General features: G+C 38.5%; 2 protein-coding genes and 1 long non-coding RNA gene across 4 annotated transcripts; 2 read left to right on the top strand and 1 right to left on the bottom strand.

Annotated features, from left to right (window-relative positions):
- Nucleotides 1-101,314: 101,314 nt before the first annotated feature.
- On the top strand, nt 101,315-151,409 carry MINDY3 (MINDY lysine 48 deubiquitinase 3). Of its 2 annotated transcripts, XM_063412993.1 has the most exons (16): nt 101,357-101,493; nt 106,378-106,499; nt 108,101-108,180; nt 110,193-110,250; nt 110,681-110,854; nt 114,369-114,420; nt 116,318-116,432; nt 116,867-116,940; nt 117,398-117,477; nt 122,112-122,182; nt 124,420-124,500; nt 140,302-140,374; nt 141,167-141,239; nt 146,172-146,259; nt 149,407-149,478; nt 150,340-151,409. In XM_063412993.1, the coding sequence occupies exons 5-16, from the start codon at nt 110,731-110,733 to the stop codon at nt 150,487-150,489; spliced, it is 1,053 nt and encodes a 350-aa protein (XP_063269063.1). In that variant the 5' UTR covers nt 101,357-101,493; nt 106,378-106,499; nt 108,101-108,180; nt 110,193-110,250; nt 110,681-110,730; the 3' UTR covers nt 150,490-151,409. The 2 variants fall into 2 exon arrangements, with proteins under 2 accessions (XP_063269053.1, XP_063269063.1); XM_063412983.1 differs by lacking the exon at nt 106,378-106,499 and having other exon boundaries at nt 101,315-101,493.
- Nucleotides 150,579-156,258, bottom strand: LOC134558780 (uncharacterized). Its single transcript, XR_010082407.1, has 2 exons — nt 154,781-156,258; nt 150,579-154,189 (listed from the first exon to the last, which is right to left on the bottom strand). It is a non-coding gene; the product is annotated as an uncharacterized LOC134558780 (long non-coding RNA).
- A 290-nt stretch (nt 156,259-156,548) lies between these two features.
- ITGA8 (integrin subunit alpha 8) lies at nt 156,549-271,162 on the top strand. Its single transcript, XM_063412969.1, has 30 exons — nt 156,549-157,847; nt 158,008-158,132; nt 169,781-169,881; nt 172,393-172,516; nt 174,012-174,073; nt 175,021-175,066; nt 176,030-176,155; nt 177,299-177,343; nt 178,777-178,820; nt 179,796-179,852; nt 180,041-180,093; nt 185,549-185,754; nt 187,896-188,087; nt 200,446-200,491; nt 202,363-202,470; nt 209,288-209,343; nt 209,866-210,020; nt 211,169-211,306; nt 211,780-211,847; nt 212,797-212,944; nt 219,323-219,415; nt 224,719-224,798; nt 227,786-227,866; nt 233,080-233,185; nt 234,976-235,134; nt 240,794-240,919; nt 243,709-243,822; nt 256,362-256,463; nt 265,731-265,853; nt 267,096-271,162. The coding sequence occupies exons 1-30, from the start codon at nt 156,688-156,690 to the stop codon at nt 267,180-267,182; spliced, it is 4,131 nt and encodes a 1,376-aa protein (XP_063269039.1). The 5' UTR covers nt 156,549-156,687; the 3' UTR covers nt 267,183-271,162.
- The last annotated feature ends 17,196 nt before the right edge of the window (nt 271,163-288,358 follow it).

Here is a 288,358-nt window from a genome sequence, read left to right as displayed (position 1 = left end):
CTACCAGCATTGCCTGCCTTCATTAACTTCAGAGGTCTGCAAGGCATGCAATCCCCTATTTCTTCACTTAGAAGGTTTTCATAAGAAATCTATGGTGAATCCAAGGTAAAACCCTCTTTTGCTGTTGTGACATTCTCCTTTGCAACCTGTCCACACAGGACTTTTCCTCTGCACGTTCTGCAAAGCATTGTTCAGGGGTTAATTAAAGCAGTCTGTTTCTACAGCACGTTGTGTCTGTTTCTTCTTTTCATTATTAGATGTGATGACACATTTGCCTGTGAGGCTTCCCGCAGATGGCACGGAAATTTTGTGATCAAATGTTAAGAGTAAACCAACTGTCAGATCTGATCACAGCTTCCTGCATTGCTCTGCTGGTGTAGGAATACCATTCTCATAAAGGGCTCCTTCTTTTTAAAGTGATAGGGTTTGCAGCAAGGATGAAGTCTGAGAGTAAGATGTCTAGTTCAATATTAACAGATTCAGGGCTCTATTGAGAAGCTTTATGTTCCAACTATAGATTTTATTTGCAAACACTTTTTAAAAATCAATAATACAAAGCGAACATTTTTAGTGATTGTGGTTTAATTCACAGGCCATTTTCATGGTAAAAAAACATGGTAAAAAAATACACAATAATGTGGGTGGTGAATAATGCAAATGCTTTGAAAATCCTCACTTCACAATAATCAAGTGTAATGCAATGCACACATGCACACATACACAAAGAAGAAAAATCAGACATTACATAGTTTAGTTTGGTTTAAAACAGAAAACTAAATCATAGGGAAGAGTTTTCTCCTAGAGATGCCCATTGTAGTGCTAATAGAAGGCATATACAAGTGTAGCACTGATCAGCTCACCTCAGCCTCCTCTGAACAGATCAGACTTGTTTTGGGGACAGTAAATTTGGATCTGACATTGAAGAATCTGAGCATGTGTTCTGGTTGATAATTCAGATGTTGACAGAACAGCATAAACTATGCAGATCAAACATTTATTTTGCTGTTTTAGCTTTTTCTGCTATTCACAAATCATCTAGGAACAGAATTTGATTTTGACAGATTTGTTCAATATTCAAAGTACTCAGAACCTGTTCTAGGTTATATCTTGTTTGCAAATGGTTTATTTTCAGTTTGGGTGTATATTCAATGGCTTGCTGAGAATCATCCTCTGCTTCTGGTTGGAGAAGTAAAAGATTTTACAAGAGGAAGGAGAAATCTAACTTCCTCACACCAACAGGCACCTGCATGAGCAGCAGGCTCTGCCTGAATGGTCAAGTTGTGATTTTCTTGCAGAGAACTGATGAAAGTGCCTGGTATCTGTGGGCTTCTTCCCTATTTTACCCAGAACTTGGGCCACCTGGACACCTTTTCCAACTTTGATTCTTTCCCTAAATATCCCATAGGACATTTCACATTAAATCTCTTTAAAATGTCCTGTAAGTTTTGCACAGTTCTTCCCCCATACAATCCAAAATAAGTCCCAGTCAGCCCATGGTTTGCAGGAGCTGGCTGGGGAGGGAAGGATCTCTCCTTGACCCATCTCAGTGGGTTTCACCCCAGGGACAGTGGTCTGCTTGGTCTCCTTGGATGGCTTTGGAGTGACTGATTTGGGTGCTTTGGTTTTGTTCCCTTCACTGTCTGTGACCTGTTGTGTCATTTGCTGAGTCTTTGGTCAGGAAATCTAACCAAAAGGTTTGGGCATCCTCTGGTTTTTTCCATTGGTATTGTACAGAGAGGGGAACCCTGCTTCAGTGGGGCAAGTGGTAAATCCAGCCAGCAGTCCCAGTTTGTGAGTGGAGAGGGGAAAGCCCTCAATATAAAAGCCAGGTGCCTAAAGATAATCCCAGGCTGACACTTGTACACTAATCAGATACTCTTCCACCTTCCTGGTGGTCTCAAGAGACTGATTAAATAGAGGGATCAATGGATGGCTTCACAGTAATTTCACACTCAGAGAAGATTCCTTTCACCTCCTGTTGTAATTAAAATAACTGACATTTTTCTGTGTTAATAAGCTACTTTATTTCTTGGTGGGGTTTGCTGGGGCATAACGAACTCCATCATGGACTGTTTTGCTAATGTATATTGTCTTTTTTAGTTCTACAGATACAGATGGTTTTGCAATGCCACGTGAAAGACCAATTTGACTAAGATACGATATTTAGTATTAGAATTTCTCATGCACATATTAAATAGCATATTTAAAGGTCATAGCAATTTAAATAGTGATCTGATGAACCTTGTGGTTTAGTGCATTATGCATTAGATTTTAAAATCAAAGACATTAAAAATAATTTTTTTATAATTTTATTCTGAATTTGTTGTTTTCTCTGCTAGTGACCTTTAGTATTTTTACCTTGAGCAGAAGCCATAAGATATACTTTAACACCAACTCCTAAAATCCTCTTGCCAGGGGGGATGCCCAGCACAGAGAAGAACAAGATCACAAAAAATATTTGTAAAATAATCCAGACTTGAAAATATGGTACACCAGTCTTGTGTTTCAGCGACACAGAAATAAAGTATCTGGTTTTCAGAAAAATCAGATCAGCTTCCTAAGGGTCTGGTTAAACTGCTGAGTGTAAATTGCTATTGGAATTGACTGTTAAAGATCTTGGTTGAGCAGGTTAAACATCTGCTGAATCTATTACAGTTTTATTTGTACTTCTTCTGTATCTGGTACAATTAAGCCAATCAAAGCAAGTGAATCAAATCTAATTTAGTCTCTAATGGACCAAAAAAGAATGAATAAACACAGCACTATTAGAGCCAAATGATTAAACATGTCTCTGAGGTATTTTTTTTCTATTTCAGCATAGAAGAATCATGGTCTTTATGCTGTAATTAATCACTAAGGAGTGATGTAACATAGTTTGAGCATTCATTCATTTTTTCATTTGGTTTCATAAAAATGCTAAACAAAACATGTGAATGTAATGAAACAAATTCCATTGGAATCAGGTACATTTATTCATATAACCATTTATGTTCTATCTAAAATCATGGTAGTTTTGACACAGAGAGGCGTATTTATCAAATTGGGTAAAAATTTGTTGTACCAATGTTTTTCACATTACTAGGCCTTTTAAAGACAAAACTCAGCCCATGTATAAATAGCGTCGAAGGTGCCTGTATCATGTTCAGGTTCATTAGGCAAGCATAAAAGTTAAAGTTACATAATCAGGATTCATTTGAAATTTTAAAATTACGCAAAATGGAACTGCATCTACTCTGCATTAGCTAGAAGTTGCCCACTGTAAGTCTGGAGTCCTTCCTACATCCCAGCATCAGGAAGTAAACCTCAGCTTACAGCTGTTTACTTACACTGCCACCTGGAAGCAGGATTTAATCTGAAACAAGTAACAAAAATAAGAAAACTATTTTGAGCGTTAACAAACAGTGCACATCATGATTTAAACATATCACATGAAAACCACCTTTTCCTTTAGAATGATTTGCTTTTTTGTGCCAGTATGATGCTTTTAGATTTTAATGCTCCAGGAGGGCCCATTCATGGAATAATTTCCTTTGGTGTCTCTGGAGACATTTTGTCACAGCAGGAGGCAGCTGCAGCCCCCATGGGGTTGCTCTGCACCCCTTGTTTCTCATTGCACTGTTTCTGTCATCCTTGGCTTACATGATCTCACATGAGGTTATCTTTTGGCTCTTCCACTACAGGAGAGAAAGCACAGTGTAATGTATGAATAGGGTGGAAATAACAACCATTTTGTAAATGTGAATGTGTTTTATTCCATGTGAAACATCTTTGCAAATATCAATATTCGGCAGTGACTAAGGGTTTCTAGAACACCCTGAAGTTCTTTTTTGTCAGGACTTTGTTAGGGTACCTCTAGGGCAGAGTTAAAAGGGAAGTCAGAAAATACTCAAAATATTTTGTGAGAAAGCATGTTGCTCTGAAACGTGAAAGTTTACTTGGACGTTTAGCAAACAACAGAAGATAAAAATAGCAGGATTTGTACTTTGAAACCAGTACTGAGGCTATCATCATTCATCAAATCACTTACTTTAAAAAGCAAATTCACAGTGACAGTTTTCAGTCTGGGCTTGTACAGCATCTAGTGTGAAGGAGTCCTGGCCCACAGCTGAGGCTTCAGAATAACATCCCCATCAGACATACTATGTTGCTATAGCAAATTTACCACTGCCTTGGCATAGACTACAGTGCATATTTTTATCAGTCAGTACCAGTCCCAAAAATATTTTTGCAAGTGGGGCCACCAAGCTGAGGGAATCATTCCCACAACCTGTGGCAACGTGTGATTCCTGCCACAAGTGGGATGTGAGCTGCACTGGTGGCCCGGGGAGCTCCTGGCTGCCTTGGGGAGTGGTTCAGCCCCCAGAGGCATTGTGCCCTGGCAGGGGTAGGCAGGCTGTGGTGGAAAGCACACCAGCACTAAGCCTCAACCCCTATCCTGGCCTTTGGAATGCTAACAGAGACAACAGGCCAGGTGTTGGAGTTGTGAAGCAATTTCAGCAGACCCTCTGTGCTGCATCCAAAGAGCTGGGCAGGCATCCACATCATCCATGTGCCTCCAGACCCTCCCAAGCCAAACAACTGGGCTCCAGCATCACACAGCCTGGGAGCCCTGCTTAGCTGTGCAGAGATGACAGGTTCTAAAGTCATCTTGTGGCCATCCCTAACTGTATGAGTTTTCCAGAGCACAATCAGCTTTAAATCATGACTGACCTGTACAATTTTGCCCTGAAATGGCATGGGAAAGCCTGGATAGTCAGTGAGAACTGAGATAGCTGGAAAAACAAAAGCAGTGTAAATATACAGAAAGATTTAGCCTGTACTAAATGTCAAATGTAGATGAAAGGTTTGATTTTTAGCAGGCAAAAAGTGAGTGAACTCATCACTTATGGTCAGTCACCTATCCATGTAAACATGATATTCACACACATCCTTCCTTTTCTTGGCTTGCTGCGCTTGTGTGGCACAACCCTGATGACAAGCAGCAGACTCCCAGGGCATTTGTACCATGCATATTTTATATCAGGAGGGACATGCACACCAGAAACCTGCTGAATAATCTGCAGATCTGTTGTGATAGTCTTTTCTTCATAATGTTTTATTTAAGGAATTGAATCAATAAGCCTATTCCTGTAATACTGTCTAACCACCTGTTGCCCTCAGCGGCTGTTGGGATCAATGATCCGTGGAGTCAGTTCAAAGGATGCTGCACTCCCCCTTCCTGCCCTGATGTGATTGCTGATGCCAAGGCAAGGGTAGGAACTGGATCACCTCGAGGAAAGTGAAATCTGCACACAAGATTTTCTGAGCTGAGTGTGAGAATGGATGTTGAAGTGCAACATCTGCCTACAGATTTCTGTTTCTGTGATTTTTTTACTCAGGCTTACAGCTGGGTGTTAAGTAATGCAGTTCTAAAACATATGTAATAGCAAAACAAGCTGTTTGTTTTCAAAGTGGCAGACAAATTCAAAATTACAATGAATAATTTAACTAGCATGATTAATAATTACTTCCTCTTAAAAATATAAAGAGAATGATTTTGATAGGAGAATTTAATGCACTGTACCTAGCAAACATAATTTTTGAAAACCACTTAAAAATACTCAAACTAATCACCTGGAAAATAACTATGCCAAATGAAAGGGTCAGGAATCTCCTGGGACCGTGGATCAGAACCTTCAGCAGGTTAGCTTTAATTACCAGCAAGACAGTGAAAAAATGTTTTTCCAGAGTTATCATGCCAAAGCTAAAATTCAAAGTAACTACCTCTGAGAACATGGTGCAGATATGGAAAGGAGCTTAATCACCCAGAAATGAACAAAAGGGAAGGTTGAAAGACAGAGAAAGCCTAGAGCTCTACCTGGAGAGGGGCTAGAAATGGGCTGCAAAGGGAAAACTGCAAACATAGCTTTGATGTGAGGCATGATCAGAAGTAAGAGAGGGAGTAGCAAACAAAATAAAAGAAGCTTCAGTGAGAGGTCTTCTGCTCAGAAACAGGGATGTAGAGGTACTAGATGTTTACAGTATTTGCTATTCATGAAGATAGCTGGGGTTTAGTTCTTGATCACCATATAATTTCTTTTATGCTCTGTGATTGTATGGCAACTGTTTAATACTATTTAATGCATGTTTTTACTAATGTGTTCGGGCAAGGCTTGAAGTAAGGCCCTCTGTCTTAGCTGAATGCTATCTTTTCAGATTTACAACATCATGCTTTCTCCTACTGTCACTCCTTCTGACCCTAAAATTGTTCCCACTGTTTTTGCACAGTAGGGAATGCGTAGCAGGCAGGAGGCTCATCCCAGTGTGCCACACAGATCTGTCTGCTGGGAAATGAGCTTGATCCGCCTCATGCTGGAAAAGACTCGGATCTGAACACCAGACTAGCTGATAAAATTATATTGCCACTGACTATGTTTTTTAAAGAAACAAAGGGAGCTGGTCGTCTGTGCCCAAAGGAATGATTTAAGTGACAGAGTGTTGGTCTGTGAATCTCACATATGTTTTTCGAGTCTGGGGCCAGAGAAGGAACAGATGTCTAAGTCTGGAAGAAACACTCCTCCCTTTTTAGCACTTCCTATTGACTATTATAAGGTGTCCCCTCATTCAGTAGTGATTGCCATTCCTCCATATCTAGTTCTCCCTGTGACTAATGTAGATACCTAAGCTGGCACTGGGTTCAATGGAGGCGTGGTGCTCCTGAAGTAGTGCTCTCTGGTGAGCACCTCCACAAGGCTGCAAACCTACAGTCATAGTGAGCACAGGGTGCAGGAGCTGCCAGGTTCAACTCCAGTCTTTTCATCTCAGCTCTATATAAGTGTGCTTCAGAGAGCAAGGTTGGTATGGAAACTGCCACTCACAGAGGAAAAGCACTTTGTTCTGCAAGATCCGCAGGAAGAAGATGTGCCAGGAAGTGAATGATTTTTTTTTGTTTGTGGTAATGGCATCTCCAGAGTTGGTCTTACTCTGTCAGTAGATATTGCTATACAAATTAGCCTTTGTGTAAAATAAAGAGCTGTTGGAACCACTCAGCTAGGTCAAGAGTGCATAGATTTTGAAGTGCTTAGTATCTGTGTTTCACCTTCATGAAAGCTTTGCAATTTTTAAAACTGTTCTTCTTTACAAGCAGCTGTATGTACTGCTAGCTCCTTTAGCAGAAACAGTGCAATCAGGAGGACATGCTGGCCAAATTGGCAATATCAATGGTCACTCTCTTGGTGAGGCATCATAGTATCTGCTACGACTGAAGGAGACTTTCAAAACTGGGAAGGGCATATTTTCTTTAGGCTACACAGGATTTACGGTCATTTTGAAGCTACTTTGGGTTCTGTTTTGATCTGTCTTAAACCACAAAATACTAGTCATCTATTCTCATTCTATAGAACCTAAAACACTCATCAAAACCCACTTCAGGTTTAAGTGCATGGCACTGTCTTTGCTATGCAACCTGTGGGCTGGTTTCCCAGCTGGCTGCAGAGAACTGCCCACAGGATTTTGCTTCCCCAGCAGAACCAAAGCGTGAAGTTGGGACTGTGCTCCTCATCCCAACTCCACCTTGGAAACCTGCATAAACAGTTGAGGAGGTCACACATAGCATGACTGCAGATGGTTACTTGAACACAGAGGCTGCATAGAAGCCCCTTTTCCCCAGAGATGGCACTGCCAGCCCCTGTTGCCAGCACAGAGCCCCCTGAGCTGCAGGCTGTGCCAGCCCTACTCCCCCTATCCCCCAAACCCCCGGCACCCTCCGATTGTCCCGACTAACCCAGGGCTCATATGGACACCATACCTTACCCAACCCACACAGCTGGCACTTTGAATGTCTGCTCCCAGAGCAGATCCCTCTGTGGGACCCTGTCCTCCCACATCATTCCTGCATTCAGCCACTGTCCCTCATATCATCTTTCAGGTCTCTATCCTGTGCATTGATGCTTCAAAGATGGGTTTTTGTAATTAGTTTTGGTTTTGAATAAGATCCATTCTTGTGATGTCGTTTGTTTGTGACTTTATCATAGGAATACAACATTTTATTTTAAAGAGAGGTAATCGTATGATGAAGTGCAGAGTGCTGCCAGTTTTCTCCTCTGTGGCTCATCTACAAAAGTATTTGGGTGGATATAAGAGAAGGTAGATCAGAAACTTCTTCACACTGTGCTAGAGAATATAAAACTGCAAGGCAGCTGACAAAAGGTGGTAATGAGACAGGAAGAGAACCATGTTGTTGTAGAGGTATAAAAACCTAATGCCATAAAGAGAACATTGCTGAAAATTTTAAGTTATGAGCACATATTCAAAGAGTGCTTTAGAAAGGCAGAAAAATTATATTCATGTAAAAGAGGCAAATCCTGTGGTTGCAGAATTTCAAGAAGCTTCCAGACAACAGGACTTCTCATTTGCCTCAGCATGTGGTCAGACTGGGTTAGCACATCACTTATCACAGCCAGGTTAGCCCATCACTTTTCACAGAAACTCCTAGCTACCAATCCATTATATTTTTTCTATGCATCTAAGATTCAAGCTGCCTCTTAATGTCTAAAACTACTGATTGCAAATACCTTAGTGAGTAATTGCAGTCTGAATATTAGTGTTATAGACAGCATGATTTAAAATACCCTTTTTGATGGTACGGGGTGGATAAATTTGGATTACATATGTCTCCTTATGTAAAAGAGATTTTCTTCTTTCGGTAACACATTGTCTGCTGCATTTGCCTAGCACCCCCTACCATATGCTCTTTAAAACAAGCTGTTGCATTTCAAGAATTGTCCCTAGTAATTAACAGGAAAAATATTGTATTTTTTTTTTCTGAATTTTCTGAATAAACTAGAAGACCTTACATCAATTAAGACTTATTTTCCCCTCTGGCTACTTGCTCCTGTAAGCCATACAATCACTTCTTCTGTTCAGTTCCTCGCCTCCTGCTGTCAGTTCAGTTTTTGGCAACACTGCTCCAAGTAAATATAAAGCAAGCTTTTCCCAATCATAATTTTGTATCCCTTTTCCAATTTCTCTCTGAGGTTCTTGAAATCCTTAAAATTAATTTGCTCTGAGATCTTTTCATCTCTGTTTTGCTCTCTTCATTCTCATGTGTAGGTTTTTCCTCTCTTGCTTCCAGAAACCTATGTCTGAACTAGTCTCAGAGCTGCTATTTGCATCCCCTTGAACCTCTTTCTTTTTTCTGGACCAAAAATTAGCTTTCTTGTTTAATTCCAGAAAGACTATGCCTCTGTGGCTTTCTGTTCTTCCAATTAATCTCCCTAGCACTTGATCAATCAATATCCTGGGCTGTATGGGCTTCCTGTTCCCCGTTTCCCTCTCAGTCACTATAAGACAAAATCTCAAATCTTTTTCCTTTCTTTCCAGTGCATCAATTCTGGCCCATGAAATTTGCTTTTGATTCCTATCGCTATATTATATAATACACATTTGTGTATTATTTGTGTATTGTCTATTACAGTAAATCTTAGAGCACCTCAACTCTGATTTGCCTTCTTCCAGTTTCTCTCCTTTATGGTCTGTCTAATATCCCCTATATTCTGTAAAGCTTTCTTAAATCCACAGTGGTGGCAGCTGAGAGAGTTCTTCATCACTGTCTAGTTCTCTCCTTCGTGTGACAATTGCAGACTTGCTTGACATTTAGCCATCCAAAACTGAGAAAACAAGATAATTGTCCTAAGAGAACAATATCTGTAATCTCTTGATGCCTAGAGTCCCCTTCTTTAAAGTTACCCACTGACGTTGTATTTCATTGGTTTTAAATAATTTTCCATCACTGTCATAGAAACAGATTTCATATAAATTTATGGCAAAGTTCCCAATAAGATGAGGACCATCTGCAACCAGAATTTTGCCTAGGTTTTGTTAATTTGTGGGTTGGGGTTTTTTTGTTTGTTTTTGTTTTGGGGTTTTTGTTTGTTTGTTTGTTTGTTTGTTTTTGGGGGTTTTTTTGGTTTTTGTTTTTTGTGGGGTTTTTTTGGGGTTTGTTTGTTTGTCTGGTTGGTTGGTTGATTTGTTTGTTTGTTTTTCTGAATGGGGCATGGAAGTGAAAAGGTCTCTTGAATGGAAATCTTCTTTGGCAAAGAAGACTTTTTCAGGAATATTAAAGAATCAAGAGCTCCAAAATTAGGTCCTCTTGACTGTGTGTGTAAAAGAAATCTTGAGCTAATTGCTGTCTTAGGCAATAAAGCTGTTGAGATGTATTACAATCTGCTCTTAATTCCAGTATTAGGAATTTTAATTTTTTATAAAGGTGTATTGATTACTTTGGATTGGTCTTCAATTAGGAAAATGATCAAGGTTTCCTAGAAAGTGAATGGGAAAAAAGGTGTTCTGAGAACTGGTTGCCTATCTGGGTTTCACAGGGTGTGACCATAGTCTGAGGATGTCCACTGACCAGTGCAGAAGGCTGAATGCTGTGGAAAACAGAAACAGTATCTGAGGAATACTTTGAAGAGATTGCTGGGGTTTTGACTAGAATGTGTCTTGCATACCTTAAGCAAAACTGGGCCAGAGGTAATCTTCTATAGGTATTTTGATATTTTAGAAATAGTAGTGGTTTCCTCTGTTGACAGTGAGAGTATTGTGCTCTTATTTCAAAAAAAGCTTTCTTTTAAGCTGGACAGCTAGTTGGCTTCTCCCTCATACCTAAACAATTATCTTTCAAGGTATTTCAAGTGTATTTCCCTTGAAAGATTTCTACCTTTCACAAAGCCTCCTTTGAGAAGGTTGGAAAATCCCGATTTTCTTTAGATCGAATCACCATTTAATTTTGGAGTGCAGGGACTTTGTTCAATTTACAAAGACCATCAAGTATCTGGATCAAATACAGCAGCAGTAAACTCTGCTTCACAGGGAAAAGTTAATCCAACACTTTGATGTATCAAGTGATGATTTAACTCCTCTTGGGAATCCTAGGTGATGGATTTGCTCCTTCTGAAACAGCAGCTGTTTCAGTTATGTGTTACCAATTAGGAAATCATTTTCCCGTATTTTGAGCCCATAGAACATATGGTATGTTGAGGTCCCCATAATCACATTCATATGCACCCTCCCCATTGATTACTCCCTAGGGAACCTAAAGCTCTGCTACATCAGTGTGTAGTCCCTGAAATAGACCCATACATATTCCAGTCATCACTACTATAGGAGTAAATCCCCAGTGGCACAGCCCCCAGCTACCTCTCCAAAATTTCCTTCCTCTGGTGAGATGGCCATAGACATACAGAAGCTTAAAAAATTCAATGATATTTAATTTTATAATGAACACTTATTTCACAGCCTGTGCATGGTTTTTTATTCTCTGTGTTTTCCTATCCTTAATTGCAAATAAGAGGATTTTTCCTTGAACTTTGTTGCTAGGGAATACCTCTAGTGTATATCACATTGCACATTGAGGGTGTGGTGAAGGAGGTGTTTGCATTTCCAAGCCACATCTCTGGTGTGAAGTGGAAATGTGTTATGGTTGTCTTGTACAGCAGCATCCTGAGCGGCTTGGAGGGCCAGACAAACTGCCAGACAACAGTGGCATGACACCACAATATTGTAAAACCAGAGTAGCAGGAAGAGCTGAGCCAAACACTGTGGAGAAGCGGGAGAGTCTTGGAGAGACTTTCTCTGTCTAAGCCAGGAGAAGAGGTTTCTGCTGCTCTGTGGGGAAAAGCAGTAGGTACACTCTTGTTACTCATTCCCCATAAAATGAAAGCTGCTGGTTGGAGAGGAGGAGCTTGTCTCCTCCACGGGCTCGGGAGAGCCTTGAGACCAGCTGGTGGAGAATCTGCAACCTGCCAGCACCTGAGTGAGCTCTGCCCACAGACGCCTCACAAACCCGTCTTGCTCACAGACAGATATTTTGCCACCTGACTCAAAACAAATCTCTGCTCAGAGCACGCTTTTTAACAGCCAGCTTTCATCACTGCTTCCTTCTCCCTTTCTTGCAGCCTGGAGAAGGATGGTGGTCTGGGCGATTTCCAGAGGAGTAAATGTTAGCAGTGCTGGGAGCAGCTTTCCTGCATTTGGATGTGATGGTAATGAAACAAAACCAGTGCTGCCAACTATCATATCTTTTTCATGTCTCCTGTAACACACAGTGTTCTCTAAAGCTTTGGTTCAAAATATCATCACAAGAAAAATCTATCTTATCTTTAATTCTATTGCATATAACTGCTTAGAATTACATGGGGAATGTAGGTTTCAAACAAAATTTGAAACATCTAAAAAGCTTGGTGTATGTTGACGTTCATTTGGTTTGTGTCCCTTGATATAGTAATGAAATTAATGGCATTTATAGGTAATCATAGCAACTATCAATGGAGCAAAATATATAAGAAGTAAAGACTAATGCAGTTTTTGTGAATAATGTTGCTGAGTATGGCTCCTTACTCTGTCATTTAAACTCTAGGTAAATCAAGTTTTAGTCTTTTAAACTATTTTAAATAGTATTTTTAAACTCAGTTTTAAATAAAGTGAGTTTTCAACATTCTTTTAAATTATGTTCAAGCCTTGGTCCTTTATAAAGCACTGATACATGCATATACCCTGCAGAGTACTGGGATGCCAAAGAGAGCCAGTGATAAAAACAAGTAACATCACACTCTGAGAGAGGAGCTGTAACAAAAATCAGGCATTGTCTGTCTCATGTAACATCAGCTTGGAAGTGAGACATTATCACTATTCTCAGCTAGTTACAGGGAATTTACTTCTTCCAAATTCAGCTACAAAATACATAATTCTAATTCTGCCTGTGAATATGTGGTTACAAGAAGAATATACACAGAAGAATATATCAATCATTCAACATAGGAAAGATCAGCAGGAAAGATGCATTAGCAATAGCTTTTTACTGTGGAATTAAGATACAGGACTCTCACGGAGTCTGTGGTACAATAAATACATAGGTGAAGCAGGGAGACCTTCCTATTGTGTTTTGTTCTCTTTTTTCCCCCCCATGTTGAAAGGAAAAGTTCTAAAAAGTGAAATATTTGCCAAAAGAAACCATATGCACTATCAGTTCACGGCAGTGTGAACCACTGGGCTGTACCAGATGAAAACTCCTGTCTCTGTGTATCTATTGAAGGATGACTTAATGAATTTCTTGCCTGTTCTGCATTGTCTAAACATTTATAAATTACTTTCAAACCTGGGATGTAATAGGAACCTGTGGGAGCTCGTCTTTGACAGAAGCATGTTTAAAAGACTACTGGCCATATCCTGGTGTACAAAGTGTCACACATACAAACTTTGATGCTGCTCCTGCCACACATCATTTGTACCTTAAACACACTGTATTTTAAAGGTGCAACTAACAACACATGGTTACAGTATCCTAGCTCTGTCTGGCACGACCTCTCTCTTTCCTTAATCTTGGAATAAAATTCTGAAACCTAGCAATATCTTTACTATATGTACATTTCATTGGGGCACCAACTGATTGCTGCATTACAAATTACTATTAATAAATCATTGCAAAAATTCAGAGATCTTAATTGCATCAGAATAATGGATCTACTCTAGAGAGAATGCACAAGGGGTAAAATCATCCTGCAGGATTTGCAACTGTTTGTCTTTAATATTAATAGATTAATTAGCAAGTGCATTTGAGACATGATTGCCTGGAAAAATTTTCTTCCCAAACTGATGTAATGAACCCAACAGGATGCAACTTTGGTTGTCAATGGTTACTCTGTAACCAGATCTCTGAAGAAATTTATTTTTATAATAACTTACAAAATATTGGCATCATCATTACATGTTCAAACGTGATTAAGAGTTCAGTGAGTGTGATATTTTAAAATGCTTAAAATTTATAATAATGAGAATGCTCTTGAAATAAATCTTATCATTTCCTAAGGTAAAGATTTCCTTTGGTCTTTCAAGACCCACATATTGTCTCACAAGACATACAAGCCCTGTGGATTGTTTTTAAAATGTTTTTTGTTAGTGGTTCGAATAGCCACAATCTGAGTAGAAATTTAACTGCAACAACTGGTCTATGGAGAATGACTGGATGAAAAAGAACACCACAAAGGCAACAGCAAAAATCATGGCTCTGAAATGCACAGTGGTACAGCACTGAATCAGTGCAGCTGGGAGTGTGAGCTTCTGTTCCGACTAATTGGTGATGCATTATCAATGTTGGAGTGATGCGTTTGAAAATAGCTGCCCGTGATTGCAAAACACAGCACTGGCACAGCACTGGCACAGTCTACCAGTGGTGACGCTGCTCCAAGAGCCATTGCAAACCTAGTGAAAGCAGCATCCTTGGCTAACCTGTGGCAGAATATGTAATCCCACTTTGGAGTTACAGGGAGGGCATCATGTGTCTGGACTGATAAGTTATGAGCCTAAAATCTTTGATTTCTGACAGTTTCTTCCTGCAGCAAGTGAAGTATAACACAGTAGTAAATTATTGTCTAGAGAACAGCAATGAGTTTAACTCATGGCAAAAGAATCCCAGGTGAAACAGTAGGTTAAATTCCATGATGACAATGACCCAATAGGACAGCAGGGCGCAGGGGAGGCAGGCAGAGCATCTCTGGAGATGCAGAGCTCTGAGCCCAGTTGCTGCAAAGGGCAAAGGCAGAGCTGATTCTGCAGTGATGGAGAAGGAAGAAAGCAGATCATATGTCTACACTGTTCCTAGTCTTATTTTTCCATATCCATTATTTTCTTGTTCTGTGCTCTGTGTTTCATTGCCATTTTGCATGTTCATCTCATGTATATGCTGCACTTAAACTTAAGCAGCGTCCTATGTCTATATTGTTATTTGGTCGAGTAAAATGGATTGGATTATACAACAGGGCTGCAGTGTTTGATCTTGAAAAATGAAACAGAAAGTACAAAAGCACAGCACTACACTGACATGAATGTCTTTGCAGATTGAAATTCTTAGCCTCTAGCCCCAAGGAACATACTCTCTTCCTTTTCAGAAACTGTCAGAGTGTTGCCATGAATTTTCCTGGTTTGCTAAGCGTTCATATTAAAGGAGAAACGTGCAGTTTCTCACGCTGGTGAATTGTAAACAGAGGACCATGTTTTGTAAATATTGGCAATGTTATGAATACTTTCTCCAAGACAAGGGGAGGTTGAATGACAGCCTCCTGGACCAATGTGACAGGAGAGGTGGCGATACCCTTCTCCAATCCATGGTCACCTTGCCACAGGTATATAATGGAAAAATAAACTAAGGGCAGGTCTTCTGCCCTGCTGCTCTGTTGCACCCAGATCTGTGTCCCCAGTCTGTGTTCCTGGTTGGGCCTCCACGGTGATAACTGGCGCCCACGTGGTCAAGTTGCAAGCTAGTGAGGAAAGAAAAAAGAAGAAAGAAAAAAAATCTGCCTTCTACAGCTGCAAAAAGAAGAAACCCACGATGTTCTCAGAGGAACGATTGATGATGGAACTGCTCCACTCCTTTTTGTTGTCCTGTGACGCTGACTTAACCAGGAAACACGTGAGAGAACTATTTAGCTGGGGAAAGAAACTTGGAATTTTTTATAGTGCTGAAAAAGCACTCTCAATCGACCCATGGAAAACCCTGGGGGAAAAACTTTTTTTATCCGTTCTGAACGGAAATATGAGAGCTAGCGCTCTCCTAGGGATCTGGGGAACAGTCTTCCCACTTCTAAAAGAGGCTGGAGAGGACTTTGAAGTTGATTCTGGGTTTTCGACACAGAGCAGAAGCTCCCCTGAGAGCTCCGTCGCTTCTGACGAGGATCGCTCTGATGCAGGGTTAGAGCCGATGCAGGAGACCCCCACCCCCATGTCGGGGGTTGGGCGCACCCAGCGGGGTTTTTGGAAGGACTGGAAAGCTTTTTTCGGTCCGCTCCCCGCGCGGTTTCCCGGGCGGGGAGCTGGGGTGCCGAGGGGGCGGAGCGCTCGGCATCGGGTCCCACGCCGAGCGCGGGGGATCGCCCGCGCCGCCCCGGGCCGCCGTGCCGCGGCGACCCCCCCGCTGCCCGCCACCGCTGCGGGGTCCGCCCTGCAGCTGCCGCGCGGAGCCGCGCCGCCTCGGGCCCCCTGCGGGGAGCCGGGGGGGCCGCCGTGCGCGCCGCCCCTGGCGCTGCCGGCGCCGCCCCCTGCCGCCGCCTCCCCGGCCCGCCCCGCCCTGCCGCGACCTGCTCCGCGCAGGATTCGGCAGGCGAGAGCGGCGGGGACGGCCCCTCCTTGCCCCGTCCCCCCGCCGCGCCAAATGCTGTGCGCGGGGTCGCCGCCGCCGGCGGTCTGTGCGGTGCCCGCAGCGGCGCCGCCGCCGCCGCCCACCGCGCCGCGCCCCGCCCCACGCGTCCGGTGCCGGTCCGGCGCCGCGGGGGGAGGGCTGGGCGCAACGCTGCCCGCTGCTGCGGGGCCCCCCACGCTGGACAGCCCCCCCGCGCCGCCGCGCAGCACCGCCGCATGCCCCCTCCGTTCAGAGGGGACGGGGCCGAGCGCTGGAGCCGCAGAGCTGCTGCCGGCTCTGGCCCCGGCCACCGACCCATCGGCTGATGGAACAGGAGCTGAAAGCTGTGGCCGATTGGCCACGCCTCCCTGCCCAGCGCGACAATCGCCCCCCCGCTCAGAGAGGAGTCTGAGCGAGCCACTGTCCCCCGCCCACCCCCCCTACGGGGCCGGGTCGGCTGTGGGAGATGATAACGGGGAAAAAGCGTTGTCTGATGTGCACGCTTTCCCTGTCGTGAAATCGGATGAGGCTTTTAGTTCTGCATCCCAGGTGAATCAGGCTGCTGACCTAAGAGAGCTGCTGCCTGAAGATGCAGCTTTGTCCAAGCCAGTTCAGGGAGCTGTGGACGTGGTTCCACAGCATCATATCCATGATGACCCATCATGGGCAGTCCCGCTTCCCTTATCAAGGGACGTGGCAGAAGATAATATAAGCTTCACTGAGGCAATTCAATGGATCAGTGCAGAATTTGAGGATCTGATCTTTCCTTATGTAATAAGAGGTCTTGCAACAATGATGCTTGAACCTCAACAGGTTTCTACCTTTGAAAGAAATTGGAAATTCCTAGCTGGACAAATGGCTGTCAAAAATAGCCACCTGCCTCGAGATGATCCCTTGTTTGGGGTCGGAGTTGACCTACTTATGGGGAGGAGTCAATATGCTTGCCCTGATGTGCAAGCTGGCCTTTCTCTCAGGGTTTTAGATTCGTGCAGATACATAGGGATATCTGCACTGATAAAAACCAAGTTATCCTTCTCCCCAAAGGAAGACTTCTTAGACATAGCACAGAAGCCAGAGGAAGCTTTTAATGAATTTATATCGCGTCTGATGCATTTTTTAAAGACGAGAGTCGAGGATGTAACTTTGACAATGATAATTTTGGAGCAATTAGCAAGAAGCCATGCTAATTCTGCTTGCCAGAGGCTCCTGGAAACCATTCCAGAGACTTCTAATATCCTGGAGATGGTCCAGACCTGTGCAGTTCTAAACACCTGTGATTCTATGGTGATGACCCCAACGGCTGCTTCACAGCCGGCAGAAAAGAGGCAGAATGATGGACATGAGACACAGGCAGATATTCAGCCTAGTGGAGAACAGGAAAAGGAGGCACAGAAAGTGACTCCCTTGTTTCTCTGCGCACAATGTGGGGGTTCAGACCATACTGCAGAAACTTGCAAAGCAGTGGGTCATGCCGAGCCCACGCCAAGCCCGAAAACTCGGAGGCGAAGAAAAAGACGAAGACGTCAGGGGGACGAAACAGTTTCCCAAGCTCTAGAACAAGAGAAAAATTCTCTGGCTGGTGTACAGCCATCATCTCAAGTGTAGGAAGTGTTGATGTTGCCACATAGCTATGGTCAGTTTTCCTTGGACCTTGCAGTGGGTTTCTACGTCCACATCCTATGTTGCATGCATTCTTTGAGAAAAAGTCAATTGCTCAATTTGTGTTTTTTAAGTTCTCTATCCTCAGGTTCTGGGATCTTTGCCATGGAGGTGGCCGCTGAAAGTCTGCTGAGCTGCCTCAGGTGCATTGGACTGATCCTGAAACCTTGTGCATCCTGTGCCACCCTAGTGCCACCCATCACAGAAGCCTCTTCGAGATCTGATTGACATGGACACGGACTGGCATCCTCTCTTTTCCTATATGGCCTCCATAGAGACTTTGGATCCTGTGGAGCTGCTGGACAAGGACTGACTGAAGCAGTGTGATGCTGAGAGCCAGCGGACTGTTAATCATGGACTCAGAGGAATTGTTTGCTATGGCTCAGTTTTATGTATGGTAGCCATTGTGACCTCTGTGGGGAAAGTGCACGTTGTTTGGGGGTTGTGGTTTTGGGACAGAACTTTTGGGGTTCAGAATTTTGAATTGAGTGATTAATTTTTCTTGGAATGCTCCTGCCTTTTGCACCGTATATTCCCTTGTATCTTATAAAAAAATTTTAAAATATGAGGGTGTTGGTTGAATTATGTTAGACTATGCTCGAGATATTTTGAGCAGGTTATTGCAAGGGGTTCAGGGTGAAACCCTGGGTAGCAAAGGCAGAATCAGACCAACATGTAGCCCTCACACCGTCACCTAAATGAAGGTCGGTGAACTTTATACAGGTTTTTTTTTTCTTTCTTTTTTCCTGTCATAGAATTGTTCATTTTTCTTTTTTTTGTTTTCTTTTTAATATACTTAAAAGGGTGAGATGTTGCCATGAATTTTCCTGGTTTGCTAAGCGTTCATATTAAAGGAGAAACGTGCAGTTTCTCACGCTGGTGAATTGTAAACAGAGGACCATGTTTTGTAAATATTGGCAATGTTATGAATACTTTCTCCAAGACAAGGGGAGGTTGAATGACAGCCTCCTGGACCAATGTGACAGGAGAGGTGGCGATACCCTTCTCCAATCCATGGTCACCTTGCCACAGGTATATAATGGAAAAATAAACTAAGGGCAGGTCTTCTGCCCTGCTGCTCTGTTGCACCCAGATCTGTGTCCCCAGTCTGTGTTCCTGGTTGGGCCTCCACGGTGATAGTCAGAGCTCTCACACCTTCTAGTTAATTAATAATATGGGGTTACATATAGTCAGAAAAAAGCTATCAGGACTTTAATCCAATATGATGCAAGCTTGTCTTCAAAATATTCCTAAAAGGCATAATGTGAAGTGATGATATTTGAATAGCAAAACACCTAGTCAGACTCTATAGCAACAGGCAGCTGATGGTCTGCCTTCCCCAGCTATTAAGCTGCTGTTTTGCTAACAAAGTGTCTGCTAACCTGCCTCTCCAGACAAGATTTTCTTAAAAATGAAACCAGCTTAAGTGAAAGTGGAAACGCCTACGCATATGTTTCCACAGCAATTAAAAGATTTTGCCTCTGATCTTCAAATCAAATTTTTAATTAACTTTAATTAACTTAAGGGCATCTAGAAAAGATGAGAGGGAATAAAGTAACAAGACAACCATAGCATCTGTGTTCTCAGAAAGAACAATCATATTGCCTTCATGATTTCAGGAACTACTTGCAGAAGTCTGCAAGTGGAGAGAAAGTAGCTCTTGATTTCAAGCCATTTACACTCAGCAATGGGTTGTCCTGCTCAAGTGCTTGGGCCTGGCATATTGAGTTCTTAAGCTCACTTGAAATAAATGGATCTAGAGTTGCTGCAGATCTTTGTACATCTCTGTGTAAATTTTGTGGCTTAAAATGGCCTCACAGCTACAGAAAATAGGAAATACTACTTCAATTACAGACACCCTCAGTGGCTTTAGACAGACATAACTAGCAAGATTCTGTGCCCTCTCTAGCTTAGAAACCCAGTACTTTTTCCTATGGCTTTCCTATGTGCTACGAAGATAAAATCTGATGGTACAGTTTTGACAGGCTAAGCAGCAGATAGATACTCTGGCTGCAAAAAAGACAATCTTTCATTACAGGACAAAACAAGAAACACTCCAAACACTGAAGAACAGTAAAATGACCCAGCCTGAAATGATCAATTACTAGCATTGAGGGTGCTAAACAAGAGAGTGGGAAATGAAGGCTGAAATACTCCATACACTTCAGGTAGAGCAGGGAAGAGAACGGTGGTTTCTATGCCTTGGATGGAAAATTCTGGGGAGAAAATATTCTTTTCCAGTTCAAAATTCTATCTAAAACCTGAAAGACCTTTTTCAGTGAAACTACGCTTTCCCTCTGAGTGCTTTTTTTTGACAAATGCAAGTTTTCAGACAAAACTGTGTGGCTGAAACATTCCAGTCAGCTCTAGCACTCAGCTGGTGTGCAACAGAGCCCACCTACACAGATCCCTGGAAAGGAGCCCAGGAGGGGAGTCCCACCACCAGCAGAGTTCACTCCAATTCCTCTGGAGCTTTGGGACCTCTTTGCTTTCTCACTTGTGTTATTTCATTGAAAGTAATGCCAAAACCAAAGCAAAAATATCTAACGCAGCAAAACAGGAGGAAATTCAGGATCAGAGATGCTGTGTCAAGTGTGTGCCTTGTCCTAACACAGCAAAATAGATAGTTCAAAGACACAAAATAGCTAGGCTATTTTATATAATCTACTGGATTTTTGATAGGTAACCAATAAAGGAGGATTAGGCAGTAATCTTCCACCTCTTTCTAAGGGATTCTGAGCCATGAATGTGTTATAGTCCCTCTAATATCACACTTGAGTGAGAGTTTATCACCATTTAAGAGGTACACTAATAGGATGCTGAAAATGAAATCTCAGCTTTTTCATTTGTAGCACTCCTCCACATATTTATCCAAAAGCTGGCTACTAAAGCTGTCATGAGCCTCCAACTCTCTTGGGCACAGCTATGACGAGTGCATAGCATAAGTGTCTGGATTGATGCAGTGAAAAGCTAACAAACTGCTCAGGTAAAATCCATCCTGAAATCATAGTATGGTAAGTCATGGCAATGGGCAAGTCAGTTTCTAATATACACTATAACAAAAACAATGCTTTTTCTTTACCTTGCCACCTACTGACCTTAGTCTCTAGACTGTAATTTCTGTTTGTCATGGATCCACTTTTTCTTTTTGTTTGTACAATGCCTAGGACAGGGATGTCTAAATTGTAATGTGCCCACCTAGTTAGGCAAGATTGCTACCACAAGATTGATAACAGTTATAAAGTCAGTCTTTCCAAGAAGGAGGATTACAAGAGTTAGCAAGCTGCATGAAGAGAATAAAGAAATTACACCTGCTGTCCCTAGATCATGTAAAATGTCTAAATGGTCATTATTTTCTTATTTAATATACATGTAATGTTACACATGTAATAATTTTCCAAATCATTCCAAAATCAGTGAGAGCCTATATTAATTTCAATTGTGATCATAGTGCTAGCAGCAGTGCTTCTTAATCATTTGAATATGCAATTAGGGAAATGGCATGCAATTACAAACTGGCAATGCGTGGGATAAAACACGTCTTTGCCCTGCAGGTACTGAGTTAAGCTTCCTTAAAGCAACATCTTTCAAGGCTGCCCAAGACTTTCTTTTTCCATTTCTCTCATTTTTTCTAGCTAATATAAATGCACACCAAGCCATACGGATAGCAGAAACCTTTTCAAATATCTGGTGTGTTCTTCCTGAACAGCTGAGAACAAGAAATTGGGAAAAGGCAAATTGTCATGCTACTCCTTTGCTTTCCAGGGATCCCAGCCCAGGCTTTGGCTCTGCAGTTAAAGCTCTCACAAAGCCAGGAGTAGAGCAAAGGGCTAGAGTTCATGTTTGGGTCTCACTCAACTCCACTACTATGCTTTCATTAACACCCAAATTTATACAAATATTTTAAAAATCCCTGAAGTCTCTGCCAACCAATAATAATGAACGTCAGTATTTTGATACATGAAGCATCTGGTATCTCCTACTAATATTTCAATTAGCAATATGAATGTTAGTTATAAATATTTCTGTGCACTTTGGAAATCTACAGTTGGAAGGCTTGGCTGGAGAAGAATTAGAATTGCTGGTATTTTATGACATAGTCTCAATACCTCTTGAAGCAGCAGGTGGACAGGATGCTATGTAGACACCACTTAGGCATGTGTTCATATTGCAAACAAGATCCCAGCATTGGCTGTAGATAAGATTTGGTATTGATTCCCATTTTAGCCTGTCTTTTGCTTGCTTATAACTTTGCAAAGCCTCAGGTGCTGTGTCTATGAATTCCTATTTGGAGAATAAATTTGTTTTTGGAGAATTCAGCCAAAAACAGTTTCAGGAAAAGCTGGCAGTCTCACACTAGTTAATGCATTTGAGGGACTGAAAACTTCTAGTGATCAAAGCAGGAGATGAGAGAGCCAGAAAGCTCTGTTCATGTGTGTCAAACTTGTGCCCAAATTAAAACTTGAAAATTCACTTGGTGTAGAATCAGCTGAGGCTGATCCAAATTTAGTTTTTAAATGACCTTACAATTTCCTAATATGCAAACTCTGCCATGTGTGAGTATACTGTGAGCCTGTAGGTAGCAGAAAACTGAGATGAAGGCAAGAGGTGAAGGAACAAAAATGGAACTGAACGGGAAAGAGAGCTGATGAGGTATGAACCAGATCCCAAATAGATCCACAGTCAGCAGGTGTAAGAGTGAACTCCAGGGCAGAAACCAGCCTGGGAGAGAGCCTGAAACTGAAGACTAGAGTTGTCTGGAGGAAGAGACCAAAGTGGTCACACTACCTGGGAAGCTTCACCTTTGTCTTTGCCATCATGCATGCCGTGAGTTAAATACACAGCATGTGGGTCTTTGGCCAGCCCAGGAAAGTAATAGCTTCTTACTAACATGGCTTTTTTGTTTGGATTTTCTTTTTTCTTTTAGCTAGAGAGCTGTGGAGCTATTTCACTTTTCTTAAAAACAGAGCTGGAAGAAGAAATCACTCTTGCTGTTACCTTGCTCTTCCCAGTAATTCCCATTTCTGATGGGGAATGCTGCTCCCTGTTCCTGAGCTCCCTGTTCCTGAGCTCCCTGTTCCTGTGCCTCCTTTCCCCTCTGCTAGATTTGCAGTCTGGCCATGTAAAGGAGCATGTGGCTTTTTATATCCTGAAAACTAATGCAGAGGTGTTAGAAATACTGTCATAATTGTTTGAAGAAAACTGCTAGCCTTTCCAGAAGCAGAGGGAAACAGCAGGAGGGTTCTTTTAATGTAAGTTTAATTATAATGGCCAAGTAGCTCAGCACCATCAGACCATAAGTTACAGCTTCTTGTTTATGATACACCTGCCAGGAGGAATTTCAGATTCTTTAAGATATGTGTCTAATAACTGGTGTCAGTCCCTAAAGGCACAGACCTTCTGCTCCATATCCATCTCCACTTTAACTTGATCATTTTTTATTGAACTATGAAAACACATAGCAAAAAATCCTCTAAAATTAACAACTCATACAATGAAGTAAGATTAATGAAATTCTTTATAAAACAGTTTAATCAGTGACAAGGCTAAATGCTGCAGTTCACAAGTTCTGAACTTGGAAATTCATAAAATAAATCATTTCTGTTTACTCATGCTGAGTTTATGCAACTCAGATGGTAAGAGTAACCTTCAATGGACGTGCAAAGATTCAAGGGAAGAAGAAAAAGACAACATATGGTATTGTATGTAATTCTTCAGCAGTGTTCACTAATTTTTTTTCCTTTTGTCATTAAATTATCTAATTTTGCATGGCCATTTGGAATGCATCAACAATACTCAATTTAGTATGTGACACAATGTTTTTTCATGCCCATGAGAAGCATGTCTAAAATTTTCAAGGCTGGTTTTAGCACAGCTATAATAGCTTGAATGGAGTTTCAAAATATTTTGTATCTGGATGCTGGTTTTGGGTTTTTTCCCACTCTGCTTTTTCACTGGCTATCAAGACTATTGTGGAAACACCTCCCAGGCATGTTATTGTAGAATGTCTGGTGGGTGTGCAATAGTCTTCAGCTGTGACTGTTGTTGTAGAAGTGCTGGGTAGCAGTTTTGGACTATATTATTGACTGTGTGCCAGCCTTCAAATCTGGTGCTAAACTGAGATGCTTGTTGTCAGTGGTATTACTCTCTTGAATATCACTTGCAGGATTAGGTATTACTTACACAAAGTTGCAGAAATGGTACAGTTGTGGAAAAGCTTAGAGTAAGTGCTCTGGAACTACACTGAGATCCTGTGGTGGGTTTTGCTTAGTTTTTAACACTACTCTACATCACAAGTAACGTTATCTACTAAGATGTCAGTGGTAAATCACAGCCAGAAACAGGATCAGGCAAAATTATCCAAAACAAATGAGTTTTATAGTATTTTAATTCCAGTTCTGAGAAAGAAAAAAAAGAAGTTGGAAGTGGATGATTCATCCCACAGACCTTTTCTGAAAAAAACCCTGGGTAGAGTTGTAAACTGGTTGCCTTTCCCCACTTTTCACCAGAATTTGCTAGGTTCTCTGATTCCGTTTCCTCAGATTCAAATGAAAGTGCGGTCTTCAAATATAGAAATAAAATTCCACCTATGGACAAGACATATCCTTCTTCAGTAGTCAGATGGAGCTATAAAGTCTCCTGAACTATGAGAAAATATTTACAAAACTTCAAGTCTTTTCTCTCCAGTTTTGTTCTGCCAAACAACTCTGATGTCCACATCCACATGTGCTCTCTTGAAATCTGCTTTTCTTGTCCAGATGTACATCCTTGAACACTTATATATAATAAGAAAAATAAAATACTCTGGGTTTTTATTCTCTTGCTGTTATTTAGGCACTGCAATAATAGAATTTTTTTAACCAAAGTGAGATATTCCTAGGATAATGTATTTAAACACAAATTAAACCACTAAATTCATTTTTAACACCTATCTAGGATACATAATTTCTAGGACAGCAAAGGTAAAATATAGCAGGTTTGACCCTTCCTGGATATAAAACCAGTACTTTATTCAGATGTCTAAAAACTTGAAAAGGATCCTAACTTCAGATGCATCCAGCTGGTAGTGCTGGCCCCACATTTTTCTCCTGAAGTTAGTGAGATGTGTAGGCTCAAATGGGGATACTCAGAGGATGGGAAAGAGAAATGCCCATTTTTCTGTCATTCTGGTGATGCTGTCATTGTCTTTTCCTGTCTGTTGATATCATGATTATATCACAAATACTTTTTGTGTCTGTTCCCCAGCAAATAGGACTCCTAATATCAGCAGGAAGCCCTGGGGCCACAAGGCCATAAGCTCAGCTGCCACTGGCCCTGTGGGAGGGAAGAAGCCCGAGGAAAATTACAGCATTTTTGGATAAATCAGCAGATCTACAGTTGCGAATCTGAAGAGCACTTTGTTACCTTCTTAGACCAAACAGTATTTAGGAACACTAAACCTGAGCTTACCGATGCAAACAGCCACTTGAGAGAAGAAACAGATGTTCATTTACTAAATGTCACAAAAATCCCAAAGTTGTTCTCTGATGAAGTTTAGTAATCAAAATCTAAGCAGCAGCATAAGTGTAAGGATCAAGATAAAAAACCCTGTCATTTTGCACAGGTAGTAAGTTAACCTGGACAACTGACACTGCCATGCAGTCTTCAAGGCTGGAGAGGATATGAAAACATGAGTAGTGGCAGTGCCAGGGATCCACAGGGAACACTGGAAATACTCAGTTGTGCCCTCACTCTCAGTACCTTATTCACTTGGAGAGTGGTAATGAAAAGACATTTACTAAAGGCTGATATTTAAAATAACAAGCAACAGTTTTACAAGCATTGACTTGTACCAGTTAATAACTGTGCTAGAAAAATAGAGGTATTTTTAACAGCCAGCTCCTCAATCTGAAAGCCTTGACATGTGAACAAGCTACTCCCAGAATAACAAGTTACCAGAAGGTGATGGCTAAATTCAAAATTGTACCACTGTGGCTTTAAATCAGCTCAAAATACATTTAATTAAATCAAGTAAAACCTCTATTTCTTCTAATTTATCCAGAGGTCCTATAGATTTAATCTGAACTATTTTGAAACCATATGAACCTTCTTTAAATACAATTAAGAAATGCTTGTGAGTTGGCTGGGTTTTGTGTCTGTCAGCAGCAGGAGCACATAAAAGAACCTATGAGATGCTCGTGACCAGAGTTAAGTTAGGTAAATGGGAATGCTTTTCCTTATTAACAAAAGTGCCTATCTGTGGGCTTATTCAGGCTAGGAAGATGGCCCTCAGGACCCTGAAAGTGAAGTGGCTTGGTACTGGTGCAGAGATCTGCACGTGTCTGATGCCTCCTTTTGTGTACTGATAGCTTTTAGCTGGTAGCCACACTAAAACAAGAGAGATCGTCTGAATAGCAAAAAAAAAAAGCAGTAACAGAGATCTGGAGAAAACTGTCTATCTTTTAAAATTTTGCTGTCTTTTTCACACATAGCATTTTCTTTGACTGTTTAAGACTATGAGCAAAACCAACTTCTCCTTATTAAAAATGTGTGTTTCTGAAGGGATACACATATCCAATATAACCTTCACTAAGAGGCTTCTAATTAACTAGTCTGCTTCACAATATAGTATCTAGCTGTCACCAAAATCAACACTGTTCAGTTATTAATAGATTAAGGAAAGAATGTTAATTCTTCAAGCTCCATTTCATTTGGTCTCATTACTTTGCAAGCCAGATGGTTGCAGGGCCAGACCTGTCAGCAGGCACTGGGAGGAAGAGTACACTTGCAGAGTGGCAAGATGCAACACACACAGCATCTGGAAACCTGCACCCAGGGGCAGCTGCTTACAGTTCCTGTAAATTATTCTGCAGGGAGCAGAAGAAATCATGAATTGATCTAATCTGGTATTATTTTTCTCACCTCTCTCTCTATGGTCCCCAACACCACTTTCAGCACAGTGGTGGAGTGTGCTTCCAGCTGTGAAGGAGGTACTCTCTGTTCATTTTAGCTAGCCAGGTAATTGCCTTTTTCCTTGTGGTGATGGGCTTTATGGTCTCTTCTGAACTGGCTGAGGTAATGCCAAGTTGGAAGAGATGTTGCTATCTACACCCAGTTTGCTAAAGACTTTCTTCCTGCAGCACAAGCCTTAAGACTGTGAGAAAAGCACTTGGTCTTACTGATCAGCCAATGTGTGGTGGATTCCCAGGCTCACATGGCAGCCAAACACAGAAAGAGAAGCTCACCCCCTCTTACAACCCAGGTAAAAAGTCTCTCACGCTGAATTATAAAGAGGTGGGTTTTTTCTCCTCTTGGAAATATATTAAAGAGAGATTTTGAAAAATAATCAGCATTAACACTTTGAGAAAAAAAGGTCCAATCTGTTTTCATACAAATCTCCAAGACTTTTACTTTTAATCAGAAATTCAAGAGAAATTTTTATTTGACCTGAAACTAAAGTTTGAGAAAGTTTTTCTTAGGTTGCTTTTATCTCCTTGAAACAATACAGGGAGGGGAGCTCAGAGCAATTCAAGGCTGGGTCAGGTTATCTTTCCATAATGAGGCAGAACCAAACATACTGAAGCCATTCTGGAAATATGTTCTTGAAACTTTCCATTGGGAATTCTGCCATCTCTCTGACTAGCCTCTAACAGTACTTTTCTATTGTTAGAATTAGCAAGGTTTCCTAAAGTCAAACCTAAGTATCCTTTGCTGCAAATTAAGCCAATGTCATCTTATCCTTCCCCACGCGGAACAATTGATTATTTACTCTTTTGCAATCCATATTCTGTAAAATTTTTAATGTTTCCCCACCTTAAACGTCATTTTATGTGTATTAAATTGGTGTCTTATAACAAGCTTAAATTTTTTAAGTTTCTTTCCATTCTTGTTCCTCTGTCTGTCCTCAGTGATGGTTTGTACTTTCCCCAGATGACCACGGTATCTATGACTGATTTTTTCATCTTATCCACAGCTGAAAAGCAAAAATAATTTAAAGCATACTGAAATGTTTGTCTTCAAAGAAAAAAATCGAAAATTATGAACCTTTTCTACAAAAAATAATTTTCCACTCTTTTATATAAAATGGCCTTAAATCAAAACATTATACTATCCCAAAAACACTATCTATCTCATCAACTCCCTAAGCACAAATGTAGAAATGGCAATTTTTTGTAAAACATTCCAGTGCAAAGGCTCTGAATGGGATCAGAGCACAATATACTTTAGCATGGGGAGACCTGTAAAGAAAATGTATCTGTTCTGGTCCACTTTTTTTACTGGGGGGAGGCCAAGCTGTAATTTCTTTGTCCTTTTAGGGTGGGATGAGCTGGATGACATGGGCAGGACCTCTCCAGCCTTATCCATAGCCTGCAGCCCAGAGAGGGAACAGCCACAGTGGCTGCTGCAGGTTGGTGAACTGGTAATGGTAAAATTAATGGCAGACAGAGATTAAAAACCATCTGATGGCTCTAATTATAGAGCCGGGTTATAGAGTTTAAATATAAAAGGCTTTCATACAAACTCCTGTGTATGATAGCCATATGTAATTAGATATTGTAGAAGACCTAGATTAATAGTAATGAAGACCATTTTAGAAGGGCCAGCTAAAATTACCCAGAAAATGAATTGACAGAGAAAGAATAGAGGCACTGGGGGGGAATTTATTAGGGAAAAAAAAGTCTTGTCTTTTGTCTGAAGAATAATGAGGGAGGGGAAGCAAGGAGCAATATCAAAATGTAACCTGCCAAGATAAAGATAGGAAGTCCAGTAGTTTTTAGGAAACAAAATTATCTTCAGCTGATATCACACATAGTGAAAAAGAACTATTTATGCCGCTATGTGCAACAAGGAGTTGCTCTTGCATCTTTATTTTTGCCTTCACTAAGCTGTGTTTTCTCATCAAAGCAAAAATATCAAGACCTCAACAGTTGCATTTGCTAAAGTTGAATTTATTTCACTTATGGACTTCCACAGCGAAGAGTCTATATCTAGAGAAGGGATGGATGAGTAAATACAAGAAAGATCAGACCTTCCTAGATTTCCCAGTTTTGCCAGGGGGTCATAGGTCTGGAAGTTTCTCTGGGGCTCATATAGTCTATCATTCTCAAGGCAAAATCAATGATAACCACAACTCTCCTGAGAAAAGCTATTTTAATCCATTTAATCTGCTTTTAGAGAACTCCAATAGTGGAGGTGTTGCAGATTTCCTTGCCAATCAATTCTTATCCATTTTTTAGTATACACGTATGAAAGATATATTTTAACGCCTTAAAACTTTCTTGGAGCAATTCAAGTCCATTATTTCTCTTCCTGTTTATTCCTGCATAGATTCTTCCCATCCTCACTACAGTTTTGCTAAGGACTGTTATCATTAATTCTCTCACTGTCTGGTTTAGACAATCTTTGTTCATTTGTTCTTGCCTCATACATCACTTTTACTGGAGCTTGATCATGCTTGACACTCAGCTTGTGATCCATGTCTAACATTAGCTTGAACCTGTTGTTCTCAGGGATGCATTTATCTGAAGTGCAAGGCATGGTGGTGAGGGTGGTTCAGTCAGGGCTTTTGTCTCCAAAAATCTGAGGTGTGTCTCACACCATGGTAAACCAAATCCCTTTTCTGCAGAAAATTGCTTGTCCTCTAAATGCCTCATTTCCTTAAAAATTAAGAACATTATTTGCCTTTGTTCCTACAGGGTAAACTAAGAAGAAAAGCATTAATAAACACAAAATGTCTGTTACTTTACCATTTTGGCGCTTCTTGTCTGAGGGAAAAGGGGAATTCAGGGATGAACAGTGGCAGACCTGAGTCAGGGAACTGCATTAGCCTCTGCTTTCCCTGGGGTTTGCAGCTAATTAGTATCACCTCCCAAACCAACATCATTTACTGCAATATCTCAAGTTCAGCACCCCAGTTTAGAAGTATCAAAGCACCCCAGTTTAGAAGTATCAATAATGAAAACCTTCTGTATTTAAGATTTGCAATTTCAAGAGGGATTATTTTAGCTGAGGGAACTAGCTAAAGATGACAGAACAACTGAAAGCATCAGACCTGGCATGTAAGATGTGGTTTAAATTTCCCTGTATCTCAGAGGCAGAAATGTTCAAAACATATATAGCAGCCTAGAGGCAAAAAACTTTGTAAAGATCTGCAGACTTGAAGAGAAATAGTAGGGCTAAGAAATAAGGCTATAGGCAAAGGAAGAAAGAAGTGATCAATACAGAAAACTAAGGTGTTGCAAAATATTGAAATAGAACAAGACTTTCCAAAAAATGAGTGTTGCATTAAAGGTATAGAAATTTAGCAGAAAATAAACCACTTTTGGTTGTAGCTGATCCTCAAAGATCAGAGGGGCTGGGTTTGACTGGGTTTAACTTCTGATCATAGTTAAGTCAGCATGGTATGTCTAGTTAAGTTCAATAAGAGCTTCCACAAGTACAGGTTCACAAATATCCCAGTTTATCAATTCAGGTCTGGTTGTGTTCAGTAAGGACTTGCATGACCTGGGCTCATGAATAGTACAGTTCATTGAAGCAACAGGAAAGAAGGTTCAGGATTGCTGGTGATAAATGAGCCAATTACATGTGTTAATACATGTCACTACAGAAAGTAAGGCAACAGACATTATCAGTGCTGTACATGTGTGTATACACACACACATACATACAAAATGAATATTCCTAGGTCTGGTCCAACAAAGTTTGAGGTGCACAGCTCACCTAAAGGCATCCTTGCAGGAGAGGAAGAGAGACACTGTCCACCAGTTGATCCTGAGGAGACAGAGGTGTTTTCCCTCCGTGACCTTTTCTGCTCTGAAGCCATCCCTTTATACCATACATTTTTCTCCCTTCCCAAAGGGATGGAACAGTGGTGTACTATAGGCAGCAGTGAAGACTGTCTGACCTTGGCCAGAGAGTCTTCGCACACAGACTTATTCCTTGATGGACAAGTTTTACATCAAGGCTCATTTCTCACGGTGAAGGGAGAATACAGATCTGTGGGTGCTCCTCTGTGCCTCTTCTCAGCTGTGAGACCTCCACCTCACTCCAGCCATCCTTCTGTTGCTAAGCCTTGATTAAGCCAGGGAATCAGGAGCCCAGCTCATGTTTTCCCCAGCAAACATCATCAATTCTTCAGTGACTTAAAGCAACACTGTACAGTTCTGACCATCTCCCACATTGAGTTAGACCTCTCAAAGAAAATAGAGAAAAAAAAATTCACATAACAAAAATTTAGAAGGAATTAGCTGCTATGCATGCAGAGTGGAGAGAATGATTAAAGACAGACTGAGTATGGCCTAAAGGACTGATGAATACAAGTCCTCCATTCTCTATAATAATATACTAAAAACCTTTCTAATATTAAAAAAAGAAAATAGTAGAAAAAGGTTTTTGGAAGCTCATAAAATCAAGGATTATATTAGAGGACTGCAGACCAGCAAATATGGTATCTGTTTCAAAAGGAGGACAGAAGAAATGTAATCGCAGTAACTACTCTATAGTTTGTGGTCATCCCAGAACAAGATGTCTGGGGTTTTGAGAACAAGTGTGAAATTGGTGTTGTCAAATACTCAAAGGTAATCAGATGAGAAATCATAGGGGCAGGAAAGAGAAATTAAGGGGCCCTGTGTCTCCCCTCCCTGCAGTGCTGGTTGGTGTTACATAGGTGGTGCAGTTGCTGGAAGGGTGGTGGGCAGTGGTGGAAGGGCTCTCACACAGCTGTGAAAAGATACAGTTCAGAGCACTGCTGTTTCCAGTCCTGTAGAAAGAAGAAAGGGTAAAACTCAGCATAAGATTCCAATGTTTTTTCTGATATCCTAGAAGATACTGTCAGAATAACTCTGTGGCTTCCCCAACAATTTGTTTTTCCATGCAAAAGACATGCAGGTAGCCTAATATTCCCTAAAGCACCACAGCTGCAATTATATACAGCAACGTTGCTTTCCACAGTATTTTGAGGGATGTAGGAAGTGGACCAAATGGGATCAAATGAAACAAATGGCAAAAGTTAATCTTGAAGGAAGAAGTATTATGCTTGAGGGATCTTAAGGATCACCTGCAGCACGATCTTGCTTAATATTTTCTTAATGACCCTGATATGAAAAACAAGGGTATTTTGATGACATTTTCCAATGATGTGGAACTAAAATGAATTATCAGGACAGAGTAGGTCATGATGATTCTGTGCAGGAGCAGTGACCAAACACATGGCAGATACGGAGAGGCGACTGGAGAGACAGCTAGGGAGTAAAAGCCTGAGAGTGGAAACGTGATTTGAAAAGTCTCTCAACATGTAGACTGGGATGATCACTCTCTCTGGATGCAATATGGAAGGAAGGATTCAGGGAAAAGAGATGCTTAAGTTAACGAGATATTATTAGTCTATGAAGAGTGCTGAGCTAAGCACAAACTTAAGCAGGACACCAGTGTGGTCTCTTGACATAAGAAAAATTATGTTCTTGAATTACCTTCCTGTAGGAAGACTGGGAACAGAAAAAACCTCTAAGTCATTCTAAGATGAAATGCGATAATTTTATGACAAGAATTTCATTACATGACTGACTGAGACAGTAGCAAGACCTTTATAGTTAAGGGAGACACTTCCAACCCTTTTTTCCCGTTTCTATGTGGATTCATTTTGCTTATTAACCATTTTAACTTGTAATTACAAATACGTTGAGAGCAATATAATGTCCAAATAATTTTGAGGGTTCTCAGAAATAGTCCAAGGCTCTTCCATGTAAAACTATGAAGAAATTTAATTTGAGTACCCTCCCAGCCTTTAGGCTACTGAACAGCCATGGAAGTTGCACCTTTGATACTTAATATACTTCTTTCAAATGCAGCCCATCTGTGACTTGCAAGTTAGTAATTTGTTGTGGTGCCTCTCAGGACAGTCCCAAGCCTTCTCAGGCTAGCTCAGACACTGCAGCAAGCTGTAGGTACGGCTGGTGAGACACTCAGGCTGAGCCAATCCTGTGGGTCTGGGCTCCTACGAGCTGCCACTGAAGGCAGGAATGACAGGTGCAGACAACAGCGGAGGAATGAAGGGAGGAGTCAGCAGAGTAAATCCATGAAGTTTATTACATGACTCAGAGAAGCCTCCTCACCACGCAAGGACTGCTCTGACTGAGCACCAAACTGGCTCTCAGACAGGCCCTTTTATAAGGGGGTGTACAGTGGGCCGTGGAAGGGAGCGACCAATTGGGTTCAGCCTGGGCGTGGTTAGACAGGTGACTGACACATGCAGGAACCAATCACAGCAGGGAGGGAGGAGCCTCCTCTGGGCCCAGCCTATCACTCGACACCACTCACAGAACTTTCTAGTGCTGAGGCGGGGCCCCGGGATGACAGACAGGCTTCAGAGAAGGAGGAGACAAGGGTTGACAACTGACTGTCACTGAGGGGGTTTCTAGGAGCAAACTGTCAAGGGAGTGAAGTAGGAGGGTACCCAGAAAAAAACATTTGAACAATAAACATACATAAAGGCAATTAAACAAAACATGCACCGCTACAGTAACTAACAGAAAGAGCCTGACATCTCTAAGGTGCAGTGTTAAGTCTCCGCATCTGTGCAAGTGTGCTCCAGCGTGTGGCCTGCATATGCAGCCCTCTGGCATCTAGAGTGCAGAGGTTTGTGGAGTGCAGAGTGACTCCTGTATCCATCCCCCTGGCATCCAGAGTGGAGAGGTTTGTGGAGTGCAGAGTGACTCCCTATATCCATCCCCCTGGCATCCAGAGTGGAGAGGTTTGTGGAGTGCAGAGTGACTCCTATATCCAGCCCCCTGGCATCCAGAGTGCAGAGGTTTGTGGAGTGCAGAGTGACTCCTATATCCAGCCCTCTGGCATCCAGAGTGGAGAGGCTTGTGGAGTGCAGTGTGACTCCCTCCCTTCCTGCTCATATTAGTTTCCTACTCCGTGTTTCCTACTGCCCGAGTATGGGCAGAGGGTGCATGCAGAGACACAGGTTAGGCAGTAGCTGTGTGTCCCAGTTTAAATTTATATGACAGTGGAAAGGAAGGACAATCTGAGTGGCAGCCTGGCTCTGGAGGGATTTTATGGATCTCCTGCATGGCATACCTTCTCTTTGACCAAGTTTCCTCAGCTGGAAACTCTGTAAAATGAGTGTGGAAATTGTGCCAGCTTACAGGATAAGTGCTCAAGGAGGTGGTGGTCATCTGTGATCATAGAAAGGGGGACTTTTTAATGCAAGAGGATAAGTACTACATCTTGAGTTTCAGGAAAACAAATGTCTCAGTAGTAGGCAGAAATGTTTACTTTGTCAAAAAGTGCCTATTAATTTAATTCACAATTGGAATTTAATGAGAATACGGTGAAGGATAAAATCTTAGCTCTAGAAAAGGTAGAAGGAGATTGGCTATTTACAGGAAAATATTTGAAAAATAGCTCTAAATTTAAAGAAAACTTTTTACAAAATCCAGACTTTTATGAAGACTAGATTACCTACATAAGGCCACTAAAGTTTAAATTACTCTGACTCTGCCCAGGCTGATCACAACTCTGTGTTATCCTTTGGTTCTTCCAGGAGTATTTGACCCAAATGTTCTCAGTAAAGGAATATCTCTCCAACTTTTCATGGAGAAAATCAAAGCAGGTTCCAAAACTTTAGAAATTCTGTGTTAAGTCCTTGGAAGTTACTTGTCCTTTCCTGTTGGTTTCACACGTTTATGAGCAGCTGCTGCAGTGTGAGCCCTGGTGGACTGGGAGCATTGGAAAGCTGCGGGGCATCACTGAAAATAGGTTTAGGCAGCTCTGTAGAGAACCCTGGAGCTGGAGAGTGAGAGCTGATTGCTTTACTGGCATAGTCTCCCTAAATAAACAGGTTTTTTTCTTTCCATCTCCTGGTCCTAAATTTGCTCCCCCAGAGTCCCTCAGGATGCTCATTGGTGACAGACAGGCACGTCCACCCAGAACGTGTTGCCTCCAGGGCACTGGCACAGCCCAGAGTCCTTTGGCAAACTCACTCTGCTGTTCACAATTGTTTTCTTTTCCTGCAAAGGTTTACTGTGAATCTTAATAACTTGCCTGAGACAGAAAAGGATTCTCAGTCTTTCTTCCCCAAGTTAATGTCAGCATGCCTGTTAATATTGGATAAGCTCAACTACAAATCAAGTGTTTTTTCCAAGCTAAAACAACCCAAAAGATTTCAAAGGCATTTCATGCAGTTTTATAGGAGAAAATCCTTTCTATACTTGCCTCTCTGTTTAAATCCTTCAACCATTCCCTAACCCATCCTCTTATTTTATGATCTGAAACAAAAGGCACTAGGCCAGCTCTTTCCTTATCTCTCATTTCACCTCCCTTTTCTTCAACCCACAGAAAAACAAGGATAGTGCAAAAAAGTGTTTTTCGATCGTTTTGTTATTCTGCTTTAAACACATGATGCACTTTCCTGAGAGCACAAGATATCTCTGACATGAATGGGTTAAGATTAGGGAAAGAAAGAAATCAAATGCTGAGTTAGCATGGGGGAAAGAGAGACATGAAGTGTAACTGAAAGAAGCTACCTGACAAAAGCATGTTACTTGTTAACCATCAGATTTGTCTTTCTGGTAGTTCCAAAAATCAGGTCAAGTTCTGTGTTCTTTAACGTGCCTCAATGACTCAGTCACCATCAGCTTCATACAGTACTGGTAGTGTCCTTATCAAGCCATACTGACTTATTCTGAGATTTAAAGTTTTCTTGTGCTGTTTTAGATGCAGATATTGCAGATGGGCCCACAAAGCCAAAAATGCAATAAACCCCTAAAATATTCATTTAAAAAGGTTAAACAGGCTCTCTAGTAGTAGAGCACATTTTAAATAGTTTTTAGGATTGATCTAGAATGCTTGGCCATGGGTTATTAGCTGTAGTGACTGGGTTGTGCTTCTACAAGAATTTTCTCATGGATCATTGCTTAGTTACTACTTAATGATTTCATTCATGATTAGACACAAAACCATTGCTGAAAACACTGACATTGACATAAGTCAAGCCTGTGGAATGGTAAATAGGAATGAAGCAGAACAGACAGATATTTTAATTCTTGAGAAAATATACAGAGCTTTGTGTGTGAAACAAAGCCAGCTGTTGAAGTGGATGTGGGAACATGAGACCTCCCGGTAAGGCAGTAACTTGCCGTGTTGCCCAGGCTGGCTCATCCAAGCCCTCCTCTGCATCTTCTAGTCTCTGGTTTTTGCAAGCCAGGGGCACAGCTTCAGAGGACCATCAATAGTAGTAGTATTGCTGTGAAATTTTCATGCCTGTTCTGCTCCACAAGCCTTTTCAGAGCAATACTATTAATTTCTTGTTTACCCTTTGTGTGGGTTTGAATTTGGTGGTTGAAGTTTTTCCACTCATAATTCAGGAAGGCCTTGTACTTGCATGAAGAGGCTGATGGTGTCCTATAACTTACTCTCGAGGATGTTTAATGGTAATCTGAGCTGATGTATATGTCCTACTTTCAGAGGTTTTCCTGATAAGTGCCACAGAAACACAGAGAACATTTTGTAGTTGCCAAAGTGTGGCCACTTTGCCTTAGACCAGCACTCTGATACCCCTAAATAACTCTCAGGAAGCCTTTTGTCTTTTCTTCTGACACCAGCATGCTGTTGTTTTTATCCACATTTTCTGCCAAATTGCTTTCAGGAAATATGAGTGTCTGTATCTTGTGACACCCTCTAGTTTCACACAAACTGAATCATACTGTGCAGTTCAGCTGAGTAATAAAATATAATCTGATTGGCAGGAGGTATTAAAGCAGGCCACACCATTACAGATCCTCTTTTAACCCAGTTTAACAAGTTGCTCCTGAGAAGTTATTTATTCTAGCTGTCAACATCTTGTTGTTGAGATGACAGCGATCAAATCTCTGTTAGATCCTAATCTTATTCTTCTTACTCCACTTCCAAGTATCTGAGAACCTCATATGAGCAATATCAGTTTTTGTCAGCAAAATGATTTGTTTGACTTTGATCATTTGCTAAAAGTTACAACAATGTATTTTTATAATACCTACAACAATTATTAGTATGAGATGGGGTTGGAATAAATAGCAGGCAATAGTGAATCGTGGAGCATAGAATGACTGAATTGTTGCTGTGTTGAGCACACTGATCCATATACAAAACAAGAAGGTATTTCACAATTACAGAAACTTAGCAATGCATTCCCAGGTGCTTAGATGTCACAGGAGCAAATTATTAGTCAGAGACTGATATTCTTCTAGTGTCCTAGGGACATCTCACTAGCTAGCAGAGTGCCAAACTCATCTCTGTTACGAAGTTATAAAAGTTCTTTTATTATGACTCTTATGATGCTAGGACTGGAAAGGAAAAGCTATGTATTATCTGTCAGGCAGGCTCCACCTCAGCTTGAACAGTCCTCTTGGGAAACTCTAGCCCCTAAATGATGCGTTCTACCCAGATTTTAACTTCTCCAGTCCCCTATTCCTAAAAACTCCTGCAAATCTATCATGCCATGCATTATACTGAAAAGTGAAATTCCTTGTAATTCCTTGTGTGTATTTACAGACTACTTTATAAGAATATTTTAAAACTAGAGTTTTGCTGAAAGTAAAGTTTAGAATGTTAATATGGAAATATTTTTTTAATTGTTGGAAGCTTAGTATTTTAGGCTTATGACACATTCGAAATTAAACCACCCAATGAGTTCAAAATTATTCATTTAATGTTCATAATGTTTATATGTTATCTATGTCTTGGGCCATTTGTGAATGCTAGAAGATCTCATTCTTTCAAAGGAGTCTGAAAGCAGGTTCACTTTCAAATGTGGTAATATTAAAGGTAATACTCTTGATTTTCATCTGAAATCATTAAGGCACATTCTTCTAGTGGAAGTTTTAAACTCAATGCACAGTATATTTGTGTCAGAATGGATCCAGCTGATATTTTTGAAGGTGTTCACAAAATTGTGAAAATATTGTACCTGATGGAAAGACAGCCTAATCAACCCTGCATTAATTGACTGGGCAGGAGTGTTGATCTGCTGGAGGTCAGGAAGGCTCTGCAGACAGGCTGGATTGATGGGCCAAGGCCAGTTGTATGAAATTCAACAAGTCCAAGTGCTGGGTCTTGCCTTGGGTCACAACTAACCTAGGCAGCACTATGGGCTGGGGAAAGTGTCTGGAAAGACACCCAGCAGGAAAGGACCTGGAGGTGCTCATCAACAGCAGCTGAACTTGAGCCAGCTCTGCCCACACGGCCAAGAAGGCCAACCCTGACCTGTATGAGAAATAGCGTGGCCAGCAGGAGCAGAGAATTGATCGTACCCCTGAACTGGGTACTGGTGAGGCCTCACCTCGAGTGCCATGTCCAGTTCTGCACTCAGAACTCACTCAAGAACTCACTGCACTCACCCGCACTGCAAGAAAGGCATTGAGGGTCTGGAGCGAGGCCAGAGAAGGGCAATGGAGCTGGTGAAGGGTCTGGAGCACAAGCCTTGTGAGGAGCAGCTGAGGGAGTGGGGGGGTGTTTAGTCTGGGAAAAATGAGTCTCAGTGGGGACCTTATCGCTCTCTACAACTTCAATCTTCTACAGTCCTGAAAGGACCTTGTAGCCATGTGAGGGTCAGTCTCTTCTCGTGGGTAACAAGTGACAGGACCAGAGGAAATGGCCTTAAGTTGCACCAGGGGAGGTTCACATTAGATATTACGAAAAATGTTTTCACAGAATGGGTTGTCAAGCACTGGAACAGGGTGCCCAGAGGCACATTTGAGTTCCCACCCCTGGAGGCATTCGAAAGACCTTAGAGGTGGCACTGAGGGACATGGTTTAGTGGGGGGCCTGACAGTGCTGGGTTAACAGGTGGAGTCAATGATTTTAAAGGTCTCTTGCAACCTAAACTGTTCTGTGATTCTATTTGTATTATGCTGATTCATTGCTTGTATTTTGGGATCTTATATTTTGGAGACTAGCATTTTTGTGCATAAAAGGAAGATATGTTCTTTTCTGACTCCCTTTGCATAGGTTGGCTTTCTGCAGTGATTTTAATGAAGTATGTATTTCATATATATGTATGAAAAAAATGTATCGTGCCTCATCATCCCTCATCTCCTCCTCAATACAGCAGAGTCTTATGTTTTTAACACTATTTTCCCCCCTCTCATCAATGAACCAGTTTGGCTTCATATTTTGCTATCATTATTTATTAAAGAAAATACCCTTGAAATTCCTATTTAAACATTGATTTCTACCTTTTGTTTGCTGACTTTCTTTTCAATTTCAGTGCAGCTTTTACATAATTTTAAAAAATAGTACTTCTACATAGGTTTGTACACAAAATAAGAGGAAATCCTTCCTTTTTCTCTCATGGGAATATTTTTGAGAAAAATATCGATTTCTCTCGTTGGAACTACAGATGTAAGCTATGTGGAGGTTTTCATGGTGTGTATCTATTTCTGGCATATCTGTGGAAATTTCTGCATTTCAGAGCAACACATTTCTGCATATATGGGTGAAGGAGACATTAAGATGGAAAGCTGGTTGTAAAATGTTGTAGAATTAAAAGCAAAATTACTAATAAAGGTTATTTCCCATGGATTTGTCTTACATTTGAATTCTGTAGTGTCCAGCAATGCTCAAATCTAGCTACACTACTTTGCAGAAGACTTCCCTGAAAGCAAGCAGGAATCAGGCACAGTGGGAACTGCCCAGTTGCTCCTACTGGGGTGAGTCACTGTGCTCCAGAAATGCATGTCCCAGGGAGGAAACTGGAAATTCTGGACCCCTCAGTGAGATAATGGGCTGCTTTGAGACCGGTTTGAAATGGGTGTTCAACATTATCCCCCCACAGCAAAGTGTTTGACTGATTGTGACAGGAGCTCTCCCGATGGGAATTTCAGGCAGTGATGGAGATTCTCCCCAGGCAATGATTTGTATGCTCAAATGTGTTGATTAGTGTCCTGATTGGAATGTCCCAGAGATGCCCAGGCTGTCTCTGCTGTAGAACTCATATGTGTGCATAGATAAGACACTTGTTAATAGTTGAAACTGCTACTGCAGCTACAGAAATGTTCCCATAACCAATTTTTAATATGTTAAGATATTTAAGAGTTGTTTTAAATGTTGTTAATTATGCTGGAGGTGTTCATGTAGGACCATGAGCCAACCAGATTAGAACTGAGCAGAGCAGCAGCTCTGGCAATCCCAACCCAGCCAAAGCACTGCTGCAAACACTCCTCCAGCAGAGATTCCACCAGACAGCCACTGGCAGTCATGTTTGAGGGATCTGATTCCCTAGGCAAGCATGTTGTATGCCAACAAACTTCCTGTTCATGCCTATGCAAAAGCTAGAAAGTCAGGATCTCTAAATGACCTTGAGAATTTTCCTTTTTTTTTCTTTACTGCCATTTGACTGTAACACATTGCAAAATACTCTGCTCTGCTAGGTTATATGGTAGTCATTCAAATACTTTCATGGTGAGTAGGGACTAGAGCTTTGAACCTGTCTTTCTTCCACCCTCTGAGTGAATGCTCTGGTGGATAGGTTCTTCTATAAGATGAGTACTTTCTTTTTCTCTGATCATGTTTCCAAGCAAAAGTAATCCTTTGTAAGTTGTGACCTCAGAAAATTTATTTTAACTCCCAAATACGAGAAGATGGAAATAGGTGCCAAGTGCTTAGGCAGAGCAAACTCCCTCATTGCATTAAGCATCATAAATTCTAAGCTGTGATTTATTGGTTGACTGTCTTTTACTTGGTATTATACTTCTAATCTAAGTAATTTCAGTTCCTTTTACTATAAATAAAAAGACGCAATTCAAGGATATTCCAATAAATAATCCCATTTCTCTCCATTGATTACAAAGACATCTTTGGGTAGCTGGGTTAGGTGCTAGTATTTGGTTTACAGATATTGAAAGTTAGGCAAAATTTGGTCACAGGTTCCAAGGCTGGTTCAGGAAAAGCAATGCAAGCAGGTGAAGGAAGATGCTCCTCCCTCTCTACTCAGCCCTGGTGAGACAGCTCTGCAGGGCTGTGCCTAGTCCCGGGCTCCCCAGGGCAAGAAAGGCATGAACACACTACAGAGAGTCCAGAGAAGGGCCACATGGATGTTGGAGAGGTTGAAGCATCTGACACATAAGGAGAGTTGTTACATCCCCCTGGGGAAATGGTTTCTTCTCCCTCAGGGACCCCTGGAACTCCTGTCATGTAGTCTGACCCTTCCTTCCCCTTCTGACCCCATTGGCTGTGTGCCAGCTTGCCCCTCCCTCAGAAATCCAGAGAAAAAGACCCCTGTCCCCCGTCCTCTCTCTCTCTCCTGGGACATCAACCTGGAATAAAGGACTGCAGCAAAAAGGGTGAGAGCCTCTTTTGAATCCTTTTCCTGTCTTTCTTGATATAATCCTCCTAGGCCTGAGAAGGGCTGAGCTAGCTGAGACCCTTTGAGGGAAATAGGTTTATATCAGAGAGTCTGAGAGAGCTGGGGACATGCAGCCTGGAGAAGACAAGGGTCTAGGGGGATATTATCCAAGTGTGTAAATAGCTGAAGAGAAGGAGTAAAGAAGTTAAGACTGAGCTATAGCCCTCCCAGTGGCCCTCAGTGACAGGACAAGGTGCAATAGGTACAAACAGAAGTATAAGAAATTCTGCTTAAACATAAAAAAAAAAAATTATTCTGCAGGTCATCAAACACTGGAACAGGCTGCTCAGATTGATATGCCATCTTCATCATTAGAGATACTCAAAATCTGCCTGAACATGGCCCTGAGCTACATTGACCCTACTCTGAACATTGACTCTACTCTGAGCAGGAGGTTGGACTAATCCATCTCCAGAGGTGCCTTCCCAAAATTCTGTGATTCTGTGGAAATTATTCCAATTCATTTCACATGTTCAGTCTAGTAAACTTTCATATATCGTGTTTTGTTTCTCTTTATAGCTTTTCCTTAATCTTGAGAAATGCGCCACATCTCTAGCATAACATTTCAAGAAAATTTTCTAAATTCAAAGATTTTGTGATATTCTTTAACTGACCTTACCGTAAAAATACTCATAAATAATGAACTTGAGAAAATTGATTAATATTTAGGAAATTTCCCTCATGTCACAAAAAAAAAAATCTAACAGAAGGTTAGACTTTTGTTTGCAAATCTGAATGTATCTAAATACAAGCGTCTTGTATCTAAATATACAAGTTAATCTTTTATGATCATTGTATAAGGCTTTATCTTGAAACCCTTGCTCAGGTAACAGAAATTTTCTCTAAAGATCAAGAGGAAAGTACTTTGAAGATATATTGCTACATTATGTAAATTTGAAAAATTTACTGTGCATTTGGCGCATGAATTTCATCCTGTGACCTATTTCTTGCCTACAAGTACACCATGAACATATTGAAAAAAATGTAAAGATTATTTTTTGATCTCCAACTCTATCTAATTAGGACAAAAAAGTGGTTTTCAATAATAAAAACAAAACATTCCATAAGATAAAACGGATGTTTGTTGTATTTTTTTATGTGAAGTTAAATCTCTAGAATACTCTTGCACAAAACTTAAAATCATGGAAGCATAGAATAATATGGGTTGGGAGGGACCATGTAGTACCAGCACCCTGTTGTGGGCAGGGACAACTTTCACTAGACCACATTGCTCAAATCCCCATCCAACCTGGCCCACAACACTTCCAGGGATGGGATAGCTATTTTCTAGACAACCTGTTCCAGTGTGTCACCACCCCCACAGTAAAGAATTTCTTCCTAATAATGGGGTGATTGAAGACCCCCATGAGGACCAAGACTTCTGAAAACAAGGCTGCTCCAATCTGTGTCCTCTGCTCAGTCTCATCTGCTCAGTCTTCCTGGTCAGGTGGCCTGTAGGAGACTCCCACTATAATGTCACCTATCCCTGCCCTCCCACTATAATGTCACCAGTCCCTGCCCTCCCTTTAATCCTGGCCCACTTCCCTCCATCCCCAGGCAGAGCTCCATGCAGTCCAGCTGGTCATTGACACAGAGGGTGACCTCCCCTCCTTGTCTCCCTGCCTGTCCTTCCTAAAGAGCCTGTATCCATCTATTCCAACACTGTGGTCACAGGAGCCATTACACCACACCTGCTCAATGCCAGTAAGACTGTGGCCCTGCAGGCATGTGCATGGCTCTGACTCCTCTTGGCTATTCCTCATGCTGTGTGCATTTGCATAGAGGCATTTAAGTTGCCCCTTGTGCTGTTTTTCAGGTGCTCTCCTGCTGATGTGTGATCCCTCTGCAGGCTCTGGGTATCTCCTGCAGGCACTGGCACCACACTCGTGCAAGTGGGATGGATTGAGGTTCCCTGGTTTAAAGCCCATGGCTGAAGATGCCCTTCCCCTTCTCTGACAGATGGACTCCATCAGCCTCCAGCAGACCAGGTTTCTCAATGACAGTCCCATGGCCTGAAGCAGTCAAACCCTTGGCTGTGGCACCAGTCCTGTAATCACTTGCTGATTTGTCATATTCAACTGACTCCTTCAGACCACTTCCCTTTGAACAGGAGGATTGATCAAAACCAACCTGCACTCCAGAGTCCCTTACCACTCCTCCCAGTGCTTTGCAATCCTTCACATTCCAGGCTGCTCCTGGCTGTGTCACTGGTGCCCACATATGTCTTGGGTTGAAAAATGTAACCAAAAATGTGTATTCTATTTTCATCTGTTAAAACCAGTTGGGAGATATTGTTCTTTATCTCTTGTAACTCTAGGGGGGGAAGAGAGCGGATGCCTTCTGTTAATGGGACAACTGGTAACACCAGATAAGGCAGTGCCTTCTTATCTCTTCCTCCACCCATCCTCCTCCGAGGGATATCACCTGTGAATGGGCCATTGAAGGCCTCTCACATGACTGATAACATCACCTCATTCCGTTGTGAGATGCTCCACCCAGGGGGAGGAGCCAAAGCCTTTCTATCGGGATAAAACCAGCAATCCCAAACACCAAAACTGCCTGTTTCCACTGGATTCCCAGAGGATGGCTGGACCCTTTTCCTGAGGATCATCTCTACTCCAATGGAGCCACCTCTGTCACTCCAGGAGGACTTATTTTGGACTGCTTCCAACACCCTGACCAACAGAGTGTCAAGTTTGCATTCTGACTCTGTCAGTAGTCCTTTGTACTATTGCATTTATTTTTATTTTATTTTATTTTTACCTTTTTTTTGTTGTTTGTTTCTTCTTTCTCTATTAAACTGTATTTCTGACTTGAAGTCTCACTGGTTTTGCTTTCAAACCAGTACAACATGAAACAACAGGTAACAGTAGCAAATAACAGTCAGTGACTGTAAGAGCCTTGGTAGTCTCTTGGTGGCATCCCTGATACAAACACCTGCATCACACCTCTCTGGAGCATGCATCAGGTCAGCAAATGGGTGCTCCATAACCCTCAGAAGAGAGTCACCTCCTGCTACCACTCTGCCCCTCTTTTGAGTTGTTCTGGTTGTTATACAGGGAGCAAATTGGGCAGCCTTACTCAGCTCCAGCATCTCTCCCAATATGTTGTAAATTAAAATTAGATTTGCTATGTCAAAAGGCTCTCAGAACAGCATCTTTGTTATATTATACTTAATGGAAGATGAAAAAGCAATATTCCTAGTTCTAGAAAAATAGGGCTTAGAGCTTCTTTGAACCACAGCAAAGTATTTGGCTGAGATTCCAGTGAAGCAAATAATGCATCAATAATGTTTGCAATACTTCCTTAGGTTACATATGCAAAACAAACAAGAGGTTTACTTAATGTCGGCATAACTATTCCCCCTATTAGTTTTGATCAATTGCTTTGTGCTCATGTTCATTAGACAGCCTAATCTCAACTGCAATTAGATTTTATCCTTTTAAAAGACAAAGCAGAATCCCAAGTCATTAATTAAAGGGTCTGACTACAGTTGGTTACAAGATGGATGTTGCATACCCTTTAGTGATGACTCAACTCAGCAAAACAGAACACTTTAGTTTCAAGTGGCAAATACACCAGCACTAATTGAATGCAAGCTTTTGCTCTGGTACAGCTGGAGAAAAGGAAATAATTTCATGTGCAGATTCTTGAAGACATGAAGTGCTAATGAGAACCATGTGAATAAGCTAGATTTACATAGGGCAAACTGTATGAGGAAGACATTTGAAATAGGGGAGAGAGATTAATATATAATCCTGCACCACTTATAAGTTTTTATTTCCCTCAGAAACTAAAAAACATTTAGTATTTGTTTTTCTGACCCTCTATATCTAAGGCTGCAGTATCCCAATGGCAAAAACCAATTTATGGTACCTAAGAAATCAAAAACCTCATTACTTTCTTACTGATTGCACTCCATGGGTGTTCCCCAGTCCTTGCTTTGGGCTAGGCTGCTCCCTCATGCTATCCAAAGTGTAGGATATTCCCTTTCCAGGTATGAGTAAGTCCATATTCTTGGTTTCTCTCTTTCTAAAACCAGAAAAAGCCTTACAAGAGGTGCTGATCATAAAGATATGAAGTCATCTGGCCAGACAATGAGCTGCACTCAGCCATTCACAAGACCATGTTACACCAAATGATCCAGATTTATGTCTCTGCTTCTCCAAAGATTTCCTGTATGACCACAAATAAATCAGAGACATTTAAACCAATTTTTAAGGCAGGTAATGCATGGTACTTTTAATGAGTGAGACTCAGGCTTTTGTGGATAAAATGACAATATTTCTCAAACTCCCAGGGGTCTTGCAAGGCTCTCAGTACCTGTGGTAATTGATGAGAAGCATAAAATGTGAGGTTGGAGGTAAATGTGAAATTTGGACACAGTAACTAAAGTTTTAAAGGAATTTTAAGGGATTTTTTTAATTGAAAAGAAAAAAGAATTTTTTGAAAGGCAGGATTAACTGAGGCTATCATTTGGTGTCTATTTGAATGTCTTTCCATGAGTTTGGAATAACAAAAGTATTACCTAGAAGCTTTAGAAGAGAAAGGAAAAGCTGCTCACTGCTAGTGATGGAAAAAATATAATGCAGACCTTGGCAGTAAGGGCCTGCAGCTCTACCAGTCATCTCAGCATGTAGCCAGAGCTGCTAACTCAGCTATAAGGGAGCCAAAGCACACAGAGAGGCTTTTCTTTAATTAGTTTATTGTCCATTATTAATAGAAAACCCACAGAAAATAAAAATACAAATTTTAGACAAACACAAAAGCCTATTTTTAGACTGAGATATGAGAAGAAGGCAAATTGCAGCCACAGGAGGTTGTCTTCCATTTCTCTGAAGTTTTCATCGTAAGTACCTCCACAGCTGACTGCTGCATACTATCTGCTAGAAATGCTCTCAGATACTACCAAGTGCCCTTGCACTAGGCTGAGGGGATGGCAAAGAGAAACCTGGCAGTTAGCTTGGGGAAGGTTGCTTGGCAAACATGTCCTCTAGCATGAGACTGAAAATTAAGGAAGAGCTAGGTTCTCTCACAATACCCAAACAGAGTGAAAAAACAGGAAAATAGTCAAACATCATCAAGAAAAGAAAAGAAAAGAAAAGAAAAAAAAAAAAAACCAAAAAAAAAAAAAAACAACCCAACCAACCAACCTAACAAAAACAAAAAAGAACCCCACCACAAATTCAAAATTGAAAGAGTAAAGACAGGCTTTACCTAAGAGCAGCATTACTACACACAGGGAATCAGAATTTAATAAATAATTATTTTTTTCTGTTTTTAATGATTTTCATGTAGGTATTCACAGCCTTTGGAAAAAAATCCTAGATATCAAATCTCTGGTTTGTCTCCTTCTGATAGTGAGCAAAATGCTGAGCTGAAAGCACAGAGGCAAACCATCATCTTCATCAGATTGTCTTCAGCAGAAAACCGGCAGAGTAAATTATGCCTGGATTTGTGTGTGACACATCGTTCCACATTGGAAACACTTTGAGTAAATTCATCCATGAACAGAAAGAAAAAGGGGAAAATGCTGCTAGTTTTCCTGGCTGTGGGGAATTTGCTACAGAAGAAGCAATTAATTTCTTGATAAAGACCTTTCTTGCTGAAAAATGTTTAAAATAAAAGATGGAAAAAGGTCTACATTTTAACCTACTAAAAGAAAAGAATATTTACATTAACAGCACAAAACTTCCAATGGTGCTATTCTAGGAAAAGAACATGTTGGATTTTTAGTTCAAAATTTCTCCTATACTGACATTTAAGTTACTTAAAACATAGAAGTTGGAAGCAAAATTAAATATTTGAAACTATAGAAATGACAATTTCATCCATGCTATTGCTTCATGAAAATTCTCAACATTTTGATTTCTTATATTTATATGGTTTAAAGTTTCAACATTGCTGAGCCTTTTTAATACAAAAATATAATTTCTCCTCTTAATGATTAACTCTTTTTGAATGGAATAGTGAAGACACTTAAATGGGTGCTTTGCTTTTGATTAAATATATTCCTTAGAGGAACTACATCCAACTTTAAAAGTAAGAAAATTATGCATTTGTTTGAATATTCATGGAATTAAATAAGCATTTCCCCATTGAATCAAGACTTATATTTCTAGTACAACATGAAGGGCTTCACTTTCAGAAATACAGATGTATTGTTGCATGTTTAAACACTCATAGGCAAGTAACTGCAAATTCTTCTACTGATCATAAGTAGAGATTGTCCTCCCAGTCTTGCAGACTTTTACACATACTGGAAGATGACATGCATATCTGTGAACCTTCCATACATCTATGTGGAAAATCATATAAAGTATTTAAATGTTTTTGGCTGCAGCCTCAGAATGAGCATGATTTTCTCCTAAAAGCAGCACCAAAAAACCTCCAGACATTGGTAGAAGCCTAGATTTGTTTGGGGTTTTTTGATATATTGCTGCCTACTTGCTCATTAGACAGCCTCCCTCTTTCTAATTTATCACTTTAAAATCAGATTCAGCACAAAGAACCAGCCTGCAAAAGGTAAAAAAAAATAATTATAAATTCTACTGACCAGTTCACATTAGTGTGAGTGCTGGCAACACTAAGGTGTTTCTATTTATCACCATTTGCTTTGATGGGACACCATTCATTTCATTTATCATTTGATTCTTTTCAATTATTTCTTCTTGGGAAGAAGTAGAATCAGCATTATGTAGTTAGGATTGTGTTTGCCCAACAGGTTTTTTAAAGTCCACTAAAAGAAAACAGTCACTAGGTACTTGTGCACTGGGTCTAGTGTTTTCCTTCATTATCTGCCTACTTGTGGTTTAAAAACATATTTGTGGTTTTTTAGTGTTACAGGAAGCCAACATAGATTTAGGCATTTAAGCTTGAAAGAATGTAGCAAAATTATATAACTAATTTTTTCCAACCTTAGGGTAACACACTTGCATCTGGAATAACAGGCAATTTGAAAATATACCAAGGAATATTGCTGTATACTTTACTGTTTGGGTTGAGGTTATGGGAGGCTGAGGATTGTGTTGTTTATAGGATTTTTTTCCCCAATTTTGGAATCACTGGGAATCCTCAGTAAATATATGGAACACATGATTCCAAAAATTAAATTAAAAAGCCAAAATTATCTCTAGTGTTGCACAACTTGCTTAGGTGCATCGAGTCATTATGGGTAATAAGTTTGAACCAACTCTCACACCTCTTCTCCTACTATCATCTTTCCCAAGAAAATACTGAGAAAGCTGCTTATATCCAATGGGAAACTTAGCTCAGGGAGGGCTCCTGAACTGTAAATCCCAAAGCAGTTCTCTCAGCATTTCTGCATAACTCCCTACCAACCAGCTGAATATGTGGGGCATCATGACTTTAATCCTAACCTCCAGTTTGCTCTGGGAATTGCACTTTTGGATCCTGATATGTTGGGCAATAGCAACCGTCTCTTGTATCAGCCACCCATCCCTCAGCCCCTTTGTGAATTTGAGCCTTACTCTTTAAGTACCAGATGTCATATGGTGAATAAATACAAAAGTGGTGTCCAGGAGAACGAGGTGACAGTCAAATATCAGATGTAAATTTACAAGTGTGAGTTAATGCATTGCTAAAAAGCTGCTCTTACTTTCAGTGAAAAAAATTCTCTCCTACTTCTGTGGGTTTTTTTGTGACTCTGGGCTTCTCTTGCCACAGCCCATAATATCTGAATGTTTAAGAACATTGAAAAGGAGGAGATCCTTTCCTGAGGGTTGGTGCAGACACCAAGGAAATAGGACGTGTGAGGGTCCAGAACAACTTTAGCTAAAGTAATAGGGACAGGACTTGTCTCACAGTGTCTGAATTATTTCACTTGGAGGAAGATGATTCTAACTTCTTTGAAACATTAACTACTCTTTCTAATTTTTCATTTTGCCCCTTACAGGAGGTGGCCAAGGCCTTTCTGGGACCCATCCTCAGATTGCCAGGTAATCTCCTGTCAATACCTGCAATTAAAGATTTCTCTGTATTTCATACATGAAAATAGTGTCAAGAACACTGAGAGGTTTAGTGGGGGCTTTGAGAGCCACAGAAGAGGAGCACAGTGTTTAACACTACCTTCTAAGACACATGCCACACTTTAAGATTCATAAACCTCTGGTTTTCCAGGGGTAGCAAAGGGAGACATAAAAAACCCACATTTAACTGTCAGAAACAAAAGCAATCTTCAACAACTTTTTAAAGATGGAATTGCACAAAGATATCCCTAAAGTAAGAAGCCCACAAATATTCACGCATCATCACAACAGTCACACAGTCCCATCAAAAATTTCTGTGCCAGAAATCGTCTGGAAGGTAAAGACAGTCCTGTTTGACCCTAGGACTCTTGTCTTTGACAAAACACCAACCAAACTCATGGACAATAGCATCACCTGCATCCTCAACCTCTCCTAATAGTAGAAAAGTGTTGTGATTAGAGGTCAGGAATGTATCTGCCTCTGTTTTGTTTGTTTGCAAAACAGGGACTCAGAGGGGCACAGCAGGGCAACTGGCCCTCCATCTGTTGTGCAGAGCTATGGGTTTTTTCTGCAAGGTATACAAGAAACAACCAACACTTCATTAGGAGATCACAATTTGACCTTCACTTTAAATATGCCTTAGTTTGCCTAAGAAGCTATAGCTTGAAGTTCCCAACTCACTAACCAGTAGTACTGAAAAAAAATAGTCACAAAAACCCCTAGATTGTGCACCACCAGAAACATCTTGAAAGATCACATGGAACCTACAGGCTCTGAGTTGGATTCCCATCTCTTCCATGATGTTTACCTAAGCTAAAGGAGGGATGTCATAGCCAGCGTTGCTGACATATTCTGAGTTTTGCAATGTGTGAAGAACAGAGGTGATTTCTATAAAAAATAGGATACAGCATCAAGTTCCCCTTTGAATATTGGTTTGAAGGTTTAGAAAGGCTACTTCAAGTGCTTTTATATTCAGAACATGTTAATATGTTCAATGACTTTTACAAAAGTCTCTAAATCAAGTTTAGGTGTTGCCCCCTTATACACTGCCCAGTCTTTATTCACAAAATCCTATCAGGATTTGCAGAATTTTGGGACAGCTTCCTTCCCAGGGAGATACCAGCTCTGCCCCAGTCAGGCCCTTACACTACCCCAAGACAGTCTCCAGGACACCACTGCTCACCAGCAGCTCACCCTCCCTGCCTCAAACCTTGGGTGTGATGTTTCCTCTCAGGGTTGTTGTTTCCCTGAGATTCTCCTTGGGGTTCCTGTTCCCCAAGGTGATAAGGGTTCCCCCAAGGTTGCTGTTCCCTGGGAGTTTCCCCTGGGTTGCTGTTCCCAGGGATAATAAGGTTTTCGGTCTTCTCTTCGCCCTGGGTGTTTCACACCGAAGCCAGAGACGACAAGTTGAGTCCAGCAGTTCGTGTTATCAAGCTGTTTATTCTTAATTATCTCTCAGTTCTTGTCCAGCTTTGCAAGGCGTCCCCAGCAAAGCAAGACACGCGGCTGGACTGGGCGGATCAGAAAGCCCCGCACCTTAAGTACGGTATCTTTGATCCGACCACCATCCGAAACGCATTTTTTATTTACAAAATTTTGCCAATGCCTATTACCTATACTAACATGTCAGTCCTACTCTAAGCCAATCTCTAAAACCCAACTCAGCACAAAATGGGGGAAGAGAGCAAGAACTAGGAGGACAAGGGCCACTCCCCAATTCCTCCATCTTGCCTCTTCAGCCCCATATACTAAGAATTCTAATTTCTATATTTATACTCTACAACAAACCATCCACTACTTATTCCAAATTCCCAGGATTCGTGACTCTTCCTGCATGCGAGTGCTCACTCCCATGGACAGGAATCAGAGTCAGTGTCCTCCTGGGATCCCCGTGGGTCCAACTGACCCCCCTGGACAGACCCCAGACCCCCCTGGACAGACCCCAAATCCTCCAGGGCGGCCAGAGGAATATCCTGGACTCCAACAGTTTCCAACACAAAAGAATATTACCCAATTGTTTAGTCAAAACTCCCATGCTCTTGGCAGTGAAGAGGAGGGTAATGAAAGGGGGGAGGAAGGAGCAAAAGGGTGTTGAGAAAAGGTATAGGGATTTTTGTTCATTACACCTGTTAGACTTTCTGAGGTACCTGGATAGAATTGATGTTCAAGTTGTGATTGTGTAAGACAGATTCTATACATTGAGTCTGTGAAAGGGCACAATCTGCCAGACATTCCCCATCACAAGAACTGAATCTGCTTCTGACTAAACTTTTCTTCATAAATACTTTCCTTCTCCAAAGGGCAGCATCTGGACTTTAGAGTGCTATCATAAAGCCTATCTTTTGGGGTACAAGATGTACAGCATAGGGGTAGTTTAGACAGTAAACCTGAAAGGCTATTAAACATCAGGAAAAATACCAAAGGAAAGAACAAGTGCAATTAATAAAACATAAAACATTTGCTCCATAAAAATCTAGAATATCATCATTACTGCTTCAAATTAGTTGAAGAGTAATTATCCCCAAGATGCTCCAGCACCTTCTACATCTTGTTTTCAAAAGTTTGACAAAACAGAAAGGAGCTGATAAAGATAAGGATATAAAACTCTGTTGAATTAATAAGGGAAAAGAATGAAAATAAATTATTTTAAGTGGAATGACAATACAAACAAAATTGGACAGCTCTAGCTATCTGTGTTGTGAGTGTGCACATGCAAGTATCTGAACTGCAGTGAAGGTGACCTTGCCTAGTCTCATCTCATAGAAAAGCAGATTAAAATTCCTATTTATCTCAACCATTGTCATTACTACTTTCAGTAAAAAACACAAACCCGGTAGAAGAATCCAGCTGATTGTTTACGTGAGTAAATGCTTGATTTGCTGAAATTGGGCTGCCTTTTTTGCTAAGGTGATTTAGAAAAATAATTTATTGAATACTTTTAGGGGCATAGGAATGCTTTGTGAACAGGGTCAAAAAAGTCTTTATGAAGCTTTACTTTAAAGAAAATCTTCTCACGAGACTTGTCACATGTGATTCAGTATCATAAATATTTCCACTGTTTATCTATGATAAGGAAAAAGGAACATCTCTATATTCCAGTGGTGTGAAGGCAGCAGAAAATTCAAGGTTAAGATTATCCTTGAGGCATATTCCTCCCCTGGCAAGACCAGGTGAGACTTACTGAGTCCACAGAGGGGCAAAGGGGGTGAGCTCCACAACCCCTCAGTGCACCAAACAAGTGCAGGTCAGGTATAGCAGAGGAGCAGACATCTCTTCCTTGCAAGAAAGAAAAGGAGCAGGGGAGAAGAATGTGCTGAGAGTGTATGAAGAAGGAGAAAGTGAAAGGAAAGGAAAGAAATATGGGCTGCTGGGTGCCCTTCCTTCCCACCAGATCCTGAGGAGAACAATACTGTGCTCTATACCGTGCTAAAACATGACATTTAGACTTAAGCATTTTAAACAGTCCCCTGGGCTATGTTGAGGGTGTGGAACAGCTGTATGTATAATTAAGAAAAGCTAATTACAATAAATTAAGTTAACTAGAAAATCAGTCGCAGCTTTCATTCCTAAAAGTTCTGTTGTTGTCAGGTTTGAAACTGCTGCAGGGCAAGATGCTGGGCCACTACCAATTGTCAGAGACCTAGTCACTTAGTTTTATTTTTAAGACTAAATTTGTAACTGGAAAATGTTGGAGTAAAGGGAAGGTTCTTCATGTACTCCAAATTTAGACAAGGCTGCTGATCTCTCTGGGGAATTGTAGCACTGAGGTACATGCCTTCTCTTTCTCTCAGATACAGAAGACTGCTGAAAGCTCAAATTGGCACCAGAATATGGTGTGAATGTTTCCTTTGCCCGTCTACCCAGCCATGCCTGCACAGCTCTACTCTAAAACTGTCACAAGTGCAAGAGGTTTTGTTCTACCTCAGCTTTTAAACACAACACAGAGTCCGCTGAAAATGTAGCCCAGTTCCAGGAAAGTCAGCAGAGTTATATAAATATGCTGTTGATGAGTCCTGTCAGAGAAAAGGGTTTGCCTACCCATTTACTGAGGTTCCTGCTCCAAGTTCTGCCAGGGAAAAAGAGGCAACATGCCAGGAGCAAGCCTTATTCTGTTGCAACTGGAGGAGAATGTAATGCAACAGATGAATTTGTTTGGATTTACGGTGGAATCAGTGTCTTGAGGATCAACTGCAGGGAGCAAAACATGCAGTATTGTTTACAAAAGTTTTCTGAAGAAAATGTTGGGCAGAATTTGGCTCTAGCTGAGAAAATGTGTGAAGCACAAAACTCTGGGATCAAGGCAAAGACACCATGAAAGTGTCACTGTACCTTGCCCTTTATCTTACTTGTTCCCAGAATATCTGCTGCTGTCCACTCTCAGAAACAGGACAGTGGGCTGGAAGGATCTTTAAACTCACCTTATATGAGAATGATGATTGCACAGACTGCTTCTTCAGCTGCAGGATGTATTCAGGAAGGAACAAATTGTGGTTCAGCTGGCACACAGCAAAGAGAAGCCAAAGGCTGTGAAAATTCCTCCTGTGCCTCAGTATTGGATGCTGGAGTTAAAGACCAGATTGTGAGAGGGAGAACGATCTTTCTTTGCAGTGTAATGACTTTAGTTTGTGCAGGGAGAAAGGAATTACATCAGCAGAAGCTTTGATTTTGCCTTCTCCCCACAACAAGGCAGCTCCCTGTGCTAGCAGATACAGACTGCTCCATGCATCACTGCCTCAAAGTGCTCCCTTTTCTCCAAGCCTCTCCTGGAAAAGTGCAAAAAAATCCCCTCCATTGCCCCAAACTGAGGCAAAACCTGGTGAGCCTCCTAGCCGCAAAAATACCATTGAAAACTACATTTAATTCATCTGCATTTACCTTATTGGATAAGAAGGGATGTCACCACAGCAAAGATTTTTAGAATAAAAATGAGTCAGTAACTATCTTTAAAGGACTCAGTTTAAGAGTAGGCGTAATGCAATCCACACAGGCTGTGGAGTTATTCTCATCAGGCTTAAAGGAATGTTTCTGGGAACCAAGGTGAATTAAAGTTTGACCTTCTTTATAAAATTGTCTTTCTCGACACTTTCTCTTATATATATACACTTGTTTTCAGGTTTCAGGAATGAACTGCATTGATCCTGTTTTTGGAGATCAGTCATAGTGGTAAACAGCAAGTCTCTGTGATTTATGACTGGGCTTGCTGATAGTACCTTAGAGATGTCTGAGCACCTGCAACTGAAGATCCAGCTTTAGGAACCACGAATTGACGCCTTTCAGGTATAGCTTTTCCAGCTGTGCTCATTTGTGAGATGAAAACAAATCAGATGAGACAACAGTGATTATTACCAGTGACACTGATCACTGTTCAGGCCATGAAAAACAGATTGTTCTGGTGTTATAATATTCTTCAACATCCCCTTCCCCTATGCAATCCTTGATCAGTCCTTTATTAAACACTAAACATGCAGAATTCCTTACAACAACAATAATAATGAAGAGACAGTATCAGGAACTATAATGCATGTCACAGATTTGACAGAATTTGAGAACTTTTTAGTTGGTATTCAGGCCAATCAAAAGTGGTTTTGATGTTGTATTGACTCACAGCATGATTTCACACCAGCTACCCCAAGAACACAGCTACTGTGTGCAAGTCCTAGTTAGTCATCATAAATGTCAGCAATACAAAATAAAACTGTATTTGAGACTAAGATTAATTAATGTGTTTGCTTGCCATTGTACTTAATGAAAACAAGGGCAGCATAGAACACACTCATGCTGTAGCCATGCTCACACCATTATCTTTCCTTTCTGTCTGACATTGATGGATATAAAGGCATCCTGCACTACAGATAAACCTGTCAGTGACAAGAAAGACTGAGTGGGGAAATACCCTCCTTAAACTGCCAGCTTTAAATTCAGCCATTTTCACTGCATACTAAATGATACAAGAATAAACTCAGCTACATGGGAGGGATGTTGCCATGATATCAGTAGACAAGGCTGTGGTACACTGCAGCTTCACTTCTGGCTGCACAGCATGGAGCCTAGTGGGAAGTCTACCACTCTCTGAGCTACTGCTAAATCTGCCCCTTGGTGTTGATAGGAAAATGTCAGAATGCCTGAGATTCATCAGCTGGTTTGTAACGTTACATCCTTTGACACCAACACAGCAACAGCAGCAAACAACTGTGGGGAAAACCCTGCAGGTAAATGGCACATCTGTATTGATCAAGACCCACTTAGAAAGGAATTGAAAATATGCGCCTCTTTATTATCAGTGATTGAAAGCACAGATTTTTAAGACTGGGAGGAAACATTATGATTTGATTATCTGATCTTCTGTACAACACGGGTCAGAGGAGTCCTCTGGCACAAGGCCAAAAGCCAGGTTTCTAGGCCATATTTTCTAGGAGAGAAATAGGGTTATTTTTTAAAAGTCTTTGAAAAAGAACCGTCTCAGTCCTTCATAATGTATTCCAATTGCTAATCACACTGAGCAGTACTGTACTCTACTACTCCTCCTAATCTCCACCAATCAGTTCACAGATATTAAGAATAAAACTTAACCAACTTTGAGTAACTTCAGTAGTGGTCTGCAACTGTGCCAGTCACACTAGGTGCCTTTCACAGGCAGTAGAACAAATAGAAACTTTAAGGGAGTGATTCATCTAACCTGTTTTAGACATCTCCTTTAGACTGAGATGAATTGTGCTTTACAATCTACTGAGAGTATTGCTCAGATCTGTATTGACATACAGAGCTTCGAGATGGACCAGCTCAGGCACAGTCATCTAAATTTAGCCAGATGGATCCTACCATCATGCATGACTTCTTTCTGTTGAAGAGTTTGGCCTTGCTCAGATATTTTTTGGACTATAAAGAAACTGTCCCTTAGCCCTGCCCTTGTTAAGAGGATTAAAGAGAGTCCCTTAGTATTTTAGTTGTTTTCTAATGCTGAAAAATATTCTTACATCTTTAAATTTTCAGTTTCATTGTTTGACTGTAAAGATCAGAACTAGAGATCTGATCATATATCAGGATGGTAAATATATCAGTAGTAGGAACAACAACATCTGACTGGCTGTGCTAGGTCAGTGCCAAGGTCCATCTAGATAAATGTCCTATCTTTGACAGAGGTGTGCAGTGGATGATTCAGGGAAAGTTTAAAAATGAAAAGAAGTGAGTGATATTTTCTAAACTCCTCTACCAGTCTCCAGCTTTATGAAAATAGAGACACCTCTGTGCTGAGCAGTGCTCCATGAAAGGTAACTAAAAGAATTTGTCTCATTAGCATAAACCTTTGGTCTTTGGTTCCATAATGGTGGAATCATAGAAAAGTTTGGGTTGGAAGGGACCTTAAACATCATCTAGTTCCAACACTCCTGTCCTGGGCAGGGACACCTTCCACAAGACCAGACTGCTCAGACCCCCACCCAACCTGACCTTGAACACTTGCACATATCCACAGCTTCTCTGGTCAACCTATTACAGTGTCTCACCAGCCCCACAGGTAAAGTATATCTTCCTAATACCTCATCCTAACCTATCCTCTTTAAAGTCAATACCCCTTGTCCTACCACCACATACCCTTGTAAAAAGTAATATTGCAGGCCATTGAGTTTAGCAATTTACATACAGAGCATTAAAAAAATAATCATTGTTTTGCTTTGCGTAGTTTGGTTTTGTTTTGTTTTGTTTTGTTTTGAATTTGCCATTCTCTTTTCCTACCCTTGCTTGAGATCATCCTGTTTATCTTCATTAGTGGTTTTGTGCTTCAGCACTGAGTATCAGATCATCTGCTCCAAACCCCAAGAATTTTACAGAATTTCTGTTTCTGGAGGAGTGGGGTTTTTTTCATGTAGTAGTCTTTGTCCCTGACATTTAGGCTCGTACTAAGTTGTTTAGCATTATCTACGAAAGCTGCAGCCTCAAGAGGAGGCACCAAGTGACAGGAGCTGCTCTCTTCACATTCACTTTGGTGGAGGAGGAAAACTCCTTAGTGCTGTTTACAGTTTTGTAAACAGAAGTATGGTGATATGCTCTGTTAAAAATTGTTGTGAATGAGTGAAAGCTTTCTAAGATATTCTTACCCGTTATTGTTTACCACATTCTTCTTTCTCAATTAAGACCCTGAGAACCCAACAAAACCAATTCAGAGGCTATTAGTAGACTATGAAATCAAGCATAGTCTACAGTTCACATCAGGCTCAAACAAATCTTTTTTACTGGTTTATGTGCCTATTTTTTTACCAGGAACACAGGGTGGCATGGTATAAGCCGAGACATCAGTGCAGCAGTGCTACTGAGCAGGGTGGGCTTGACTGGAGAGAACACGCAGGAGCAACTGTGAGTGGGAGGCTTATTTTGAAACCAGAGGTACCAGCCAGTAGAGACACAGTTACTTAAAAAACCCCACAAACAATGAAGTATCCGGAATTGGGAGTATGCAAAGATAAGAACAATGAACAGCCATAGCCCAAAATCACACGTCTGTGGTTTTGTCTTTTGTGTTCTTTCCTTGACTTGCCTTAGTCAGATCACACAAAACAAATTTCTGAAGGAGAAAATAGGACTTTCAGCCTATGCAACATAGCCAAAAATAGTTAACTCTAAAATGTTATTTACAATTTTTTATCTTCTTCCTCCTGGAGGTAGAAATGCTGCTGACATCCTCCATGGGAAAGATGCCTGCCAGAGGGTGGAATGCATGAAAAAGAATAATTTCCTGAATCATCCTATGAAGGCGGCCACGCTATGGAGGAGGAACGGAGCGACCTCTTTGCTTCTTCCCTGTTTTACTCCATCTGCAGATGGATGTTGAACGTAGGGAGTAGGAGGTAGAGGGGAGGCACACAAGGAGTTTTGTACCTCCCACTTATCACATTTGAAGACACCAGCCCACTCACCCAGGCTTGCCCTCTCTGCTTCAGGCTGCTCTTTCATAAATTAAAGAAGACCAGGGAGCCATACTGAAACAGACATTCTACATTCAAGTTAAAACAGTTATTTTATAGCTTTACATTTTCAAACACATTGTGGCTCACTCTATGTGCAAAACTTAAACACAAACCCTGAATCCTGCTCAAAGCTTCAGATGTGAGGGGTCAGTCTTTATATAGATCCCTCATAAAAGGCAATTTTTGTTGCCTGTGAAGATGAAAAGAAGGAAAGGTAAAGGTTTCAGGATATTTGAGGTATAAAGGGACATGCCTGGCTCTGTGGAAGCCGTCACTATGAGAAGGACATATCAGTCTTTCTGTTATATCTACTAAATTTTTTTTAATTGTGCATTAAAAAGATTCCACACAAAAAATATTTGAGTCACTCATGCTCAGGCAACAACTAGTATCTCTTACACTACCAGAAATAAGAAGGATTTATAGCAATGAAGAAGTCAGTTAAAGAACAGAACCTGCCACCACTAGACTTTCATTTTTACACCATGAACAAAAGGACTTTCTTGGGGTCATCAGATAACCATAAATTCTTATTGTAATATGTCTTGCACTAAAAAGTTATATTAAAGTGCCCTCTGATTATATAATATGCATACATCAAGTGACAAAAGAGCACCTGTTCTTGTATATATGCATAGGAATAAAAAGAAGAAAAGGAGAAGAAAAAGATAGAATGAATTCAAAAGTTTATCATTAAAAGTTGGTTTAGGATTTCAACAGAACAGATAAATGAAATTATATATGAAGTATGTCATTCAAGATTTAGTAAGGATTTTGCAATCCAACTGTGTAATTCATGTAAGAGATCAGTTTCTACTGACACCAATGTCCCTCAAAGATTGTATGATTGTGGCCAAGGATGACATTTTCCCTGGCTCTAGCTGTTCACATGCAGAAATACAACTTAATCCACTGCATTTGAATTACCACAGATATGTGAATCTATAAGATCCAAAGGATCTATACTTTTCTTAAAATATAGCAGCTCTGTGTCTGAGGAAAATTTCCTATTGGAACTGCAGCATCAAAAATCAAGACAAAAATTCCTGTGGAAGAGTAGGTCCATGGTGTAATTACTGCCCCCAAATCAGCTGGCTCCAGAGCAGTACAGAGTGAAATGCCTTGTGACAAAGAGCTCCTGAGCTGACCAATAACTCAACATCCACTTTGCTTGATCTTTGTATCACCACTGAGAAAGAATAAAGCTTCATGTCTGCCTACGCAGGATGAATATAAATTACCACAGTATTTGCTATCGATACAGTAGCACAAACATCAAGACAAAGCTGAGCAGATCTGCATCTCTAAGGAATATGAGGTCATACACACAACTGACACAACTGCTTCTGCAGGATTTGCAATAGTATAAATTTAAAAATTGACTTTGAATCAAAACGATCTTATTAAATAAGAATTCATGTCAATGGCATGGACAACACACTGTTTATTTTATCAGACATATCCACTTACTCCATCAGTTCAACAAAGCATTGTATATCGATTTGACAAAGATCCTGTCAAATCATGTTGAGTGACTGCTTGTGGTACCAGTACAAATCTTAATTTATATTCTGGAACTGTGCCCTCTCTGCCATCTTGGATCTCCCTATAAAATCTTATAAGATGCATGAAAAAAATCTATTCCGCATTTTTCAGATTTATGACTCTCAAATGAAAGAAGGAACAGAAATAATCTTTCCATTTGTCAGCCTGTCACCTACATGGAACAGACAGAGCTGCTGCTGATGCAAGAAGATTCTATTACAGGTGCAAAATGGACATTTTCTTCACATATTTTTTTATTAATTTAGCATAGAAATTTACGAAATCTTAAGGCAGTGGAATACTCATTTTACGAACAAAAAGACAAATCATAATTCACTTCAGGTTTTCATTTTATTATTTTTTGCAGCTGAAAAGCTAGCAAATTCTGTGTGGTGCTCAGAGGTGCATGTGCCTGGTTTGGGGAGAGGTAATACACAAAGCTGCTCTTTCTCTTCAGTCTTCCACCAAGCAGACAGCAGTGGGAGTCCCTCCTGGCTCCCTTGAAATTATGAGGGAATGAGGATCACCCACTCCAGCAACCCTGCTCGCTGATTTCCTCAATCAGCTGTGGATGAGGACTCTCTCCAGACTACAGATAACTAAGAACGAGTTAATATTTTTTTGAACAGAGGAACATGTTGCGTAGGAAAGACATGCAAGTGTGACATTTTATCAGGAAGCGTTACTTTCATGGTAATATGAAAAACTATATGAAATATGGAATAGGGAACAAAATTTAAATAAGAATTAAATCAATATAAACTAAAAACCTTAGGAAAAGGGGTAAAAGCCCTCACCTGACTCACCATATCGGAGTGCAATATCCCTGTATTCCATCCCAAAAGCTTCCACAGGAGACAGACAGGAACCTGGAGAGGGAAACATGACAGGGAATGTGCAAGGTGCAAAGAGTGCTTTGCTATGTGCTTCCCTTCCAACCATTCACTTCCTGGGAGAAAGCAGCCATCTCATGCCTATACAGCAGTTCATCCTGAACCCCATTTAACTAACAAAGGACTTGACCACTGCTTCTTGCCCTGATCTAGTGTAGCCAGACCCTACTCTACTCTCTGTTATTCCCCTGAGTCCAAAGAAACCATTTCTTTTCCTCAAATTTGCATGGATTCACATCCCATCTGTAACCCGAAGCCCCGTGTGACAGGGGGATGTGCTGCATTTTGCAAAGGGATGCATTGCTGCCCTCCACTTGTCTTGCTTCTCCTTCTCTTCTTCCTCTCCAAAGGGAATTGGAAGCTACTAAATACCAACAGGAAAGAGAATCAAAGGGCAAAATGAAACTAAGCTGGGAAAATAGGTTGTTTCCAATATCAGAAGTTAACGCCAAGTGTTTTTACTAATTTTTTAATGCAGCATCACATAACTTTAAAAATAATGAAACTAATATTTGCATGCTTTTTTCATTTAAGAAAAGAGGGAAGACTTGACATTACAAAATGAGCTTTATATCTCTCTGTGTGCAAGACTTCAGTGAGAATTTCAAATGAAAGAAAAATCAGATTTAAACTATAAATAAGTAGTGGGTTAAAATGCAAAGTGAGATTTCTGAACTAGACTAACCATATATTTTGAGAAGATTAACCAATTTTTAAACTGTAGAACTAGCCTGTCCGGATTTCAGCAAGGAATTTTGCATGATACTACCTCAATAACATTTCTGGTAGCTTGAAACCAAGTTCTGACAGCTAATCTCTGGAAAAAAAAAAAGTTTCCATTTTACTTCTTAGAGCAGACTGTGTTTCAAAAGCAGAGATCCCATAGAGCAAACAGATTGCAGCATGTCAACTTCATTTTTGCCTCATCTTGAAAAATTCTAGACTTTATACAGTTTTTTGCAATAATAGGATACTTAACACTGCTGGGATAGTATAAAATCTGCTGTGTCCAGAATTCAGAAATGCTCCGCAGCTCATATATATAATGATGTATTATAGACTGGAAAGAAAATTCTTTCATATTCTAATTCCTTACAAATAGAATATCTTTTTTTTTTTTTAGATTCAAAAGGATAAAAGCAACAGAAAAAAAAAAAAAGGAAAAAAAAACTCAGAGCCTGCACTTCTTTGCTTCTGCCATGATGACATAAGTAGACCTCTAATTTTCTGAGAAAAGTTATTTTAAAGTTCTGAGACCAGAGCACTAGATAATTCACCATTTTTATTCTGAGACTACTATGTTTATCCTTTGGTTTTAGTGGAGTTGGCATACTCATAAATCCCACCTTCCTCTGGCTCTTATTTCTGTCTGGTAAATTATTTTTTTATTCACAAGGCAATAAAAGGTCACTGGAAAGAGGAATATAATATTCACTCCCATAAAGTAAAGTTAAAGAGTATTTAGCATTTATATCTTTCCAGGGCGGTAAACAAAATATGGTTTATTTGACTCAATGAAGACCTATGATACTGAAAGAGATAAATCCAATTACTTGTTTTAACAAAATAGGATAAATCTTTCAAGACAAACCTTCAATAATGCCACGTTGTTCCTGTGAAGGTCCACTGCACAATTATATATGGGTGCACATAGAGCAGCACTTTGGCTCTTACCTGACAGAATTACTTATTAGATGCACAAGCATATTTCTTAGCCACTTCTGGAAGTAGAGCACACTTCTAAATTGTTACTATATTAAATTATAAAAGCAGAACATTGCTTAATAAAGTTTAGTACTAAATTTGATCATAAAATTACAGGAATAAAAGAGGTATTTCATTTTTCATGAAGCTCTGTTTTGACTGAGGCCTGGTTCCTACAGTGTGTTTTCAAGGAGTAAATTAATTCCTTTTGAAAGGAAAATTTTGTCCCATTTAGTAGGAAAAATTAATTCTTTAGCTTGGTTTAAAAAATACTTAACAGCTAACCAGTAAATGTACCTAAGTGTATACTACAGACAGGATAAGCCAGAATTTTTTACAACAAAATTGTATATGAAAATACAATGAAAAAATGGTGAATAAAATACATTTTGCATTTTGCAACTACAATATTCACTTCAATTTTCTTTTTTTTCTGTGATTTCTTCATTTTCACATTCTTTAAATGCAGCCTGCATGAATGGGAGTTCTGCCAGAGAACCATTCTGGCCCCAAACAGTTCTTTAGCAAGGAGCAGAATTTTATATTCACAGCCCAGATTTTTCCTGGTTGAACTCATGTATTAATTGTGATCTCTTACGTGGACATCTAACAGATTTTAAAAATCATGAGTTATTCTGCCAGTGGAGAGTTGAAACAAGGTTTTTTTCCTAAATGTGGACTCAGTTTGGGGGTTTAGAAAGGAAAGTGAAATAAAACATATTTAGCAGCTGCCCTATGGCTTCTGATCAGTCTCAGCCTGTCCAGCTCTTTGCAAACCGGAGCTCATGTCATTAATCTAAATTTAGCACAAGTAAAGCCCTCATTTCTCAAGAACTATTTATTCTTACATTTTCTGGTAAGCTGATGCCCCACCACGGGAGGGGACTATTGTAGGGGAAGTCCTTGGTGGCAACAGCAGCAGACAGTGCTGGGTCAGTCACCAGCGAGGAGTAGGGGGTGATGTGGGTGTGCATTTGCCCAGCATGCAGGACTTGTGCACCTACTGAGGATATTCCAATAAGGCAGAACTCAATAGAAAATGCTGTTGGTGGCCTAAAAAAATTATCTTGCAAATTTAAAATTTATCTGGGAAACTGAGATCGAAATAACTGGCCCATGCTAACACATGGTAGACTTTTACATTTCAAGTTTTTATAGAAGGATTAGGGTGAAAAAGCCCCATAACTAGTTTTTTTATATTTCTTTATTTCTATTATTGTTCTCTGAAGTAAGTGAAATATTTTATTGAAAAGGAAAGAAAGAAGGAAATAATGCAAATCTGCTGATGGGTGGAAGAAAAACATAGAGGGAAAGATATGAAGCAAAGAGAAAATGTTTGGAGGGAAATTATGGCACCTGCAATTTATGTCTGACAAAGAACTGGAGTTTTAGAGGAATTGAAACTGTGAGTACCTACTGAGGAGAAAGAACTTGAAATAGAGCTACTATCCATTGCTTTGCATAAATGATTCACATTTCCTGTCAAAGGGTCTCAGAGTATTTCAGTTCTGGGAGGTGGGAAAATGGAAAAAGGAAAAGAACAAGTCCTGTTACGTAAAGCTAGAAATCTAAACAGAACTGATTGTGTTCTCCCATGCTGAGTAATTTCCAGCATTCCCATTGGAGTCAAGGCACACAACATCTCCTACAACCCAGGTTCCTAAGCAGACTAACCTGTTGTTTCTTTCTGGTAAACAAGCCTGAATCCTTACACAGTTTTCCTCTCAATCAGTGATACACCAGATGTGTCTGTTTTGAAAGAGACACAGATTCAGCTGTACTTCCAGTGCTCTTCTAACCACTGAAACCAACATTTTCAGAGATCCTCCAGGCCATTCCCTGCCTCAAGGCATGAGCACTGACACCTAGATCATCTCCAACAGATGTTCTGCTTGCTACTTCATGCTACTAGTGTCTTAATAATGTGAAGAAAGTGGGTACATGGTACCAAAAAACCAAAAAGAAAATAAGAAAAGTGCTTACCTTTTGGACACTGTCATTTTGATAATCAAGTTACTTGCACTGACTATCATTTCTACACTATTCCATTAATTAGATACTAGAAATATTTTATTGTAATACAAGCAGGATTTGGTCAAATCTGAAGTGGTTCTCTAACAGGCCCATATACCCACACTCAAAATCTAAAAACTAATTCTTCCCTTGTTCAGCTGTCCAATTGTGCATTTGGAGAATCTGTTTCCTTTTATGTGAGGATGTAAACATCCCATTCCTGCAGAAGAAAATCTTCTCCTCGTTGCCTGCATGAAAATCCACAAAATCATTTGGGTTTTGGCTATTTCTCCTTTTTCAATGAAGGGCCACCCTGATGTGATGCTGGAAGCTGCCCAAATGCTGTTGTATCTGGTGGAGAGATATTTCCAGAACAAGATCTCAAAGAGTGATTGAGGCTTGCTGGAACTTTTTCTTCCTTTCTACCTCAGTATTGGAAATCAAGTATAATCACTATTTATCCTTCCACCTGAACAGCTCCCTGCCTTGGGCTTCTCAAGTGGGACCATGTAACTTCATAACTCCCATAAATCAGGTAATCTTGTGTATTCAGTCCTAGAGGTGCCAGGAACTCATTTTTTAACCCAACAAGATTTATCGGGTGGTGATTTTTCATGCCTTCTGGCACCTCAAGACAGTGGATATTTATATTTTTCCTCCCAACTTATTCTCTAACATTTCAAAGCAATGACTGTATATCACAGTTTGTGTTCTAAAAGTATCACCTCATGACGAACTCCCTACGCATTGATACGCACAAGATCTCAGAGTTCTGCCATTTTTTTCCATGTCTGACTGTGCTGCAGGTTTTTACAACCAGAGAACAGATATATCTGGTACAGTGTGTTTTGTACTGCTGTTTTGAAAGACCTTGTGATGTACCAGTATAATGGATCTTCCCACTTTGATGTTTGTGAAAACTTGCAAGCTACAGATTGTATATTATGCCCTGCATGATAATTTGTTACCAAATTTTGTCACCAGTTTTTCAAGAGACTATTAAGAAGACAAACTACCTGTAAATAGGATACTGCAGGGAGTTTCTCTCTTAATACTAAAGTGTCCTGATACTCCAATGATTGAAGATGGAATGATTATCATCTTTGTCAGGGAAACTGAGTATGTGGTAGGTGATGCTACAATGGTGGTAATACTACAATTATACAGATGTAGTACTGTCAGCTGAACTTTCCTATGCTCCTACTGAAACAGTGAGAGCTGAAGGTTTCCAAAGAGCTAAACATCCAAGGCAAAAGAAGCAGTAGGAAAACTGCACATTGAGTCAGGCTTAAAACAGTTATCTTGGAACAAAGCTCATGCCATAAAGCCTGGCAAGGAAATCAAACACACTGGAGAGATGAAGCACAAAATGGTCTAGATCAGTTTTTTCTACTTTGCTCTCAATAATGTGACTTTTCTTAAGATATCTAATGAAAGATTGCCTGTTCTGCCTTGTGCTGTATTTGTCTTTTTGGCTACAATACTAAGCAGTGCAGAGCTCACTGCAGCCATGCACATCCCACTGCAATCACATATCCACTAATTGTCAGCTCAATGGTTTGCAAAGACAGGTCTCTTCATTATAAACATGACACTGCAATACAAATATTACTGAGTGCCATCATTATGAATTTCATAATATTAGAATATTAATAATACATTGTATTTATTAATTTATGCTTTACCCTGTCAGTGTTTTGTTTCTAGGAGTTTCTAATTGTGAGACATTTCACAGTTTAGACATTCTCTGACTACATTTATCTGTAATTTTACTGTTGTTGCTAGGCAAGCTATTGCCTTACTACATGTAACATTACCTAAGATCACATGTGTGTGTTCCTTAATAATGTGAAGCAAAGCCCTACTAGGGTTTCCTATAATGCAGTATTTGGGAAGTAGGGCCTAAAAGTGAATAAAGCACAGAAAAAAACACACCTGAATTTTAAAAGAAGTATGACTAAAGCATGAGAGTTAGTGCCCAAGACTTTATTAAAGTTGCAGAGACTGCTTTGATCTGCATTGTACTTTAACAGCAAAGGTAAAATTGCCACAATTATTCTTGGGTTTGGGGGTGTGATTACAAAAGGAAAAGCTGAATTGCTCCTTCAAGATCCACAGAACTAGGGGAAACGCTGACACTTGGAGGAAAACAATCAGTTTTTACAGGAGGTATCCCAGACCATTTTTAAGTTCAGGGTTAGGACTGATTTGGGGTCATGGTCACAGAAACATGCTAATTTATTTAGCTTGCTGCTCAAATCAACTGCAGTTTGGGAACAATTTCTGTTCCCATTAACTATATCTTGATAATGGTTAGTGCTAGTAAGGATTCTGATTGGATCTAAAAAATGTAGATAAATTATTACTTTTCCTACATGATCTTGGAAGAAAGAGGACACAAAAACAGAACTGGGCCAGAGCAAGAAATGTTTTTTATCTCTTTCTTCTACTAGCTTTAAAGATGAAGTCTGATTAGTGTCATAGACACCATGAACAGAGTTTTATTCTTATTCCTACCGTATGAAATTTAGCACCTGAAAACCAGGCTGACAATTGATGTGAAATGGAAAACCAGTTATGTTTGATTCTGGCCAGGGGAAAAGTGTCTAAACTACTATTAAGGATTATTGTTAACAGTAGGACAAAGGCTGGCAAAAACATATTATAGAGAGCTGTGCCTGAAGTGCTTGGTTTATATCTCTACTTCGCCAAATCCATAGCCTAGTCAGTGAAGCCGTCCCAGCTTGCAGTTTTCAGTCATTTTCATAGTTGGAAAAGAGTGCTTATGATCCACAATGAGGACTCTTCAGGTACTGAGCAATCAAATCAACCTGTGCTGGTCTTCTGTTTGTCTGATCTAGCTCCACTTGCACTCTGCTACCTATGGCAGAATAGAATGGAATAAAAACTGTTTTGCAATTTTCTCGTAAGTCCTCAACTAGATCTGTGTGAAGTATCCATATCATTAACAGTATCAAGCCTCTTACCTAACACTTAACACTAAACTGAAGTGCTCTTTTGTGGAAAGATAGAATCCATACCGTGCCTCAGTCAGACTAGCCTTCATGTGGCCCAACACAGCCATGACGCATTTTCAGCATTGTGCCTAATCCTAAACTTGAGAGGGGATTCACGCCTGAGGCTCCTTTGCAGACCTTCCTGGAAGGGACCCTACAAAGTCATTTGTGGCATAGTCTCCCAGTGGGCTTGAATTGCAACCTGCTGACCCTTGGTACAGAATGAATTCATGATAAATCATAAAAAAATCTACAAGAATAAAGAAGACTGTCAGACATGCATAGGCAGCTAATGACAGAACAAAAGAGAACAGTTTTAAACCAGATTTAGATTAAATATTAGGAAGAAATCCTTTACTCAGAGGGTTGTAAAATGCTGGAAGAGGTTGTCCTGAGAAGCTGTGGGTGCCCCATCCCTAGAAGTATTCAAGGACACGTTGGATGGGGTTCTGAGCAACATGATCTAGTGGTTGGCATCCCTGCCCTTGGCAGGGGTGTTGGAACTAGATGATCTTTAAGGTTCCTTCCATCACAAACCATTCTGTGATTCTGTGACCCTGTGACTCTATGATTTGTGTACTCCACATGCTCAAACTAAATTCAGCTCCAACGATTTTCCATAACTAACCCACCACCAACCCTACCTTTAGCATTATGACACAACCCCACCCTCAATAGGCACATAAAGTGTAGGATCCTGTGTGTCCCAGCCCTCATTCTCACTGTAGAAGATAAGTAGAATCCAAACATTAAGTAAATCTAACAACCTTAGAACCCTATCCACAACCCTACAGGTACTGCTACACCAGCAACACTCACAAAGCTCTTAAACCAACATGGACAAGGTCTCAGAGGATTAAGCTGTGAAACTATCAACCCAAGCCTCAGTCCCACTCTCAACCCTAATTCAAACGATAACCTTGAGTCTAATCCCTCTTGCCCCTTGCTCATTCCAGTTTTGTCTTGAGCCTGTCCAATAAAGAAATTTGAACAGTACATCTATGACTTCAGCGTTTCCCACACACAACAATGGATCAAGAAGAAATTACTCATTAATCTTTTGCCATAAATCAATTTCAATTCAGTTGCTGCAGAAAGCCCCAATACTTGGCTTGGTTAAATTAATATCAATAAATCAATGTATTTCATATTGTGAATTTTGAAGACTAAAACTTAAAGCAAACTTTCATCCCTTGGGATTTTAATGAGGAGTAAACCAAGACACTAAGAAACATAAAGTGATCTGTTTCAAAAGTTTAAGATATTCTGTAAGCTGCATTTACTCTTCTGAATGCTCAGTTGTTTTGGAAACCTCTAGAAGAAATTTTTCCAATAAATACCAGATCTAAATAAAAAAGACTATTCTATTGCCTCTCAAAAACACGAACACACTTAAGTTAGGACCCTGAAAAGCAACAAAACTGACGCAACCTGCAAAACAGAAAGTTATTGCAGAGAAGACATGGAACACTTAGCAGGATTCAGTCCCCCTGAATCAGAGGACTGCAGAGAGAATTTATGATTTAAGAATTTACAATATTCAGTCTGAACAAGTTTTAACTGTGTAGCCAGCTGCCTCTGAAAGGAAGCCACAGAAACATCTCTCAAGAGAGGAGCAGCCCATATTTTAAGCCATAAATTCAAAATTTCCTTCCTAAAGTTTTTCAACCATACATGTAGGAAATGGGAAGAAGGATTATTGGGAAATATCTAAAGAAAAACAGTTAATATTTGGATGATTTGGATGCATACTAACGTAATGTGTCTTATGGATGCATAATTTAATAGATGATACCAGAGAATGTAATATAGATTATGTTAATAAGTTATGGATTATGCTAACAGAGTGAGTGCTTGTGGACTCTATATAATTGGATAGAAAATTCCTTCTTTTTTAAAAAAAATTTGTCTATAGCAAACACAGAACTGTTCGTTCAATTAAAGAATCAAAAAAGAATTTAGAAGATCTTGCTCTGTAGTTTCCAGTGTGAGTAACAAAATCTGAAAAGCATATTTAGGCTTGGCCTTGCCACCCTTCTTGATGAAGAACTAAACCATGTCACCTTATTGCCCTCAACACCAAAAGAGAAGGTGACATGTCAGCAGTGGTGACACTGCAGCTTAGCCTGCAGAGCTGGGGGAAGGGACTCCACTCTGCCCAGTCAGAGGTGCTGGAGCTGGAGCTGCCAGTGGGGTTGCCTGGGTTACCACAAGGATCTGAGTGTGGAGATTCAGGATTGTAATAGAGAAGCTCTGCTTCACTAAACAAAACAAAAACAAAACAAAAAAATAGAGAGATACGATTACCAAAGAATTGCTGCAGAAATAAAACTGAAGGAAACATTAACAATTATATACAGGCAAAATTCCAGAGCTGGCAAAATGATTGTCAAATCCTGAACTACATATTGATTTTAAAAAGTGTTTCGTAAACCTGAGGAAATTTTTTGCACAATTACATTAACATTCCTGTCTCTGCTACACCCTTTTCACTCACACAGTATGCTCACATTTATCCCAGCTATATCACCAGGAGACAGATGTGTCTTGGTCCTGGTGCTCAGTAAGATGAAGCCTCAGCTCCAGCCACCTATGCTGGTTCAGCACAGTTCCTCCTGTATTTGGCTGCAATGAGCCTCATCCAGGATTTTTTAACTGAGCTACAGGTTAATTCACTGTTCAATTGTAAGGCAGCAATTGATCCAGGATAGTTGCTGTGCATTATCCCATTTGGCACAGTGGGTCTGTGTGCGACAGGGTAACCAGGGCTGAAGACCAGAGCACAGGCATGAAGCCACGCTGCTGAGTGTGCCAGGGGCAAAAGGGCAGCCCTGGATAAGCACAGCAAGAGTCTGACTGATTTTATTACAAAATCCCTCATTAGTACAAAATTACTCAGCTTGTATCTGACTTACAGAACTGAGCTCTTGGTATAAACACAGCCTTAAAATATCACTTCAGAAACTACCAGTGGTTGCCATGAAATGCATTAATACTCCAAAAGCCTTCTAAAATTTTGAGCAAATTCCATCAGAGATTACAACTACTCTTTTTTGTTGGTGGTGGTGGTGGTTGGTTGGGTTTTTTCCCATATTTTTCTGCTTCTATATTTCTGCCATTGAGGAAATTGCCTTCCTTGACTTAATTCAATTTTGACACAGAAACATATTTTCATGATAATCATGCAAAATCTTTTGTTATCAGGATAAGATCAAGAAGAGGTGACACAGAAGACTTTGAGAGAAAACTTAAGAGTAATATCCCATCACTTACATAATTATTTGCAATACAATATCATACTGAGAAAATACTTTGAACAAAATTTACACTTTTTTGGTGGAATTGCATTCTGTATTTGGAGTTCAAACATCTACTAAAAAATAAAATGAAGAGGGCAAATATAAGAATCAAAAAAAAAAATTAGTAAATCCAAAAGGGCACTCTACCTAGGGGAAAAAAAACTTTCTGACCTTAGCTATTAGGCTTGTATATTTATTGTGCAGGTCGTCGAGCAGTACAATTTAACTTGAAAATGGTGGTCGTTATCTTCAAGTTAAGCCCACATTGTGAAGAATTCCACAAAGAGGCAAGAATGCTCATTTTGGCTATTTCTGCTTTTGTCAGTTTATATTGGTGCATATGCAGTGATTTTAGAAGATGAGGGAAAGTGACACAGGCCAGAGACCTAAGATATTTCTATTTGTAGGTCTTATATCCATGTAAATGAGTAATCTCTTTGTTATCTGCAGCATTGATTGGTTTGAACACAGGAATCCCTTGAAATGGAGTGATGAGTCTTGTTTCCCCTGGACAGTTACAGAGGGTTTGTCCTTTAATGGTTATTTAGGCGTGTCCATTTAGTGTCCATTTCTGTATTTCTTAATGCTTGGCTTTCTCATAGGAGGAACTGTGAAAGTCCTAGGCTTTTGGAGGTTGTACTTATATCAGAAAACTTTGCATTTCTGTATTTCCTTTGGACACATTCTTCAAGCTGCTGTGTGCAATGGGGAGTGCAGGACCGGACTCCTCCTTCACCCTAGGAAAGCTGTGATACCTCCACAGCCTCTGCTTGGCACAATCCAGGGGTACCCTCTTCTGCTGCTTTTCTCAGGAGATTTTAAGCTTCTTTTTACTCTTTCCATATCTCCAGCTGGAGGAGATTCAAACTGGAAGAGAGTGTAGACAGGAGACAAAATACTGCATATGGCATATCAAAATCCCATGGCAGCAGCCCTTTTATGTCACAGAATGGTTTGGGGCTTCATTGTGGTATGAAGCTTGAGAAGAAGCTGACAAAGAAAGAAATCTCCCAGAAAGTACAGAAAACGTAGGAAAAAAATGTAGCCAGATTAATTGTGCTAATGGTATGAAAGTCTGTTTTCAAAATACTCAATGTATGCGTGGATTTATTCACAGTTTTTCTGTCTTTCTATCCATCACCACATTCCTGCAACTTTGAATTTCTGGACCAGGTTACTGAATTAAAAAAAATGTTTAAATGTTTAGCAGTAACAAATGGATATAATATAATTTCAGTAATACAACTGTCACATGATTCTGGGAGTTTCGCAAAATTAAAGGGATTAAATGTCTCTCTAAAGGTTTATAGTTTGATGTGAATCTGTAACTCAAAAAGCCTGCCTGCAATTCAGCTGTCTAAGAAATATATATTTAAGATGCACACAGAGCTTTTGATCTAAATGAGAAATGTGAAGAAAGAAGTTGTCATGTTAAAAATTTGAGGGTGCATTGAGGCTGACTTTTTGGATTTTGTATTTTTAAGATAAGTTTAGGGGCAACTAAAAGGATTTTTCCACCTTATCTAAATTAAATGAGAGGACAAAGGGAGGACTGTCCAGAGAACAAACGATGACCTACGAGATTAAAAAGAAGTCTCTTTGTTGCAATTTTATCATCACTTGTAAGTGACAAAGTGCCAAAAGACAGGTTTGTGGCAGCAGCAATATATTTTCTTCAGGGCAGGAAAATCATCAACAAGGTGTCTGTATATGTGTAGCACTGCTTGAATATGAAAGCAATTTTCTGAAGCCCTGTGGCCTAATTCTATTGTTTTCATCAGGAATGAATATTTGGGATCACAATCTTCAGCAACTGATAATACTGGACACATTGTGAAAAATGTATGAGTAAGTTCCTCAGATGACTGCTGGACAAGGCTCCAGTACCATTTACAGCAATATTTGCATTTATCTAAAAAGAGATTAAATGCTAACAAGGTTTCAGTACATTTATCTGCCTGCCTTCTGTGTATGGTTCCCATTAAATAAAGGGGGAAAGAAAATATGTAAAGGGAATAAAATATAGAGAAAAAAGGGGAAAAAAGCTGCATGTACAGAACTATAATCTTCCATTTTCTAAAATGCATTTATTCTAGAAAAATATCAACTAGAGATGCAGAAATACAAGCAGTGATAAAACTGCCCAATCAAAGTATAGGTAATGTGGAATAATAGAAATTATTGAATGTTCTATTTCTAACGTATTAATATACCTTCAAGAAAACCAAATTATGCATCCAATATTCATTGTTAATATCTTCTGAAAAATGCCTCAGACATATGAGAGACTTTTTTTTGCAGCAGGATCATATCCTCCAGCAATTGATGGCAACATAATTTACAAGCTTCTTTAATTATTCATCACCATCTACCCTAGCTAGCACCTTCATTATCTTCCCATTCAGAGCATCCTCCAACTTGGAGCAAAGACTGTGCAAGGGAGCAAGTTCTATTGACAGGTTCAGGGGATTCTCTTTTCATTGCCAAATCAAGATAGTTGTTGACTTCTCCATCCACTCAAAATCCACACAAAACCCCACTGTGTTTGTTCCAGTTATGGAATTGAATTAATGCTTTTTGTAAAAATTTTCAACACTTCCTACATTTCTACAACTGCCTTGAAAATTGTTTCAAAGCAGTATCAAATATTTGCATTTGATTCTACACTTCCCAAAATCAAAGGTAAAAACATAGATAGGAACAAGATTGGAGACTAAAAGCATTTGACTTCATGTAAAACTTCTAGATTCTGATCCTGATCCTGATTCAGGCAAGAATATAATCTAGGTACAGGTTTTGCTTTACCTGCATGAGCAGTCTCATTTCAGAGACAGCAAGATTGAAGCAGAGGTAAACATAGGCAAAATTGTCTGTTCAGCTCTTTCCATGTTTAAACAAAGGCACATATTCCCAACATTTCAAAGCACATTTGGACACCTCAATATCTCTGAGAAGCTGAGCTGTACTTAGGATCTGTTAAACCATGTTTCTGCAATAAACAAAGCTGTAACAAAATGGTATTTTTAAAAACTTATGTGATTAACTTGATATGAAAAATATTAATATTTTGTATTTAAACTTACTGAATCTCGATATTGATCACTTGTAGTTTTTTTCATTAAAAATACCTTTATATGAATTTTAAACCAGACTGTCCAGTTAGTGCAAAAATTAAGACAGTAAAATAACATTGGGAAAATAGTTTTTTGGAAATATTGCTTATTAATTTCAAACAGAAAATTTCCCACTCTAATCACACAGAAGGGTTCATTAGCTCTCTGCTGAGTAACACAGTTCTGCTGAAGATGTGTAAGTAAGTTGTTATAAAGTTCATAAAGATGGTTCCCTAGGGCCAAAGCACTGCCCATCCACGAAATTCAATGGAAGCTTAGTCAAGGACAGCCTCTGCCTACAGCTTTATTTATTTCTGCATTTCTGGGGCAACAAAATTGTACAGTTACCACAGGACATGCTATCCAAACGCTAGTGTATGGGTATGCACATGCTGTTACCTACCTCTCCAGCTGACAGAGGAGTCCCCAAGCAGCAGTGAAGCACCAAGGGCTGTCTGGTTACTGCACCCACGGCTCACAAGGTGATGGCATCTCCTGCAGTGGGACTCTGTGTTATACTAGGAAGTAGCTTTTTTGCTTAACCTCCAGGAGAAATGTAAAGACAGCAATCTGTCTTTAACTCCCACTCTGATAAGCTGTGAATAATAAATGTCTGAACAGAACTATGACAAGTGAGGCTGCTATTTGGGATAAATATAATAGCAGGCACTGACTACATGGAGGGCCATAAGGACAAAGGAGAACTATTGGTGTTAAACACTACCTGCCTAACTAGAGAAAAGAATGTTTTTATGTCTCCAGTATGAAAAGAGAATCATGGATGCATTTCCATCTAATTCTTTTCCACAACAGTGATTTTTGACACTTTTTCCTACAACATTGGATTTTAGAACACATTTAAATAAGACATTTTGCATGTGTATTATTTCTGTACATATAAAACTGATATAAAACCAGTATTGTGAATGTCTGCAGCATCCGCTATTGTCTATTTGAAAACTGCATTGAATCCACCATTGAATGAGTTTATCTTGTAGCTGTAAATATAACTTTTGTTTCTTAAAGGAAAATCGTGAAAGTATGTACTAATAGATAATTCTTGTTTTTAAAGGAAAATTGTAAAAGTATACACTAGTCTAGTATAAGAAAATACAAAAAGTGTTTTGCCATGAATTTCAATCCAATATAACCAGTACCAGATCCTCCATTTTGATTTCTTAAATTTCTTTAATATTTCCTCTCTCCGTATAAAAATATAGCTGGTCACAACACAAGTCCATTACTGGATTGTGGAGACCAGTCTGATTAGGGCCTGAGACTCTGGGAGGGAGCTCCAGAAAGATCAGACTATCAGCAAGAAAAATAAGTCTATTATTTACCAAGATATTGATGTTCTGTCTCTTCATTCAACTACTTCTAACACCACACATGAGAACTACAGTACCGAAAATATACTGTATCAGGAATGGCATACAAGATCTATGAACAATTTGTCCCTCCTGTCATTGCCAGAACAAGCCTCACTGCAGATCAGAAATGAAGCAAAACAAAAGAATAACCTTTAAAAACTTCAGGCAGCAGATACTTCATTCAAACAACCCACATATCAAGGGCTAAATTTCAAAAGTTCAAATTTGGGTAAAAAAATTGTATAATTTGCAAAGTTCAAATTGTGTGACATAGTATTTCTATGAATATTGTGCAATGCATACAAATGTTAGTGAACTATTTCTGAGTGTGTACATCCAATTTCTCAGTTAAGGTACAGGTATCTGTAGTTCATCACCTACTTGAGACAGGTAGGCCCAGAAATCACATAGGCATTTTGTTCAATGTAAATATAATACATAATTTCAGAAATTAACATTATTTCAATCCTTACATATTAAAAGAGCAACTAAGAAATTATAATACTGGAATGCTTTGTATGAACAATATTTCTCCAGTATTTGGGATACATGAAGTAAATAGTCATGCAGTGATCTCTGGACAATCAGTCACATAATTTCCTACATTCATCAGGCTCCATCTGAAAATCTAGGTGTCTTGTGTCAGCCCACTGTGCTGGTTTTGGCTGAGGTAGAATTAATTTTCTTCACAGTGGCTGGTACAGGGCTGTGTTTTGGGTTTGTGCTGAACACGGGGTTGATAATATAGAGATGTTTTTGTTGTTGCTGGGCAGAGCTTACACAGAGCCAAGGCCTTTTCTGCTTCCGTGCTGCCACAAAGGCAATGGAGCTGGGAGTGCCTGGGAGGCTGGGAGGAGACACAGCCAGGACAGGTGACCCAAAGTGACCAAAGGGATATTCCAGACACTACGAAATCATGCTCAGTATATAAAGTTTGGGGAAGAGAGAGGAATGGGGGGACATCTGTAGTGATGGTGTTTTTCTTCCCAAGTCACCATTACACATGATGGGACCATGCTCTCCTGGGGATGGCTGAACACCTGCCTGCCCACAGGAAGCAGCAAATTAAATCCTTGTTTGGTTTTGCTTGTATGCCCAACTTTTGCTTTCTGTATTCAACTGTCTTTACCTCAACCCATGAGTTTTCTTGCTTTGACTCTTCTGATTCTCTCCCCAGCCTCACTGGTGGGGAAGAGAGACAGTGGCTGCACATGACTTGGCTGCTGGCTGGTAATAAACCACAACACGCACACACAATATTTTCACAAGCTCTCTCTCTTAAAGGTTGCAATAGTTCTTTATATTTTAGCCTAAAATTATTTATTCATGTTTACTCATCTGTGCTCATTTGAGTCAACAATGCCCTTGAATTTAAGCAATTCTCAATTCCTTTTGCCCCCCTTCCTGATGTGATTAAAGCAATCACATCGTCTTCCAGCTTACTTTCTGCACAACTAATAAAACCCTGTAATGTCTAGCTCCTTGATCATCCTGGAAACTTTTCTTTGTGATTGTTTCAACTTGATCTCAGCTTTATTGCATATGAGTGAGCAGAATTTGATACACCTGATGAGATCTCACTACAGCCTTATAAAATGGCATTCGCGTTCCCTTCTCTCTTAGAAACCTTTCACCTGATACATCCTAAGACTGTTTACTTTTCACAGTCCTGCATCCAACCAGCTTCTGTTATCCTTTGACCAAGACCGTGTCCACATTGCTTAAAGCACCTTCTACAGGCAACAGCAAAGGTCACAGCCACAAATGATGCCAAATGCCTCCTGCTCCCACTGCTTGGGACATGCAGTCCTTTTCTAGTGAGCACCATCTGTGTCTAAATTGCACAGCACATCATCTGGGTCCCCTGTGGTGTCTGCATGATACTCCTGTGGACCTAAGATTTCATACTGATTCTCTTGTGGCTTTCCAGTTAAGGTGCTCAAAATAAAATGGAAACTGAGTATGCCAGAGAAATGTCAGACCAGGGACACTGGTTTGGGTGTGGGTAACATATGAGAGGTACTGGGTTTGCTTAAATAGGCTTGGATGGCTACACATGGAAAGGAATTAATGATGAGGTCCAAGACACATGCAGAGCAGGAGAAGAGTAAAAAACAAGCTGAGAATTTCTATCTTTCACCAGCACACTCATGTGTACTCCTTTTCTCCCCTGTTATTTCCAAAGGATTGTGACCCCTCACTTAACATAAAATGTTTCTACTGCTCTTCATTGACTAGACAAATGCAAATTACTTTCAAGTTTTCTTTCTAGTTAATAAAAAATATTACAATCTCCTTTTGATTATTTTCTGTAGCCATTTCATCCCTAAAATCTCTGCTGTTCCCCTACATTGAATATCAAACATCAATTTCTATTGATTCAATGATTGTTTACTGAAGGAATAAGACTGTTGCCTACAGATACACCATTAAACAAAACAGCACCATTGAACAATAGAACTCCTTCATCATGCAGTTATTAGAAAAGTCCATGGTATAATTTTCCCCTTTTTCAACTGGCTGTTTCAGCCAACTCCCAAGCACCACTTAGGACTTACCACACGCTGGCAAAGAGTCTCAATCAGCAGTGTTCATGGAGGCAACCTCCTTGAAGATGAAGGCAGTTGATAATATGGACATGGGTTATGCCATGCTGTTGGCTTCCTCATCAGAAAATAGTCTTAGGCCTTCTTCGTTTTCTGGTGTAGATTTGGCTTACAACATTATTAGCTTCGCCTAAAAATACTCATCTGGTTTTACTGCAAACTCTTTTATAACTATAAATACATTTAAATCTGAATTTGAATGCATTTCTTCAATGTGTGCAATGGTTTGCCATTTTGTCAAACCTTTAGGAAATGAGACATTCAGTTAAAGTCATCTTTGTTTGACTATTCTGAAATCTAATTGTAAATATCCCAGCTCACTTTATGTCTGTGATGAACAGAACCAGTCTCTGTATTCAAATACCTCTAACCTTGACACGTTTTGCCCAGCTTCATTACTGGCAAGGAAAACCTTGTATTTTAGTATTACGGGGCATTTTTCCTCTAACACTAAATCCATTAAATTCCTGGGTTATATATAGAAGATATTTTCTGCCCATAGAAGAGAGGAACTATAAAAAGAACATAAGCCTAAGAAGGTGGTCAGAGATTGTAATCATACAGAGTTTGTGCAGATCACACGGAGTTTCAGCAGAAAAACCTTATCAACACAGATACAGCAGCTCCAGCTATTTTCCAGCAAAGACACACATATCTGTATTGCTCCCTTGCATGCACCACCAACTCCAGTGTGACCACACACATACAGAGCTCAGCAAGATCAGGAGCTGCCTGTTTCAGACTTCCATGACCCTGACTGGCTCCTCTGGGTCCTCAGTAATTAATAAGTGATCACCATAATGTATTATGCATTCAAAAATCTTTTTTTTATATGGCTATTTCTTCATTCTCGCAAGTACTGTACATGTTGAATTCTTACTAAATGCATTGCTCTAGGTGACCGTTGCACACTCAACTCAGGCTGTGTCTCTGCCCTTGCTTTATCAGCTGCTCTCACCAATGCTCAGGAATTGCCCGGGTTGATTTTGTTAGCATTTTTTTTTTATAGTACTGGGAACAAAGAGGGAGGGGATAATGAAAAGGAAAAGAATCATTTATCAAGACAGAATTAAAAGCAAAACTTTAACAAAAATATATTTGGGTTAAGATTTTAAATGGCATTTGCCTGAATTGTCTAGGAACCAATTTCCACTGGCTCTATCCTCCTGTGGCCAGAAGGCTTATACAATGCATTTTACACTGTGATTTTCCCCATATTATAAGGGGTGAGTTATTTCAGATTCTACTGTGCTTTCAGAGTTTCAAAGCTGAGTCTTAACCTTTCAATCTGCTTATTAATACTCATGTCATGGCTCCTATTGAGAAAGAGGTTTAGTGTCACTGTCCTCAATCAGTGTCCTTTCATTCACTTTCATTAAAGAACCATGTTTTCCTGACAAAGGATAACAAATGGACGCTGTGGGTCCCTAATGTGCTTTTTGACTACAGAGCCTGTACCATTTCTCTGAAGCAATGGCAATTATTTGTCATTTTAATATGACTTGGCAAGGAGATCCAAAAACATATGACCATTATTCATCAATATGTATATCTTGTGCTTGCATTAATATTAGAATATCATTATTATTACCCTGACATTGTATGAGCTAGACAAAATTACATCATGTAAAAAATGTATTAAACTATGTTCAGCTGTATCCATGCAGCAAGGCAAAAGTAATTTAAAGACCTGTAGCAGCTCTTTGTTGAATGCAGCAATTCATTCTGATTAGCAGTAAAGTCCTTTTGCCTGTGTATTAATGAAATATATTTCAGTACTGTTCCACTGTTAATTGAAAACAGCATAGTTCTGTGCTACTGTTGTTACCACACATACCCCACAATCACATCAATTTTCTTTGTTCTTAAAATCTCATGATATTCAATATTTCTGACATTCCTGGTAAATAGAAAAGAAAGTAAATTTCTGTTAATTTGGGCAAAGGCATAGCCATGATTTTCCCATTTCTTCTTTCTGTTTTTTGCTGTCACTGTTTCTATTCGAGCTATTGCACATCTTGAGCTTGTATGCAACACTTGAGTCCAGAACTAAGTTCACTATCATAGTTTCCTATAGAGCAATAAAAGAGCTGTGCTTATGTCACTATCTGTTGTTTTAGATCCAAAATCACTGACTAAAGCCAAAGGGATACTCTTATTGTTTCTTGGGTTTGTGAAACATGGAATTAAAAGTATATAAAATAATATTTAATATTTTTCTTCTCATTCCCCTCCACCTCACAAATAACACTGCTCTATGAAAAAAAAAAAAAAAAGGGAGGTAGAAAAATCTTGGAATAAAAGCTCTGTAATAAAAGGCAGAGACCTCAGGTTCTATCCAAGCAGGCTCTTCAGGTTATTTCTCTAAATTAAGTATGACTTGAGGGACAAAGACTCCACCATAAGATAACGTTGTAGGAGCTATGTTTTCCCAGGTGATGTCCTTATTTTGGTATGACACTAACATAGCTTTAGAACATACAATGCAGCAAGAACTTGCAATGCAGCAAGTTCAGGCTTTTAAGGACATTTTCCTGGCGATTGTTGGAAAACACAATTCATAACTAAACAGCACTGGCAAAAATTATAAGAGGTGATGGCACAGGCAAGTGGCTTCAAAATGCTCAAAAAAAGAGTTTTTATTACAAAGTCTGGAACCAGCATGACATAGTAATTAATTTATTAGCTGAGTAATTGTATAAACTTGATTTTTCACCTCTTTTCCTCTCAGGTGAAGGAAGATACAAGGAACATGACGCTCTACTTACAAATTTACATCTGTGAGAGTTTTCAGGTCACTTAACCCCAAGTGTCTCAGTCCCTCCACTTAGTAGGCCTGGACTAATACCCACTATGATCTCCTAAGGGCATAGGACTCCTCCTTTTGTTTATTCTCCTGACCTTTCACTTAAAATCAAAAGCTACAGTATTCTACTTATTTTACATAATTTGTCCATTATTTCCTCTTTTCTCCAGCTGTAGCACTGTATCAATTTTGTATCAGATACTTCAGTTAAAATTAGCTTACTCTAAACCATTCAAACCCATCACAGCAACCATGAACCTCCCTGTGCACTATGTACTTAGATCATTGTCCATTCTAGGAAGAGCTGCTCTCTGGTCACTTGAGTGCAGAAAAAGCAAGTTGTAATATGCCATTGAACTCCTCCATGGAACAACATAAAGGGAAGCAACAGCTGAATCAACTACTGAGAAGCATGTGTAACAGCCAAACAAAGGCACATCAATTTTGCAGGGGGAGGGATTTTTGCAGAACACCATTTTGTGCAATTCAAAGACATGAAGAGAAAGAATCAATAAATCAAAAACATGTACCAAACAGCACTGGGATTATAGCCCTCAAAAAAGCCCTGCAAGAGTTATGCCAAGTGCTACCTGAAAAGGGCTTATAATTCCTGTCATTTTGAGCACTCTTTGTAAATAAAGAGGATGATACCAAGATACCTAACTCCCTCAACATCTTTTCCTAGAAGAAATATCTGATTGACCAATTGCTCAAGTCAACAAAAAAGATTTAGAAGTGTTGCTTCCACTACTTTCACATGTCATCTTCACCTACAGGCCAAATAAGCAGTCCAGGCAGAAGGAGGTAAGGGGGTCTGGTCAGAACAAAACCAAAAGCAGCAGCAGAATGGAGAGCAAAAGGGGGAGTGAAGACTTCTGCAGCATAAAAATCACATAATGTAGTGAAGAACATGAAAAGAGCTGGACTGCTGGACTGCTCTTAAATATAGATATCTGTAAAGATAATTGCAAAGGGATTCCATAAGTATGTGAAACTTTATGGTCATTTTCCATTCTTCATTAAGCATAAGAAAGTTTTAGATATGTCAAGCTGGAAATATATTTCTTCATAAGTCAAATCCACAAAGGGACTCAGCAGCTCTAAAACTGCTACAGATTTGGCAAATACTGAAAGGGACTGGAAACAGGAAGAGAGTAGTGAGATACCCTGTTCCCATCTCAGAACTTGGACATACCAAGTTCTGCAAAACAGAAGGGCAACCTGCTCTGTAAAACATATGAATCAAGTAAAGAAGTGTTTAATACCTTTGTCAATGACACAGACAGTGGGATCAAGTGCACTCTCAACAAATTGCAGGTGACATCAAGCTGTGTGGTGCAGCTGACACACCTGAAAGACAGGATGCCACCCAGAGGGACCTAGACAAGCTCAGGAAATGGGTCTGTGTGAACTTCATGAAGTTCACCATGATGAAGTACAAGGTGCTGCACCTGGGTTGGGACAACCTCCAATCTCAGTACAGGCTGGGAGATGAAAGAATTGAGAGCAGACCTGACAAGAAGAATTTGGGGGTGTTAGTGGATGAGAGGCTAGACAGAACCTGGCAATGTACCCTTGCAGTCCAGAAAGCCTATTGTATCTTGGGTTGCATCACCGGCACCACAGCCAGAAAGTTAAGGAAGGTGATCCAGCCTCTCTACTGCAACCTGGGGAAACCCCACCCAGAGTGCTCCAACCAGCTCTGGGTGCCCAGCACAGGAAGGACATGGGTCTGCTGGAGCAGGTCCAGAGTAGGGCCACAGAAATGGTCAGAAGGCTGGAGCAGGTCAGCTGTGAAGACAGACTAAGAAAGTTGGGATTATTCATCCTGGAGAAAAGAAGACCCTAGGGAGACCTTAGAGCAGTCTTCCAGTATATAAAGGAGGGCTTATTAAAAAGACAGAGAAAAACATTTTAGTAAGGCTCCTGCAATTGGATATGAGGTAGGGGTTTTAAACTAGAAGGGGGTAGATGCAGACTACATACAAAGAATAAACCAAGGCAGAGAAACGCTGGAACATGATGACCAGAGAGGTCCTATCCCTGGAAACATCCAACATCAGGTCGGACACAGCTCTAAGCAAAATGATTTAGTTGGGGATGTCCCTCCACATTGAAGAGAAGGTGGACTAGATGCCTCTTAACAATCACTTCCAACCCAAACTATTCTATGTACAACAAAATAATGAAGCAATTGCAGACCGTGAGCAAAGAAGAGGAATCTAAATTTTAGCTACATAAGATGTCTCCCTGAGAAAAAAGGAGACCTGCAGAGAGTGAGCTCTGGTTAGGTGCTTAATATCTGCTCAGAGTGCACTCACCAGGGTGTATTTTTAATACCACTTTGCAACTGACTTTCTGTTTCCTACCTTTTGATGTAAAATCAGTGAGCATGTGGGATGGCCAAAGTAGTTGCATCAATGTTCAGTTATTGCCTGGAGTGCTTAAAAACATGCCTTTTTGGTGTTTTCTCAAGTGTATATATTATGGTAAGAGCAGCAATATTTCTTCAGTCTTCTGAGAGCATTACTAGGAACAAAGAAAAATGGAAAACACAGCACAATTAAGATCATCATCCTTAAAGAAGAATAGCTAGACTGCAAGCACAGAAAGAAATCACAATGATTAAATATTTTTAATATGTACCTGTATTTGGCACTTTAGCTGTGGATCTTTAAGATTTGTATTGTTTATCTTTCCAGCTTTTAGTAAACAAAATAGAGCTGGAATGAGCTGAAAGAAACCACTTTGTGCAAAATGGTTCATGGAAGACCTGAACTGCATTTGAAATAGCAAATTACCTGCTGGTGCTATAGAGACAGATGATATCCTAAAAACACCTAAAAAATTTAAACTGCAGCCTTTATTAGTTTCCTAACCTGGCTTACCAGTGGGAACCCACTACTGGACCCATTGGCATAGCAGTGGGGAAGGCAGATGACAGAGCAAATGGCTTGAAGTGAACAGTGGCACAAAGAAGCTGAGAGTGCTACTGAAAGAAACATACATTAAATATGTCACAGTAAAAATAAATCTCGTGTAAGCTTTATGTCTTTTCAGGACTGCATACTTGTGTAACTGCTCTGAACACAGCACCATCTTTTCCTTGTACTTCATTGGAGAGGACCCACAGGAATACACTGTGCATGTGCTTGGTGGCCACCAGTTGTGTTCTAAGAAATCAAACCTTACATGAAGTTATAAATAATGGCCATAAATATCTGAAAAATATAAAGAACAGTTTTCTAGGATGATCTAGAACAAAACTGTTTAAAGCCTGAAAAAATATGGAACCAATAGAAGAAATCCCTTAGTGATCTTAAGGGTTTGAAATAGACACAGAAAGGCAGTAATGGCTTTGATGACATGGAGTTCCTTTAGAATGAGACCAGAGCAATGGAGAATAACAATGATGAATCAAGACCTCTAATTTTTATCATTTGGGCATCCTCTTACACCACCTGATCACCTTCTATATTGTCTATAGATAAAACAAAGATGTAAAAACAAACAAAAAAAAATACAAAAGGCACCATGGCTTATGCTAAAATACAGATATAATTTAATAAATGTAAGTCTTTTAGCTTCAAGGAAAATTTTTCTCACTTTACTGTTTTTTGGGTCTATCATAATTACTGTCTTTTGCCATATCTTGCATGACATAGCAATTTTCTGGTAAACTCTCTGGGACAAGGCTTGTCTTCTATAGTTATTAATAAAATGCACAGAATACCAAAACTTTTGTCCCTTTTTAGGTTTCCAGGCAGTGACATCGGAAAAAAAAAAAAAAACAACAACCAAACCAAAAAGGAAATATTAAAAAAAGGATATTATCTTGTACATTTTAAAGCTGCAGATTATATATTTGTTGCTGCTATTTTCTTTCTGTGAAGGCAAATATTTACCTTGAGAGGTCTAACTAATGCATACTAGCAGCAGGTATCCCACACACTAAAGTGCTACACCAAGAACATCCTCAAACTCCCCTCTTCAAGGTTATTTACTATCTTTGACCTTGACTGTCCTTTGAGAAGGAGAGAAAATTTGGTCTTAGCTTTGATATACAGTAGTGAAAGCTAATCAAACTCACTTTTACTTCAATTTCTAGCATCTGTGATGCCTTTTGATGAGGAGCTGCACACTGAGAGCTTAACCCAAACCAAAGGCTTTCCCTCAGGACCTCCAGCTATCCTGACACAGTAAAGTAACCCCAAGTCAACTGGTTAATCTGGCATCCTGTAGAGTTTACCCTCAGCATCCCAGTCGTGTTTTGATTGGGATAGCCTGGAATTTTACAGTAAACTTTTCATAGTAAAGAACAGTCAAATTCCTTTAGACCAAAGGGAAATTTTCCAATAGGAGAGAGGGGGTTTATCCCATTCTTGCATCTTTCTAAATAAAACATTGTATAGCACTCCTTTACTTCCACAATGACATTCTTATGAATTGAATTTTTTTTTCTCCTAACAGATAAGCATTTCTTTTAGTGAATCAGTTCTATAAAGGTAAAGATGGTAAAGCAAAAACACATTGGCTTGAATCACATAACTGGGTTGAACACATTTTACATATATGATATCCAGATATTTAATGTGTAAAAATCAGGAAAATGCTCTTAAAAATGAAACATTACAGCCACATGATCAAGAAAAAAGCTTTCAATAAAACACATTTACATCTAACTGACCAATACTCAAAAGTATTCTCATAAACATTTTGCAGTCAAGCAAGCTAAAGCTACTTTTGAAAGAAACCGTCAATAATCTCTAAAATAAAGCATAAAAATAACTAAGGTGTCCTTTTGATCTTTGTGAGTATACTTCATTTGTCCTTGAAAAAAATATATCCAATGTACCTTTCAAAATGATTTATTATGTGTTATTGTTACAGTGTTCAATATTGTTCAATACTGAACTACTGTACTGATTACCGCTCTCCCAGTCTGCTTTAGTTCTATCATGTGCTTTTATTTACCACCTGAGGCAAGAACATTTTAATTGGTTTAGGGAAGCTTGAACTCTCTTTTATCAATGACACATTTCATCAGAATAGAACAAAGCCAGGAGCCGTATGTACTCTCTCAGTGTTGCAAAACAATGGGTTTGTTTGAGGGCTTAAGTTTGGAAATGGATCTCTGCAGTGTAAATTATTTACTCACTTGAATAGCAATATCAGAACATCTTGATTTTTTCTTCCATTTTTTAATAGTAAGAAAATTTATCAACAAATTGGACTATCTTCCCATATTTTAACTTTATTCTAGACAAATACTTTCTGTAAATGACCCTAAATCTGTACATCTAGCAAAGATCTAGAATATAGCATAACACAGTTTATAGCACTGCAAGTGACAGAACTAAATCCTGTACACATCGGTTTTAAAAGTTTCTGTTAAAATAATCCTTACATGAAACAGAGAGAGAATTGAAGACAGATTTGAAGTAAGTTTCATTGTTTGCAGTGATTAAAAAAAAAATCTAATTTTGCCAGGTCAAAACTGTCCCTTTAAGAAAGCATACATAACTACCTTAAGGAAGATACCATCTGACTTGTACACAACAAAAGTAAGCTGTCTTTCAATTGTATTGAAAGTGCTTAGCTGAAACAGACACAATCTATTGTAAGTATTGTACTTTTAAAAATGTTTTTTAACAACAAAAATATATGTATCAATATAATTTATTAGTTTAAATTAATTAAAAGCAAGGAATAAATTTATTAGTCTGTTTCTATCAATATTTTCAACTCAGAACATAAATATTTTGCTTTGAAATACTGCAAGAATTATACAAAATAATATTTTTTCATGAACAACTGAGATAATGACCCCTTTTCTACTAACAGGTTGCAGAGGATGTTTTCTCCTAACATCCTTCACAGAGGTTGCTGTCACAGCTCCTGCTTCTATCCCAGCTTTCTGTCTGGGCAAAAGGTGAAATAGCTGGCTGCTATCACACACACGTGACCAGCTGTTTCAGCACAGGTACTGGATCCACATGTTAGGGTTAGGGTGACTCATATAAGTGACTCATATACTGACTCATATAAGTTCTTTTGACTTCTCCTCAATGACAGAGATATTAGCTATCCAAATACCAATTTTCACAAAACTTCTCAAAATTCATTACTTTTAAAATCTCAGATCAACCCTGTCCATATTATTTGAAATTAGTTATAGGATTCAAAAGTTTTGGGGGATAGCTGGAAGGAAAGATGTACAGAGAGGCCAAAACGATAATTACATATTCTTTTTTTCTTTAGGAAATCGAGTTTAAAAAAGCAATATAAATACACAATGATAATGATCTTTACCTTTTGGCTTTCCACAGCAGTACTTTATTGCATGTCAGAGACCCTTCAGTGTCACTGGAAAAGACTTCTGCTTTCCCAGCCATTTGTGGTGTTTGATTTCTGCCTGTTTGCTGCAGAGGGAACAAGTCTGCAAACCTCAGGCACTGCAGAGGATGTGCTGGGCCTCCATGGCACTTTTTAAGATGCCCAATGGCCCTGCTTCAATGATTATTTACAGGCTGGGATGAGGAATGCCTTATCAACCCTAAATCACATGAGACAAGTTGAGAAAAAAAAGAAAAAAAACCATGATCTCTGGAAAAAATCATACATTTTAAAACATTTACAGAGTACATTGGCATAAATATTTGTATTGGGTTTGTGTGACGAGGATTTGGTAGTTGGGGGGTGACAGTGACAGCAGTAACACCTCTGGGATAACAGAACTAAAAGGGGGAAAAAACTACTGTGAAACAACAGCAGCCAGAAGAGAGGAGTGAAAACGTGGCACAACAACTGTGCAGACACCAAGGTCAGTGAGTGGCAGGAGGAGGTGCTCCAGGTGCTGGAGCAGAGACCCCTGCAGCCCGTGGTGCAGCCCGCGGTGAGGCAGCTGTGCCCCTGCAGCCTGTGCTCGACCCTTCGGCCGAGCAGACCCGCCTGCAGCCCCCGCTGCACCTCACAGCAGAGCAGGGGGATGCCCGGAGGAGCCTGCCACCCTTTGGGAAGAGCACACTGGAGCAGGCTCCTGACAGGACCTGCGGCCCTGTGAAGGCAGGAGCCCACACTGGAGCAGGTGTGCTGGCAGGACTTGTGACCCCATGGGAGAGCAAAACAGGAGCAGCCTGTTCCTGAAGGACTGCACCCTGTGGAAGGGACCCACACTGGAGCGGTTCTTCTGGGAACAGCTCACAGTTTAATATAGATTTTTCCATCTCACAGTTACATAACTGCTTCTCTCACACCTAGCAAGGAACTTGGAGAAATTATATTTAATGAGCATTGTATTTTACAGTTGACCTTATACTCTTGATCCATTTTTGTATTAGAAATATCCACGATACAAATATGCAAGGAATCTAATGTAGTGTACCTTATTGTTTTCTCCAGCTTGAAAACAGATACTGGCATTTATTAACCACTTTAGAGTGATTACGTTTTTTGGGTCATTGATTTTTAAGCTTTTACTTTTAGGCCTACCATAACAATCTGACTTAGAGAAGTTTTGAAACATGCTAATTGGAGCTGAATATATGAATATTCTTCCGGTAAAGCTTCTCAGTTAGCTTTAGAAATGAAATGAAACAGATTTCTCTCCCATTTTTCAGCTGTTTATTATTCTGAAGAAGCATTTGTATTTAAAACCTCTGCAAATGAAGACAGCATTCAATACTGGGAATCCATACTGAGATATGGGGAATCGGATTTATATTTCAAAAGACCAAATAAACTTTCTATTACCTTCAGTGTTCCAGGTGAACGGCTGGAAGACCATCTGGCACATCTCTGCCAGACTCTTAAGCTGACACAAGGTTGAAGGTCTGGCACCAGCATTTGGGCCAAGTTTCATACTAACAGAAATACAGCCAGGTATTACAGATGACTTTTATGAGTCACTTGGCAATCAACATCAAAGTATTTCCAACATCATCCTAACCAAGATCTTTATATCATTTATTCTGAAAGAGACTGTAATCTGGAGAACTACTACCAGTATTTGTGGGATTGCTACAAAAAATGGATATATAGGATCTAATTTTAAATAGCTTCCCTTATTCTCTTTTGCTTGGTTCTGGAAAGATGCTTTATAACACAGCTTTGTTGACAGGTCATAGGTAAGCATAAAAAAATGGCAACCCTTCCAAACCATTTATTGAAAATTCATTCAAATTTGGACCTCCTTGGACTTAAGATTCTGACCACATAAGGTGGCATTACTGTATTTCTTTACCATGTACAGTTACATGTAAGAGGATGCTTAGAATTATATATAAGAGGATGATACATTTTTTTGTGCTTACAAAAGTCTCACTGACAAAAGTTAGTAAGGTGTTTTTTGAAAATACTTTTAAAATTATTTTCAGTTTTACTTTAAAAATGCTTCAAAATGATACTCCAGGAGACACCTGAATTTCCAATAAGTCAATAACAAATTTTTGCACTGAATCCTAATTCTATTCAGTAATCTAAAAAAATAATTTTGACATACTAAAACTTAAGAGACAAGAAGAGAAATCAAATACTGCAGACCATGACTATTAAGAAGCTCAAAGAGGGTAAAAGACCCAGCTCCAGCAGGATCTCTGGCAGGCAAATAGCAAGGTTGCTATAATACTTGGTATCATAGGAAACATTTGGTACATTATTATTTCACAATCTTTGCATACACCAACCCAGTTCAAAGGAGTGCTCTGTAAAATTATGCTCTACAGTTTCCTATAAGACCTGGTTGATATTACGTAAAAGAAACTGTGTAGAAACTAAACTAGGTCTTATGATTTATAATGTTCTTTCCATGTTATTTATTACACTGAATTAGTTTACATGTATACCATATACATAATAGTAATCTCTGGATTGTTTGAAGTTTGCACATTATTCCTTAAATTCTATTCCCTTTCTTTCCTTTTGTTTATGGACTGTAATAAATTCTTATTGTTTCTCTTTCTTCATTTTACAAGGTGAAAACTATTCTCAATGCCATATCTTATGGGTATAAAAATGGAAGTTGATGAAGTACGCTGCTATGATTTATAAAACTTCACCCAGGACTGCCTGTGTATTTAATGCCATAGTGAGACTATAGTGTCTGTATAATTACCATTTATTTCTGAATAAATTTGTTTGATACCAGAAACTTGGCGGGGCGGGGGGGGGGGGGGGGGGGGGGGGGGACGGACACATTACAAGAGAGAAAACCAAGAAAGGCTAGAAACAAATTATCAATGTACAACACCCAAGCTGTCTGAAGTCAGACTTTAGATCTGAGCATACATTGCACACTGGTTTTGTCTTGGTCCTTTTCCTCTCTGAAGTATTAGACCGAGAGAACAAAGATGATCCCATAACTAATTACTAGCTTGCAAACATTTCTCTTTTAAGCTTTCAAATACTGGACTGTCAGTGGGACAAATCTCAAAGCCTGTTAATTTGCTAGCTAGTAACATAGTGGGAAAGCATCAAGATACTTCAAGTAGAAAACTGCTACACTGTTAATCAAAGCACTTGGTTACAATTTATACTATCTCTGTATGTTGCTGCTACAATAAAATGACTTCACGTCTCCATTGAAGATGAGACTTCAAAATTACTAATAAACTTCTCTCAGCAGAAGGAATACATATCATATCATATCATATCATATCATATCATATCATATCATATCATATCATATCATATCATATCATATCATATATCATATCATATCATATATCATATATCATATCATATCATCACAATTAGCCTGGGAATCAGAAGTTACAGAAAAAAGAAAACAGACCAGGAAAAGCAAAAAGCCTAGGTTTCAGCTGGATCACCACTGGTGTAAGCAAACAGTTACATGATGTGACTATCTGCAACATAAAAGTGAATCCAATTACTATGAAGTTCTTATGAGAGATGTTATCAAGTGAAATATCAAGATGACATAGAGGAAGTGAAATGCATATAATACTGTTCATAAACTTCTAAGACTCGAACAACATTCTATACAAATGAGAATTCACAACTGATTTCTTCTTCTTTCATTTTAGTTGTTTCATTTTTATATTGTTTCCTGCAAAACAAAACTCCATTGACCTGTACCTGTCACTTCAAAAATATGAATGAAGAGAGAGAAATCTCTCTTACTGTCATCAGTCCGTATGCATTCGATGACTACCTTAGACAGAATCAGGTCACTTGGAAGGAACCATGGAAAACACACCAACACTCTACTCAGTGTAAGTCTATTCAGATCCAAATGCCGAAGGCAGTGGTTAGTCTCCTTGGGTGGAGATTCCACAACTTATACAGGCAATCTGTTACAGCATTTGACCACTCAGGGCAAAGGTTTTCTCCTTGTACTGGGATGAGTTTCCAATGTTCCAGTGTTCTAACTTCTGGTCACAGGCTCTTGTCCTCCCACTGTGCTGCTCTGAGAAGAGTCTTACTGTGTCTCCTCAACACTCTCCTCTTGAGGGAGGCGTATAGGGCATTAGCCTTCTCTACTTATGACAGTATAAACATATCTCTCCTTATACATTATGTGCTATAGTCCCCTAAACATCAAAATGGCTCTCTGATGCACTTGCTCCACTATGTCAATATGGTTTCTGTATTGGGGAGCCCAAAACTGGACACAGCACTGGAGATGTGGTCCCACAAGTGCCAAATAGAGGGAAAGAACCACCATTTCTCTTCAGCTGCTGGCTACTCTCCTAGCACAGCCCACAATGCAGTTGCCCTCCTTTGCAAGAAGTGCAGCTCACTGGTGAGTGAGTGCAACTCTCTGCCCACAAGGGCCTTGGGTCCCTTTCTACAAAGCTGCTTCCCAGCCAGCCAATGCTGTCCTGTGCTGTTCCATGGGTTTATTCCATCCTGGCACTTCATATTTTCCTTTGGTGATTTTCCTGAGGTCCCTGACAGCCCATTTTTGGAGCCTGACAAAGTTCCTTTAAACAGCAGCCCTGCACCCCAGTGCACTGCACACCTTTCCCAATTCATACACCTGCAAACCAGCAAAGGATGCACTTGATCCAGCCATCCAGCTCTGAACAAGCATGGTTGGCAGCAATCCCTGAGGCATGCAACCCATACCTCACTGCCAGGTGAGCTTTGTACCAGTGATGTCTATCTTAGAGTACAACGGTTGAGCTAATTTTCCACCCATCACGATGTCTATTTATTCAGCTCACCAATCTGAAGGAGCTGTAGGCTGTAGGCTATGTACATTCTTCAAGGCCTTGCAATACAACATCCATTACTCTTAATGGCTTAGCTGGTAATCTCATCACAGAATAGAAGGCAGATGACCCTCCCAAACCACATAGCACAGAGCATATACAGGTAAAGAAAGCTTATCACAGATAAGAGGCAGTCAGAGTACACAAGAAGCAGATCCATGGAAACTGTTTCTGACTGGTGCAAACCAGAAAATAAAAATCTAGAAATCTGGGAAGCCAGAACCAGTTAATTGCCTGCTAGCCTTGCGTTTTCTTCTGAAATTTTGTTGGGAAACTTCTCTTTCCCCAAGGCTTCTGCTCATTGCAAACATGACGCCCTCTAAAATTCAAAAAAAGGAGTCAGGATTGTAATTTTCTCTGTCCATTGTAGCAAGTTTTTATGCAAATGCAACAACACTGGAAGCTCAGAAGTTCAATATTTAGAGTATATGTCCTTCTCACTCATTGTCTGAAATGAACAGATTTCTTCACTAAAATACACAAAGCTTGTTAAAAATTTTGCCATGCTAAGCCACACATTGATTTTTCTTTTCAATGTCATATGAAAAATGTTTCAGGCCAAAAACGTTTCTCTGTTGTCACGTGAGTCATCGCAGCACTGACTTACATTCACATGTCCCGATGAGCTCCTGAGTTTTGCTTTCAGTTGCACTGCTATAGAGTGAAGCTATCATGAAAAGAGAGGAAAACTGCACTGGAATTTCACTGTACATAGGTGATACTGCTGAAAATATACTAATCCTAACTGCTTATGAAGATTTTTAAAGCAAAAAAAAAAAAAAAAAAAAGTGAGGCAATACGAGAGACGAATAGATTTTGAAACCCATCCATGTGCACTTCATGTAATGCTAAGTTTTGTAAAACACCATTCAAGGATGTGCCATATGTCAATTGCAGAACAGGCTCTGACACTACCAGTTTCATACCATTTAATAACAAGCATTTAAACTTCAACCATTTTTAGTGACTCAAGTGACAAGATGGTTGAATATCAGACTGTCTCCCCTGTTTTCCACACCCAGCCATCTTAGGATGAGAGTTGCCATAATGCTTTAAATTTATCTGCTTATTATTTTTCTTAAAGCAGTGCTAGCAGCAGCAATCCCACTGTTGTGCTGAATGAGCAGTTTTCTTTTTAGCCTTAATTTTCAGGTTTCTAAGAACATGTTATACCCAAAGCTACTTAGTATATTTCAAAGAGGCAGGAGGGAAGCAAGAAGAGAAGAAAAAACACCTCTTAATAGGCTCAGGACTTTCTGGAATTGTTAGTTTCATAAAACCCAAAGAAAACTAAATTTGTACAAAATAAGACAACTTGTTTATTTCCATCTAATGGCAAAATTTAAAAAAAACCCAAAACATTTCTAATACTTGCAGTTATTGTCTGTAGGGACTATGAATCATTACAAGTATTTTATTTAAGGAATAGATGGTTTTTAAGCAACAAACAAATGTAGTGTTGAGGAAATGCTCCTATTCATCTATACAGTTTTTAACTGAAAGAAGAATGTGGTATTGAGCATATGTTCCTAATTAATCTACACAGTTCTAGATCACAATCTTCTCTTGAAGCTTTGATGTCTATCAATTGCTGCTTAGAATGACAGGAGAGCGGCCATTAGATTTTACTAGTATTTTTTCTTCTGGGTTTTTAAAAAATAAAATGGGAAGAAAATAAAAATATCAGCATAATTTTGTTTGGGGAGAAATTTAAAAGGAAAAAAAAACAAACCCCAACAACCTAAACTCTAACACGGTTTATATGTTCAAGAATAAAAGTTGTCAGTAAAAAATGCCAACAGTATGTAAAACAGACAAGTCATGGTTGTCGTGGGAAACTGTAAATTTGAATCCTTCACTTTGTGTATTCCAAAGCAGATGTTCAGTTGCTATAAATCAGCAAAACTCCCTGACCCTTAATTTCTTAACCACACTGATGTGCTGAGGATTTTTTTTTTTTACCAAATTTAGTTAAGCTAAGTAGTGATACTCTAGCTATTCTAAGAACTACAACACCCTCTATTGGGCAAAGAATTTTCATTCAAATACAGAAAACCATTTCAAAGATCCAAAGCAACCACTGGTTACATTTTTCCAGAGGTCGAGCTTGAGTGTGTGATGCACACACACACAGTCTATACAAATAGGCTATATATAATTATAATTATATATGAAATCCTACGATTTATTTTGGTGTGATGATAACATTTTATAAAGAGAAAGTAGGAATTTATTTTTTGATGAAAGAAAAGACTATCTCAACTCAATAATGAGGTTACTCCTAAACCCCCTTTCCCTGAATTTTCTCATTAGTGCTTTTCTCAGTCCTGCACAGCATGTCCTTAGAACAAATCAATGTTCCCAATATGGGTGCTCCTTTTGAAATTCATCCTTGCACTCTTCCTTATGTGTTCTTAAAATGTCCTAAATATGTGATACTTTTTAATGCTGCACTGCAGACACTATCATAGGCCCAAAAACCCCATAGATTCTTGCACAGAAAGTACCAATATGAAAGTAGATGGGATTTTCAGCTTTCTCTGTGAAAAAAGATGAAATAATGAATTTTCATCACGAATCAGAAGGACATAACATTATACAGGAAGAAATAGATTGATGGTAGAATAATAAAAGCAGTAACATTTAGATTAATACTTAAGAGACAAAACAATGGTTTAGGATGGAAAATTTATGAGAAAGGCAAGCATTATTAAACAGAAGTATTGTAGATGAAGGAGGGATGAGAACCAGTGTGTCAGGCTTTTAAGAAAGTGCATTTTGAAACAAAACCTGTAAAAATAAGAAAAATAATTTAGAGAGCAAGACACTTAAATGGGGAAATGGTTTTGATTGCCACGCTTAGAGAAGGAGGTGCCTATCTCTTTAGTAGAGAAAACTTTGTTTTCCCCTATCAGCCATCTGAACCACTGTTGCCCTGGTTTTTCTGAGGTTTTTTAAAGCCTTCTACTTGTTCATAAGATGGAGTCAGTTCTTTAGTTACTGTACAATATTAAGGGTCAGTTTTTCACTTTCTCACACTTTGGAACATAAACAACCTTTCTTGTTTTTGTTCACTGTCCTTTGCTTACATATTTCTAGCCTGAAAATAATGTTGGTTGACAGCTGGTCTGGCCAGTGGAGTGAAGGGGTAGTAACCCCAGAAGCCAAGCCACTGCCAGACCCACAAAATTATAAAATGAAAAGAAATAAACAGGTTGGCCCCTTTTTCTGGGGAGCAGCTTTTCACTGCAGACCTCTGCCTCCCTGTTGTTGTTTTTGCGTTCCGGTCAACGAACCACCTCTTCATTCTGCATTCTCCCAACACATCACCTGCTTGGAAACAAAGTTTCCCCAGTCAAAACAACTTCACAAGATAAAAAGTAAAGCTAGTCTAAACATGCATCTTCTGCTGGAAACCTGTCCTTTTAGAAGACTGTTTCTTGTTTAAATTTGACTAAATAATGTGTATTTCATTCTTTTAACATTTCAGTGCAATTAATATATTCCCATTCAGCTTTTTTGAAATAAAAAATTTGGTCCCTTGTATCAAATAACTTCTTAGTTTGAAATGCAGTTCACATTACTAAATTTGATTAATCTAAATTACTTTTATCTTTCCTTTTGTGCATTGTCACTGCTAGGTGAACACTGCAATTAACCAGAAGATACTGACTGCACAGCAAGCTATTAGTCCACTGCATAATTGGCCTTTAAGACTGCCTGAACCACTTCTAACTAATAATGCCAGAGATATAGTATTAGTATCACTGTGTTGGAGCCTGACATCCTTAATTTAATGATACTACTAATAGTCTTAATAATTACAGACGTTTTCCATGCCAATTACAATATCTTTTTTTTTCTTTTTCTCCCAAAAAATTGGGAAGAATTGGATTATGAAGTCCATAATCCAAAGCATTTGCTGAGAGCTACACACTGAGTGACCATGTAAGGATAATGGATGTTTAAATTTATCTGTGTCTGTAAGATAATTTTATCTGAAAATAATAGAGGACTTCAGGATGCCTTGGGAGGGAAAGGGGACTCCTGTCTTTAAACAACATGAAAATGCCGTGGTAACTTGCAAAAAATGAATAAATGACTGTTTCTGAAGTAGTCCATTTTCTTCTTCCATATACTTATGAATCCTAAATGAAATGCAACAGTGAGTCTATAGCATTAAGACATTATATATATATGGCATATACAGACGAAATAACTTTTTTTTTTACCTTGCTATCAAAGAAAGTTGTGATTCTCCAGAAACTCCTTCCCATTCCACAAAGATGTCAATTCCAAGCATCCACGTGCACAGAACAATCACTGGCTTGTTTAGTCTCATCAACAGATTCTGAGGAAAAACAGCTACCATGAAAGTGCCCTTTTGCTCTCTTCTATAATTTCAGTAGGAGCCAGTAAATGAAGAATTTTTTCCACCTAACACTAATTCATCATTTCAAAAGAAAAAATAAGAAACATGAGAGCTTTCTATTTCTTAGACTTGGACTCTATCTCCTCAGAGAATCTGATCCTGATACATAGGTCAAAATAAAAGTTTTACCCCCTTCTCAAAACAAGGAGGCCTAAGGAGAGACAAAAGGGACCATGAAAGTGTCAGGGCTGTGGAATGTCCTTTGACACCTGAAGAATTTAAATTTTGGGTCTCGGTTTTCCTCCCAGTCTTTCTCCTGGCAGAAAGTACCTTACTCTGCTCTTAGATTGGAGGACCTTTTCCTTTGCCAGACAAAACCCCTTGTTGGGCCACCCCAGTTCAGGATGGGTACACTGGGCAGATTAGCATGACCATGTTCTTGTCTCTTCCATACAGTGTCCCACTGTCTGACCTCAGCACAAAACAGGGATCAGCCTCTCTTCCCACCACCACTTTGCCATCAGTGCTACTACAATTGCCTTTACCTCTTCACCGAGAACTAGTTGGAAGAATCAATGTCAGCCACAGTCCAAAACTTCCCTCTGCTACAAGGGACAGAGTAATCAGCATTTTGTAAACTGGTGACATTCATCATTCCTCAGACACAAATGTGCACACAATAGAATTTTGAGCATGACTTCTGATATTAAAATTTATTTGCAGAGATCACCCCAAGAGCAAATAGTTACATAGTACTTCATGTTGCACTATAAACAAAGCCCAGATATATTTACACCAGCAGGAAGTAGTCATCCAACCCCAACAGGTAGACAGCTAAACATTTTTGTGATTTTACTCAACAGCATTTTCTAGCCTACCACAATGTTTCAACTTCTCAATAACATTTTTTTTTATACAGATCTGATTGATAGATTGATTGATTTTTGTTTTGTTGAGCTGAGAGGGCAGAAGCACAGGGTGAAGTAATTAAAAGATGGGGTAAAAAGAAAAGGGAACTGTAGAAAACTTTAATATCATTTCTAATATAGTAATACAACACTATTGCAATTCTCTTTACTGAAATTTGTCTGGCAAAAATCTATGTCTGTAACTTGTACTGCTGTCTGTCAACAGTTCATAGTAGTAAACCCATAAATTCTCAATTAATCCAAAAAGTTTCATGAAGAGATTTAATTCTTAAGAAATATATTAAGTAAACCAAATGGGACTGCACACTTAGAGACTATATGCTTATGTTCTTTACCTACTCCTTCTGTCTAGTGGAGAACTGTTCTAAGATGTAATGTAGTGCAACCAACAGAATCAAGCTAATCTGAGTTTGGATTAGAGATTAGAAAGGAAGAACAGCATCTGTTATATTTTCCTAGAATCCCCAAAACCACAATACTAGCCTGCAGAGAGAAATAGCTGCATTTCATAGAGAAAAAGAAAGAAGTGCACTTTAAGTCACCAAACCAACCACATGATGGCAGTCCAACACTAAAATGAAAAAACCTGCCTTTAAGAGAATCTATTTGAAAAAGTTGTTTTAAAACTACGCATAATATTCATAATATAACCAAACAATGCTGCAGAGCAGTAATTTTCAATTTTTAGAGGTTTGCACAACTCTAAATACTTTAAGGACTTAAAGACCTAAAATGCAGATACAACTGCTGTTATTCTTCCATGAAGCCCTGACTTCATAGTACAGTTTTTACATCCCAGAGTCCACAGAAAAAGGATTTAAATACCAGTTTCATAATTTTAGAAAATACTATTTTTATGTAGTAGTATGCAGATTTGCACTCTCTTTGTTCAGAGTTTTGACTTCAACCCACTTATGCTTATTTCTGAAACCCAGCATCGGTGTCAATGTGCTATTGTACAACTGAGTTTGTAGTTTCTCCTAATCATCCTTTTTAGTTTCCTTCTCACTAACTGAAACTCAGCTACCTACATAAATCCACACACAAAGCTTCCTGTCCAAATCTTTGTTAGGCATATGCAACATATCACTGTCTTACGAATGCCCAACACTTATAAGAAATTGACAGCATCCAGAGTCTCATTTGCTTGGATTCAGTGTTGTACGCTACAGCTGATATATAGTTTGATTTTTACCAGTTGTATTAGTGAGGCTAATGATTTCAGTGATATTTCACAGTATTTCCAAAATAATTTCCCAATGTGTTTCCTAACCAGCACATGACAGATTGTTCCAGTTGGCACATATCCCCAGAATTGCTCCCTTGTTCCTAGATGAATTAATTTTTATTTGTCTATATTGAATTCTGTGTGCTGTATGCCAACCAAATCAAGATGGGTCAAATCACTTAACATCTTGAGTGTCTCATTACTGCCTTTGCTTTTGCCAGTATTGTGAGTAACTCTGAAAACGTGTTTTCTCATATCAAATTATATGGATCAAATTAGCAATATCAGAGTTCACATCAGTTGCTGGTGAGAGCATTTTTACACAACACAAGGCATTAGCTGCAAACCAGTCACTGCTACACAAAAATACTGCTACTGCACCAATATGTGGCAATTTGTTATTCTAACTCAGGTTAGAAATATAGATTTAATTTCACATTGTGATATTACAGGAGATATGAGTTGCTAGGTCACCTGCAGGTCTGTAATCACAGATTCGAAGCTGATAAGCATTCTTCACTCTGTGGTGACAGAGTTAATTTGTTGCACTTTAATTTAGAGCACATTAAATCTCTTCTGGCTCACAGCTCTCCAGGTTATGACTCAGCTTTTCCTTACATGTGGAAAAGTTTCACTGTGAATATCTGTTTGTACCTATGAAATCAAAGGGCATACTCATCAACTTGCTTTCCACAATCACCGCAGAGTCATAGAATCATTTAGGCTGGAAAAGACCTTCAAGATCAAGTCCAGCCTTTGATCACCACCTTGTCAATTCGACCATGGCACTGAGTGAGCTGTTTCTTGAACACCTCTAGGGAGGGTGACTCCACCACCTCCCTGGGCAGTCCACTCCAATGCTTGATAATCCTCTCCAAAAAAAAATCTTCCTGATGTCAAACTTGAACCTATTCTGGTGCAGCTTGAGACTATCTCGTCCTGTCACTGGTTGCCTGGGAGAAGAGCCCACCCCTCACCTGGCTACATCCTTCTTTGAGTCAGCTGTAGAGACAAATAAGGCCCATCCTGAGCCTCCTCTTCTCCAGGCTAGACAACCCCAGCTCCCTCAGCCACTCTTCATGACTCACTCTCTAAACCCTTCGCCAGCTTCATGGCCCTTCTGTGGAGACACACAAGGTATTTCTTGAAGTGATGATCCAGGACACCAGAGATGGAAGTAAAGGAGGAGTGGAGGAGAGCACCTTCTGGTGCTTCTGGGTGGTGCCATACAGCAATGGCCATCACCCCATTGCAGGTTCAGCATCCTTGTTTTACAGTGCCTTCTCCCCTCTCTCTACTGAATTGTTTTTCAGACTGCACCCTGAGCATCCATGAAAATATAGATTTTCTTCCCTGCAACAAGTTCTTCCCAGGAGCTTGAAGAGCTGGCCTAAAACTTGCACTTCTTTCCTCCGACTTGTAAAGCCTTCCTATTAATGGATATAGTCTGAAATTTGTCAACATGACTTAGACTTCCACCATGGCACCATTTTGATTACTCTTCTCAAATACTTCACATGTATATACAACAACACACTTTAAAATAAATGTACTTTGGTATTTTCCTCCTGCTCATGGGAGGTTTACAATTTTGGTATATCTTGTATTAAACTCAAAGTACTGCAATAAAATTTGCTTTTTACTGCATTATTGATTTGAAAGACACAAAACAACAACATGATGGCCTTTGTCATACTATGTACAGAACTTGATTTTGTTGTCATGATGCCTTTAATTAAATTCCTTTCCATTGTTTGAAGTTCTTTCTTTACGCTAAAAATCAAAAAGTGTCCCTTATAATTGCATTATTTATTCCCAGAATCCATCCTGTTAATCGATACCAAATGAAATTGTCAGTAATGACTTGTCAGTAATTATTCGGAAAATGCTTAACTGTGCATATACTTGAAAATGTTTAAAAATCAGAAGTACAACCACCCCATCTTCTGATCAATTTGTAGTATGACATGTCAGAAAACTCAGACACACACTTGATATTGGCTATTTTCATATTTAATTCAGAATGATTGCACATGTAACAGCCTCAATAAGTGCTCAATCTTTATAAAAGCACTAAGTGTACGATGACAGACAAGGAACTACTGGAGAGGGTCCAGTGGTAGGTCACACAAATGATAATGGACTGGAGCATCTCTTGTACAAGGAGGGACTGCTGGAACTGGGCCTGTTCAGTCTAGAGAAGACTGAGGAATTTCATCAATGCATATAAATACCTCAAAGGTGGGTGCCAGGAGGGTGGTGCCAGGCCCTTTTCAGTGGTGCCTGGTGACAAGACGAGGAGCAACAGCCATAAACTAAAACACAAGAAGTCCCACCTCAACATGAAGTAGAATTTTTTTCACATTGAGGGTGGCTGAGCACTGGCACAGGCTGCCCAGGGAGGTCATGAAGTCTTTCTCTGAAGATATTCAAAACCCACCTGGGCAATTTCCTGTGCCACAGGCTACAGGTGGCTCTGCCTTAGAAAGGGCCTGCACAAGTTGATCTGGGGATTATCAAAGGGGAGATGCAGATTACATTAGACAATCTTTTTCACCAATACGGTGGTCAGGCATCAGAATAGGTTGCCCGCGGAGGTGACGGAGTCACCATGGCCGAAGTGTTTAATTAAGAGGTGTCCGGATCTGGTGCTTAGTGATGTGGTTTAGGGGTTACAGTGGCAGTGCTGGGTGATGGTTGGACTTGATGCTCCTAAAGGTCACTTCCTACGCCTCTGATTCTGTGATTCTGTAATTCTATCTCCAGCACTCCCTTCCAACCCTACCGGTACAGTAATTGCTTAAGAAAGTGGACACAACACCGCAGCTCCATTTCGGCTGCACACCACTGCAAGAATTCCAAGTGCGAATACACAACAGTTTGATCTGGGGAACTCGGAGGTCGAAACGCTGCTCCCCAAGGCAACATCCCGGATTTGCCAGACGGCAGCGGCCCCACAGGGCCCGCGCCCGCCGCCGGGCCCGCGGAAGCAGCAGGGCCTGCTGGGGAAGCGGAAGGGCGGCCCCGCCCGGCCCGGCCGGCCCCGCCCCGCCCGCGCGGCCCCGCCCCTCCCTCCCTCCCCAGCGCAGGGGCCGCCGGAGCCGTCGGAGCCGCCGCGCCCGCCCGGCGCCGGGGCCGCCGCCGCCCCGCCATGTCCGAGGCGGGCCAGGAGCTCGTCCACCTGGTGTGGGGCAAGAAGGCCGGGCCCCGCGGGCTGGCCGACACCATCTTCTGCCGCTGGGCGCAAGGTACCTGCGTGCGCCGTGCCCCGCCGGCCCTTCCCGCCTCGCTCCCGGCCCGCCCGCCGGGGCGCACCCGCTGCTCCCCCGCCGCCCGCGCTGCGGTCCGTGTACCTGAGGGGCACCTGCCCTGGCACTGCTGTGTGCCCGGGCCAGCGGCACCTCGGCGCTGGCCCGCGCGGGAAAGGATGCGGCAGCTTCCCTCGCTAAATAATTATTTTGGGGTTTTGCAGCATGGTCGTCTTTAGCAACACATCTCCACAGGAACATAAAATTGTGTAGGAAAGGATCTGAGTTTATTGAATATAACAACAGCATCTCATGTGATTTTACGTAGCTTGTGGAAAGCTACGTGCTTTGGTTTGGGGGTTTTTTGTGAAGAATATGTGAGTCACAAATAGACTTGGCAAAAGCAGGGCCAGGCTTGGGACAGAGACCCACAGATTTGTTTTTTAAACTGGTTATTTGGCCATGGAAGCAGGTGCATGCCAGTGTTAGGACATGTCAAGAGATAAAGCAGCAGTAACGCTGGAACCTGCAGTATTTGGAAAGTGTTTTTTCTGTATTTAAGTTGTACATCCAATGCGTGGTTTCTTCTTGATGGAGGCTTGATGGTGATCCTTAAAAGTGCAATTACAGTGCTTAGCTATAAAAATTCTATGCAAAGAATCAGTCTGTGTACCTGTCCTGGCTGAAAGAAGGGAATAACAGCCTTCTCAATAACTTACTGTGGGCTTTGAGGAATTCTAATAGTGATTCATTTTCATGATAAAACTGCTGATTCCAGGAGAAAATTCATAAGGGATAGTGGAATTTATAGATTGAAAAAAAAAAAAGCATCCAGGTCTCAGGTTAAAGTTGCTTGAAACAAGCTTCGTAGTGTTCTATTTTTAGTGCTGCTTCTTTTTTTTCTTTTCTTTTTTTTTTAAACAAGGGTGTTGTTATCTACATAGTTTCAGTAGATTAGGGAGTTGCGTAGCTACTCCCCATTACTGGACACTGTGCATTACCAGACTCATATCTTTTTCCCTAGGTTTATCTGTCTTCAGATAATTCAGTGGTAAATATTTAGGGGAAAAAGCCAAATTCTTCCTAAGATCTAGAATTTAAGCAGGCAGAGCAAAACCATTGCTTTTCCTAGCAAAATTGGTTATTGAACTATCATTACGTTCTGAAATATCTCTTAAGTTTTGGTAATGTGGTTTCAGTACAAGATGTATGCAAAGTTGGAAAACAAGAATTGATGTTACAAAGCTTAATTAGTTCTTTAACTGGTAACGTTGGATTGCCAAGATTGAAATTTTAAGGGTAGCTTGTATGAGAAATGAGAAGTTTCACAATTTATTGAAATATGTGTTAGAATATGCTGTACTTGTGATTGAGTAAGGGTTTAATGGAAAAGGTCTCTGGAGTTCGTGGTGGCTTCTGCAATGGACCTGCTATTTCCATTCTATCTTTAGGGAAAGTCCTGTGACTAGAATGTGTTGTGCATCTGTTCCCTTCTCTATATCCTTCTCAGTTTAATCAATTTTGTGTAGCAAAACCCCATGACATTAAGTTAGACTGTTTGGAGGTCTTGTGCTGAGAATCAAAATAGTCAATTGCAGTCACCTACCTTCTGTAGCTGCATAATACTTTCACCCAGCTTTCAGTTTCTATTTTGTTGAAAAAGTTCTGCAGCATTTACTTGCTGCAAAGGAGGCCCGTCAACACTGACTCATCAAGTTTTAAGAGGAAAAAAAACCAAACAAATACATCAAGCTTTATTATTTCCAAAGATTTGAAAGTTTAAAAATAGACCCTATTCTACATAAAAAGTGCTGAAAGCATCAAACAACTAGTTTGGTGTTGGATTTTTTTGTGTTTGTGTTTATTTGTTTTGATTGTAGTGCCATTTACTAGCATTTATTTGGGATAGTTGGTGAACGTTGTCTGGTCCTTTCTCAAACCCTTTGGAAGTTGAGAGCTATGATTTTCCTGTGGAAAGAAAAGCAGGCAGTAGGGAGGGTGTTGAGGAACATAAGACTGATCGCTGTCAGTTTCTCAGTAAGGACAGGGCATTCCAGGAATCCTGTTACACACCAAACTCACCGAGCATCACACTCGTTTGAAGACGGGCTGGTTTGCAAGCAGTTCAGAGAACTGACCCAGCTCACGTGGATGTGCTGTTGGAATGTGGTGGCAGGAATTCCCTCAGGTTTCTGCGCTGGCAACTTTAAATCCATTGGTTTTATTCTGGATTTAACAAAGGCATGACTAAAGTTGTGAGGGTTTTCATGTGGAGACCTTAACAGATTTTTTTTTTCTTTATGATTGCAGCAAAATTTGCAGTTTGAACCTTGTGGATTCCATTTCCCAGAGTCCTCAAAGCAGACACGGGAATGTAGTGCAAAGCTTCAGTGTGCCCTTCAGTGATTCCTGGCATAGATATGAGGACTTGGGAAGGAGCTGAGAAGATGACTGAATCTTAAATGAGCATATCTATGTTAGGAATATATTTCTCCATTGATCCAAGAGACAAATTTCATGCATAAAACTGGTCTTCAGATCATCCCCAGGGCATGAGACATAATGTCTATCCAGTGTAAATGTCTGGCAGACTTGCACACTGCATCCTTTCAGAATTACATGAGCTGTGTTCTCACTGGTCTTTGGAAAGAAAGATATGGAATGATCTTCTCAAACAAGCATTGCACTGCAAAAGCATAGTGGGAAGTACAGTTTATGTATGTTTGGGTAACATACAGTGTAAAAAGGTCCATTTTGTCTGGATTCTCTTCCAGCTTCCAGTTGCCCAATGTAGTGGTAGCCTACCTGATAGTTTGTATACATTCCTCAGTCCCTTACAGGACTTCATGTTTCTTTATCCACAACCCATTCACTGGAGTTTTGTTGTGATATTGCTGTAGTAAATACTCCTTCCTTTATGTGGGCAGGAAAATTATTTTTTGTTTGTTGGGGGTTTTTCTCCCCACAGATAATTTCAAAAGTTCCATTTTACTGTAAAGATAGGCTTGGAAAACCCAAAGCCACAAGCAAAATGTGTATCATTCTATTCCCAGCACTAGAGAAAGAAAGAAATGTTAAGATGTGTCATAAACCTGATGCTTGGGTAATAGTGTGTTGTTCTAGTGTTTCTGTCAAGTAGTTCTTGTATCCCAAAAGAAAAAAGAAATGCACTTCCCTAGTGGGAGGTGGCTGAAGTCACTTGGTTTGCTCAGCTTGGGGGAGACTGAGGGGGGACCTCGTTGTGGTCTCCAGCATCCACATGAGGGGAAGTGAAGGGGCAGGTAGTGATCTCTTCACTCTTGTGACCAGTGATAGGACGTGAGAAATCAGCATGAAGCTGAGTCAGAGGAGGGTTAGGTCAGGTATCAGGAAAAGGTTTGAAAAGGCAGAAGGTGCTTGAGCACTGGAACAGCTCCCTAGGAAAGTGGTCACAGCACCAAGCTTGACAGAGTTAAGGAGCCTTTGGACAAGGCCCACAGACACATGGTGTGACTCTTTGGGTGTCATGTGCAGGGACAGGAGTTGAACTTGATCATCCTTGTGGGTCCCTTCTAGGACAAAAGGTGAATAGCACAGCATCTTTATAGCTAGATTGGATCAGCAAGGGTTTTTCTGACCTGATAGTGTTGCATGCTCTTTGCTAATTCCCTTGTCTCTTTCATTCAGGTAGAATTGGGTTTTGTACCAAGTGAAAATACTGAAGAGACACAGCATCCTTTGTGAAGTAACAGTTATGTCTATGGTGTCCTGAATGGAAAAATATTTTTTAGAAATAAACTAGTAATAAAAAAGATGTAGGGAAGCAGTGGAGTAATCATAATAAAGAATGAATGAGTTTTCTAGTACTTTGGACTATGATGTGGCATATTAGATGAAGGACAACAGTGAGTAACTAAGTCATACACTAATTTTGTCAAACTGTGCATAGAAGAGCTAAGAATTAGACACAAGAAAGGAATATATTCATAAATGCCAAATGGGTAAATAAGGAGACTAAAACTTTGTGTTGTGCAATTATAGTGGACAAAGGCTATAGAGACAGATTTCTGTGTCATTACTCAAAATATTGGGCAATGCACTGGCTACTAGTGGGAATCTAGATCTCCTTCATCTCCCTGCCACATTTCCCCAAAAAGTTAAAGCAGCAGAGCAGTAGTGATTTTGAAAAAATTGAGTCAATGTAGCATTTAATAGGGTTATAAATGATGTGGAAGATATATGGTAATGACATTATTTTATGTTTCATGCAGGGAAATTATGCTAATTATACTCATGGATAAAGGGCAGATTAATTTCAAAAAATATTGTTTTGGCTGCGTTACATCTTTTTTCTTTTTGAAATTTTGTCTTGAGTGAAAAGAGCTGTATGATAGACATGAATGGTTAAGAGACAGAGTAAGCAGAAGTTACTCTGGATTGGGAATGCTCATCTTGGTAGCTTAAAAAGTGGACAGGCCATTCTTACAAATCATAAGGAAGAGTGTGGGGTTGATGAGTGTTTACAGAGATTGCCCAAAAGGTGACTATTGTGGAGGGCTAAAAAAGGTAAGTAGGCGTGATGTCAGGCTGAGGTCGACTTGAACCCAGCTGGAGTTTGGAATGCTGATTTCTGAAATTTTACCTGGGCTGACTTCAAATTGTGTAAAACTTCTGAAAAAGAGCAAGACCATACTGCCTGAAGCCCATTTTTTTTTGCTTAACAGCGTTTAGAATCTTAATATTTATTAAGCAGCATTTAAATAATAAGTGTTTCCTCAGTTTTGGGGTTTTTTTGTGTTTTGCCTGTGGTTGTATTCTCTGAAATTCTGTGTGATACTGACTTTACATTGTCTGTCTCAAATTTGTATTCATTCTGGTGGATCACTCAATGTTCTTTGTTTTTAGGAAGCAATTTTGAAAAACAGGGCAGGGTTAAGCTGAGACAGTTCATGCCTTCTATAAGAAGCCTGAGGAATGTGAAGCAAATTCAAGATTTCTTAAGTGTGCTTTAGTGGTACCACACCCAAGTATGTTGTTTTTCTGCAGAAACAAATCATTAAAACAACTAAAAAAAGCTCTCTTGTTGAAGTGTGTTTAGATGGCATGCAGTAACGCTTCAAAGCAAAGGACTTACCTTTTAATATTCTAAGCCTGCACAAACCAATTCAGAAGGTTGAAAGGACTGATGATATTTCTTAGTAGGGCACGTTAACAGGGCAGTGAAATGGCATTACTGCAAACTTTGGTTCAGGTATGAATTAATAGAGCTTCATTGCTACATCAGGTGATGCCAGATTCTAAGTATTTAGGCTTGACATAGGCACCTAGGTTTTGGATATAAAATACATCTTTGTAATAAACACTTGCACATGTGATTAAAAATAAACCTGGAGCCTTTGGTCAGATACAGCAGAAAGCCCATGGCTGCCTTGATCCTTTTTAAAACAAAAAATTCATACTGATGTGGAACAGCTGCTATTCTGAGATGTAAGGCATACAAAACATGCAGTTGTCCTGTCTCTTGCTTCTTGGGATGATGGACTTGCCATGCTGTAGTGAGGCGGGGATGCATTTCCTCAGCTCAAATTCACACCCAGGGCTTAGAGATACTTTTGTTATCCTACAGAACTGGGAAGAGGAGAAATTGTGGGAAAGAAGCATTGAACTCTTTCTGCTGAGACTGACACTGTCAGTCCCTGACGAAGTGCATGTGTATCCCTTCTCTGGCTGCCTCCACTTGCTTGTGTTTGCTGACTTGCTGACTACAGTTGCATGGTTTCTAGATCACAGTGAACTAGAATGACTTTGGCACAATCTTATCGTTCCTTAAAAGGATAATGCAAACACCACTTGCTCTGAGTTTCCGTGTGTCAGCTTCATCAAGGTAATTGCATGTGCATTTATCCATGAGAAATGAAAGCTATGAATCACCTTGTCTTAAAGACAAGTTTAAGGGCAAGGTGGTAATGAAACAGTTCTGCAGTAATTGCTCCTGTATTTGCGTTATTATGTGACTATAAGACAATTCTGAAATACAAATGTATTAAAGCGGGAAGGGGAAAATAGGTGATGTTGCCTCTCAGTAGTGTATCTCCTGTGAAAGAACACCATTAAGAGGTTTGATTCAGGAGTTGCAGGTGAATATTGAAGCTATTCAGCATATTTCAGTCTTAATAGGATGCACTGATAGGTCAAAAATTAGATCACTGGGAAGCACACTGTGCCATTCATCAGGAGTAAAAATGTGTTATGTGTTCAGTGACAGTTCCAAGATGTATTTCTATTACATATGTAGACAAAATAATACACAAAATTTAATTTATTGATAAGAAATAAACTATCATAAAATAAACCCCGTGGTTTAAGTTAGAAATTCTTTTGTTGAAAACCCTAGCTGTTTGATCTTTGTGGTCATGATTTAATTGCAGATATAAATAATTAATTTCTGTCCTTTCATCTGTACTCATGACGTTTTTTGCTTCAGATAGTTTAACCATATGCAGTTACATTATCAAGGAAACAAACCCCTGATTTTTAAAGGTGAATCAATCGTGTCGTTTCTGTTAGGGAAGGAGTTTACATACTTGTTTACATATTTCATTAAATAAAATCCTTTTTCATTTGACAGGATTTGTCTTTAGTGACTCTGAATCAACTGCATTAGAACAATTTGAAGGTGGCCCTTGTGCAGTGATAGCACCTGTGCAGGTAAGATGCCTTTATCATAGGAATGGTTTAAAATCAGTGAGCCAAAAATGTGTTCTTTATATATTTGGAGTTAAAATAAATATGAAAAAAAATTACAGATCAGTTGTTTTTTGATTTCATAATTTAAGTGTGGAGGAGGCAAAATCTCTGTAAAATGGCAGGGATGGTCATGGGCTGATTTTGAACCCTAATTTTGCAGAAAGATATTTGTTTGAGGAAATGCAGCAAGCTGATCCAAGCAGAAGTAACTTCAAAATCAGGAATTATAAAGGGGAAGAGGAAAAGATACAAATTTAATCCTAGTCCTTTCACATCCTTTGAATTCCCTGCCCTTAAGGGTAATATCTGTGTCACTATGTCTGCTTTTTTTTTGTAATTCTGTAATTTTGTAATACAATAATGTATTGTATTAGAAATATTTGAAGTAGTTGATTTTCACATCTGACAAGGTTTGCTATGTAGTAAAAGGAGAAGAAAATTATACTTTAAAGTCCTAATTAGCAGAACAATTGAAATATCTATTTTATTCCTGATAACGTGCTTAGGATTTCACTTGTGTTGCAGATACGCTAAGCCAGCTGTGGTTGTGATTTTTTTGTCTTCTTACTCGGCTGTGCCTTGCAGGCCGTGCATGCTCTTTGCAGAGCTGTTTCAGGGCAGTTTGGGCTGCTGGGTGCATGTAGGCCCTGTAGGCTGAACCTGTTCTGCTGGAGCAGTTGGTTTAACCTGACTGCGCCTCAGCCTCGTGTGAGCACCTTGTAGCGACAGGCAGGCTTTGAGTCATGGACCAGATTCTTTTTCTGGTAACCTGCTGGTGACTCCTCTGAAACACAGATCAGATTCTGCAGCATGTCTCAGTCTGATTGGAGGCCTTGTCCACTGATAGGGCACGTACTTAAATCGTGTAGCAGAGGGAATCTGATCATGGGCTGGAAGGTGGCTGGATCAATCAGCTGACACTGTGCAATTGTTTGCATCTCTGGTATGTATAATGTCATAAAACCTCTGCCACTTTTAATGCTGGTCCCACAAAAGATGTACCACAGGAAGAAGCACCATTTGTTTATGTGGCAAACAATCAATAAAAAACTATTTTACTATGAATTGTACTCCATAGCTTGGCTCTCTCTGGTTCTGTGATCTTAAAACCAGATGCAGTGTCTGGTCTTTAACATTAGAATTACTAGTCTTTTATTTGGAGGATTGGAGAGAGTAAAGAATAGGACCAGCCAGCTCTTTAAAGGCAGTGCCAAGTCTTTAACATATAAAATGTTCATACAGATAAGGGGTTTTTTTAGGTGATGTAGTTAAACTTCCTTGAAATTAGGCAATTAAAGCATATTTAGAAGTGAATTGAGTCTCAGCTAGGGAAGAAGGAAGGGATCAAACAGATCTTGCACTGCCTGCTGCTGCTGTGCATTACTAGAAGTGTGTGCAAAAAATCTGTAATGGGAGAACAGGGTGAGCATGTCAGGAAAGCAGTGAAAGTTGAAACAGCTATTTCTGACGTGCTGAAAATACCTGAATTTGCATCTTACAAGGCAATTAGAAAACCCAAGACTCTGCTTCATGAAGTTTCTTCTTTCATTGTTCTTTCTCTGTAACTTAGAGCTTTTTTCTTTTTATTGCAGCATTAGCTTTGATGATAAAGCAAAGATATGGAGATGCATAGGATTTCTTTAACCTGATCTTCAGGTTATTATTTGCAGTGGTTAAAAGAGATGGGCTTGTTAAGTACTAAAGGGGTTTGTGTTAGTGTCTAGAGATGTACTACTGATCAGTTATACTGAAAAAGACTTCCTCGGTGTTGAATGTAGTTATGAGGCCACCTTTGTAGCTGGTTTGATGGGGAAAAGTCAGTAAACAGGTCAGGCTCAGAATCTTGTTCTCAATGGTAAGCAGCTGGAAACTCTTCTAAAAACATAAAAAATGCTTTGGTGTAGAGCTTGTGACATAATGTAAACGGTGGTGTTGTCTTGTATTTTAATAATATTTTATTCTTTGATACAAAGGCATTCCTTTTGAAGAGGCTTTTTACCAGTGAAAAGTCTACTTGGAGAGACTGTTCAGGTACTGAGACCTCTTTTTTCCCCCTCATTATTTTTCTGTTTTATTTATTTATAAAGCATGTCTTAGTTAAAAGATTTAAAATATTCCACACTTTTTTGTTTGTGTGCTTCCATAGCATATGTATACTACGTGCTTCAGATCTCCTATTTGTGAGGTCTATGCTGGTCGTTAATACTTCTGTGTTTTTTTAAATACTTAATTGAAATCCGTTATTAAGAAAGGGAATGGGTTACAAATCCTATAAAACTCTATTTTTCTAAAGACAGCTTTATAATCTTTGGACCAGTATAGTCAAATAGCTATTAACATTAGTAATTAATGAGATAAAAGTAATAATTATTTAGATAGAATTAATGTATAAAGATACCAGTGGCTTATATATGACAATAATTTTCAGCAGTCAGACTCATGTAGATTTCTGATCTTTCAGAAGAGGAGCAGAAGAACCTTCTCTGTCATACATTATGTGATATTTTGGAAATGGCTTGTTCTGATAATTCTGAGTCATACTGTCTGGCAACATGGATAAGAGGAAAAACAACCGAAGAAACTGCCAGTATTTCTGAAAGTCCTGCAGAATCTAGTCATCAAGAGGAACAACCTTGTAAGACGTATTTCTGTGCTAAATTACCCATCACTGAGTGAAGTATTACATGGTTTTTGAGGGACCACTGCTTTTTTATTAATTCACAGATGGTGTTTTGCCTTTGTGATTCCGTTTGCAAAAGACAGATTTTTGTCTGTTGTAATTAGAGGAGGCATTGATCCTTTTTGTTGAAAGCAATGTGCTATCACTGGAGTTCTAACATACATGTTTCTTTAGAATTTCAGCAATTTCTGTAATCTCCAATTTTATTTTGTAATGTACTGGTACCTAATATGTCTTTAATTTTGAACCATCTACATGATTCTTAATATTGGAAGAACATTTGTCATTTCCTGCTTTAGGAGAATTTTGCAGAAAATTCTCCAAGGCTTTATTTATTCTAAAATATTCTGGAGGTATATGGAGAAGTAATCTTTTTCCATTTACCTGTGCAGTACCAAACAGTTAAAATGACCTTCTAGTAAATTACCATCATTTTTTGTAGGTTAGAATTTTTTAGTTACCATTTTTGCAAATGTCTTCATTCCTTCATTAGTTACTGACATCAAGGACCCAGGAAACATCATCTGTTGCACTAAGATGAGGCATCCAGTCATACCTAACTACTGCTCATTGATATGTAAAGTTTGTCTGTGCACATATGACCAGAGAGTAGTATTTATTAATCTTTTAACAGGAGAGATCTAATGTCTTAAAAGATTTTTGTTTTAGTTTATGTTCACAATGTGTGCCATAAGTATGAAAATCTCTTCACATGAGAACATGTTGCTTGTAAAGGTGCTGTCTTTTGATGGAAGGAATATGTTATTCATCAGTTTGTGGCATAACTACAAAGTAAGAACTATACAAATAGATTCATCTGTGCGCAGCTAGTTATAGCAATTTGTAGTGCTGGAGCTCTTTGTTACAAGTCATCTTCATCTGCTTCTAGCAAGTGCTCCCTGTGCTTTAGAAGGCTCAAACAATAATAATTAATATTATATTTAATTGTAAAAACAGACGGTCAGTGCATAAGAGTTCCAAGGTGTGCATTTTTTAAAGTAAGATTATACAGAAAGTTTTATCTGCAACTTTTCTGTAAAAAAAAAAATCTTCCTGTGCAAGATAAGGCAGTTGTAATTCTGAAATTTCTATTTTTTTTTTCCTTTTTTCAGTTGTCTCTGAAGCTCTTGCTAGTGATAGGAAGTTTGTTTTCTAGATCAAGTGAAGCAGGGACTAGTTATCTACAGGATCTCACTGTCCTGCTTTCTAATGTGTTGCTTGATTTCAAGGGACTTTTAACTGTAGAAAATGTTCAGCGGTGTTTTCAAACACACACTCAAGTTTATAATTAACACTGACACTGATGAACTAATCCATTCTATTACATAACTACATTTTTCATGTTTCCATACAAGTCTTCATTTTCTGCCTGACTTGTCCTTGGTAACATGAAATGTGCTCAAGGAAGAGCAGGATACATTTACCGTGTACAGCCTGCCTATGTCATGGGCAGTGTTGATCTCTTTTATTGTTTCTATTCTACACTCCCTGCTAGACACTGAATGCACCTCTTGCATGTACAGTATTTTGCCTTCTATGTGTAAAGCAATACACTTACCAATTGAAGATATGTTAGTTAGGTTTGGGCTTTTTTCCCTTCCTCTGCCCTGCTATTTACCTGTAAACCATCTTCTTAACCTGCTTAGGCACAGGACAAAGGTGAGGAGAAGGTACTGTGAGTAATGCAGAGTCGTGTAGCTGCTAGTGCAAAGGAGTACATTTATTTTTTGCTTGGCTGCAGTACTCAATAAGAAGAGAAACTGGCATTGTCATTGTTGATAGGACTTAAGAGATGAGTTGAGTGAGCAAGGAGTATTACAGATACAGTTCCATATGGTAGGCTATTTGAGAATGGAATATGGAGATATGTTTATAATAAAACCATGAAATATGCTTAGACACAGCATGATAGAGTATCATTTTAAAGAATTTCTAAACAATCGTATTTCTCATACATCTCATGTTCTCTTGCTGTTCATTCTTTTTCGTTCCACTAAGCACTGTCTTTATTTAGCATTGTTTGGGTTCTGTATAGCTCTATTTCTCTTTAGAATTTCTACTTATTTCCCTTTATTTCAAATACTAATTCTCTTAGCATTTCACTCTGTTCTTTAGTAACAGAATGAAACTGCCTATCATCCTGCTGTGTGAACAAAAGGTGGATTTGGGCACACTTACTGAATGCAGTAGCATTTTTCATCTGCTTTTGTGGTGTATAGCAGTCACTTGTTGGCCATGTGTTGGCTTTAGTAGTGCAAGTTCCCAGGTTCAAAGATTGCTTTATATGAGTTAGTCCCTCTAACCTTCTGCTTACAAAAACTTGTATTCTTCAGGCAAGGTTAGTTTTTGCAGCATTTTCTGGAATTTAGATTAATTGTTTCATATTTTATAAAAAAAAATTAAAAATACATTCTTTTAAGTCCAGTTTTACTCTTGGTAATCTAAGCAATTCCTTGTAGTTTCTCAGATGACAAAAACTCAAATTCTTAAGACTGCTGCTGTATTTCTTAAGTAGAAAATGAAAGTATTCTGTTGCTTGAGAATCAGTTGTATTTGCATGTAGGGCAAATTAAGTGCATCTTTCAAAATACAATCAAAATAGGCATAAAAATGCCTTTTTGGGAATTCTGGTGGGAAGAACTGATCAGTCGTACTAGTCCTAGTGGCTTCAGATCTTAACTGAATTGCATGCAGCCACATTCCATAGCTCGGTGATCAGATGTTTAAATATTCAGCATCAAGTGGTATCTGTCAGAAAGCAGATCTATCTGTCTTGTGTATTGCTGTACTAGCAGAAAGATAAAGAAAAGAAAAAAGATATAAAGCTTGTGTTGAACTTGGGAAAACACTAATGCTGTATTTTTTTATGTCCTGGATGCAACACTAATTTAAAAGGCTGTTTATCAATTATTGAAAGAAAACGAGAACTTATTTAAAAACAGAATGTGTAACACTGTGGAATAATTCTACTTTTTTGTTTGTAATAAATAAGCATTAAAGGGAAAAAAAGGAACTAAATTTTAGTAAGAGAAGTGTATATTCAAAGAAAAAAATACAGCTTACCTACACTGATAAAATGATCCAAATAATCACGCTTGCTTTTCTAGGAAATAGTACTTCTTGTTGACCTGCAAAATTATATCTATAATATGCATATGTTTGGTGACTTTGTGACAGCCACATTTTGTGCAAAATCAACAGCTCAGTGTATGACAAATTTTTCCAAGACTACACACTCCAGTGGCTTTGTGCTTTTAATAAGTTGATTAGTCCAAATAGAAAAGTTCTCACTAATTTGTATGGTGGAATCTTAATGTTGCAGTAAATTAGTTTATACTAATCAGTTAAATTTCAATGTCAGGAGAGGATTGAAAATATAATTAGAGCTTGAAAGTATTCTAGCTTGCTGTGTGTATCTTGTGTCATTTTTTTGCCATGTGTAGTGCTGAAAAGTGTCTCTTGTGTATAGCTGCCTTGGCTGTCGAAGAGCTTGGCTTTGAGCGATTTCATGCATTAATTCAGTAAGTAATATGTTGGAACATTTAAAATACGATATTTTGAAGTTACACTAATATTCACAGGCCTGAAAGGGGTATGCTGAGGAACTTACTGTGTGTTACTCATTCAGGTTAAACTTGAATTTCAAGTTTTGGGTTGGGTGGTTTTGTGCTTTTTCTTTGCATTTTAGCCATTTAAAATGGAATACTATTTTGAGCATAAGTATTAGGCTTTAAAATAAAACTGGAGCAATGTAATGTGATAAATTGGCCAGATAGTTTATGCACTTCAAGTTTATGAGCACAGAGTTCTGTGAATCTTATCAAGATTCACAGATTTAAGTTAAAGATGTTAATCCTCAATATTTATATAATGTCACCAGTACTTTTTCCTGTTTAAGATATCATAAGAAACATTTATTAAAATGTTTCATATACACGACTGATTTTTGTTTTGTACTTTAAATACTGTTCTTTTTTGGCAGTCTAAACCCAGAGCTCACAGTTCTGTTGAGTTTATATTTAAGTGTAACCGCCTTTTATTTTCACAGTGAACAGTTGGGTAAATATTATACAAATCAATCCCCAAAGAGTAAATAAAGAGCATCAGCATTCCAAGAAACACCTGAGATAGACAGTGTTGCTAATTAGAACTGAAATAACCACAGCTCATTTTATCAGTAGTAATTATAGATTATTTTTTAAACTCATTGTCATATAAGGAAATAAGAGAGAGGAAAATATAAAATTTTTATAACCTTAGCTGATCAAAACACTTTATTTCCTGCCCTGCCTCCTCCCCTCCTGCTCACCCTTCAATCTTTGGACTTGTGGTGCCCAATTAATTTTTTTCTGTCATTCTCCTTGGGAATGAATGCTCTGGCATTTGCCTTTAGACAACAGATGGATTTCAGAACTGGCTTTGCCTTGCATACCTTGTAGGCCATGTGTGCTCTACTGATGAAGAAAGGATGTTTAGAAATCAAGTATTAGACAGAGTAAACCCATCTATGGATATATTTTTGTAGATATTTGGGGTTTTTTAAACAAAGCTTACTAAAAGTCTGCTAGAAATCAGAAATAATATACCCATTGGTGTTAGATAAGCAAAGACTATGATCTACTTTGAATTAAACTAATGTTTGTGTTCTGAAATGTAGTATTTAGCTCTAACTACCCAAGAAATTGAAAGTGTATTGCTTCAGTGGGATATTGGTGAATTTCTTCCTTTCCTTGGTTTTTGTTTCCGCTTTTTCCTTTTTAAACATATGATCACATGGTGTTACCTTATCATCCAGGCAGTCACTATTATGCAATGAGATAGTATCCCAAATGTTAATGCACCACTTTTCAATGTTTTGAACAATTTGCTTTTTCCAGAGCTAGTGTCTAACAAAATCAAATGCTTATGGGAAATATAATAATTTCTTCAAAAGTCTGGAAGCTAGTCTTACCTGGTTAAGTAGAAGGTTTATTTCTACTTCTAATTTTATTTTATTTTATTTATTATTGTTTATGGGCTGAATGTCTTTCAGAACACTGTGCAATGTAAATGTTATTTTGTGACATACAGTCTATTTGCAATTTCAGAACAGTGTTCTATAGAATTACAGTAGTGGTGCAAGCCACTCAGCTCTTTCATACATGTATGTAACTTTAGAGTTAGAATTTGCATATAAAAATTGTTCCTTTTTGCATTTTGCTCCAGAATTATTTATCATCTTCAGATGACAGTTACCATAACTCCAGAAGAGCTGCTGTGTCATACTGTATATAACACTAGATCTGTTCTACTTTTACTTTGACATTTTCACATTAGGTGTTAGTAATTTGTGGTTGTGCTTTGTGACACTATTCTAATGCTTTGTCTAAATACATACTTATTTTCTGTTGTTTGTTTGTTATTATTTTTTGTCTTTAGCAAACGAGCATTCAAAAGCTTCCCTGAACTGAAGGATGCAGTTTGGGATCAATATTCAGCATGGACAAACAGATTTGGAGTATTGCTCTTTCTGTATTCTGTAATACTGACAAAGGTTTGTGGATTGTTTGGTGAATTTTGTGGGTGGGTTTTATTTCTTTGTTAAGAGAAAGTTTGATCATGTAACCCTTTTTCTGTAGAAGCTGAACAATAAACTGATGAAGCAAGTCAAGTCCAGATAAACAGATGAAATGGTGTTTTCATCTATGTTGCAGTACAGTTCCAGCCTTATTATTTAAAAGGCTCAGTCCTTTGGCTTTTTTTGGGTTTGGTTTGTCTTCTTCTCTCTTGATCTGGGAGACTTACACATTTTGAAAACATCCTTCCTTACAGGATGTTTGAAAACATCTTCATTTGATGGGAAAGCAGCCTGTTACCAGTACATGTAAAAACACCAGCCTCCCAATGTTTTACTGTTGCATTCTGTTGTTGTATAAATGTTGCAATTCATTCCTTAAGATAGCAAAAATGTTTATAATTTTTCTGCAGGGTATTGAAAACATAAAAAATGAAATTGAAGATGCAACTGAGCCATTGATAGATCCTGTTTATGGTCATGGAAGGTAAGGTGCAAAACAGGTTTGGTACCACTTAAAATAGATTTGTGGGCTAATTTTTTTATCTTACGTAACTAAACATTCTTTTAGGAAATTACTGACATTAAAAGACAGACTCGATTATACCTTTAACTAAAAGTAGCACTGAAAAGTGTGTCTTTTTCACTGCTAACTCCTTTAGTACACCCATTCTGAGAAAATGCTTCTGTTCTTGTTGAATTTTCAGATGGATAATTCTCAAATTCAGGGCTACATTCTATATCAAGTTTGTGTTCGAAAGAGTGGAGATGATAATTAGTATTCCTGAATTAAAATACACACTAGTTAATGGAAAATAGTTATAAAATGTCTGCTTGGGTAATCCAATAATTTTTTAATTTGTAACAGATAATCATGTTTTTTGAAATAAATTGCATGTCCCTTTTAATTTCTTATGTCTACATAATTTCTTTTTATTGTGCAGCCAAAGTTTGATTAATCTGCTGTTGACGGGACATGCTGTTTCTAACGTGTGGGATGGAGACAGAGAATGTTCAGGAATGAGTAAGTTGAATCTAATTTGTCTTTATTTGTATATTTTACATACTCTGAGATGCTGACCTATAGATTTGGAATATATTCCATTTCTGTTTTGATAGTCTCCTTGTTTACTGCCCTTGGATTTAAGTAGACCTTAAATGGAAATCAAACATATTTGCACAAAATTGCTGGCATTAGTATCAGTGAATACAGGATTGTCAGCTCCAAGTTGAACGTGGAATTTACCTGATGACCTGGATGATGGAAGGGAATGCAGTTTCTGCGGTTTGGGAAGTTTGAAGACAGGGCCACTATTCAGAACAGCCACATCAAACTAGAGAAATGGACTGACAGTAATGTCCCGAGATGCACCCAAGTCCTACATCCAGGATGGAATAAACCCATGGAACAGCACAGGGCAGCACTGGCTGGCTGGGAAGCAGCGTTGTAGAAAAGAACCCAAGGCCCTGTGAGCAGAGAGTTGCACTCTGTCACTCTGGCAAAGCACGTGGCTCATCACAGGCTGTGCAGGAGGGAGCCAGCAGCTGAGGAGACCTGGTGGTTCTTTCCTTCTGTCTGGCACTTGTGGGACAGCCTCTGGAGTGATGCGTCCAGTTTTGGGCTCCCTAACGCAGGAAAGACAGTGACATAGTGGAGTGATTCAGTGGAGGCTCATGATTAGAGGACTTTTGTGTTTTTTGCGTTTCATTTTACAAATAGAGATTATATGAAAGTAGGAACAGTTTAAATTGTGGAAATGTTTTCCTCCACTGCTACATCTTCTCTTCCTCTGCGACAAAGTCCATCTCAGGTTCATCAGCATGTTTCTTACAATGATTTTCCATCATCTAAGTCAGCACTGAAAATACTTACTTGAAATGAAGTTAGGACAGATCCATGCAAGACCTGAATCAAAATGTTCTGATTTGATGATGAACAAGTGATGTAGTCTCCTTTGAGACGTCTTAGACTTGCACTTGGTTATGATTTCATGCAGCCTATGCTTTCAGGCATACAGAATGTCATTTGCATATTCTAACTTTCCTCTATTTGACATTGTTGTAATTTATTCCAGCCATTTCTAGTTGAAATTTGTTCCAATTAGCCTTTTGGGTTTTATATGTATGTTCTCTTCAGTATTTTTAATTTTCTCTTTCTGATTATGATTTATCAGTCTGAATTTTTAGATTATAATTGATTGATCACTCTGAATTGTTCCAGGAGCTTTCCTTTACATTAGGCTAAGTTGCTGTTCTGTAATTCAGTATATTGGTTTTGAAAACTGTGAGTTCATTCTCTCATTTGCCTTTCAGATTATCTTTCTAATAGGCTTCATTTCTTAATTATCCAAGCTGGATTTTTTTTTTCTGAGAATGCTGAACTTGCTTTGGACACAGTAATAGTCCACATTTATGTCCTTAGTTAGTTCTGCCCTAAAAACCTAGAACCAGGACTCCATAGAGTCTGTCTCTCTTTGTGGAGAAGGGAGGAACAGAAAATGATCTTTAGTACTTCTTAAGGATCTGGTATTGTGTCCTGTTAATTTTTCTGACCAGTCAAGTAATTGAACTTTATTACTGGGAGCCCTCCATTTTCTTGAAGCCCTTGGATAATTACAGTCAGAACCTGCTTCTTCACTGTTTTAAGTCCATAGTCATATCTGTTACCAAGTGATTTGTTGTAGTCTATGAAGAAGAACGATGAAGAGCAGCTGGTACTGTTCACAACTTCTTGGGCAAGACTGAATTTTGGGTATATTGTCACATTTTCTTTATATAGAAATCCTTTTGTCACCTTTTTTTCTTTGAGCATTTGTCTTGGATTTTGTTTCTCTTCGTATGTAAAACCTTCAGCTTCTTTCCTTGTCAATGCTTGTGAGCATTTCATCCGGAAGGGTTGCAGCTGTCAAAGTAACAAGGACTTAATACTGTTTAATTCAGAAGTTATCTAAAATCACTTTACCCCTTGCTCATGATAAGCATTTTTAATTAATATTAAAATTATTTATAAGCCATTTTAAAGGTACTGCCAATAATTTTAGCAGTGATGAAAGAACAGACTGAATTTCAAAACTGAGGAATTACCATGTGTTTGCAGATTGTACTCAGAGCACTGACTCTCACAGTATTGCATATTTTCCAAATAGGGTAGGAGTTGCTAACTGGAATTGTTCCTGGCCACTGATGGTAAAAATGCCAGTGACATGATACCTCTTCTTTGACTTTCTACGTGTTCTCCTTTCAACCTTTCTTCTTATTCTGCTCTGTTGCCACAACTGTCCACAGTGGGAAGATACGGGGAGGCAGTTGGGTTTTTCCTGCTTTTTTAGGACTGTTGTTCCTCCACACACCGTAGCAGTTCCCTGTGAGTGCAGCCAGGGCTGGAGCTGCTTTTCCCGGGCAGTGCCAGGGATTTGGGGGGTTCTGTGGCCGCTGGGTGGCGCTGTGCTGATGCGGATGGTAACAGGAATGTGGATTTTGAGTCCTTTGCAAAAGTGGTTTTCCAAGCAAGAGAAACAAACTCTGTGACAAGAGGCATAAATAATTCATTTTCTTAGTTGATCTGTGGTGTTATCAAATGTCTTCCAGTGGTCTTCTCTCTTTGTGGGGTGAGGATATTCACAGAATAAACTTTGATTTAGTGCAGCTAGTCTCCTTTTGTTTCTTTATAAATCATCTGTGAGTAGTTTTTGCTTTTATGTCTCTCCTCTCTCTTGGCTAATTCTGAAGGAGGCATGGGTAGACCAGTGACTACAAGCTGAAGTTAATCTAGGAGCTTCCAGATACAGTCTGTGTAGCTTGACTCCTAGCTATTCAGAATATTCACACTATGTGGCTACTGTTGCAGCCAGAATCCCAGAACTTTCTAGTTACCAGTGACAGTTCTCATCTAGTTATCTGTCAGGGGAACAACGTACTTAATCCTAGAATTATTTTGAAGAATTTTTTGAATAATAAATATTTACCGGTGATTTTATTGTTCTGCACCCAGGTATTGGCTCCTACATCTGAAGCCCTTGTTTAGTAGACTGAACTTTACATGGATTTTTGTTATGGGTTTTTAAGAAATATATATGATGCATAAAATTACTTCTCTAATGCACTGTTGCTTACTTCTTCCACTTGTATCCCTCATTGCACACATAAATGTGCTATTTCTGTGTTTTAGTTGTTCTCTAGTTCACAGGATTCTTCACTAGTTTTTTTAATTGGGCTATGGCTCTCTTTCCCACAGCTTAAAGAAAGGATTAATTGTCTCAGCATATGGCAATTTATAGCCACTCAGCTATAAGCCAGTGAGATAGTGGGGTTTTGCAAAGGATAATCTATGCACCCCTGAATATTTTCATTCCAAGCAAGTTTGAAGGTAATCTGTTAAAGTGCAGCCTTCAGATCAAAGAATTCTGCAATGCAAAGAGCCTTTTAATATGTAAGGCTCACACTTTAAGGAAGGAGTTGTATTCACAAAGGTAGTGAATAAGCTCACGTTTGTAGGTTTTGAGTTTTGATTTTCAGAATTGGATATATGGGGACTTTTTCTTAAAAGTAGACGGAAAAATTAAACCATTACTATAATAACTGTTCTTCACTGTCTCAGAATTCAGTGAGATAAACTTGAAGCTGGTGAAGGGAGTATGGCATGCCTGGTGCTGCAGACGTCACTTCTGCAAATCCAGGAATCATTTAAATTCAGGATGGTTTCTTTCACTTGCTGTGTTCCTGAGGCTTTTGCCCAAGGATAAAGATGTCCATTTTATGCTGTTGTACATAAATGATTGATATTAAAAATGACACTTGAGACTTAGTGTTTTTGAGGGAATTTTCAAATATGAAAGTCAGTATTCAACAGAAAAAGGAAATCCAGATATTCTTAAATTGATCATAGTGTATGTTTCCGGTATGTACTGCTCTTGTTAGTCAATGTTTGGGGATCTAGCAGAGCTGTTCTAAGCAGGCAGTACTTGGAACTCCTTAGATGATATATCTGAAAGCCCAGAGCTTCTTCCAAATCTGTATAATTAGGTTTGGAGCTTGAATTTTGAAGTACTTTCTCTTTCTTTATATTAGAGGACCTCAAGTAAGGCTCTGTAAGTGCTCTTCCAAGCAGTAGTACATAAATATTTCAGCTGTTCCTGGCAGCTGTGTGTGTTTGAGACATTTAAGTGGAAGTCAGTATTGAAAATCAAATTAGTTTTTCTGCTAACAAAACTATTATTTCCAAAATTGTGTTTTATTATTCAGAATCTGAAACGATTAAGATAAATATGGCCAAGGAACTCTAAGAAAAAAGAGGGAGAGAGGAAGAAACATTCATTTATGCTTCTATATGGGATTTTCTCTTCAAGATAGCTGTTTTTCTTAGATTTTTCTAAGAATAATTGTGATGTAAGTTGACAAAGTCCAGCAGGTTTTCAAAAGAGGCTGTCAACAGGAAGTGAGTCTGGATCTTATTTTATAGAGAGAGCTTATTTATAAAGATCTTGTTTTATAGAGAGAGAAATGAGCATTTTTGACTGTATGTTGATGATTTGCTGTTTTTACTAAAACTGCATAACTTAAAATTGTTATTACTTGACTGATTTTGAAAGTAAGAAAAAATGGCTTATAATAGGATTGGCAGATTTTTCTTGAATAAATTTTATGTTTTCTTTTGAACAGAACTTCTTGGCATACATAAACAGGCAACAGTAGGCTTTTTGACATTGATGGAATCTCTGAGATACTGTAAGGTAATGTTGTAATGTTTTCTACGTCATTTAAAAGTTTTCTTTCACTAAGGTGTTGTGGGCTTTTTTAACAGTATTACTGAAAGCTTTACTGTGTACTATTGGAGATCTTAAAGAACTTTCAAGTAATGTCCAGATTCAATCTGAGACTAATATAAGTGTATGATAAAATTGGTAAATGCATCCTACTGAGTAAATGTTGTTTGATGCTATTTAAATTAGAACTTTATTGCACCAGTTCATTATTGCTAGTTAGAAGCTTATGTTTTTACTAAAATAACTCTGAAAGTTATGTAGATAGTTATAAAACTGTGAAGTCCCAAAATGGCTTGCTGTTGCGTTGCAGTTTTATTGATCTCTTTTTATGCCATCACTGCCTTCCATTTAAAAGAAATATGCGTAAGTAAAAATGATAAAACTACTATTAAGCAACTGTATTCTAAATGTAATCTATTCAAAATTTAAAAGGTATTTTATGTATTTATCTCTGTACATTTGAAAGCTGCTGATGTGAACCTTAGTCCATATTGTTTGGTCCTGTTGTGACAGAATTTCTTGATTTCTAGTTTTTATTTGAGAAATGCTTTACTGTTGTGGCTTAACCCCAGTCAGCAACCAAGTCTCACACACCTCATTCACTCCCCCAGCAGCAGGACCAGCGAGAGAATTAGAAGGGTTCAAGCTGAAAAACTCATGGGTTGAGATAAAGGCAGTTTGATAGAGAAAATGAAAGCCACACACACAAGCAAAGCAAAACAAGAAATTAATTACAGCTTCTTCAGCCATGTCCAGGAGAGCACAGCCCCATCAAGTGTAACAGTTACTTGGGAAGACAAATGCTATCACTCCAAGTGTCCCCCCATTCCTCCTTCTTCCTTCTCACTTTATCCTTTGGTCACTTTGGGTCATCTGTACCAGCTGTGTCTCCTCCCAGCCTCCCTTGCACTCCATCTGCCTTGCCAGTGTGGCTGTAAAAGAAGCAGAGTAGGCCTTGGCTCTGTGTAAGCTCTGCTCAGCCACAACAAAAACATCTCTATATTATCAACCCTGTGTTCTGCACAAATGCAGAACACAGCCCTGTACCAGCCACTGTGAAGAAAATGAGCTCTTCCATTCCAAAGCAGCACATTCCCCCCCCTTATTCCATACCATTTATGTCATGCCCGGGTCCCACACTATTTAATACAACCTCATTAACTACCACCCTTCTTCCCACCCTTTGATATAAAATATGTATGTCATTTCCCTCGTCTGACCAGCCCTGCTGGATGTCTGTACCATATCCACAAAATGTCCTTTGAGTTTGTTTAGTCCATGGCTTTGGGCTCCATCTGTTCTGGTGGTCACTCAGGGTAGGAGCCATGGTGCTGCATGATGCTGCACTGCATCTGCTTCATGTAAGGCTTCTCCATTGGTTCACGTGGTTTCTGCATTGCCAGTGCAGAATTCTTTGATCTGAAAGCTGCTCTTTATCAGATTACCTTTTAGTTATAGTAATTCCTGTAACAGCAACTCAAATCATGGCTTACAACAAATTAATGACATGCATTACAACCTCCACCTATGGTCCTTTCCAGCCGGGTTATTTGGTTTAATGCTGCAGTGAACTCTCTCACTTGTTTCCAGCCTGGCTGCAACAAGGGACTCGTGCTGTAGTGCACCATTAGTACAGTCCATATGCTGCTCCTCAGTGGGCTGCGGGGGAACCTGTACTTCCCATGTACCAGCATGGGCTCCCACCCACGGGAGACAGTGTTCCCTGAATTTATCCCCTATGGGGTCACAGGTCCTGGCTGTTCTACAGAGACTACCAATGAAACAGCATTAATACTCTTCAATTCCTGAGCCTTTTTGGTTGTTCTTTGCTTTATTTTGAGTCTGTATTAAATTCCTTTAGCTTATCTCAGAGTTAAAGAGAATAATGTAGATGGCAGAATGTTGGTGTATTGACTACAACTGGCTGTCCCTTCCTTTATTAAATAAATGTCAATTAATTCTGAATTAATCCAAAACCAGCTAATAAATCAAGTGGACTTTTACCTTTCATTAGCATCTGATTATAGTATTGTTAAGCATAGCACTTGTCTGCAAGCTAAATACCTACATCATTTTATTGAACATTTTGTATCAGTGGAGTCCCAGCTGTTCTGAAAGCTAACTAAATTTTCATTAACTTGGTCACTAACTAGATGACCTTTCTGGGTTTGCTTTGTATTTCTGATTTTGTTGTACCTTTTTAGGTTGGCTCCTACTTGAAATCTCCAAAATTTCCCATTTGGATACTTGGCAGTGAAACACACCTCACAGTCTTCTTTGCCAAGGTATGTTACATGTGGTTTTGGTAACCTCAGGCAGATAAACACCACATAAGTTCAAAGTGCAGATCTTGCTACAATGTGAGTTTCATGTGGCTTTAATGTAAAAATGTAGTCACTAAAACTTGTAATTAAGCCCTTCCTTGAAGGCAGAGTTGTTCCCATACTTCAGCAATATCTCATCGCTTGCAGTGTGAAGTCTTTTGGTTTTAGCTTAATTTATTTGGCTGGAAATAGTTTGTGCTTTGGAACACTATGCTTGGGATAAGTACTGTCTTAAATTTCTATGGTGCAAGAGAGACCTGTGCAGTAATTTCATCTCCCTGACAGTACTTTCACAATTTTTAGTCTATAGTTGGTTGTTCTAGATTAAAAATAGATATCAGGACTGTTAGAATAGTTCTTTATATATATTCTGTCAGATATCTACTGTAGCCTGTGAAACATAAAATGCTTTTGGGAGGACTCTCAGTTTAAAATCTTAGACCGGATTTTCCAAGGAGACAATTTCTATTTCTTTAGTTGAAGATTGCAAGTTGTTTTCCTTAAATTTTATTTTTATAGAACACTTGTTTCTGATTAAAAGTTTTATTGAAACTTTGAAGGGTACCTACTTATTGGTAGTAGTATATTTATTGGTACTTATTAGAAGTTAACTTCCCTGTACCTAATATCTTAAAAAGTTAATTAAAACTTTAATTATAAGTCTTGAAAATAAATACTAGAACATATGGCAAGCTGTAAATTCTCAGACTGCTGAATTTCCTTAAGGAAAACTTGAGGAAAAAACTTGCCTAATCTTTAGAAAGACAACACAAATGCCTAGGTTTTTCTTACTAATAAACAAATCTCCACAATATATTGAAAATTTGTGTACTAGTATTTTTTAATCTTTAAACTTAAATTTTAAAAAAATCCTTGAAATTAATTAGCCAGTTTTACACATTAATTTTTTTTTGCAAATTTTGAATCCCTAATGTCAGCTAAGTAGTCTTTCTGCCTTACTCTGTGAAACAGAAAAATCCTTATTCACCTTTGGGTATTCTTTTTGCTTTACTCTCTCCCTAGTCTTTCCTAGTAAAGTTTGTTTATTTCGGTTTTGGAATTTTATCCCCAGTTTTTCTGAATGATACCATCGAAGTCAGTACCTTGTTCTATAGACAGCAGTGTGATGCAAGTAGGTATAATCACTCCGTTATGCCAGTCCAGCATTCTATTCCTGTCCCAGTGTTATCACAGCTAATATTTAGTGTCTACAGAGACCATTTCTGGACAGAAGGCCATTTCTAATGCTCTTTCTTTTACAGTGCTGAAGGCTGTTTCCTGTGTGTGTAGTTGGTGTATGATACTGAGGATGTAGCTTCTAGTTTGAGGATAAGTTTGATTACATAAGAAAGAAATGTTCAGAATGGAAAGAGAAAAATGAACTGTGGAGTGAAAACCAGTGCAGATTAAATGAAAACAAACCACCCCAAGTTTTAATTCTTTCAAGCTTTATGCATTTTACAGGAGCATAAAGCCTTATTTTTAAATAGAATAATGTTAGGCAATTACTAAGCAGAACAGTAATCAGTTTTGTGATTAGCTGAGTAATTTAGTGTAGAAATCTGGAAACAGCGATCTTCCTAGGCTACTGTTGCTATAGACAACTAGCAATGGAAAATTAGGGAACAGAACAGAATCTTTGTTTCCTTGAGTATGGAGATGTAACAAGCAAAAGGTTTTATTCCAATTCTGCATACTGCTCTGCTTAAAGAGAGCTGGCTGCTGTTCTTTAGTACTTAGATATTTGACTCAGACTTTTTACATTAGATGAATGATAAACATTTTTCTCCTATCAGTGGAATGAATGATAAACCACTGTCCTCTTCTATCTCAGAACATTTTAATTTAAATATTTTAGACTTCCATTGCTGTCTACCAGAATACATTTGCACTACTCTCGCTGTGGACCATTCTTTTGTAGTTGTTATTGTGAGAAATGCTTTATTTTGTAAAATAAATAAATCTCTTCATAGCTGCCAATTCTTAAACTCTGTATATTTTCAATGGATTTTAATGAGCAAAATGCAGCACAGTATCTTTGGCTGAAGTTCACACTTATAACTTAAAGTGAAAATTAATTAACTGAAGTGTGTAATTTGGCTTAAGTTCTCTTGTAATTGCTGCTGCATGAAATAACTGTAAACAAAGAGAGCTGAGTCAATTCCTAGTTTTAAGATGAGTCTGCAGTGCATCAGCGGTTTCTCCTGTTACTAAAAGGATGAGTTTTCTTCTACCTGCACGGTCTTCATCTCCACATCTTGATTGTCATAGCACTTCTGCACATACCCAGTGAGTTATTAGCCACATTTTAGTAGAGTTTTGGAAGGAGAGAAAAATAACAATTTCTTCATAGAAACAGCAGTTCCGATTGAAGCACATTTTATTGAAGACTGTATCAGGTTTTGTTGTCTAGGACTTAACCAACCTGTCATCAGCCAAATAATTATTTGTAGTTAGACCTTCTGGAAAGAAAAGAGAATTTGGAAATACATGAAATGAAACCTTACATCTTCCATGAATTCATATCTAGAGTAGACTGTCTTGAGCAACAATACTACAGCTTGTTCTACAGATGGGTAAATGTTGAAGTCAGAAAGCACATGTAAACATCTGTATCACCTAAATAGTTCTTCAGAACTCTGATAGTTATTTGTGTCATAGCAGAGTTGGAAAAACTTTGTGAATCATTGCAAGGAGGGTCCCTAGGAAAACACCATAAGTATTACTGTCATATTTTTTTTCTTTTCTTCACAACTGCTCTGTGTATTAAGTCAGAAAGCTACTTAGTGCTCAGCAGTCCAAATTTAATGTTTGCTGAAAAAATAAGTGTGGCTATTACTCTTAGTGGTCATGGACTGTGCATTTGCAATGAGGTAGATTTTGCTTGAAAAAGTGAGTATATAGATTATTCATAGGCTACTAAATCTAAGCAGCCATCATTTCTGCCTCTCCCTTCTCACCCTTCCTTTCATGGAATAGAAAACTTTCAAATGGCTTCAGTTCAACAAAAGCAAACAAGGAATCTTTCATATGACACACTGAGTTTCCCTGCATACTCTGTCAGACGGTGTGAAGGCATATATGTGCTGTTGTAAGTGTCCTCTAAAAATCAGCTTTATCACTACAGTCTTTCTGTATTCTTTTTTCTCTTTCACTGTAGGTATAAAGAGAGTAGGAAGTGGGGCAGTTCTAAATATGGCTGTGATGTTCTGGATGAAATGTTGTTCAGGCACTTCTTAATTATTTTCATGATACTCATGGGAAGTTATGACAAGCTGAGACAATTCAGAACTTCTAGGATGTCAAAGTGTGGTCAGACACTGTATAAAAGAGTACCAACAAGTCTGAATGTTATGCAAAATATAACAAGAAAATTTTCCAGTGCAAACAATAGGAAGAACAACAGGAGGTTAATAGGTGCTTTATAAATACTGTCTGTGACATGCAAATACACATTCTGTTGAAGTTGGAATTTAGACTCACTGAAGGTGAAAAGACAACATGGAATAAATGTCTGTCTGGTTACTTCAGGTGATTGAAACTGTCTGTGGGGACACTTAGCTGTGTAGATCTTAAAAAAATTTCTGTAGTTTGTTTCTAGGTCTTTGAGCACAGAGGCCACAACAGAATTGACTATCCATTTTCAGTTATAGCATTGTGGCTTTCTAGACTTGGAGTCAGATAAACAGAGAAAGAAGAGAAACAGAGAAAGAGGCAGAGAAAACACCTGTCTGAAAAATCTGAATAAATTACAAATTACTGCTTTTGAAGGAAAGTGTCCTGTCCTGTTCTCCTGGAACCACATTGGTTTTGGATTACATTTTTTTATTTCTCCGGCTTTGATCACTGTAACCTGTTCTACACATTCTCAGGGCCTTTCTTCTGCATCGGTGATAGCATTATCTCTCAGAAGAAAGAACCCTCACTTCTCTTCCTAAACAATCTCTTCCATCAGAGTTCAGCTGAAGGGCACCTCAGCAAACACTGACACTGCCATAGGAGCGCCTAAATGTGGGTCAGTGGTGTTTACCAGAGCTGGGCCGAGGGGGAATGTTGGTTGGTACAGCATTTAAGCTCAGAACACCAACAGAGATTGTCAGTGGTGTGAAAAGAGACAAGATGCATGTGTAAGAATTCAGTTATTAGTATGTGTTAACAACTTTGGCTTCTACAGAAGTAACCTATGAGTATCCTTTAACTTAACTACTTTGGAAAGGCAGTGAAAAATATCTATGCATATATCTCCGTATATATCTCCATAACCAGTAAATGCAGGTAATCAAATTTTGGAAAAGTGTGTTTTCATTAGAGAAGAAATTAAAATCACATTTTGAAGATTCCACTTCAGGAAATGATTACAGAGCATGTGGATTTAGGGTCTTTAGTTTTCAGGAGTAAGAGGAATTGGTTCTGTTCAAACAGTCTGGACACCTAAATGGAAAAGATATAGATGCGTGAGGCAACAGCAGAAATCATTTCTCTACTTCAGCTTTCCAAAAAAAAAAAAATTAATACTGGAGAAGACAAAGCCCCTCTGAGTTGACAAAGCCCCTCTGAGTTGCTATACTTATTGAAAAGAATTTATCCTGAAATGTTACACATTTTGATACTATTCTGTGCTCAGGTAGATGAGAGAATGCCTTTATACTGACTCTGGGCATGCTGTTTCCACGCCTAGATAAAATCTTGTAAAATGGAGGATGGGGAGTAGTTCTAGCAGTTCCAATAGAAACCTTCAATCCAGCAACATTTAGATATAAAAACTGAAAATAAAACAGTACCATTTGTTGCATGAGATACTCTTTAAAATGAAGGAAGGTAGGATGAGAGAATAAAGGATAGGAAACCAGTGCAATAAGACAACCTTTCCTAGATACACAAATCAAAAATGCAGGAATTTCCCACAAACTGTTAAGCTCTCAATTTAGTGTATTGTAGCAGCACTTCTGAATCAGAAAACTTACAAAGAAAATATGCCTAAGTAATAACCACAAATATCACGCTAAACATTTTTAGGAAGAGTGTCTCCATAACCATTTCAAGTTTATTTTAAATACAGTTAGGAAGAAAAGTGATTCTAGAGGTAATCCATCAATTTACTTTTCCAGTTTCTTAGTTCCCTTCAAAGTGTATGCTCTGTTTGCTACTTTGCTACTTTACTTTGCTTGTTGAGTTTACATTTCAGTTGGTTAAGAAACAAACCTGATTTTGAAAAATTAGCAGTAGGTTATAGGAACATATTTGAGACTAATGGGTAGTCATTTCCTTGAGACAATATTTTGGCAATAACTTGATGCATACAGTATCTCTGAACATGGGCTAGCTCTGTGTAAAGTGGAAAACGTGTAAAGCACCTGTTGTGAAAATTCACTGAGCAGTATCCAAATGGTAGGTCATTCCTGCCCATTTGTAGAATGTGCTGTGCTGAGGAGTACATTTTCCTTTTCCTCCTATTAGCATGTATGACTTTCATATGTAAACTAAAATTGGGGGCTAGAAGGTAACACATTGAGTCCTACCTCCCAGGAAAACTTCTAGAAGGAATTGCAGCCTCCTGTCTCTGGAAGGAGGAGTCTATGAGCAACATGTAGTTTGCATGTACATTAGTCTACTAAGGGAAAGATATTTAAAGAAACATATTTTAGTTGTTTCATTCTTTTTTTGTAGTATATGCAGAGTGATTTGCAAGTAGTAGATACATCAAAGAAATTTCTAAATGCTGTTTTATAAATTATAAGTCACTCTATTAAATTGTAAAAGTAGAGGTACTGGATAGAAACAAAGGCTGAGAACTTGTGTCTTCCTTATCCCTTTAAAGTGTGAAACCAATGTAAGTTCCACTTATATTTGATAATACAGCAAAGACATTAGACCTGAGTCATCACATAATGGGTAAATAAGTCTGGTTTGAAATTTGGATTAATAAACATACTAGCTCATTGTTAAAATACAATTAATAGTATTAAAGTATGTAAAAATCAAATCTATATTTAACTAATTGTTGTATTAAAAAAAAGGTATTTGTAATTCTAAATCAAGTGAAAAGCAAAATACTGATGGGGTTTTCTTCCATCATTTGCTTCTTCCGCTATCTGGTGCCCTAGCCTTTCCACATACAACTCCCACTTAATTTTGCCACAATTGTTTCATTTTCAGCTATATTAAATAGCAAAGTATTGTTTATGCTATTGCTCAGGTAGCAATGCAATAAGATACAGCCATCCATTGAGAACTCACCTGAGGTTTTCTGAAACATACCTTCTGTAATATACCCAGCTCTTGTGTATTGTTACCTTTTTTCCCTCCTGGACACCAAGCATATCCACCTCACAAAATGCACTAACATTTACCACTGGATTCTGCTTTTGGCATGTGTTACGTTTGCAGCTATTGCAGTCTGCTGGTAGTGTTCTGAAATTAGGTATTGTTTGTAGATATGTTTTTGCATACTTGATTCACAGACACCTTCCTTCTGCTATGGGTCATTGCTATGGAATATTATGTGGCACAACTTGGAATCCTTCCAGTGCCTGATAGCTTCCAAGATGTGAATGAGTTAATGGTTAGTTCACAGTAGATATTGGCCTGAAAAGTGAAACTCATTTTTATAAACCTTTTTCTCATTTGTGTATTTAAACTCTGGCTTTTTAGTGTTCAAAATTACTTTATATTTTTGCTGCCTGCATGTATTTGGATATACTACTGTCCTTTTTATTTGAACTACTTGGGATAGTGGAGCAAGTATTCCATCCAAAGCAATTTCTAGTTCATCCAGTATTTATGAGTAAATGGAGAGGAGAATATAAACTTCTTGATTCCCTCAAAAACTTCTCCTGAAGTCTTAACCCAAAACCTTTGCTTTAATAGATTAAGTGCATTTTAATTTCCTGCTAATTTACAAGTCATTGTATAGTACACACACAGTTAGGAAGATGCCATTAGCTTTCTTAATAGGTAATCTGGCATCAAGTGAAGAATTGAAAGAAGGGTGTTAGTTAAAAGCAGTAGAACACTCCTTTCCCGAAATTTTGTAAATGCAGTGCTGTGCTCCAGTGTCCACACTATGCTGTGGCACAATGGTGTATTTAGGGCAGAGATAAGGCGAAGGTAAAGGTGCTGTTCGTCATAAGATGCAACCTCAGCACATGGAGAGGGGAAAAAGCTGAGTTTAGTTTCCTTTTTTTTTTTCCCGCCCTCCCCCAACAACTGCATATATGCAGGATTGTCAAAGGTTATAAACCAGAGCAGGTCAGTAAATAAACCAATGTAGGACAGCAAATAGTGTATCCAAAATCAGCAGTTATCTTCATGGAATCATTCCAAAAATGGAATTTTGAATGAGAAATTTTGAGTCATTTCCACACAGAATTTTTTATAAGAGCCCTAAAAGCTAAACCACTGTCTTCCAAAACATGTCTCTAGTAACACGATGAAGAGAAGGCAAGTAAAATGAAGAACTTCTCCACATATCCCATGTACCTTTATATGAGGTAAGAGGTGGAAATCATAAACTTTGATAGTGCCAGGCTCACACCATCCATTTGTTGCTTTACAAAGCACCTTCCCTTTTACTTTACCTTTTAATTGTAGCCTACTAACTGCATATTTTTAATATCAGATAATGATACTGAGAATACTCAGACTTAGAATTGGGAATGTAGTGTTCACCCTGTGGCAGAATGGTAGTTCCAGCTTATGAACTGATTATCTGCCTGTTGTGTGTTCTGTTTGAGAAAATAAATCTCTATGAATGACTGTTAATCCTTGCTCCCTTGTTATAAATACATGTTCTGGATGGAATCTGAGGAATCATTCTTCCCCTTACAATTTTACTTCCTGAGAAAATGTCCTGAAGTCGTTAACATATTACAGAACTTAGAGAACAGAGAGTTTTAAATATAGTTAGTGAATGCCTATTAAAGATATTTTTAAGTGAAGAGTTCTTGGGCAAAACAACAGGGAAATTGATTTGTGGCCATTTGTCTTTTTGCCTGTTTTTTCTCCAAAATGTCTGAACACCAGATGTTCTTTCTGAGCAGGGCACCATGTATCCTTGGAAGTGGAGGCTTACATATTTCTTTATTCTCTGTTCAGTCTGCTGTATTCCCATGTTCCCAAACCCTACTGGGATAGATGCAGGAACTAGAAACAGTGAATGAGACTCCCAACATGCCAACATATGCTTCAGTAATAAGAATACGCTTTAAAATAGTAACTGTCCTAGTTCTGTTCTGAAACTTTCTGCCAAGTTCTGCTTTGCAGAACTCACACAAACCTGTGACATGACAGACTGAACTTCTGTAGAGAATCTCTATCAGGAGCTTTTAGGTAATTTTATAAATGGCAGGAACCTGGTTGAAATCAGTTTGAGTTGTAGCAGTTGTTTGATCCACAAAACCTTAATACATGTGAAAGCTGTGGAATCCCCATGAATAAAGGGGGAATCCATATGCAGCATCAGATTAAATCCAACTACAGTCACAAAGGTCTGCAGGAACAGATTTCTAACTACATTTTAAAAAGTGTTGGAAAATAAGTTTTTCATCCCTTTATTTACTCCTTTCATACCAATAGGGAGGGAGTGACCTTTGAACTCTTAGCAAAGGTGAAGCACATTTAGTGCTATTTTACATATTGCCTTCATTTTCTATCTTTCTCCTCTTACATAAGAAGTTACATATAATTAGCTATGTGAATAACATATTCTTTTGTTTCTAAAACTGTAGCAACCTCATTTCAGTATTTAAGTACATTTTTTCCAGTGTTGGTTTGTTTTACATAAGAAGCTTATGAAATCTGTTTTCTTTGTGTATTACAGGGAGTCCAATGCCATTTTCCTCTACCACTTGGGTGGAGGGTATCTTATATATGTACTTTACAAATAACTGTTACAGAGGTGTGCCAAAGTTGTCAGAGACTGTGGTATGAAAATACTGAAGCAGTGCAGGTATATTTAGAGAAGAAATTCAATCAGTGCCTATGTGTAGTTAAGAAAGCTCATGTAGTTGGAGCAAAGTGAGATGGGCTGTACTGTATAATACAGCTTTAATGAAAAAAAATCACGTTTTGTATTAATAAAAGAATAAAAGATACTGCTTTTTAATAGAGGCTTATAACTCTATTCTGCTACTGTTAGAATTAGCTATGTGAAATAATATACTTCAAATATGAAGATAAATGGCAATATGGTTTCTATAATATATGAAACCATGATGTTTGTGAATATTTAGTATTTTCTCTCAATATGTAGCAACATGTGCTCACAAAGATTTCCTGAAATACTACTTACTAATACTAAATAACAGTGGATCACATGCCATTATTAATATACTTATTTTCTTCATTGCTTCACAGAGCTTGTACATTTCACATGAAAAGCCATAAAATATTACTGTTAGGTTAATAAGCCAGGCTAAGAATTGTCCTTTAGAAACACTTGGAATTTTTGAATTATAAAATAATTGATCCGGTCTATTTTCAAAAACATTTCATCATTCTGGGTTGAAACAAGCCAGAGGGTTTTCATCATTCCAAGAGAGAATTATATGGTTTAAGTGGGAAACTGAATACTGTAAGCTGGTTTCCAACATTAGGTGCAGCTTTCAGTATTGTGAGAACTGTATTTAGGAAGATTTAAATTTCTGCAGTAAATCTTCACTGGCTTTAAACTTTGCTATCAAATGTTCCCAACATACATGCTCATTTCCTGCTTCGTTATTGTAATTCCCAGATAGTATTAGTATGTTAATGCTCACCACTGCATTGTATAGCAATCAGCTCATGTCTATAGGCTGAAATAGTATTAAATGTAGAAATAGTATTTAATACTAGATACTAATATTTTTACATAGAAAAAGGGTAGCATAGTAATAGAAGCTAAAGTACATCTTGAATGAATTGTATTGTGGAGGGTTTTGGAAGTCATAAAGCATGGAATTTGTCCACTTGCAGCTTGATTCCTCTTGGGAACAAAGTTTTGTGTTTGTATAGCATTACATTCTGTCTCTGTCTTCCAAAAAAAAAAAAAAAAAAAGCTATGTGAATATAATTTGAAAAACTGGACTTTCAGATTAAGCTTGTGACTGGAGAGTAGTATGTAATTTAGTTATTAGATAAGAATTCCAGTAAGCTCAAATTTGCTGACTCTTGGTCAATAATTCCAGTAATATATTTTTACTTTTAAAGCAAAGACCTTGTTTTGTGCTGATGAGCAAAACAAGCTAGTAACTGAATAAGAAAAATATTATATACCTAATCTTTATTGGTGTACAGTAATCTCTTGTAATCTGTCCATGAAAGCAAGGAACATGTTGAAGAAGCCCTTATTTTTTAATGAGTCACCAAATGAATTGTTGCCTTCTTGTGATGGTTTAAACCACCAGCATCTGTGGCAGTGTTAACTGTTAAACAGGTATTCACTGTACTTTTGAGTTTCTCTTATTTTTAAAAACTGCAATACTATGGCTTTTTTTTTTTGTTGTCTGTCTTGTTAAACCAATCAAATATCTTCTCCCAAAGGAATAGAGGATATATTGTGGTTTCTGTAACTTACTTGAGTGTATGTTAAAAGCTCTGCTTTCCAAATGAATAGGCTGACAGGGTCATCAGATTTCTGTTAGTAATTTTTCTTCTTTGGTTTTTGTTCGCTTTTCTTCCACAGCCTCACCCCACCCTTGGATCAAGTAGGCTTTCTTTTCTGTCTGGTAGTATTGGTGAAAGTGGAAAAGAATTTGAAGTAGTCCATGTGTAGCTTTTCATTCCTCCCTATTGAGAACTCTCTTCTGTGCTCAGCAAGGTACTGCAGGTACTGTAGAGTAAATGCGGTCTTTTCGCTTTTGCGAGGCAGTATTCAGCTAGAGCCAGTTTGCTTCCTTTTAACCACCTTGTTGCAACAAATTGCTTGTCCTGAGTGTTCTTTCACCACCACCACCACCACCACTATCCCTTGATGAACACTTTGAAATAAACTTGTGTTGTCCTGGTCTTAACTCCAAAGCCTGTATTTATTTTCTGACCACTGATATGAACTCTGCTACTTAGGGGTAGCATTCTTCCTTTTTTGTCTTTTTCCTCTCTTTGTAGTCAAGAAAAGTTGGGTGGTTTGTTTTTTTGGTTTTGTTTTTCCATTTCCTGAATCCCAGATAGACTCATAGCCCCTCTTCAGGGCTTAGGAGGATACAGTATATGATCTTTGACACTTGCCATTCTGGGATGGAAATAGTTGTGGCTGCAGAGCTCTTGTATAGCGACAGAAAAGTCTAGGACTTTTCCTTCAGTTTGTCCATATACATCTCTCAAATGGGAGAAAACCTTTTACTTGTTCAAGTATTCTTTGGGTATGTTCCAGTTGTTTGGAATTTTTAAATGCCTTCTCTCATGGAAGTATGCTGCAGAGCAATGGCACATTCCATTGGTCAGCACAAGAAAATCATGGTAAGCATTCTGTGCAGGGCACTGCCAGACTACTGCCCCCTGCAAACTACTTGATGATATCCCTGAACACAAATGGGAGTCTTGAACTAGTCTTCATTGACTAGCCCTCTGTTCAGAGCCAGACTCATAGTCTTTTAAACTAAATTTATGTCAAATAACATCAAATGGTTTAGTAGGTAAGTGCTCTGGGATTTGACGTGCTTTGTTGCCACAGCATAATTCTCTAACTGTCCCTTCCCAGACACACCCTTCACAATCGTCTGCCTAGATTGACAGTAGATGCTATGTTGGTATTTTTAGAACCAGTAGCTTCATACCTCAGCAGTGATGCCTAAAGAAAAAAAGATCCATGACCTTTCCATAACTGTTCAGGTCTTTGTATGATGGTAATAATGACTTCCTGTTTTAGATAAATAGCTTGGTTTGATAAATAGTTCCTAGGAAAACCTACAAAACCAGCTGTTATTTAATTTCAAGCAATGCCTAGGTTCTGTTGAGACTTCTTCATCTTAATGAGAGTCAGCAAGTGGATTTGTTATACCACTCTAAGACTTTGAACCTCTTTTTCCTGCTGTAGTGATGATAGCTTTCCTGCTTTTCGACTGATACCATCTGTGTTAAATTTTACTTTTTGGTTCCCTTCCTAGCCAGTCCCTGCAAGTAAAACTATCTGATACCTTTAGGACACATAAACTCATTTGTATGTGTGGTGATACATATGGCACTTTTGCTCCTTACCCACAAATAAAGCTGTATTCAATTAATTCTATTCTCTCTTAGTTAAGTGAGTTGTATCTCAGGCTCTCAGGCTGTAAAGAGCATTTCAATTCTGGCTTCGGTAGCAGGATCCCTTCACCTTTTGAAGAAGAACATTATCTGTGTCCTTCAGGGTACATACAGCGGATGTGGAGATTGATTGCAAATGAATGATTACAGCCACAGGAGTGTTAGCGTAGGAAAACATATAACCACACGAAGGCGATCATATGCGGTTCTTTATTTGCGCGCGGGACACAGGGGCATACAGTGCCCAAATCTTGTGCCCCAAAAATACAGAGTCGATTTGTGATTTTTATAGTTTAAATTATACACATGTTAACTAACCTCCACCCCTAGATACTGATTATCCTATTCCTTAGTTACTATCTTAAATCATATTTACGCTTCTACCCTGATCCACACTTGATTTGGTTAAAACAATGCTTCTCAATGATCTCCTGAGTTGCAGTCACACTTGATTCGGTCATTACAATGGCATGGAGCTGGTTGCAGAGGCTGACGCTTGTTCCAAAGCCGAGCTGCGTCAAGTTCCAGTTGTACGTTCTCTACCTTCCTCCCCCCATACATACCTCAACTTAACCCCGTGGTTAACTTATACAGAAATTATATTTTTTTAACTCTCCACCAACAGGACGATCTGAAGTTGGACATTCTGATTTCAGCTCTATCCAATTTGAAATGCATTCCGGTTGTCTGTGAAAGACTTGTGTGTCCAAATTATAATGATACAGTTACATAGTACATCAGTAGGATTGTGTGAAGTGTCTTTTCTCTTTCAAAAGATAATCTCCAGAGGAACCTTCCTGACACATAAAATCAAATTTCTTTTTGAACCAGCTCCTCAATGAGATGTGCTGCCTGGCATCCAGTTTCAACTATCATTGTGAGACTCCTGTTTCCTCTGTGAAGTTGAAATTGGGCAATGGATTCAGAAGTCAGCTAGAGAGATGGGAATCAATTTCAGAGATCCCATCAACCTTGTTTTCTTAGGAAGCCATTTTAGAAAAGTTGATGCCTTGAAAGCCACTGATAATAGCACTGAAAAATACACACTTTTCTCTGTAATACAGGACTGGATTAAATAAACTTCAGTTCTCCAGATGCAATTAAGTTACAGCAAGTTTAAAAGTTGATAAACAGTCAGTGTTTCTATATTGTTTCTGGGTAAATTTTTAAGAAGAAAGTTAATATTACAATATATAATTCTTCCACATATCACTCAGTAGTGATAGTGTAGAACCATAAAGCCGTTAGTATGCAAGCAGATTTCGTTTTTCAGGGCAATGGGTCTGCCAGGGTGTGACTTTTGTAAAAATTCACAGCCAGGATTTCACTGTGGCTTAGCCATTATGTTGTGCTTTGGATTTGTAGAATGAAAAGTTCAGGAATGTTTTGATTAAAACTTATGAAGAATATTTTTTGCCTCTCAGGCTAAACATGGGCTCTTAAAATAACTGGTATTACTGGATGAGAATAACTTTTCAAAGTAATATAAAATGACTTGTTTGTGTATCACAAGAGCCAATGAGTGAAACATGATTTTTGGGACATGTTGTACTTAGTATTGGAAATAATTATTGTAATTAACTGTTTATGAGATCCCCTTATATGGAACTTTCACTGCATGGGTTACATCAAAATACAATTCATAAGGCTGGGGTGGGGAATCTATTTTGGCACATATGGTGAAATATCAGCTTGGGCAGCTGAAATATGTTTTTGGTAAATGTTTACACATTTCAGCTTTATTGCATGAAGGAGCTGTAGTATTTCTTTCCCCAAGATATAAATATATGGACTAATTGAACTTCTAAAGTTATCTCATACAGTGAATGAATGACGTGATAAAAGGTTAACCTCATAAAGCTGTATGAGATCTGTATGTAAAGGATCTTTAAAACTTTTTATAGGACAACAGTCTCAGTGAAAATTTAGAATTATGTTACAGGTAAGAGAGGTTGGGATTTTGGTCATCTCATTAAGGAACTTTTCGAAGTTCTGTCTGAAGTTACTTGCTTACAGCATCAGTAAATCCCATTTAGTGAAAAAAAATGTTAATATGTAACAACATGGAGGCTTTACCGTATTTTAAAGCTCTTTTGAAAGAGAGAATTTTCAGTATGACTAAAGCATTTAGTGACTTCATCTCTAAGTTCTTCTCATGTATACATACATGAACCAAAAATCTAAGGACCTGGAAAATTAAAATGCTAACAGGAATACACACTCTTTGCAATTGGACTATCAAAAAAATTGTTGGCAGTTGCAGGAGAGTTGCTTTAAAGAATCTGTTTGTGTCACATGAAACTGGAAAGTACTGCATTAAGAAGATAATTTGTGGGTAGGGAGGACAACGCAAATGATAGTCTTTATTCTTGGATTACATTAAGATTGTATGGAAGGAACTGCATACTTGTAAACCAAAGTAGAACTATGTTGTTTACATTTGAAATTATATGTCTATGCCATTGGAAGTTACTTTGGGTTATATCCTTCCATACCATTCGAAATTTTAAGAGTTCTCCCTTGTTATGTAGGCTTTGCTAGCTGCTAATTTTTTAATAAGAAACTACCACTAAAATATCCCTTCTTCAGAATTAATTCCTGCATATTGAAATCACTAATCATCCTGTTGTTAATAAGCTCTATATGGTATGGCATCATTGATTTTAAACAGAGAAATATTTGCGTTTATTGTAATATACTGTGATAATGAAATCTATTCCTGCTTAGTATGTTCTGTATTCCAAATAATTTAAGAGTTGGTCACATATTACAAAATTTCATAGTGTATGTATGTGCCTTATATAATAATGTAAGTGTTAGCCATTATGACAGGGTATGTGCTCAACAGCTGCACAACTTCATACATTATTTGGCATCATGAAACTAACTGTTGAACTAATACAGTCTTTTTATCTGAAAGTACTTTAAAGGACTTTAGAACATATGCAAACATGGAGATACACTCTGAAAATACTAGTTTTCAGTAAATGTTCTAGTTATCATTCATTTATAAAATTAGTGGAAAATTTTCCATTAAATAGTGGATTTGTTTCTATTAAGCCATACTTTTGGATCCTTAAAATTACATCATTGTGATACTGAATTAGTATAAAAATCTAGCATTTATATTTCCAGTGTGTAAAACAAGCAGTTTTCAAGTTGTTCTCATCCGGAGAGATTAGCAGGACAAAGGGACTCTTCCAACTTAGTTTCTTCTATGTGCTTTCTTAGTTGGAGCCCTTGAGTACAAATGATTGGAATTGTAGAATTGTAGTTTCCAATTAGCTTTTGTGCCACAACATCCGCATGAAAGGCATGCATAAAATTCATCTAGAAGTTTGTGGAATAATCTTTAGCATATTTCTTAATTGTTTTATGTCACTGTTACCAAAATTGCCTAATTACTTTTTCTTCTGTTGTATTGAAATTTTCATTAATTTAGGTTCCAACTGGGTGTAGTATGGTTAAATATTTTCTTAGTAATCTGTATCTGAAGTGAGAATATTTTGTAAGTTTTCTTTGTGTTTTTTTTGACCCCCATAGGACATGGCCCTTGTTGCTCCTGAAGCACCTTCAGAACAAGCAAGAAGAGTTTTCCAGACATATGACCCTGAGGGTAAGGGTTGTACTTTGTGCTGAAATAAGATTTTTCTAATAGAAATGTACTCATTAAGAGAGGAATGAAATGCCTAGTCCTTAAGAAATGTTCAGTACAGAAGTCAGCCTACAAGTGACATTGAGCACCCTGGTCTACTGGAAGGTCTCCCTGCCCAGGGCAGGCAGGTTGGAACTAGGTGATCTTTAAGGTCCCTTCTAACCCAAACTATTCCATAATTCTATGAAGAAATTATCTGAGAATTCTGCAGTAAGGGAAGTTGTGCAATAGAAAGTAGAGTTTTTAAGAGACATTTTTTAACCTTGTTATGTTCTTTGTAATTAACATTAAAACAAATTTTTAAAAAAGCTTAAATAAAAATTATTTCTCCTATATTAAATTTTCATAGAACAACTGATCTGATGTATGCAGCATACATGGAAAATTTTCTTATCTTTTGGAAAACAGATGTCTAGCATTCAGGTACTATTTTAACTAATCAAAAGGGAAAAACAGTACAGTTATTATCCCAAGGTACCTAGGGGAGAACTCTATACAAAGATTGAATTCCTAGCAAGTAGTAAGCTTCTAAGTGTATGAGTCATAAACCCAGTTTCTGTGTTGTACTCTTCTTTTTTTTTTTTTTTTTAATGTGAGAGAAGCATTTGAAAACTCCTTTCCTGCTAGAACCCCATCATTGGCTCGCAAATTTTACATATAGAGATATGTTGTATTTGTATTTTTGAGTGAAATTTGTTCTCCTGGAAAGCACTTTGTTTCTTTTCTTCACAAGAAACTTTGCTACTTCTTCAGATAATGGGTTTATACCTGACACACTGCTAGAAGATGTAATGAAGGCTCTGGACCTTGTTTCAGATCCTGAATAGTAAGTATAATAAAATTTAATACTGCAGAAGTATCAATTAATGACATTAATTATCATTTAAGGCATTTTTTCTTGATTCAGTTTACCACATATCTGTTATAATTTTAATTTGGTTTTGGATTTTCTTCCTGGTTTGGATTTTTTTTTTCTCAGTTTACGGTCTGGCACAGAATGTTATTTGGAAATGTTAAGCTTTAAATTAAATCGAGGAATTAAAATTAAGATGTGTCTAACTTCACTAGTGATAACTAGAAGCAGAAAAAACCCCTCAAACCTACTATTATACTGTATATTGAGGAGATAGTTGGGATTATATTTCTATAAATTAATGCAGGTGAAATGGTGTGACAGAAGAGCTAAACAGTCAAGGTATTCAGGGGCAAGTTTGGATTACCAGTGGATCCTTCTGCAGCTCTGGAAGCTGAAACTGCTTCAGTTACAGTTTTGTTTCCAGCAGCACTCAGGACCTAGTACTGTTCATAATTGCCATTTATTTTCAGAAATAACACATTGATTCCCAGAGTTAAACTCAAATGTTTTACTTCTAATGTGGACAGACAAGACTAGTATTAAGTGACAGTTAACCATCAGTGTGAAAACTTGCCATATTTTGTGAATAAATACCTAACCCAGAAAGGAGAGCTGAACACTTGTACATTTTTACTGCTTCAAAAGTTGCTTCTGCTCTCTTGTAAACATTTGGTCTAGTTTAGTTGGGTCAAAACTGGAATGACTGTGGAGACTGCAAGTTTATTTTCCACAGGCATCTGAAAAGTGATTGAGCCCATTTTCTCTCCTTTCAAATGTTTATAGTGTAATGAAGTTTACTGAGTTGTTCTCTGGAGAATAGGAGTAAAAATGGAAATAGAGACACCCAAATGCAAAAGAAAGTACAAGACAAAAGGCTTACGTTTATATTATGACATATTATGAATAAGTGGTGAAATCTGCAAAAGACATTTTTATTAAAGGAGGGGAAAGAAAAAAGCCATTGTTTAATAGGTCTGAGAAGAATTCTTTCGCCTTTTTGTTCTGCTGTCTCAGTATATCTGCAGAAATCCTCTTTCTTCATTCATTGATTTCTCCATTTGGCTATTTGTCTTTTAGGGCATTTGTGACATAGCGCTGTCCTATTTCATTGTGCATAGCACATAAAATATAAATTGATGTATGAAGAGCCAGTTAAAAGACTTGCTGTATTGAAAAGCCACGATCAAACCATGGAATATGCAGTCTTGAATCATCTCTTCTTAAAAAAATATATAGCCTAATACTCTTCTCTTGAGAACCTACTCTGTTTGGGTTCTAGATGTTCTGTCTTTTTAGTGTGGAACACAAGTGTAAATAATGTATTTCAAACTCCATACAGACTTTTTTACTTTTTTGTTTGTTCTTAAAGGAAAATAGAAGGCCTTGCCTCCAAATGCACTATTTAAATTTGTGATCATCTAATCCAAGGCTTTATGTTTCTCATAATCTCAGAAAGTATAAAGATCAGACCCGATTAAAATTTTAGAACTGTAGAGAGGAAGACTGTAGAGCAGACATGGATTAACAAGGTGACTTAGCCAGTACCGAAAGCCATTGCATATGTTTTAGTAATTTTCTAGTCTTTTAGTAAATTTATCTGAGAACCCACCTGTCTCACTGGTTTTGCCTGTTTCTAAATACCAATTTGAGCACATCTCAATGTAGGTTGTCATTGTAGGTTGAGCTTGCTTAAAACATTTTATGCTCTCTGTCTGTCTGACCAGTAGTGGAGACTTCTGTCCCCACAGCCATAGCAGTACAAAGACCATTGCCCCAACACTCATAACCTCTTCAGTTGAGGTGCCAGGCTTGCACTGAGGAGCCTGAAGCACAAGCACACACATGTTGAGTAGCTCTGCTGTGATACCAGTAACATTGAAAGGTGGTAATGATTTGCTGAAGAAAAAAACCTCAGCTGAAACGTAGAACAATCCAAGTTTATTACGTCTACCCTCTTGCTTAACTGATTGAATTTTGTACACTAGCCACGTTTACAAACTTATGTGGTGCTGTATTTTTAAACAGTTCTTGTAGTTCTTTAGTGAGTATATATCTTGGTTTAATTTTATTACATAATTTTAAGTGCATTTTAAAAATGATCTGTTATGGTTCTGTTTGCAAACGCAATGTTTTTGCAACTCCATTGCAGCATTTCAAGAATCTGGGCAGGTTTCAAACAACCACTGAAATAGCCAAAATTTTGTACTTTGAGAACAGTGGGAATGAGGATTAGAAGGACTGAAGTCCAGCATCTTGCAAATCCTCAGTCGTAGTTTCACTTGAGTACTGAATTTTTTTAAAGATAATAAATTAGCATAGTTTATAGGGTACCACATTCAGTGTTACGAATTTCAAAATTCTTCTTCCAAGGACCTTAACAGAGCCACTCTCTTAAGATTTGCATAATGCATCCTCTGTGTGTTGAGAGAGAAACAAAAAGAATGCAAATAATTTACTATTAGAACCAAGAAAGGAAGTTACTTAAAGATGAAGAAACTCAAGTAGTAGCCAAAAGGACAAAATGGTTCTGTGCAACAATCAAAAAGACCTTGGAAACTAGACCTTCTCCCCACAGCCCCAAACAAGAGAGACCTGGGGAGTGTTAAAGGCCTAAGTAGTAAAAGAGGCATCTGTGAGAAACTAGGAGTGTGTCTTCTCAAAGGAAAATGTAGAGCAAACATTTAAAAAACAGGAACAATCTGCATTTATGGTATGTTAAATGTAAATATAATACAAAGCAGAGGTAAAATCTGTAGACTAATCAGCAATGTTACAAAACAAAAACTAATAGTATTCTTCTGAGCCCATCAGTGCCGAGAGGCTTACAAGAGGTTTGTAGTTCTGATAGGTGATTCCCAATGTCTCAAAAATATTTAAACTCAGTTAGAAAAGTGCAGTGAGTTCTTCATATTCACCAGAGAAGGTGGTAGGGAGCAGTTCTCCTCATCACTGGAGAAGATTACAGAGTGGTTCCACACTTAAGCCTTTTGATGGGTGGTCAGAGGAACTAAGATTCTGAAGTGTCAGAATAAGTAAAAAAAAAAACCAGAATCCTGAAGAAACATCAGAATGACATTGCTGAACTATTTTAGGTTACCTAGTAACTACTGTAAACTGTGCTGGTAACAAACAGTATAGGAATGAGAAAGGTGACAAACAAACAATAGGACTTGGAAAAGGATTTTTCAGGCCAATCTAGGGAAAAATCACATGTAAATATTTCATGTGTAGACATGGAATGGGAAGGAATGTTTTTTGTAGCTAAAGAATTGATCAAAGAATAAAAATGTCAATTCTTAATGGAGGGAGATAATGAGAGGAATTTTACAGGAATTTGTAATAAGTCTGTGAAATTTGTTATTCTACCAGCAAGGATTTGACAGTAGGGATTTGTACCATTGTTGCTGATACAAATGTATTGGAGATATTAAAAAAAAAAAAAGAATGTGAAAGAGCATCAGAAGTTACTAGAAGATGCGGTAACAGAGAAATGTCAATAAAGTAAATGTAGATTGGTTGCTCAGGGGATAAAGCAATGCTGATTTCACATACACGTTGTTGGTCTGTGAACTAGATACTACTGGTCAGGAAACAGATTGCTAGATTTAAACTCATAGTGATAGACATGTGGAGTGGGATTTATAGGAGTTATGTCATTGTATAAATGCCTGATTTTTCACTCCATCCTGGAAAAAGAATATTGTAGAAAAGTATCAGGAGGGCAACAAGGCTAATTAAAGAGGCAGAATGCCATTAGTGCAAGAAAAAGCTAGGTTAGAATTGTTTGCCCTGGAAAAGATAGACAGCCATTGACACAGTAAATAGGGAATAACTGGTAGTTACTTCACACAATACAAAAAGGAGGTATCATCAAACTGAATCAGATGACAGGTTCAAAACAGAGAAGGCACTTACTCCCAGAATCCATAGTTTAATTCAAATTTTTAACTGGACTTTATTAAGCACCAGAATTATAGATGGGTTCAAAGTCAATTAGGCACATGCATGGAAAGAAAAATATATATCTTTGTGTTTTAGATACTGCCTGTCACTGAAGATGTCTTTGAGCAGCAGACTGCTGGAAATGGGGAGGGTAAACTAAGGATGTGTGTTTGCCCTGTTGTTCTCTATCGTAAGCATCCACTCCTGAGCAGTGTCAGGAACAGGATACTGGGCGAGACGCTCTGTTGGTTTGATCCAGTGAGGACATTCTTGTGTACGGTACAGCTTGGAACTCAAGCGAGGGCTAGGTAGATGCAAATAGATACAATCTGCTGCCTGTAGAAATACATTGCTTAAATAGATACATAGTCTTATAATTGACCTTTGTTTGCAGTGACCTGAAATTAGATTGTAGTCATGCAGTAAGGCTTCCAGATTAGCATTGTTAGTATTTCCATTGTTTGTTGGTTCTGGCTTCTTTGATACCAAGTACGTGATGTAAATAAGAAATGTATCTGTTAAATTGAATTTTATTTCAGCGTACTTAGCAAATCTTGGAAGGTTTTCAAATCTTGTTTAAAAACAGGTTGTTTGGCAGTAACAGAGCTATATTTGAAAGATGACTGGGTTTTGTATCTTTAAAGAATGCTTACAAGATAGCAAAATGCCTTTTGGGCTGTAAACCTGGTTTTAGATTATATGGGTTTCAAATTATTTTACCAAATATGGTGGTACTTCAGAATAATCACTTATTTAATTTAAAATAACAGATTACTTTTACTTAAAAATAACCATGTTTTGGCAACTTGCATGCCATTCTGGTGCATTTGTCACTTAGGATTAAAAATAGAATAGTATTGCTATACATGGCAGTCAGTACTGTGGTAGCACAGCATAACTTAGTCATGCAAGAATAAAAGTGTCTTACTCATACTTTTATATTCAATGTTTTTATCTTAGTGTAAACCTCATGAAGACCAAATTAGACCCAGAAGGACTGGGCATCATACTACTGGGTCCCTTTCTACAAGAATTTTTCCCTGAGCAGGTAATCAATATAGCTGTATTGCTGCAGAGCACCGTCTATTCTGTTTGGCTTTGAGATTCATCAGAAACTTTCATGAATATCACAGAAGTAATTTTTCATGAATATTGTGTTCATTTAACTCAGCTGATCTGCAGATAACTTCTGTATTCCACCACAAATGGTAAACTTCTGTTTTCTATAACAGGTCCATGATTTTGTCAGCTTTACACTGGAAGGAAACCCCATTGTTCTAAATTTAACTCCTGGAAACATATAATCATTTTGTGTATGACATCGAATTGTTTGCTTACTCAGAAAGCTCATCTGATTTTGGTTTTTCTGAGAATGACCATACTGGTTTTATCAATATTAAGAAGGTTGCTTGTAGATGGGAAGAGGTTGCAAACGTATTTAGAACTATTTTTATGTACATTTCTTGATAATGTAAAATTTTTGACCGTTTAACAAGTCATGATAGACTTAGGTTTAACATATGTGGATGTTAGGGTATTGAAAAATTACTTTCAAACTCTCAGTCTGTTCCATATATTCTTTAAGACTGCACCACTACTGAGAGGTAACCTAGCACCGCTGTCTTCTTTCCCTTTGCCTTGGTTCACATTTTCCTGCTCACATGCTGCCTCCCTGCTGCCAGGAGCCTCTTTAACAGATCTGTGGTAAACCAGAACAGGGAGCTGGTCTGGATAAGAGTTTGCTTTGCAGGGGTGTGGGGGCTTGTTCCATGGCCATGCACATGCTTCTTCTGGCAACAGAGAGCAGGTTTACCTGGGGATAGAAAGATAGGCTGGTGGAAGCAGGAGAAGGGCTGAGAAGAGTACTTCTTTAAAGGCTTTTTAGCTTAATGTGTCACTGAAACTATGTTTTCATTTTTACAGTCAAGGAAATGTGAAACTGATGGGTTTAAGTGCCTTCAGCAAGATTCTTTTTGTTAGGATTGTGCAGCACTGGGTATAGCATTGTGTACTATGAAACATGGTCAGTTAGAAGACACTAGAATTGCACTGCCAAAGATGGTAGGGACTAAATATATCATTGAGAGGCTTTCACCATCTGGAGAAAAGAGAAAGAGAAGTTAGTGTTCATTTTCTCTGGCCATTCAGAATTATATCTGCCTTGTATTTTGGCCAACTGTTTCTTCTTCCTTTCATTAGTTTATAGAGAGGTGGAAAGTTGTGTACAATTGAATATAATTTATTTCTTACAATTATATTACATTTGCAAATGTGGAAGACTCCACTGCTTCATTTTAGAATGCTTAGAATGAAGTTCGGAATGCCAAAGAACATCCTCCATAACTGGCTGTGCCTAAACTGTCCAGTAGCAAGGGCCATAGGGAGGGGGAGAAGAAAAGAGTCATTTTATGGAACTGCTGCCTCTCTTGCCTGTCATAAGGGCATCAATGATTGAAGAAAGGAAGCTGGAGAACAAAGCATAGTGCAAACATGGGCAGAACCCTGCCTTGGTCACCTTGGTGGAGGAACTCTGCCTCCTGTAAAGTTGCAACTCCCAAGTCAGTGCCTGTCTGTCAAGCGCTAATTCCCTGCTACATGTGATTCCCCACCACTCAGTTTTACCTGTCCTGTTAAACCTTCACTGGCTCCAGTAAAAAACATGGGAATTGTTACTGCCTTATGGGTGCTATTTGAGCAATCAGCATGTTTTGGACTGGAACCTGCCAGTATCCATTTTTTCAATCTGTCTGTACTCTGTGGATCAGGTAACAGTAGTCCTTACCCATTCTGACACCTTGCTCAGAATTCATTCTGAAAGTGAAATTCTTCTTAATGTCTTTCTCTCAAATACTGTGAGGAAATAACAGATACCAGTGATGGTTGGATTTGTTGATGTTAATATTTGAACATACAGATAGGGCTCTGGAGATCCAGATTCAGTTCCTTTGCTGAGAATATTCAAACCCCTATTCTTACTCTCCTAGAAAGTACTCAACTCCACCTCAAAAGCAGGAAGGTATCTCAGATACCTTCTGAGTATCTGAGAAATATTTCCTTCTGAAAGCTGTTGGCTTCTGAAAGCTGTTGGCTTAGAAAAAAAATATTCAAAGCTATTCAGCCTGACTCCTTACTACTTAGGGCAGTCACCTGAAGAGGGGGATTCCTTAATTGCCTGCTAGCCCTTTTATTTTTTTTTTTTGGAAACAGTAACTGAACAAAGTTATCTTCCATGGGACAAGAACTGGGAAACAGCATTTTTTTTCTCTTCTGGGTGAGCATAACTTCCTCAGGGAAAGGAATGTTTCCTCTTTGCTTCCCAGGAAGGCTTAATTTTATTTATCTTTGTGAAGCAACTTCTGTAAGCAGTTACCTCTTACCTTCCTTTTTGCCACCACCCTCCCTCCACTGAGTAGCCCAGATGTCTGTGAGAGACTCATAGAGAGACTGAGTTTGTGAATCATTCAGGAGTAGAAAAATGAATGAGGGTTTTTGTAATCTGATGGATGTACTGTAACCTGAGCAGATTTATTCTTGTTCCAGCCTTTACTTCCATGTGCTCAGAAAAGGCATAAGCTTTTGTTTGGAGCCTGGTCCGGTAGGCATAAAAGTGCTGATACTATAGCTGGTTTGTGTTTCCTGGTTCAGTGAAATCCAAAGCTTTCAGTTCTCTTAGGACTGCAGCACTTAAACACCTGGAATGGTAAAGATCACCAAGAGCCAGTACCTTGGCTGTTGGACCTCGGCAGAAGTGGTGTCTTTGAAATTGGTTTACTTAGACCTGCATCGGAGTGTATTAGCCTTTTAGCTCTCAGATGGAGGGTCAGATCTGGTCCTTAGTAAAAAACTTTGTGGCATCCAAACTGTCATAAATAAACATTCATGTCACTACTGCATAAGGTGTCTGACATTAAAAATTAGGATGGCTTCTCCATGGTCAGTGCTGAAGTTGTAGTTCAAAGTGTCCAGGTGAACACAGAAAATCATGACTTGCTCTTGGGGGCATTACTCATTAATTTGCTGACATTTGGGTTTTTATTTCTAATGAGAAAGGTAAAATGAAGATTTTGTCACCTAAAGTAAATGGTACTTGTTAACAGTTTTCTTGAGTCCTCCTGGTTGAATGCATCTGTCTAGTTGTAAAGAGAATCAAGGCACAATGGATGGCACATGAAATTAACTGTCTTCTTTCTATTAGGACTCCAGGGTTTCAGAGTCATTCACTGTTTACCATTACAATGGACTGAAACAATCTAATTATAATGAAAAGGTAAGATTTACAATTAAGCCTTAATAACAGTCACTAAGCAAAACTGAATGTAGTTACAGGCAAAATACTCTAACTTGAAACAGACTTTTTACAAAGCTATTATTTTGATAATTTTCTTCTAAAATTATATATTTGCAATTGGAAACTCTTTTGTGCTCCTAATCCTGTTTGAGCTACTACACTAGATTGCTTGGCCAGAGCACATCTCTGAAACTCTGTATGTTGGAAAAAGCACTTCTCACACTGACCTGTCATAAGGGGAGTCTGAACTGTAAGGGACAGTGGAGATGTAACATACACGAAGTGCAACTTCTAGAAGTAACTCTACAGCTAAGCTAGGTTGTTTAGAATTTTTTGTGAATTTTTTTAGTAGTCCAGGCTTGTATCAAAAAATTGTGTTTTTTTCTTTTTGAGCCATTTGCTGAGGAAACAAAGATAACCTGTTTCACTTTCAGCATTCTTGAAACAAGGGGTATACCAGACACAGTATGACTGCTTCTAAGTTCCTAAAGGAGAACTTAGAGTAAAAGATTGTAAGGCATTAAGAGACTTAAGAAACAAGAATGACCTAAGTAAGACTTCTTCCAGAAAATATACCTTCTCTGTATATTTGGAATAGTTTGTAGTTAAGTCCTTAAAATTACCGCTGTGAAATCTCCACTAGTTCCATACCTCAAAACGTAAGCAGAAGCATTCAAAGACTAGGGGTTTTCGAGTCATACTTCCATTTCATTAGAAAAAGAAGTGCATAAAGCTTCACAGATTTGATGTGTATCATAACCAATCCTCTCCTGACCTGGTGAAAATAATCATCTCATCTTTGAGCTTTTGAACAGGCTGACAGTTGTGTTTCTGTGACAGGTCATGTATGTAGAAGGCACAGCAGTTGTCATGGGCTTTGAGGAGCCGATGCTGCAGACGGACGACACTCCCGTGAAGCGCTGCTTGCAGACCAAATGGCCCTACATAGAACTGCTGTGGAGCACAGATCGATCCCCTTCCCTAAACTGATGTGTTGTCCATGAACAACATCCAGCTGTTGGATCCCCCCGCGGGGATACGGAATGGGAATGTGCTTGGGGAGTGGTGTACTTTGACTGTGTGAGGTTATACACTGGTATCATTGAGGAATTGTAAATAATGATTACAAACACTTTTTCAGTGTTAATTGGAATATTTAATTTTTTAATCAGATTGATTTCTATTATAATAGTTTGTCTTTTTTGGCCACTGTAGTACTGTTAATGTGAGTTACCTTTAAAAAAAAAGCCTACTTATAAAGTCTTACCATTATTTTGCCATCTCATGAAGATTTGAAAAATTCTGATATTGCAGAATCTGCATATTAGATGTCAGATCTTTAAAACATGAAACATATTCAGCTTTCTCAGAGTCATATAGGCATGTTTTCTTATTTAAATTATATTAGCTTACATTACAGTACCATAATGTGTGGACTAGACTGGCCTTTGCACTGGATATGTTTTAATGAGTTTAAATTTTCTGCAGTTTTTCCTAAAATCTAATTTTACCTGAAGAGCTTGCACAATGTGACATAAATATGATACATTTTTAGGACTAAGTATAATTCTTAAATACTCTTTCTTGGCAGTTGTATATTACTGTGGCTTAGTTATTGGGCATGCTAAAAGTGAACAGAAAATCTGATAAAAATAGATATATTAATATTTATTTGAATTTGTATAAAAGAAGTGTAAGAACAGCAGAAAGAATTTCTTGTTCTATAATCTTTAAACTATTCAAAACTTACAATATTGCCAAATACCTCTTCTTAATTTGTCCAAACAGCAGTGTAAGCCAGCATTACTGTATGTGTTAAGTGCATGAGAACATCTGCTATTACATTATTATATTCCTTTATTTATTATCAACTTCTTAGCCCTAAAATAAAATCTTTTCCTTGAATCATATATCCTTTCATGTTTGGTTTCCTTGGACTTGTTTGCTGCTTCTCTGAGATGATGAAAAGGTTTAGAAATGTCAGCATTCAAGCTGAATGCATCTTGAAGGAGAAAAAGCCCACACCAATAACTAAATTCCTAACTTCCACAATTACCATGACCATTTCTTATTGCAGACTGACAGCAGAGTATCTTTGTATTAAGAGAGCATTTTTGTTAGATTCCTTTTTTGAATAAAATAATTCCTTTGCAGATAACAATGATTTGAAAAAATTCCTGAGTTTGTCTTAGGACTCTTTTTACTTAGAACACAAATATTCTGCCTTGCAGTGTGGGCTTGACATTAAAAACCTGTGCAACAGTGGTATTACTGCTGAAAAACATAGATAAATTAAGAGAATCTGCTTGTCAAGTGTGGAACTTTTCAAAAATACTGAAGCTTGATAGGTATTTGTTTTAGCTGGTTTTGCACATTTAAGATAAATGTCTTTAGATTTCCACTAACACTTTGGAAGGGGAAAATTCGCTTTTCTTGCTCTTTCTCTTGAATTCTGGTGTCTGTCCTTGGCTTGTACGAGAGTATCTCTCACCAAATTTTGCACTGAATCATAGCTTAAATCTGTTAGAATATGCATCTTTTTTTCTAGCCCACTGTCATAAAATTGATGTTCTCACAGAAAAAAAAAATTAGAAGCTGAGCTGGTGTGAATCAGTCTTTAAGCATTAGTCTGGATTAAAACTTCTGCTGTACTCTAGAGACATTTAGCTGATTATACTATAGTATAAGAACCCTCATTCCTGTATCTTTTCCTGCATACTGCCTAGTTGCTAGAGGCCTGGATTCTGGTTTACTTCACTTATTTTTGGATTAGAGGCTAACTAATAGTGCTTTATGTCATTTAGGCAGCTCATCTGAGAGGCTCAGCCAAGTGAACCTTTCCAGTGTTTTTTTCTGTGATGAGCAAGATGGGAGAGATTCTGCCTTTATGGAAATTCTATTTTTATCCTCTAAAAGAATGTGGTTATTTAGATGGCAGGCTTAAAACATGCAGGACATTAATGTTTGCTACATTTGATTTGCTTTCATAGAAAAATGTCTAGAAACCTATATACAGGTTGTTCTGCTGTAAGTGCTGCATGTACGTATCTATTGCAGTTTGCAAACTGAGGCTTAGTCAATAAAATCAGAGCACTCTGTGGGAATTAAATACATGCTGTAAGTAACCAGAGCAAATTGATAATGCTAACTGTAAGAAAGTGTGTGAGCTAAATATTAAATGACATTTTGATTCATACTCTAGGGTTTTTTTCATATTGCAGAATCGTTCAATGTTAATTGCCAAGGAAAGGTCAGTCTCTTCTGGAAGACAACTCTTGTCCTGGCTTGACAACATGATGCATTTAGAAGGATGTTGGATAGTTGGTCTGGAAAACTGGCTTTTCCTTCCCATGTCTCAAAACCCTTTGAGACAGAAAATTGTTCAGATACACGTTGATGTTTTTTTGCTGTAAATTCACTTTCATAAAAAGGAGATGGAGGGGGTAGGAAAGGGTCCTGGAGTCAACTGCTGAGTAAATGGTAAAAGAAATTATTCCCATTTCATTGTATACTGAGGTTCACAGCTCCAAATAAGTCATCTAATAATGGAAAGACTATTTCTAGTGCTTCATATTAGCCCAGATGAGTTATATTTGAAGGCTGGATGCTAACAAATACATATTTGCTTTGTTGAAATCTGAACTTAAGTAAGCAGCCAGTGCAAACCCTAATGTAAATATCCTTGCTAGAATCCACACTAAGGGCCCTTTAAAACAGTCAATCATTTAAGTACATGCTTGGCATTTTGGGTTTTGGATACTTTTGTTGAAGTTTTGTTCCTTCAGACAGTTGCAATTTATCTGGTTCATCTGTATGCTTTCTCTTATCTCTGCAGTTCCTGTGTGGATGAGTTTAGGTCAAAGAAGCCTGAGATGGGTCTTGATGGAGCAGGCAAGCGTGGGAGTCAAAATTCATTGGGGGAGAAGCATGGCTGTGTCTGCAGATCAGTTCCCAGGCAGAAATAAGACCCTCCCTTAGTGCAATGCACTAATTTGCTGTCCAGCTAGGTGAGCGCCTGCAGTCAGGCTGTGGACTGCTACTGTGGATGCTCCTGCTTGCAAGCAAGGCTGCTCAGCACAAAACATCCAGCACATTCCAGGGAGCACCTTCAGCTTCCCATGGCTGTGCCAGCCTTGTGCTGCAGCTCTGCTGCTGGGGATAGCCAGAGATGCAGTGGGGACACCATCCACACCTTCTGAAACATCCCATCCTTTGGGGTCTCACACACAGTCTCTGCTTTCACCAGCATGGTAGATTGGCTCAGACTCCATTTTACGTTGGACTTGTGTGATTAAACTAGTTAATGCCTATAACTAATGAAATACCAGTATTTTATCAGAAATCAGGAGATCTCTTGAAAAGCAACTGATTTTTCTGTAGACCATATGCTTTGATTGATAGATGATTTAATCTGCTCGATCTAAAATTAGCTTTAATGCTTTTTGTGTAGGAATGACTTCTGCTAAGATTTTTAACTTGGACAATGTTCACAAAGGTAAGGTTCAAAGAGGAATGCTGAGCATCTTTTGTCGGCATGTCATCCTGGATTCAGATCCCACAAAGTCAGTCTCTTTGTAAATGCATGGTCACATCCTCATTTCATGCTCTTGTGACACAATAATCAATACAAAATATTGTCTGTGTAGTTGCTCCAACTACAGGAGAAGGCTTCTGGCCTACAGAAACAAAACTAGGAAACAATTGAAAGGTAAGTTTTCCTGTAGGAATGGGACATTTCAGCTTCTGTACTGCTATATTTTTAAAAGATTTAACAGTAATATTGTCACTAATTTTGACAAGATTTATGTTAAAAGCCCATACGATTCTTTGAAATACTTGTTCCTCTGCTAGCAGGTTCATTACTAAATTATAGCATAAATAACATTAAAGCTCTGATAGTGGAGCCTCCTACAAAATATTAATATTTAAGTTTTGCTTCAGCAAAACTTTCCATAGAAAATTGAGCTCATCTATTATTAAGATTGGAAGCACCATAATGACATAATATTAGCTGTAGAAATTACAATATTAATCTCACATTTTTCTTCATGAACTGCTTAATCCCACATCTGGCCTTCCATTTATTCTGTAAGGTAGATGATGATTTTTAGACTCTTGGCTAAATGTTCTTATAAGAGCTCTCAGTCCTGGCTCCAGGTGTAGTTCTAGAGCCTGTTAAGACTTTTTAGTTAGATATTCAAAGGAATTAAAGGGATCTGTTAGACCACAGGTATGCTAAAGTGCGAGCTTCGGTCTACCAGCAACTGGAGGAGCTGCTTACCTCTTATGCAGTGCAGATCAGTGTGCACTTCAAACATCTCTAAAGTCCAAGGAAAGCAAGATGTGCAATGAGCTTCTAGTGATCAGAACAGGTCCAGCTTGTTTAGGGAAACACTGCAAATCCTTAGAAACATAAATTATATTATTTTTGTTTATCTCTTTGGATTGATTTGGAATATCCTGGAATATGTCTATACAGAGGAAAAAAAAAGGAAAAGGGTAAGGGAGGGGGGAGACTGCTGTAGGTTACACTTTGGGGTAAAAGAATCTTGAAAGAGAGTTCCTTCTTTCCGTGCTGCTATCCCTTCCTACAGGTTTTAGCACTGATAGCCATTTGAAGCACTTCTTTACTTTGTAAAATTTAGCTCAAAACGACCAGGCTAGGTAGCATGTATTTCTAACTGAAAGGCACGTACGAGGGAGCACACGAGAACTGCCAGTGTCCTTGGTTATGCCTTTTCAGCTTCATTTGTGTGAGCACTCACATATCTCCAACTGTGCTAATTACTGAATTTTAACTGGTTTGGATGGATCAGTACAAGATGGCTACAGCACCAGAATGTGCTGCCTTCTCACTTCTGAGAAGTGCTCTGGACTGCAGTTTGAGCAGTTGTCCAAGCCCCAGGAACTACATTTGTGACATTCAGCCTTGGAACTGATTGCTGTGCTAAAAAGAAGCGTTGTTATTATTTAGTATAAGGCAACACAACTTCTAAATGCCTTCAATTGCCTTAGAACTGCATGACTGTTTAGATGTTAATCCTAAAGTCATTCAGAAGTACCTCATTTCTGAATTTATTACTGGTTCTTAGATCTCTAAGACATGCTTGTATAAAATGTAAAATAATAAAATAGTGTCAATAGTAAGGTTTCACTATTTAGCAAATAAATTTGGCATAAATATAAGGCAAGTAGAATTAAGGGATATTGCAAGCCTGTGGGGACAGCTAAGGGTCACACAGTTAATGCTGGAAATAAACACACAGTTCTATTTTTGTGAAAAGGAATGTCAGTCTTATCTGAATAATCTTGCCACAAAGCACTTAAAATAAAACAAACATGAAAGTAACCAGAACCCCCAACAAAAACTGCTCTCAACTGCTTTCATAGGTAGATCTAATGTAATCATGTTTATAAATGGGTTCTCTATTATTTTGATCTTTTTCTGATTCTGTTTTGGACTGTGTTATAAATGCTGAAAAACAATTCTTTTTCCTTGTTGTTACAGAGCTGATTACATGGAAAATAAAATGTTTCTCCTTTTCTTCCTATCTTTGCGTTGGCCAGAAAAAAGTAATAATTTTTAAAAATTAATAGTATTAATAAAAATATTAATAATATAAAACTGTCCCCTTAAGGTGTGGGTGTGATGTCACACTTAGCTTAGGAGGGGAACATTTTAGCAGTCCGGCTTTTCTTTCTATACAGTCTTAACAAAACCAGTTAAAGCTCTGTTGTGGAGCTAGTAGGGGCAGAACAGTTCAAGAGAGGGGTTTACAGCCCCATCCTTTTAAATTACTTTCACTCTCTAGTTTAAATTACTTTCACTCTCTAGTTTAAATTCCTAGAGGAGCTTTCTGAAAGCACCGTTCCCTTTATGTACCGCGTTCGATTGGTTATTTCTGTGCGAAAAGCGGCGCGACACCTGCGCCCTCCTGGGGCTGTGCTAAAGGCTCTCCTCGGCGCCGGGGCGAGGTGCCCCCTCCAGCTCATTAAAGCTTCACGAAGCCAGGCACGGACGGGGAAACTTTGGGAGCAACAGAGGAAACAAATGCATCATCTCCTAACGCGGTCTGAACTCTGTGCCCGGCTCTGCATCTTTCCCCTGGTTACAGGGGGTGTTTGCATTGCTGAGTTCTTTGCTTTCTATTTAATAATGGCCATGCCGAGCAACCAAATAACAATCTGATGGAGGTTTACATTTTTTTGAATGCACATCAGTTTCCTAAAAGAGATTTTCAAGTATCAGGCTCTTCAGTCCAAACCCTTGAAAATGATGGAAGTCGAGAGAAATTCAACTCGAAACCACCAGCCCACACTCCGACATCCCCCCCCGTGAACACGACCGCCCCGCGGCGGCCGTCGGCCGGTGCCGGGCAGTCCCGGTGTGTCCTGCCGGGCAGTCCCGGTGTGTCCTGCCGGACAGTCGGTGTGTCCTGCCGGGCAGTGTCGGTGTGTCCTGCCGGGCAGTCCCGGTGTGTCCTGCCGGGCAGTCCCGGTGTGTCCTGCCGGACAGTCGGTGTGTCCTGCCGGGCAGTCCCGGTGTGTCCTGCCGGGCAGTCGGTGTGTCCTGCCGGGCAGTCGGTGTGTCCTGCCGGACAGTCGGTGTGTCCTGCCGGGCAGTCCCGGTGTGTCCTGCCGGACAGTCGGTGTGTCCTGCCGGGCAGTCGGTGTGTCCTGCCGGACAGTCGGTGTGTCCTGCCGGGCAGTCCCGGTGTGTCCTGCCGGGCAGTCGGTGTGTCCTGCCGGACAGTCGGTGTGTCCTGCCGGGCAGTGTCGGTGTGTCCTGCCGGACAGTCGGTGTGTCCTGCCGGGCAGTGTCGGTGTGTCCTGCCGGACAGTCGGTGTGTCCTGCCGGGCCGGCGTTTGGCGCACATTCACCGGCGCAGCCCCGGGGCTGCAGCCCTGCCCCGGCGGCGGCTGCGGCCCGCCAGGGGGCGCCCGAGCGCGCCTTCCTCAGGGGGCGAGCGGGGCCGAGCGGGGCCGAGCCTCCCGCGCCGCCCCCCGCCCGCGCACGGCGGCGGCCGGACCGCACCTCTCCGCCCCGGGCCGCACCTCTCCGCACCGCCCCGCACCTCTGCGCACCGCTCTGCATCGTGCGGCCGTCGCACAGCTGCGCTCCGCTCGCCGCGCCAGCGGGAGGCAGCCGCGCAGGCGGGGAGGATGCTGCCCCTCAGCCGCGGGCGGCCCCGTCGCTGGCAGCACCCGCTGCTCCTCCTGTCAGCGCTGCTCTGGGCGCCGGCGCTGGTGGCTTTCAACCTGGACGAGGAGAAGCTGACGGTGTACAGCGGGCCCCCGGGCAGCTACTTCGGGTACTCGGTGGACTTCTACATCCCCGACCCCAGCACGTGAGTGCCGCCGCCGGGGGTGGCGGGGCCGGGCCGCCCCCGGGCCCGGGGAGCGCTTTGGGAAGGCGGTGGGCGAACGGCGGCGTCGCGCCCGCGGGGTGACAGCGCCCATCTCCCGCCCGTCCCGAGCGCCCCGGTGACCTCCCGGTGTGTTCCGCAGGGTGAGCGTCCTGGTGGGAGCTCCCAAAGCCAACACCACGCAGCCAGACATCGTGGAAGGAGGAGCGGTGTATTACTGCGCCTGGCCCGCCGCCCGCTGCAGGCAGATCCCCTTCGACAACACCAGTAAGTGCGCGGCTGTCCCGCGGCGCAGCGCGCTGCGTTCGCGCCGCCGGGCCCGGGTGCCCGCCGCTCCTCCGCGATCCCTGCTCTTGGGTCGCTCTGGTGCGAGCATCTGCACTGGGATAGAAATCCCGCTCCCGGGAGTCTGAATGCATGAATGCGTGTGCGCTTGCACGGAAGGGTTTAATGGTCTCCAGAGAAATAACAGGATTGTGACCTCCAGGATCAGTTGTTCATCTTAATAACTGCCTCTTCTTCTTCTTCTTCTTTAATAAAAGGTGTTTGTGACAGATTCCTGGTTTTGAAAATACTTTTGCATGTTCAGAAGGCAAAGCCCCCAAAGCCTTTTCTCACACTTCTCTGGACCATGGAAAAAAGAGGATTTCTAGTTTTTGCTGTTATTTTCAACGGGGGGATTTCTGGCTCTTCAGATGGATGAAGTGCCTCGTGTGGCATGCTTATTTAATTCTATTCAGAAAGCAAGAATTTTGTTTCAGAGTACTGAAGCTAGATGCAAACCGATTTAGGCACAATGTGTATAGATTATATCCACTTCCAAAATCCCAAGACAGATGTTTCTTATTTAATTAAAGGGAACACACGTTTTAAACAATTCAAGCTGTTTATGTTTTCTGTTGTCTCTTTATAGGTCTTGAAAATAATTTAAACCTAGTGTTTGCAGAGACTTTTAAACTGATTCCTTTATTTAGGCAGACTTTGACAGCTTGACTATTAAGCAAAAGTTATTATTCTTTAGGTTATATTTAATCTTAATATTTGTGTTTTATTGAAATGGGAACACAATACAATTCTTTCTTTCTTTAATTTTTCTGAAAGCAGAAGTTAAATTAGAAGAGCTCACTTAACTGTAGCAAATAAGCAGTGCAGCTCTTTACTCCTCCTGACCCCAACTCCAGCCACATCTCATTACTGTGTTAGGGTCTAGGAATAGTGATCAGGATGGCTGTCCCATCATGCTGGGCATTCTTCAAAGCAGAGTAAGTGATAGTTCATGTATGTGAATATGGCTACTGGGGCAGGTAAAACTATGTACAGTATCTGGTTTTATATATAAATGGAAACTTATATAGACAGTATGCATACATCATTTTAACTGTGATGTGTTCTGAGTGTACATATTTAAAATAAAACCAGAAAATAGAGGGAGCACTCATGTATGTCCCATCTTATGGTTAGACAGTTCATGTGACAAAAGTGGAATGTATTATCTGTACAAAATAATTTCACATTTGAATAGAAAACTTACAGCCCAAATGAAAATCCCATCACATTATTGAAGGGGAGTTCTGAAAATTTTATGAAAATCTAGTGGTGAAACCTAGAAGGACATCTGACTTTCCTGTGTGGAACTTGAGACAACTCCAAACTCTTCACAGAGATGTCCTTTTGCAGATACTATGTTTTGAATAAAGGCACGAACAAACTGAGGAGTAAGTTTATCAGTAAGGCTTTGGACTGTATCACACAACTGTTCAGCTGGGAATCTCCAAAGGGCGGTTCATTCAGTCTTCCTGAGATGGTTGTGTCCTCTAGATAGAATCCTGACTTGCAGACAGCTTAGGTTACTCCAGAGAGTGACCGTGGTGTGGGCAGAGATGCACTGTCCTTGCGGGAGGGCTGGCAGCGTAGGCAGGTTTAGCAGCGCTGTCCCTGGATCTCTAGTTTCAGTCTCGAGGGCAGCAAAGGTGTCATTTTGCACAATTCAGCAATGTCCTGTAGACAAGGACCCCAGAGGGTTTACATGGCTTGTACCACACCTTATTCTTCATTGCCAGCAACAGAAAGGCCATCTCCAATACGCTTTAGATGACCCTTTGGCTGATTTCTGGATGTCTATTACGTGCCATTTTTCTCTCCCAAACCCATTATTTACAGGATCAAGTTTTCCTTCTTTTACACTATTCCCTGAAGCAGAGCAGTCGACATGAGCTCTGTCCTAGGTGAAACTATTTCAAATAGTCTGTCACACAAAGTTTGTTTTGAAGGCTTTAGCTATGCTATGCCTACTGGGACTTAGATTGGCCTTGATAAATATGTGGGGTGTTTGCAGTTCATGGCTCCTGTATGGCCATCTTGTACTCATTATGCCTTCTCCTATAACATCACTCAGAAATGTTGCTATTCCCATTTTTAATATTTATTCTAATGAACTGAAAAAAGTCAGTCTGAGTTGTCAAAGATAATACAAAAAGTTGATGATGGTACTGGTACTGACTCAGGACATTTTTCTTCCACTGCCTTTTCCACAAGATTATTCTTTCTTTCAAAACAGAAACACTCAAAAGTTGTTAGAAGACTAGAAGTTCCATTGTAGCTGCTTTAATATAAAAGATTAATATTTCATGCCTTGTAGGAGATCTTTAAAAGTCTTGTAAAGCTTTGGAAATGTTTTCTGAAACAAAACAGAAGAACTACAGAGGGTGTTTCAAAGCCAAAAGATTTCATTTTGATGCATTGTTATACAAAGCTTCCATTTTTCAATCCTTTCTTCTTGACTCTAACTAAATAGTATTTCTTTCAGTTAGATTAGCTAAGCAAAGCACAATAAAAGAAGCAAAACTACTGAATAATTGGGAGCCTTCTTAACTAAATACAGAAGTAAAAACTGAGTGGAACTGAAAAGAACTGGAAAGGTAATGTGAACCAGCAAATGGATAGAGAATTTGCTAAATCAGCATTTTTCAGCCTCAAAAGTTCAATGGGGAGGACTTCTAAATTCTAAAGAATTTGTTAAAGTCAAGCAGCTCACATATACTGTATCTAAACTTCAATATGTGAAATTGCTTCAGGTCACAAAAACTAAAATCCTCACTATAACATAAAAATTCCAGAGATGAACAAATCCAAGAGGTTGAAAGACAGTGGCATAAATTACATATGAGCTCATGCTCATGTCTTCTACTTCTGAGACTGGATGCACAAATGTATGTCGCATTCAATGCAAGTTATGTTTTGCCCTTAAAGAGGGAACATACAATGTGTGCATGTGGATGATGTTTGTAAAAAGATACTTTTACTGCCACAAACAAGTATCTTAATTGATCTAATCTTAATTGGGATCTAATTGATAAGACTCATATGTAAGTGCACCAATTATTTTTGTTTCTACAAAAATAGTACAGCTAATTTCAAGTGGCATTGCTTTGGTTGCAAATGCTTTTGTGTTATTTGTATTAACACTTTCTATCTTGGTACTACTAAATGAAAACAGTGAGGACACTGACTAGTATTCTGTGATGGCTTTAAGTCAAGATTCTGGACACTTCCAGATATCATGATGTGGAGTTACTTTGTACTAATTTATAGGTATGTATTTTACAGTTATTGAGGTGTTTAATGAATGGGTAGATATGCCTAGTTAACTAAAAACGAACAAAATCTCCACCAATATTTAAGGCTTGTTAAGAGGCAATGATGAACCTGAACAGGCTCATGAGTCACGAAAGGGAAAGAAGAAAAAGTAATCTATTGAATTTCTAAACTATTTATTGCCTTAGACAGAGGGGGCATCTGTTCAAGAAGTGATATGAGGGAACCAAGTAAGTGACAGACATCTTAGTTAAAAACTTAGTCTTTGTTAGGTTAACTTTATGGTGTTCAGTGCTGAGATAGGATGCTTTTTGGTTCTGCAAAGGCTGTTTGGTTGAAGGCATTTGTTTGTTTATTTAGTTATGTGAGTAATATATTTTTATTTTTTCAATAAGTAAAGTGTTATTTGAAAAAATGTCATTCTGTATCCTGAGCCATAGAGTCCCAAAGGGAGAACATGAATGCCAGGCCTTGTGGCACTGAATCTGACATCCTGACACTGGTGGGAGACACCTGAAGTGTTGCCCAGTGGATCAGGGATATGACACTGCAAGGGATGCACCCAGTCACTGGCAAGGTGCAGGTAACCTCCTTCTTACCACACAGACTGTGGCACTCAGCAATAAACTTTTCTTTTTGGATCATGTAAGCTTTAAACAACAAAAGAAAAGTCTTTGTGGTTTATGAAGCCCTCATACTCTTTTTTATTTTTCCTTCCGGGCTAAGATCAGATGAGGGAGCATTCACTGTATTCCCAGTGAAAGATACAAAAAACCTTTAAAAATGCATGACAACTGTTTAATGCCATGTTCAATCATGTTCAAAGACAGACTGGGCTCCTTACTACTAGCAGTGATACTCAAAACCAAGACTACTGCTGAAATCATTTCTGTGGCACTGTGCATGTGTTAGAATGCCCACGATGGTCTGAGTGCTATGGGCAGCTGCATAACCTGTGTTAATGTGCAAATATATGTGGGTTACACTACCGTGCTGAGAAGATGACTTAATTCGAGTTAATAGAGGTGCAGGAGTATCTGCAGCCCATTCCTAAAAGCCCCATCACCCAGCTGAAGTTGCTCTAGAGGAAGTTGTCCCGGATAGTTACTCAGGGCCTGAATTTCTCAGGCCACCTATCTCTGTTTTTCATGGTAGCTAACCCAGAGATTTCCAAAGCAGTGAGGTTATTTGCAGTAATTAATCCTGTTGATTCCTGACAAACAATAGAGGGGCAAAGGAGGGAATGTGGATGAAATTTTGTCCTGTAGGATTTGAGCTGACCCCTCCATAAGCAAGTCATGTAACCGGACATTCCCATATGGCCTGGCCAGTGATATGGCCTGCAGCCAAGAAGGGGCTTTAGCAGGAACTCTCTGTGTTTCCTGCTGTTGAGACAGCACTGACTCTGCAGTCCCGTGTTTGCACTTCTTTAAAGCTCCCCAAATCTCTGTGCCAGGGTCAAAGCTCTGGGAAGAAGCTCAAAGCACTGCCCCTGAGAGCACAATGGGTGCTTTAACCTGCTCCATTGCAGCAGGGCACTGAGATAAAGTATAATGGAAGGGCTTTTAGTATCCCCTTACTCCAGGAAATATAGATTGAAGGGCAGTGACTCTTCTCCCTTGTTTCCCTACTTTGTGAAGTTGTCCGGTTGCATTGCAGTGTAAGGCTGTGATACTCTGAAACTCAATGAGAGGCCAGGGAAACAAGCGTTGGCATCATATTAAAGGTTTGTGGTCTTTCCTCTCTTACCTACACAAAGCTAACTTCTTTTCAGTTTCTCCTGTATGAAATGGGTTTACAATGACTATTTTTGCCTTAACACTGAGGTAGAATTACGAAGTCCTTGTTGCAGCTCTGTGCTCTTCCATTCAGCTGCCAGGAGAGGTAGCAGGAGAGCAATGTCAAGAAAACTTTCTCCTCTCTTGATTAACAACTTCTGAACCATTTGAAGCATCTTGCAGCTAGAAGCAGACTTAAATATGTCCTAAAGTGCACTATTGCATTTGAAATCTGGTAAAAAGCTAATAGTTCAGATTTTGGAAACTCATTATTAAGGTCACTTTTAGTTGTAACACTTAATAGGCTGCATCAAATTCTTACATTTTAAATTAGGTCCTGAAGGCAGAATTTCAGATACCACTTCCCTTAAATTTCCAGAACACACTGGGGTGTTTTCTTTGCTATCAGTTAACTCTACCAGTTTTACTAAAATAGGCTTTATTTTTCTAAGCTAGCTGGAAAAAAATCTCAACAGCCTCTGAAGAGGAGCAGGGAAGGGGGATGTAAATCAGTTCTGACCAAGCGTGCAGTTGATAAAAAACATGAGCTAATCTGGCCAGCAGTGGAGCTGATTGTAATAGAACCCAGGTACTATATAAGGAGAAGATGCATTGTGGGACTCGAGAGTTTTAGTTACATGAAAAAATCATTAGCTATGGAGATAGTAAGATACTGGGGAAAACTTAGAATCCTGTTATAAAACAGAATTTGCATCTCAAGAGAAATTGCTGAGAGAGTTGTACTTTGTTGTACTTTTAAATGTTGACACATTTTAGTCCACTATGCCAGTAAGACCTTATCTGGAACGTCATGGTTCACTTGTAGCATTCTGATTTATAATAAGACCCTCATGAGGTTTTTTTGTAAGTCTGAGCCCTATCTAAATAAAGGAAAAAATACTCATAGCGATGTTAGTTCAAGTCCTAAGGTCTTAATTTGTTTTTGATCTGATTGTATTTAGGGAAAAAAATCCTACTGGGTTTGATGATTTCTTTTTTTTGGATTCATGGAATGTCCAAGTAAAGCCGTCTAGATATGATCTATTAAATTAAAATTACTCATATGAATAGCAGCTAAGCTGCAGTAAAAACCAGATATAAATTAGATGGTTGCAGAACTAGCTAAATCTAAATATAGAAGCAACTCTTCTCCTCAGGACAACATTTTGCATACCCTCACTATTTCTCTACACTTGGGAGTCCCTTTTTTTCCCCCCAGCATTAATTAAAAGCAATTGCTTGGCTTATTTCCCTAGATCATACCTAGTGTTTAGCTTTGCATTTGAATTCAGTCTCTGTGGTGAGGGTCTAATATCAATGACACTGTGAAAGTTACTGAGTTACCTTTTCTTTGTAACGGGAGGTATCATTGGACTCTTATGTTAGTGATATGGTGGTAGGATTGTCAAGATTCCCTTGTTTCCCTCACTTCTAGAATATGGGAGCAAGTGTGCCAGGACCCTTCCCTCTCCCTCTTCCCTTCTGTAAGCCAGAACACTAATGATGCAGCAGAGCTGCTTTCTGAGTTAACTGAGGTTGCTCAGAGCCTTTTGTAGCCATCTTCTGAAACCACCCCAGAGGGGGAGAGCCACAGTCTCTCTGGGGAATCTCTTCTAGTGCTTAAGATTTATTTAAAAATTCCCTTGCTGCAACTTGTCTCTTGTTGTTCCTTCTCCTTTTGCTGCATACCTCAAATGGGAGTTTGGAACTCTCTTCTCTCTATCTATTGAACACTGGATGAAGCACAAATGGACCATCCTCTGCTTTCTCTTCTTTGGGCCAAGCACCTGCAAGGATGTCTCAGAACTGTACATAACATTCCACGTGTTGTCTCCATGTCAAGGATATTCACTTTCCTTTGCCTGTATAAATTTATAGAAATGTTTGTTTGTTTTATATGCTTGTACTCACATTTTATACAAATATGGATAGATTTAGGTAGTTGTTCACCTCTACTCTGTGTATGTATAATTATGTACAAATATAGGAAATCCATGTATTACATTTTACCTGTATTTTTATATGATGGATATGCATAGATACATACACAGATATCTCAAAACAGGTATTTGAAAGGGGTTTGCCATCATGGATGTAGGCACAGATCTGAGGGCAGAGTGTAGCTGAACCTGCTGCAGATGCCTGGTTAATGGATATTTGTGTTTATCCAGGACATACAGGCAAATAGACCCAGAGCATTTAGACATAATACTTTTCAAAATTCCAGAATGGTGAAAACTTATGTGAAAGAGCTGCAGATGTATTACATAGACAGATATTTTGCTTTGCTAGAAGCATTGCTTTCCTGTGTTGAGTTTGACTACAATATTTTCACAGACTCCTTTAGATTAGGAAAGGCCTCTAAGATCATGGAGTCCAGCCTTTGAATGATTGGTTGATTGGTTGGTTAATTTGATTTGGTTTTGTTAATTTGAGTATTTTTAAATTGTAAAAGATGCTGCATTTTTTACTTACAGTTTTCCAGAGCTGAATGAATCACAAGTAATTACCAGTGTTTGCCCATACATCTCTTATGCAGATAATAATTAGTATTTAAAAAAATATTGGTGAGGGAAATGTTTGGTTCATGCCTATTAAGCTGTTTATGATGTGCTGACTTAGTGACTGAGAGGACACCAACTCCCATAGAAAGCACCAAATTTACTCTAAGTGTGTAAATTATGGGTTTGCGCTAATATTTGCTCTAGATTCAGGCTTTAATTCCTACAAGTGAATCTGTGCTATTGCTCTTAACATAAGTTTACTTTTTGCTGTCTAAGCTCAAATTTTTCTATTTGTCCAACTACTGTTTTGGCAATGCAAGGGGCTTTCTTTTCCGCATTTGATAGCCCCTAGGTACCTCAACTAAAAAACTGGGTGAAGTAATGCTGGTTTTAATAATCATGTTTCTGTATCTCCAGAGCTGGATTGTAGGGGGCAGTACCATGTATAGGAGTCATGGCTCCTGCAGTAGAAAATGAGGTGCTTTGGGTTTGCTGAAATGCAATTTAGGGATGTCCTCATACCTAAATTTATATTTATAAATCTCTCTGCTCTTTGCATATTCGTGGTTGTCTGGGCCTTAGTCTGCAGTACAGTCTTAGGCAGTATCATTATGAGTGACTCCAGAGCTGCATCCCAAGCCAAATCTGCGAGTCATCCAGACTGTGAACCATCTGGAACAGCTCCTGGGCTGGCTCTGAAGCAATCCAGCTGGTACTCAGGCACTCCTTGGACCTCTCTGTGGACAGGCTCAGGCGTTGTGTGCCCAGCCCAGCTGCTGCCTTGGACTCCTGCTATCCTTGCACTAGTGTCACATATCATGATACGAGATAGCCTGGACTCCTTCTTAAAAGGGGCCAGGCATTCTCCTCCAGAAGAGAAGGTGATGTATGAATGCAACCTGAATTCCCACCAAGTTTTTGCTGCTCACAGAAATATAGCTGTGGTAGAGGTACAGTATAGACTCAGCCTGTGGGCCTCAGATGCCCATAAATAGCACAAGGAGAGCTATTTCCCTGTTATATAATGATGTTGTCAGGATACAGACATGCTACTTTTTGAAATGCCTAGATAATGCTGCTTTGAGGAATATACAGATTTTTCTTTTTTTTAACTGGATTGTGATTTATCTGAATAAATGAATAGTCTTTGTCTGAGTCTAATCTCAGGTCATGCATGGCTATTTATAGTTGGTTTATTAAAAAAAAGTACTTTAGGTACTTTTAGGCCATTATTCTTCTGACCTTCTCAGAGTTTTGCTTGAGGAGGAGAAGAACTGGCTTAGATCATGTCCTCAGATGTAAGTGGGTGACTGTTGTGATTTAGATTTAAGGGGGGTCCCCGGGGAGGGTTCCCCGGGAGCCCCCCAGGTCCTAGGGTCGAGGGTGTTCGCATGCCGCAGGCAGAGACTCCAGACACTGGTGAGGTGCTGATGAGATGAGGGTTTATTCAGAGTCTTACCCTGGGAAGGCAGCATGTTCACTGAGGGAGAGGGGGAAGGGAAGGGGAGAGAGGGAAGGGGAGAGAGGGAAGGGGAGCCTCCGGAGCCCTCCCGGGCAAAGAGGAGGAGCCCACTTCCCCCTGCACCCTTAACAGGGAGTTTCGAAGTGGGCGCGGTGAGATTCCTCAGCCATTGGAGTTACACATACACGATACTGCAGGGAGGGTACAGACTTAGGATAAACCATACACTTCTCAGGGGCGAGCCAGAGCAAACCATTTCCATAAAATGCAATTCCACAGGTGACTAGCTCAGAAGTGGACAATTGCAGCAGGGCAAAGTAATGACAGCTGGTGTGTATTCAGACCATATAGTGTAGTTGTGTATATTGCTTTATTTTGCTAAAGTTACATGGAAAACAGTAAATTTTTTTATAGCATTCTGAAATACTGATTAGCTGTTACATGCAAAAGACTAAACTGATTTTAAGGCACAACCCTAGAAACTAGCAATATGACTCCACTGCTCTAGCAAGGATGCTGAACAAAAGTGATTAGAAAATCTCTATCAAAAGATACTTATCTAGGCAAAAAACCTATTTGTTGATTTGTGTGTCTGTGATATTTTTCAAATTATTTTCTAATGAAAATCCCAAGCCACATGATGAAGGATTCCTACTACACCATATGCCACTAAATGATGTGGGATTGTGCATGTGTGTATGAACAGTTCTTGCAGATTTACTGGTAAATTCAGCTGTTGTTTGATAAATCCTGCAAAAGGTTGTCCAAGTTTTAATATTTGACTTCTTTTCAAATGTTGGTATACTTTGCCAGTAGACAAGTATGTTGTTTGATTGAAAATGTAAGCTCCTTTTGAGTTAGAATACTGGCCATGAGTATCCTCAAAGCCAGGCTAGCACTGGCTGCTGTAAGCTGGCCGTGGCTGATTTTCTAGCTTCAAAAGCTTTGTTTCTATCAAGACCCCATCTGTGGACATTGATCATATTCAGATCTGCTGGGGCATTAAAAGAAGAAAAACCTTTAAAGTCTGAATGGGTCTGACTTCATTGGAAAGAATAATTGAAAGTAGTGTTGCCAACAACTAGGTAGGAGCTGGCAGCACCTATCATGCAGTGTGTCAAGTACACTGTCTTTCACATCCACACAAGTTTAGGCCTAACTTCAACAAAATGTATTTTTAAAATTAATATTTTTAGAGTAATTTTAAATTTTACTTCCTGAATTTTTAAGAGCTAAATATTCCTAAAATTTATCTAAGTATGAACTTCAACAGTAGCTGCTGTAATTGGTGCAGCACAGAAGCAAATACTTGTGTGAAGGGAGATGTTTCCTTCTTTCAAACTTTAAAAGATTTGTTCTCATTCAACTTTCCTTCATGTTTATTAGGAAAAAAAATACAGATATAGAATACCCTTGTTCTCCAAGTATGATGCATTTTTCTTTCTAATTCAGTTTATAACATTTATGAGGTCACCATAAGCTAAAGTCATCGGTGAGCTGGCATCCTAGAAAACATTCAGGTATCTCCTGTATTCCTTCTGGGCAAATCCCAAGGAGTGTTGACTTCTTAAATTGTTGAGTGTATTTTTTCTCAGTTATTTGAAAATGTATGTAAATCCTTAGAATATGATCTGACACTAGTTTTTTTTAACATTACAAGGTATACAGTGGTTTTATTTTCATGTAGAGTGACTAAAAAGGATTGATTCTTCTGAAATCCCTCCTCATAGGAACCAGAAACAAACATAAGGGAATGCAGATACAAGGGGGTAGGAGTAATGCCCTGCTTATGTATAAATTGAAAAGTTCATTAGGAATGACTGGTAAGGGAAGAGCATAGCTCATGAACATATGGGAAATCAGTTTACTTCAGAGAACTGAGGGTGAAGGGAAGGGATGTCTGCTTTTTATTAAAACCTGAAATGCATTATAATTGGCCTGAATCTTTGCCCAGATGGCTTCTCTTATGCTGACATCTGTAGAAGTGTATATAAAGCAACATTAGGAAGCTGTCTCTTGTGACAGTGTGTACATATGTAATTCTGTTAAAAACTAAGTCCTTTGCTATCTGTGTTGGTCTTTGAATAAGCATGCTGAGAAATGTCATTTGTTTGACAAAAACTAATTATGGAACATGCTTTTTGCATGGAAAGTTTCTACCACATCTGAGAAAACTTTTTAGGGCTTTTCACCTATTTTTGTAGATTCTTGTTCATTCTTCATCATAAATTCCAAGTAAACTTTTCTTTTTTTTTTTTTTTTTTTTCTTTTTTTTTTTTTTTTTTTTTTTTTTCTTTTTTTTTTTTTTTTTTGGCAGGGGGAAACACAGCATTTTATGTTCCAGTCATGTATATTTTTTTCTAAAGTTTAAGTGTTACTATTTTCAATTTTCATGTGTGGATTTAAGCTGGTTTCTGCTGACCAGTCAAAAGGTTAACTGATAATAAGAAGTTCATTTCCTATTGAATGGGCTGGATGATGACAAGTAGATGCCATGTAATATATCCCTTAATCTGTTCAAAATTCTGTCCTTGTGTTAAAAATAAGCTGTCAACATAGTGCTTCTTTCTTTGTCAGACAACAGGAAAATTAAAGTCAATGGCACCAGGGAACCTATTGAATTTAAGACAAATCAGTGGTTTGGGGCAACAGTCAAAGCTCATAAAGAAAAAGTTGTGGTAAGTCTTATGCATTTGATATTCATTTGGAGATGTTTATTTTTCTCAAATGTATATGTTTAATAGCTTTCTGTGTGTACATTATGGAAAGAACTGATTATGCATGAATTATAAAACAGAGGATATCTATAATTCAAAAAACAAAAGCAGCCTATAAAATCAGATTGAAAGTGAAGAGGATCCTGCTGCCATGTGAAAACACCAGAATGTCCTATTGTTGTGGAAGTGAATGATATTTTTTTAACAGATAATGGACATATTTCAGAGATACACAAGAACTGATAGCTGTAGGCTATAAAATGTTCAGTATTATGAAGATGTACTTGGAATGTTAAATACAGAATATAGTGAAATTGCATGTATTTGAATGTAATAAAATGTTATAAAGCCAAGAACTTCTGTTGATGTTCAGTTAGGAAAACACTTACCTCGTTTGTCACATTTGCATTGTTTTGAACAGCTATGTCATAGTCATGGTGAAACAGCTGCAAAAAAAAAAGCTGATAAAAACAGCTGATGAAAAAGTTCCAAATCAAGATGGCTATAAAAAGCAGTATCTATTTTCCAGTTTCACTGAACGTTTTACCTATATTGATAGAGGCCCAGCAGTGGGCAGGTATTTTTTTGCCTGGTAAAGTGCTGGTGACGCTTCCAATTGCAGTAAGGTTTACATTAAAAACAGCACTGAAGTAATTGTGATAAGAATAATTGGTTTGGTCATTAGTTTTACTAGTTTTTACAATTACCAAACAAAAATTTACCTTGGGATTGGATTAAAACTTCCAATTACTACTTAAAAAGTGGTCATGAGGGAGGAACTATTGAAAGGAAATACTTTCCCTTATATTGTATCCCTTGTGGTTAACCTACAGAAGGATTTTGAAATGAAACAGGTAATGAGTAAAACATCACCCTATTCTGTTACAGAGCTAAGTGAACATAAAAATTCTAAAAAATTCTAAAAAATTCTAAAAATAGATGAACATTTTTCATTTTCTGTACTCTACTAAACAATTCACAAATTGAAATAGAATAGTTCTTTACCACCATTTGTGAAATCTTAATCAAGTGAGAAGAAAAACCCGTCTCCAACAGATGTGCTGTGCCTATACTGACCAAACTTCATTTATCTGGCGTATCTCTTCTCAGAATCTGAAACTGAGGTACAGTCAACACTTTTCAGGCAAAAATTTCAACAGCAAAGCTGGAAAGCTTTGTCTGTTAAGCTTTGTAGGCTAAGAGAAAAAGAAAATGTCAGCAAACTATGAGGAACTTGTTTTTTAAGCTACAGATTTAATAGTAAACTGCATAAAGTAAACATTTATGATTATATTGTTCCTGTTTCAATCTATTTGGCTTGATGTCAAATGTAACAAAAATCACCCCCATAGGACACATACTCCTCTTTGCTGCACTCTGTTCTTGCTCTCTGTTTCAATCTGCAAGGTTTCCTAGGCAGGGGTGTGTGAAGTGTCCCTGTTCCTTAAGCCGTTGCTCCACAAGCTCTGAGTGGTGATAAGCTCTGAGTAGCACTGTGGTTCATACAGCTGATACTGACTGCAGAACGAAGGCTAAGACAATATTGTAAACAATAGCAATACCTTGCTAGAAGTAGACAGGTTTGTAATTTAAAGAGAAGGACAAGGCAGGACATGAATGAAGGATTTATTTGTATCTTGCAGAGGCAACATTGCAGGGAGATGTAGTGTCTTCATGCTCCCAGGCAATGAAAAGTTTCAGGGCACAGGAAACTGTGAGGAGTGACTTGCAGACCTGACAGCTTATTGTTCTTATTTTTCTAATTATCTGGTTTACCTTCAGAAGAAATAATCCTTCTGTCTACACAAGTTGTGTATCTTTTATCTCTATTCTGTCATGTTTGTAACACCACTGCTGTAACATGGAAGATTAAATATCTAACCAAAACTTCCTTAGCAAAAAAATATTCACTCAGACTGTTGAATGCCTTATAACCGTGTCCTGCCTATGAAGATTTGAACCAGGGGCTTATAAGGAGGCAGACACTCTGATGATTGTGAGTGACCATATGACAACAACCTGACAAATCTGCTAAGTGGAGTCAGATCTGCTGCTATTGCCATTATCTTAGGACATACCAGGACAGAACTGGGATTTCCTTCAACCACATATATGAGATATGCATCTTAAATTATGGGATCAGCTCCTGTGCAATGAGCAGTAATAGAGCAAACATACTACTTGTGAAGCAGACTTAGAGGGTATTTGTAACATGGCTTAAATGTGACTTGTAGTCCCTGGCAGATTTCACCTGCCAAGGGCTATAAGTGAAATTTCAGTGTGCTTTTCAGGTTATAATGAAATTACATGAAGCAGTGGTCCTGCATTTTCTTCTGTCTCGTGATCATTGCTAGATGAATGACACAACACCGGAGAGAATCCTTGTACACAGCCTATTAAAAACTACATTTGCCAGATGCAAGAGTGTGTGAAAGTATGTGTGTTTTCTGTTTTGTGTTTCTGTTTTTGTAGGCTTGTGCTCCTTTGTATCATTGGAGAACCCTTAAAGACAGCCCTGAGAAGGACCCTGTTGGCACCTGCTATGTAGCAATTCAGAACTTCAGTGCCTATGCTGAATATTCACCTTGTCGCAACAGTAAGTATTAATATGAACAGTAGTGTTGAAGAATTGGGTTTGCACTGAGGCTTTGCATTCTTTCAGTCTTCACACCACTGAGTCTTGGTTGAATGAAGGTTACTATATGATGTTATTGCATTGAATGAGGGTGTAAAGATAAATTAACATTAAACTATATTCCTACAGTTGGATGCTTTATTGTATAATTAATTGAAAGAGGAGAAACTAAGTAAATTGTGTGCAGTTATAGTAATCAGCTAGAATCGGTTCAATTTTTTTGGCTTTAAAACATAGCAAACAGATCTAGATAAGAACCAGACAGCATATTAAACCAATTATTCATACTTATGCTGAGTATAAATGTCTCATCACAAGGGCACGGTTTGAAGATCAGACTCTGCATAGAAACACACAAGCCTATATCATCGCTCATGCCAATATCATCCACAAGAGTTCATTTGTGAAGAACTTTCAGCATGGAAGAAAGCTGTGCACATTAGCACTGGTGTTCCACACTCTTCTCTGTGCTGTTCTGAGGATGTGGTAGCCTTCTCTGGGCCTTGCTTCTTGGGGAAGAGGGATAAACCACATATATTTGGAGCTAGGTTTAGCTACCTACAAGTCAGCAGAAAATACCACATATTAGGTTATTATCAGGTTATTATTCATCTTGTTCAGCATTCTATGAAATAGAATATAATATGCATATAAATATGAATATTTATATTAATAAATATGCATATTTACTGGGGTTTTAAGCAGCTTTCTGTTGTGTCTTCTGTTTAAACTGTGCCTAATTCTGTCTCTGCATGGACAGCTACAGAAAGAAGCTGAATCTGTAAGAAATGGTAACCTTAACATCTGGTTTATGTACTTACTGATGTGTCACTAGGGCTTCAGCAAAGGCTTATGTCATTTGAAGAGAGAGTTCAAGTGGCCATTCCTACTCTCAGTTTCACAATCCTGCAGTCTTCTGGCACTCTGGCACATACAGAATTGCCATAAGATGCATGCCAAGACACTTCACACAATTATATAAGGATCTGGAAAATAGAAATAAAAGTAGTCAGGAGCAGGAAAGTTGTTTTTCCATGTACCCATCCTGACCCTTACACTATGTCAAGGTTTTTTGAGAGCACCTTAGTAAATACTTATTTTTGTATTTATGACAGAGCAGACTGTGATGAGAATTTTACAGTATTGTTGAGGTTTTTATCTTTTTTATCTCCAGCTGAATTAAAACTGAATCAGTGATAGTTGTTTCAAGGGTCCTTTCTTGGCAGTAGGAGTAGAAAGTCCCAAGTAGCAGGTCATGTTTTTCAAAATCTTCACAAGGGACTGCACGATTGAGATCTTGTAGAAGGTCTTGATTTGCTCTGCCTCTTCGAAAAAAGAATACATTTTCACATATATTGGCAGTATTGTATTTCATGGCGTTACAGCTCCAAGAGTATGTGTTCTCTTCCACATGCGTTGTAAAATCAATAAAATGCTTCTGCCTTCATAATTGCAGGCAATGCAGATCCTGAAGGACAAGGCTTTTGTCAAGCAGGTTTCAGCTTAGATTTTTACAAGGTGAGATTCTGCTTCTGAATTATTTTGACCAAATGTCATTGTGATATATTTGCAGGGTTCAAGTGCTGTCTCAGTGGTCATAAGTTTATCTCCATCTGTTGGATATGGAAAGTTTCGTGAAGTTGTTGCAAGTTCTTTCCTCCTTTTCAAGCTTCAAACTTTTTTGTTTCATTAATTAAAAGAAATACTCAATCAGCACCTGTTTATCTCTTTGCAGCATTCCAATCTGTCACAGTCTATCTTAACAGATAATTAGGCAAAAACTTCTGTGTGCTTCTATCTCAGTCTGTCCCACCTAAAATGCTTTACTTGACTTTCAGGTAGCAGTGGAGCAGGCACCAACTAGTTTTAAAAAGTTAAAATAACCTACATAAGGATGCTTTTGGTGGCAGACTAGTCACTGAGTAAAACCATTCTCTTGTGGGGGTGAAAGTACTTAAGGGAAAGAACTAGATTTTCTTAAATGCCGAGAGGTCCAGAAACAATGTTGTGGGAGAAAGGATAAACTTTGCATGATTGTTATCTGGGCCATTATTACAGCACCAGAGCCTCAGGTAGTTTTGACCACTGCCACTATTTTGAGCATTCTGCAGCTGCATTGTATAATTCTCTATAAAGCATTATTGTCATTTCACTGCATGTGAGTACTCTCTTTTCTGTTAACTTTGTTTTGTTACAAATAAGCAGCAAGTTTTGAAATGTTATGTTGGTGGTAAAATAAATGGCTTTCATTTCAAGTGCAGATGAATAGGGTGATTTTAACTTTTTTTTTAACTGTGGATTTTTCCTGCACATCCATGCACCTACCTCCTTTCCTTGAACATGGCTATTCTCCTTTATCATAATTATGATATTATTTTGATCATTTAAATTGCTTTTTTCCCATGCATGCTTAATTTTGCTATGTTCTTTTGTTGTATAATTTTATTTAATTTTGCTTTTTGTAGAATGGAGACCTGATAGTAGGCGGGCCCGGTAGTTTTTATTGGCAAGGTATGTTCATCTGGGTGGTTAACTGGATCTAAGAAGTGAAGCAGAAAGTACTGTTGTTCTAGATTTCCACTGTTTGTTGGTTTAAGATAACCACTCTCTGATCTTATTTTCAACAAATGTAAATCAAAAGAATTGCTTAACAACTTAAGCAGCTCAATTGCTTAAGCAACTGAGCATAAAAATAAGCCATGAAAATCCAGGATGTAGGTTGTATAGGAATTTAAACAACTATAAACAACTATTTTTATGTTGGCATTTTAGTATACTAAATTGAATTTTTCCCTAGAAATACTGCAGGTTTAAAAATTGCTATTATTTGTAGAACAAATGTACTATTTTAAAAATGTTTGTTACTGTTTGGTTTTGAACACAACCTTTTATAGCTATCTCCATGTATTTTAAGTTAATTTGTGGCATCACTGTAGGTTCCAAGATGTAGTTTCTCATGTAGAAAAACCCTGAAGTTGTTTTGTTAAAGGGTTAAGAGGTTACTTTTGTTTTAACCTGATGTTACATGTATGATGTATCTGATTCCCAGCCTCTGCCTACCAGCTTGCCCGCTGTCAGCCTCTTTGATGTGTGTTTTTGCATTTTTTTAAAGAAGATCTAATTGGTTGTGATTGTAGGGAATTCATAGCTTTGAACTCTCCATTGAGAAATTGCTTTCATTGGTCTACTACATTTGTACAGTGCAATGACTTTAGTTTGGATTAGGACATTGAAATGGGTCTGGAGGTGTTTTTGTAATGGTTCAATAGAGATTCAGTGCCTTGTTTTATTGATTTATGTGTACTCTTGAGACTTCCGGGGTAATAATGGAGAAAGCTTGAGAGAAATTATCTGCTCTTTGCATTGTGCTGTATTAGTGTTCTTTCTGCACTGTTCTGGTGTTCTGCTAGCCCTGTTTTATAGAATCTGGCCCTCTTTTAGGTCTCTTTCATTTATGAAGCTGTTTGATTCCAGGTCAGGTAATCACTGCAAGTATTGCGGACATCATTGCAAATTATTCCTTCAAGGATATTCTGAGGAAACTGGCACGAGAGAAGCAAACAGGAGTGGCACCACCCTCGTATGATGACAATTACATGGGTAAGCTGAGTTCTATATGAGTTAGCAACATGTTCTAAAAGGATGAGTCTTACATAAATATGAAAACAAGCCCTACATTACTATTGTCCCAATTGTGAGTGGGTTTGAACATGTTTTGCCTTAAGTACAACAGCAAATCAGTAGTTTGCTGGTTATTTCAGCAAGATTATTAACATTCTTAAAATGATGCATAGCAACAGGGTTTGAAGGTTGGTATCTTACTTAAATGGCTTGTTAGGGTTCTTGTTATTTGATCTTAAATAATTGAGCAGAAATACAAAATTTTCCCATTTATGTATTTTTTCATTGCAAGATGATGGATTGAACTTAATGTAATTAAAGACAATTTCAATTTTTATTAGATAACTTCAAATTCAGTTCTGTGGTATTTTGTACAGTACTAAGCAAATACCCAATTAATTCTCACTGATATTTAAAAGATACCATTGAAGTAAGCAATAACAAAAGTCAATTTGAAGATACTATGTAATGAATAGAAAAAATTAATAGAAAAATCTACTTTTTTAGCACTGATCTCTTAAGAATTTTCTTGATACTCACATGTCTCTGCATGTAAGGCAGGTTTTTCTTCACATAGTTGGAGTGGAGAAAAGATTCAGTGGAATTTGAGGGCACATCCTTGCACTGTTGCCCATAGATTTGAAATTTAAGTCCCTGATACAATCCAAAAGTCTTTCTTTACTGTGACAGTAGTAACTATCTCACAGGTTTAATAAAGCTCCGGGAGGTGCTTTTCTGCATCTTTGGAAATCTATTTTCCATATAAAGCTCAGCCAGGACACTCACACATTAGAGTACAATAATGAAGACCTGACTTGTGTCAATAGCTATTAGGGCAAAACACCGTAATACCTGATGGGTTTTTTCAGATGAATAAGTATTATTGATTTAGAAGCTCATTTTTGGAGAAGAGGGATCAATTTCTTATAGATTCAGACCTACCATTTACTTAGTCGTACAAGTGTGATAAACAACTTTTCTCCACAGTTTTAGTATACTCATGTTAGAAAACTTGCATTCAACAGATCCATTGAACAGACAAATCTGATGGTGCTTACATATTTTTTGAAGGAATTTTTTTATCGAGTTGGATTGTGTTTTTTTAAATTTATCTTTAAACAGGATACTCAGTGGCTGCTGGGGAATTTACTGGGGATTCTGAACAAGGTAAGCACCTATGTACTTGAATGAAAACCATATGGCCGTACACTTACTGAGTTCCTTGTTTTGGGTCTCTACATAGGAACATACCTATTATATATTTGAAACACTGATGTGACTTAAGCTATCTGTACTCAATATTCTCAGAGACAATTATTTCCTTAGACAGTATAACATAACAGAATTAAAGTAATGCAAAAATTTGAATTCCATAAGGGGTGGCTTTCTTGAGGGGCTGACCAGCTTTGTAGTCCAGACTCACAAAGCCAATAGGGACATAGTACATTTGCACAAGTAAACCCAGTGCTCCAGAACTGCTGCTGCTTAATCCCTCTGAAGTTAAAGTTGCCTGTCCTGCATTATGAAGGATTCAAAAAATATATAAAAAACGACACTGTTTTGAGGAAAATACTATCATGTATAAAAAGAGGTGCCCCCAGTAATGGAAGGCTATATTTTTGGCTGCTTTTTTAATGCATACTCAAAGTTTTATAATGGATGATTTTGAATCAATATGTCATATGAATGACTGGCACAAAAATATTGCATAGTTGGCTGACTCGAGATTCATCCTGTGTCATGTTCAGGCCTTCCTTAGGACTCTGTTTCCCCTTGAGCAAACACGTTGAATCAGAGGGGAGTACATGATCCCAGTGAGGAACAGAGGAAGGCTAGGTCAGTACAAGCAGGTGGCTGAGGTGCCCTGTTATCTGAAGTTCCTGCTGCTGTCTTCAGATGTAGATATCCTAATGAGGGAAGGTTTACACTGCAAGACTGCAGGCTGGGACTTTGTTTTTTCCTTCTTTTTTCTACTCATTTTTCTACTAGTTGTTTAAGATTTCACCATTGAGCAGAATTACTCCTAGAGGGCAGCTAGGTCTAATGTTTAATGTTTTATTCTGTGGATCCCTTCAATGCCACTCACAAAAATTTCCTTGTAATTCTTTTCGATAGATTGTGCAAAATTTGTCAAGCATTTATATGGCATCAAGTGAAATAATGGATGAGATAAACTGTTGGTAGGCAAAAAGAAAATAAATATTTGTAAGGACAGTTCTGTTTCGCTTCTGTGCTCTAGTATGTGATGCCCTAACTAATTCTCATTCCATCAATACACAGCTGTCAGGTAGCAAACTGAATTGTGCCAAGAACTTTAAAATACTGAGCTATGCTAAGCAATGCTAAACAGAAAGAGATCCATGGATGGGTGTATTCAAAAGTCAGAGTGTAATGTTTTGTGCAAGTAAATGAACTGAGTGCTGTAGTCTTATGAAATAATGGCTTGAAGTGACTTACAGGTCTTTCTGATACAGATCACAAATCAGAATCCTAAGGGGTTTGACATGTGTATCAAGGAAGTTTTAAGTGGTGTGGGATACATGTTGCATGCACAGCTCAGATTGCAGAACCAGTTCACTGTTGATCGTTTATCCTTTCAGAGCTGGTTGCTGGAGTCCCAAGGGGAGCACAGAACTTTGGCTATGTATGTACTGGACCTTCATTTTAGAATTTTTATAGTGAGAAGGCAATTAAGCTATTTGTAAGGTTAAATGCTACATTATATTTTCTGTCTCTTTCATACTTCGAAGCAGAGAAAACTGCCACTGATTTTCCCCCCCAGGCTTATCTGGCTGGGTTGAAATGCCTTTACTGGTTTGGGTTTTGACTAGTAAGCGCCTAGTGCCTTCTGAAGTCTGTTTTCAACAGGCAATCACAACCAGAATTACATGCTCTGAGTCTGATTAGTATCCCTATACCCACCAAGTGTTATCAGACACTCATATGCTCACCCATAGGTCAGCATATTTTTGTGCAATGCTGTGTCCACAGTGCAGAGGAGTCCAAATTCAGATTATTCATACCCAGTGTTTACTCTCAGTGTAAGTGTATACACTGAAATCCAGGTGCAAAGAGTCATGATATGCAGTTAGAAGTGAAGGGGAGAAAACAATATACTTTTGTGGATACAGCTTTTAAATTGTAGGAAAAAAGTTCCACAAGTAACCTGACTGGGAAGAGAGATCGCAGCCACAGACACATTCTCTAGTTTTGTGGACTCCAAATTCCTTGTGTCTCTGGGACTTGCTTTTAATTTTTTAGGAAGAATGTGTATTTGTGTATGTATATATATTTATATATCTGTGTATACTTCTTTATGTTTTAAGTTCATGTTTTCATGCCTAGTCACTGATCAGTTGATAGGCTGTGATTTGCTGTTGTTCAGTGTCCAGCAAGGAAAGGAAATACTTTTCCCTATTTTTTTCATGGGGAACCTGAGGGTCATGAAATCTTAGCATTTTGTTCAAGATCATACAGGAAAACTGTGGTGAGACAGAAAAAGAACTGTTTTTTCTTGGCCACTTGGACCATTTTTCAGTGTGTCAAATTCTTTTGCAGTGATGCCATGCTGTAGCATCTCCATGTGTGCTTGAAACTTTCCTTATTCTTCTGTTGCCAGGTCTCAATCATTAATTCTTCCGACTTGACCTTTATCCAGAACTTCACTGGTGAGCAGGTAATGTCAAGCAACTATGTCATGAAATATTGTATCTCTAGACCATCTAGTTTCCTTAATATAGTTTCAAGAATATTGAATTTTTTTTGTAATAATGACCATAAAAACAAAGAGGATTATCAGTAAAAAACTTTACATTTTATATCCAATATGAAAGTCTATCTGTTTGTTTTTTTTTTTATTTTCAGATGGCGTCCTATTTTGGGTACACAGTTGCAGTATCTGATGTTAACAATGATGGGTAGGTTATCAAATATATTCAGCTCCACTGAACATTAATAAAAGCAGTGATTGATATTTATTAATAAATGTAGGTTTTCAGGTGCTTCATATCTCAAAATGCTTCTCTTGGCTTCTCTGCTTCTCTAATTTTAATTGTTCACATATACTTATCTTTGTGCAGTCACAGTGGCATGAGTATTTGCAGGCCTAGTTTGGGTGAGTATATCTTCCTGAATATTTATTCAAAGCAGCGTCAGAGGAGTGTCCAGAGTCCTAGGAAACAGATCCAGGTAGAAAAACAGTGCATGAGCAGCAGTAGCTACCACAGGGAAGAGACAGATGAATGTCAGAGATTCATTCTCCCTTTCTCACATACAGGAACGTCTTTTCATCCATAGCTTCACTTCTCAATTTTAAAAGCCTTCTAATGTCATCAGCTCCTCTTTCCTCATTCCAGCACCTTGGTTGACCATCCATTTTTATCATCCTGAGGACCCACAAGTGTCTGTGTCCCATAGTTGTTACAGCAGGCACTGTGTGTGTTGCTCCGCTGCCAGGGTCGTGGTACTTGGGGATTGTATCCCTGAGATACTTGGGGGTTTCAGGCTCTGTTGAGCAAAACCCTGGTTAACTGGTTAACGCAAGTCATGTGAAGTCTGATTAAATGTTTTAAAAGAGGAGGAATTTAGTAAGAGAGTATTTATAGTAGCTATCTAGCAAGGAGATAAAGATCCCTGAAACTCATAGACTTGGAAGTCTGCACAAAGATGAGCCAGGACAGTATTTAGAGATGTAGTGTATTCCTGCTTATTGCAAAATGTCTCAAATATGTCATCACATTTTTTTCTTGTGATCATTTCTTGTTAAGTGCTTAAACATAGTGCATGAAATAATTTTTCTGGGCTAAGTCATTGCTTCTCACCAGTGACTAGTGACCCCTTAAAGATTGAGTTTTACAAGAGAAGAGAAAAGTAACAAGGTAATAAAGTATAATTACATGTACAAAACTAAACAGCAACAGCAGAACAAAAGCTTCAGCAGTTTCCACGGTGGCTTCATAGTACTCAAATCTTTCCAAGTTTCTGAGATTAAACTTTGTATAGTATCACAGCCTTTGAAAATTTCTGGTTTTATGTTATACAGAATCAGAATTAATTTAGTCCTACTGATGTATTACAAATGTGAAAGAGTGGAGAAACATTAAGGTGCAATAGACATTTATTAGACTTTCAGGCAACTTATTATTTAACTTCTCACTGAACCAAACTGTTTCCTGTGCAGGTTATTTCCTGTTAACCATAGGGTTACTTGGCAGGTCTCATACTTTCTGTGTACCTCTATAACCACAGTTTATGTCAATAATATAATCAAACTGCTGTTGAGGTCTGTGTGGTCTCCCAGTCTATATCTTAAAAGAAATCTAAAGGCTCTTCCTGAGATCCAAACATCCTACAGAAAACAAAACACAAAAAGCTCTATTGATAAACATGTCTGATTAGATATGTAGTCTGTCTTTGCTGGTTTGCACATATAATCAATAGAAATATTTATCTGAAAGGAAGAGTAAAATAGGGGGAAAAAGCAAAAGGGAAATGAACACTTCAAAGCCACTTAGGCATTTTATTCAACTAAATATGGGGAGGTAGTGGTGGTCCTCATCAGTATGAGAAACCTGATTGTTTGCTGAAAATTAATACAAGATTATTAGGAATGGTGCTTTGCTGTAATAAGACTCATGACATGGCTCAAAAATTAGGCTCATCTTAGGAAAAAAAGCTCTGTAGACCTGACCCAGCAGTTCTGTGGGTATTTCAAAGTGACTCATGCAGTTTTATCTGCACCACATCAGGATTGTAAGCAGAACAGGGAAATTGAAGATACTGCTTGAATCACCTTTTAGTTGCCCATTACTGATAATGATAAATTCATGATGAACCTTAACAAATCAAGCTTTGCCATCAATTTACAGGCTACATTCCTAGTAAAGAGAGAAGAAGAGAACACTTTCAATTTAAGGTGAATCAGTCCAATAAAAATAGTGAAATAAACTTTACTGGTTTGTTGTTGTGTTTGTTTTTTTTTTTATTTGGCCTATATCAAAGCTTTCCATAGTTACGCTTTGACCTCTTGACATTTCCCATATTCCTGTTTTTATTATCTGCAGGATACAAAGGAATGGCACACAGTCTCAGCAGGTGGTCAGCTTTGTGCTTTTTAAAGTTTGGGGGTTTTTTTATCAGAAGGGAAGTAATACTGGCTGGTTACTTTTCTATGTTGGAGTAAAAACTAATATATAATTTATGTTAACTCTTGCATCTTAGTCTTATAATGAAATCTAATGAACCAGTTCAAAATATCACTGCACACTGAACTGCATTTCATGGTTTAATATTACTGTCCAGGGACTTTTGCTTTTATTAACTCATATGACTTTTCAAAAGTAATCTCATCAAACTGAATTTGACTCAGAACTCTCAATTTTGTAAATAAAAACTCCTACAGTTTAAAAGGCCAATTGAAATATCCTCTTTCACCAACAAAAATGTATAATACTAATCACATAGGCACTTAGAAACCAACCAATACACACACACACCCCGTGCCCCCTTAACTGCTTGTTGTCTAAATAATTAACCTGTGGAAGCTGGGAGGCAGAACTGAGTATAAAGTATGGTGAGCAGCAATTGTTTGCTTATTTTACCCATTGGAAGAGGAACCAGAAGGAAGTAAATGAGGATCAGAGAGAGTTGTGCAGCTGACAAATCCTTCCTTTCTAGCTATAGTACACTGCTGTGACAGCACAAAAAAACCCAAATTCTAATCCCAGACCTCTAGAATTGCCCAAGGGAAAGTTCCCTCATGTAGAGGACTTGCTAAAGCAGTGTGCTTTGAGCTACAGAACTCAGCTCTGAAAGAGAAGGGGGAAAATTTACGAGGGTGAGGAAAGGAAGGCCTTGGTGGGGACAGTACATATAAAGACATGGAAGGAAGGCAAACCAAGTGCTGTGGGTGTTCCAGGTGGTTCTGCTGCCCATAACCAGTTGAGAAATAGGTCAGTGTATTAGATGACAGCCTTTCTTCCACCTGTCCCTCAGCAGATCAGAAGATGAGTCATCTTAGTTACCACATTCTGGTCCCTTTTCCCTGGACTGTTCATGCATTTTATATATCATTGTCATTTATTTTAGCAATGTTGAAATTTTACCAGAAAAAATAACCTAGCACTGTGCACTTCTAGCTGGGATGCTGTGCTCCCTGTTCAACAAGCTCCAGCTCCTGTCTGCTTGCCTTCTGTTTCACCTGGTATATCTTGTGTTCTGATTTAGGCTTCTGCTTAGAGAGTTTTAGTACACAATAGATAGTCTGTGTCTCTCTTTTCACCATTTTAGACACTCTAGATATTGCTCTATGGACCAAGGTTTTAAAGGTATCTGGGTATCTATTTACATCAGTGTACTGGGAGTGTTCTGACTCTCAGTGATTTGGTTCCTTATCACCTCTAAAAAAGACTTCCTTTAGTCTTATAATTGCTCATTTGTAAAATATTCCATGGAGACAAGCTCATCTTTTATTTCATGGTCTCTAAAGCACTTAACTCCATGGGGTCCCGATGTATTGGGAATATCTGGACTGTGAGGTACTAAAAGAGTAATTGATGATAGTGCTACTGTGTAATGCTTTTAGTGCATGGGATTAGTAAAATAACTTATTTTTAAAAGAGCATTCATGATTTTGGTTGTTGCTGTTTTTTCATGGCAACCATTTCAGTTGATATTCTGTCCCAAGCACAAACATCTTCCATTAGTGGAGGAAGAGTTTTATTGTTTAGTGTGAAAGGAAAATCCCACCTTTGATGTCAAGTCAGTATTTGCTTCCTTCTTTTTTTAGTTACTTATGCCATAGGGTAAAATCTAACATAAAAAATAGGACAGCTGTACCAAACTGACCTGACATTTGGAATTACACTTTCCTTTATGGAAACATACTGTAAAACTTAGTAGAAAAAAAAGTTCCTAGAAGTATTTTGTCACAACTTATAGAGTGTGTAAGTTCTACAATGTAGTTGTTGGTTTTTTTTCTACATGAAATAATCTGTGCTAAATTCTTAGAATCATTGTATACCTCTGTGGTAAAATAGTAGCTGAGCTACTGCTGAATCATACAGCTTTTTTCATATCAGGATTAGGAAAAACAAGGTAGTGCAATTTTACTATTTGATTTGCTAGTAGATAAAGCCTTATATTGGAAATATGATGAATTGAGAATAAAAACTTTTTTTGTAAGTTTTACAAAGCTCGAAAAGATTTTTACATTAGAGCAAGAGAACATGTTTTCCAAATTAATATTCTGGGATCAAGTAGTCCTAGTTATTTGCAGTAACAGAATTCTTTATTACAGATGATCAATATCCATTGAATATAATGCAAATTATTTTATTATAAAGCCTTGAGCAACTTTCAGCAGTTAATCTGATACTATCATTTCATATCTCAGAATAATACATTAAGAACACTTCTGCTTTTTACGAGTCTGTCAATCACACTTTTTATTCTTCACAGTTCATTAAAGGATCTTTTTATTCCCTCTAAATAAATGTTGGTAACATGTTTTGAAACATGATTATTTAGAACAACAACATGCAAAATATGCTTTGATCGGTCTGTGTTCTTTTACTGCTTCTTCTTGGAGTAGCATAATGGGCAGAAAGTCTTTCCGCTATAAGCATCTTATTTTTATGATTTGATGATGTCTTTTCTCTTTAATTGTCTGTAAAGAAAATCATATGAGCACTGCAACTACTTTTATACCTGGTATTGAACATAAGTGTTTTCAACAATAGAGCTTTGGCTTTGTCTTCCAGTTTCTGTTTGAAGAAGTGATGAGGCATTCTCTATTAATTGGTGCTCTACTTGTGTTTCATGTATGTTACTCAAAAATCTGTTGTAAAGTGGCAGGGCTTTTTCCTTTTAGTCACTTAATGATGTATAAGTTGCAAAAACTAGATTTTGTACTAAAATTTTTCACTGGCACTGTTAGCAATACAGTTCTACAGAATTTGTTCTATTGACACAGATTCACTCTTAGATTCCTGACTTCAGCATCATCAGTTGCAAAGTGTAAGTTTTCAGTGTCTGTTGTGGATATGAATTGAAGTACAAGAAATTCCATTTAAACCTAGAAAGAAACATTTAACCCTAGAAAGGCTATGATGATGATCAGACACTGGAAGTAGTTGGAAGTAGGTTGTGGAGTCTTCCTCCATGGAGATGTTCAAAACTGGGCTGAGTATAGCTGTGGACAGCCTTCCCTAATTGACCATGCTTTCACCAAGTGTTTGGACTTGGACTCCAGAAATGCCTTCTTGCCTCAGTTAGTCTGAGTGTATGATAATTATCAGCTTCCTGTTTAGCAAATGTATAAACTGTGTTTTTTACACTCAGTCTCTCAGTGACACTGTTTTCTGTTTGTTCCAGTTTAGATGATATCCTAGTCGGTGCCCCTCTTTTTATGGAACGAGAATTTGAGAGCAAGCCTAAAGAAGTTGGGCAAGTTTATCTGTACCTGCAAGAAAGTGCATTCCTCTTCCAAGATGCACAAATTCTGACAGGCACTGAAGTGTTTGGTAGATTTGGCAGTGCGATCACACACCTTGGAGATCTCAATCAAGATGGATATAATGGTAATTTGTATGTAATGGGGTATATCTCTAGCACTGAAATTACGAATGCCTAAGCAGCAAATATCATGTCTGTGCTGTGCTGGAAAAGGTTTTTAACATATTTAAAATCTATGAGAATTTACACTAATGCTAATTAAACTGATATTGAAATCCAAATGGTGAAAAGCTAAGCAATAAGAGGGCAGTCATATTGACTACAATGTGGGGTTTTTTACTAAATATTAGTATGTTTATTTGAATAAAAATACCTTTTGTTTTATAACTCTAATAACATTTAATTACTTAGATAAAATGTTTCATTTTTTTAAAAGCAGAGTTATTCTCAAATGCTTGGAAGAGTTTGATAATTGAATGAGGTTCAGTACATGGAGCATTTTGTCAATAATGAAAGAATTGGGCAAGTACAGAAGTACTGTTGTGGAATCAGCCTTCCACCAGTACTTAAGTATTAAAAAAACAGGTGCATAATGGGTTCTTTCTCAGATGCTTATATAAGCACATGTACACAACAAAGTGTTCATGTAAGTTAACTGGCAGCCCACATTCAAGCAAACAGAACAACTAAACTCACTGCTTGATTACCTGAGAAAGCTGAGATACCTTGAGCACCTATAGTTAGCCTCCTAGGCATGTTGAGTAGCATCTTGGTTTTCGCTGGATGCATTTCCTTGCTTATTATTTCCAGGGTATTAGGGATCTTCAAAGCAGGTATCTCTTCATCTAGAACACCAAGAAGTTTTTCCTGGAAGAGCTGTTTTGCTCTTGTAGCCTTTAGAATAGGTTTCCACAAAGGAAAAATTAATGAACCTTGCTTCTCCTTACCTCGAGGACTGTTGTTCACAATGCTTTAGCCACTAGATTTTAGGGCAGTGTCCTCATTGTGGGGTTGCTGTGCAAGAGATCAATCATGTCAGGAGTCAGAATTGCACTGGGATTCAGAGTGCGTGCAATATGAACACCATCCTGTGGGTAGAAGCCACTGGATTGTGACTGCTGGGAGTACCCTCACTGACTTGTCCTGGAATCCCACCATGGAGTTCAGCACAGCTGAACCTCATGGTAGAGAATTCCTGTTTTCTACCTGTGAGCAATAGCAGATACCCTCAGCTACTCTGGGCAGGCAGTGTTGGTCTCCCTTCTCTCCAGAATTCAGATGAGGTAGACAGAAGGCATTTCTTTTTTTTTCTCTGCCGCTTTATAAAGACTAAGAAGAATCTGGAGCCAAAATCTTCTGTTTCATAACTGAATATGCCAGTCATAGAGTTTTGGTGCCCTTCTGCTTTAGAGTAAAGCCACAGAGTCCAGGTGCTCAATTCAAGTTTAATGAAGAAGTCCAGCATCAGTTCCTAGATCAGAACCCAAACATGAGAGCTATAGATACATATCCTTTATTATTTCCTATTGGCTAGCTCAGCTAGTGCAGCTATTGGAGCTCAGTCTACACAATATTGTCTCCATATCCTGTGCACAGAAACTAAGAGCACTCTGAGTTCTGCTTCTTGGATATATCACCTCATTTTTAAGGATTGAACTGTTTAATTCTGTAGTGCCTGAGGCTTCCTGTGAAATTCCTGACTCAGTACTATTCCTATGTCTCAATAAAATGATAAATTGGTATAGGTGAAAACATGATATTCCATTGTTCTCTTTTGCATTCTAAAGCATTGGATATTTGAGGGGGTGAAGTTTTTTGTCTATGTAGCATATGTTATCTGGAAAAAGAAAATATGTTTTATCTAACAGCTGCTCCTTATTAACTAGGTGATAGATGAAATCAAAGAAAATTTGTGCCTGTTTGAAAACACAGGAGTGGAACCAGGCATTCATTAGATCTTGGTTTATTAAAGCTAATTAAGCGCCCTGGAAGTATGTAGAGGAATCTAATGTGGAGTGACTACTCAGTATAATTAAATAACCTTTTAATAGGATTTTATAAGCTTCTGTCTTGAAAGTTTGACACAGAAAAGACACTCTAACATTTTGTATATTTGCGTTTAAACTAGGATACATACAGAAGTACAGAATATTGAAGTTCTTGCATGTTTGTAGCAGAAGCAATTTGTGTCTTATTTTCCTGCAGGAGTTAATTTTTAATTGTGTCTGTTCTTTTCTCTTTTTTTTTTTTTCTCTTCTCACTGCAGACATTGCTATTGGTGCACCATTTGCAGGAGAAGACAGAAGAGGGAAAGTGCTCATTTACAATGGATACAGTAATGGGTTAAACCCTAACCCTTCCCAGGTTCTCAGTGGAGCCTGGGCCTCACAGTCCATGCCTTCGGGATTTGGCTTCACTCTAAGAGGAGACTCAGATGTAGACAAGAATGATTACCCAGGTAAGATTCTTTGCAGTAGAAAGGGAATTTCATACTTCCATTCTCTGGTAAATGTATCATGCCTAAACTGCTCTTTTTGGAAGGCAGAGGTCAGAATAAAAGATGGACATTTCTGGACAATTCTAGTTTGCTTTCCTGAGAGTTAAAAACAGACAAAACAAATACTCCCTTTCCCATCAAAAGACATGATCAGAAAGTCAAGAAAGGGCTTAAATAGTTGCATTAACATAAAACATGTGAAGTTTACAATAAAAAGCTTAACCCTTTTCCCCTACTTCCAAAAATTGAATGGTCTCTGCTTATTGAACTTGTAGGGTCTCCTTCATCCTGGCATTCTTTCTTAATTAAAAACATGTTGCATTGTAGAAGAAGGGATTGATTTGGTTGTGTTTCTAAGTTGTTTTTTGCTGACCGAAGAGACACTGAGCTATATATAGTTAATGGCTTTGATTGCATTACAAAAAAGCAGAAAGAATGCAAATTGCTTAAAGCAGCTCTTTTATTTGGGCCTTTCCATTCCTTTTATGTTTTCATTTTGCTATATGGATTCTCCCTTTTTAGGTTAGCTTTGATTCTTCCTAATGAGTTTACCTGACATGTATTCACATTTATCAAGTTAGTAACATTAATTAAGCTTTTTCAGGGAAGCATTTGTTTTTTAAAGAATTTTTTTTCTGCCATCTAAGTAGTCTGAATGCAAGTGTGCTTGTATTTACTCTCTCTCATCTGGAAACAAATCTGTTCTGTTTCTTTTCATTGCAATTCAGAAGCCTTAGTAACCGTGTGTAGTAAAACATCATATTTTCTTACTGTGAAAGGTTCATCCACAGTAAAATCCTAACAGTCCATGCTTCCCTGACTTACTAGGAAATCACTCTTATTAGCCTGGGTTATTTCAAGGCTAGAGTTCTTAAAAGTTGTACTGTTTCAAAAGTGAACATTGTAATTTTTCAAAGAGACAAAAATAGGATCTTTTACCTTTTTGTGATGGATTATAAAAACCTTGAAAGATATATCTTTCCAAAAGCAGAAGGCAATTTCTGGAAAGGGGTGTTTACAATAGAAATTACAGTTTTACAAACAGAAAAGCTGACTGCCGAGTAATAAAGTGAGGCTATCATGAGACTAAAGTAAGAAGATCCTTAGCATTTGAGAGAAGAAAGGGCTTTTAAACACTGTTCTGACTTTTTGTTTGCATATTGTTGATGTTGCTATTAATAGTCTTTCATTGTCCATGACTAATGAGGTTCCCTTGGACAACAGAGCTCTTTATTAAAGTTTCAGCATTTAAACATTTCCTAAAGCACCCATAAGGCCCCCAGCAAAACCAAAGGAAACAGGATATTGCATTCCTGACATTCTAAGATTGAAAAGATAGAGGGAAGGGAGAGATTTTTTGACTCACATAGAGAAGAAAGAAGAGTAGGAGTCACACTGCTATATACTTTATGTGGAGCATCTTTTAAGCTAATTTGTGGAAAGCTTGGGTGATGAGTCTTGATCTTTCTAAATGTGCACTGAGGAATTGTACTATAATTGTGAGTCCTCTGTTTGTCATTGTTGCCTCCAACAGGCATCCTGCCTGCAGAATTTCACATTGTGTTATCAGCTTATTATGTGTTAGATCATTTGGTTTTATTACAGGAATTACCTAATTTAAAAATGAAAACAAACAAAAGAAACACCACCCTGAATTTACTGTAACTAGCTTTTCCCCTGGATAAGCAGTCCACAGTACTGGTGAAAATATCTCAGGAAATGAGAAGAAAACCCCCTTATTATCAGTCAACCACCTCTTCCTTAATTCATGAAGATCTGGAGCACAAAACAGAGCTCTAAAAATAGTGCAAGCATGGCACAATGTTAGCACAAAAATAGAGTGCCTTCCTATGGGAAAAGGAGAAAAACAAGAAAGGAAATAATATAGGGAAATGCAAGCCTAGGACAAATACGCTAGGCAATGAAGTAAGTAATCCTTCTTGTGTCAAAGCGCTTTTCTTCTTCGCCTCCTGACGGAAACGCTGAAGGGCAGCCCTTGTAAAAGGAAGAAACAAGGTACTGAAATTGGAAGGATTAGAAAGGAAGTTTTATTTTAGAGAAATGAAGTCTTGCTGTCTATAGAAGGTCTAGAAAATTAGCCTTTAATTCCATGCTTCCCAAACTATTGTTTGTGCCTGTGATTCAAAGAGGGTTGTGAAAGATTAGGGAAAAAAAAAACCAAAAATTTTAATTTAAGCTTTCTAGTGTGTATATTCTAAAAATAAAAATGTAATAAAATCAGGTTATTCTGACTTAACACTCAGACATTCTGTTCTCAGAAGTTCTGGACTGGGAGATGAGACACAGCTGTAATGTCTGAGTGCAGGTATAATGATATATTGCCACTGTCTAAGGTGAGATTCTCCAAGTATGTAGCTCTTCTATGGCTAGAATTCACTTATTCAAGACTGACCTGTATAATTATAGCTGTGCTTGTATAATTTACTCAAGCACTTGTGCCTGACATTGTTCATGAGGCAGGCATATATCCATGCTAGGAAATGGGAGTCTGAAACATGGGAGTTACTCTGCCATTTCATTTCTAATGCACTATACAGCATTTTTAGAGCTTTTAGAGGTTCAGGCCTTCTTTAAATAAGACCATAAGGTAATGTTTTTGGAGCAGGTCACTGACCCAGAGGACAGAAGATACCCCCTGTTCATATGGCTTCTTATCACAGACCACTGAGCATCATCCTGGGATCATGGATCATCCTGGTACTGACCCCAGCAACCAGTGCTCTTTGATTACAAGTTGGGTAATACAGTTCCTAAAATGTGAGGGTAAATTACAGTCAAATTTTTCTCCTTTTGGAAAAAGGTTAAATCCCCTCTTGCCTGGGAGTTCAATTCAGGCTGAGATCTATGTATTAGCCTTCTGGAGAAGAGCAGCCATTTGGTACAGGAAGTAATATCTTCCTCTCTTCATCCAAATGCCAGTATAAGCTCAGGAGCAGAGAAGGCAATAGGGAGCAGACCAAGACTTCCCTACTACACAGAGCTCTTCAAATCCCTCAGCTCTCCTGTGCATGGAGTGGTTTCTCTTTTCTCTTCTTCCTGCAACTCCTGGCCACCGAAGGGAGAGTCTCCCCCACCCCCCCACTTTCAGGGCTTCTTTAGGAAAGGCATAGAAATAGTCTCTTGTACCCCATGACCCCAGTTTCATAATAAATTTGGGAGGAAACTGATCACAGACAGGTTTAATGGTGGAGTAGCAGGGCAGACAAGGAAGAACATAATACAGCCATACTGATAGAGATGAAAGACCTGTCTAGCACCATGGCATATTTCCAACGGTGATAGATATGATAGATATCTCAGGAATTGTACAGTTGTTGTGATATTTCCCAAAATATTCACCCAGCATTAACCAATTAGAATATCAAGGTGGCCCTGAGCCAGAGATGGCATCTGCAAAATTAGTATCGCTTGACAGACATTTCTTCCATGAATTTGACCAGTCAGCTGTAGAACTCATGCAGACTTTTGGCACATGCAGAGTTTGTCAAGGAACTCCACAGCCCAGCTGAATGTTCTGTGAAGAAGTAATTCTCACTGTGTCCCATTCAAATCCTAAATGTTCCACTGGATAGGTTCTGGTTCTTATACTGAATAGACAGTGAACAGTTCTGCAGTCCATCTTTTTCCACCACAGCCTTCCAACATACTTCCTCTGTCAGCCATGTGTTTTAGAATGCTGCAGAAGGAATCTTAATATATTTACTTGTTCTTTGTGCAGTGTAGAGTGGCACACCAGTTCTGCTGTACCAAATGATTGTTAGGTCTTGCCACCACCACTGCCTCTTTTCCTCTTCTCCATATATTTTTAGGTAAAGAGCAGCTAGTAGTTTATGACTTGTGTCTTGGTGAAGTATTGCTTCTAATAAAGATTTTACCATTGACCTGGGTTTCATACTTGATCAACATAAAAAAAAGAGCTGTATCTTCTCTACTGAGAAGAAAAACAGAATTAGTACTTGAAGAAATAATAATCCCAAATGTTTTTCATTGCTATCAGTAACTATGTTTACACAAGAAAATAAAGTGAGCCAGGAATGTGGTCTGGCCTTGAGGCTACATGGCACAGCACAGCTCATTATCATCAGCTGAAACCACTGAAACAGGATGGCAGCACCCAAACTCCCTTTTGTGAACGGTCTTTGGCCCAGGTGATTCCTCAGACCCTTCCCAGCTGCTATCTGGGAAAGTACTAACTTGCACACGCTAAAATCACAGTTTATCTGTATTAACAACACAAAGTTAATGGACAGTATTTACACAGTGCTCAAGCTCCTGCCCTGCCTTCATTGCACAAGCACGGGTACAGACAGACAGACAGCTGAATAGCTAACTAGTCAACATCATACTTAAAAATGGAACTTTCTCTGGTAGGGTCAGCATGCAGACAGAACAAGAAGGCTTTTCCTTCTTGTTAGCAGTTCTTTGAGTGTAATGACCATCTGTCTTCAGCTGTCCTGGCACAGATGTTGTCACTGTAACAGTAACAGACCTCTCAGCATTGTGAAAATATGGAGATTTTTTAAACAGGGAAGACTTGAGTTTTGTTACTAAGTACAACCTTTGGTTTACATCTCTGCAGCTTTCCAGGGAGGCAGTTCTGTAAATTGCATCATACTTACAGACACTCCAGATGTTATGTACCCAGAACTGTTCCTTTATCAGCACAGACAGGAGTGATAATTTGGTAGACTCTGCTTGCAGGCTTGGAGGCAGTGGGAAACTTTCAACCCTGGGAAGCAGCAGAGGCAGAAAACTGTGCTGATCATCCTAACAGCTGTGTCGCTTGTGCAGCTGCCCCCTCTGTGCTTGTGTTCATCACCTTCTGCCCCAAATGGAGAGTTCCTCCTCACCTAGCAGGGTTGCAATGCCAAGCAGTGGTGATGGTGGTAATTAATGGATGGATGCTCCTTTCTCTGTAGTCATGTAAGAGGAAGAATCTGATTAAACTTCGTAGTCAGATAAGACTAGTAAAAGGAAGCAGGTTAAGTATATCAGTCAGATAGATTGTGCCAAGCCACGATGTGCAGCTTTGCCACCCTTCTAAGCATGACACTGACAAGCTTAGTACCATACTTATCTGAAATACTCAGTATCTCTCCAGTACACAACAAGTACCCAGTATTTGAAGGAAAAGACCAATTGTTCCTCCTGAGGTACATCTACACTAGTAAATAAAATATGCTGTCTTTGGTTCTGAACTATCACTGAACGCTGCTTGTGCACTCTATCAAACTCACTTCTTGCCAAAACAGAGTTGCTGCATGCTCACTTCTGGAGTTATTGACTGGCATGAGCAAACTGCTTTAGGGCTATTTTAATGATACCATTACAGATAGTAAAGATACAGCATACAGGTACATTCTCTGCCACTAATTTACTAACACTGATGCAATTGTAACATCTTTCAGGAGATGATCTATTTCACTGTTTCCTGACAACTCATGTTCTAAGGTCATATTCAAAAGAAATATACAAATACTAGTTTAATGTCATTATTCTGGATTGACAGTCATTAAAAAAGTAAATGAGATTAAAGAAATAAAGGAAGTGATAGGATTGAAAAAACATTTAAAAAATGGTGTTTTCCCATCAATTTAAGTGCAAATACAGTGGTAGCTGGAATTCTGTGCAAGATTCTTTGTCGAGGTGAGGACATGGCTAAGCAGCATTGTGCTGTGTCTGAGACCCTCCTAGTGAGGGCCGTAACACAATTTATTTAACCATGGGATTCTCTGTAACAGCAGCTCTACAAGGTTTGCATAAAGATATTCTGAAATACCTGCCTCAGCACAATCTTCCTGCCTGTCCTGTGCTGGGACATCTGGGATGCATAATAACATCTTTCAAGGCAACTTCCACTGTCCTGTAAATCTTGGGCTTTTAGGGCCCCTTTGCTCCATCCTGAGCTTTGTGTGTTTTATCAAGGCCTGGAGCAGGGAATGAAGCAAAGGCATGCATTTTGAATTATAGCTTATTTTATTTATAATTTTATTTGTCTTTTTCTATTAGCATAGTTCAGTTTTCATAGGAACAAAAGAAATCCATAAATCTGTTTAATGGGAAAGAAATTTGTTTCTTTTGGCTTCTGGGCATCTGTTCAAAGCTGGCCCCACTGAGTGCCTGGAGTCAGTGATTATCTAGGTGATGATGCTGCACTTCCAGCTGGTTCATCTATCTGTACAGGGCTCAGACATTTGTAGGCTGTAAGGTTTCCACCCTCACATTTCAGCATATGTTCAGTCACTTGGTGGCTGATTATAGCTGAGCAAATAGTTTATAATGAATAACTTACTCAAGTCATTAAACTTGCTTTCTTCTTGTGGCATATCCTCCCAAAGACTGGGATTTCTTCAAATATGTTTCTGAATCAGAATGATTTAACTAGTTTCTTTTAACAGTGTGGGTAGATTCAGAACAGTGCTTTGGATGAATTCACTGTTCAAAGACTGTTGATTAGTTAATTGCTCAAATAAATTATGCACTATTGTCTCTGCTCCCTGCCTGTTTAGATGGTTGTGTAAGTCTTCCTTATTAACTTAAGAGAGTCATTCTGGAAGCAGTGCCCCTGAAGCTTCATCTTCAAGGTATCCTATTTTAGCACAAACACAGCTGTTGGCCTGTTCTTTTGGTTGTTCTTTATAGTCAAGCCTTTGTCAGCACAGGGAAATACAGTATAGTATAAAGGCATCTTCATGCCTTGTTATTTTGGAATCAGTTATAATCGTAAGAATATCATAGTTAGTTAGAATATCATAGTATTTAATATCAAACTACTCTAGAAACATTTTAAGAAGGAAAGAAGTGTAATAAGAAGACAAAATTTCCACAGAACTTCAGTAATCCAGTCTGATCTTAATAAAACAAGACTATTTAACAGCTGCATCTGCTGAGTACATTAACTGAAACAGCAGGAAGAAAATCCTCAAATTTCTTTCTGAGAGGCAAGGGTTCTTCAGATTAATAAATTTTTTTGAGAACAGTAGGCATTGTGCCAACAATATTACAAATTGGAATCTAGTGATGATTAAATTATAAAGTTAGTCCAGGAGATTTGTAGAAGACAAACAAATTAAATCAATGAGAAGCTGCATCTGCTCTGGTAAGAGGGGACTGCTATGTGTGGGAGCCAGAACAATGGCTTGGGTTGTGCCAGCAAATGCAAAAAAGCTGAAGTTGTTCTACCAGCTAATTATTTTTCCACATGAATAATCAGTCAAAAATGTAGTGACAAGCCAAGAATTGTGTACAAATATGTTGATTTTGTGGGAAATTATTATCTCTGTAATTTATAGGTATGTTTTTCTAAAATTCTTTGCAATATTTTATGAAATCACAGTATTGTGCCCACTAGAATGTAAGAGTAAAGCAATTGATCCCAGTAAGTAGTGTTTTACTTAAGTGATAAAGCATTAACTGTGCTCTTTGGGATTTTTTTTTGTAATATAATGAATAATATTATTGTATTGTGAAAAGGATTAATTTAGACAAAAGAGAAGCATTGATATGAAATAGCCTTACGTGTTATCTGTAACAGACCTGCTACCACAACGGTTTAAAAACAGAGAAGGATTAAGGTAGCTGAGAATGACAGGACTAGAAGAAAATGACTCTGCTTTGAATGATGGCTGTTTGTAGTATTTAACTAAAATTCTTGAGTAAAGCTGGTTATGCTGGACAGACTTGTGTCCTTTACTATAGTCAAGCGAGAGGTGATGGTCATTTAAGGCATTTTTTATTCTGGACCTTTCCTACTCAGATTTGAGGTTCTAATGCACACTGAAATCCTAGAAAACAAATAGACACATGTTTGTGGGCTTTTTTGGCACCTACTCTGATGAGGAAAATAAAATCAAAAAAGCTCACTAAGATTTTTTAATAGAGTTTACGGTTAGGTGGTTTTCTTCCTTTTACAAAATTTCCATTGGCACCTGTACTCAGATAGAAAATGACTGGTTTCCAGTCCCTTTTTATACTATACAGTGAGACTGACTGACTGCATGAAGTTATATTTAAAGCTGTCAACAAGTCATCCTGAGTCCCCAAAGTTAACTCTTTCCTGCCTGTTTCCTGGTAGAGTTGCAGCGGGGAGGTGACTCAGCTGTCGTTCCAGTTTTCGATTTCTGACAAGGGTTTGCCAGTTCTGTAGTTGTTCACTGGTTGTTTTTCTTGGCCACTGTCCCCTGTGTTCCGATATGAGACACCACGTCTTGGCAATTTCTCTTGGGATTGCTGGACAGGCTCCAGGCGAGTGTGGGGTGCTGAATGTGATGCATGTTCCTTCCTGCTCAGACTCCCTTGAGGCTGCATCTCTCAGAGGGAATGGGGATGACCTTTAAAAATATGAGGGAATCAAAAAATTTTCTCGAGTTAATAAGTGAGTATGTCTTGTTGAGACTGGAAGAAGGACTTAGTTGATCTTCCTCTTTCCTTCACTTGGTTAAAGGTTTAGTGAGCATCATGGCAAGTTTCTGCCCTTTATCACACAATGTTTCAGGTTTGGCACAGTCACATGGCAGAAGGTGCAAGGGAATACACAAGCTTACAAAATCTAGTGTCCCTTTCAGTGCCATCACCTTAACTTTATGGTGATTTTATCTCAGAAAGTAGACTTCTTGCACCAGACAGCATCTTAAAACCTTTCTCTTCAGAGTAAAATTTAAGTATTTGAAATAAGCATAGGATTGTTTAACTTTGTGCAGTGCCCCTTCATTTAAATATGTCCCAAAGACACTTTAAGCATTGAGCTCTGTGAACTCCACCAGTTGGGACTTTATTGCATACAAACTGCAAAAAATGTGTCTTAAAAATGGAAGTTAAAAATTCCTGTGGAGTCGCTCTGTGCTTGTTTTCTTAATTTTTGCAATGTGGTTGTGACCCCACAGCTCATTTATTTCTCAAAAGCAAGGAGGCAGGAGGAGCATATGGGTTCTGCCACCAACCCTTCCTTAAAGATCTTGGCTTCTCTGCAGGTGAGCAGCTGATAGACAATCTTGTCAAAAAGACAACGTAGGCAAAGTGGTCATTTAACTAAACCAGTGAGGTCCCTCATCATCTCAGAAACATGAAATACAAGAAAAGAAGAACTGAGGACATTTTCTGATTCTTATAGTTCTCCATCTTTGTTTTCATGTTTTAATCTCAGTTTGAAAAAATCACCTCAGGGATGCAAAGGAGTAAAGATTTTCATAGGCTTTTGTTCAGGCTCTCTTTGGAAGGGTTCTAAGGAGTTAAGCTGGATTTTTTAAGCTGGTTTCTTCTGCTCTGTAATTGCTTGTTAAAACCTTGTTTTTCAGCTAGTGACCTTTGCATCAGTGACATCGCATGAGTAGCATTAACAAGAATTAATAAAGAAAACTTCTATTTTTAGGAGGGAAAAGTTGCCAAAACTCAGAACATTTAGACATTTCATGCATTTTTTTCATAGAAATGATTAGTAACTTTTCTTCTATGGAACACTCAGCAAATTCAAAACTTCTGCTTATAAAAGTGCACCGATTGGATGTGTATTCAAATCTCATTCATTTGTAGCAACATCAAAAATGATTTTTTCCAATTATGAGTGTAGGAGTTACACCCGACAAAGCAATGAAAAAAGGAAGAGTGAAATTACTGCTCTGTAGCAGAACAAGACAAAACAAAGAAAAACCCCCAATTAATCTCCAGTGAATGCTCTGCCTGAATATATAATCATTTTGTCCTTCCACTAGATTGTAGAAGTTACTACTGGCTATAAATATGGGGGTCGGGGGGGGAGAAGTGTGCTGTGGGTTGCATATTCATTTCTAATTCTACTTTCTTTACTCAGTAGTTTCACTCATTCAAGCTGTTTGGATCAAGAATAAGCATGGGCTTAGACCAGAAAACAAGTGACATGTCAGGGTAAAAGTAAGACCTCCAAACAAGAACAGCATGAGCACAGTCTTGGCTGCCCTTAAAGTAGTCTTAAATAGGGCTTTTGTGGTGGTGCCATGACTGAGGATCCTCCTCCTATTTGCTGTGTCTCCAAACCTTGCTGAAGTGGCAGTGCAGAAAGACTGCACATGGAAAACCAGATTTTTGGTGGCTGAGACCTATATTTGCTCCTCTAGACCCGTCATCCTTTGTCTTCAAATAAGCTGAGCTCTTGTCCCAAAAAAACAGGATTTAACCATTAAGCAGATGTACAAAATACTCTTCAATGTTAAAGTGGGGATGCCAAGATAGAGGGGACCTTTGCACAGCAGTACATACTGAAATTGCATTCACTCACACTAGTGAGGCCAGCTATGTCTGACAGACTCATTTTCTCACCTTCAGATTCTAACAGGCTACATTTTATTAAGCTTACCCAAGTTGTGTGTTTAACTTTTATTTTTTAATGAAAGAGCATATTATGAAATCATCAGTAGGCCAAGATCTGAATAAGTCTTGGATATCTACCTGTTTTGTCTCTCATAACATAACCCTGAAATGTTTTGAGTTATCAGGTCTGGTATGAACCAGTACGTATCCTAAGTCAACTCTGTTATAGAATTCACAGCGTCCAGCTGGGAAGAGCAAAACAGAAATGCTTTCCATCTTGTCTTTCACTTTCTGTTCATAACATAATGTTTATTTTTCCTTCAGAAGCAACAAACAGAAGAAAACCTCACCAAATACAAAACTCACAAAAAAACCTTCAAACACAAGCAAAATGAAAATCAACAAAATATTAAATCCTTAGGGAGTTTACTATGGGTGCCATTGTAAGTGAGCTGTCAGGAAAAGTTCTGGTTTTGTGTGGTACAGCCTTCATGGTGATGGCTTTGTCTCAATTAGTTGTTTATTTAAGAGGAAAACATCTTTAGGTTTTGGTACTGTGGGCAAGTTGTCTATAACAGCTACTAAAGAATACAAGGCACAAATGTCCCAAAAAGGAGATAAAAAGATTTATTTTCTTCTGCTATTTAAAGTGTTCCTGACCCTGAAACATATTTCTCTAAGGCCAATGAAATTAGAAAAATGTAAATGTACAAAAAGAGGATCAGACTAATAAACTGTCCGTGCTGCTCCTATTAGGACATTAATTAATGGAACTCAGTGAAGGACTGGCTGTTGCCCATGTGAAGTATTTGTTTAAACTTTTTTGTGAAACCCTGATCATCTGAAAGGCAGAGGAGCACTAGAAAATACACTGCCAGCCCTGGACCAAACTCATCCAGATAATTAACATCAAAGCTTGGTATTTGCGTCATGCTCAATGACTTCAGGGCTTCTTAAGCAAACCACTGCTCCAACTATAGAAGCAGCAAGTAAGGTTTGTTTACAAGCCTAAGTACTCATTTAATTAACTTACTTAGATAAATTTAGGTTGCCAGTCCTGTACCACTGCAAGGTCTGTTGTGAGGCTCAGTTTTCTGAATTGGATACATGCCAGTCATGTTGAATGATTGCCATAGTGGAGTGAAAGCTGTGCCCAGATGGACACTGCGGGCTTCGAAAATGAAACAAAGCTCTTTCTAAAGGCAGAGGCAGCAAGAAAGTTGATCCTTTTATTTCATGGCTTGGCTTCATTTTTTCTCCAGCAGGCCTGAATGGATCCAGCAAGCCAGTCTGGATCTTTCCAGAGAGCACTGTGTGGGGACTCCAGGCAAAATGAGGAAACATTCTGGCCCAGGCCAATGACCATTGACAAATACATGCCCAAGTCCCAGTGTAGTGCTTGTGTTGTTGACTCCATCTGTCAGGGAAGATGACAGCTTTAGATGGATAACTGTTGTAAGCCCTAGCACCTATTGCTGCAATGCTGGAAACATTAGAAGCTATCAAATCAGCCTTCCTCTGACCTGGCATTGTATTTATTTGCACAGAGATGTAATGCCTAAATTAATGAACAAATTACTTAAAACACAAAGCAGAATGGAAGGATTGTCAGGAAGGAACACCATAAAGTTTCAACATGACTTACATGAAACTGGCAAGAAATTGTTTTGCAGCTCTTCATTTAATGGACAGTTAAGAATTTGGGATAAAATGCATAGAGTTTAATGGCATTTTTCCCCCTATGATACAGGTTGGAGAGAAGTGAGATCGTGAAGTGGGTAACCTTGTGTTAAATAGTTTGGTATTTACTGGTTACAACTGAGACATTTATGACACCATCTCTGGCATCTGAAATGTTTTATTTCAGGTATGCTTGTGAAGAGAACTACTTAGAAAGAAATTATCGTATTTGTTTTAAGTTACTGCAGTGTTAATGTAAATAATCTAATTTATGATGGGAAAAAAAAGTTGGAGAGATTTCTGTATAGCTATTCTAAAACCATTTTGGTTTTTCCAGATTTAATTGTGGGTGCATTTGGAGCTGGAAAAGCAGTTGTTTACAGGTATGTGGTAAATACAATGGATTTGATCTTTTACATCTCCTTTGGTGGGAGATGTTAAAATTAAAAAATGTCATATTCCTGATTCCCTGTTGCAGTGTGTAAATGTAGTTGTTAGAGATGCTAAATTAAACATCTTGTGAGGAACAAATGCTTTTCTTCCATGCTCTAAACCTGTAATTTTCAATTAAAATTTCCATGCTTAGGCTTAGTTCAAGCAGCTTCTGGAATGTTTGACTCTCCAATTAATTTTAAATAATAAATTTAAAAGGCATGGCATTGAAAATTAACTTCTTTCCTGGGGAAATGGTGCTAATAAGAGATTTTAAAGTGGGCAGTCTTCAGAGATTGTGTTTGTTAAGACATGAACCATTTATTGAAAATAAACACTGCTACTTTTAGCCTCAGCTAAAAAAATACACAAAATCCCATTTTACAAAACAAAAAAAAAGTGGCTGACTATGAAATTTCACTAAATGCACTTTCTGATTAGATGTAAAATTTAAAACTACCAAATACATAAACATTTACATAAAATCTGCTAATGCTCTCTTAGTCCAGCCATGCTGACAGCTCATTTCATTTAAGTATTCACCATCCATTGCCACAACAATGTAGTCATATTTCTGATTCCTGTCTGGCTTCTTGTTGTCTGTATTCCCAACAGCACCTGACTGAGAAAAGGCATGTTCTGCTTCCCAACTGAATGTTTGTGACAGCACAAGAACTTTGTAAAACAGGAATGTTAGCTTAACTCATCTAACACTGTAGGTGCAGTGGGCAGACCTGATTTTCCTACTGCGCTATGTAAGAATCATGCAAATACTTTGCAATGCCATGAGTGACTGCAGGGATGAACCATAGAAGAATTAGATCCACTCTGTATTTTCAATAACGATATAATGTGTTCTATTTAATTTAAGAAAGTGAACAGCAAGAGGCCATTTCCTGGCCAGAATATATCAAATATGCAACTTGCCATACTGTTGAAATAGAATTTTATTGCTGAAATTTTCTAGGCAAAAAAGGTTTTCCCTGTTGCACAGAAGTGAAGAGAGTAATTTTATTTCTTAATGTCTTGCTGAAGTAATATAAAGAAGTAATCATAAAAGCTCAGATGTGGATTAAAATATCAGGAAAGTTAGAAAACTGGGATTATGTAAGTTACTTTAAATAGTATTGCTTTCTTAAAACAGAATCTGTGTACATAGTTGTTATTTTTTTGTCTTCTAAACTGCTTGCAGTAATAGATTATCTCATCACTTAATAACAGCTTCAGAGGGATGGTTTCCGTCACCAAAACTATATAATCATGTACTCAGCACAATTTACTGATGACTATTCCTGGTTTACAAAATCAGTTGTCTCAAGAAATGTCAGACAGAGTTTACTTCATTATTGGCCCAAGATAGTCTACTTCAACTTTAACCAAATCATGTTTATTTTTTTAAGAGTCTTAAAACAGACATAGTAAGTCTGACTGTGTCATTATTAATGGAGACAGTACAAAAGAAATCTGCAAATGGCCAGAGAACTGCTGTAAAACCCAAAAAGGCAAACTCTGTCCCTTTGAGAAAACTCAGTGTGATGAAATGTGTCTGATGTGCCTCAGTCCTGGGGCACATCTGTTGCTTAACCATAGGATACTGTTTCCGTGATGTGTTGACATGTGATTTTTTTTGTGAATCTCAGTAGGATTCTGGAGGAAAAAGAAAAAGGGTTCTTTTGGCTATGAGCACCACTATAAAATTGTGTTCTCCCAAGTAACCCTACATCTCTGGCATCTTTGCAGCCAACTCAGTTTTTTCACTGCTGCAGCTTAGGTACTAATGTGCTCCTTTCTGAATGTGGTGAACCTTATTTTTATCCCCCAGAGCCAGACCTGTTGTGACAGTGAGTGCTGATCTTATTCTGAACCCCACGATTGTGAATCCAGACAATAAAACCTGTCAGCTCCCCAGCTCTCAGCTTTTGGTGGCCTGGTAAGTCCATGATTACTCCGTATCCTCTTTCTCAAATAACTTCCTGTTCCTTAATATTATTGCAACTCTTTGTTGAACATGTTTGAAGTTAAAAATGTTGAAACATGCTCTGAGCACAACAAAAGTCCCCTACATCGAAATTTTTTTTTGTTATTTTCCAAATAGCAGATTGTCTAACTAACCATGGTAGCTAAAAGTTGAGTCCTTTGATACACTGAGTCTCCTTCTGCATAGGAGGATGCTCAAGTGTCTGTTAGGGTTAAGCTGCAAAGTTATATGCAGTGTTTAGATGAATGAAACATGAAACAGCTAAAACAGACAAAACACATAATCATCTTTTGTTGACAAAATGTAAAAGTGCAAGTGATGCAGAACTGGTGGGCCCACCATTTTCTGTTGCGGAAAGACAGATCTTACTCCTTTTTAGAAGAGAGAAGGTATCTGGCTGGCCATCCTGAAAGAAGTTGACAGGATGCTGTTTCTGGCTGTCTTTGGTCAGAGGAAACGGTTTTTTAGCACATCACGCAGGACAGGGTTTCAATCATCCTTAAATGAAACCCTTAACCACAGTAGCATTTAACTTTGAACAGGAAAAAAAAAAACAGCATAAAAAGCCTTGAAGCTAATTAAAACAATTTAAGATCAGTTACAAGTACAAAATGCTTGCAGGACATTTGGAAGCTATCTAATAGCATGTAACACCACATAAAGGCACGTTTACTGCTCTAGAAAAAAGTCACTTTGAAAGGACCCCAGGAACAGTTGACAAAAGAGGCTATTACAAATACATAAAATACTGTTTAAAAGTGGAAATCATAACAAATGAGGAAACTAAAATCAAAACAGAGCATAAACACGTGCAAGTTGAATATAAAACAGTAGTAACCCTTGCCAGAAAGACTGTGAGCAACAGATTTCTAAGATGTAAAAACATTAGAAGCAGGAAGTCTGCCAGGACGTGGGCTGGAGAAAACAATATTAAGGTGTAAAGAAGGACTGCAGAAGATAACATGAATGCAGAGATTTTGGACTGCTTTTAAATTGAAGATGGTCAGAGCATTTCCTCACATTGGAGACATTCTTTACAGGAGATGAGTCCTAAAAATAATCTCAAATGTAAGATTCAGCAAAAGAATTTTAAGAATTAATGGATAAATATGAACTGTAAAACATAATAATGAGAAGCAGTTCATTTAAGAGCCATGGAAGCTCTGATAAACTCTGATACACATAAACCAATAAATATGTGGGCTCCCAAAGCATCTGGAATGGGGTTGTCAAGAGATTTTCACTCTTGTGCTGTTCTTTTACACTTCATGGGACTTCTCATATTTTATATCATGTTCCTCATTTATACATCCAGTGTAGAAAATTTCCCATCTACATGGCAATGTAGAAGGCACTTGGTGGAACTACTCAATCCCAGAACTTTACAAAGCTTTGGCCTTTGGATTTTTTTGATTCAATTATCTTTTGTTTGAACGTTTAATGTAAAAAAAATTTTAAATACTTGACACTTAGCTGAAGCATGCTCATTGATCCAAATTATGTTGTTTCACAACGCCAGATTTTAAGAATTTTAAAAAATTCCTGATATCATAATGGGAAATATTTTGGAACCGTAACAATTAACAACAGGTATTGAAAGAAAAGGTGGGTTTTTGCACAAGAGGAAAAACATCTCTCTTAAAAAATATTCTTGTTCTGAGATATTGTTTGGAAAAGGAAGGAAGAAATGCATACTCCTTTAAGATATTTTTTTTTTCTTTTCATTTCCCCACTATAATAAGCCAGAAGTTTGGCTCATATCTACAAGAGTTTTAATAGGAGCATAATTTAATTTCTGTCTGCTTTATTCTAAAATACTATTCCCTAAAGATTTAGTTCATGTTATGAAATGACTGAAGAGCAGCTGCTTTTTTCCACATTGTAATTTTTTTCCTTAGTTGATATAAGCTTGTATTGTACATATGAAAACAATTAGTAGGGAAACTCCAACAGGCAAAGAATTCCTCAGTCCCATGGGACAGATTTCTGTACCTCTTAGCCAGCTGTGCAACTTGTATAAAACTCTGCTGACTGACACTGCAAAATTAGAATGAAAGGAAACCTCCTACCAGAAAAGTTTCAGGAAGTATGTGTGCATGAATAATGTGGATTATTGTACCTTTCCAAGTATTAGGAAAATATTATTTCTGCCATGATATAAATTGCAAAGCTGAAGCAGCAGAGGAAACATGCTCAAAAAGTCATTTTTATGCACAGCTCAAAGAGAACCATCCTAAACTTCTAGAAACACATAATTCATTCTCTGCTGCATGCAAAATGGGGCTGTTTCTGAGTTCCCAATACTAACAAATCTATAAAAAATTTTGCAACTTTGAAGGTATTAAAGAACATAGAAAAGGACTTTTTTTTCCCCTAAGTGTGAAAGACTCAAGTTAATATATGTAAAAAGAGGTAAATTAATTAAAGATTTTCATTTTTCAAAACCTCTTTCCACATCATGTGATTTATTATGTTCAAGATTGGATTCTAGCTGTCAGCAGGTCTAATTTACTGGTATTTTTATTACCATTTGATGTTTGATTACCCACTAGCTACCTCATGTATTTGTTCTTAAATTGCATCTACAAAAGTTTTTACTCACCTCCCACTAATTTAAGGTGAATATTGTTAATTCTGTTTTGTAGAGGAGCAGTAAGTCAGAGAAGTTACCTGACTTACCAAAAGTTGCGTAGAAGTGTCCAATCGTGATAAAAATCTATTTGTAGAATAGATTTGCTATATATATTTTATATTTCTATTTTTATATTTGTAGGCTATTTTTTATTTGCAAGTGCTTTTCAGGTTTGAATGTCTGATTTGAGATCTGCGTTGTAAACTATCCACCTTCTGTAAACCCACTAAAACCAGAAGCAGAGTGCTTGAAATTTCTGATCTTTGAGTTCCTACTATAAAAGTACTTCAAAAAAAAAGAAGCTCATTTATCTCCAAATTTCTTACTGTTAAAGTAGTAATAAAATATTCATGATTTGGAGTCAGCTAGATTCAGTAAATAAGACATTTCTACATATCCTTTAAAAAAAGCTGAATACAAAATTCCTACCAAAGATATAAACCCCCAAAATAATATTTCAGCCTTTCCTAGCTGCATAGGTTAGACTGTGTTTCTGCTTTTGCTCCTTTCTACTGCTAGTATTTTCTTTTCTCATTGACCTAATTTGAAAGAGGATGTGATTGGTGCCCCATGGATATGGACACAGGGGCCAATGTTGAGATGAATTTGTGTGAGATTTTCCAGAGACTCTTGGCAGCCTGACTCCATGGGTTGGATAGCAAAGCAAGTGGCCAAGAGTCAGAAGACAGATACCTCACTTCTCAAGGGCTGGTCAAAGGGGGGTAGGCAGTGGTGTCAGGTGCTACCAACTACTGTACACCTGAGTTGCTGTACAGGAGACCTCTGTGCCAGGTTTTAGCTTCAGTAGCCCTAGAGACATCCAAAGGGCAGTCACTTGATTTATCTAGCAGCCCTAGTGCTACTGCAGCCTGGATATGTGATGTAGCTTAGCCATGAGATGCCTTCAGCATTAAAACTGTGTGTTGGTCACTGGATTAGTCTTTGCCATAGCAAAATCTAAATGCATGGCAAATATTAGAGCATCATAATAGAGGTGTATTGACTTGCTTTTACATAATGTACTTCAAAAGGAAACTGTTTAAAGGTCATTCATCAGTAGACAGTAACAGCTTCCTCTCTTCTGTGGAGGTTTGTGACCTTGGGGGTGGAGTATCAGCCTCACACAGAATGGAAGCCCATAGCATTAAAGCTTACATTGCATTTCTGCTAAGGTATTCTCCATTCCTTCTCTCCACCTGCAAACCTGGGCACTAAAGAAATTGTTAGCAATGACAAATGACATCTGGTAGGATCTGCTAATGCCATGCTTTTCACCTTCTGAAGTAAGTTTTCTGGTTTTTTTTCCAGCTGCTAGAGTAGCCAGACCAAAATAATTTCTTTTGGGTACTAAGTGTGGTCTAGAAAATATTATACATTAACTAACTTTTCACCACTTCTGGTGATATTAGGTAATTTTATTAGAGTTAACTTTTGAAGAGACTGCTCCCATCTGTGCCAAGAGTAGTTTTGAAGAAAGGAATATTTTCAAGCTTCTTGTTCTTGTAAAAATATTTCTGTCTACCTGAAGAACATAAAATTATTTTAAACAAACTGCTTTATTGCCCGAAGATTATCAGGAAAAGGTAGTGTGTTCAGTTTTAAGGCTTTCCCTCTATTTTGTACCTACAGTCAAATACTATTCAAAGCATAATCTCATAGTGATGACAGACACTGCAGAATAAATGTGATGTGGGGATCTCTTCAGAGAGGCAAGATTGACAGCACATAAAAAGTTCATATGCTTTAGGATGATGCACTATTTCCCATTTGTTTCTTACTTGCTGAAGTTTTCTTCCTTTGATTGTTAATTGTGTTGTTTGGTGATTGCTGCTACAAGAAAGCTCAAAAGCTCAGCTATTTTATTTCTCACTGTGCCTAGGAGTCAGATCTCAAATCTCTGAATTCTTTAGAATCCTGTCCTCTTATGTGGTCTGTCTTTCCCTCTGCTTTTCTTTTCCTTGATGCTAAAACATCCCTCAATATCTCCCCAGCATCTTCTTGTTGAAGTGATGAGTAAATCTAAATTCATCTAAGTTTGCAATTGAAATATTTGATGTCTTTTGCACTGTTTCTGAACTAAATAATAAAATCACAAATGTGTGGCAAAATTATGCTAAAACCGTAGTCTTTCCTCTTGTGTGGCTGGAGTATGGGAGATTATCCACTCCAAATTTTTGCCTTTTTGCTCTGCCATTCCCTTTTTGACATGCTCTGCCTGGAGTGGAAGGAATAAATCTTGGCTCTCAGAGTAATATCTAAAGAACATGACTTCAGTTATCAAATATATATGATGAATTATTCTGTTTATTGCAGTAAATAAAACATACACTGACATTGTTCTGTTTAACAAGTAAAGCATTCCAAGTTGCATTTTAGAATGCAACCTCTGTTCAAACATGATAGGGCAAAATTTATATCATTCCTCCAAAGCAAGATAACTAAGTTTAATAAAATGGCAGCTCTTGAGTTTACATTTGAGGAAATACACTTTTATACTCTGACATGTGCGACTGACCTGTGAAGTCTGATGTCTAAATTGCATTTATGGAATTACACAAGATTTCCTCATTTTTGTTGTTTTGTCCTCGGGTATTTGGAAATAATTGGTTCTTCATGTATAACTCATAATTGTAAAGAAATAGGAATATGAATAAATTTGCAATTTCTGCATGGACTGGAAAGTCATTTGAAGGCTAAAGTTCAGCAGAGATTAATGGCATTATGCCATCCTTGTTCCCCAATAAGTAATGATGCTTTTTTTTCCAAGAAAAAGATTTTTCATCAAGGTCATGAGAGTGACACATATCCCAGACGTAGCAGTTTCATTATATCTGTCAGAAGAAAGGAACATGCAATTAGAATGTTATGTTAACGTTATGTTAGTGGTTTTGTATCCACTGCATAGGAACATTAGTATGCAGTATAACAGTAGTAAGGAGATCAAGATCAATTAATAATGCAAATATTTTTATTTAACTCAAGCTGATTTTAATGCTGACCTACAATTTGTTGTCCATATACAAACTAAGACATTTATGAAGCCATGAAAATTCTCTTTAAGAATGATTGGTAACCAGAAACACTTGCAAGAATCTTTCACCTGAGCAATTTTGTTACATTATACAGGATTTCATTAGGAATTATGGAATGCAGAACTAAGTCTGTGTGGCAGATGACAGCAGAAATCAAAAATCAAGAACATCATTCCAGTAACAGATTTCTTGTTTTGCCACTTGTCAGGAAAACTATAAAAGGCTTCCCCTATCAGTTGTTGAGTATAACTGCACATTTGTTGCCAGTCTTACACAGAAATACTTTTTATGGGAAAAGACTTACCTATGGCTGAGGTGACATTTATATTGTTATAGTTGTGATGTATTTCTAGGCTCAAAAGAGCTTGCTGTACATTCAGAACAGGCAAATTAAAAACAATTAACTTATGATGTGTTGCTTTTTGTGGAATGCATTGCTTTAGTGTACTAGATAAAGAACATGAATCACCAGTTTCTCTGTGCTTTGGTTTAGGTCATGTAAGTGCCACTTTCTGCAAAACTTAATAAAGGCAATGCAGTTGGGTTAGTCTAATGCCACAAAAATAGAACAATTTAGGTTTTATGTTTGGAATTCATTATAGCCTGTTGAAATAATGAAAATCTTACAGTAATGCCAGTGAAACACATTGGTATCCTGAGTGATTTAATTTGCTGGAAAACAGCTTGAGCATTGACAACATGGGCTAAGATTTTTCTGATTTGACCAGATGATGAACCAGAAAAGATTTCTACAGACAGCCTGCTCCAAAGGTGGTTTGCTGAACTTCAGAATAAAGAACCCAGCTTTGGCAATATTATTGGAAGGGTCATCATGGGCTCTCTCAAGAACTACTGGGACCATATGGGAGAATCTTCTCCATAGCTTTGCCAGGAATTATTCATAGACTATCTTCTCTTATTATTAGTGAAGCCTAGGAGACTTCCTGACTTAATTAGGGAATATCATAGGTAGCTAGATACCATCTCAGTTAATGTCTTTTTAAGCAAAATGAAAATAAAACATAAAAAATATTACTTCAGAACTGCTGATTCCCAGGTCAGTCCATTTTCTAATAATGAATTACTTCTATTTTTTTATATGTAGCTTTACTGTAAGAGTCTGCACAGATTTTGAAGGTCAAAGTATTTCAGATGAGATAGGTAAGAAATGTTTTCTATTCATAGAATTTACCGTGTCCTGCTCCATTTCAGATGTATCTTTTTCCTACACTTGGAAAGACATTAGGAGTGAGATCCTCCTAAGGCAAGAAAATGAAGTTTTAAAAAAAGTATTTGTGTATGTGTATGTGTATGTGTATATATATATATATGTAAACACAAACATTTTATTACTCACTTAGAGGATTTTTGTTTCAGATTTAGTCATTTTCTAAATAAAACAAAGAATATAACTTGTTGGAGAATGTCCTGTTTTGCAAAAAAAAAAAAAAAAAGAGACAGAAGTCCTGTACACATATGATCTTTCAGTGAAACAAGAATGGTTAAATTACACATCTTGCATAATTTGGATCAAAACCTAGTGGCTTTTAGACAGGCACTTACAACATGGATTAATTATTCTTGGAAGACTTGCTTAGGTTAATTAGTTGTAATACATAATTAATTCTTTACTATTTTCCTTCTGTTAAATCAATCACTAATTTATTTATTTGTATCCTTTAGTACTGAAAGGTGAATTACAATTAGATTCATTGAAACAGAAAGGAGCTGTTAGGAGGACCCTCTTCTTTGATTACCATCAGCCACATCACTACTTCTCCATTGTGATGGAAAGACAGAAACAACTCCATTGCCAGGACTTCCTTGTTTATCTCAGAGTAAGCTGTTTAAAATATTTTTGGTTTCCATCGTTGTTTCAGTACTACCAGGGATTTAAAGATAATAATAAAAAAGGAGTCACTGGAAAAAGAAGAATAATTTCCAAAATTACAGAAATGGGATACAATATTGACCTCCTCTGTATGTTCAGTATGTCCAGAGCATACTGCTACCTTGAAAAAATTCCCTCTGCAAATCTGTGGCTTTTGTCAATATAAGAATACATGAAAGACTGATTTTGAAGAGTGTAGAATTTCTCTGTGTAAAAATACATTCATTTCATACTCTTCTGGAAATTCTGATCAAATACTGCATCTTCTGATACAAAAATTCAAGATTGCTTTCTTTTTTTGGTATCCCTTTAATTTTTTAGTATTCACTGTGCAGTAATAAACTAATGGTAAATATCACACCAATTCAGGTTTATAAGATTTTAAGGGAGTCATACCAGAAATATTGGCCTAAAATTTTTACATTTTTAAAACTTTTTAAAAGATATTTTAAAATACTTTTAGAAAACTAAAATTGTGGAATTTAAGTTGTAAAGGAAAAAGGGTCAACACTTGCTCACTTGCAGGTGGAGTTACCTCATGCAATTGAAGTAGATTCCAAGTCTGAGCCAAGAGATACATTGAGAGGTGAAATAGGGAAGTTTCAAACACTAGATACGGACATATCTAGACAATAAAGATGGTTGAATTTTACAATTGCTAATTCTTATAAATCCTTGGTTATGGTACAAACCAGCAATATTACCTCCACAAATCCACACATGCCCTACCTCTATTTCAAAAGGAAGGGGGGCAGTAGCTGATAGGAGTTGGTTCTGTGTGTCTCTCTTAAACAGCTTCATTGTAGGCTAATGCTTTGAAAAATTTCTGAGTCTACTCAGCTCAGCCAGCTTCATCCAGATGTGGGGCTGTGGAGGCAATGTGTTCTGGGCATTCCTGTTACTGGTGAGTCACTTTGCTTTCCTAATGACACCACATACAGCCAAAATTTGGCCAGCATCTCTCAAAGAACCATGTCTTTACCTTCAATAAAGACCACATCTTTACCTTCAGAAGTCTGAATTTGTTGTCATACCATACCAACTGAAGTAAACATAGTAAACCATTGGTTTTTATTATGTGATTGTCACTCACAGGATGAAACAGAATTTAGAGATAAACTATCTCCCATCAATATAAACTTCAATTATAGTTTGGATGAGTCCAGTTTTGAAGATAGTTTGACTGTGAAGCCAATACTGAACTATTACCAGAAAAACTCACTAGCAGAGCAGGTATGAATTTTGCATGCCACATTTTCTGTATATAAACATGAAAGCATTTACAAATATTATGTGTGTCATCTTCCTTAAAAGAGAGTGTCACAGCCAGAAATTACACAACAGGAATTTAATTAACACAAATGTATATTGAATATAAATATAGAACCAACAGACTTTTCATGTATTTCCAAAACTTTTTTGTGCTCATAGTTATGATTGCCTTCTAGAATATGAAAGCCAAGTTAGTGTGGAAAAGGGCCTGAAGATTATATTGTTCTGCTAAGGACATATTTGACCATCTAAATAGTCTCCAACCTCCAATTACCATGTGAAAAGGAACTTACAGAGAGAAGAAAAAAAATTAATTCACTAAGGCAGTGCTAGTGGTATTTAAGACACTTGGGTTAGCAATATTTAATGAAGTGATTTAAACTTTGAGGCATGTTCTAACTGTATTATAATTTTTTTACTTTGCAATGATGCAGGCTTATATTCTGGTTGACTGTGGGGAGGACAACTTATGTATTCCTGACTTGCAACTTTCTGCAGTGCCGTAAGTTAAACAAAATAAATTGTTCTGTATATAAGAAAGTTCAGACTCTGCTAATTGTTGCAAAGAATGACGTACGTAGAACACAGTTCTGTTTTTTGTTGCAGCTAATCATTCTTACCTGATTTTCAGATTTTAATTTGTGCATCCATTTCAGCTATAAAACCAAGAAATAGAGAAATATACACTTGCAAACCACATTAATGATATTTAATGGTTATCATAGAAAATATAGTTTGCAGGTGTTTGTTAGGAGTGGTTCTAGTTCTTTGGAACCGAGATGAGACAAATTGTTGTTCATAGGGGGTTTCAAGTTTTTTTTATTTCAGTGTGGAGGTGACTTTGAACTTGGACACAGTTCTCCTGAATTCAACATACAGTGAATTAAATTGATCTCAAAATAAAATTTTCGAAACACGTCAATTGCTTCTCCTATGGAGGGAGAAACATGCCAAGCAGAACAAGAGGGGAATGTCTGAGAGTTACCTGACCCTCACCAGAATCAGTCTGTAGCTGTGAAACAAAATGGCACAGTGCCATTGCAATTCTCAGGAGAATTTCTGTCATTGTATTACAATGGACATGAGGAGAAAAACACCACTTTTGTGTCCTCCAGAAAACAATGCTGATGAGACCCCTGTGGCAAGTGATTCCTCCACTAAATACTTGTTGCTGTTTAGAAAGTAGTCAGGCTTTGAAATTTTATAGCAGTTACTTCCAAGTTTTGTGGTAGTCCATTTTGGCCACGGTGATGTTTTCTCTTGACCTCTTTTCTAGCCAGGTGCTGGTATACTTTTTCATGGGGTCATTTTTATAGAAAATGTTTTATTTTGTATTCACAGAGTATTTTCCAGAACAGATGCTCTGAGAGCCAAATGTCCTTCTGCTTTATTCATATGTAATTCATAATTGTGCATATTTTAACTCCTGACAAGTAGTATGTTCTGTACAGGGATACAGATCAGCTAATAATTGGAGAGGAAAACTGTGTCATGCTCATAATAAATCCAAGGAATGATGGAGAAGGAGCCTATGAAGCTGAGCTGCATATAAAGATTCCACCTGAAGCAGATTACACTGGGGTTGAACGCAACAACAAGGTAAAGTAAAATCAAAGTGTTAGCAATAATGAAGCAGACAACTGACAGCAAGGATAACTACATAGGCTGTACCAGCTGAAAGCAGCACATAAAGAGGTTCCTTTCAGGAAGGGGCATTCCATCAACTCTCAGTTATCCTTACGTGCACAGCCCAGGATAAAGATAAGCCATGCCTCCAAAAGATAGGAAGGACAGGACCATTCTGTTCAGACCCAGCACAAGTTCAACTCCTTCCCATTATCTTATTTATAATACTACACAAATACTGTCACATTTCTTCTAGGAATAGAGGTATTCACATAATTCAAATTTTGAACCAGTAAACAATACCAATAGCAGAAAGTAATGCTGCCAAATTCCCTTAGTCCTTCCAGCCTGGAATCCCATGGTACCAATTCCCAGCCAGAGTTAATGAGCCCTGCTGACCCCCAGACACTTGGACACTGCTGTCTCCTCTCACAACACACCAGTGTTTTACCATTATTAAGGGTGTCTCAGTCTCCAATATCATTATTGGACATTAACTGCAGTATAAACTTGACGAAGTTCCTTTTCCTTGTTGTCAATTCTTTTATGTTACGAATGGACCAAAAATGCAATTAAAATGTAAAATGTGCCAGTGTTCACAGAAGGACTAAAGTTGACTGAAGTCCTGCTGAGCTGTGCTGAACATGCAGTGTTTTTCCTTTTTGGATCTGTTTGTTTTTTAAGAGCAAAGATGAAACACTATCCTGCAAACAAGCAGAGTGTTCGTGTATTCTCTGTTGGACAGCAAGTCTGAATCGCCTCATCTGCACATGTATCTCCCAAGCTGTTGCAACATGAGCCTGCTTTTTTCTGTTAGTGCCTGGAATGTTCAAAAGGGCCTCAAGGGTGAGAGTGGGAGAAAGCAAGTTAATTTCCTTTCAGAAGGCAAATGTTTTTAAGGAAGTTGAAAGTAACTTACAAGGTATTTCCTTATTCTCCTTCTGTCAGTGACTTTATTAATGGGCTTCTAACCTAGTTTGAAAAAAATTACAAGAAGTAATGCTGTTATCAAAGATGATAGAAATTCTGTGCAACCTCACATCTCAGAAGTATATCTTAAAGACACCAGCCTTTTCCTACAGCCTGTTCCTTTTGTTCTTTTAGTAAAGCCTCTGTTTTTTGGACTGTAATCTACAAAACTAATATACTTAATATACTACAAACGGTTACCTTTTTTCTTCGTTCTTCTTTAGAAATCTTTCACTGTTCTTTTGGGCTTTACCAAGGTGTCAGAGGAGGCACTAATTCCAACACCTAAGCACGTATTAGCACATATCTGTTATTTCAAGGACGTGGGGGTGGGAGCAGGCAAGAGGCTGGACATGAGTTGGCAATGTGCACTCACAGCCCAGAAAGCCAAATGTGTCCTGGATTGTATCAGGCTTTCCAATATCTGAAGGGAGCCTAAAAGAAAGAGAGGGACTTCTTACATTAACATGTTGTGACAGGACAAGGGAGAATAAATTCAAACTGAAAGAAAGTAGGTTTAGATTAGATACTAAGAAAATTTCTTGGCTGTGAGGGTGGTGAGGCACTGGAACAGGTTGTCCAGGGAAGCTGTGGATGCCCCATCCCTCAAAATGTTTAAGACCTGGTTGAATAGAGCAACTTGGTCTAGTGGAAGGTGTCCCTGTCCACAACAGGAGAGGGTGGAACTAGATGATCTTTAAGGTCCCTCCCAATCCAAACTATTCTATGGTCTGGACCAGAGAAAAATCATTCAGAGCTTTTTACGATTTTAGGAAAAAGTTAATTTTATAGTGCCAACATGATAGACTCGAGGTGAAAGGAAGGAAAGAATACATGGGAGATCCTGGTGCTTTGGAAGAATAAAGAGAAGCAAGAATGGGCTGGGAAGGAGTTTTAAAGTTAGAATACTTTTTCTTTTGATGACAAAATTTTAAAAACCCAGGAAACACAATAAAACTACTACATTCTTTTCAGATTTTGGGGAAGGTAAAATGCCTTTCTGATAAATTAAATTCTGAATGCTTGTAGATTTGTAAAAAACTGCCTTCCTTTTGTCCACATTTACTAAGCTCACTCCCACACATAATTTATTTCATATTCTTTGCTTTTCATACTTACTCGATTCAAAAAGATGTCATGTTCTTTCTGAGAAGGATCAAAACATTAATCTTACTTTCTACATCATTTTGGTGTCTTTTTGCATTTCAAGGACCATTTTCACAAGGATTACAAATGGTATTGAAAGTAAGTTTATTCTTTCTATTGTTTTAAAATTGTAAATGTATATTTCTTAAAACTATGGTTTTTGCAATATTATGGTTCCATTAAGTAAAATAAAATATTAACTTCTAAGTGAATTTGAAAAAATATTGATACTGTAAATTTCCTCTAAAATTTTCTAAATGTAAATTCTTCTGTTACCAGGTTCTTAGGGGTCCAAATTCTTAGGGGTCATAGTATAAGTGAGCATAAATGAGAGGGACTCAATTCATTCAACTTACAAGACTTTGAGAAAATACAGTAATTTGAACTGACAAGATAACAGAAGAAATAATCGCACTGGATGCAATAAACATTGAGGTATATGGAAAAAAAGGTGTCTCCATCTGCAGGCATTTTTTGAGGCATGGACTGAGTTGAAAATTACAGTTTTCATGTCAGTTGCAGTGGAGTCAGTATTTCTGTTCTTTTATTTGTGATTTTTTTGTATCCTGACAATGGGGCATCTGTGACTGCTCCTGAAATATACTTAATTTAATGCAGACCAATTTCAGCAGACAGGTAGATTTATGGTAGAGCCCATTACAATCATGTTCTTAAAGCTCTGCCTCTAGGATCACATTTCCTCTTGGTTGCATCTGTGTTTACAGTCCTCTGTGTAGCTGTTTTTCTCCAAACTGCAGAATTCCTGGTATTAAGGCAGAGATAAGATTCTCCTCAGAGCCAATAAAATAGGTAGACTGAGACCAGAATGAATGAAATGCAATTGGCTAAATAAATCACTTGATACATTTCTGATGGAACTGAAATATCTGAAAAATGAAAAAATTCAACTAGGCTGTCATAATTTTGAAGTGACTGTACTCATAGAGGATATTTGTCTGTTGTGGGGCTATTCTAGATTTAGTCTATCTAAAAAGAAACACACATAAAGTGCTTAGTAGAGAAATGCCTTAAGTGCCTCCTGTCCAGCCCTGCTTTTTCTTCTTTATTTCATGTTTAAAATGTATTGTGTTATTCTATATCCTTTGAACACTTGGAAGCTGTTGAAGTTAAAAACTTAACTGGAAGTTCACCTCCTCCCTTCAGCTTTATGCAATATAGTGTTTGACCTGCCTCAGTTGGCATTATCTTCTTATCTTGGACCTCATTCTGTAGAATATTATACACAGACTGTGCAACTGCATAAAAAATGAACAACATTTTGCAGAAACATGATCATATGCAAATGAAAGTCTGTGATCTTAAAGTTTGAGGTCAGGGACATGATTTTGGAGCTTCATTGATTCCTGCAGATGCTGACATCTCCTTCAGTCAAAAACTGAGGACTGAAATAGTATGCCTTTAATCTAAATCAAGTGTGTTTTTCATCAGCTGTATTGTGGAAACACTTAGAAGGTGCAGAGACCAGGTGAATGGGAGAATTACCACAGCTTCACTAGTTCCTGGAAAGCCATTGGCTTGCAATAACTGTTCGTATGCAGTAGGTGTGAATTTACTGAAATCATCTGCAATGAAGAAAATATAACCATGTTATATTACCTCATATTTCCAGCAGTAGATCCAGAGACAATATTTACTGCTGTGTGGTACATTCTTACACTACAACAGTCACTAGCATGACTGTGTGTTTGAAACACCAGCCATGGCCTGAATACTGTGCACTAATCCTTTGCTCCATTATAGAGTTGCCCATATTGAACAGCTCAATCCTGCCTCGGTAACAAAAGCTGGGGCCCAAATTCTTATGGAATAGTTAGTAAATCAGGCAAATACAGATTTGCACTAACAGATTTTTGTTACACACCAAAAACACGTATTTTGGCAGAGCTGCCTCTGCTCAGGCTGCAGGTTGGTAAAGATCATATCGAGATAAGTATTGCAATGAGTAAGCTCTGAGCCATTTCCCCCCATGCCTTTCTGAACTAAAGCATGGCACTCTTAAAATGAGGAAAAGACCTGGAACATTCTTGTCTAACATGGAAATTCTTAGACTAGGTACACTGTGGCTGACTAGACGAGATGTCATTTGAGCTTGGTGAAGGCAAATCAACTAGACACATACAATCCATCAGCTAGATGGTACCTAATCCATCCCCTTTCCCTCAGAAAATAAAACTGGAAGGTGAGGGTAAAGAGGAAGTATTTTACTTCCCAGCCAGTTGTTTTCAACTGTTGTGACATCAATTAGTAATTCATCACTTCAACCACAAAAAAAAATTTCAAGTTTGTAGACTGCCTGGATTACTTAATGCATCCAATCACTTTCTAGTTTAAATGCACCCTGGGAGGACACGTGTTAAATGTTGGGGTTCTACTTCTGCTCAAGACTGCCAAGAAAGCCATGTGTTGCAACAGAAATGTGAATTGCTACCAATGTCAGGTAGAAGGGCTTTGTTGCAAACCCTTCCATCTGGCTGAGTTACATGTGAATGCACTGATTCTGACATTAGTAGGTGTACAAATCTCAGCTCTTGCTAGCTTCCTGCCTGCTTTTAATTTTCTTGTTTTGTACTTCACCACCTCAAAAAGAGGATCAGTGTGAAAACAAAGACAGTAAATCTCATTATGGAAGGAATACTACCACAGTTGACCCTTTGTCACATCTTCTTAATGCACAAATTAGCTTTTTTAATGCTGGTCATATAAATTCTGCACCATTAATCATTTTTAGTCTAGGAACAGAGCCTCCAGATTACACAAGAACTACTTGAAAAATTCGTCTATTTTCTCAGTCTTCAAGGGACAAAAAAAGAAGTGTGAAAAGGGCTGATTTACTCTGTGCTGGTCTATGATACAGCATCTGTAAAGAAATGGCCAAATATCTAATATAAATGAGTATTTCTTTCTAAGTTTTAGACCTCAATTTCAACCCCCTACCCCAACAAAAGCAAAACTATAAACCCACACATCAAGATCAAATGGACAATTTTCCAGACAAGTTTGATTCCAACTGTGTTAACACCCTGTTTTCTCTCATGTGTTTCTTCCACCTCTAATTAACCAGCTGGAAAGAGTGTAAAAATGCTTCCCTCCCAACCCTAGAGAAGGCTTGGGAATGCGCTGGACACGCTGTGTAACAAACTTTGTTTCCTCCTAGCAAACTATAAAAAGTCATCGGACAGTGAGGTGTGTGCTGAGGGCATGCTTCACATGGGCTCTGTTTAGGACATGCCCTGTCTTTTCTTTTAATCTCAGGAAATTATGAGGACAGCATGTCCATACTGGCTTTTACAGATAGGGCAAATTGGACCAGAGATTCCCCAGGTCTTTTTATGTAAAGGGCATGAACTTGTTCACACTGCTTCATCTGTGAGGAGCACAAATGAGCAGAAAGGTCATGCAGCTTGCTGCATCCTGCTTTTACAAAGCTGGTTTACTTCTGCACATATATGGAAATACCTTCATTTACTGAAGATGTCAGAGAGGAAAACAGAAAAAAACCCTCCACATTTTCTTGAGAACCCCCTGCATTTTATTGCTTTGCCTTATTCTATATCTCCTAGCTTGCACTATTTTACAGCTGTTCCTTGTCTTGTAGAGTTGGTTTTGTTTACAGATGATATTACTAGGGATAAAAATTGCTATAAGCAACAAAAAATTTTATATCTGATAATGTGAAAGTCTGTCTCCTTTATTGCTGATTTATAAACACATATAGCAGTTTATGTTTTTACAGAAGTGTTTAGCATTCTACATATTTTAACTCAGATTGGAAATAGAGATCTAGAATTGATCCATGCTCAAGTTTTGCCAATGTTGGAAATTCATTATAGAGACTTCTGGTGATGGGTAACACTTTAATTACTGTGAAACCTGTTCTTACTTATTTTTGCCTACTCTTTGTTTCTCTTTTGAGTCATTATGGCTATATGAATGATTCACAACAACAAAGCAGTATGGTAAAACCAGACATAGAGTGATCTCATCATGATTCCTAAGGTACTGGGAAACTATCCTGTTTGTTTTTCCCTGGCATCATTTTTCCCCCGGCATCATTTTTCCCCCATTGTTTGACAATAACCAGCTAAATGTTTTGATAGTGCACTGAGCAGGTGTCCAAAATCAAAAGAAAGGTCACAGTCAAAAAGGCATCACTTTCCCAACTGGATGCATTTCACTGTGATCTCTGACCTCTGTATTGGTGTCCTTTTGTTGCAGGCACTGCGTGTACTGAGCTGTGATTACAAGATGGAAAATGAAACTAGAATGGTGGTTTGTGATCTTGGGAACCCCATGGTGGCCGGCGCAAACGTAAGGGAAAACCAGATGCATTTACTGATTTTTATCTAGTTGAATTTTAAAGGGAACAAATGAAAATTTATTCAGTTACCAGAATGTGTCCCAATAAGCAGCACATAAACCAAATCCTTTACAAGACAAGAATCTGCTGGGGTAATAAGAGGCAGAACTGTGCTTCTGAAAAATTAACAATTTGTTTTTCTAAAAGATTAATTATGCTAGAACTTGGGGTTTATGTCACTCAAAGAAAATGAGAGTGACTAAATTTATCACTATCATTTCATTAGAGTTTGCACTAGTATAATGAGAACTCCAATCTATAACGTGATCGGTTTATTTCTCCCTTTTAGTATTCCCTCTACTTAAAATATATAGATATATGTATAGTAAATGACAACTTCTTCAGCCTGAGACTCATTTTGAGTGCATGGGGGTTGTCTTACCAGTTTATATCACAATTTATATCAAGGAAAGCGTGTTTGGAATAAACTTTTGCTTTGAAGTTATTATTTTAATTCTAAAGATTTTCCTAAGAAAGCCTCTCTTAAATCTTACTACACATTAGATGGAATGATGGCAGCCTTGTTTTTGGACAAAAGCATAACTGATGATGAACACTAGATAAGGATAAAAATGAGTTTGGAGATTAAAAAATCCACAATTGTCATTCTTTTGTCCCTTTTTCATGATGAAACAACCCAGGAAATCCCAGAAGTGTTAAATCCAGGAATGTTCAGCTATGGATGCTCTTGTAGAGGAACTTAGTGTTTCTCATAAATTCATAAGTTCTATGAATATTTAACTAAAAGAAAATAATCCAAATACGGATACCTGATAAAAAACTGTCCTAATAAAAATGAAGCAATCAACAACATCAACATATATCAGGAATAAATAACAGCTTTTAATTGAAAACTACTACTGCTTGAATTTCATATTGAACCTATGGCTTTGCAAAGAAACCAAAGCAAATTTCTTTAGTATTTTCAAAATCCCTACTAAGTTAAGGTTTATCCCATGAAGATCAATATTTCAATTTTCAGCCTCTCTATAGAGGGAGGCTTTCCTGGCCTTTTTTAATCTTGAAGCAGTTCATGTCTGACCCTTGGCAGAAGAGCAAAATGGGTCATATCATTGGAGATTGGGACTAGAATAAGCTTCTTTGGAGCTCAGATATAGCCTCAGATCAGCCACAGAACTTTAGGAAGTGAATGACAGCAAGTGTCTCATAGAGTCACCTGCTAGCATGGTCACAGGCAGTCCCAGAGATTCTTTGGGACTACAGGGATGTGGAAAATGAAAATTGAACTCTACGTGATGGACCTCCTGGGAAAAGGAATCTTCCTGGTGAGGATCCTTCTCCATTGAACTACTTTGAACTAGAAGTCTGGAGAGATTACTATAAACATTTTCTGGGAAGGACATAGGCAAGAATATTGTGGGTGACTGGGATGTAGTGGAGTGGGGAGGGAGAGCATAAAACTCTTTGGGCTGGAAGAGAAAAGAAAGACCAAACACGAGAGACACTAATTTGTATACCAAGAAGAAAATCTTTGTAGTTTGCATATTGTCATAAGCATAAGTGAGGGAAAGGTCTAAGTGTAGAAGTGTTAGACTATACACCCTCATACTCCTCCCTTTGAATCCAAAGCCCTGTTTCCACATCATCCTTCACCCAAAGTGCTAGCAGTGTGAGGACTTCAGGAATGACATTTGGTGGCCTCTAAAACATTACTACTCTCACCTGTCTCTTTATGAATTTTCACAGCCTAACTAATCCTTTTCTTCAGAATCAACTCCAGGACTGCTGTAAGTTCCATTACTAGATACTCCTAAACAACCTACTTCATAAAGAGAGAAGTAACAGAATAAAACAGCAGGGTTCATAACATATTCAAGGGGTTTCTACTTTATAACAAAATAATCCAGCCCATTAAAATTGAGGCATACAAGGGTAGAGCGTTTCAAAGCCAGATGGCAACATGGTTTGATTAGAGTAAGTGAAATCCTAAATCCTAAGTTTATCTTTGAAGCCAGCTCTCCTGGACACTCAGTAAAGGTGAAAGGACTTGTGTTTTTTCAGTCCAAACATATTTATGATGGAAATGTACTTCCAAAAGCAAAATACCAGCCCTTTGTACAAACTGCATAAATCTCAGAATGTTGCTCTGATCCATTTCCAGTTTTGCAAAACAATTCTGCTCTGGCAGGAGATCAGTTATTCACAAAATAGTCAGAAAGGCACTCTTTGTGGAAGTTGTGAGTGGGAAGGAAGGGTTAGGTCAAAATTGAACATTCCTAAAACTCTTTAACTATTGAGTCACCTTAATGACTTGCCAGCACCCTGAAATCCTAGAATTCTTGAGCTCTGGAAGATCAACTTCTGAGTATGAGGGTTATGTCAGGGTTTTGTAATATAATCTATGGGATATTACTGCAGCAGACTACAGGGTGGTAGTCTTAACATCTTCAAAATTCATTATGTCATCTGTGTCTTAAAACTGTTTACTGACCACAAAAAAATACTTCACCTTTTCAGTAATATCTTTAAAGTTAAAAAAAAAACCCAATTATGTAAAAGTAAAAATTATGATAAAAAGAATTGGTAAGGAAAACCTCAATGCCAAATGGCCCAAAATGCAAACTAAATATCTGACAACATCTCACTGGCAAAGATTGCTCAACATACTTATTTATGACATGGAAATGGATCAAACTGACAAGCTTCCTAATGCCTGTTCAGTGGCATTAGCAAGTGAGAAAATTCTAATAGATAAGTTTAATAGAAACAAGGTTTGAAGACTGGAGGCTTGGAAGATCTTGCCTATTTCTTGGTATGTACCAAACTGATTCTTCAAGAGCGCCAGGTTTTGTCTTTCTTATGCACTCCAAGACACTTCAAAAAAAGCTACACCTCTGTCTCCCAGCATATTCCTAAATCCTGTCAAACATAATGGGTTAAAACTTATTAGTAATAGCAGAAATATCATGTATTTCAAAGATACATGAGGTTAAAAACATGGAAATAATGCAATTTTAATTTTAAACTAACTTCACTTTGAAAATTTTAAGTTAAAAAACTGTTCTGATAAAATTTATGTCCTACTAAAATAAGGATGTTGACTAATTGCTAAGTTATAGGTTCAAGCAAGTTAAACTCCTTTGGCCTCAGTGGGTTTTCAGCAAGGGCATGTGAGCATCTTTGCCCCATTATTAGTAGCAATGTCAAGGGTTACTTGACATTAACAAAGTCCCATGATTGTACAAAGACAACATCTGCAACTTATTAGGGTTGTACAGTAGGAGTGTGTTTCACTATTAAATAGGGAATTAAGCCTCAGGGGTGTAATAGATCATCAAAACTGCAGTTCATGTCTGCTCTGTCTGATGAAAATTTTATCTTTGATTCATCAGATCTTTTTTTGCTATAAGTGGAAACAAATTTATTTAGACTGGTTAGTAAAAACAGTAAGAGAAATGGTGAGTTTAATAATTGGATTTTTTTTTGTCTAAAAGACTAAAGAAAGTTAGATTTTTAAAGATGAATGGATTATCAAAAGAGTTGCTAATATCTCAAAAAAGTGAGATTAAAATTAAAAAGAACGTACATCTCTATTCCAAGTCAGCTATTCAACTTCTGAGTAATTTAATGAGAACTGTCTTTTCATCTGAAAGATTTTGCTTCAAAAAGGAGACATCAACTGTAACTATGACTTCTGATTAAGATAATCAGAATTCAAAGATTTGAACTCACCATTCCATTTATGATGGCAGTATTTCTTCAGCATGAGTTGGCTGAAAGTAGTTGAAACATGTTAGATAAGTTTTGTTCTGGTGATGGATTGCGTTGCACCACTGCAAATGAAGAAATAGGAGAATTGAATGAAAAAAATGGGTGAGAAAAAGGAATTGCTTTAACATATAAAACCACATCCACAGAGGAAAATTCCTCATCTTCAATGATGTTGAACATAAATTCCTCATCTTCAATGATGCTGAACGTAAGTCCTTACATTGGTGTGTCCTGTCCTGTTGTTGACAAGGTTTCGTTAAATATTCTAAGGAAATTATGACAAGCAGACAACTCTTGTTTTTCTCCCCCTCCCCTCCTCCCCCCCAGTCCCCAATCTAGTCAGACACTGGCAGAAATGAGAAAATTATGTCCTCATTTCCTGATGTTTTTTTATTAATTTCTCAGGAAGATTGCTTCTCCACATGGAGGATATATCTGTGTGTTACCATCCTTTTTAAAAAAATGGAAGTACAATGTTCATGTTATCTGGCAAAAAATTCTGCCATAAGGCCAGATGGAAGGTAGAGGGGGAATGAGAAGTTGTGGGAATTGCAAAATACACATTTTGAAGATTTTCAGATTTAAAATGTGCATCTGAAATAATGAAAACAGTAATTTAAACATTGCAGTAGAATTCAATTAATTTCATATTGGGGGCAGATGGCATCTCCTGTTACTCACCTGCCACTTACCCACTGGGACTGTAAGTATGTCCTACAAGAGGCTTACAGAAACCCCCCCCATGGGCTTTTGTATATTCCTTCTCTAGTTAGCTCTTCTCTCTTCTGAATAAACTTGATCTGCTTATCCCTGCTAGTCTTGCAAAGCAAATGGAAATTGTCAAAGGGAGGAAGCCAGGTCTGCTTAAACGCATGGCAGCACCAGTGGAAGCACTTACCTCCCTCAGTTTTGGGAACTGTGTGTTTTACTCTCTCCTCTGGTCACTCCAAGTTGTGGCAAATTGAACTGCAAATATAAATTTGAAGCTGTATCTCACTTAACAGAACTGCAAAAGAAAAAAGAATCAAACTAAAAGTAAATTAAAACTAATTTTGCTGCTAATTTTGCCTCAGGTGCTCAGTAGCGTCCCAACACCTAAAGCATGCAGCACAGAGCTCCCAGGTGCAGAGACAGTAGAGGCACCAGGAGGCCCTGCAGACCTGGACAAAGGCGTGCATGGATGGAGGCAGGGATGAGAGCTGCCAGACAACTGTTATTTTCTTTTGGCTTGGCTTGGCAAAGCAAAGACTGTCTGGATGAGGAAGGGCCCACTGCTGTATTCTTGGGAATGTGCTTCTCTGTTCCTCTGATCTTTCCTCTCTCCAGCCAAGTTTTCCATCTGGTGACATACACAGGCGGGATGGTATTTTTTCCTGAGAACAAGTAGATGATTTTTTTTCATACTAATTTTAAAAAGCAACTGTATCCAGTATGAGTCTGTGAAATGCAATGTTGAATTGTAATGCTTTATTGATCTGGAGAGATCAACTGTTTCTAGTAACCTGTTTTGTTTTTTTCTCAGTTCTCCACAGGCATTCGATTTTCTGTTCAGCATTTTGAAAATGCAGATTTCAGCATCAATTTTGAGCTGCAAATAAAAAGGTTAGATGTTTTATCAAGAGTGTGGTTATTTAAATGATGAATTCCTATTGGCATGTGGAGTTAATTATATAATGAGGTCCCTCTTGAGTATCAGTAATTATTTCAGGGGCTTTCCAATGGTAGCTTATGTCAGGAGGATTTTTGAGGTTGGGGCCTTGTTAGCTGTTAGAAAAATCAGTCTTATTTATTTAAAATTCAGGTTAAATGATTTTGGTCAATAATCCAAGGATCTTCTACAGATTTGACAAATCCAAACTTTACTTTCTATTTCAGAATTAATAAACAGTAATCCTTTTGTAACAAAGGTGAATATGTAAAAACATATTATGCTCTGAATTAAACCAGACATGCTTCTTCCTCACAAAAATTTAGAAAATAAAAGGAAAGCAGTTAAAATCTGCTCAGCAGATTTACTGGCATGGAGAGAATTGTTTCAGTTTGATGCAGGTGAACCTTTGTAATTTTTCCATAAGATTCCTCCCCATTTGTGGGCCTCACATATTAATACTGTAGAATCTTATGTTTTATGCTGAGGACTACTTCTTCCACAGGGACAAAAAAGCACAGAGTGAGCTAGGTTAGGATAAACCTGGGACTTTTTCAGTAGGTGGCAGGGCTTCTGCTCCATCTGTCCTCATCAAATGCACACTGGAGTTCTGTATGGGGCCCTCTCTGCCCCACATGCAGAGACTTAATTGCTAATGTCTGGCCTTTAATGAGGGCCTTGATCATGTTCATCATGGTAAATAAGTGAGACATTTAAAATGTTTAAGTCACGTCTCCATAATGTAACCCTTGCAAGGAAAGGACATGCAGAAACTCAGGAAGGGCACAGCAATGCCACAGAAGTCCATTAGGCGCCTGGTCAGGCCTCAGCCCTGTCCCTGGAATCTGGCTGGGGATCATGCAAACCTGGACATGAGCTCCTCTGGAGAGAGACACGACATTTACCTTGTAGGTCCCCTGTTCATGCCACTATTCATTTCTTAATGCAAGCAATAGTTTTAAGTGACTATCTAAGGCTCATGTCACTACCCTTTCCAGGCTGTGAAACTGGGGTGATCCAGAGCTTTTTGGGTAGTTGAATCTGTCTGAGAAATAAGAGTTGAATGTAGGTAACTTTTTAAAAAGGGATAAGAATTTCTTGAGGAATAAGTCTGCACTTCAGGAGACAATAACATCTTATACTTCCTCCACAAGTGTGACTCCCTAAAATGTAAAGGAAAGAAATGTGTTCGGCTACAAACTGTTATGAAAATGCAAAAGAGCACACAGCTATTTAAAAAACAACAAAAAAGTAGAGAGTAAAAGACTAAAATTTCTTGCATGGAGAATGTACCCTACAGTTAAAACTCACTGCTTTGTACATTCATTCACAAGCAGTAGAACAGTTTGTCTGTTTCTATGTCCTTAGTGAACAAGGATCAGGTAAAACAATCCTAAAAGAAAAAGGGAACATAACTCCATGAGGCAAAAAGAGGAAATTGCCTAAATGGGTGCAAGAATATGTCTGAATTTAAGTCCTACTTTTATTTATTCAAAATAGAGAACTTTAATTTGCTTCAAAAAATCAAGGGGAAATTTTGGTTTGGAAGACTGAAGTTCATTACTTTTAAGAAATAAGCAGAGGATGAGTAGTGTCTTGAAATCTGATTCCTTTTCTGATGTGGATGTTGCTACGCAGTTATGTACCCCTTAGAGAGAGAGATGTCTTGGCACTTTTATTTAAACTATTTTTTTCTCTAAAAAATGCCATAAAGGATGAACAAGGTTTGAATACCAGATATATATGACCAAAACTTGTATTTTAACTCTATGGAAAATAGGATGAATATGCAAATTGGAGAGCAGCTTATTCTAACAAAGTAGTGGTCCAAAAGGTTTTATACTTTAAATATTTTTTGTACATTTATACTCAAAACAATGGTTTTAGAGGATTATGTAAAAGTTTAAATAATGTTTGATGGGAATCTGCATTAGTTTACAAACAAATTAGAGCTGCTCTTAATTTTAGCAATCTGTGACCAGAAAGCCTGGATCAAAGCAGTGTTTCTCTTTACTTCTCAGGAGTCAGTCACTGGGAATGCTGACCTCCTCTGAATGTTTCCATTGACTGATGCTACCCAGATGCGATAACAGCACACTGGGACAGCAATAAACTTAGTAAACAATAAACAGTAAACTTAGTGTTCATGGAGCAAGGAAGACCACACTTGACTGAAAAAAAAATCCATATTTAGTGTCTCTAATCCCATAATTAAATAAATTCTAAGTCTATAATTACTTCACTATCTTCATTAATTTGAACCTGCAACCCTTTCTTTATATGAATGGATTATAATCACAGGAGCAGCCTTTTGAAGTAAGAGAAACTACCTTTATTACTAAGGATTTGCAATAAGAAAAGACAATAAGATGACTGAGAGCTCTAGATTTTAAACACAGAGATTTGTTTTCACTGCTAAGTGGCTTTAAAAATATAAGCACTCCAGATAGGGAAGGCAAGAAAATAAGAAACTGAAAGAAACAGTTAATCATGGTTCTTTTTCCCCAAAGACTCTGTCATGCAAGAGTCACAAGTTTGAAGAGTCATAAAAGTAAATTTTATTCAGACAAAGCCTGTCTTGTTCATTAACACTGCCTTCCTGAAATGCATGAAACAAACTTGTATTCTATAAAGATACCTTTATCTATACAGATAGCCAAGTTGTACAAGAGAATTTACATGATACCCTGAACCTAATAAATTTGAATAATCTTATTCATCATCACAGGATTCTTTAAAGTAAGCTTGAGTTGAAGATATTATTAAATATGTGATGAGTTCAAATAGTATGCAGCTTAAATACCAGTGTCCTGTAAGACTGAAGAGTGGCAATAGGAATCCCATTTTGTAGTATGTCCAGTGGGCCTTGTGAATTGAGTGATACAATAATCTAGAGTTCTGATATAAAACCTATGTTAAGACTTGTACCTATTTTTTTCAGTTCTAACAAGATAAATCCCACCAGCAATTTAGTGAACCTCAATATCAACATCAGTGCTATGGCTCAAGTACAGATCAGAGGGTAAGTATTCAACTATTTCAACTCATTATGATAACTACTTTTTTACAGAATCTTTCTGCATATCATAATCCCGTGTAGTGAATCTTTTGGTATATTATAAACCTAAATGCCTTATCCATCTAGTACACCTGGGTTTCACCCCTGCAAGCCTTGCAGGATGGAACCACTACAGACTTATTGAGTGTCTGTGCAAAGACAGCAACCTACAGAATCTCACATTGTGATATCACCTGTCAGAGCCAACATTTTATTTGGGCATTCAAATTGTGCATGGATGTTACTAATATAAAATGCCGGCTCGTATGTGTAGGTCTTCTTGTGCAGCCACTTAGATATTTAATGCTGAATACCAAAAAGAATCTAGTGCTTTTATGGCTGGAAATGTGAAATACATTATGGCAAGGCATGTACTAATGGAGAGCAGAGTGAGGCCTTTGGAGGAAGGATGAGTCAGAAATGAGTTATGATAAACTGTTCACTGACACAAAGTATACCAAAATTAAAGAAGCATAAGATACGATCAAAGATTACCATTTCTATCTCTGTTTTCATATACAGCTTAGTTTTGGAAATTATAAAATGCAAATAGGTGATAATTGCCAGCTGAACATGAACCAGCACTGTCGCCAAGAAGGCCAACAGCATCCTGACTTGTATCAGACCTGTGGCCAGCAGGCATTGATCAGCCCTCTGTACTTGGCACTGGTGAGGCCACACCTCGAATAATCATTTTTGTACCCCTCACTACAAGAAGGACATTGAGGTACTGGAGCAAGTCCAGCAAAGAGCAACAAAGCTGGTGAAGAGCCTGGAGCAGCTGAGGGAGCCTGGGGTGTTCAGCCTGGAGAAAAGGAGGCTCAGGAAGACCTTACTGCTCTCTACTATTAACTGAAAGGAGGTGGTAGTGTGGTGGGAGTCAGTCTTCTCTCCCTGGTAACAAATGGCAGGACAAGATGAAATGGCCTCTAGTGGCAGCAGGGGAGGTTCAGTTTAGATGTTAGGAAAATTTTCTTCACAAAAGGAATTGTCAAGCACTGGAAGCTCCTCAGGGAAGTGGTACAATCACTATCCTGGGAGATACTGAAAAGACATGTAGATCTGGCATTGAGGGACATGATTTAATAGTGAACTTGACAGAACTAGTTTTATAGTTGGACTTGATGATCTTTTAGGTTCTTTCCAACCTAAATGATTCTAAGATTTTATAAGAATATTAGAGTACCCTGTAAAATCTTGGAACCAGACTCCTATTCTGGCATACTAGAGGAAGCCTGGAGGATGCCTTTTTAAAGCAAGTAATTGCCCCCAGTGTTGTGGTTTTTGTTTTTTGTTTTGGTGGTTTTGGTTTTTTTTCTGGCCTATTACATCTCCTACATCTCCTCTTATGAAACTACAACTCAAAAAATCCCTTAACCATTATCAGCTCTGCAAGGGTTGAACAGGGGCTACAAGGCCCAAATTCACTTCCACAGTCAGGCCATGAGGCTTGGCTGATGCAAGAGAGGCAGATGTCTCTTACATGATGCACCTCAAGGAGCTGCCTTAGATGTAAACAAATAAAAATGCACTTGTTTATAGGTTTTTTAATTTATAAAAATGTATTTATTGTTGTCACTTCTGAGACAATATGACTACCTAGTGCTAGCAATAAGTCAAATAATTTTGCAGATCACAGAGAACATGTTTTCTGCTGTAATATTCAGTCAATCTGCTTTAATCTGGTCTAATATTCAGTCTAAATCAGAGAGATTTTTAAAGGATTTTTCATCATATTTTGTGTGTTCCATGTTAAGAAGACCCTAAAACTAGTCAGGTGGGAAAAAAAGGCTGGCACTCAGACTGTGTGGATATATGTCAATTATTTTATTTCTGAAAAGGAGCACTTGACAGGCAACATGCTTAATAAGAACAGAAGTGAGAATATTATTTCATTTTCTGTCTGGTGATCTAAGGAAATGAGCTGGATAGAAAAAGAGGCAAAAAATACAAAATCTGTAATATAGAAGTAGAGGATGAGGAAAAAAGAATCAAAGGTGTTATTTAATGGGCTATAGATATGAGGAAGTGTTGGGAGCCAGTGGTTACTAGGTGTTGCCATGGGTGAACACCCAGGCTGAGGACTGTCTGGAATTTCAGACTAGAACAGTTATGGTTACATATACAGGACTTCCCAGTAAGGATGGCTTCCAGTGCTGTGGATTCTATTTTTTCAGTGAAGTCTCTCCTCACTTTAATAAAAAAGTCTTACAAACTTTTTGTTCTTTGAAGACTCTTTGGAAGTTTTGCCTGCATCATGCTTTTTCTGTGTCATAGTGTGTCTTTTTAAATGAAACTTTCTGTAACAGGTAAGTAGATAGACTGAAAAATGACCACAAAATCCTCAGTTCTTATGAGCTTGGTGATAAGTGGAAAAAGTTGCTTGAGTTGCTGCCTGCAGTTCTAAGAAACAGGTTATTAAATACAGAGGAATTACTTAATTGAAAAACTTCCAGTTTCTTTCCTCTTGAGTATTTTAGTTTTCTTATAAGCTATAGCATTCCCAACTGCTTTGTTGACAGATTTTGCTAATTACTCAGAGATGCTAAAACATGCAGTTCCAAGGGAATTGCTCACTGTTTCCTAGATAAAAATAAAAGAGAGACTGTGTCCACATTTGGACTGGAAAATATCTTGCATTAGCTTCTTTATTTCTCTTTTGAGAGTTGCATAGAGTGGAACTGGATGCATTGTACATTTTACTGAGGAAAAGTAAGTAGTTATGAAATTGTGCATATGCATATATGCAGATAGACTTGCACATACTTCCTCTGTGAGAAAGAAAGATATCTTCAATATCCTCTTTAAAAGAAAATTCACATAACTCCCTAAATAGTTCAATACACAGTTGCTTTGATAATTAAGATTTGATTATTCTGCTTACCTTTTTGTCTATAAAAATGTAGGAGTTTTAGTATAGTCATTGTTATCTCTCACCACTGAAAAAACACTTGAGGAATGAGGGATTCAGGAAAGAAGTAATTTGGACTGAGAGGATTTGGAGCTGGCAGAATTTTTATTGTATATTCCCATATAAGCCTTTTCTGTGGGCCATACTTCATTTATCTTATTTTTTCAGTCCTCTTGTTTCATGATAATTGTCACCTAAAAGTCCTTATCTAATAAATCAGTCAAGTGTTAAAAATACTCCCAAGTTAATGCAACATAAAATTGTGAAAAGAGCGAATTTGTTTTTCATTTGACCTAATTTTGCTACTTTCATGTCAATAGCAGAAGTCCTCAAAATAACTATAAATTCTATTAAAATAAATGTTCTTATATACGCTACACTAATCTTAATTTAATGTCTAAATTTATACTTTGCTGTTTGTAATTCCATGGATAAGAATACTTCCCTGGTAGTGCAGTAGAAAACACTGAGTTTTGAAAACTCAGCATGTCTTCTTTTTTTCTCTGTACAGTTTCTGATTTGCAATTTCTTGTGGTAGATTAAGGGTCTATGTGTCTTGGCTTTTGTAACAACACCCTGAAGTTTCTATTCTTCAGCAGCAATCAATAATTAAAATTCATACTGGAAACAAGATGATTTGTGAAACTTAAGCTAAGTACCCAATCAGAAATTACTTTTTAAATTAATATGTTGAGTGTCTTTTATTATTAGGGTTGGCTTGTGAGTTTGTCCTCTAGCATACTTGTTAGTACAAATTGCTGGCATTTCGAAATTCGAGGAAGTATTAAGAGTTAGCAGGATACTCCAGAATTCACCAAACTTCACAAAGAATTGTACTTCAGCTGGATGGTATTAAGCTGTTCTTCTCTGGGATTACTTGCTTCTTTGAGAAGCTGTATACTGTAGAAAATTTTCTTTCAGACGTTTCGTTCATTGTATATGACTTAAGAGCTGCAATTGAAAACAGTTTGTGTCTTCCAATAGTATTTTTTCAGCATTTGCAACAAAACCATCCAATCTTTTCTTCAAGGGGCAATCTGCAGCAGGGCCACTCTAAAGTAATTTACATAAGTGCCTAGAAGTCCATCATGTTATTCAAATTTTACACTCTAAAAAAAATCAACGATTGTTTTTTAACAGTTTTCTGTTAGTAAAACTGCAGCTTTGGCTGAACCAACACTGAAATTTTATGGATTTTCTTTCAGCTAAAAACTCCATAAACCAGCAAAACTGAGTGAGAGTTGACCCTGGCAAAGAAAGGGTAATACCATTTTAGCACCAAGACCTATATGCAATACTTGTAGATGACAGATGTCTGTGCCAGAACTGACCTATCATGCTAAAAGAAATTCTTGCGATCTGATTTCCCAACTTCTGAACAACTGAGTGAGGTTTAATTGGCATCTGAATGGGACCAGTACAATGAAATTCCAATTTTTATTTGTAATTCAAATAAAAATGTTAACAAAAGACTACTTTCTTAAGGTCAGATAGAGAAGAAAAGGAAAAATTAAAAAACAGCTGGAAAGATGTCAGATATTAAGTCACAGTTTTCCTTGCTTATGTTTTATATATGTGTTGCAAGTTGCAACAATATTTTAGGGAATGCATTAACTGCCACTTTGTTCACAAAGCAGTTGGAAGGCCTGGAGCACTCTTTTAGACTCTGGTCCTGAATTCTGTTTCTCAGTGCACCAATTTCCATTATGACTTTACAGAAGACAAAATAACTCTGTTTCCCATCTGTAAGATGGGATAGGCTACTTTGCAAGGCTTTTTAAAGGAATAATAATAGATGTTATAGAAATTTACAGTCAGAACAGTTAAAGAAATATCTAAAGATGTATTCTAGGGAAGAAAGATGCATAGCATTAAACACCTACAGGCTTTAAATGGAAATAGAAAAATACATTTATTTACTCTACTTTTTTGGATAATGTATTCAGGTGTCTCATCAGTGAGAATGATATAAATGCCCAAAAAAATGGATTCCTCTCTCCAAACAGAGATACACTCTTGTCTGGAAAGAGCAATCCATCACAGGAAGTAAGACACTAAGTGCGCACCTTCACTCATTTGCAAGGATAGGGTCATATTTTATGGAGGCATTGTAGCATTCACCTCACCTAATTCTAATTAATGTGCCCAAATAACAAGGCTTTGGAGTCTCAGATCTTAATAGTTGGTCAATATTTATTTTTTTAAAAAGCCAATGCAGTTAGTCACTGGTAAGAGTTACTGTTTTAACCTGGTTTGTATATTACAGAGTGTCTCACCCCCCAACAATTATTTTGCCACTTCACAACTGGGAACCCAAAGATCAACCTACAAAAGAAGAAGAAGTTGGCCCTTTAGTAGAACACATCTATGAGGTAAAAATTATGCCACAGGACCTCATGCTGCCCCCACTGAATTCCTGATGAATTTGCTTTATTGTCTTTATCTGTAGCTAGATGAAGCCATGTAAATACTCTGACTTTAGCACATGACCCAAATTTAATCTGGGAATTCACAACCCCATTATCTGTTCCAGTGAGTGGAGGAGATATTAGTTTATGCTAGGAGTCTGTCTTAGATATTAAAGGGATTTATAAACATTTTGGGTGTTTGACAAGAATTAAAAACAGTCCTTAGAAGTTCTTTATAATCAATTTCAAGTGTCTTCTCATTAGAAGCTGTGCATGCTGTGTACTGGAAAAAATGTTTTCTTTGACATTTAGCTAACTGAAAAAAAAAATGTAGACATACATGTAATTTGTTACCTCAGAAATTTTTCTGTTGAAAATAACTTGTAATGTTTGAAGTACACATATTTTTACCTTGTATTTTTGTTGGTTTTTTTTCCTATGGATGGTTCATCAATTAAAAGAGTTCAGCTTAGAAAAAGGGCATTGAGTGAACTATATGGAATAGAAGCCATCTTTAAAATCTGATGGATGGCCTTTATTCTAGAGGGTAAAACTGAGGGCTTCACATATGGTTATAATTCACAAACTAGCCCTCAAGAAAACATAAGCAATTGAGCCTAATCAGCAGTGTAGGATTACAATTTGCATGACCTACTAAAGTGTAGTGAATACAACTGTAAAATACAAATTATCATATGTGAATTCCTCATCTTAACACATTCCTCTAAACTGAAAAATACTTAACAAATCATCCTGTCTCAAGCATTTGGATTGTTTGTGAAACTGTATTTGTGACTTCAAATGTATTAAAATTATTACAGTGATTAGTTACAGTTACTAAGGAAACCACTTACATAGTTTATATCAGCAAAGCATGGAAAAGACCAAGCAGTCTCCCAGAAGAAGTAAGATTGAAAGGGCTTTTTATTTAGTTGTAGCTAAAGGTCATCAGTCACAAAAATTCTGCAAATTTAAAAAAGGAGATTCTCACATCTCTAGAAATTTTATATAAAGGTCCATTCAGCTTCTTTAACTCTTCATGCCCAGTGACAACACATGTCCGGACTCCTGTTGTCATTGTTTTCAAACTGTAAACTGATATAAGGAAACTATTTTAATAGCCCAGATTTCTAAACTTTTATTATTTCTATCTTTGCTCATTTTCCCCAGAAAAAATAATGTCCTGGAATATTAATTTAGGAAAACTAGTTCCTTTACTTCGTTTGAGGAAATTTAGATTGGCAGTGTTGAAAATATAGTTCTTAACCAAAGAAGCTAGTTTAAGTTCTGCTCTACCTTCTATTCTTGTGCTCCAAAATTCTGTATTCTGTATTCTCTGTTTCTGTATTCTGAAGTTTTGGCTATTTTCAAGAATGATCTGTTAAGGTTCATTGTTTATATTTCTATGGGGTTATTTGCTAGTGTGTTTTGGGTTGGGATTTTTTATACTTTTTTAGATCATTTCAACTCTTCGTATGTAGGAAAAAATGGGAAAGGTGATGGATTTCTTGAATACAGACTCAGACAGAAAAGACTGTTCTCTCGTATTTGCCATCAGCTTTTTGACTAACGTGGAGAGGTTCTTCTACTTGCCACAGATTCTGCATCAATAAAGCGATATTAATAATGAATATATCCTTCCCTAAATGCTTCAAGGCTGTGTCCACTATGAACTTGAAAATATGGGTGGTTGTTACAGTGTTTTTTGTTGTTATTTAGTGCCTTGGAAAGTACTGATCATATTTCTTTGACAGCTGCACAATATAGGACCAAGTGCCATCAACAATACAGTTCTCCACGTTGGTTGGCCTATGTCCAGTAGAGAAGAATTTCTTCTTTATATTCTTCACATTCAGACACATGGACCATTGAACTGTCAAACAAGCTCTCCTATTAATACAATGCAAATAAAGGTAAGTATTTTATTTCCATCCCTTTCTGCATTCTGATTGGGGTTTTTTGCCTACACTTCACAATGGGTGGAACTTTCTTGGGAATTTTTAACAGTTCAAGATCATTTTACTGGGTAAGAAGCAAGATATGGATAGTCTGTAACATTTCTAATGTGAGTGTTGTGTTGCTCGGTACATATTTGGTTTCTGTATTCTTTATATGAGAAGAGTGTGCTCCACAGAGAGGTTAAAATGGGCCCTGTCCCAATACCAAGCACTGAGGATCCCCACACATCACTGGTCTCCAACTGGACATGAAGCCACTGACCACAATTCCTTCAGTGTGATCACGCAGCCCATTCATCATCCCCTGAGTGCTCCATCAAATCCATGTCTTCCCAGCACAGAGACCAGGATATCATCTGCAACTGTGGCAGGTGCTTTGTCTAGGTGCAGTAGATGATGCTAGTGGTTCTTCCCTTATCCACCAACACTCTGACCCCACCATAGAGGGCCACCAGATCTGTCAGGCACAATTTGCCTTTAGTGAAGCCATATTGACTGTCACCAGTCACCTCCTCATTTTCCATGTGCCTTAGCATAGTTTCCAGGAAGATCGCCCCATGATTGGGCTGGGCATAGAAGTGAGACTAACTGGTCTGTAGTTCTGCAGGTTCTCCTTTTTCAGTCTTTTTAGAAATGGGGGTTATGTTTTCCCTTTCCCAGTCAGTGAGAACTTCACCAGACTGCCGCAACTTTTCAGATATGGTTAGTGGCTTAGCCAGTTCATCTGCCAGTTCCCTCAGGTCCCATGGATGCACCTCATCAAGTCTCATGGACATGTGCACCTCCAGACCCTTTAGAAGTTCTCAAACCTGAGCCCCTACAGCAGGCAGTTCTTCATTCTCCCTTCTGTGATTTGGGCAGTGTGCCTAGAGTGTTTGCCTGTGAAGAGTGAGGCAAAAAAGTCATTGAATACCTCAGCTTTCCTAATATCCTGGGTAACCAGGTTTCCTGTTTCCTTCTGGAGAGGAGTTATATTTTTCCTCATCATCTTTTGAGTATCCATAGAAGCTTTTTCGTTTTGTTTTTAACATCTCTGGCTGCATTTAATTCTCTTAGGGCTTTAGCTTTCCTAACCCGATCCCTGGCTGCTTGGACAATTTCCTGTTTTAAGATCTGTGTTTGTGATGGCAGATCCCCTCAAAAGAGCTTGGTTTGGCTCAAAGTCAGAAGATTAAGCAAAACACAGCTCTATGTATTATCCCACCAAAACCAAGGTATCCAGTTTATTAAGCATGACTGACTCCAGACATTTCTGGAGTAAACAACAAAACTTCTCAAGTTTAAGCAGTAGCCTGTTAAACATCTTTCATGGAGAGCTGCATTCCAAATGCTAAAAATGCTCTACGTCTTTTGCATACCAGAAGGGGCCTGAGTTCAGTATATTCAGTGAAAGGGGAGACAACTTTCTAGTGGTGAGGAGTGTTCACAACCTATGGAGCTACAAGTCTTTAGCTTAAATAGACAGAACTACTATACATACTTAAAAAGAGTAGAGAAAAATTGATGTCTACCAAATACAGTATGGCTAGCGTTTTGTGTTTCACCCAGGAAACCAAAGAGGTGTTGGAATTCCACCCTTTTATTTAATTTCTTTGGAGAAAGAAAAAGCAAATGAGTGATAGGAAACAGAAGTTAAAAAATATCTGTCCATTTAAATCCAAAGCACAGCAAGACTGGAGACAGGGAATTTCTACATATCTTTTCTACCTAATTTTCACCTCGTTTTCTAAAGTGGTGAGGAGGAAGAAGCTAATGGGCTGCATTTGTACTTGCAAGCCTAGCTTCTCAAACTCACTGATCTGATCAGGTTGCAAGTACATGAAAAGGAGTTCAGCATCCTCCCACCATAGCCACTGTGTTCCGTTTAAGGTTGAATTAGGAAACTGAGTAGAATACTGCCACAGTTGTTACTGACATTTTCAGGCAATGTATATTTTTTTATTTACTTTATTTTTTAGTTGGCTTTTCCTTCTCCTACTTGATAATGATTGCATTGTTACATTAAAAAGACTGAATTCTTGTGAAGCTTGTGAGAAGTTTTCCTGTAATAATGGTCCATCTGTTGTGGGAGAATATAGCTTTAGATAGATGCACAGTCATTATGGCAAGAAATTAAATATCCTCTCCTTATTTCAGTTTTTCAAAGCATTGAACAGCATGAATACACAAATCAGGTTTCAAATATGTCATGCTTATCTATTGCTTCAAATGGCAAGACGCAGAGACAGGCTCCTTCAAGTTTCGTATAAATAACAGGATGCTTGTCTCCAATTTCCACATAAGGCCAAGGACATTAATTGCCTGACTTCTCTTGGATATCTGAACCTACCTCTCTTAGGGCACTGAGGCATTTCCCCTTTGAAATCACTCAGATTGTTATGTTTCAATCAAAGCAGTATATTCCTCCCCATGGCTGAATTTCTTGTAAAAAGGTTTCCTTTCAGCTTTGTTGTCTAGTCCACAAAGATAAGTCACACCGATGCACACATTGGAAAACTTTTGTTTAGGGATTTTTCTGTAGCCTAGCTTTCTGTGAAGGCAGTGAGGGATGTGAAAGGATAATAAAATTATGAATCTTGAAAGAGGTGTAAAAAGGAGCAAAAGTACTTATGAAAGATACTGAATTAATTGCAATGCAGAAGAACTCAGAACTCAGTACAATAGGACACCTCAGTCTAGAAAGAGGTGACTATGCACAAATATGATCCTCAAAATGAGTAGTGGCAGGGAAAGCGTGGGTGTGGATTGACTGTTCTCTGCCTCTTCCTGCACAGGAACTGGAACATCTAATGAAGCCTGGAGAGCCAGATTCAAAACAAGCAAAAGGAAGTGATTGTTCATGGTGGCAGGTCACAGGTGTCTGGAACTTGTGGCCAAAGGGAAGTGGTCAGGGTTAAAAGTTTACATGATTCTAAGACAAGAGTAAACAAATTCCCAAAAGAGAAGTTCAGTGAAGATTAGTAAATGAAGAAAAGCTTCATATAGATAAGGAAGTCCCTGATGTGAAAACATTTGGAAGCTGGAAGTTATTTAGGAGAGTATTGTGTATGCATGCCCCATTCTTATTTCCTTCTTACTCTTCCTAAAGCCAGCTGTGATGAGAAGAGGGCTCAGATTGCCTTCTGGCTCGAGACAGTATTTCTGATGAGTTGGTTTTTTCTCCCACACTGATGGCAAAAAGCATTTTTATGAAACCTGTACCTATAAAGACCACTGTGGTAGAATATACAGACACATATGGCACATTCTCAATAGCTGAGCACTGCAGTACCACAAATGAGGCATCTGTCAGGGAAGCAGTGAAATAACAGCAAAAATCCACCATATGTATAAGATACATCCACCAACATGAGTGGCAGGAGCTCACCCCTTCCAGAGGCACTGTCTCCTCATGCTGCAAAACTTTTACTACTATATTTAAGGCTTGGTCTTGGGACAAAGTAATACCATCCAGTGCATTGCTCTTGAATGGTCACCAACCCCTCTTGTATAATTTTGTGAATATTCTAGTAATATATTTCTGTTATATTATATTTTTGTATATGATGTAATAGATATTAAAATATGTATCATATAGCATTATAAGTAATTAATATAATTAATATAGTGTAATTAGTATAATTATTATCGTCTATTATTATGTTATATAATATGACATAAATATAAATATTTTATAATATAAAATAATGTGTATAATAGTTGTGTATAAAAGTCTTCTTCCAGAACATTTCTGATGGAGTTACACAATGCACCAAAGGCTATTGCTTGGCTAGAAAATGAGAAAAGCGAAACAGGGTTTTGAAATGAGAAGTGGAGAACTGGAGAGGTCTGGAAACCTGCTCAAAGTAATAATGCTCAGGGAAAGAAAGCAGTATAGTTTTCCATGGTGGGGAAACTGAGACAGTACACTATAGTTAAAGGAATAGAGTATACTTCAAAAAGATACTCTAAGTAAAAGATACTGTAAGATAAAGCATAATGTGCTAAATATGTGGCATATAAAATAACTACAGAGATTGTACACTTGAGCATTTTCATGTGACCAGCTCAAGAATGATAAAATAATATCTTTAACATGGACATCTAGGCCACTGGACAAATTCTGCTTTTAAATGGTTGCAGGAGACATATGTGTTTTCTCTTAACCACAGAGGGCTGTTTTCAAACCTTTGCTGTAACAATTCACTATGAAGATGCTAACGCTCTAACATCCATGAAAAGAAAATGTAAATATGAAAACCCTCTAGTATTCAAATGGATCTACATATATATCCATTGTGAACATATATTGAAGGCTTCTTTGTAGGCATATTACTATATACTGGGGTTTTTCAAATTTGTCATTAAAGAAATCTATATGCTGGTGAAAGAATTCCAGAAGGACAGTGCACACATTACCACACCGAGAGAGAGAGATTTACCAGCTACTTAAGGGTTCCCATATTGCAAATAGACAATGCTAACCTCATGAAGCAACAGAAAAAAGAAAAAAGAGGATTCTTATTTTTTTTCAGGGTTTTTCATCTGCTAATGAATTATAATATCTTTCACTTTGTAAGATACTTTTGACTGAAGATCTCAGACAATGTCAAATGTTTGTTTTCTGTCTACTAGATTATAATTTTAATCAGATACAAATTTTCCAAATCTAGTACTACACAGCATTGGGGTGTGTGAGGTTTTTTGTGTTATAGTTACTCTCTTCCCTTTAGTGCTACAGCATTATATAATTACAAACATTTTCTTTAGGAATTTGTTTAAGATATTTTGTGTTCAGAGGTTAGAGGAACTGCTAAGAAGGATCTGATGTAGCACTTTATAATCTGATGTCCTTAGGGAATAACTTTGGCTATGTTCAGTTGAGTTCCTGCAGAGATCTTACTGTAAACTTCCATGTATATTTTGTTGTGATTTTACATGATTGGATTGTCATGAATTAAAATTTATCTTTCCTTCTGTAGCAGTTGGCTCCAGAAGTTATTTGAGGCTTCATTAAAGAAGCCATAAATGCCCTGTATAGAAATTAAAGACAAACTGCCAACAAAAAGTAGTTTTTAATTGGAGAACAAGAATCTGTAAGTACAAAGCTGAAGAGAATTAATTTAAATGTGAGATTAAAAAGGAAGAAGCTGTTGCATTATATGAAGTTGAGCTGTTGCCAGAACAAATCTATAATATATTTGTTATATGATCAAAAATTGTGTTGTTTGAAGTCAGACTTCCTTCTTTTTCCTACAACTGGTAAAATAATTTATTTCATTAGGCAGATTGTGATCTGAACTAATGACTAAACTACTGTGCAACAACTCTGAATTTATCCTGTTACATATATCAGAATTTACCTCTGAGAGTCTAACAAAACTAAGGAAAGCAACAAAATTGACACCAGTAAAAGTGGAGAAAAATGTTGTCTACTGTAATTCCTATAACTGGGCAATATTTTGCTGTGCTATTACTCATCATGTTCCTGGTTGAAGACAGTGTATTCTCATGATTGTGCTGTTCAGTTGAAAAAACAGTGTTAATCCAATATTCAAGACCTCTGAGACAGGAACAAATCTGTTAAAATCATTCTATGTGTATGTCATTACCATTCCCATTTCTCTCTTTGCAGTTTGCTGTTCCAGAAGACACTCCTGAACTTGCTGCTTTTTTATATAATTCCACAATTTCTCATTACATCAGGAAAAGGGATGTTGCAGTGGCAGAACCTCACAGGAAAAACTCTGCAAAAATATTGGTGAGCTATCTAAAAGCTATATACTGGGACTGTGCAGGGAAAGCTGAGAGTCTCTACAGTACCACAGGCAAGGCAGATGGGACAGATCACTGTATTTTTGACAATACAGACAATGCTGGAGCAATAGCAATGCTGTCTCTCCTAGGAAAATAGTTCTGATTAGACAGTCTGGTACCTGAGTATTTGGACTTGGCTGTATTTTCAGAAGTTTTTTTTCCACTCCTGCATTTAAAGTGGCATCCTTAGCATACTTCAGCATTGTAGGTGTCAGCTGCCCTTGCCTAAAGGCAGTGGGCAAAACTCGGTGACCTTGGGATCAGTCAAGGAATTCACACAGTCGGTGCTTTCCATCTATTTTTAGGAACCTTGGGCAGAGTTTCTTTCATGCTGTCCAGTCTCTGTTTACTCTGTTCATGCTGTTTACTGCAAACTCATGCTTGATTTCCTTGACCTCACTAGAATTTGGAAGCAAAGAACCTCACAAACCTAAGTCTTTTGGAGTAATAGAATAATTATTGCTTCTGAAATTTAATTTGACAATTTTTGTAATTGGAAGAAGAAGAAGATAGAATCTGAAAGTAATGGAAACTGTAACATCATTAAGAACAAAATCACAGATTAACCAATTTTAAACAATAATCACTGTTGATTTCTGTGCCATTCTTTCATCAACCCAATACCCTAGGAAGAATCCGATTCCACTGGGTCTGAAGGAAAAATGCCAGGACTTTCAAAGACATGTCAGTCAATATCACAGAACACTTAATCCATTCTTCAGTGATATCTTAATTTTCAGTCATCCTTCTAAGTGACTAGGCTCATAGGCTCCCAACATGAAAATGACTGCAGCAACTGGAAGTGGTTAACAAAGTTCTGAAGTATGCACTGTGTCTGCAACTTAAAATATGAAGCAGAGAATTTTCAGCTGCTTGATGTAGATTGATCAAACATATTTAGTGGGGTACTCAGTAATATGAAATTGGCACTTTGATGAACAGTGTTCTAGTAAAATATGCTTTTGATCAGCACAAATTAGGATAGGATTGGGTGCAGTGCTTACCACTGGATATATACCAAGACTTTTCCAGGGTGAGCACAGAAGAGCAGTGTCATTAGTTCAGTTAGAAGGTGTCCCATTTTTGGGTGCCTTCAGCATTAGTTACTGCTGATGCATAATTTGGTTTTGTTGTTTGACACATTGGAAGTATACATGGAAAATGAATGTTGCTCTGGAAAAGATTGATTGGCCAAAGATAATTCTTTGTTAAAAATGGTAATTTTTGTTAGAAATTTTTAATCCTTTTCATCCAAGCATTTTCAAAGAGAGATTAAATGTTCTGAGAACCCCTTATTGTATTTATACTGTTGATTAAACATTTGGTTTCTTTTCCATTAGTTCCAATGTTGCATTGTTCTGAAAAATCACTACAGACTAAATGCAGAAATATGTGTTCAGGTCCTAAAATGTCAGCCAAAAAGTAGAGTTTTTTGCATACTAATGATTTATTTTGCTAATGTGTGTTTTTGGCTACTGTGATTAATGAAAACAAGTCTTCTCCTTCCTGCAAAATAAATAAATCTGTTCAGAGGATGTTTAAAGCCAAATAAACAGATGCTTTAATATGTTCATTAAAAAAAACATTTATAGTTGCAGGGTTTACCGTTTCATTTTCAGGCGGATATAGAAAGCAGCAGTTAATCATACAGCTTCTGCTTATCCTCCAATAAAACAGAGATTTGTGGGGAAAGCTGTCTATAAAGATACAGGATTCCTTAGGGGTGTTTTCAGATCTGTTACATGCATCATCATCTCATTTCCTGAAGATTAGGTATTGGTAGTGCATTCCCACTCTCACTAGGGAATATACTGACTTGTGAAAACTTAGCTTTGCTTTTGAGGTGACGAGGCCTTCTGTCATGAGAGGAAGTCTCTGCTTTGTTGTGAAAATAGGAATCAGTTAAAAACCCAGCCTTCCCCTGAGTCAAATAAAACTTTTCATATAAAACCCATTTGTATATACAAAATTTTTCATTTTTTCCACAAACATTTAATCATTTTTTATGAGATCTTTTTTCCTTTTTATGCCCTAAACAACCACATAATTTCTGTGGTTACCCCATGAGACTCTGCTTATTCCCTTCAGTGGCTTCCAGTCAGATTTTAACCTTTAGTGTGACATTCTTCTGGCAGACTTTAGGAGTATATAGGTTTGAGTTGCAATGCTTGGCTTTTGCCTTCAAGCTTGTGTATGAGCCAGAATCACTGCTCATCAGGAATGCTTTATGAGCAATAAGTTTCAAATAAAGCAACTAATGAATCTCAGCAAATGTTCTGGCTGCTATGATGTAAATATCAGTGGGAAAACCAGGAGAATTAGAAATGGGGAAAGATTTAGGCATATAAATAAACACTTAGTGCATAGAGAACAGAAAAAAAAGTGTTGAAATCATAAAATGATTGATAGGTGAGGAAAAAGCACATGCTTCAAAGGATTGATAAGTGCCTGGATGTTGTAAAAGTTCTGCAGAGCAGACCCTGTTGAAAATTATTACTTTTATTTTCTTTACTATAGGTAGATGTTTGTATTCATTGGTGATTCGAAAAGAATCTGCTCCTTGGTTTAGAGTTATCACAATGACTCATGAGGTATCTCATGTATATTAGATAAAATTACTGATTTCAGACTATTTAGCTCTTTAAGGAAAAGTTGATTTGTTTTTATTTATAGCATTTGAAAATTACTTTGTTTTCAAAGCGTTAGTATGACTTCCCTTTGTTTTTTGCTCAGAACTGTACAAATGTGAACTGTGTCCTAATTTCATGCACTGTGGGACAGCTGGAAAGAGGAAAGAGTGCTGCACTAAAAATCAGGTCCCGGCTCTGGGCACAAACATTCCTGGAGGTAATACACACAAACATCTCTTTCTATACACATATAATTTTTTTTGACCAGATATGTTAAAATAAAAATTACTAAATTAAATGGGGTAAAGGTAAATACTTTGTGCTACCCCTTTCTTTGAAGATAACATCTTACTGGTTCCTGTCCAAGTTGTTTGCATGCTGCTTAATTTTCTTTTTTTTTGCTATCACACCTTCTCAAATTTATGTCCTGAATCCTACTTGAAGATTCCAACATTATTTTAAGAACCTTTCCTGGTTTTGTTTCTGCTCTCCTGGACTGGCCCAAATGTTCTGCATTTATAACCTCTTTCCCAATGATTTTTCTTAGGGCCAAACAGTGTGTCATGTACACCATGTCTAGCTTAAAAATTCGTTGTTATTCATTCTCTGTTAATCTAGGGAAGAGTAGTATGCATCAAACTCACATAATACATGACACTCATGTAGTGACAATCTGTCTTACTACTAAAAGAAGGGACAGTGTAGATGATGGAAAAAAATAAAAATTCTCTTTGCAAATTCTTGCATTTCCAACTTCTGCTCTCAGGATTCTATTCACACTGCATAAAGGGACCTGTTGGGGTGGTGCAGAGGAGGGCCACAAAGATGACTGGAAGAATAAGACACTTCTGTGAGGAAAGGCTGAGAGAGATGGGGTTGTTCAGCCTGGAGAAGGCTACAGGAAGAGCTTATGGCACCTTCCAGTACCCAAGGGGGTCTTCTGAGAAAGATGGGAACAAATCTTTCAGTAGGAAAAAGAAATCGCATGTTGCGATAGGACAAGGGGTTATGGTTTTCAACTAAAAGAGGATCTATTTAGATTAGATGCATGAAAGAAGTTTTTCACAATGAGGGTGAAATGCTGGAACAGGTTGCCAAGAGAGGTGGGAGGTGCCCCATCCCTGGAAACATTCAAGCTCAGATTGGGCAGGGTTTTGAGCAGCCTGGACTACTTGAAGATGTCCAGGCTTATGTAAGATGAGTTTTAAAGTTCCCTTCCAACCCAAATTATTCTATGATTTTATAAGACAGTGGGATTTTACTGTGAGCTGTTACCTCATAGCTGGCTGTGTGTCTGTATTTACTGTGTAGCTGCCATACCACTGGAAAATACACTGAGAAATTTAAAATTCTATTTGTTGTTATTAAGAAATACCTGCATCTCCTATCTTGATCAAGCTGATTTATTATAGGTTTCTTTCTCAAGGAATTTAAAATTCCTCAGTCTTTCTATCTGGAATGCAAGAACCTTCCTGTGTTCCCTATAGCTATGGGAGAAGAATTCTTTAAATGCAGGGTACCTCTTACCCTAGCAAGAGAAGAATTGAGGATCTTCAGTTTACAGCTTTAAATTAAGTTAATTTCTCCATTCCCTCAGATATGAAAAAGACAAAAAAAAATTTATCCTCACTTACCTTCCTGGTGAAATGAAAGCAGATAGTATAATATTTCCAGAAAGTTGAATACCAGCTCAGTAGCTAACCACCTTTGCTCCAAATCCATAATGGGTGCAAACATTTGGGAGGTCATTGGTCTTTCTTGGTGTATGGGACTATGGCAGTGGTTACTTGAAAGGATGACCTGAAAGGCTTTTCTGCCTATCTGTCAGGACACCAGGTCACATCCTGTGTTTCTTCTCCAAAAGCTGTTATAGAACCACTATGACTGAAGAGCACTTAAGTTCTATGCTCACAATCTGGCCTTGCTTGGAGAGATTTCTGTCTCATTTAGTAACAGAGGACATCCTTTCAGATACTAAGTGAACTAATTTCTGATTTGTCAGTGCATTTTATTTCTGTAAAAATCAATCCCAAGAACCTTCCAAATACTTTCTTCAGTTCCATTAACACAAATAAAATGCTTTTAAAACTAAGCACATTTAACAAATGTTAGATATGTCTAGGTATGGATGTACCTCATTTAGGTTTGCTGAGTGAGTCATTGCTAGTGCAAAAAAAAAAGGCAAGGTCTAGTTCAAATTTAAGCCCAAAAGCATGACAGCTTGGATGTCTCTGTCCTTTCAAATCTGAGAACTGGGATGGACATCATCTGGTGCAAGCTTTTGCAAAGGACAGAAAATACCAGTATGTAAGCATCTCTACAGCTGTGGAAAAAACACATCTATTGGGAAATAGAATGGGATTTTTATTCCAGTTTTTTCCAATTTCATTAAGAGACTGCTGGACAAGCTCACAGAAATAAGTCCCTGTTAAGTTCAGGTAAGCACTGCACTGGTTCTCTGTTCCTAGCACACAGAGACAGGCAGAGAGGCAAAGATACTTTCCTTGACTGGAACAAATAACAATTTTGAGCACTGCAGGGGGCAAGCAATAACACAGAAGATCATCATTTTCTTCACCAAGCAAAAGACAAAGTTCCCTTAGCTACCTTCCTTACTTGGAACCGAGCCTGATGTATTCCAGATCTGGTCAAGTCTTTCTCATCATCATTCTGCCAGTGAAATGCAATTAACTCTGTAAGGGCCAAAAAGAAGATCTTGTGAAAAATCCTGTGCACAAATCTTTAGATGAAATTTCTAGGCTATTTACAGCTATTTCAGTGGAAAACAGCCAAAGTAAGTTTTTCCTAAGTCTAGGTTGGTATATATCAAGAAATATCTCTAAGAGTATAAAGTTAAACAAAATTAATGAGAAACAGTTTCTCTGAGTTTTTGGCTGTGACAGAAGATGTGTAACAATTGAAATAAACTAGCTACAGAAGACATAAAATCTCCTTTTTTGGTGATTCGTAGTAAAAACAAAATCTTTTTCTGACATGTAACCCTAGTTAGTCTGACTTAGGTTCAGAGCAAGTATAACTGCGTGAAATTCAGTGGCATGTTTAATGCAAGAGCAGTGGAACTAGTTTTATGTAATTTTAGTAATCTGAAAGTTAGATACCAAAGCTGGTTGCTAACTCTGTAGACAGTGACAAGACAGAAAGGTATCTTTAGAGGATGCATTATCCAGCTGATTTGAAACATCTCTCTGTCTGATCTTGATGGGGAGCAGGGTCAAAGGCTTGGGACATGGGTGTGTGCAAACACACCAGGCAGTGCCAGTGCTGCAGTCCCTTTAGCTCCTCCTCGCTCCTTAATAAATCCTGCTTGCTTTGCCTGCACCTCCCTTCACCCAGTGAGCTCCAGGCAGAGATGGAATGTTACACCAGCTTGTGGACAGGGACAAGGCTGAGCCACCCTGTAGATTCACTGGGTAGAAAGACCCCATGGGAAACATTCCTACCAGAACATCTTCTGCTTACTCCACTGGTTTTACATACCTTTGCTATCAAACAACAGTTTTTATGGGCTGTGATTTTACCTTTTCTCTGTAAACATTTCTGTGTCCTTTGAATAGTAACTTGCAAGTCTTGTTAAGAATCAGAAAAACTCCACTTAAAGAAATAGAATTTTTTCCTAAGTAGAAAAGGGTTATTCCCTGAGAACTGTTGCACCCCCCCATTTATGTGTAATTAGCTGCCAGAATAACATGATGCCTATTTCATATGCAAACTTGGAAACAATAAATAGTGTCCTAGGGTCTGGTTATTTTCCTTCCACTCATCTCAAAACAGTTCCCTTTTTCACAGCTCCTTTTAAAATTACCATAAAAGACTGTAGAACATAATTAGTTTCCTAAAAAGGGCATAATCTGCTCTTAGTAAGTCTGTAACTGTTGTTAACTAGGCTGAAATCTGCAGATTCAAGCTGAGGATTAAAATGCAGTCAAAATAATCAGGATGAAATGATTGTGAACCAGGAAGTACTGTTCAAGAGCCAAACTGAATCCCACTGTCATGCTTTTGTAAAGAAACTTAGGGTAAAGGTCTCTAGAGGAGCATTGCAACCTCTTTCACACATTCGGTTAATGTAAAAGTTTTCATATGCCAAAGAAATCAGAATAATGGTGACATAGAACATTCCTTAACTGTGTTATAATCTAAACGAAGACATGATGATTTACAGAAGAAATTGTTTGTGCTCGTTAAAGCCGAGAACACAGAGTCATGATGTATTTTCTTATAGATATGCTAATGCAAACCTGAGAAGGATTTTATTGAAAGTGATTGATTTATGCTAGGATGAAATAATTAATGTTTTTCATCGAAGTTATATGGGCCAACATATGTATTTTGTTGCCGCAGAAGACCTGTCATGTAGTGAGTGACTTCTTCCTCTTCCACTTAGTTTAACTGACAACAGCTGACCCCTTTGACTCTTGACAGTTGTAACCTGTCACCCTGAACCCCAAACTCCCATAACAAATAACAGTTAAATGACGTGCAGTGATTAGACATGTTTGAATAAATAAAGCAGCCCAAATTTCCCAACCAGCCAACAAAGATAGAGACAGACATTGTGCAAAGGCCAAGAAGAATCATATATTTTTTTGGATTAACTTCAAAGTCTGGTTGTAAATATGAACCCTCTAGTAAAGTTGACTTTTGGATTCAGACTCGCTGATCAGGCAAATAACAGGCTGATTCATTCAAAACAGAAACAACCTTACATGGTTATGTTACATTGTGTTCTGATGGGGCTCCATTATGTCCCTATTTGTCTAATCATATTTCTGAGTCATCTGAGGGAGACCCAAGGGGATCTGGTCCAGTATTCTTTGAATGGATGGGTACTTTTTAATATAAGACTCAGGAGTTGTCTAGTAAAACATCTGTTTTGAAAATGCATTTCTAAGAGATGAATCTGTGTAATCTGTCTGATTTGTGGCAACCTTCAGGCTCCAAGCTCTTTGGAACTTACAACATTGTGGGATATGGAACTCAGCACATTCTATGCTACTATTTCATCCTGTACTGAAAATTTCTCATAATGATACAAATCTCCTTCTGGGAGAGCTAGGGGAGGCAGTAATGTAAAAAAACCGCAGAGGGTGTATGAGGTTCCCAAGATGTCTGAAGTTTACTGTATTTTCTCTTAATGTTACTGAATATAATTGTATGGTTTCTCTCTTAACTTTTTGACAGCTCCAGATATGTGAATTTTGCGCTACTCGTTGCATGAACTTTAATAGTTAGAAGAGAGAAAAATCTAGTTTTAATCAGAAAAAATTGAAAAGCAAGAGAAGCATCACTGCATTTGGGTGCTTTCTTGGTACCCAGAGTCTTCTCTGTTAAATACTCATTATTTCTGTATGTGTTTGTGAATGTTTCTGAATGTGCATCGATCCTGTTTCATTTTAGATGGCTAAAACAGAAATATATGCTTGACATATTAACTATGATGTGTGCTGCAACACTCATATTTTAACTGCCTGATCCCAGACTGGTATCCAAAACCTGAAACTAAATACCCAGGCTCCCTGTTCAGCACATGGAGAAAATGAGATATCTCAGACAAAGTGACTTGCATTAACCATCAGATTGGTGCATAAGGGCTATTCCTTATCAGGAGGATAGGCACCCAAATCAGGATTTTGTGATACAGGAATTCAAAAATTAATACAAAATCCAAAAATGGTTTAGAAGTTATCTATAGAATTAGCTGAAAAAGTTTAGGAGGACTTGGTTTATTCCATATTAATTGCCAGAAGAAGCAAGAGCTAGTAGTCCAATGACTAGAGAATTCAATCTGGAAGAGACCAATTCAAACTCAGCTTGAGAGACCCCACATCCCTGCTTTATAAAATGATGGTATTCCCTTCTGCTGAAGCTGCACCAAGGATATAAAAAGAAATTGAGAGGTCTGGAAGGCTACAGAAAACAAGGAAGACCAAGATGTAATGCCTTGTTAGTTTGGACCATCAACTACAAGTTGTCCCAGTCCTGGCATACACCTTTGCCTTTGTTGCCTGGAATGTGGAGCTGTCACCACCATTAGAGTGTACATTCTAATGAGAAATTTTGTTGAGAATCTCCATGTTTTATTATTGGTGAACTCAGAGCCTCTTTAGTGTGGTAGTAGGTTCTCTAGGCCAGGTAATGCTTTAGTGGTGAGGATTCAGTTCAGCTACATGAAGGTTGTTAGAGGAAGAATGCAGGTAGCCTGTGCAGTGGGGCCACACAGACTGCAGCTCGTGTGTGTTGGCAGAGCTTGGAGCTTGGAACAGAGGTAGAGGTGATGGGAGACAGGTGAGAGATCCTCTTGCAATAAGGTCCTTTATTTGTTCACTTTTCTTCCTATCATCTTTACTATGGGAGCAATTATTTGATCTGTAAGTGGAATACAACCCCAAGGAACAATAATTTCTATCCTCAGCATCCTCCAGCACAGAACCTCTTTCTGTGTCCAGTGGAAAACATCTCAGTCAAGGGAGGATTGCTTAGTATTTTAAAAGAATAATTCTTAATTAATAATTCATTTAATTATTAATGCAGCCAACCTGAATTCCCTGTGTGTATATGGAAGTGGGGAAACAGAAAAATTAGTGGGAGAGACACCTTGTGCTCTCATTCATTGCCATATATAAGACATATATGGAAATTTAAGTAGATTATTTTAATTCAGACTGAGAATTAAAAGCCAAAAATTTGATGCACTGCCCTTCAAGGCACATATAATAACAAAAGGAGGAAGTCATCAACAAAATTTTCAGTTGCATGAAAAAACTGTTGTTATTTGAAAAAAAAAAAAAAAGTAAAACCCTAAACTTTGGTTGTGGCCAAAAAATACTATATTATACTGGATTTGATTGTTTATGTGAAATGAAGGCTGGAAAGAAAGAGACATTGGCATGGGACTGAACTAACTGGAGGTCTTTTGGGTGTGGGCTAGTTTTGTTTTCACTCTTTTTTTAAAAAATATTTTCGGTGTTAACAAGAGCAGAACATGAGACTCTTCCTAGATGTGCTACAGTATAGGTAATGCTGGGTATATGAAGAGATAAACATCTAAGATTGATAACCATTATAATCTGTATATTGAAGTCTTCTGGAATCACAACAAAATAGCCGCCTCTATTATAACTTAAAATAGGCTGTTAAAATGGATGTAAAAAATACAATATGTGAAATGTAAGAATCTAATGATAAAGAGAAGGATGTGTTGATTTTCAGAGTATTGTCTTAGATCACAGCTGTATTTGGGTGGACATATCCTCTTGCTAAAAATATCACAAATACTTTTTGACCATGTGTACAGAGTCACATGTACATTTTTAAACAAATTATTAAGAAGTAGTTGTATGAGCTCTACTCTCAGCATTTACGTAAGCTACTCTGTTGGCAGCAGTTCAGGTTCTGGGAGGTATTGGTCAAAGAAAGCAAGCTAATGAATTCCCAAAGCATGTATTTAAAAGGTATTGCTTACCCTTCTGTCTTTAAAGTGTGCCAGACTCCAACAGACACAAAAGAAAACAAAGTTTAATCAAGCAGTGGCAATATCGTTGTAACAGCACTGAACTCCATGTGCAAGAGTCTTAAATTCTTGAGTTGAAAATGCCACCACAGCGTGCAGCTTGCCATAGGGGAAGTATATGAATTTTAGCTAGGGAGACTTCACTGGGCTACATCTCAGCAGAAAAAAAAATAAGTATTTCCAAGAGCCTGAACAATTCTCCATAGAGACGATGGAGCAGAATCAGTCTGGAGACTCTCTCCAGTAGCTGAATTCTTCAAACCTGCAGAACAGCAGTGGTCTGCCAGTCTTTAAGCTGCTAAAGATTTTGTTTCTCCTATCCTCAGGCTAGCTCCCTGGGATCCAGATTTGTCCCTGCATTGCATCCTCTGACCAGGATGCCCACATACCTTAGAGATCCTTTGGGGGGGTCAGCAGGTCTGTGCTTGAGCTTCCTGCAGGAAGCACCAGCATTCCACTGGAGCCTGGAGAAGTGTCTTTCACATTGTCAAAACTTTTCCATCACTTCTCACAGTATTTCAGTCTCCATTGTCCATGGTAAAACACTGCACTGAATATTTATTTGGAATACTTTCCTTCATTTCTGACTGCTTTATTGTCTTGCAACTTTTAAAGAAAACAAAGGCTTTAATTCAAAAATTCATTTGTAAAACAAAACCATGTACAGCAAGAGAAGCTTTAATACATACATCATCAGGATCTGTCACCCAGGCAACACAGGGAATGGCCATGTTTTGCCTGCTTCCCAGAATATTGCAAACTACTGTCTCAGCAATGAGCACAAGATCAAGTTCTGCTTGTTCTAACACCAGGGGAACCACAAAGGGCCAGTGTAGTTAGGGCTGGGCTCTCTACTGTTGGTCGTTAGGCACTGGCACAAATACCAGATTCTTTCTTCTCTTTCCTCTGAGCCATGACTAAGTCCTCAGCTTGAATTTCAAACCACAAGTCCTGCAGCTTCCAGTATATTGAATATTTAAACATAAGCTATTTCAAAAATGAGATGGTAAAGAAATGCTGTTTCTTACAGTTGGCTTGAGAATTATAAAAAAGGCTGTAGGAGAGACAGCTGCTTGTATCTCAAAGGCATTAGTACAAGTAAGAATCCTGCTTGCAACCAATTTTGACCACAGTCATTGTTTTCAAGTCCTTTGCCACAAACACATAATTCTGTAAATGCAGGAAAATACTCTCTAGTCTTTTATAGTCTCCATTCCTGTATTCCAGCATTTCCAGGAGTTTAATCAAGGGTTGAGGCAAGTTGTTAGCCGTGGTCATAACCCAAGCTTATTAACCCAAGCTAAGCATTAATCCTCAGAAAGTACCCTCCTCTGATGCTCTTGTTGCTGATATAAGCTGAAAATTAAATAAGCCATGTATAGTAGGTGAAAGGCTTTATTTTTCCATTACTGCTGGGTTTCTTTATAGGAGGTTTCAAGAGAGTTAATGCCTGTACTTTAGCCAATCTGGCTGAATGTCTAATGTCTACTTCTTCAAAAATATAACATATTCTGCCCTCTCAATTACAGATTATGTTTATAAATCATATAATAATATCGAGAATCCTGCTTAATATGAATTTCTTAGGATTGAAAATGTAAGGCTTTTTAAGGCTTTCTTTCTGAATGACAGCCACAGAAACATGCTGAGATTTTGTGTGAGGAGGAATCTAGTGCTGAAGAATAAAATATGAAGAGTGTCTTGAGTCTGGACATGGAAAAGAGTTAATGTGATAAGGAAAAGTTATTTTTCTGAATATCACCTCATAGATGATCAGCACCATGAAAGTATATAAAACAACTTATTTACCAAGTCTAATTTTTTATTTTAAACACTACTGATAGAAACTGATAGATATTGATAGTTCCCTTTCATTTGATTCTGTGTTAAGCAGCTGATTTGACTATCTCTGTGTAGTTGTTTGAGACAGATTATTTAGTATCACTGTTTCCTAGTATAAGCCCCAAGGAGAAGTTGAATTTTCTGATAATAACCATTCAGCTGCTCGCAATATTTTAAAAGAACAAAATTATGGCACAGCCAAATGAGTTCCAGAAGGCAGTAAATGTGCTGGCTTTTTATCACCCTCACATATTTGCAGAGAAAATTAGTTTTTTAAAAGAAGATGGAGTGGACAAGGCAAATACCAGAACTACAACCCTGGAACTCAGAACACCCTTTACAGAGATCTGTTTAGAGGAAGTCCATGGAAGATGATCCTGGAAAAAAAGAGAAGTCCAGAAGAGCTACTGTTTATCCAGGATCAGTATATCAGCAGCCAAAAGAAGAATAAGGAAAATATGGGTCTTCTGCTGAATGGGACATAGAAAACACTGAGTTACCCAATGCCTCCATCACTTTTGTCTTTACTGGGAAAACCTGCATACAGTGATCCAAGATCTCTGCAACCAGAGAGGAAACCTGCTGCTATCATCATTTATCTTCAGCAGAGATATGTCAGGATAGGGTACTGACATTTATCAAATTGGACATTTACCAAATACCAACATTGAAACAAAGTGGACACACAAAAGTCCAAGGAACCTGACAGAATTCACATAAAAGTCCTGAGGGAGGGGCCATGAAAATGTGAGAACTTTCTCTATTATCTTTGAAAGTTCATGGTGACTGGGGAGAGTTCCTGAAAACTGCAGGAAAGCAAATTGTAACACCTGTCTTCAGGGAGCATTCAGAGAACTATAGGCCAGTCAGCCTTATTTCAATCCTTTGGAAAAGAAGGTGATGGAGAAAAAAAAGTGGAAGCCGTTTGCAAACATTTCAGGGACAGGAAGGGATTGGAAGCTGTCAGCGTGGATTTACAAAAGGGATATCATCCTCTACCAGCCTGATAGCCTGATAATTTGTAGATGGTAGTGAAGTGGAAGGATTCAACCAGTGAACTGGTTGATACACCAGTTGTTTGTACTGCCCTTCAGAGGAACCTCAACAGGCTGGAGAAGTGAGATGGCAGGAATTTCATAAAGTGTGACAAAGGGAAATGCAAAGTGCTGTACCACAAGAGGAATAATCCTATCCGCCAGTACGTAGGGTTATTCCAACCAACCAACTGGAAGGCAGTGTTCTAGCAAAGGATCTTGGAGTCCTGAGATGCAAAGTTGAACATGACCCCACTGTGTGTGCCCTTGCAGAAAAGAAAGTCAACAACCTCTTGGGCTGCGTTAGGAAGAGCATTGCCAGCAGGCCAAGGGGATTGATTCTTCCTCTGTACTCAGCACCAATGAAACAGAGCTAGAGTTCAGTCCTGGCCTCTCTGAGACAAGCGAGTCATGGACGTACTGGAGCAAGTCCAGCTAAAAGCCACAATGATGATTAAGGGCTTGGAGCATTCGATTGGATTGGATTGGAGCATACCGGGGACACTGAGAGAGATGAGAACGTTCAGTCTGGAGAAGAGAAAGCTCAGGAGGGATCTCATCAGCATGTGTAAACATCTGATTGGAGGGAGTGAGAACACGCTTCAGGGTCTTCTCAATATCAAGGAAAGAAACGGAAATTGAAATACAGGAAATTCCATTTAAACATAAAAACCCCCTTTTTTACTTGGAGGGTAGTAAAAAACTGGAATTTTTTTCAACGAGGTTGCTTCTTCGGGTTGTGGAGTTTCCTTTCTTAGAGATACTCAAACCCTAACTGGACATGGTCTTGAGCATACTGCTCTAGTTGATTCTACTGTGCCTGTGCTTGAAGCAAACAAACTCCAAATATGCTCTCCAACCAAAACAGTTCTGTGAATGCTTTGATTTGGGCCATGGTCATTCAAATGCACAACAGTTGGCTCCGAGGCATGTATTATGCTTACTTCAGATCATTTGCACAAACAAACCTTTCTCCATCAGTGAAGGAAAGAAATTGTAGCCCAGATTATCAAGGGGTCTGCCTACCTCAGGCTTTGCTCAACAAAACAGCTGAAAGAGGAAAAGCAGTTCTTTGAGAGGGTTTATGCCTTTGACACAGCAGGAAACTACAGGGAAAAACTGAGGAAAACATGTTGAACAATCACACAGGAACCAAATCTTGTTAATGGAGAACACCTAAATGTGCGAGAAATAGAAGGAAGGAGAAGATTTTGCAGATGGGGATTTAGGAAGTGACAAGGATATTCCAAATATGCTGGACTGAAAGAAGCTGGTGACAAAGGAAAGACTGATCTACTTAGAAGGCTCTGTCTTTCTGTAAACCATCAGCGAAATATTGTGTTGAAATCTGATCATCATATTCCATAAGGGATTAAGACAGGTAGCAAAAATAGGATGATAATAATAATATAGAAAAAGGATATAACAGTCATAACAGTCCTAGCCCTCTGGATTCCATTGACCATATTAGCACTTAACAATCTAATGCTTCTCAGAGAATATCGAAGCACTTTCAAAGGAGATCCCTATCGCTACCCCAGATTTACATGGGAAGGGACATACAAGTTGCATGTAGTGTCACTCAGAAAATCAATTGCACGTTTTGTCTGCACTTCTTTGGGTTTGTTGAAATGCTTAATGACAGTTATATAAATATTTTACTAGGTAGCCAGTTAAACAATGGCTGCTGTACACTCATCTCACATTGACACAACTTAGTAAATGAGCAAGGTGAGTAGGATTTTTGAGCTCTACTGCAATAGGAAATCAATCACATTCTAAGTGTAGCTTGGTCTAGGTGACTCTCCCTTGGCAGAGGAGTTGGACTGACTGATTGCCAGAGGGCCCTTCCAACCCAGACTACTCTGTGATTCTGTGTAAATGAAGTTCAAAGATGGTTGTTCCTTCTATTGTTTGGTGGGAAGGCACAGGCATTTCTTGGAAGCTCTACCAACCCGGTCTCAACATAAGCCTGTAAATATTCTCAATATATCCATGTTGGTTGTTGAGCTTGGTCAGCAGAGGTGAGGGTTTAAAAGCTAGACACCTCATAAACTTTGCCTATACTTTTAACTCAACTATTTGTGAGAGAAATATGAGAAGCAACTGTATGTATCTTTCTGTATATAACCCTTCTTCCCCATTTTGAACATATGCCCTTTGTATTGCAGCTTTATGCTGTATTTATCTCATGTAAACATACAGGTCTCAATCTTCCTGCAGTCTTCACCAAAAGAAACCATCTTTGGATTATGAAATCAATGCTCTGGGTTTTTTTGTCTGTTTGTCTTTCATAATGCTTTTAAATATAAACATGGTGTGATAATTTCTTTTTTTCTATCATTTCAGAGAAAGAATTATCTGTATAGTCTTTCTTCCAATGTTTCCTTTGAAGTTAAGAGCATGCCATATAAAGTGCAACCAGCAAAGCTCCCCGAGGGAAGCATAGCAGTAAGTAACTGAAAATTATTTCTTTGTTTGAAGCACATGTACTGGTGACTCTGATCACAGCTGTGAAAGTTCTTATAGATGAAAATACTGAGATTGGTCTTTCCTGTGTTTCAAGTGTAAATTCCTGAAGTAATACCTAAAGGAAATAACTTCATTGCTTTCTATAGAAGTTGATGATACATGATTCTAATTACATTTTAAAATATTTTCTTGCTGAACTCATGAGCAGACTGCTTTATTGCAATTAGGATGGATTTTTCACCCAAAAGAAAACAGAACTGTGAAAGCAAGTATCTAGTGTGGGAAACGGTTTTGTAGAGAATTCCTAAAGTCAGACAGGAGCTTACATAGTCTTGTGCATTTGTATGCAAAGTTTGAGTATGCTGACTTAGAAATGACATGAAATAGGACAGACATTGTTGAGAGAGAAACTGTACTAGAAACAAGTTTCAAATTATGACCTTGCAAATAGACTAGATACTTTGGAGAATTAGAACTATGAAAGTTGTATTGTAGCAAGACCTATGTGGGGCATTTTAATAGATGATTGGCTTAGAATCATTAGCAGCATTGTGTGGCAAAAGCTGATAGGCCAAAAAATGCTTATAATGTATTTTAACTAGAAAATAGTTTGGCTTCTGATTTTGATGGGATGAATTGTAACATGTGTATTGTCTCACCCTTCACATGAGACTGAAAAATTGAGTAAAATCTTTTAAAACCCCTCTTAGGAGCACCGTCTCTAGGTCAGAAAAAAAGGTTTTTCCAATAAATTGGTGCCCTCTCTAGTTAATTTGTTTAGGGCAAAAAAAAAAATTTGAAGGAAATTGTTATGCAAAATCCAGAATCATGTTTCTGTCAGGATTAGAAATCTCACTCTTCTCCCAGTCAGCAGTTTTCTCACACAAGCTTGTGCATTGTCTACAGCAACTTCTCTCTTATCTGTATTAAGCTTCTTTTATACCCTGATTTTCAGGAAGGTCTATATGCCTTTCTAGGATTTCCACCTCACAGCACATCAAGTGCAAGATACAAATGTACTTGCTAATCCTTACAGAAGTGATAGATAGATGCTAAAGTACTTGCATTATTTGCGGGCATTTGTATGGGCCTGGAGTACTATATGAAAGATTAATTTTGGAGGCATAAGTTTGATTTAATTGTTCGCTGGTGCCCAAGGATTCGGTTTGGGGAGCACTTTAAAGTAATTTGCTTCTTATGGTGTCTAATACCATGGTTAAAAATCACTCAATTTTGTCATTAATGATAGAAATAAATAAAATAGGGTGGCAAAAATTGATTCTGGTGTAAGAGTAATCTAAAATTTTAAGGCTTAATGTTCTCATCTTTATAAAGATTCGTCAGTTACATTCCTTCTTGTAAAAGGTAAGTTTGCTGGGTTGAATTGTGGTTGAAATACATCATATCTGTCTGTTGAGGTGTAGTAGTAGGGACAGAATACTTTCTTAGAAACCCCGAAGAATAATACACTTTATAGCTTACTTTGAGTATATTTCAGAGGATACAGGCTATAAAGTTTTGTTTTGTACATGCACGGATTGAATGGTTGATTGATACTTGCTCTGGGAAAACACAAGATAGAATCTTGGTTCTTGTGTGCACAGTGACTCCAACCTCCATCACCAGTAGAACCACGATTCCACTAGAGAGGATTGGTGCTTAGTGCAGTATTCATCCAGAACGGTTCAAAGGCACCAAGCTGACAGATATACTCGAGCTCTTTTTTATTTTCTTGCAGCATGTGTTCCATACCAGAAACACATGTGCAGAATTCTGTGGATAGTGGGGCCTTCATCTGGACTGGAGTGCTTTACCCCAGGTGATAGCCTGCTGTTCTCAAAAAGTGTCAGATGATCTACCAAATGATCAGATAAGCATTTCATTCTCTTACTCTAGCCAGTATAATGCTTGTTATTTGCAGCAGATGATTTACAGCAAAGTGCCTGTAATGGCAACTGTAAAATGTTGAAAAATGATAACGCTTTTATGTCGTTTCATATCTGGACATGGCAGTGGATGCTTGCCAGCTCTACAGCTTGATGTGTTATATGCACCAGTTCTTTGATGTTCCACTTGCAAGAAGAAATATTTCCTTGAAGTTGGGCAAAGCTTAATATTTTTGCTCCTTCTGAAAAAGATCACTAGTTGTGTTTTAAAAGTTTTCAAAGATTTATTTCAAGTTTTATGGTTTTCCTTCAGATAATGAAAAGATGGAAGTGGAAGAAAGATTTAAATACTTTTAAAATCAATTTTCAGAAGTATATATCTAATAATCAGTTAGCACTTAAGGTTTATATAAAGAAGATAATATATTTTAAAGAATAGAGCATATGTCCTTTGTTTAATTCATATAGTGCTGGATTCCAATATGCAGGCTGATATTTACTTTTAGTTTTAATAGCATGAATAATTCCATACACATCAGTAACCTACAGAGTCATGTAGTCCTATTTGTAGCTCTGAGGACTTTATCATCATGGAATACAGGTCTTGGACAACATGGATCTTGAAGGCAGGGTCATGATAGAAAGGTATGTGAAACATTAGGTAAATGTAGGAAAGTCTGGATCTCTTTTAGTAAAACATGAGTATGAAAATGCATCAAACAGAAAATTAGCATGGAGCTTAAACCAGAATCAGCTGACATCTATCACAGTATTTCCATTAATTTTGATAGTCCTAGAATTGCAACCATATATTATACAACTGGTTGAATTTCCCTGCTAAAAGCTATTTCATTCAAGAGAAAATTTTCATTTTTTTGCTACAAGTATTATTGTGGTAAATAATACTGTCTTACTTGGTAAATTTCATTTGCAACATGAAAGTACTTCCTATTGCAAAAAGGACAAAGCTAAATAAGCAGCAATTTCCTCTATTTTAATTTATGATTCTTGAGCCAGTTTGGGAGTTAATAAAATATGGTTGCTTTTCTTAAACGTTTGATAGGATTTTCACTGTGGATGCCTTTAGTCTAAACTGTTTGACCAGTGAGTAGCATTGGTTTCAGACTAAGGCCTATAACTTTTTTTAGCTATTACATGGTGATAGTGCTTTAAACAAGCTTATATTCCTCATGAAATATATTTGCATAATCATTTGTAATGTGTAAACACAAATGTTACTTCAAGCTTGATGGAGCTTTTACACTTTATTTTGAGAATTTTTTGAGAACATATAAGAACGTCATGCTGTAATGGTTGGATGGGGACATGTAGGAGTACAAAAGAATTCCTTTTCTCAGCCTCTGTAAAGAAAATTTCTGAAGACTAAAGGAATCATGGGCAGCAAAAGCAGCAGCACTAGAATAATAATTAATTTAGCTGCTATTTCTTGAAGTAGCAGAATAAATTATGGAGAAGTTATTTTTCTTTTTTAAACTGTGTCTTTTAAAGAACCAAGGAGGAAAAGATTACTTTGTTAGAATCCCACTTGCATGCACTGAATTCTGACCACAGATGCTGAAAGTTTGCACCTAACTCCCAGTCCAACCTAACTCCCATCTATACACAAGGAAGTGCCTGAGAACAAGCAGGTTACCACATGTGCTGTGCTTAGTGCTCCCTTCCAGAGGAATCAAAGACTATTTTGAAGACACACTAACACCAGTATCAGAAGCAAAATCCAACTGGACAAAATACAGTGGCAAAACCCCTCATAATTATTTTATCTACTTACATTGAGCTTAACTATGGCACATTTTTAAACAAGCACATTTTAAAAACCTCTCCAAAAGGACACTTTAATAAGCAAGAAATCACTTTCATTGCACCACAAGAGGGGTTATGAAGTTAAGACCATCTGATGGCATCTGTTCTGAGATCAGCATAGATTTTATTTCCAATAGCAAACAAAGGCTCTCTCCATAACTCTTGGGTTGACTTCACCCTCATCTCAGTGCCTGAGGCAGATGGCATTCTTTGGCACCCTTTGGGTACTAAAGGTGTGAGATGTTCAGCAGTGTCAGAAATCAGATGGGTCCTCTCAAGTCTATGAGATGTGCTTTTCACCCACCTGACAGGGAAGCAAGCATTGTTTTCAGTGTTCAGCATAAAGTCTTGTCCTGAACAGAGAGGAAAGCCAACACACATCTAAAGCACAGTGTCAACATGCAACACTTGTGTAAAAATTCCACTTAATATTGGCCACCTTAGATGGAAACATTCCCTGGCTCTGATCCTGCAGTACTAAACCTACCACATGGAGAAGAACAGAAATCCAAGCTGAAAATACAAACTTGTTTTAAATCAAAATCATATGTAAAACTGTTGTGGACAGCATGGGGTGAAGACGTGACAGTCCTCTGTAAAAAGGGTGAAACAAGGCAGATAGAACTGAAGGAATGTTTTGTTTCTGTCTTCCCCTCCAGCTTCTGCCTCAACTCTGTGGGTGTTCAGGACTTGGACTGTCAAACTGTTCATAAGCAGTTGCATTAGTAGCCTTGCAAGTCTTTGTGTAGAGTATAAAGGGTGGCAGCCCAGGGGGAATATATCCTACTGGTAATGCACACAGGCAGGAGTGAGACTGATGCCTACATATAATCCCCTGCTCAGGAAATAAATCTCAAGTACTTAACACAACCATCCCCTTGCTTTTAAAACCTAAGACTGAGAAGGATTCATGGGAAAAGGGTGTGGGTGTGACAGGATGGCTTCAAGAGTTTAGCGGGCAAATATTTCATTAACATTGGCTTCACTCAGGTTAAAAAAGAAGAGAATGTGCCAGCTTTGCAGCAGAGTTCTGCTTGATACAGGATAGACCTCATTTCTGCTGTCTCTTCTGCTCATTGCTGATAGTCTAAGAATTATGAATATTGTACCCTGCTGTTCTCTAAGACTACAAATTCTTGTTTATGTTTCAACATTTGTTAAGCTCCAGATGAGCTACTGAAATTAAACCACAAGTTACACTTGACTGTCTGTAAAGGCAGAATGACAGGAGGAGGAAGGGAACAATGATTCTGGACACAGGCAGCACAAGCAAGCCTGAGTGCTGCTACGCCTCTCATAATTGTTTTGCATCCCCAGGAAAATCCACACGTCCTTGTCTGGATCCATGGGGATAGGTGGTCTGTAGATATCAGAAGAAGAGCTAGCTTGTCTTATTGTTTTCATAGCCTAAGAGGAAACACAACACACAAATACAGCAAACATGTAGAAGTAGCACATACAAGAAGGCATGGAAAGGCAACATGTATACTTGTAGTTGCATATACTACTGTCAGCTTTATCCAAAACCTAATGAAATCTATTATCCCTAATGAAATAGTCTGTTTCCATTGATTTCAGGAGGATCTCGAACATGCTTTGAAGTCTGGATTGACCCTACCTAATTTTGAAGAGTGAACTGACACACATTAAGAGTCTAGTTGTTGCTCTGCTTCTATGCAGTCATATGCTGCCCTATGAGCTATTCAGACCTGAACATCACATAGCAGCTCACTTCATCCCTGTCTCACAGCACCTGTGGTGCTGAAGTAGTGACCTTAGATTGGGTTAAAGTGGACTTGGTGCCCAAGGAACCAGATGTGGTTCAGTCAGATACTATCTGTAGAAATCTGTAAACCAAAATTTCTTCCTACTCCAAGAGGAAGAAATTTTGGAAGGAAGTACTTGCTCACTCAGATAATTTCTATATTCAGGATGTACAATTTCAGTAGACTGTTGTCATGGTGTATGAATGGTACTCCCCAATCTAGTCATCCCACTGTGACTCTGCAAACCATGCACCACTTGCTTGCTTGCTTCCATGCTTTCCCTTCCCTCTCACCCTGCAGCAGGATGGAAATACAAATTGAAGGTACAAAATGTAGAGATCACGAGCTGAGATAAAAACAATTTACAGGAAACAGCAGTGGGATATGAAGATTAACAGAAACAACAATACTAATGACAGAGGGAACAAGAAAGGAAAGATTGACAGGGAAGCTCCCTAACAATAGACAATTCCCGACAGCCCCCTCAGCTAGGCTTACTCCACTGGGAGGCACTGTGGAAGAGACTCCCTTCCCCTGCCTCAGGCAATAATGGAGGTTATAGCATAACCTCCAGGTCCTAGCTGAGCCCCCTCCAGACCACTCCAAAAATTAACCCTTTCCTGGTCAGACCCAGGATGACTGTCCGTCTATCAAGCCATCCATACCTAGCCAGCAGCTTGTCAGAATCTTTTTGTTCTGTTTTACTGATGTTCTACAATCCACCATAAACCAGCAGTGCTGGCTTCCATTTCCTCTTGTATTTATCTCAGTCACATTATGCCACCTAGCAATTTGGCTGAAGCTATCAGTAGCAGAACTGGTAAAATAAAGTCTTTGTATGTAAATGGGTCTTCCCTGTGGTTTGGTCTTGCTGTAAAATGGAGTCAGTCATTTCATTAACTTGAGACAACAGAAAGCAGTGCTTGCCTTTTATTTTTTCTGCTGTTTTAAGATGGTTTTAGTAAGCAGTCTTTCACGTTAGTGCTCCAGATTCACAGCAACGTGCTCAGGCAAGTGATAGTGTTACAAAGACAAACAGTAGTGAAGCTCAAATCTTAGATATGCTATCTGTATGTTGATAGTGTCAGGTCTTTTCCAAACAATAATTAAAATTTGTAACTTCCTCTATGTACTACCTCAGAGTTTTCCAACACAGGAAGTGCACATTGTGAATGAGTTGGGCTTTTTGAATCAGTCCATTTTTGCTGTCTTGGGGCCCATGAATTTTCATCAGCACTTCCCAACTCTTGTGCTGTATGTGATCAGGTGTGCTTCAGGGCAGCGTTCATGAGTTTCAAGCAGCAGAATGGAGATGCTTTTTTCGTCAGACAGCTAAGCTCATTGTTTTCTACAGGCTTCAAGCAACGCCTTGTAATTGCATCCTTTCTGTTTTCCCTGGTCAGTTAACCTTTTACTTAAAATCATCTTTTTCCTTAATTGGCTTTTCTTGGGAAGAATCTCTGCAGACACTTCAGATGACCCTTCTCTCATTTTCTCTGCCCTTGCATTTTAATGCCACTCTGAGACACAAGTAGAGCCATTCAAGAACATTTTGTCCTTACTAGATGAGCTCTGCTCTAGCTGAATTTAATGATGCAGAGAGCCTATGAAATTTTGCAGTGGTTAAGAAGCAACCCAAAGAGGAGGCTGGAAGAGGGAATGGTATTCCTGCAATGGCATGATTGATCACTTGATCAGCCCATCAGGATATCTGTTGGGACATCTGGGTGACATTTCATGGGTTGTTTTATTAATGCTATTTGCCTTAAATTCTTTTTTTTTTCTTGCTTTAATTAGCTCTCATATTTATTCTTTCTAGATGTTATCTTTTTAAAATATTTTAGACTTATGACTGCTGCTCCAAAGATGTATATTAGCTGTGTTTGTTAGATCAACAATGGTATGGCCAGCACTGCAAGTACTTCATCTTCAGAGTCAATGTTAAAGTGCAGACTCCAGAACTGAGCAGTGTCTTGGAATTTTCTGTGTAGCCCTCAGTGTAAGCTTTGGTAGAAAGCAAGTGGTTTCCTACATAGAAAGTTTGTCCCTACATTTTGTTTCCCGGTGAGGGATACTGTAAAAAATATGTTCATCAGTAGAGCTCACCAGACTGCCATTTCTGTAAGCACTGTGTCAGAGTAGCGAGCAGTTGGCTGCACAGATGAAGAAAGTGAAAAGGACTATTCAAAAGTGTCTTCCAGTTAAGCCTGACAGTAGCTGGAAGACAGATCTACTGGTGCTTTCAGAATGAAAAGTCTATGAAAGAATGCTGATCACAAGAAAAAGTAAGAGTGGAAAGTACTGGATGTTGCAGAAAGGATTAAATTATTAAATTTGCCATCTTCAAGGAGAGAAGTGAGAAGGATGGGAATGGAAACAGTTTTCAGCTGAATTACGGAGTTGTGTCCATTCTTAAAACTTAGGCTGCTGTTCCTTCAATTAACAAATTAGAAATTAGTATTTTGTTAACCTTCTAGTGCATCAATTACTAAAATAATAGAGGAAAAAAAATAGAAAATTTACAATGAGATTTACAATGAGTGCAGCTTAGGGACTAGACAATAGCCAAGAAACTGATTAAAAAGAGTAGATTTCCTATCTCTACCTTGAGTACAGAAGAGGAATATCATTTGAGAGTTTGTGTCATCAGTTTCTTTGCAAACTGATTTCATCATGTCATAAAGCAAATAACTTCCATCTGTCACATACTTATCCTGTTTAAGGGAGACTAGGAGTAAATGAGAGAGGTCCAAGAGAAAACCCCAGAGAGAAATAACTTCCTAGGCTAACAACAAAGAGAAAATAAACTAAAACTGAAGGGGTATAATTGTGTCAGAAGAGCTAAGGAAAGCCCAAACTCATTCCTTCCCACTTGGGAGTAGCAGGGACAGAGCAAATATTCAGTGAGACTGATGAGGAGCCTTCCAAGCAGAGCCTGAGAGCATATAATAAATTTTGTACAAGGTATGGAAAGGAGAGTAAGGAGGAGAATGTGGATGTCCCCAAAAGGAGAAATACATAAGGGTTATTACTACTCTTTGTCCACATGAAGGTCTAAAGAGATTTGCCAAGTCAATTAAAACCTTTGATAACTGATGTCAACTGCTTTGTAGAGCCTCAGACAATGAGAGAGCGCATTTCACGCTTGTTTCACATTTAGGAAATAGTCCGTATGGTTGGCTTCTTTTAATGAGGATAACATCATACTGTGTGTTAGGCTTCATCACAAGGACAATACACACTGCTTGAGTGTCATTTTTGGACAGCTTAGCTGAAATGCAAATCATCAGAAAAAAGTATACTGGTATGTCAGCAGAAACTAAAATAAGAAAAATGTAGTTGTTATCTACTGTGGTTTGAATTAAGAGTTTGGGCCAAAATCAACCATTATTTGGGAGTAATTCAATGCAGTTCAGTGATTTGGCCTAAGCTGTACCAGCATGTGAGCAGAACTTTGCTCCTTGAATGTTTGTGAAGCATCTGCACAAAAGGGCTTTTTTTTTTTTTTGCCACTCTGTATTATAGGAAAATTAGTCATATGTCTGATATGACAAGACTTCTATATGCATGAATTCCATTTCTAGTAATTATCATGAACAAGTGGAAGGGAAATCACAATAAATGAAGCCAACATGGGAAAATTTAGGTCAATGTGTATTTCTAATATGCAAAATGCTGTTGAAGTCGATGCTTCTAACCTCTGTATTCTACTACTGAACTTGCTTTACTTGTTTCATTTTTGTTCATGAAGTGTATTCCTTTCATTGCAGATCAGAACATCTGTCATTTGGTCCACTCCAAATGTCTCCTTTGAGATCCCTTTATGGGTTATAATACTAGCCATACTTCTTGGACTACTAGTACTAGCTCTGCTGACCCTTGCTTTATGGAAGGTATGTTCCATTATTTCTGTTACTGTCGCCTTTAAAAAAACCCTGAAAATACTGAAAGATTCTAACAGATAAAAACAGAGGCTAGAATTTTGAGATCTTTAAGAGTTTGGAGCAAAAGCAACAGTACACGTGTCTTTTTTGTTTTGGCATTTCTGACATGCTAGTGTGATTGACCTTTATGCAGGGAACTTGTTTTCAAAGTCCTCGTTTATTATTGAAACTTGGTTACAAATGGGCATATAGAGCTTGGCTCTGTTTCCCAAGACCTATGATCCTCTATTTCAGGATGTTTAGGTTCAAAAAGAAGTTACTCTAACTTTGTTTTCTCTGAATAATTCAGGAATTTCCAGTTTTTGTCGGTATGGAACAACACTCCCAGTTCTGAGAATTAATTTTTAGAAGATTTCCTTTTATATTAATAGATCATATATTTTGCTTTCCAAAGTTTTCTATTTTTGTGTTGATTGTTAGACTCCTTTCACAAGTTTTAAGACAAATTAACTGGAAACTGCTATATACAGGGAGCCAGTGTAGCCTTTGTCCATCCTCTCAGTTCACATTAAAAATAAGATTGAAATAATTCCTTATGTTATGATATGGTTTACGTGTCTTCAGCTGCCTAAAGGTTATGGTTAGGTTTACAGCCTATGCTATATTCCCAGCTTTACCTGGTCAGGTAGCAGCAGCAAAAAGCTATGTCTAAACATGCAAGGAGAAGAGAAATTACCTTTTGGTGGTACCTTCCGTTAACCACTTGTGAAATTTTAACCTTTCAACTAAAAGAGTGACTTTTAGGCAGTTCAGGTAAGGTGGGAGGAATCTCATCTTTACACTAGGTCACAACACTGTCCTGTGGATATTTCCCAACATATATTACACTTCTCTTATTACTGCTTGTCAGTCTAAAACTCGTTTCTGAATGAGCACATTGCTGAACTGAGAGGAGCAGATTTCTCGTTAGCATCAGTCCATACCAGCATTCAGGCCAACTTTACATCTCCTGCAAAGACAGCTTTCATATAATTTGTATTTTTTAAGCTGTGCTTTGGAACTCAATGCCTTGCATCTAAAACTTTCATTGGGAATGATTTGGATAGAAATAAAATGTCTTCACAGTCTCTCAGCCTGCTATACATTGTGCCTAACATTTCAGGTTGCCTGAGTGAAGAATCAAACTGCAGCTGAGTCTTCCTGTGGCTGTCTTACCATGACATCTTTGTTTCTGTTGATTGTTTTCTGCAGTGTGGCTTCTTTGACAGAGCTAGACCTCCTCAAGATGACATGGCTGACAGGCAACAGCTGACAAGTAACAAGACTACTGATGCATAAAGGAAGAGAGTGACAGTTCGTCAGAATCCTGCCTGAGAGACTAGAAACACGATGAGGATTAAATGAAAGATTCCTTCCAATCAGCCTTCCTTTGTACCTGCAAGTGACGTGGTGTCAATCTGATCTATGCAATGTTCTGAGAACATGCCACATGATGGCCATCCTTGCCAAAGAAAGCAACTTATCACTGCCTTATAAACATACTCTCCACTGAACATGTTTATCCCATATTCCAGTGAGTCTATGTTTCAGCAGATGCTTCTGAGCACGTGTGGTATACTGAGATGCTTCCAGAACAAGCCCAAATCTCTCAAGGAGAGAATGCCTTCGTTGCTGTATTGTCTAGAAGATGAAGCAGGACAAACCTTCTGAATGCTACTGTATCATACAGAGTACCTTTGAAACCTCCCTAAGAACTTCTATGAAATTACGGCTCAGGGAGACAGGCAATATATAAGTACTGTGAAAGTACTTCTGAAACACAAAGGTAGTCTATAAATAACTTTATAGATGGGGCACAATTATTTATTTTTCCACCTTTTTGGAATAAGTATCTGATATAATCATCAACATAGATTTTGAGAGAAGAAAGGAAAAAATAATAGAAATCACGTACTTACTTTGCATGTAAATAGAAGAGTAAACGCAGTGTACAACCGGAACACAACCTCCTTGGCTACAAGGTGTTTTGCAAAGCAGATTTATGGAACACTTTACATGATGGGACATATGCTAAGCAAGCACACATTGTATCTCTTTCAGCCCAGAGCTGGCAGTATCACACCCAGATAACTAAATCCATGCACAGTATAGAGCAGGGATGAGTTACCCTGTCCTTGCTTTGCTGATGGCTGGCAGCTGTACACTGAACAGGATACAGTCATTTCTGAAGCACTGTTTTAAATTATCACAGCCACACTGGTGATATTGAAAAGGCTTGGGAGGGTTGGGGCATGGGCAAATTTTCTTGGCCTTTGCCCTGTTACTTTGTTGAAATTGCTTCTTAAAATGGAACAGCTACTGCCATAATTGTTCACCTAAAGAAATCTTTGCCTTTTTCATTTCTCAGTTGATAAGCTGGCAGCTCTTAAAAGTAATGCTTTTGGCAAAGTGTAGGGCTTAATAAAATAATTTTTTAAGTAAAGTCTTGCAGGAAAGGGTGACAGGATTTGTATTTATTCAGAAAAATAGGAGCCAGCCAACCAAGCATGAACAAAAAGAAAGAAAGAGATCTTGAGGTAAAGAGTAAAAATAAACATTTAGTATTTATTATTTTTTCTGAGTTTAGGATTCCAAAGAAGGTATGTTTCATTCATTCCCTTCTATCAGCAAATGGTCTTTATCTCAGCAGAGGCCCTAGGCCTGATCTGTGCAAATTTTTTTTGTGAATGCTTGAGCCTTCCAGTGCTGCCTGTGAGTGTCAAAACAGCAATATCGTGTAAACTTCAGGAGGGATTGTTCATTTTATGAAACATACACACTACATACCTTCTCCTCAGTTCCCTTTCTTTCCAATCCATCTCAGCTACCCAAGTGGTAAATGGCCTCATCCGTTCTGCCACTTTCTGGCTCCTTTTAAACAACTGCCCTTCTGCTTCCTAATACTTCAAGATCGGAGTAGTCATGAGACATTGTCAGTTCTGCCAGTCTGACACGAGATTTTACAGTTCTATCATTTCTTGACCTGGGAAATTCAAGCAGGAGCTGTGTTACATCTTCATATCTAAGGCAAATTTGCTAGAAGACCTTTACAGAGTCTTTAGCTTATCAGCTGCAGTGAGCCCACAAGACTTATGGAGAGAAGGAGACGTGGCTCTGAACACAGGGGTGAAGTACATATGTGCTTCACAAAGCAAGCACCTCTGTTTCCTAGGGATGGGGAGGCCTGACAACTTCCAGTCCCCCAGAAAACCACTAACAATCTCCTTCCCCCAGATGGTTTTGAGCTGATCCCTTGTAGACTAGAGACATCAGTTGATAAATATCACCACAAAGCAAGCCTGTCCCTTATTTGCACATCCCACATATTCCAGGCAAAACCATCCTTCCATGAAGAAAAAAGTGAGCTTCCAGCTTTTGTAAATATTTAATTGTTGTGTGTAGCAGCTTCAGAAATAATATCAGCAGCTCATTGTAATCACGTCATCTGCACAACTCTGATGAAATAGCACCATAAGGAGATACTGAACATAGGACTTTCTGTATGTGCAATACTTTATATTACTTATATACCTGAAGCATGTTTACACTGGCATTTGTGGTTGTTTTTTAAACTTTTAATATACTGATAACAATTACAATAAAGGAAAAATGGAATGGGGGGTGGGGGGGAAGGAAAACTAATACAGTGCTGTTCAGTATTTCTTGCAATGTGTTTTCAATCCTGCATTGCTCTGAGGATGGGACTAGGTGACCTAAGAAGTTCTTTGCAGTTGTAACTTCTACGGTTCACTTTTGAGCAATTACTCTCCATTTTAATGACGGGCAAAGCATGATCAGATACTAAATTTAAACAAAAAAAGAACTTCAATGACTGTTAGGCCTGGCTGGAATCCATTGGCTGCAGCTGTGTAATGTCACTGGAAACCAAATCAGAGGCACATGATCTGACAAACAGTTACTTTGAGCAATACTTTGTTTTACATTTCTACATCCTTGTAGATTAAACTTCCCCCATGGAAATGTCTAGAGCTGTATGTTGTCGAGGACTGTAGCCTATTCCCAGCATTTGTGAATAGTTTTGGCTGCAAATTGCGAACAGCTTTGTGAAGATTTCTCTGTTTCAGTGCTTGCCAAGAGTGTTTATTCCTTGGGGAGATTGCATCCTGGATGTGGACACTAGCAGGGAGTTGACATAATCTTTCCCCCTAGTATATTATTACTGTGCTACATGATAACCTCTGCCACATCCCTACATGACTGAACTTTTGTTGCAGTGATGTCAGCTTTTTAATGAGTTACTAAATGCAGCTTTCTGTAAAGGTAATTCAGCCTTATGCTTCCCAATGTATGTGGTGAGGTGCTAATTGCAGAGAACATGGGAGGAGTCCAGAGAGCAGGAAAAACAGAAGATTACTTTAAAAATTAGTCTTTTAAAACTCTTCATTGCTCTGACCACCACAGCAGTCTAGTAAACAGAGAGAAATTCATCTTTTATTTCACATGCTTCTTGCTGAATTTAAGAAAGGCTGTCCAGTTATTTTATCCATGCAGCAGACTGTATCATATTTTGTGTTTCATGAAAATTTCAGAATTTTCATAACATTATATTTGAATATGTTTTCCCTTACAGATTTAATCTTTAAAGATATTTAGCAAATACAATTTTAAATCTACCATAGGTTAATCTTTTTCTTGTCACTATTTTGTAACTCATTTTGAGTTTTTCCTGTTTCTCACAGCTTTTACAGGATTCTCACATTAGATAGCTCTTGAAAACAACACTGATTTTCTCTGTTTTAGCTGTGAACTTTCCATCCATTAGCATGAAGGATCTTCTAGTAGACATAGCTTACATTAACTAAAAAGCCTTTTGGGAACCAACAAAACACCTAGAGATATGCAGGGGAAAGAAAGCCCCAGCCAACCATGGCCTATGGTACTCCATTTCAGCAAGCCTTTTTTTAATGAAATACCATCTGACACAGTGCCTTTAGGAATTGTTTATGAGTGTTTTATTTATGATTGTTGGCAAAGATCCATATTAAAATGTAGTGTAATGGCAGTGCCTCAACAATAAAAAGTCTCGAATTCAGCTCGTGCAGGCACCATGATGTGACACAGCAGGAATGCTTTTAATATTGAAGGACTGTTCTTGTTTTGCCTGTGTGTTGTATTGGAGAGGCACTTAGCTATTCAAGAGGCTACCCTACTGTACACAGTGACTTTTAGAAAAGAAGAATAGAAGTAATTGTTCAACTTGCTTTTCAGATGGTTTCGTTTGTTTTCAACATGTTATTCTACTTAACCAATGCACTACATTCCATTTGGTTGTATATTGTTCTTTGTTTCAGTGAGGGTTTGTAAAGCAGACTTTAGGAACTCTTTCCAAAACTGGACTGCATCAGACAGTATTACTTTTCCAGAAGCCACTGAGGATAACAGTGGCAGAGCAGAATTCAGGATACTGTGTGAAATGGTCAGTGCATTATAGGAGCGAGCTTACTTTTCAGCAGTTTACCCAAGTTCATATTCAGTCATATTAACAAAACATCAACCTTAGATTCTGCATTTCTCCTGTCGAGGGCCAGGGTGTGCCCTGGGTATCATTCCTGTGAAAGCCAAACACCAAGAAATTCTCACAGCAAAGAGAGTGGAGGGGAGAGGAGGGCATATTTTAAACTTGCACAGGACAAATGTAAAGCAGCCAAACCAAGTGTATGGCAAGAGCATAAGCATCATCCCTCTTGTGATGTTCTCCTGGTCAAAGGTTAACATTTTCCCAGCTAAAGGTCTGCCCATTTCTCACAAACCTGCAACACCAGGAAATAACCTCTAAAGTTGCAAAAAGTTTCAAAAAAGTTTCCACAGATTTCTTATTCTTTGTATAAATTTAACAGTATTAATTTATGTGATAGTTCTTGGCTCTTCAGAAAGCCTTACTGATTTTTTTTTGGTTTTTAATATTTTAATAGAATTTGAGAAAAGATAGGTGAGCATAGTAAGACCTGAAAAATAAAATAGATTTAAACTAACAGTAAAGTCTTACAGGAGAACCTGGCTTATATCTGGGTTAATTTTTTTTCCATTTTAGGCTTGGAAGAGGCATCAGGAGATAGCTCATTTGGGGAGTGTTCTGGCTTTGTTTGTAACAAATACTCCCATGCCAACTAATGTGAAAACCAAAAAATTTTGTTTTAAAGAACCAGGTCTATCATCTCCTCCTGTGTGGCCTGTATATGAGAACAGGCACAGCATGAGTAGCTGACATCATTAAACTAGGGGTAGGAGACATTCACAGCTTGAATGTCTTGGTACACCAAGAAGAAGCTGTCTTGTGGAGAAGGACAAAGACTAACATTTTCTCACTGCCTAAAATTAGGAAAGATTTGTTTTTCTTGAGGAGAACCTGACTCCATGGAAGCCCTGCCCTTCAAGCTCCATGGGTAAAAGAATAAACACAAGGTAACTGCACACAAGGGACTTGCTGTCAAGCAGTTAAGGAGGCTGCAGGATACTACATTAAGTATAAACAACTTAGAGAGGAAGAGGAGGGTCGAGAGGAGAAATCAAACCTTTAAACACATAGATATTATCACAGATCAGAAGCAACAGAAGTTGCTTCAGAATTTATCAGAAGATCAGAAAGTATGATTAGTAAAATGGATGGATTGGAAATAAGGCTCAGCTACAGGAGACAACAAGTTGTGACCCCAGAATAAAATGAGACAATTGATTTACTACAGTGATTTGATTTTTTTTTTTCACAGTGGCCAACTGACTCATTGCTCATGCAAAGTTTGAAGAAAATTATTTCCCTAGTAATTAGATAACGAAAGGAAAAATATCTGCAGCTTTGGCAGGCTTCTTGCACTAACTGTGAATCTCTCCCATTCCTAAGTGAAGAACTGTATTCATTGACTTTGAGAGAAGGAAGGAGGTGATAAAGACATGACACTTGAAGATTTTCCAGCTTCTGGCTTCACTGCTGTTTCAGAGTGTCTTCAGTATTTGCTGAGGCACTGTGACGTATTTCACTGTAGTGGTACAGACTGTGCTGTCTAAAGGTAAGAGAAAGAGTTTTCTTTCAAACCAGTAGAAACTAAATCTTTGTGGAAACTTTCTGTCTATGCCTCACTTACCCAGGAAACATAAGGAATAAAGTGATGTACAAGTGGGATGGTTTTATTTATCAAGTGTTGCTACATGCACTAAGAAGCTTCTCTATACATGTAAAAAAGCTTTGATGTTTAAATCCAGTTTCAAGTAGTTAAACTAAAACAATTCTTTGCAAACAGATAAAGGAGGCACAACTAAGTCAGCAATGGAATTTAAAAATTAATTGATGTAGTGAAGATGACACCTATTCAATGTTGCTGTAATGAATGCTTGATATTTTCAAGGTTTACTAGTTCTTTTGTTCTACATTTAATATATTATGGTACCAATGAAGCACTTAGTCATTGTATTTAGTGTAAGACACTCACTAACATGTCAGACAAATCAGTTACTCTCCCAAGAGGAGAAAATGCAAATACCATAACAGTTTTCAGTCCTTTGGACATATTTGCTTTGCCTCAGAGATTTCTGAAGCATGTTGCTCTGCTCTGTTGAGTGCTGCTTCATTAATATTATTTGCTCCATTGGCTCCTCCACACTCAACTGGTTTGGATGGTAGAGAATCAGTGCCATCTCCTCTACATCTGCTTCTTGTTTAAAATGCTGAGGATCTCTACTGTCTCATGAATATCTCTGCAGCTTTTCAGTAATTCCCATGTGATTGATGATACTATATTCTACTTGATTTGGGGGAAAGGGGTGTTTAGTCTCCACCCCACTTTTCTAATGCCCATATATACACAAAAAGTCAGTCCTGTGGTATCTATTACAGATTATTTCACTAAGCAACCAGCCAAGTCTTTTTTCTGTAACTTAGCAGAACAAAGTAACCCTGAATATGGCCCCCCAGCCATTTTAAGCAAACATCTGTGTAAAACCATTGACTCACTGCAATGTCTTTAAGAGGAAATCTTGTAAAACATATTGTGGACTCCTCATTGTCATCACTACAGTTGTTATGTTGTGTCAAGTGTATACTGATCTTACGTAGATCATGGTTAGCGGACTTTATTATCTCAAAAATGCTTTCTCTGGAGAGTGGGAATGAAACGCAAGAAAAAATCTGGATTGTCTTTTGCTAGCACATTCAGAGCTGGTGAACTTTTAACTACCAGCCCCTCAGTGGGATCTCCTGAGCAGTTCTGCAGGAGAAGGGGAAGTGGCAGCATGGGTGTGAGCACCACCAAGAAGGAGCAGTGCCCGGAAAGATGTGGATTGGCTCCAGCATACAGCATTGTCCAGACCTGGCATGAAGAGGTGCTTCCTCAGCTGCAATAGGACTGAAGGGCTCTGTGCTTGGATCCCTTTTTCCTGAAGCACTCTCTTCCTTGGTGTCCCTTTGCTCCCTCCCCTCACTCCCTCTGGCAGGCGGTGTCTTGCCTGCCCTCCAGCCCCCTCACAGCCCCTCCTTGTGAGCAGTGGGATCACCCACAAACTTCATGTAATTTTGGGAAGGCATTTCATCCCTTGCTTCCTCATCTGGAGCAGGGCCACCAAATAGCAGTGCTGGATATGTGTTGCAAATAAAAAGCTCCTCAGGTGGAAACCAGGACTCTCCTATTTCTCTAAGGCTGAAGTGAGCTTAAAAAGCCATACCAGTGCTGAGTAACATCAGCCTCTATGGACCAGCTGCTGCAAGTTCAAGCGCCTGTATTGGAGAAGCATGTGACTGCTCCCTTTCCCCACAGACCCATAAAACCATATAAGATTATTTTGTAGCTGCTTATGCTTGCATTATTTGGTCCATCATTTATAAGTGATGAAATAAAGTAAAACCAAGCTGATGAATAAAAGTAGCAACGGATACTGTGATTTGAGCTATTTCTTAATCTCAGACTTACAGGAAGAAAGTCTGCTTATTCCATTCTCATCAATCCAATATATATGAAGCTACTGAACTGTCATACAAATAACAGTTCTCCAAGCTGCTGTATAGAACAATTTAAGTGGGAAGAACTAGTAATATTAAATACTTATCTTTTCAACTTTGGATCCATGAAGACTAAAAAGATCAAGTTTGTATTTCTTTTGAACATAGAATTATAGGAATTACATGTTACATCTAGAGCTTCTCTAAGATTACTCTGGAGATTTTCAGCAATGAGATAGAAATGTAATGCCTTGTCTTTGTTCTGTTGCACACCAGGCTATTGCTTTTTTTGTTTCTGTGACAGAAGAGATGCACAGCCCTCAATGGGAGTACAGATACACAAGCAACTGTGAATCAGATTATTGAAGGGGATTTCATTGAATTGAAACTGTGTGTCTCTGAGCAACAGCCAAGCTGGTGTGTGGACTCAAATAAGGAGTGGTTACAGATGAAGAGACTGGGGCATTGAATCCCTGGGTGCCCTCCAAGAAATCAGAGCTGCCTGAAGCCAAGCAGTCAGAAAGATTAGAACACTTGACAGTCTTGGCCTAGGCATGGCTGTTTGTCAAACGGGGCAGGATCATTTCATATCAGCATCCAAAGCTGCCATAAAACCACCATGAGTGGAAGAGGCTGGCAGTGGAGCCTTTGTGTTAACAATGCAGTTCTTTGTTTTGGCTGGCTTGTGTCACAGGTGTAAAGATGGCATGTAAAACTTTTGTAAAAAACCTCTTCTCCATGTACTCCAATGATGTCTACAGCTTAAAAAGCAGAATAGTCAATCTCTTACTATGCCCTCCAAGTCCTGAATTTTTTGTCTCACTAGATAGCAGGCACCAGCTGACAAACACCTCAAATACTGGTGCTCTAAGGAGGAATGAAGCATTTTTCCACGTGATCTAATGTCGTAACTATTTTGTTCAACTGTTCAGTGCTTCCACCAGGACCTGTGGGGGAAGTGCAGGATTTGGGTGTTGGCATACCTTTACTATGTGCTAGGCACAGAGCAAATTTGTGGCACAGAAGGCTTGCACTTCAAATATAAAATATGGAGCAGCAGATGGATGTAATAAAATATTTCGTATGGAAACAATGACATGATTATGAACAGCATAATAAGGAATGGTCATAGCGTGCCAGGGCCATAACCAGACTTCCTATTCTGGATTCCTAAATTGGGCATTGTAATATCTAAATAGAAGTCATCTGGCCCATCAAGGCAACCCAGGGCATCTCTCCTAGTTACTCCAATGCCTTATACAGCCAGTGGAAATGATAGCTTTGGATTTACTCTCCAGCAATTCCCTTCAGCCCATGTGGTAACATTCAAGTCTGGTGCCAAGGAGGAAACAGCAGGCATCAGCTTGGGCTATTTTCCCTGTCTTGCTGGGGGCTGAGGCACTGGGTGTGGGTACTGTCCAGAGGCCACTTTTCAGAAGAGCTCTGGTGTGCAAGGTAGGGGAGACAAGCAGGCAGAGGTCATGCCCAGGAGCTCATCTCAGCCCTGTGTTACAGTCTCTGCTGTGGCTGTGCTGTGGTTCACAGCATGAACCATGCAGAGGGACTACAGAGAGAGGAGTCTGCCAGATCACTGAGCAAAGTGATCTCCTGGAACTGGAAAGTCGTGCTCATAGGAGTGAGTGAGTTGCATCTTCTGTGCTCACACAGGTGAGTGGGTTGCATCTTCTGTATTACAAAATGCTCAAAGCATGCGCATTTAGAACTCAAAGAAGATTTCCTCTCTCTGAGAGCCAATGCTTGCTGTCCTGTGGTTCCCAGGTGTCCAGTGTCCTTTTCTGCACCGGTGGCACTAGTGCTGAGGGAAAGATGCTGCATATGTCTCTCTCTAGACATGTCCATCACCCAGTTATGGTCCTCTCCTGAGAAGTAAATAGTTGTTTTCATCCTGACAGATTGAATTAATTCTAGCATTCACTTGCCCTCCTTTTTTGGCTGAGTACAGTGGCCAAGAGGCTCTTATACATGTAGTATCCCTTTCTCCTCTGATCCTTTCTTGAGCCTGTCTGTGTGTGTCCATCTAAACAGGCTCAGCAGCTTGGTTCTCCCACAGACTTCGAGTTATTCTGCACCAGCTGCAAAAACTCCAGCAATTAAGTGCTCATGCTGATACACTTGAGTTTGTGCAATCACACTCGAGCATCTACAGACAGCAGCAGTAGAAGCAACAGTGTTAAGGCTGAATATGTCTGTGGGCTGGCTTCCCCAACTAGTATGTGGTCCAAATTACCCTGTTGAACTAAGGCTCCTAAATTTCTCTTAAATCAGCCCTAGGTTTCCTAACAATCAGTCTAAATGTGATCCCTTGCCAATAAATGAACTTGAAGAAGCCTGGAATTCCAGCTATGTTGTTTGAGATCTCTAATGAATGTCTTGGAAAATTTACAGTCTTGCCATGTTCTGCTAATCATTTAAACATTTAAATTTTCAAATGCTCAAAGGTTCATTATTTTCATGTTCAGTTTCCTGAATATACTAGAATTTTTTTTGTCTAACTTGACCATTCAAAACAAGCAACTGGATTTTAAGTAGGCACCTAAATCAATGCTTAGCTCTGCCATGCTTTTGAACTCTGATATCTGAAAATCAGCCACTCTAGATATCTACATATGGCTTTAGAGACCTAAGTCTTGGCAGCCAGATTCATGTTTGTGATACTCTCACATGTTTTCAATAAGAATCTAAACATAAACCAGACCAAAAAACATAGAAGTAGGGAGAAGGAAATAAAAACAATGCTCTGTAGGATATCTATGTGTTGACATAAAATATGGAATAATCCTGGCCTACTGCATCTGTATGTGCAGAGTTTTCTTTCAAATGTGAATTACTGAATCAGTAGTTCAGCATGTCCTTGGAAGAGAACTACTGTATCTCACACATACCAAGACAGCAGGCTCCACACTGAAATGTTTTGAAGTGGCATTCAGGTGCTCACCATGCCTCAGAAGAAGGTCTTCATTTGTTCCCAGGTAATTTCCTGGGCCTTCTCAAAAATGAATTTTGGTGTCACTGATGAGTAAAGTTTTTATGTTTTCTGTTCTTGTGCTACTGTCATAGCTGACCTCTGTCCTCAGGCCACAGCTCTGGGCATCAGGCCCACACTGCAAACTGACAGCCTCAGGAGGGCTTCTGGGTGAAGAAAAAGTTAATGGTATGAGGCCACATCAGTGGTATCTCAGGGATGCCCAGGGTTGCTGACATCAGAAATTATTGGACCTGTTTTTAAATTTGCAATTTGTCAATGGGGCTTGTTTTTAAAGGTACAAATATGATAGGCTCACCCTCCTACTTGCAGCCTCAGGAAAAGCTAAATATCTGCTTGAAGGTCCCTTGACAAGCTGTGCTTTCTGTTTCTTCAAGGAAAATAAACCAGCATGTTTTCATTCATTAATGTGGCCAGACAGAACAACAATATAGCAGCAGAGTCAATACAATGACTATTTTGAGACTGCTGCTATGATTTCTCCATCCAGTAGACTAAAGTCCAAAAAACCCCAAAGTTCTTCTGCAGCCTACACTTTGTTCTTGCAGCTCCTCTCTCTGCCCAGTTGGTTCTCTGGAGAAAAGCACAGCCGTGACCTGCTGGGGCAGGTCCATCCGCAGCTCCTCCGGGAGAAGAGCAGAGTTTGGGAATTTCTGGTAAAAAGCAGCACACCTCAAACAGCACTTCAGCTTTTACCACAATGTTGTTACTCACCAAAAGGTTGAAATAGCACACATGAATGTGGTCCCCTTACCCCTGCCCTTAGTCACAGTGTGAGATAGGGTTCCCAGGTGGGGAAACTAAAGGTGTTTTACTCTTTTATCATGCCTGGACATAGGTTTAGCTGCAGGGACCCTCCAGCCTTGAAAACTAGGAAGTATTCTTCATACAAAAACTGGAAGGTTACATGCCTATGCCCAAAACTGAAAGTGAAATCCAGAGTTATCACTATACTCCTACCAGGAGAACACTTTAAAACATGAAAATTAAGTGTCTTCACTGTGTACCTTCTTCTTGCTCCAGAGAACATCTACAGAGAAACGTAAGAGCTATAGAGCTGCCTTGTACATACACGTTTGCTGTGGTAGAACCCTCCCCGGCAGGATGTGTACAGAACCTCCATATTTCAGTCTGACCCAAAATTTGTAGCAGGAGGTATAGAGGCCAGAGTTCCTTGGTCAAGCCATAAATTTAGGCAGAGATTTCCCTTCCTGTGTTTGCACCAGCACAGATATACTCCTCTCCCATGCAGTGTTAGGCAAGAAGATGAATTTCACCTATACAGAAGCATCTCATGGGGTTTAGCTCTTCCATGGCTTTGTGTCTGTGACTCAGCTCACTGGCAGTTGCCAAATGTTGTATAAAGCCCTCTTCATTCTTTACATTTAGTACTTCTCAGTTTGGTTTACACCCACCAAAAATCTTTTCCATGTTTTTCTTCCTTACAAGGAAAATAAACTTGTAAAGAGGGAGAAGTGAAGGGTTACATCTGGAGAGAGTTATGGCTGTGGCTCAAAGGAACAACTGGAATGTCAGTAATGCGGAAGTTTCTTCCACAAAGCCATTTCTTTCCTCTTCTTGAGAAGTACAGACACAGGCTGCTGCTGCTCACAGAGCACAGCCCCAGTGCACATTCCAGTGAGGAACACCAACAGCATCCCTGCTGAGAGCAGGGTCGATGATTGACATCGGTGCTACCCTCTCAGCCTCATGCACACTGTCAAGAGCAACCTGGCTTCAGAAGCTGCCTGTCTGGAAACTAGCTACAAAAGCCATGGCCATAGTAGCAGCAGCAAATTTTATAATTGGCCAATTATGATACTTTTTAGTACAGATTTCTGACAAGCCAAGTGCTTGTAGATGCCGCTGAAGTCACTGGCACTGGAGGTGTTTGGCAGAGAAAAATACTCTTTGTGTAGGTGGTGACTCTGAGATCAGCAGCACCGAGTCCACCACAGCCTCACAGCTTCATTTACCTGTGACAGAGATTATGTTGGAGGTGACATCTTCCACCTTCAGGTTCATCTCTGAATTTTGAGGAGAATGTGGAATGAAGAGACAGGAAAGGAAAATACTTTTCTTTGGTGTAAATTAGTGATAGGGAAATACACATACAGAGAGTCCAACCAACTTCTCTTGCATGTGTAGCATTTCCCTCAGACTACAGTTCTCAAAGGTTAGGGCTGACTTTTTTTGTTCTATGCAGGTGAGTTGTATGCAGTTCAAAACCACTCCCTGTTCAAGCAAATGAAAAAGTTTGTAGTTAAATTTTTTTTACTCAATAACTTAATTTTGGGTTCCAAAATTCAAGTTATATCTGCATCAGATTTTTAAAAATATGTTAACTGCTTAAAAACAGCCCTATTTCTGAAAAGAAGACTCAATGTTTGAAACATTTGATTTTTATTTAAGCAAAACTTACCGTTTTTATCTGCAAAACCATTATCTCGTAATGTTTTACATGTTTTATAGGTTTCTGCATTCATTTTGGAATAATGACATTCAGGGAAGAGAAAACAACAAACTATGAGGCAATGACATCTACAGTGATAGGGTTGGTTTTTTTCCATTTGTAAGGCATAGAGTATTTGCAGTGTACAATTTTGTGCATACTGTTCTCGTTTTGCTTCTCTCATAAGCATGCCAGACTAAGGACAAGGTTGTGCGAGAAATAATGAATTCTACTTGTTTTTAAAAATTCTGTTCAGCGGAAAACAAAAGCTAGCCTTCCCCACTGTGGATCTTCCACTTTTTTTCCTGAGATATTCTAGCTTCTCTTTGCAGTCACTTTTTTCTTTCCTTTCTGAAATGTCTAATAGAGAACAAAACTATGGCAAAGTGAAAGTATTGATTAAAAAAAGAATATACTATTCACATCAGTTTTTAGTGTATTTTTGGAACCTAATTGTGAGCAGACCAGTTACCAGTGTTCCAAACAAACAACATCTGCAGTGCATCTAGCAACTGGCTTTTCAAACATTCCCATGTGTGCTTGACTTGTTCCTGCACCATCTCCAGCAACTATTCCTGGTAGCTATATGTGTCACCAGAATGGACGTGGAGGAGAAGTTATGTTGGAAAATGGTGAAAAACACTTCGGAAAAACCTGGACAGAGACCTCTCCTTGAAGCACATCTCCTTGCCCACTCTTGAAACAAATCCAGTGATCCCAACGTGACAAGTTACGGAAGCACTGGGCTGACCGTCCATCATGATGAATCCAAAGCCTATACCATGCCTTGGATTTTGCCATTCTTCGTGCTTGGGTGCTTATTTGCCTCTCCTGAGCATCCATTTATGAAAGAACTAATTACACACTATGTTAAATTCATCTGAGAGATATTTTGATTTGCCATCTACTTAGCCATCCTGACTCTCAAAAATTTGTCACAATTGCAGCAGTTGCTTCATCTTCTGACACTTTGCCTTTGAACAGGGAGTTTGTTATCATTGTTACATCAATAGCAATATTTATTGTATCTATATATTACAGGAATGTTTGTGGGGGTTATGGGATTATCAATAAAAAACATTAGATAACATGGGAACAGAACTGGAACTCTAACTTCTAACTCTTCTAAATTTAGAAACACCTGCTCAGTGATGAGACTCCATTGCCAGGGTTCTCCTGTTTCCAAATTAAAATCTGTCACTTCTTGTCTATTTAGTTGATAATCCACTCATTGTGAGCCACACTGATTCTGATTCACACTGAAATTACTTAGCAAAGAACCCTCCAAAATCAAATGTTTTAAAGAACTTAGCCTTCTTTCAATGCTGCAGCTTTTACCAACTACATTTATAATCTCATTTTTAAGATAAAGGTAGACAAGAACATTAGCCATACAGAACACAGGGTTACTCACAAAATTACAGGACTTATTCTAGATTGAAGTGTTTCTGATTTTAATGGTAATACTCATCTATAAAAGACTCAGAAGCACTGAAGACCATCCCATTGCCATCACAAAATCAGAGCTGCTACCAAAACCTCCCTTCTTTCCACAAAGAGTGATGGGAGGTGAGAAAAAAAAAAGGCGATCGTGTCTTTGTGGATATTTTGGCTCTGGCATGGCAGAAGAGCAGCTGTGAGTTCCTCAGTTCTTCTCAAAGCCTTCCACAGCTTTCTTAACTGAAAAGGGAAATCAGAAGCTGGAAGTTGATCTTAGCCCATTTCTGGCTTCCTCATATTAGAAACAAAATGTAGTGGGAGATATGATGCCTCTGTGTGACATTTCTGTTGTAAATGTGTTGTTACAATTATGTGTACAGATACACTGAAAGTTAAAATGGGTGCAACTGTATTTAAAGTTTGGTGTTCACTCCTAAAATGGAAAGCAGCCATGGATTTATTTACCATGACAAGAATAAAATAAGTCTTGCATGCAACATAGTTTTAAGGGGAAAAGGAGAAGGATTTGATATATAACCGTGCACCAAGAATCCTGATTTGGCAGGGTTTCCATTGTTTTTTCTTTGGGAGATGTTTCTTATCAAGACAGCTGTCTGGTATCTTTCTCATCTTTTCTGTTCTTTGGACTTTTTTCTTAGAGAAAATGTTTTAAAATTCTAGATATAATTGCAGTTTTTTCTTTGCTTTTTCAGACTCAGATATGCCCTAAGTTCTGTGCTTCCCAACACAGACTGCCAGGCAGCTGGTGGAAGAATGTTTCTTTATAAATTGAAGCTCTTGTTTCTTCCTTTCTTAATTCCTTTGTCCAGTCATCCAGATTAATTCTTGATTGAGAACATAATTTAGAGCATTTATTGCTTTCCCTCAGGCCAGAGGACATCTATTTTTCAAAGGAAAATCTTCATAAATAATAATTTGCTTAAACAACTGTGCTTCAGAAACTGAATTGTTACAAGCCTTTTCCACCCAGGCAGCTGGTGAATGGACAGCCTCATGGAAAGGGCCTCACTGCTGGGACGTGAAGCCAGGACAGCAGCTGAGGTGTTTTACTCAGGTAACTGTGGTGAGATGGTTTTCTCGGGTGTGGCACAAACACAGCCACTCGCCTGTGTATCCATGGCAGTGCTACTAATCCCTGTGTGCTGCCTGTTGTCCTGACCCACAGTACCTGTGTGCTGGTGTGCCATGGCCAGACACAGCAGAGGACACAGGTGGCTTCACAGTGCATGCGCTGCAAGAGCTCTCCTGTCCCTCTGCTCCCACCAACAAACATCACACCCGTGTAAATGACAAAGGCGTTGAGGGGAATGAGATTCGATAAGAAATAAGAAAGAGGGAGGAGGTAAAAGAAAAACACGCTCCCTTCTGCTGACATGTCATCACTGGAACATCTGCTTTATGTCTGAGTATGCTAATGATCTCTCTGAAACCCCACTCCAAGACAATTAGGGCTGATAAATCACGAGGGGTTTTCTTAGATTTTAAGATTCCAGATGTTGTGGTGGAAAAAAGGAGGCAAAAAGAAAGAGTGGACACTTTATCTCACCTAAAATCAGCCGAGTGCTGACACAAAAAAACATAACTTTAAAAATATAGTAATGCTATAAAACACAAAAAGGGCAAGGTTTTTTTCCACTTTTGTCTGGATTCCAACTCATACACAAGACATTCTTCATGATTCTTTCTTTTTTTGTGAGGAAAAAAAAAATTTAAAGGACCCTGGTCCTCCTAGTCTTTAGGAGTTGTGTGTATATACATGTTCTTGACTGATGAACTTCTATGCACACATGAGCTTTTTTATCCAATAAAAAGTCATTTTAAAAAATCAAACCATAAATTATAGGATGATTTCATTGCAAAGGTTAGGAGAAAGTCAGAATTGTTTGCTAATGTTTATTCTTTCCCTCTCTAGGACATAGTTGATTACAAGGCAGTATGTATCAGGGTCTTTTCCAGTTGTGTTTGTACACACTGTCTCCCACACCCTCACACAGTGCTAAGAAGGCAGATTACATACTGTTTATAAAGCTAAAGCTGGAAAAATTATCTGCAACAGATAGTCTGATTAGCCTGAGTCTCCACCTTGCTCACAAATTTTCTGGGGATTCTAAAATGCTTCTTGTGCAGGGGCTGGGATTTAGGCATAAGTGAGAGGGCTGCCCAACAAAGAAGGAAAATAGGGGGTGAAGTGCAGCTCTGGAGAAGCTTCTTTTCCAGCAGTCATGTCTGTTGTACCATACTGTAGCTTTTTTCAAGTCAGGGCATGACTGCAAATAAAGAGGAATACAGGCAAGAAGGGAAAAAGATAAGTGCTTGGAAAGGAAGTGACTGGTGGGTGGACTACTAGAAAGTACCTTACTATCATCTCCAAAGTTGTAGTCATTCTTGTTAGCTGAGAAGGAGAATTCAGAAAACAACTACTTTGCATGTGCCCAAAACAAAGGACTTAGAAGGCTCCCAAACATGTATTATAACCTGCAATTCTGTGACTGGTATGTTCTCATTCTTTTCCCCACAACATTGGGAATTCCAGAACAGCCCAGTTCAAATCTACCTGGATTACTGCAAAGCATTTGATACTATCCCACACAACATCCTTGTCTCTAAAATGGGGAGATGTGGAAATGATGGATGGACCACTCAGTGGATGAGGAATTGGCTGGATGGTTGCACTCAGAGAGTTGCACTCAAATAGTTGCTTAATGTCTGGGTAGAGTTGAGTGGTGTCCCTCAGAGGGCCATATGGGACCAATATTATTTAACATTTTCACTGCGGACGTGAACAGTGATATTGAGTGCACCCACAGCAAATTTGTGGAGGACATCAAGCTGACTGGTGATGCTGTTGATAATCTGACTGGATGGGATGACATCCAGGCAGACCTTGACAGGCTTTAGATTTGGGCCTGTGTGAGCCTCATGAAGGTCAGGTCGGGGCAATCCCAAACACGGACACAGGCTGGGCAATGACTGCATTAATAGCAGCCCTACGCAGGAGAGCTGGCAATATACTCTGGCAGACTAGAAAGAAAATCATGCCCTGAGCTGCATCAACAGAAGCATGCCCAAGGCTGAGAGAGGTGATTCTTCCCCTCTACTCTGCTCTGGGTCTCAGCATAGGAAAGACATGGATTTGCTGCAATGGATCCAGAGAATGGCAAAAAAGGTGCTGGAGCACCTCTGTTATAAAGACAGACTGAGAAAGTGATGGTTTTTAGCCAGACTCTGGGGAAACCTTATAGTGGCCTTCCAGTAGTTTAAGGGGGCCCTGAGGAAGACGGGGACTGACTCTAAATCAAGGAGTGCAGTGATAGGTTGAGGGGATAATGGTTTTAAACTGAAAGAGGGTAGATTTTTAATATATATATTAGGAGGAAATTCTTTACTGTGAGGGTGGTAGCATACTGGAACTGGTTGCCCAGAGAAGTTGTGGATGCCCCATCCCTGGAGGTGTTCAAGGCCAGGTTGGAAGGGGCTTCAAGCAACCTGATCTAGCAGAAGGTGTCCCTGTCTATGGCAGGGCAGTTAGAACTAGATGATCTTGAAGGTTCCTTCCAACCAAACTGTTCTGTGATTCCATAAAATGGTGGGCTGTGATATCTCCCAGTGTAAGGCTGTAGCAAACTACTGGAGTGTGACCCACAAATATGAACTGGATGCAAGCCCCTAGATGGACAAGGGTGGCTTTTGTGTGAAGTGACTGCAGACCAGCCGAGATAATTATCCTGGTTATTCTCAGCAGAGTACAAAGCAGCTGGAAAAAACACCAAAATAATTCTCAATTCAGATACCACTACATTTAGACAGTAACAGGAGAAAAGTTCTGCTTACTGACAGTATTTTAAAGAGTTGATTTGATGATCTCTGAGCTGCATTTTAGTATCTTCATTATTCTAAAGAGATTGTAGAGAAGCAGACTAGTTCTTTCTAGCAGGACAAGTCTGCTGAAGTTAGCCATTAACGTGACATCCTAAATATCTCTTACTAAGACCCTGCTCTCTTCATAAAGAGTCAAGGAAGCATCTGATAGAGAAGACCTACAAGGTCACCTAGTCCATCTCCTTGACAGTGTTTGTTGTTTTGTTCTTCCCTGGTTTCCCATGTCTTAATTTAAACTTGTCCTTACTTCCTTCCTCCCTATCAGCCATATGAATCTCCTTTAAAATAACTGCCTTCCTCCTCAGTATCAGACCAGATAATAGAGTAAATATTTCATGTCTTTCTCCTGTAGAACCTGAAATTAATCTGTTTCCATTAAGAGCTCAATTGCAGTTAATCACTGTTTTAATCACTCTTCTTCCTTGCTTTTTCTGTGCACTTTGCTTCCATCAGCTGTGCTCAATAGTCCCCTCTTCTTTACCTGCTCACCTGTGAATTTTTTCTTGCATTTAGTTACATAACTTTTTAAAATAATCTCTTTAATTATAAGTGAGTCTTTGGATCTGCATCTGATTTAATTTTCAAGAAAATTAGCAGTGGTGGACCTTTTGGACTGAGAGAATGTTTTCACTTGTTCTTAGTCAGAAGCCTTGCAACTCTTGCAAGTTCTTCCTTGCTTGCAGGTTCCTTAGCTTGCTGCCTTTATGATTCCCTTGAAGACAACCACATTTTCTCTTGCTCTTTCCTTGTTCTCACTGATGAACATTTAATCTACTTGCAATGCTTCCATCCTTATTTTTCACTCCTGGTTGTTGGCTTCTTAGCAAGGCTATCCTGGAGTCTCTAGAGGACCTAACCTTAGGACAAAAAATGCTAGTTACCACTAAAAGCAAATGACCAGTCACAATTAACTACTCAGGTGCTAACAAGCCTTTTACCTTATGTGCTTGATTACTCTCATTTAAAATGTTACTGAAAAATATGACAGTTTTTCAATAGATTTCATTATACTGTAGCACAAATACATGTATATGTGTATATATATATATAAAATGTAGTATCCTTGCTGGCACTAAGGATTTTCAAGCTGCTGTCACTCTTAATACTGCCCTTTACTGGAATGCTTTGGTGGCTTTTGGATTACTATGAAGCTGGCCATCACTGCAGAGTTATATTCCAATTAACTTCTTCTGCCCCAGCTTGCTTGGAAAAACAATCCATGAGATTTTTGAGGGAGCAATATATCCTTCAGAAAACAGGCTTCCATCATTTTCTGTGTCAAAGAGCTTCCAGATCAAAAGCTGACACAGTCTGTTGACTTTATCAAGACAAAATGCTATGACTTCACTCAAATTAAATGTTCTGATAAGGCCATTTTTGCATTCCCAAAACTCAGCTTTGGGGAATGTTTAGTATATGGGGGAGTATGAATTCTGACTTTGCATTTCAACTGAGATGGAAGCAAATTCAGATGGTGGCTGTTTTTCCCCCTGACGAGAACTTCAGCATTTCACCCAACTCACAGCAGATTCCCATTTACAGTGCATGGATTTCCTGTCTGCTCTACAGCCTTCTTCAGGAGTTTGAGGCTAAAACTTTCTGCTTCTCTGCTCAGTAGATTAACTGATTAAAACATTATCTGATCCTTAGTAACCCTGGGCTATAATTTAGAAAAAACATCATTTCCCTCTGCCCTTTTATTTTTGTTTGCCCAAGGGAGCATAGAAAAAGCAAATATTATCTACAGACATTTTTTTGGTTTTCAGAGGCCACAGGCAAAAAGTTCCCCCCTCCATGGAGCTGGAACCCCTTTCCCTATAGCTCTCTGTGTTATCTCATATATCCTTTCTCTTGCTATTTGTTGTGTATCTTCCAAAATAAACACAACTGTAGAACCACAGGATAACTTCAGATTGCAAGGCTTACGATCAAAAACCACATTGGCTTTAGGCTGGAGGCAACACTGCTGCTCACGGGGATTTGAGTTAAACCTCTATAAAAGGCTGTTATTTTTTGCTTTACCCTGTAAATACCAGAAAAATGTTCACAACAATGCCTTCATGTTTTTCAAGAAGCAGCAGCCACTTGGTTTCATGTTTTGATGAACAGTGAATGTTCCTGCAGTGATTTTTAGTGGGAAAACTTTATCCTATAAACACACTACTGAAAAAACATTCTGGAGGATGTGGGATGGTTATTGGTATAGTCAGGAGGGCAAAATCCTGTTCTGTTGGGATTCATTTATGTTTCTCAGATGGGAGTGTGGGGAACTGGAATTCCAGTACAGATTTTTCTATGTATATTAATACATGGTTGTGCATTGCACAGGATGGCATAACCCACATGCTCACTGCCAAGCACCCAGCAGGAAAGGCATAAATGGCTTCATATCATTGTTACTCAGTTCCTAAATAACCTCTTTAAATCAAGAAGTATCAGTTCCCTAGACTCTACAGGAGAAGAAAATTACTCATGATCTCTAGAAAATCAGCAGGAGGACAGTATTTTAGGAGCAGAGCTTCAGCTAGTAAACTCTGAAGTTGTGTTGTTTTAAAGATTAATCAGGAATATATGGAAATCAGTAACATTTGCACAAATTTGAACCAGGACCCATAGAGCAATCTGTATGTTCTGCATGATAATGCATTTTCTTACCTTTGGGGAAATCTGAGAGACTTTGGGCAGATGAGTGCAGGCAGACACCTGTCCATTCTGCCTGAGCTCTGAGCTGG

This window comes from Prinia subflava, chromosome 1 (assembly GCF_021018805.1).
Source record: "Prinia subflava isolate CZ2003 ecotype Zambia chromosome 1, Cam_Psub_1.2, whole genome shotgun sequence".
Classification (NCBI taxonomy): Eukaryota; Metazoa; Chordata; class Aves; order Passeriformes; family Cisticolidae; genus Prinia; species Prinia subflava.
This window is presented reverse-complemented; position numbering and strand designations above follow the sequence as displayed.

Coding starts and splice junctions, on each gene's coding strand:
- MINDY3 (XM_063412983.1), top strand. CDS start 101,397: ATGTCCGAGGCGGGCCAGGAGCTCGTCCACCTGGTGTGGGGCAAGAAG. Junction 101,494..108,100: donor CTTCTGCCGCTGGGCGCAAG/GTACCTGCGTGC, acceptor TTCATTTGACAG/GATTTGTCTTTAGTGACTCT. Junction 114,421..116,317: donor CGATTTCATGCATTAATTCA/GTAAGTAATATG, acceptor TTTTGTCTTTAG/CAAACGAGCATTCAAAAGCT.
- ITGA8 (XM_063412969.1), top strand. CDS start 156,688: ATGGAGGTTTACATTTTTTTGAATGCACATCAGTTTCCTAAAAGAGAT. Junction 185,755..187,895: donor CAATCAAGATGGATATAATG/GTAATTTGTATG, acceptor TTCTCACTGCAG/ACATTGCTATTGGTGCACCA. Junction 235,135..240,793: donor TTAATACAATGCAAATAAAG/GTAAGTATTTTA, acceptor CTCTCTTTGCAG/TTTGCTGTTCCAGAAGACAC.